The 288,358-nt window shown below is 48.3% G+C and overlaps 4 protein-coding genes and 3 long non-coding RNA genes across 13 annotated transcripts; 4 read left to right on the forward strand and 3 right to left on the reverse strand.

The window, feature by feature from the left end:
* The first annotated feature begins 10,900 nt into the window (after positions 1-10,900).
* Positions 10,901-17,647, forward strand: LOC149344737 (uncharacterized). Its single transcript, XR_016283223.1, has 2 exons — positions 10,901-11,053; positions 17,507-17,647. It is a non-coding gene; the product is annotated as an uncharacterized LOC149344737 (long non-coding RNA).
* Positions 17,648-20,758: 3,111 nt separating this feature from the next.
* On the forward strand, positions 20,759-27,485 carry LOC149344738 (uncharacterized). Its single transcript, XR_016283224.1, has 2 exons — positions 20,759-20,891; positions 27,345-27,485. It is a non-coding gene; the product is annotated as an uncharacterized LOC149344738 (long non-coding RNA).
* A 3,111-nt stretch (positions 27,486-30,596) lies between these two features.
* On the forward strand, positions 30,597-37,323 carry LOC149344739 (uncharacterized). The gene is made up of 2 exons (XR_016283225.1): positions 30,597-30,729; positions 37,183-37,323. It is a non-coding gene; the product is annotated as an uncharacterized LOC149344739 (long non-coding RNA).
* A 6,975-nt stretch (positions 37,324-44,298) lies between these two features.
* Positions 44,299-83,853, reverse strand: LOC149344740 (U2 small nuclear ribonucleoprotein auxiliary factor 35 kDa subunit-related protein 2-like). 3 transcript variants are annotated; one of them, XM_089546347.1, is made up of 10 exons: positions 83,639-83,853; positions 83,479-83,567; positions 78,372-78,444; positions 73,425-73,545; positions 71,740-71,775; positions 68,025-68,152; positions 60,176-60,430; positions 55,879-55,988; positions 50,003-50,096; positions 44,299-44,600 (listed from the first exon to the last, which is right to left on the reverse strand). In XM_089546347.1, exons 1-10 carry the CDS (start codon positions 83,707-83,709, stop codon positions 44,375-44,377), a joined length of 1,203 nt encoding a protein of 400 aa, XP_089402473.1. In that variant the 5' UTR covers positions 83,710-83,853; the 3' UTR covers positions 44,299-44,374. The 3 variants fall into 3 exon arrangements, with proteins under 3 accessions (XP_089402473.1, XP_089402475.1, XP_089402474.1); XM_089546349.1 differs by lacking the exons at positions 78,372-78,444; positions 83,479-83,567; positions 83,639-83,853 and adding exons at positions 74,239-74,329; positions 76,153-76,191; XM_089546348.1 differs by lacking the exons at positions 78,372-78,444; positions 83,479-83,567; positions 83,639-83,853 and adding an exon at positions 74,239-76,138.
* A 2,271-nt stretch (positions 83,854-86,124) lies between these two features.
* Bap60 (Brahma-associated protein 60) lies at positions 86,125-121,645 on the reverse strand. 2 transcript variants are annotated; one of them, XM_089546350.1, is made up of 13 exons: positions 121,489-121,645; positions 118,144-118,238; positions 111,714-111,752; positions 105,649-105,743; positions 105,050-105,228; positions 103,095-103,356; positions 102,268-102,588; positions 96,036-96,095; positions 95,702-95,961; positions 93,422-93,476; positions 92,139-92,219; positions 87,161-87,283; positions 86,125-86,339 (listed from the first exon to the last, which is right to left on the reverse strand). In XM_089546350.1, the coding sequence occupies exons 2-13, from the start codon at positions 118,235-118,237 to the stop codon at positions 86,184-86,186; spliced, it is 1,725 nt and encodes a 574-aa protein (XP_089402476.1). In that variant the 5' UTR covers position 118,238; positions 121,489-121,645; the 3' UTR covers positions 86,125-86,183. The 2 variants fall into 2 exon arrangements, with proteins under 2 accessions (XP_089402476.1, XP_089402477.1); XM_089546351.1 differs by lacking the exon at positions 111,714-111,752.
* A 194-nt stretch (positions 121,646-121,839) lies between these two features.
* Positions 121,840-135,725, forward strand: LOC149344742 (FUN14 domain-containing protein 1-like). 3 transcript variants are annotated; one of them, XM_089546356.1, is made up of 6 exons: positions 121,840-121,964; positions 127,903-127,922; positions 128,898-128,991; positions 129,064-129,139; positions 131,007-131,183; positions 132,785-135,725. In XM_089546356.1, exons 2-6 carry the CDS (start codon positions 127,913-127,915, stop codon positions 132,863-132,865), a joined length of 438 nt encoding a protein of 145 aa, XP_089402482.1. In that variant the 5' UTR covers positions 121,840-121,964; positions 127,903-127,912; the 3' UTR covers positions 132,866-135,725. The 3 variants fall into 3 exon arrangements, with proteins under 3 accessions (XP_089402482.1, XP_089402480.1, XP_089402481.1); XM_089546354.1 differs by lacking the exon at positions 121,840-121,964 and adding an exon at positions 126,994-127,163; XM_089546355.1 differs by lacking the exon at positions 121,840-121,964 and adding an exon at positions 127,008-127,163 and having other exon boundaries at positions 131,007-131,126.
* A 10,363-nt stretch (positions 135,726-146,088) lies between these two features.
* LOC149344743 (very long-chain specific acyl-CoA dehydrogenase, mitochondrial-like) lies at positions 146,089-219,673 on the reverse strand. Of its 2 annotated transcripts, XM_089546352.1 has the most exons (13): positions 219,400-219,672; positions 216,318-216,387; positions 215,159-215,231; positions 214,317-214,381; positions 205,005-205,208; positions 203,184-203,315; positions 192,271-192,384; positions 187,626-187,823; positions 186,100-186,348; positions 180,521-180,704; positions 166,900-167,154; positions 160,696-160,844; positions 146,089-149,007 (listed from the first exon to the last, which is right to left on the reverse strand). In XM_089546352.1, exons 1-13 carry the CDS (start codon positions 219,453-219,455, stop codon positions 148,870-148,872), a joined length of 1,887 nt encoding a protein of 628 aa, XP_089402478.1. In that variant the 5' UTR covers positions 219,456-219,672; the 3' UTR covers positions 146,089-148,869. The 2 variants fall into 2 exon arrangements, with proteins under 2 accessions (XP_089402478.1, XP_089402479.1); XM_089546353.1 differs by lacking the exon at positions 187,626-187,823 and having other exon boundaries at positions 219,400-219,673.
* Between the last annotated feature and the right edge of the window lie 68,685 nt (positions 219,674-288,358).

Raw genomic sequence — 288,358 nt, forward strand, 5'->3', positions numbered from 1 at the left:
CCCAACAAAAAATTGGCTGTGGCTTAGCTGAGGTTAAGCCTGGATATACGTAGCGAAAAGTGCCATAGTCTCTCACACACATCACAAACATGGCCAAACGGGTTGTTCACAAAGTTCGACGTAAGCACTAGGGACACACTCGCGCTTTCACTCAGTCTTAACACGTGTTCAGTGCAGCGGTGAGTCTTTGAATCTTCTTCCAAGTTTTCCTCCTGCTGCTGCTCCTCCTCCTCACTTTATTGACTACCAGTGGCCACAGCGGTGGCCCGCGTCGTACGGCTTCTTGGCGGCGTCTTTTCGCGATGCGTTCCTCGCGTTGCTCCGGCGTTTCAGATGCACGTTTCGCCCAGGCTCGATCTTGCCTCCGTTGTTCGGCGGCCAGCTACCAGGCTGGATCGGAAAAAGAACTCAATTTCTGCGCTCTTCTGCGTCTTCTGCGCCCGCTCTCCTGCGTCGCACTCTCCTTGGCTTCCATGTCGAACGCGCCCGCCAGTTGTTGCGACTGAGAGAGAAGGATGAAAAGAAAAGTATACAAGGGCCTGCCGACTGGCTCAAGCCGGGCCACCACCGCTGCAACGTGCAGATAGAGGAGAGTTAAAAGATAAGAGGAAAGAGTGAAAGGAAAGAAAAGACGCGCGTCGCAACAACCGCGTCCGCCGGAGCGGACGCTGGCTGAGAAAAACGGATAAGCGGCCGTAGCCGTGCCTCCTCGTCACCACCTCTCCCCGCATGCGCAGTAGCGCGCGGCGCATCTGTCGTAAACACACGGACCGGCTATAAGGTAATGAGCACAAGCGCAGTAGCGCGCGGCGCATCTGTGGGTCAGGTAGCGGAGTCGGCGACGGCTGCGGCGAGGAGGCGACGCTAGTGATGCAACACTATCGGAAAATTGACTATCGATAGTATCGATAGTTTCTTTTAAACTATCGATAGTGTAAAAAACTATCGATAGACTATCGATAGGCTATCTATAGTATTATCGATAGCCTACTGTCGATAGTATTATCGATAGTCTACTATCGATAGTAATACTATCGATTCTACTATCGATAGTATTACTATCGATAGTAGTATTACTATCGATATAGTGTTGCTATCGATAGCAAGTCTATCGAGATGGTAAGACTATTGATAGCACCAATATTGATATTATGCATTCGTTGGCCAGCGATATAACCAAAACATTTACGATACCTGATTGGAGGTCTCCAGGTAAATTTCGACCAGCTGCGGTTCTTTACCGTGCAGTGGGACAGTTCGGAAAAATACGTGGAACTGCGGCCGATGAAAGAACAGCACAAGTTGTTCTGGCGCAACCGCTGCAGAAATGGTTTTCGCACACATGCTTCGCAACTAGGTCATTCCCACGCTAACATTTTATCCAGCAACTTTACGTAGGGAACGTCTGCAGAGCTCGGTGACGCGTAGGCTGCAAAAACGGGCGAGTCCTGTCAGTTACTCATACCATCACCTCCATACCACACACCCGGGAAATCAAGTTTAGGATGCAGTGGGTACGCGTGGTTGATTTTATAGTATCGATAGTACTATATATAACAAGTAGTATCGACACGGCTATCGATAGTACTATCAATAGAACTATCGATAGTACCATACCGATAGTACTATCGATACTACTATCGATAGTACTATCGATACTATCGATAGTTGAGTCACTATCAAACTATCGATAAGACTATCGAACTATCGATAGTACTATCGATACTATCGATAGTTGAGTCACTATCGAACTATCGATAGTAGAAAAGACTATCGTGACGTCACTTGGTTTTCGCACATGCGCAGAACTGGCGGCTCCCGCACACGCGAAACTCGGCTCTGACCCGCGTAGTGTACCTTTTCGCTACAAAAGCCGTCCCACGTGCTTGGTGAGCCCGACACCATAATCCTCTTCCTCCCCCACTGGATGAGAAGCAAATAAACTGCTTTTGTTAACTTTTAGAGCGCAGCTCTTAGGCGCCCGCTTCCGCGTTTTACGGCGTCGCCGTTGTCAGTTGTAACCAGTAGTGGACACCCTCTAAGCTGCGAAAGCAATGGAGCGGGGGCTTGGAAAGGAAAAAGTAAAAGCAACCGGCGCGCCAGTGGGGGGCGCAGCTGTTCATAGCAACCTAAAGCCCCTCAATGAACTTTTTTTCATTGAGGGGCTTTACAGCAACCGTGACTGACGCGACACAGTAGCGAGAGAACGAGCGCACGCGCGTCGGCGGTGGCGCCGCTCCTTTTCCAGTCGTCTCGTCGCAGCCGAGAGAGTGAGACGCATGGCTCCGAAGCGGCCCATTGGTTCCGCGGGCGCCAAGCGGTTCGGGGAAGGGGCAGTCGGTTGACCGCAAAGCTTTCGCCAAACACACTTTAGAATTTCCATAGTGTGTTCGGTATTTTTTTTAGGAAAGGAAATGCGCTGTATCTGTCTCCCACAGCTGCGAAACCGATTGAACAGAAGGGGGGGGGGGGGGGGCTTGGAAAGCAGAGGGTAAAATTTGTAAATTGGTGCTGTGTATGTGTATTGAGTGCGTGGCAAGAGATGGCGCCACCATCCCAGCGCCTGTGTGTGCGTGTATTGAGTGCGTGGCACGAGATGGCGCCACCGCCCCGAGCGCCCCAGCAAGTGCTGCGTGTGTACGGCCAGACGCCGGCCCTGTGTAACGTGTAACCCATGTGAATAAAGATTGCTGTTATGTTATCCCAAAACACAATTGGTTTTCGAGGAAAGGAAATGTGCAGTATCTGTCTCACACATCTCGGTGGATGCCTGAACCAGCTGGAAGGGGCATAACTGCCCTCTTGGAACAGTGGACACCAGTGTGCCAGAAATGCTGGTGGGTGGGGATTTTAATGTAGATATAAACACAAGCGGGAATTTCTTACAGCGTGGGGGGAGGTGGGCTTGGAAAGCAGAGGGTAAAATTTGTAAATTGGTTTTCCAGGAAAGGAAATGTGCAGTATGTCTCACACATCTCAGTGGACACAGGCCTGAACCAGAGGGAGGGTGCATAACTGCCCTCTTGGAACAGTGGATACCTCAATCATGCTTTTGCATTGGCAACATTGTGCCAGAAACACAATGCACAGTGGGTGGGGACTTTAATGTAGATATAAAGACAAGCAGGAACTTCTTACCACTTAGGCAGGAGAACATCCTCCTGCTCATAACGGCTCCCACAGCTGTGACAACCTCGCAAAGCACTTGCACAGACCTCGTCTTTGAGAACCAGGCATTCAGCAAGTCGAGCCATCTATTTCTCCTTCCACAAAGCTTCCTTCATGGCAATCAAGAACTGTGAGTGGAATGTTTGTTGAAGAAGGATGTGTGAAAAATAACAAGTTGTCTCTAATTGCCCAGACAACACCAAACGTCTTGAGGACGTCCTCAAATGGTCAAAACGTCCTCATCCCGAACAGGACATTCTGAGTACTTTTTGAGTGCATCACAGCAAAATGTCCTCATGAGGATGTCCTCAGTTTGTACTTCGCGGAACGACTCGGCTCAAGGACGAAAATTTCTCAAATGTCTTACAAACGTCCTATCTCAGGACAATATTGTGGTATTTAACTGAGATGAAACCAGCTTTATCTCTCGCACTCGGCTTTCATTTTGTAAAAAGTTCAGGTTTATTAAAAGATACTTGTGTACAATAGAGATGTAATGTAGGAAACCATTCTGACTGAAAATATTGTGTGCCTTCAGGACATATCTGAAGTTATTTTGGTTTGCAAACCTGGTCACATGTACTGCATGCTTCTGATTGAGTTGGAGTGTGCAAATTTCCGGCCAATTTGTTGGATTGGTTATTCCACTGAGGCGACAGATTTCAACTCATGTGAGAGTTATATTGTCATTGCTGTAGGAAAATATTGCATGTAGAATAACCTGTAACTGCCAACAAATATGGTGAACGAACCAGTTACTTGTTGAGTATGCGAAACGTTTGCAAAATTTGTTTGCTAAAATACAAGACAAAAGAAGTACGAAGAAAGCAGTTCACAATCCCTGTGCACATGCCTACTATAATTAAGCAGTGACCCGCATTCCCTGGGCTACATCATCGTCTGATGTCCCGAAAACAGACTGAGAAAGTCCTCCAGAGGAAATCTGAGGATGTCCTGAGGACATACTGAGGCCGGACAACAGGACTAAGTGAGGACCTTTTAAGGATTAGAAGAGGACGTCCTCAGGACAACACAATGTCCTCAAAAATTAATCCTCAGGACGTCTTGAGGATGTACTTGTGTTGTCTGGGTGTACATACATGTCTTGCTCGAATTATTTGCCTCAAACTATCGAAAAGCTGGAACAGCTGATTGAGCTGCGCTCAAACTTCGCATTAGGAAGTAACAAAATCGTCGGCAATTTTTTCACCTCGCCTCTTTGGGAGGATCCCATGTCTGAGATGACTTCAAGACTCTGGAGGTGGTGGGGGTTCAAGCCTTTCAGCTCATCTAGAGCCGTCTCATGTCCAACTGTTTGCACAACACAATTGAAACCAATTGGCTCCAACTGGTTCCTGCAAGAGTGTGCAAATCTTCCTGGCTATCTGCTCACAGTACAATATCGTCCGCATACATTAAACGCCGTTGCTCACCAACTTTTCCGCCTAATCTGGACAGATTATAACCTAATTACTTTCTTTTAGCCTTCTTTCCATATTTATCATAGAAAGCATGAACAGCAGCAGTGACAGGGGACAACTTTGCCTTAATCCTTTGCGCACCTTGACTGTTGTCATACTTCTCATCAAGTCCTACCTAATTTCAACTTTATTATCCCAACAAACACAAAACCTCCTCAGAAACTCCAAAAAAGGATGGAATGTCCCAGTCCCAGTACAACGTTTATCAAACGTTTCCAGACCATAGAGGCACGACATAGAAACACAAGCAAAAAGGCAGTGCTCCCACTAAAGGTCTAGAAACGTTTTTTCTGGAGTGTTAAGCAGCAACAAAAGCGAGTTAATGCATTTTCGTCCCAGAAATGTAACTGGGCATAACGTTTTGGGACCAATGATTTTCAACAAGAAATAAAAATCGACTGCTCGCGCTCTCTTTTCTCTCTCCTTCGCGCCACAAGCTGCGGGGAGAGAAGGTTTTGCTCTTGCACTCGTCGTTTTGAGAGATGAAACGGCAGTTTCATTCGAACAGCCGAAGGAAGCGGTTAACCCCGCATCTCTCTCGGTGCATGCGTTTCTCGCACGTGGGCCGTCGGCTCCATTGCAGGCAGGCGGCGGCGGTCTGCATTTTCATCGCGCCGCCGGCAGCGGCGGTCAACATCTTTCCCGTCTTCTAGCGTTTTCCCAGCTTACGCCCAACTTCAAAATTGTGTGGTGGTCCCTCCAGGCGTCTCCGACTATCGGCACTCCACGCTGCGCCGCTGTCTAGCAGAAGTGCGGTAATGGCCTCCCGTCGCTCGTCCGGCTTCCTCGCTGGACGGACGCCATTTTGCGCACGCTTATTCGCGCTGCCCCAGACGTTCGAGCACAAGCCCCAGCGCGCGGCAGTTCTTGCTCTCGTCACTGCGCCAACTGGGCTGTCGTGGACTTCGTAGCTACGGATTCACGGAAGTTTTCCCGCGCACCTCGGCGTGCCCACACCATTCCTTTTGGAACTGATGCCGCGGCTGCGCATCGCAAGTCCTTTGCGCAGCTCCACGGCCCTACTGATGCCGCTGTTCGAGGCGGCGTTCGTGGCAGCGGAGTTCGTGGCAATAGGTGACTCCTCGCACGCACCCTGCATTCCTCAGCGCCTCCGACGACTGCAGCACGTTGGTGGCGGCAGCGTGGCCGTCTACTACGGTCTGAGGCGGGAAGGACCTTCCGAGACCCACCACTCTCTTTCTGCGAGTGCCCATGGATTAGCCTGCTCTACCAACTTCGCCACCGCGCAGCCATCCTGCCGCAGCGGTATAGTTTGTGCAGTGTTCGCGTGGTTATATTGATTCTCTCCCACTGGATTAATCGTGCCTTGATCTCGACTCCCACGCTGGACTGTGCCGCATGCGCGGTCTGCCGCACCATGGATGCAGCGCGCCACTGCACGTTCACCTTACCGCCTGGCTCCAAGCAGTCTTATCCCCACACTTAGTCACAAGAAAATAAAACTCCCAGGATCGTTACGAGGGTGTAACGCGTAGTTTGAGCGCTCGCTGTGCTGTGAGAAGGCGCAGGACAGAAGCCTGCGTTTAATTTATGGTTTCAGCTGTTGCAGCCTTGTATTTCATCCCTGGGTTTCCGTAGGCAACGTCGTCAAGGTATGTTGGTTTATTTTAATTATTAATTTAATTTATTGATTTAAGCATACTGCAGGCCCTTTTCGCATTTTTTTTTATTTTCGCCTAGTAGAACTAATATTTTTTTTTTCTGTTTTGATAACACGTCGCTGAAGCTTGCTCCGAGTCTCTAAGCGTGAGGGGGGTTTCAACTTGAAGAAAATCCGTGACCTGAAACTGCGTGTCTGCAGCGTACGCCCATCTCGTCTTTTCTTTTGTCACCGAAGTTGCTCTTTACATACGTTTGCTTTTGCATGTGCATATCTGCTTTTGAAGCCCTTAGAATGCTCGTTTAAGGTGCATCAACTTTCAGCCTGTATTCTGTTTTACTTGCTTCATATTGCAGATTTCTCAGGGCTGGAGAAAAAAGTGGCCATCATATGCATGGCGCCGTAGTGTTATGTACACTGTGTATTAAATGGTGCATACGTTTGCGTCTGCTGTTTGTATTCATTCAGATTTGCGCCGTTGAACGTAAGTTTTTCGGCACGGGCTTTCAATTCGGTCTGTATTGTTTTTCTTTGACTGAAACATGAATGCATTTTGATTGTGGTGGTGTATGGTGCGGTCGCCGGCATGGACGACAGGATGCAATTCGTGCTAAGAGCACACCTAGTAAACTGAAATTACTTCTGTATGGCGCTGCTATTTGCTCTTATATGAGCCAAATCGGGTGACTTTTTGAGTTCATATTTCCTTTGTGTGCAAAATGCTAGGACATTTCATGTAAACGAATAAGTGCAGAACGGCCGAGCCAGCTAGGACGCATTCAGACGAGTGGAATTGTGGATTACACCACCTGTAACGTAAGTATGCACCTGAAATTTGGCACATATGTGCGCTTGGATGCCTGCAGGCTGCACGAAAAATGAGGAATAATTTTATTGAACCAGAGCCGAGAAATCGAGCATTAACCTTTTGGGGCTTTCCATGGGACGCACAACTTTTTGGACATTGCTAGTTGTGGGGACGTTTTTTAAATGTGTTCGGGAAAAATGAGCACCTCCTGGGGAGATTCCAGATGTCCCGATGGGTTATTTTTGGGAGATTTTGAGGAGGTTTTGTGTTTGTTGGGATATAGGCATATTTCCTGTAGAAAATCAATTATCTCATTACCGATAACTTAATCTTTTAGTATTTTCCACAGGAGTTCCTTGTTCACATTGTCATATCAAGCAATAAAATCAGTCAATCAATGATCAATCGATAAGGTTTATTCCACATCAGAGATGAGAGGAGCACCGCTGGGCACTGCACTGCTTATATCCAGGAAGGCTAATCTGTTTTCCACCTTGGCTATTTCTATGCACTGGGCAAGCATGAACAGGCATGTCTAAGCGTCTTCCCCTTCAGGATCCCTTCTGGAGTTCTCAGAGTATCATAACTTTCCACCCATGACTGCATTTTTAATTTCAGTGCCTGCATTGCCAGCCTGTATATACAGGCTGGCAAATCCTTTAGACTGATGATAACATCTGTTATATATATAACAGATGTTATCATCAGTCTAAAGGATTTTATATGCACCCTATCTCCTTTCTGTTTATAAATCAAATTCATTTTACACCGTTGCCAGCTGTGCGGAATTTGCATATTTGTTATGACTGTTTCCAATACTTTTAACAACATTTCCTTGCTTCTTGGGCCAAGTTCATAAATCAGCCTGATTGGAATTCCATCTATGCCTGTGGATGTGCATTTAGGAATATTTGCTTCCTCTTTTTTCCAGATTGGTCAGTTCTAAGCTGCTTTATAGTATTGCCACGTATCATTGTAGCGTCCGTTCGTTCGCGCAGAAAAGGGGTGTTATCATTTGTGTTCGTGACGCGAGAAGCGACCGGACTAATCTCGATTGATCACAGCCATGCCGAGCTGCATCTACGTGTTTCCAGATTACTCTAGATGATCTCGACCTGTTATCATAGAGAAAGATATTGGTAAAGAGCGGACACTCGGCGAAATCTGGCCCCAGGAAATGACGCGCAATCCTCCTCCTCCACTAGATAATCTTCCAACTCCAGGATGGCGCCACCAGTCTCTAAACGCGCGCGCGCGCGCGCGCGGGCGGGTAGCCGGCGCGGCGGCTCAGACAAGGTGGATGTAGAATGGTGGCGAAGGCTGGGCCCAAAAACGGTCTAGCGTGACTGCAGCACAGCCACTTTGGGCGGCCGAAACACTTATATCATGAAATTCAAAAGCACAAATAAAAATACTATAAAACAACAAAAACAAATGAATACTTTAATGCCACGTTTCATAAAATAGATAAATTACTTCAGCAAAACATATTAAGCCGAATTTTGTAAATTTTGCAACGCTCTTGTTGCGCCCTCTGTTGATGAGTGTGCGGTGCATTTGCAGCGCTACTTTGCAGGCCTTGTTTCGGTACCCGGCCCCCCGACCACAGTGGTACTAGGCACTGTAACAGTGGCTGCGGAAGCTTGCGAAGCGATTTCTTATCTCCAGCTGCCTGCTATGGCGCGCCTTGGAAAACGTGCAAATTAAGCTCGCCGGTCTCGAAATGGCACCTTTAAGAAGTTTTTGTCGTCCTTGCCCGTCGCTTCTCTGTCACCGTTTGGCAAGATCTGCACCCCGTTGCACCGCTGCAGCGTTTCCTTCGGTGTACGGCCAGTGCGAAACCTTTTCCCGAGGCTTCGCGCTCATCGTTTCAAGCGCTTAGCTCTGCATTTCAAGATGAGGTTGTGGCATGTGAAGAAACCTTGCTCCGTGACACATTGTGACAGCGTGGGTTGTACCGTGGGTGTCTTACCAAGACTGCACCGCTTCCCTCTGGACTTTCGCAGGTGAGCTCTTGCCGTTGTCGTCTGCTCTAGATATGCTTTTGTCGGGCTTTCCGCGCCTATTCGTAGCTGTAACCGTTTCATACGCACTTGGCTTCATGTTTCGGGATATTTTAGTAAATTGACTTGCCGCATGGTCAATTTAAAACCAACTGCGTTGCCTAACAGCTCTGAGCATGACATTAATGGGTTTTGCAGCACCGTGAAGCGAATTTGAGGATCCCCTCGCAACTGACAGTATCGAAACTCAACCATGTGTATGTGCACCGCATTGACTGTGCCTTAACTGAATTCACCCAGCAGTAGTTATTGCCGTTCTGCGTATACATGACCGTCAATGTAGTTTTATACTCATTTTGCTGCATCGCTCTCGTTACTATTTGAGCATAGAAAAGCAGCTAGCCGCGTGGTATCAGGCGAACGTAACCGCACTCTGAGGCGCGGAGGCTTGGCGCGAGCATTTCCTGCCATAGTTATAACGTACTGCATTTAGGTGAAAGGAATCTTGGCGTATTGACGTTTGGAGTATATGGTATTCATTTGGGTGCAGTTGTATAATGTGGATGCTGCTTCATGTCCAGATGCAAAACGTGGGTGGAGTTCTGCCGCAACCTCAGCCTGGAGAAGACGCCGTGCCAGCTGCGAGACCTGAGGGTTTCTTCCAAGCACTACGACGTGTATCTGCGGCCAGGACGGCTGCATCTCGATGCTGTGCCTACTCGAGGAAGGAGTGGCTGTATTGAATGTCCCTGCACTTCACTTTAAACTGCGGCGTCTCTCATAGCCTCAGTCACTTTGGGACGTTAAACCCCAATAAACTAAACTAACTCACTTTAAACTGCACTTCATGTATATTTTAGTTTGATTAGAATTGCTTCAAATTACTTCGGTTAGCGACAAGGAGCTGTCGAGGTTGTGCGCAGGCCTTATGTATGGTGTAATACTCTAGCGTTGAGCAGATTTGTTGATGCTAAAGCTTGTTTTTAATACTGTCATGCAGGTGTGAACATAGCTGCTATATTCTGTCAGTTGAAGAAATGAAATGTGGAGAGTAATCCCTGTGTGCTGCATGGTCTATGTATTGATGCGCCTACTTATGTCATGTCATGTTTGCCTCAATGGAAGCTGTCGTAGCATTGTTTTCTATACTTTTCAATTTCCTACCTGGCAACGTTCGCGGAACTTCAGGGCTTTTTCCTATCCGCACTGTGACCATTGAGATGAATAGCCAGCTTTAAAAAACTACTGCTTGAGCTGCCTGTGTCGCGCATTTTTTGTTGGTGTGCTTTATCACTGTATTTGTTTGGTTGTTGTAATAAACCATGAATATGAAAACCATACTTGCCGTACACGGTATTGCAAACTGTGCACTTGAGCCTGTGCTTTGTGCATCAAACCTTGATATACTCACAAGCACTGGCACCAGTAGTTCCACCAAGGTTTCCACTACGAATCATGCATGCTTACCCGGCGTCTGCTAGTGTTGTTGCCTTTCTATGCTGCCTTCTTTGCCAGTCACTTTCACTGGGTTCCCAATTGCACATTAACAAGGCCATAACTAGCAGGAACTCGAGCACATTTGACTGGCAAATGTTGGTGCGCACTGAAAGGCAACCTTAAAGTGATACCGGATCGAAAATGCGGGTTCTATAAAAAGACCACTTCATAATTCGCGCCAAAAGCATACGTATGCGTGACGTCACTCATACGTAGTGTGCCCCCCAAATTAGTGGCGCTGGGGTGCCCCCATGAGCCGCCATGTTTTAGACCAATGGGCGTCTATGGAGCCTTCGCTACCATGGTATATCTACCTTGGCTCAGACCCATCCTAGTGGCAGACAACGGAGCGTCGTGGGGGCTGTTTTGTGCGCGTGAAAGCGTGCGGCGTAATTGTTCGTGCGGGCAGACCGCAATTTTTTTCGTCTCTCTTGCCCTTCGACGCAGAACTCCTCCTGTTTATGACGGCGGCAAGGTGAGAAATGTTTATTTGTGGAAGTACGCTGTATTGCATGCAATTTAGGCGGCCGCGCCGGCCGCCGTTGCCTGTCTGCAGTTCGTGAAGCGGCGCGCTCGCTCTGTGGCCAGCCGGCTGTTGTCCACGGCATTCTTGCAGTTTGTGACAACGTCAAGGAAGGAATGTTTTGTTTTTGCAAAAGTACGCTACATTTCAAGCACTTTATGCAAAATTACGCTGCATTTCGAGCACTCTAGCTTAGTACGCCGGCGCAGTTGTGAAGGGCGCGCGCACGCTGTGTCATGCTACGCCGTGGCGGGAGCGGCGGGAGGAATGATGCTGCATGATGCAGCCTCGCCGGTCGGTGCGTAGAAACAAAAAAAAAAACCTGCCCACGGCCTGTGGCCCGACGCGCTGTGCCTAGCGGTTAGTTTTGCTTGGTTTCGCCCCAAGCAACCACCGATATCCTTCGGACGGCCGACAGAGGTCTGTTTGGGATGTTCTGTACATCCGCTGAACATCCGCAAACAGCCGGTAGACGTCCGTCGGCCGTCCGAAAGGTGGCCAAAGGTATACGGTTCGACCGTCGACGGACGTCCAGTTGAGTACGTCCATTGGCGGATCTTTCTCGATTATTCGCATACATGGTGCATGCGTGCTTTTTTCACTCCGCGCGATGCAATAAAACCAAAAAAAAATTTGATGCATAGCACGCATATTTTATTGTGGTTGATGATACATCAGCAGAGCAATGGGTTATATTCGGAAAATTTAAATGTGACTTTTCAAATGCGGCAAGCTTGGGACACACATCCGTAATCTTCCCACCCACAGGATTTCTGAAATAAAAAGAACGCGGCAAACATCAGTCACGTGAAACAAATGGCACAATGCAGTAGCCCAAGTAAAAACATTGGAACCAATTAATAGAAGTGTTTAATGCTGCAAGTATAACAGACAATGCACTTTAACAAACACCTCAATAAGAATAAGGCAATAACAGCTCTCACTTTTCCACACCATATTTGACAATGTATCTGTTCTTTATTTATTCTCATGGGCCTTAGGGCACTAACCTGCGCAGCACTGTACGCGACTGTGCACAGAAAGCCGCAAAGCTTCCGTTGCGAACTACACGTGCTTCCTATGGTCTGCCTTTCACGGGTTGTCACTCTTTATATAGGCACAGTGAACCTAGCGATGCCTTAAAAATTAACAAGATGCGAATATACTCCGTCCCGCAACTTTGAAGAGGAGTGGGAATTAGCCACGCGAGTTGAGGGCTCCCGCAGCTGTGTGATGTAAGCTCCCGAAAGTGTGAGAACAGCACACACTTGTGGAAGCCATCTCCTCGCGCTTACTGCTCCCACTGTCCTGTGAACGAATGTTATATGAGCATGCTGCATTGTCCTAGAAGCAAGTTCCAAGAAGTGTACTGGATACATACCTTCGTAGGCAACCACATGTGCACTAAGCCTTCTTTAAACCAAGGTCGATGCAGTACGGGATTCCGGTGTTCCAGAAGAGCTTCAGACGCTTCCCGTATCTTTCGAATTGCTTAAGTTACATACTACTTTCGTCCACATACCGAACAAAGCCACACATTATAATAAAAGAGCTATAAAGCTCTTGCGCGACAACACTACGCGACAAACCAACAACAGCGCTACGGAGCCGTACTGATGGATTGGATTGGACTGACCGCGAACTGACATCTATGATGATGGTTTTGATACTTACTAATACTTGCGTATGGTTTCAATGGCAAGTTTAGCTAGCAAAACGGTGGACATGTCGCACAACTCCACTAATTTGGAGAAGTTTGATAAATATAAAACTAGTCATTGAGTTCTTGCAAAATTCTGCAACACCTGCTTCTCCTCTTAGATAAATTTAGCTCGTTGGCGGCTCTTGCACTGCAGGATGGAGTGGAATCGCACCAATTTACAAACATCTTCACGTCAAACCCTCCAACTGATGCAAATAAAACAGTGTACATACACGAAAGACGCGAATTTTCTGTGAAATAAAAAACGTCCATACTCATTGTAAGGTATCGGTAGCGTTCGCGGGGGTAATCGGAACGCGGCTGGGGGCACTCAAAGCGGAGCGTCTCCTTTCTTGGAACGCGGCCGCTCGCGAACGCGCTGGGAAGTACGGGTGTCCACCCCACCCGCGGTACCGATTCGCACACGTGCTGGCACGGATGTGTATTTGTGTTTGTTCTATTTTTATTTTGTAGTGGAGGGAATGTTCTCTGCACGTACTGGCACGACCGTGCGTTTGTATTTGTGGGAAGGGCGTTTTGCCCTACGGAAGCTGGAGGGCTGGCCAGGCTCTTGATAAACCAATCATGTGAACATTGTGACATGATTGGAAGCTACGAAATGTGGGCCGGGCCTTTAGGGCTTTAAAACCGGGCCCCGGAGCTGGAAGCGGGGTTCTGGGCTAAGGTGAGATGCAACGCATCTTCGGCAACGCCGAGTAGGGGCCTCCCCTAGTATTAGCCAGTTCCGCCCTTTTTGTTGTTTGTCCTTGTGCCGTTAATTTGTCTCGAGTGTCTAAACTTCTATACGCTGTAAATATTTGTATATAAAACTTCAAGTATCCCTTTTTGTTATCCCTGTGTCTTCAAGTCTTCAAGTTGAAACCACCCGTCTCTGGCGGGGCACCTATGGTGCAAAGAAGAAGAAGAAGAAGAAGAACCTGAAATTTACTGGCGCAGTCGACAGGATCCTGCGGCCATCGGAAGACGGCGCAGGAAGAAGACTTGAAGGCAGGGAGAAAGGCGACGACAAGGAAACAGGTCAGCGTTCGAGACAGGACCTGTGGAGAGACGGCGGCAAGGACGCAAGGACCACGGCAGGTGTCCAGCGACGCGGGACTGCATCCGGTCAAGGAAAGCAGCGCGTCGAGAACTCGACGGTCACCGGCGGCGGACCAGCGGCGTGCGACAGCTAATCGCAGCGTCCGGTGAAAGCGGCGGTGGACTGCGACGCCAAGGAGCTGGCAATGCGGATCGACGCATCGAAACTGTGAGTTTCCTTCGTCGCATTGTTAGCGTCCCTGTGCATGTGTTCGAGCCGGTAGGACAGTTGAGGAGTACAGACGGCGGTATGGAGGGCTATCCATGCCGGCCCTCACTCGATGTGAGGTACCAGGTTGAGTTAGCGAAGGCACGCTTAGCGTACTTTCAGGCTGAACTTGCGAAAGTGAATAGAGGAAAGGCGCCGCTGTGCGAGGAGAAACCTCAGGATGTTAAGTGCGTCTTGGATGAATTAGAAGCAAAGCGCCAGCAGCTAGCGCTGGAGCTCGCTGAGCTCAAGGCGTCCAGGAAAGCTAGTGAACTAACCAGGGAGAACTGCTCCGAGTCCCGAGAGGTGAGGCAGCCTGTGCTGGAAGACAAAGGATTATGCTTGTCATGCACAGGTCAGGGAAAAAGCAGTGAGGACGCTGAAAGCAATCAGCCGGTATGCGGGAACGCATCTTTCTTAGGAAACGCCGCGAAAGGTTCAGGAAGTGAAAACAGGATTCCTGAAGGACGCGGAAATACCACAGCTTTTCCGCCACCGCGGGCGGCTAGCAAAGAACAGGAGCAGCCCAATTCTAGTGATCTAGGGCCAATCGTGACCAAGGTGTCCGATAACAAACAGGACAGCGGTGGAATTCCTGTAGGCTCTATGACTAAGATTGTGACCTCTGACGCGGAGCTAGTAACAGCCAGTGAAAATCTGGCGTTGCCGCAACCGCACACTGTGTTGGGTATGGAGCATGAAGTGCCCCGTAGCGTTTCTGGTGGCAAGAGCCCTTCATCCGAGGCAAAGAGCGGAGGTGGGCCTGTTGGGCCGACCGGGCAGAACGCCGCGCAGTTGTTGAACGCACCCGGTGTGTGCCCGACCAGGTCAGTTGAGGACCCGGAAATGAGTGGCGACTTGCCGCAAGGCAAGCCCGGGTCAAGTGACTGTCAGGGAGCTTATGGAGCCTCGGAGTCAGACTATGCCACGGGGCCAGCGGGCGCTGATCAAGCACGGAGCGGCGGTTTCAAAGTTTGCTCGTGCAGTAAAGGTGCAGATGGCCCCGGGCGAGTTGGAGTGGCAGGAGGCAGGTGCGTGGCTTTCACGCTGAAAGTCGACGCGAGGAACAGTATGTTTCGTGCTAGAGGTCGGCATATCAAGTGTAGCGAGACTGACTGTACTGCTATATTTGGACGGGCCAGGGGCTATGCTCTTTACGCACCACGCGTGTCGTACTGGTGCGCCGGAGAGAGAGTGCTCTCAAGTGCGTCGCATGGTCAGAGATTTTCACCTATCGATGACCAGGACGTTTTTGATCCTGGAGGGCACCGTCTTTTCAGTTCGCGCCCCGCTGTGGCACCAGCCTGACGAGCATAGTGGCCATTAGGTGTTAATCGTGTCGAATGAGGCACGTGTGGGCTCGAACGCGCACAGGGATGCTCGGTGCGACTAAGGAGGCTCACGTGGCCCGTATCAGTGCTACTGAACGCTCCAGTTGCGAGTGTCGGTGTGTGTGTGTCGAGCAGGACGCGGGTGTGCATGCTGGTGAACTGGGTGCAACGCACCAACTTGGACGCTGTGTTACGGCGCACGGCAGGCATGCCACTGTGTGTATTTAAGTGTGCATTTTGCGTAATGTTGTGTGGTGCCCGTGTGCATTTTTTTGGTTTTGGTTTTGTTTGTGCCAGTGCTAGTCTATCCGCGGCATGTAACCCACAGGGTGGTTTTGTGACCCGTACCGATCCCTTTGTTATAATTCTAAAAGTGCCATTTGAGCCCTTTGTAGAATCTTGGGAAGGGCGTGTAAGGTATCGGTAGCGTTCGCGGGGGTAATCGGAACGCGGCTGGGGGCACTCAAAGCGGAGCGTCTCCTTTCTTGGAACGCGGCCGCTCGCGAACGCGCTGGGAAGTACGGGTGTCCACCCCACCCGCGGTACCGATTCGCACACGTGCTGGCACGGATGTGTATTTGTGTTTGTTCTATTTTTATTTTGTAGTGGAGGGAATGTTCTCTGCACGTACTGGCACGACCGTGCGTTTGTATTTGTGGGAAGGGCGTTTTGCCCTACGGAAGCTGGAGGGCTGGCCAGGCTCTTGATAAACCAATCATGTGAACATTGTGACATGATTGGAAGCTACGAAATGTGGGCCGGGCCTTTAGGGCTTTAAAACCGGGCCCCGGAGCTGGAAGCGGGGTTCTGGGCTAAGGTGAGATGCAACGCATCTTCGGCAACGCCGAGTAGGGGCCTCCCCTAGTATTAGCCAGTTCCGCCCTTTTTGTTGTTTGTCCTTGTGCCGTTAATTTGTCTCGAGTGTCTAAACTTCTATACGCTGTAAATATTTGTATATAAAACTTCAAGTATCCCTTTTTGTTATCCCTGTGTCTTCAAGTTGAAACCACCCGTCTCTGGCGGGGCACATATGGTGCAAAGAAGAAGAAGAACCTGAAATTTACTCTCATGGCCTGGGAAAATACTCGGCCTTACATCCTTCGGACGTACACCTCGTCTCTCATGCGGATATACAAAAGTGGACACTGTCCGTACGTCCGGCGGATGTACGAATACGGATATCCGAAATCGGATTCTGTTCGTACGTCCGATGGACGTCCGATCTCGGCAAAGGATGTTCGGATCTAGCTCGTACGTCCGACGGATATCTGTGGTTGCTTGGGGCGCTTTCTCGGGTCACGTTTTTGTATGGCCCCCGACAATATGTAACTTCTTATGGGTGACATTTGTCGGTGTAAGGTTAAAATGTACTTTTTTGAAAGTGGGCGAACGGCGAAGACGACCGTTCCCGCGCAGCAAGTACGGGACCGTAGTTTTCAAGACTGGTGGAAAAAAAAGATGACGCACGAAAAGCTCAAAAACCTTACTCTTGTAGTACGTATGTATGTATGTAGTACGTGTGAAAGAGTCCGTTATCTACGCTCGTGGAAACGCACATTTCGCCCGTGCATTGACAACACAAGGATGCGCTTTTGAAAAGCGGCAAAAAAAGGCAACGCGTCGGGCTTTCTAAACTCTAAAGAGCTTGAAAACCAAGAACTGTTGCGTCGATAGTTTAATTTTCTATGCTTCTAAAACATACGTTGCACCCGTGTATTTCTCAGTGCCCCTAACACATTGTGTACTTCTGGTTCGTAGTCCGTGTTGTGGCCGTCTTTGTACGAAATATTCTCGAACAAACCGCGTACTCTGCTGTTCACCTAGGTTTTAGAAGGTAGACAATAACGTCGGGGAATGTAGAAATGCTTGCAAAAAGCTGATTGGTATCTGCCGTGTAGTACGGTATGTGTATTGTACTTTGCGCAACGACGTTCAGCACGCGAGTTTCGCAAAAACATGTTTACTCCGCTCGTAATTTCGTTCCCTCGCCGCTTTCGCACCTTTTCACTGTTTACAGAGTTACAATATAAGGTGACTGAGAATGACCATACTTGCGAATTTTTCAGGTGATGCCACCCGTCGGCAACACCTGCTGTGTGCCGTGGTGCCGCAACAGGATCACCTTGAGCAGGAGGCCAGGAACCATCTTCCGCATCCCACGGCTTTGTTTATGTTGCACAAAATAAATGTTCTCATTTCACTCAAAACCTGGTGTCTTTTGTGGAGTGCTAATATTTGGCAAAGGCTGTGATGCAGCTGCGTTCATGGCTGGTCAAAAGCACTCGAAATCTATTTAATATACGCTGCCAACGGCGCAGCGGGGCGCGGCGTATGCTAACATTCAAACCGCGCGCCCCTGAAACCGGAACCGGAAGTCGTCCCAGGCAGCGAGGCGCAGCGCATGCAGCCATTCAAACTGCGCGCGTTGAAACCGAAACCGGATGTTATGAGACTCCGCCCGCTTGGTGCGCTACAGTCAAATGGGCCGCTGGGCCCTATGGGAGTGTCCGCTCTTTACCAATACATAGCTTGCACCGACGTCACATCCGGTGGCAGTCGGTTGCGAGTCGGCCATGCTGCCGAACCACTGCCAGGCCGCCTCTAGCTTTCCGCTGCCTGTGTTAGCTCGCAACGTGTCGGTTCTCGTCCACCCGTAGATTCGGTATGGTTTTGTGTGCCACCCTTGGCTGCTATGACTGTAGCGGCAGCTCCAGGCGAAACAAGAAGCCGATTAACACGAACTTCATCTGCATTCGCAAGATAATCGCAGGCATGCAAGTGCGAGCGCTCCATGACACAGTAGGAATCTGCGCGAGCTGTGGCTGGCTCGCATTAAGCGCGATGATTTGGACCCCGACAACCCAAATTTAATTGTGTTCGGAGTGCACTTTGTGACAGGTAAGAGGCTTGTGTCGTCAACTTAATGTTTACGATGTAGCGAACCACGACGGGCGCGCCTGATACCGCCTAGGCCGATCGCTGTCGTAGCGCCAACGACGACGAAGCGTCGCTGAAAGACGAAGTGCCGCCGCTCTGCACGAGATCGCTTGGGTTGGACTGGCCGTCTTCTGCGCTGCTCGCCGTTTTGTGTCGCCCGCTGTGAACACCACGCCTTGCACCATTTCTGCAGAAACGCCCTTTCAACGAAAACGTGGGAAGCAGTGGCTGCACTCTTGAATGTTGCTGTTTTGATTGACGCCATCTAATTTGTCTGAAAACACGAACCCAGACTGGGTCCCGTGTCGCTGCATCCTAGCTACAGGAATAGGCAATCGTTTTCGGATCGCTGCGACCGCAGCGAGCAATGACGGCAGAGAAAGCGGCGTGCCGAGGCCGAGCTTTTCGTCTCGTTGCTTGCGCATCGCAGACAGGCTTCTCACCCACCTGCTGTAGAAATCATTGTGTGGTCCCATTGATTCGAAGGCTTTCATTTTTTCCAACTTCACAAAGCTGGAAGGAGTACACGATATCCCCCGTGGGCCACTTCGAGGAACACATCAACGCCCATCGTCGCGTCGACTCCCGGTCGCAGCGTGTACGGATCTGTATCGTCAATAATTTTCACTTCGTCTGCGTAGCTACACGCGCCGATCGAATAAATTCAGACCAGTAGCCTTCACTGAATGGTTCATTCCTCTGTGGAGTAGGCATCGCATTCGAAAGGTAAGAAAATAATCCAAAGCGTCCGAGGAGTGGTCCGGCATCGCAGGGCGGACGGGCGGGGACGGCCGAATGGTTCGGCAGCATGGCCGCAAGCGCTTGATGGGGGCGGAAGTGACGACACGTGCAACCTATGTATATCTTTCTCTATGCTGTTATCTCGAAGTTTCCTCATAGAGAAAGATATTGGTAAAGAGCGGACACTCGGCGAAATCTGGCCCCAGGAAATGACGCGAAATCCTCCTCCTCCACTAGATAATCTTCCAACTCCAGGATGGCGCCACCAGTCTCTAAACGCGCGCGCGCGCGCGGGCGGGTAGCCGGCGCGGCGGCTCAGACCCATCCAGTGATGCCAACCCTAGGGATTTATCCCTAGATCTAGGGGTTTTTTGTTTGCTTCAGGGATCTAGCGTCTTTTTGTGAAATCTAGGGATTTTGAGAGGCCGTAGAATTGCTACTCTAAGCGGCTTAATGGCAGGTGTGTCTGATTATTTTGCGCTTGGAACAGAAAAAAACTATGAAAAATGCTGATTACTACTCCTTTATTTTTAGTATTCTGCCGAACCGAGAGAGGGCGAAAGCAGTTCTGTAACGCGAAATTATCGACTGCTGCACAGGGAGGAAAAACGAAACCATGTGAATTTCAAACGGTTTAACGTGCGTGCCATCTCTGGCGCTTCCAGTGACTGCTCCTCTACGAAATACGAAGTTGAATTTTGACTTGTAGTGCCTGGATCAACGCGCTACGTTTACGCTCACCGCTTACCTTTACCAAAAAGTGCCACAAGTCGCATTCTCCACGTATGCTAGGCCACTTGATTTAAACGAGCTGTTCAACCAAAAAACACATTCAAAGTTGTAAGGAATCACTTTCTGATTTTGTAATTACCAATCTTACGTCTGTATCATTGCTGTGTAACTATAATAAGATTACATTTTTGGTTATGTCAGTTTCTCGGGACGTCAATCCTTAGTAGCTCCAAAACTATTTGACGGTCTTTGATTGGGACTATTATTAATAAATAACTGTGCGGTGAGATACGCCATTTCACCGCTTCTGAATATTCTCTATGAGGCGAGAAGGGGTCTTTCATTAATTCAAAAATTTTCATCTTCCTGTGTGCCTCTTAAAACAATCCTTAAAACAACCCTTAATGGTGTCTGAATAAAATACTTTCATGTGTTGACGGGGCTTAGCAGAAAATGCCAGCTCTTTCAACTTGGTATCAACTGCATTTATTTTTCAAAGGGTTGCATAGGTTCTTTGCGCGTAAAGATAAGCCGGCCGAAGGAGCAGCTCAAAAGCCGGTGCGGTGAAACGGGAGTCGTCTGCTCGTGAGCGTCGTTGCTATCTTTCTCTCCAGTGACCACACGGCTCTGTAAAAGCTGGCGCCATCTGCGGGCCCTCTATGTAAGGTAACTCTACAAAAAAAAGTGCAATTGTGGCTAACACGCTTTTATTCATGTCTGACAAAATGTATAACCAATACACGAAACAGTGAACGGCGCTGAGACTTTGTTAAAGCTCAAATGGTCGCATTAACAATTAAACAATTATAGACTAGGGATTTTTCTTCAATCTAGGGATTTTTGGGGGTTCAATCTAGGGAGAAAACGTTGACCTGAGTTGGCATCACTGGACCCATCCGAGTGGCAGACAACGGAGCTTCGTGGGGGCTGTTTTGTGCGCGTGAAAGCGTGCGGCGTATTTGCTCGTGCGGGCAGACCGCAATTTTTTTCGTCTCTCTTGCCCTTCGACGCAGAACTCCTCCTGTTTATGACGGCGGCAAGGTGAGAAATGTTTATTTGTGGAAGTACGCTGTATTGCATGCAATTTAGGCGGCCGCGCCGGCCGCCGTTGCCTGTCTGCAGTTCGTGAAGCGGCGCGCTCGCTCTGTGGCCAGCCGGCTGTTGTTCACGGCATTCTTGCAGTTTGTGACAACGTCAAGGAAGGAATGTTTTGTTTTTGCAAAAGTACGCTACATTTCAAGCACTTTATGCAAAATTACGCTGCATTTCGAGCACTCTAGCTTAGTACGCCGGCGCGGTTGTGAAGGGCGCGCGCACGCTGTGTCATGCTACGCCGTGGCGGGAGCGGCGGGAGGAATGATGCTGCGTGATGCAGCCTCGCCGGTCGGTGCGTAGAAACAAAAAAAAAAACCTGCCCACGGCCTGTGGCCCGACGCGCTGTGCCTAGCGGTTAGTTTTGCTTGGTTTCGCCCCAAGCAACCACCGATATCCTTCGGACGGCCGACAGAGGTCTGTTTGGGATGTTCTGTACATCCGCTGAACATCCGCAAACAGCCGGTAGACGTCCGTCGGCCGTCCGAAAGGTGGCCAAAGGTATACGGTTCGACCGTCGACGGACGTCCAGTTGAGTACGTCCATTGGCGGATCTTTCTCGATTATTCGCATACATGGTGCATGCGTGCTTTTTTCACTCCGCGCGATGCAATAAAACCAAAAAAAAATTTGATGCATAGCACGCATATTTTATTGTGGTTGATGATACATCAGCAGAGCAATGGGTTATATTCGGAAAATTTAAATGTGACTTTTCAAATGCGGCAAGCTTGGGACACACATCCGTAATCTTCCCACCCACAGGATTTCTGAAATAAAAAGAACGCGGCAAACATCAGTCACGTGAAACAAATGGCACAATGCAGTAGCCCAAGTAAAAACATTGGAACCAATTAATAGAAGTGTTTAATGCTGCAAGTATAACAGACAATGCACTTTAACAAACACCTCAATAAGAATAAGGCAATAACAGCTCTCACTTTTCCACACCATATTTGACAATGTATCTGTTCTTTATTTATTCTCATGGGCCTTAGGGCACTAACCTGCGCAGCACTGTACGCGACTGTGCACAGAAAGCCGCAAAGCTTCCGTTGCGAACTACACGTGCTTCCTATGGTCTGCCTTTCACGGGTTGTCACTCTTTATATAGGCACAGTGAACCTAGCGATGCCTTAAAAATTAACAAGATGCGAATATACTCCGTCCCGCAACTTTGAAGAGGAGTGGGAATTAGCCACGCGAGTTGAGGGCTCCCGCAGCTGTGTGATGTAAGCTCCCGAAAGTGTGAGAACAGCACACACTTGTGGAAGCCATCTCCTCGCGCTTACTGCTCCCACTGTCCTGTGAACGAATGTTATATGAGCATGCTGCATTGTCCTAGAAGCAAGTTCCAAGAAGTGTACTGGATACATACCTTCGTAGGCAACCACATGTGCACTAAGCCTTCTTTAAACCAAGGTCGATGCAGTACGGGATTCCGGTGTTCCAGAAGAGCTTCAGACGCTTCCCGTATCTTTCGAATTGCTTAAGTTACATACTACTTTCGTCCACATACCGAACAAAGCCACACATTATAATAAAAGAGCTATAAAGCTCTTGCGCGACAACACTACGCGACAAACCAACAACAGCGCTACGGAGCCGTACTGATGGATTGGATTGGACTGACCGCGAACTGACATCTATGATGATGGTTTTGATACTTACTAATACTTGCGTATGGTTTCAATGGCAAGTTTAGCTAGCAAAACGGTGGACATGTCGCACAACTCCACTAATTTGGAGAAGTTTGATAAATATAAAACTAGTCATTGAGTTCTTGCAAAATTCTGCAACACCTGCTTCTCCTCTTAGATAAATTTAGCTCGTTGGCGGCTCTTGCACTGCAGGATGGAGTGGAATCGCACCAATTTACAAACATCTTCACGTCAAACCCTCCAACTGATGCAAATAAAACAGTGTACATACACGAAAGACGCGAATTTTCTGTGAAATAAAAAACGTCCATACTCATTGTAAGGTATCGGTAGCGTTCGCGGGGGTAATCGGAACGCGGCTGGGGGCACTCAAAGCGGAGCGTCTCCTTTCTTGGAACGCGGCCGCTCGCGAACGCGCTGGGAAGTACGGGTGTCCACCCCACCCGCGGTACCGATTCGCACACGTGCTGGCACGGATGTGTATTTGTGTTTGTTCTATTTTTATTTTGTAGTGGAGGGAATGTTCTCTGCACGTACTGGCACGACCGTGCGTTTGTATTTGTGGGAAGGGCGTTTTGCCCTACGGAAGCTGGAGGGCTGGCCAGGCTCTTGATAAACCAATCATGTGAACATTGTGACATGATTGGAAGCTACGAAATGTGGGCCGGGCCTTTAGGGCTTTAAAACCGGGCCCCGGAGCTGGAAGCGGGGTTCTGGGCTAAGGTGAGATGCAACGCATCTTCGGCAACGCCGAGTAGGGGCCTCCCCTAGTATTAGCCAGTTCCGCCCTTTTTGTTGTTTGTCCTTGTGCCGTTAATTTGTCTCGAGTGTCTAAACTTCTATACGCTGTAAATATTTGTATATAAAACTTCAAGTATCCCTTTTTGTTATCCCTGTGTCTTCAAGTCTTCAAGTTGAAACCACCCGTCTCTGGCGGGGCACCTATGGTGCAAAGAAGAAGAAGAAGAAGAAGAACCTGAAATTTACTGGCGCAGTCGACAGGATCCTGCGGCCATCGGAAGACGGCGCAGGAAGAAGACTTGAAGGCAGGGAGAAAGGCGACGACAAGGAAACAGGTCAGCGTTCGAGACAGGACCTGTGGAGAGACGGCGGCAAGGACGCAAGGACCACGGCAGGTGTCCAGCGACGCGGGACTGCATCCGGTCAAGGAAAGCAGCGCGTCGAGAACTCGACGGTCACCGGCGGCGGACCAGCGGCGTGCGACAGCTAATCGCAGCGTCCGGTGAAAGCGGCGGTGGACTGCGACGCCAAGGAGCTGGCAATGCGGATCGACGCATCGAAACTGTGAGTTTCCTTCGTCGCATTGTTAGCGTCCCTGTGCATGTGTTCGAGCCGGTAGGACAGTTGAGGAGTACAGACGGCGGTATGGAGGGCTATCCATGCCGGCCCTCACTCGATGTGAGGTACCAGGTTGAGTTAGCGAAGGCACGCTTAGCGTACTTTCAGGCTGAACTTGCGAAAGTGAATAGAGGAAAGGCGCCGCTGTGCGAGGAGAAACCTCAGGATGTTAAGTGCGTCTTGGATGAATTAGAAGCAAAGCGCCAGCAGCTAGCGCTGGAGCTCGCTGAGCTCAAGGCGTCCAGGAAAGCTAGTGAACTAACCAGGGAGAACTGCTCCGAGTCCCGAGAGGTGAGGCAGCCTGTGCTGGAAGACAAAGGATTATGCTTGTCATGCACAGGTCAGGGAAAAAGCAGTGAGGACGCTGAAAGCAATCAGCCGGTATGCGGGAACGCATCTTTCTTAGGAAACGCCGCGAAAGGTTCAGGAAGTGAAAACAGGATTCCTGAAGGACGCGGAAATACCACAGCTTTTCCGCCACCGCGGGCGGCTAGCAAAGAACAGGAGCAGCCCAATTCTAGTGATCTAGGGCCAATCGTGACCAAGGTGTCCGATAACAAACAGGACAGCGGTGGAATTCCTGTAGGCTCTATGACTAAGATTGTGACCTCTGACGCGGAGCTAGTAACAGCCAGTGAAAATCTGGCGTTGCCGCAACCGCACACTGTGTTGGGTATGGAGCATGAAGTGCCCCGTAGCGTTTCTGGTGGCAAGAGCCCTTCATCCGAGGCAAAGAGCGGAGGTGGGCCTGTTGGGCCGACCGGGCAGAACGCCGCGCAGTTGTTGAACGCACCCGGTGTGTGCCCGACCAGGTCAGTTGAGGACCCGGAAATGAGTGGCGACTTGCCGCAAGGCAAGCCCGGGTCAAGTGACTGTCAGGGAGCTTATGGAGCCTCGGAGTCAGACTATGCCACGGGGCCAGCGGGCGCTGATCAAGCACGGAGCGGCGGTTTCAAAGTTTGCTCGTGCAGTAAAGGTGCAGATGGCCCCGGGCGAGTTGGAGTGGCAGGAGGCAGGTGCGTGGCTTTCACGCTGAAAGTCGACGCGAGGAACAGTATGTTTCGTGCTAGAGGTCGGCATATCAAGTGTAGCGAGACTGACTGTACTGCTATATTTGGACGGGCCAGGGGCTATGCTCTTTACGCACCACGCGTGTCGTACTGGTGCGCCGGAGAGAGAGTGCTCTCAAGTGCGTCGCATGGTCAGAGATTTTCACCTATCGATGACCAGGACGTTTTTGATCCTGGAGGGCACCGTCTTTTCAGTTCGCGCCCCGCTGTGGCACCAGCCTGACGAGCATAGTGGCCATTAGGTGTTAATCGTGTCGAATGAGGCACGTGTGGGCTCGAACGCGCACAGGGATGCTCGGTGCGACTAAGGAGGCTCACGTGGCCCGTATCAGTGCTACTGAACGCTCCAGTTGCGAGTGTCGGTGTGTGTGTGTCGAGCAGGACGCGGGTGTGCATGCTGGTGAACTGGGTGCAACGCACCAACTTGGACGCTGTGTTACGGCGCACGGCAGGCATGCCACTGTGTGTATTTAAGTGTGCATTTTGCGTAATGTTGTGTGGTGCCCGTGTGCATTTTTTTGGTTTTGGTTTTGTTTGTGCCAGTGCTAGTCTATCCGCGGCATGTAACCCACAGGGTGGTTTTGTGACCCGTACCGATCCCTTTGTTATAATTCTAAAAGTGCCATTTGAGCCCTTTGTAGAATCTTGGGAAGGGCGTGTAAGGTATCGGTAGCGTTCGCGGGGGTAATCGGAACGCGGCTGGGGGCACTCAAAGCGGAGCGTCTCCTTTCTTGGAACGCGGCCGCTCGCGAACGCGCTGGGAAGTACGGGTGTCCACCCCACCCGCGGTACCGATTCGCACACGTGCTGGCACGGATGTGTATTTGTGTTTGTTCTATTTTTATTTTGTAGTGGAGGGAATGTTCTCTGCACGTACTGGCACGACCGTGCGTTTGTATTTGTGGGAAGGGCGTTTTGCCCTACGGAAGCTGGAGGGCTGGCCAGGCTCTTGATAAACCAATCATGTGAACATTGTGACATGATTGGAAGCTACGAAATGTGGGCCGGGCCTTTAGGGCTTTAAAACCGGGCCCCGGAGCTGGAAGCGGGGTTCTGGGCTAAGGTGAGATGCAACGCATCTTCGGCAACGCCGAGTAGGGGCCTCCCCTAGTATTAGCCAGTTCCGCCCTTTTTGTTGTTTGTCCTTGTGCCGTTAATTTGTCTCGAGTGTCTAAACTTCTATACGCTGTAAATATTTGTATATAAAACTTCAAGTATCCCTTTTTGTTATCCCTGTGTCTTCAAGTTGAAACCACCCGTCTCTGGCGGGGCACATATGGTGCAAAGAAGAAGAAGAACCTGAAATTTACTCTCATGGCCTGGGAAAATACTCGGCCTTACATCCTTCGGACGTACACCTCGTCTCTCATGCGGATATACAAAAGTGGACACTGTCCGTACGTCCGGCGGATGTACGAATACGGATATCCGAAATCGGATTCTGTTCGTACGTCCGATGGACGTCCGATCTCGGCAAAGGATGTTCGGATCTAGCTCGTACGTCCGACGGATATCTGTGGTTGCTTGGGGCGCTTTCTCGGGTCACGTTTTTGTATGGCCCCCGACAATATGTAACTTCTTATGGGTGACATTTGTCGGTGTAAGGTTAAAATGTACTTTTTTGAAAGTGGGCGAACGGCGAAGACGACCGTTCCCGCGCAGCAAGTACGGGACCGTAGTTTTCAAGACTGGTGGAAAAAAAAGATGACGCACGAAAAGCTCAAAAACCTTACTCTTGTAGTACGTATGTATGTATGTAGTACGTGTGAAAGAGTCCGTTATCTACGCTCGTGGAAACGCACATTTCGCCCGTGCATTGACAACACAAGGATGCGCTTTTGAAAAGCGGCAAAAAAAGGCAACGCGTCGGGCTTTCTAAACTCTAAAGAGCTTGAAAACCAAGAACTGTTGCGTCGATAGTTTAATTTTCTATGCTTCTAAAACATACGTTGCACCCGTGTATTTCTCAGTGCCCCTAACACATTGTGTACTTCTGGTTCGTAGTCCGTGTTGTGGCCGTCTTTGTACGAAATATTCTCGAACAAACCGCGTACTCTGCTGTTCACCTAGGTTTTAGAAGGTAGACAATAACGTCGGGGAATGTAGAAATGCTTGCAAAAAGCTGATTGGTATCTGCCGTGTAGTACGGTATGTGTATTGTACTTTGCGCAACGACGTTCAGCACGCGAGTTTCGCAAAAACATGTTTACTCCGCTCGTAATTTCGTTCCCTCGCCGCTTTCGCACCTTTTCACTGTTTACAGAGTTACAATATAAGGTGACTGAGAATGACCATACTTGCGAATTTTTCAGGTGATGCCACCCGTCGGCAACACCTGCTGTGTGCCGTGGTGCCGCAACAGGATCACCTTGAGCAGGAGGCCAGGAACCATCTTCCGCATCCCACGGCTTTGTTTATGTTGCACAAAATAAATGTTCTCATTTCACTCAAAACCTGGTGTCTTTTGTGGAGTGCTAATATTTGGCAAAGGCTGTGATGCAGCTGCGTTCATGGCTGGTCAAAAGCACTCGAAATCTATTTAATATACGCTGCCAACGGCGCAGCGGGGCGCGGCGTATGCTAACATTCAAACCGCGCGCCCCTGAAACCGGAACCGGAAGTCGTCCCAGGCAGCGAGGCGCAGCGCATGCAGCCATTCAAACTGCGCGCGTTGAAACCGAAACCGGATGTTATGAGACTCCGCCCGCTTGGTGCGCTACAGTCAAATGGGCCGCTGGGCCCTATGGGAGTGTCCGCTCTTTACCAATACATAGCTTGCACCGACGTCACATCCGGTGGCAGTCGGTTGCGAGTCGGCCATGCTGCCGAACCACTGCCAGGCCGCCTCTAGCTTTCCGCTGCCTGTGTTAGCTCGCAACGTGTCGGTTCTCGTCCACCCGTAGATTCGGTATGGTTTTGTGTGCCACCCTTGGCTGCTATGACTGTAGCGGCAGCTCCAGGCGAAACAAGAAGCCGATTAACACGAACTTCATCTGCATTCGCAAGATAATCGCAGGCATGCAAGTGCGAGCGCTCCATGACACAGTAGGAATCTGCGCGAGCTGTGGCTGGCTCGCATTAAGCGCGATGATTTGGACCCCGACAACCCAAATTTAATTGTGTTCGGAGTGCACTTTGTGACAGGTAAGAGGCTTGTGTCGTCAACTTAATGTTTACGATGTAGCGAACCACGACGGGCGCGCCTGATACCGCCTAGGCCGATCGCTGTCGTAGCGCCAACGACGACGAAGCGTCGCTGAAAGACGAAGTGCCGCCGCTCTGCACGAGATCGCTTGGGTTGGACTGGCCGTCTTCTGCGCTGCTCGCCGTTTTGTGTCGCCCGCTGTGAACACCACGCCTTGCACCATTTCTGCAGAAACGCCCTTTCAACGAAAACGTGGGAAGCAGTGGCTGCACTCTTGAATGTTGCTGTTTTGATTGACGCCATCTAATTTGTCTGAAAACACGAACCCAGACTGGGTCCCGTGTCGCTGCATCCTAGCTACAGGAATAGGCAATCGTTTTCGGATCGCTGCGACCGCAGCGAGCAATGACGGCAGAGAAAGCGGCGTGCCGAGGCCGAGCTTTTCGTCTCGTTGCTTGCGCATCGCAGACAGGCTTCTCACCCACCTGCTGTAGAAATCATTGTGTGGTCCCATTGATTCGAAGGCTTTCATTTTTTCCAACTTCACAAAGCTGGAAGGAGTACACGATATCCCCCGTGGGCCACTTCGAGGAACACATCAACGCCCATCGTCGCGTCGACTCCCGGTCGCAGCGTGTACGGATCTGTATCGTCAATAATTTTCACTTCGTCTGCGTAGCTACACGCGCCGATCGAATAAATTCAGACCAGTAGCCTTCACTGAATGGTTCATTCCTCTGTGGAGTAGGCATCGCATTCGAAAGGTAAGAAAATAATCCAAAGCGTCCGAGGAGTGGTCCGGCATCGCAGGGCGGACGGGCGGGGACGGCCGAATGGTTCGGCAGCATGGCCGCAAGCGCTTGATGGGGGCGGAAGTGACGACACGTGCAACCTATGTATATCTTTCTCTATGCTGTTATCTCGAAGTTTCCTCATAGAGAAAGATATTGGTAAAGAGCGGACACTCGGCGAAATCTGGCCCCAGGAAATGACGCGAAATCCTCCTCCTCCACTAGATAATCTTCCAACTCCAGGATGGCGCCACCAGTCTCTAAACGCGCGCGCGCGCGCGGGCGGGTAGCCGGCGCGGCGGCTCAGACCCATCCAGTGATGCCAACCCTAGGGATTTATCCCTAGATCTAGGGGTTTTTTGTTTGCTTCAGGGATCTAGCGTCTTTTTGTGAAATCTAGGGATTTTGAGAGGCCGTAGAATTGCTACTCTAAGCGGCTTAATGGCAGGTGTGTCTGATTATTTTGCGCTTGGAACAGAAAAAAACTATGAAAAATGCTGATTACTACTCCTTTATTTTTAGTATTCTGCCGAACCGAGAGAGGGCGAAAGCAGTTCTGTAACGCGAAATTATCGACTGCTGCACAGGGAGGAAAAACGAAACCATGTGAATTTCAAACGGTTTAACGTGCGTGCCATCTCTGGCGCTTCCAGTGACTGCTCCTCTACGAAATACGAAGTTGAATTTTGACTTGTAGTGCCTGGATCAACGCGCTACGTTTACGCTCACCGCTTACCTTTACCAAAAAGTGCCACAAGTCGCATTCTCCACGTATGCTAGGCCACTTGATTTAAACGAGCTGTTCAACCAAAAAACACATTCAAAGTTGTAAGGAATCACTTTCTGATTTTGTAATTACCAATCTTACGTCTGTATCATTGCTGTGTAACTATAATAAGATTACATTTTTGGTTATGTCAGTTTCTCGGGACGTCAATCCTTAGTAGCTCCAAAACTATTTGACGGTCTTTGATTGGGACTATTATTAATAAATAACTGTGCGGTGAGATACGCCATTTCACCGCTTCTGAATATTCTCTATGAGGCGAGAAGGGGTCTTTCATTAATTCAAAAATTTTCATCTTCCTGTGTGCCTCTTAAAACAATCCTTAAAACAACCCTTAATGGTGTCTGAATAAAATACTTTCATGTGTTGACGGGGCTTAGCAGAAAATGCCAGCTCTTTCAACTTGGTATCAACTGCATTTATTTTTCAAAGGGTTGCATAGGTTCTTTGCGCGTAAAGATAAGCCGGCCGAAGGAGCAGCTCAAAAGCCGGTGCGGTGAAACGGGAGTCGTCTGCTCGTGAGCGTCGTTGCTATCTTTCTCTCCAGTGACCACACGGCTCTGTAAAAGCTGGCGCCATCTGCGGGCCCTCTATGTAAGGTAACTCTACAAAAAAAAGTGCAATTGTGGCTAACACGCTTTTATTCATGTCTGACAAAATGTATAACCAATACACGAAACAGTGAACGGCGCTGAGACTTTGTTAAAGCTCAAATGGTCGCATTAACAATTAAACAATTATAGACTAGGGATTTTTCTTCAATCTAGGGATTTTTGGGGGTTCAATCTAGGGAGAAAACGTTGACCTGAGTTGGCATCACTGGACCCATCCGAGTGGCAGACAACGGAGCTTCGTGGGGGCTGTTTTGTGCGCGTGAAAGCGTGCGGCGTATTTGCTCGTGCGGGCAGACCGCAATTTTTTTCGTCTCTCTTGCCCTTCGACGCAGAACTCCTCCTGTTTATGACGGCGGCAAGGTGAGAAATGTTTATTTGTGGAAGTACGCTGTATTGCATGCAATTTAGGCGGCCGCGCCGGCCGCCGTTGCCTGTCTGCAGTTCGTGAAGCGGCGCGCTCGCTCTGTGGCCAGCCGGCTGTTGTTCACGGCATTCTTGCAGTTTGTGACAACGTCAAGGAAGGAATGTTTTGTTTTTGCAAAAGTACGCTACATTTCAAGCACTTTATGCAAAATTACGCTGCATTTCGAGCACTCTAGCTTAGTACGCCGGCGCGGTTGTGAAGGGCGCGCGCACGCTGTGTCATGCTACGCCGTGGCGGGAGCGGCGGGAGGAATGATGCTGCGTGATGCAGCCTCGCCGGTCGGTGCGTAGAAACAAAAAAAAAAACCTGCCCACGGCCTGTGGCCCGACGCGCTGTGCCTAGCGGTTAGTTTTGCTTGGTTTCGCCCCAAGCAACCACCGATATCCTTCGGACGGCCGACAGAGGTCTGTTTGGGATGTTCTGTACATCCGCTGAACATCCGCAAACAGCCGGTAGACGTCCGTCGGCCGTCCGAAAGGTGGCCAAAGGTATACGGTTCGACCGTCGACGGACGTCCAGTTGAGTACGTCCATTGGCGGATCTTTCTCGATTATTCGCATACATGGTGCATGCGTGCTTTTTTCACTCCGCGCGATGCAATAAAACCAAAAAAAAATTTGATGCATAGCACGCATATTTTATTGTGGTTGATGATACATCAGCAGAGCAATGGGTTATATTCGGAAAATTTAAATGTGACTTTTCAAATGCGGCAAGCTTGGGACACACATCCGTAATCTTCCCACCCACAGGATTTCTGAAATAAAAAGAACGCGGCAAACATCAGTCACGTGAAACAAATGGCACAATGCAGTAGCCCAAGTAAAAACATTGGAACCAATTAATAGAAGTGTTTAATGCTGCAAGTATAACAGACAATGCACTTTAACAAACACCTCAATAAGAATAAGGCAATAACAGCTCTCACTTTTCCACACCATATTTGACAATGTATCTGTTCTTTATTTATTCTCATGGGCCTTAGGGCACTAACCTGCGCAGCACTGTACGCGACTGTGCACAGAAAGCCGCAAAGCTTCCGTTGCGAACTACACGTGCTTCCTATGGTCTGCCTTTCACGGGTTGTCACTCTTTATATAGGCACAGTGAACCTAGCGATGCCTTAAAAATTAACAAGATGCGAATATACTCCGTCCCGCAACTTTGAAGAGGAGTGGGAATTAGCCACGCGAGTTGAGGGCTCCCGCAGCTGTGTGATGTAAGCTCCCGAAAGTGTGAGAACAGCACACACTTGTGGAAGCCATCTCCTCGCGCTTACTGCTCCCACTGTCCTGTGAACGAATGTTATATGAGCATGCTGCATTGTCCTAGAAGCAAGTTCCAAGAAGTGTACTGGATACATACCTTCGTAGGCAACCACATGTGCACTAAGCCTTCTTTAAACCAAGGTCGATGCAGTACGGGATTCCGGTGTTCCAGAAGAGCTTCAGACGCTTCCCGTATCTTTCGAATTGCTTAAGTTACATACTACTTTCGTCCACATACCGAACAAAGCCACACATTATAATAAAAGAGCTATAAAGCTCTTGCGCGACAACACTACGCGACAAACCAACAACAGCGCTACGGAGCCGTACTGATGGATTGGATTGGACTGACCGCGAACTGACATCTATGATGATGGTTTTGATACTTACTAATACTTGCGTATGGTTTCAATGGCAAGTTTAGCTAGCAAAACGGTGGACATGTCGCACAACTCCACTAATTTGGAGAAGTTTGATAAATATAAAACTAGTCATTGAGTTCTTGCAAAATTCTGCAACACCTGCTTCTCCTCTTAGATAAATTTAGCTCGTTGGCGGCTCTTGCACTGCAGGATGGAGTGGAATCGCACCAATTTACAAACATCTTCACGTCAAACCCTCCAACTGATGCAAATAAAACAGTGTACATACACGAAAGACGCGAATTTTCTGTGAAATAAAAAACGTCCATACTCATTGTAAGGTATCGGTAGCGTTCGCGGGGGTAATCGGAACGCGGCTGGGGGCACTCAAAGCGGAGCGTCTCCTTTCTTGGAACGCGGCCGCTCGCGAACGCGCTGGGAAGTACGGGTGTCCACCCCACCCGCGGTACCGATTCGCACACGTGCTGGCACGGATGTGTATTTGTGTTTGTTCTATTTTTATTTTGTAGTGGAGGGAATGTTCTCTGCACGTACTGGCACGACCGTGCGTTTGTATTTGTGGGAAGGGCGTTTTGCCCTACGGAAGCTGGAGGGCTGGCCAGGCTCTTGATAAACCAATCATGTGAACATTGTGACATGATTGGAAGCTACGAAATGTGGGCCGGGCCTTTAGGGCTTTAAAACCGGGCCCCGGAGCTGGAAGCGGGGTTCTGGGCTAAGGTGAGATGCAACGCATCTTCGGCAACGCCGAGTAGGGGCCTCCCCTAGTATTAGCCAGTTCCGCCCTTTTTGTTGTTTGTCCTTGTGCCGTTAATTTGTCTCGAGTGTCTAAACTTCTATACGCTGTAAATATTTGTATATAAAACTTCAAGTATCCCTTTTTGTTATCCCTGTGTCTTCAAGTCTTCAAGTTGAAACCACCCGTCTCTGGCGGGGCACCTATGGTGCAAAGAAGAAGAAGAAGAAGAAGAACCTGAAATTTACTGGCGCAGTCGACAGGATCCTGCGGCCATCGGAAGACGGCGCAGGAAGAAGACTTGAAGGCAGGGAGAAAGGCGACGACAAGGAAACAGGTCAGCGTTCGAGACAGGACCTGTGGAGAGACGGCGGCAAGGACGCAAGGACCACGGCAGGTGTCCAGCGACGCGGGACTGCATCCGGTCAAGGAAAGCAGCGCGTCGAGAACTCGACGGTCACCGGCGGCGGACCAGCGGCGTGCGACAGCTAATCGCAGCGTCCGGTGAAAGCGGCGGTGGACTGCGACGCCAAGGAGCTGGCAATGCGGATCGACGCATCGAAACTGTGAGTTTCCTTCGTCGCATTGTTAGCGTCCCTGTGCATGTGTTCGAGCCGGTAGGACAGTTGAGGAGTACAGACGGCGGTATGGAGGGCTATCCATGCCGGCCCTCACTCGATGTGAGGTACCAGGTTGAGTTAGCGAAGGCACGCTTAGCGTACTTTCAGGCTGAACTTGCGAAAGTGAATAGAGGAAAGGCGCCGCTGTGCGAGGAGAAACCTCAGGATGTTAAGTGCGTCTTGGATGAATTAGAAGCAAAGCGCCAGCAGCTAGCGCTGGAGCTCGCTGAGCTCAAGGCGTCCAGGAAAGCTAGTGAACTAACCAGGGAGAACTGCTCCGAGTCCCGAGAGGTGAGGCAGCCTGTGCTGGAAGACAAAGGATTATGCTTGTCATGCACAGGTCAGGGAAAAAGCAGTGAGGACGCTGAAAGCAATCAGCCGGTATGCGGGAACGCATCTTTCTTAGGAAACGCCGCGAAAGGTTCAGGAAGTGAAAACAGGATTCCTGAAGGACGCGGAAATACCACAGCTTTTCCGCCACCGCGGGCGGCTAGCAAAGAACAGGAGCAGCCCAATTCTAGTGATCTAGGGCCAATCGTGACCAAGGTGTCCGATAACAAACAGGACAGCGGTGGAATTCCTGTAGGCTCTATGACTAAGATTGTGACCTCTGACGCGGAGCTAGTAACAGCCAGTGAAAATCTGGCGTTGCCGCAACCGCACACTGTGTTGGGTATGGAGCATGAAGTGCCCCGTAGCGTTTCTGGTGGCAAGAGCCCTTCATCCGAGGCAAAGAGCGGAGGTGGGCCTGTTGGGCCGACCGGGCAGAACGCCGCGCAGTTGTTGAACGCACCCGGTGTGTGCCCGACCAGGTCAGTTGAGGACCCGGAAATGAGTGGCGACTTGCCGCAAGGCAAGCCCGGGTCAAGTGACTGTCAGGGAGCTTATGGAGCCTCGGAGTCAGACTATGCCACGGGGCCAGCGGGCGCTGATCAAGCACGGAGCGGCGGTTTCAAAGTTTGCTCGTGCAGTAAAGGTGCAGATGGCCCCGGGCGAGTTGGAGTGGCAGGAGGCAGGTGCGTGGCTTTCACGCTGAAAGTCGACGCGAGGAACAGTATGTTTCGTGCTAGAGGTCGGCATATCAAGTGTAGCGAGACTGACTGTACTGCTATATTTGGACGGGCCAGGGGCTATGCTCTTTACGCACCACGCGTGTCGTACTGGTGCGCCGGAGAGAGAGTGCTCTCAAGTGCGTCGCATGGTCAGAGATTTTCACCTATCGATGACCAGGACGTTTTTGATCCTGGAGGGCACCGTCTTTTCAGTTCGCGCCCCGCTGTGGCACCAGCCTGACGAGCATAGTGGCCATTAGGTGTTAATCGTGTCGAATGAGGCACGTGTGGGCTCGAACGCGCACAGGGATGCTCGGTGCGACTAAGGAGGCTCACGTGGCCCGTATCAGTGCTACTGAACGCTCCAGTTGCGAGTGTCGGTGTGTGTGTGTCGAGCAGGACGCGGGTGTGCATGCTGGTGAACTGGGTGCAACGCACCAACTTGGACGCTGTGTTACGGCGCACGGCAGGCATGCCACTGTGTGTATTTAAGTGTGCATTTTGCGTAATGTTGTGTGGTGCCCGTGTGCATTTTTTTGGTTTTGGTTTTGTTTGTGCCAGTGCTAGTCTATCCGCGGCATGTAACCCACAGGGTGGTTTTGTGACCCGTACCGATCCCTTTGTTATAATTCTAAAAGTGCCATTTGAGCCCTTTGTAGAATCTTGGGAAGGGCGTGTAAGGTATCGGTAGCGTTCGCGGGGGTAATCGGAACGCGGCTGGGGGCACTCAAAGCGGAGCGTCTCCTTTCTTGGAACGCGGCCGCTCGCGAACGCGCTGGGAAGTACGGGTGTCCACCCCACCCGCGGTACCGATTCGCACACGTGCTGGCACGGATGTGTATTTGTGTTTGTTCTATTTTTATTTTGTAGTGGAGGGAATGTTCTCTGCACGTACTGGCACGACCGTGCGTTTGTATTTGTGGGAAGGGCGTTTTGCCCTACGGAAGCTGGAGGGCTGGCCAGGCTCTTGATAAACCAATCATGTGAACATTGTGACATGATTGGAAGCTACGAAATGTGGGCCGGGCCTTTAGGGCTTTAAAACCGGGCCCCGGAGCTGGAAGCGGGGTTCTGGGCTAAGGTGAGATGCAACGCATCTTCGGCAACGCCGAGTAGGGGCCTCCCCTAGTATTAGCCAGTTCCGCCCTTTTTGTTGTTTGTCCTTGTGCCGTTAATTTGTCTCGAGTGTCTAAACTTCTATACGCTGTAAATATTTGTATATAAAACTTCAAGTATCCCTTTTTGTTATCCCTGTGTCTTCAAGTTGAAACCACCCGTCTCTGGCGGGGCACATATGGTGCAAAGAAGAAGAAGAACCTGAAATTTACTCTCATGGCCTGGGAAAATACTCGGCCTTACATCCTTCGGACGTACACCTCGTCTCTCATGCGGATATACAAAAGTGGACACTGTCCGTACGTCCGGCGGATGTACGAATACGGATATCCGAAATCGGATTCTGTTCGTACGTCCGATGGACGTCCGATCTCGGCAAAGGATGTTCGGATCTAGCTCGTACGTCCGACGGATATCTGTGGTTGCTTGGGGCGCTTTCTCGGGTCACGTTTTTGTATGGCCCCCGACAATATGTAACTTCTTATGGGTGACATTTGTCGGTGTAAGGTTAAAATGTACTTTTTTGAAAGTGGGCGAACGGCGAAGACGACCGTTCCCGCGCAGCAAGTACGGGACCGTAGTTTTCAAGACTGGTGGAAAAAAAAGATGACGCACGAAAAGCTCAAAAACCTTACTCTTGTAGTACGTATGTATGTATGTAGTACGTGTGAAAGAGTCCGTTATCTACGCTCGTGGAAACGCACATTTCGCCCGTGCATTGACAACACAAGGATGCGCTTTTGAAAAGCGGCAAAAAAAGGCAACGCGTCGGGCTTTCTAAACTCTAAAGAGCTTGAAAACCAAGAACTGTTGCGTCGATAGTTTAATTTTCTATGCTTCTAAAACATACGTTGCACCCGTGTATTTCTCAGTGCCCCTAACACATTGTGTACTTCTGGTTCGTAGTCCGTGTTGTGGCCGTCTTTGTACGAAATATTCTCGAACAAACCGCGTACTCTGCTGTTCACCTAGGTTTTAGAAGGTAGACAATAACGTCGGGGAATGTAGAAATGCTTGCAAAAAGCTGATTGGTATCTGCCGTGTAGTACGGTATGTGTATTGTACTTTGCGCAACGACGTTCAGCACGCGAGTTTCGCAAAAACATGTTTACTCCGCTCGTAATTTCGTTCCCTCGCCGCTTTCGCACCTTTTCACTGTTTACAGAGTTACAATATAAGGTGACTGAGAATGACCATACTTGCGAATTTTTCAGGTGATGCCACCCGTCGGCAACACCTGCTGTGTGCCGTGGTGCCGCAACAGGATCACCTTGAGCAGGAGGCCAGGAACCATCTTCCGCATCCCACGGCTTTGTTTATGTTGCACAAAATAAATGTTCTCATTTCACTCAAAACCTGGTGTCTTTTGTGGAGTGCTAATATTTGGCAAAGGCTGTGATGCAGCTGCGTTCATGGCTGGTCAAAAGCACTCGAAATCTATTTAATATACGCTGCCAACGGCGCAGCGGGGCGCGGCGTATGCTAACATTCAAACCGCGCGCCCCTGAAACCGGAACCGGAAGTCGTCCCAGGCAGCGAGGCGCAGCGCATGCAGCCATTCAAACTGCGCGCGTTGAAACCGAAACCGGATGTTATGAGACTCCGCCCGCTTGGTGCGCTACAGTCAAATGGGCCGCTGGGCCCTATGGGAGTGTCCGCTCTTTACCAATACATAGCTTGCACCGACGTCACATCCGGTGGCAGTCGGTTGCGAGTCGGCCATGCTGCCGAACCACTGCCAGGCCGCCTCTAGCTTTCCGCTGCCTGTGTTAGCTCGCAACGTGTCGGTTCTCGTCCACCCGTAGATTCGGTATGGTTTTGTGTGCCACCCTTGGCTGCTATGACTGTAGCGGCAGCTCCAGGCGAAACAAGAAGCCGATTAACACGAACTTCATCTGCATTCGCAAGATAATCGCAGGCATGCAAGTGCGAGCGCTCCATGACACAGTAGGAATCTGCGCGAGCTGTGGCTGGCTCGCATTAAGCGCGATGATTTGGACCCCGACAACCCAAATTTAATTGTGTTCGGAGTGCACTTTGTGACAGGTAAGAGGCTTGTGTCGTCAACTTAATGTTTACGATGTAGCGAACCACGACGGGCGCGCCTGATACCGCCTAGGCCGATCGCTGTCGTAGCGCCAACGACGACGAAGCGTCGCTGAAAGACGAAGTGCCGCCGCTCTGCACGAGATCGCTTGGGTTGGACTGGCCGTCTTCTGCGCTGCTCGCCGTTTTGTGTCGCCCGCTGTGAACACCACGCCTTGCACCATTTCTGCAGAAACGCCCTTTCAACGAAAACGTGGGAAGCAGTGGCTGCACTCTTGAATGTTGCTGTTTTGATTGACGCCATCTAATTTGTCTGAAAACACGAACCCAGACTGGGTCCCGTGTCGCTGCATCCTAGCTACAGGAATAGGCAATCGTTTTCGGATCGCTGCGACCGCAGCGAGCAATGACGGCAGAGAAAGCGGCGTGCCGAGGCCGAGCTTTTCGTCTCGTTGCTTGCGCATCGCAGACAGGCTTCTCACCCACCTGCTGTAGAAATCATTGTGTGGTCCCATTGATTCGAAGGCTTTCATTTTTTCCAACTTCACAAAGCTGGAAGGAGTACACGATATCCCCCGTGGGCCACTTCGAGGAACACATCAACGCCCATCGTCGCGTCGACTCCCGGTCGCAGCGTGTACGGATCTGTATCGTCAATAATTTTCACTTCGTCTGCGTAGCTACACGCGCCGATCGAATAAATTCAGACCAGTAGCCTTCACTGAATGGTTCATTCCTCTGTGGAGTAGGCATCGCATTCGAAAGGTAAGAAAATAATCCAAAGCGTCCGAGGAGTGGTCCGGCATCGCAGGGCGGACGGGCGGGGACGGCCGAATGGTTCGGCAGCATGGCCGCAAGCGCTTGATGGGGGCGGAAGTGACGACACGTGCAACCTATGTATATCTTTCTCTATGCTGTTATCTCGAAGTTTCCTCATAGAGAAAGATATTGGTAAAGAGCGGACACTCGGCGAAATCTGGCCCCAGGAAATGACGCGAAATCCTCCTCCTCCACTAGATAATCTTCCAACTCCAGGATGGCGCCACCAGTCTCTAAACGCGCGCGCGCGCGCGGGCGGGTAGCCGGCGCGGCGGCTCAGACCCATCCAGTGATGCCAACCCTAGGGATTTATCCCTAGATCTAGGGGTTTTTTGTTTGCTTCAGGGATCTAGCGTCTTTTTGTGAAATCTAGGGATTTTGAGAGGCCGTAGAATTGCTACTCTAAGCGGCTTAATGGCAGGTGTGTCTGATTATTTTGCGCTTGGAACAGAAAAAAACTATGAAAAATGCTGATTACTACTCCTTTATTTTTAGTATTCTGCCGAACCGAGAGAGGGCGAAAGCAGTTCTGTAACGCGAAATTATCGACTGCTGCACAGGGAGGAAAAACGAAACCATGTGAATTTCAAACGGTTTAACGTGCGTGCCATCTCTGGCGCTTCCAGTGACTGCTCCTCTACGAAATACGAAGTTGAATTTTGACTTGTAGTGCCTGGATCAACGCGCTACGTTTACGCTCACCGCTTACCTTTACCAAAAAGTGCCACAAGTCGCATTCTCCACGTATGCTAGGCCACTTGATTTAAACGAGCTGTTCAACCAAAAAACACATTCAAAGTTGTAAGGAATCACTTTCTGATTTTGTAATTACCAATCTTACGTCTGTATCATTGCTGTGTAACTATAATAAGATTACATTTTTGGTTATGTCAGTTTCTCGGGACGTCAATCCTTAGTAGCTCCAAAACTATTTGACGGTCTTTGATTGGGACTATTATTAATAAATAACTGTGCGGTGAGATACGCCATTTCACCGCTTCTGAATATTCTCTATGAGGCGAGAAGGGGTCTTTCATTAATTCAAAAATTTTCATCTTCCTGTGTGCCTCTTAAAACAATCCTTAAAACAACCCTTAATGGTGTCTGAATAAAATACTTTCATGTGTTGACGGGGCTTAGCAGAAAATGCCAGCTCTTTCAACTTGGTATCAACTGCATTTATTTTTCAAAGGGTTGCATAGGTTCTTTGCGCGTAAAGATAAGCCGGCCGAAGGAGCAGCTCAAAAGCCGGTGCGGTGAAACGGGAGTCGTCTGCTCGTGAGCGTCGTTGCTATCTTTCTCTCCAGTGACCACACGGCTCTGTAAAAGCTGGCGCCATCTGCGGGCCCTCTATGTAAGGTAACTCTACAAAAAAAAGTGCAATTGTGGCTAACACGCTTTTATTCATGTCTGACAAAATGTATAACCAATACACGAAACAGTGAACGGCGCTGAGACTTTGTTAAAGCTCAAATGGTCGCATTAACAATTAAACAATTATAGACTAGGGATTTTTCTTCAATCTAGGGATTTTTGGGGGTTCAATCTAGGGAGAAAACGTTGACCTGAGTTGGCATCACTGGACCCATCCGAGTGGCAGACAACGGAGCTTCGTGGGGGCTGTTTTGTGCGCGTGAAAGCGTGCGGCGTATTTGCTCGTGCGGGCAGACCGCAATTTTTTTCGTCTCTCTTGCCCTTCGACGCAGAACTCCTCCTGTTTATGACGGCGGCAAGGTGAGAAATGTTTATTTGTGGAAGTACGCTGTATTGCATGCAATTTAGGCGGCCGCGCCGGCCGCCGTTGCCTGTCTGCAGTTCGTGAAGCGGCGCGCTCGCTCTGTGGCCAGCCGGCTGTTGTTCACGGCATTCTTGCAGTTTGTGACAACGTCAAGGAAGGAATGTTTTGTTTTTGCAAAAGTACGCTACATTTCAAGCACTTTATGCAAAATTACGCTGCATTTCGAGCACTCTAGCTTAGTACGCCGGCGCGGTTGTGAAGGGCGCGCGCACGCTGTGTCATGCTACGCCGTGGCGGGAGCGGCGGGAGGAATGATGCTGCGTGATGCAGCCTCGCCGGTCGGTGCGTAGAAACAAAAAAAAAAACCTGCCCACGGCCTGTGGCCCGACGCGCTGTGCCTAGCGGTTAGTTTTGTTAAACCTGGAAAGCGCATAAAAACAACGGACAACAGAAAGAGACAGACACACGAGCGCTTACTTCCAACTGATTTTTATTTTCATGCGAGAGCAGAATATATGTGCACTTCAGATCACCTGCGCATGCGAAGAAAACTCAAACAAGATAAAATATTATCTGGCTGCACATGCAAAAGAAGAAAGATATGCAATCTCTTTCTCAGACAGCAAAATCGACGCACCACTTACACATTCATCGGTTAGTTTTGCTTGGTTTCGCGCTTTCTCGGGATGTCACGTTTTTGTATGGCCCCCGACAATATGTAACTTCTTATAGGTGACATTTGTCGGTGTAAGGTTAAAATGTACTTTTTTGAAAGTGGGCGAACGGCGAAGACGACCGTTCCCGCGCAGCAAGTACGGGACCGTAGTTTTCAAGACTGGTGGAAAAAAAAGATGACGCACGAAACGCTCAAAAACCTTACTCTTGTAGTACGTATGTATGTATGTAGTACGTGTGAAAGAGTCCGTTATCTGCGCTCGTGGAAAGGCACATTTCGCCCGTGCATTGACAACACAGGGATGCGCTTTTGAAAACCGGCAAAAAAAGGCAACGCGTCGGGCTTTCTAAGCTCTTAAGAGCTTGAAAACCAAGAACTGTTGCGCCGATAGTTTAATTTTTCTATGCTTCTTAAAACATACGTTGCACCCGTGTATTTCTCAGTGCTCCTAACACATTGTGTACTTCTGGTTCGTAGTCCGTGTTGTGGCCGTCTTTGTACGAAATATTCTCGAACAAACCGCGTACTCTGCTGTCCACCTAGGTTTTAGAAGGTAGACAATAACGTCGGGGAATGTAGAAATGCTTGCAAAAAGCTGATTGGTATCTGCCGTGTAGTACGGTATGTGTATTGTACTTTCCGCAACGACGTTCAGCACGCGAGTTTCGCAAAAACATGTTTACTCCGCTCGTAATTTCGTTCCCTCGCCGCTTTCGCACCTTTTCACTGTTTACAGAGTTACAATATAAGGTGACTGAGAATGACCATACTTGCGAATTTTTCAGGTGATGCCACCCGTCGGCAACACCTGCTGTGTGCCGTGGTGCCGCAACAGGATCACCTTGAGCAGGAGGCCAGGAACCATCATCCGCATCCCACGGCTTTGTTTATGTTGCACAAAATAAATGTTCTCATTTCACTCAAAACCTGGTGTCTTTTGTGGAGTGCTAATATTTGGCAAAGGCTGTGATGCAGCTGCGTTCATGGCTGGTCAAAAGCACTCGAAATCTATTTAATTATACGCTGCCAACGGCGCAGCGGGGCGCGGCGTATGCTAACATTCAAACCGCGCGCCCCTGAAACCGGAACCGGAAGTCGTCCCAGGCAGCGAGGCGCAGCGCATGCAGCCATTCAAACTGCGCGCGTTGAAACCGAAACCGGATGTTATGAGACTCCGCCCGCTTGGTGCGCTGCAGTCAAATGGGCCGCTGGGCCCTATGGGAGTGTCCGCTCTTTACCAATATCTTTCTCTATGGTTTCCTTGCCGGCTTTAAATTGAACGATGCCGCGAGCAGCGGGCATTCGTAGTTCGACGACCGACGAGCACGTTTGTTGCTTACGCCGCCGCCGAGTGATTCAGTTCTTTTCCGGGCGCAAGTCAGCCAAATAAAGAGCTTCGTTTCCAAGTCTTGTTGGTGTTTTCGTGACCGTTGGACTGCCGTCACTACAACGTGACAGTATTATGCTATTTTGTGTTGCTTCCTCATTCGGCGCGATCACTCTATTGTTCTTAAACCACTCGGCTGTAACTGATGTAATTCTCCCTCCTCATCTCGCTCAGAGTATTTCCCCTCAGCATATTGAATCCATTCCTGCTTTCTTTGATTCGTTTTACTCAGTCAGCTTATGTGGTACCTGATTTTTCTTTGCCCACCTTCAGTTAGATCGCGAACTTCAGCCATCCAGTGATCAGAGGACTACTTTTTGTTTTTGACGAAAACCTGCACTACCAGCTTCAGAGCACATGCTGCCAGCTCACAGGCCTTAGCCTTTGGCTCGTGAGCACATGCGAAGAGTGCGCTTATGGAAGCCGGCGCCTCGCACTTGCAGTTTCCACAACAAAATATTCATTATGAAATTTACTTAACTAGCTATTAAAGGTGCACTGAAGAGGAATCTGAACTTGTCTTTTTGCCACGGGAACTCGATCTACACGTTCCGAGCATTCTTAGAAACTTCGATTTATTGCCCTGTGTGGCCGATTTCCCTAATTAAATCGAATTAACGTCCGGCTCCCGCCTTTCTTGAATTCTCCCTCGTACGGTGGGCGGAGTCGACCAACGCGTGGAGCGCCTTTCACCCAGTCCCGTGGCGGCTTGCCGCTCTGCCATCGGCGGAGTAATACGTAGTAGTCCGTAGTAGCAAATAGTCCGCGCGTATTTTTATTTCTGCCGGCTTATTTTGCGGCTATATTATCTGCGAATGAAACAATTTATTCATGGAAACCTAAAAAATAAAGCGAAAGCAAAGCCTCCACCGAGCTGGCTGAAAAGCACTTCACGCGTTGGTCGACTCCGCCCACCGTACGAGGAGAATTCAAAAATAAAGGCGGGAGCCGGACGTTAATTCGATTTAATTAGGGAAATCGGCCACACAGGGCAAGAAGTCGCAGTTTTTAAGAATGCTAGGAACGTGTAGATCGAGTTCCCGCGGCAAAAAGACAAGTTCAGATTCCTCTTCAGTGCACCTTTAAGCACGCTCTTCAAAATTAACGATTTACACCATGGCAGACAGTCTGTTTGCAAAAAAATTTTTTCTTGCTGAACCGCCCTGTTTTTGCGAATTTTTGAGTGTCAAAAGATTAGCACAAGTGATCGATCCCTGGTGCAAAATCTCCACTCACTCCACTACGGTTGATGAAAATGCCAATAACAAGAATGGCAGCCATTCCTGAAACCTCAGTCTTGCGGGAGGTTCCATAGTACATCAATGCCTACAAATTTTTTTTTCTTTTTTCCATAGTACAACAATGCCTACAAATTTTTTTTCTTTTTTCCGCTCAGTTAGTCTTGGTCCCTAGTGCTAATCTTTTTTACTGACAACTGTACCATCAGCTAAATTCATTGCATCATGATCAAGTTCCTTTGCTTCCCAGCATATTTCAGCAGCAAGTAGCAGCTTTAAAACTTTTTAATTACCTGGAAACTTGCACATGGTCACACAGCTTTGCACCTAAATAAAGGTCACAATAAGCAGTGCTCCAACGGTATTAATGGTAGCCAGTGTGTGGTGTTGCCTTTCAGGCAGTCTATAAGCCAACAGTCTTGCTACTCTGATTTGCATGACACATTTTAATTGACACACACATATCTGCACTTCTAGCACCATGATCCCAAGCTGACTTGACCTAGCGATGCTTCGATCTTGAGCGATGATGTCTTGATGACTTTTTGCGCCTGTCTGTGGACCTGGAACGAGACTTGTGATGACGCCGTTTTTTGTGACTCCTGGACCTTGACCTTGATCTTGAAGCACTTGACCGTTTGTGTGACCTGTGACTGTGAGACTCCCTAGATCTGGATCGCCTCTTTTTTTTAACCACGGGGCTGTGGGAACGCTGCCGTGGTGGTGACCTGCACGGCATGGGAGAAACCAAATGAGCCTTTCAAAGGTGACTTTCACGATTAGGGCACTTGCGAAAAAAATCTCCAATTTTATATCCTGTTTCTCGCCTATAATCTGCTGAAAGCCAGCAGCGTAATATTTATTCAATATATTGGACAATTGAATCACAGGCACGGCAGTACTAGAAGGAGGTTAAGCGCTTTAAAACGCTCTTGGTTCCTCTTAGAGCCTGTGCTACTATATAGTGAGCATCATTCTCTTCCTCTTCTGGAGCTCTCAAAAGGTGGGAGTATGTTACAGATAGCAATAAAAAAAAAGCAAGCAACATTTCAAGAGGTAATAATACCCTTCTAAGCACGTATTAAAGGTGCACTGAAGAGGATTCTGAACTTGTCTTTTTGCCGCGGGAACTCGATCTACACGTTCCTAGCATTCTTAGAAACTGCAACTTATTGCCCTGTATGGCCGATTTCCCTAATTAAATCGAATTAACGTCCGGCTCCCGCCCCTTTTTTCTAATTCTGCCTCGTACGATGGGCAGAGTCGACCAACGCGTGAAGTTCCTTTCAGCCAGCTCCGTGGAGGCTTTGCTTTCGATTTATTTTGTTTTTTAGCTTTCCATGAATAAATAGTTTCATTCGCAGATAATATAGCCGCAAAATAAGCCCGCAGAAATAAAAATACGCGCGGACTATTTGCTACTACGGACTACTACGTATTACTCCGCCGATGGCAGAGCGGCAAGCCGCCACGGGACTGGGTGAAAGGCACTCCACGCGTTGGTCGACTCCGCCCACCGTAGGAGGCAGAATTTAAAAAAAAGAGCGGGAGCCGGATGTTAATTCGATTTAATTAGGGAAATTGGCCACACAGGGCAATAAGTCGCAGTTTCTAAGAATGCTAGGAACGTGTAGATCGAGTTCCCGCGGCAAAAAGACAAGTTCAGATTCCTCTTCAGTCCACCTTTAACACTCTCAACAGTGCAACCAAAAATAAAAGCACATGCAATTGGGCGAAGAGGATGCCCTGATATTATTCGCTGTTTTGGAAATTTCATTATTATCTCTATAATGGACATTTCTCAACACATGCCTGAGAGTAAAAAATGCAGCAAATGAAACTCCAGCCATTAGCTGGAATCACAACTGCCGTATCCTCAGTCTTCAAGAAAACTCGGGGGCACAAATTATACTCCAGGTCTCGGGAAATTTACATTTCTGGCAACACATCTGCTTTTTTCATTTATAGCCCTTCGGAGCCTTGCCACAATTGGCCTACAAAAAGCTGGCGGCAGGCTTAACAGTAGAAACTACCATAATTATCTGGAATTGTTTCAGACCAAAGCTGGCCAGGCAAGAGTCAACTAACACCACTGGCCACGGTTTATATGCACTCTTGTAAACCACCAACCAAATTGTTGTCGTGGCCAACTGCTATCCCCTGTTACTCTCCATGGAATGGGAAAACCAAAGTGACCAAAGGTTTGAAAAAGTTGTCCAAGATATTGCTCTCAAAAACTGCTAGGCATGTTTGAATAGTGAATTTTCACTTCAAAGCGAATACGAAGAAAATAATTATTTTGTTATAATAACTGCAAGCAAAGCAAATATTTTCAAATATGTAGAAGTGAATACAGTACACAGCTACGAATAAGTCTCAGTCTTTTTTAAATTTCTCTACCAAAAAGAACCATCCGAAATTAGGGGATGAAACTGTAGACGTTTCCAACGAGTGAGAGAGATGTCGAATTGCCTCTCTCTGGGCTGTTGCAAATCAGTGCTGCAGCCGCTTGAACCACATTAGCGCAGGGTGCAGACAACAGCCCGGCGAGCAATGTGACGATGTCTAAGGAGCCCTCAGAAAAGCCATAAGCGAAGCCAATCTCTCTGGGGGCTAAGGTAGTTTCAGCCCAGCCGCGAGCAGTACACGCCCTGTGCTGGTGCCTGTCCTATGGAGCATGTTTCGTGCACAAAAAAACTAGCTAAACTATGCTATGGTTTCGTTAAAATGTTCGGCAAGAGCTGTCGTTGGTAGAAAACCTCAGGTAATGGCAGTGGCTGCTTCATGCTGACTCCTCCTAAAGTCTCGTCGCTGCGTGGCACTCCTATCAGGAACCTCATCCAAGAGGGTAGTTCCACCCACTTCGCATTGTTGCCAGCACCGCTCTCTGCACAGTCTTGGTTGCCTGCCCTACCTTGGCCGTGGCAGCGCAGATCTCTCAGCAAGTCTCCCTTCTTTCTAGCTTTTCTTCCTTCCCTGCAGCTTCAGATTCATTTCTTTTTCTCTTCTTTCAATTTTTCTCTCCACGATGGTGCCCCTCTATTTTTCTCTCAGCAGCTCACTCTGTGGGGCCCTTGGACCAGAAGGGGGAAGCCCAGAGCAACCTGCATTGCTCACATCGAGCTTTTTCAGAGCAACAATAAACTTTATTCTTTTTCTACTTGCTGGTTGGTTTGGTGCCAAATTCCCTGCACTTCAGCCACGCGACGGCTCAGGGTGGACTCCCAAAATGCAGCTCACGCCCCCAAAAATGTTAGCTTATATGAACATCCGCTCTTATAATGAAAGTTCCAACTGCACACTGTTTACTTGGCTCGCTCGCACTGGCGACAGCTTTCCCGGGCAATTGGTAGGCAGATCCGACCTCCAGTTTACTTCCAGTAACACCTGGAGCGTTCGTCACACCGAAATCCGAAACTGCAGGACCGTTGGCATTTTCGGTCACTGCATCAGTTTGCCACTCACTAGACTAGTCAACCGGGCTACATGCAAGTGTGGAAGGCAGGAAGGTGTAGTATTGTTTTTATGCCTTTAATATCCATTTGCCTCCAACTCACCTCATGACTGCGCTGTTACACGTCTGTTGCTTTCAGCTGTGCTCACACTGAAGTACATGGAAGGCAAACATGCATATTCCTGTTTTGTCAAATGCCGAAACTAAACAGTGCAGTCCTAAACTCTTACCGCGTGATTCAACGCATCGCCGCTTATTTTTGCTGACAACTGCTTTAGGTGCCGAAATTTTGGACACGGTTCATTTCCCAGATTTGGAGTCCCAGGCGAAATTTTGTAACTGGGAATCTGCTGGTTTGCGATGGTTTTTTCTGGTTTCAGTTGGCCCCAAAAAGAACCATACTAGTATTGTTCTAGGCCAGCTGGTTCCAGGAAGAGCCTTGCTGGTTTTATGCTGGGTCAGCTGGTCCCAGCAGGAACCTTGCTATTTTTGTATTGGGTCAACTGATTCCAGTAAGGCCACTTACTGGGCCAACTGGTCCCAGCAGCAAGACTTGACGATTTTGTGCTGGGCCAACCAGTTCCAACAGAAATCTTGGTTTGGTTTATGGGGTTTAACATCCCAAAGTGACTCGGGCTATGAGGGACGCCGTAGTGAAGGGCTCTGGAAATTTCGACCACCTGGGGTTCTTTAACGTGCACTGACATTGCACAGTACACGGGCCTCTAGTGTTTCGCCTTCATCGAAATTCAGCCGCCGCAGCCGGGATCGAACCCGTGTCTTTCGGGCCAGCAGCCGAGCGCCTTAACCACTGAGCCACCACGGCAGGGTCCAACAGAAATCTGCTGCTGCTGAAATCTACTGGTTCCAGCTCAGAACTTTTCGCTGTTCAATTTGGACAACTTTTTCCACTGTTTGGGAGGTTATGAAATTTCTTGGATTGTGCCTTCTATATATTGCATAGAGAGACAAAATTTGATGCAATAACTTTGCTCATTACCGATTCCTCACTGACACCTCTGGTACACCCTTACAGAGGGCAGGGCATATAAGTATGAGCCCCTAGTATTAGTTTGAATGTAGGTGTACGGGTTCCACAAGCAAGTTGTGTGCACTGTAGTACTTTGTTGTTGCTCTTGTCGCCGCTTGCCAAGTGGAGTTTGAAGCAGTATGTGTGCTGTCACTATAGTACGTGGTCCTGCTAGGTGACTAACATTTAAAAGAAGATTGCAAGCAGTTTCCTTAATTCATTTTTTGTGTACACGTAGCTTTTAGAAACTGGTGCTTTAGCACTTGATTTTAATATTTTAGAAAAGTAGAAAACAAATGGACATTGTACGAATTGTTCATCCAGACAAAGTGAAGTCATTTTAACGTGGCTCAGTGGTTATGGCACTTGACTGATGACCCAAAGGGCATGGATTTGATCCTGGTTGCATTTCGATGCAGAATATACTAGAGACCCATGTACTGGGCAATGTCAGTGCACACCAAAGAACTCCAGGTGGTCAAGATTATCTGGAGCCCTCATAGCCTTAGTCGCTTTGGGTTATTAAACCCCATAAACCAAACCAACCCTTTCAATGCTACCAGGGCCCCTACCGTTCCCACCAGTTGCTAGGAATGTACTAACCCAGCACTGCTGGAACCAGCAGATTCCCAGTTGGAAATTTTCACCTCGGGTGGCACTGCATCATGCATCCCATTGAGTCAATAAACCAAGGATGAAATTTCAGACATGTCAAGTCGTGGTTTCTTTTCTCCAACTCCGTTTGCATGGCATGAAATCTTGCACTTGCACTGTGCATGCGCAATTCCACGCTTGTAGCATTGCCGGATGTCTGTCACTACGCTTAAGTCGAAAGATGTCAGTGTAAGCCCCACATGTGCACCAACAGCGGCATGGCAGCATACACCAATGGCAAATTGCTGCTTCTGGGCTGGGTCCTGGCATGCTGATTGTCGGCACGGACCAGCAAGAGAGAGAGAAGGAGACATGTGCATGCCTTCTTCCCCAGCCAGTGTGTCACACCGCAAAGGTGCAGGGTGCAGTGCAGTGCACAACTACTTTGAGCCAAATGGTGGTGGCCGAGTCCTTCCAACTAAACAATGGTGTAATCCGAAATGTAAACAAAATGCTCCGCAACCTGACTTTCTCACAGCGATACCTACACTAACTGGCGTTATGCCTCTCATCTAACAATCGAGACTTCTTTGGATGCTACACTGCCTCTGTGCACATACACCACACACTTACAGTAAGAGCTCAAACTTCTCAGGGAAAACATAGCCCACATGGCATGCAAAAATGGGAGACCAATGCTATTTGAGACATAACAGCCAGCTCAGTTTAGCACTTGTTCACCCTTTCCTACTCGGCACTGCTCTTTCGCTGCCTTGGCTTTATCGATGACCTGCAATGACTTCTATGGCACCTGCCAATCTTTCAATTGGAGAGGCAAAGAGTGCAAAAAGGTGGGCTTCAACAGACCCTAACATTTTTAAATGGTGGAGACAACTGGTTATGCCTGCCTGGATAACTGTGCACGGCAATGCCTAGTTCAAAAGCAGCGAGTTTGGAGCAGTTTGGTGCAATTTTCCCGATTTTTATCAGAATGGTGCAGCTTATCTAGTTTCCTGCATCTGATGCAATGGTGGAGTCACTGAGCAACTCACCTGTCCTCATGCCAGCACTCATCGGTGGGGTTCTGGAACACGTGGAGGAAGTTGCAGCCACGGCCCTTGGGGCATGCACGCCGGAAGAACAACCCTGCACAAGACAGAAAGCATGGAGCCTCAAAATGCAGCAGGCAATGCTGCGGAGGTTGCTGAAGTAGTGCGTCCACGAAGCTATATTACTCCGCCACGTGTCATCCGTTCTTCTCGAAACTCCGGTCATTGTTTGGACGAATACAAAGAGCGGTATAAAACAATGTAGTAGCCTTGAAAATCATGGTTGAAGCTGTGAGGAGCTCAGTGTTCGGGCTCTCTGGCCATAATTTTCACGGACTGCAAACTACTTTTTGGGCGCGGATTTAGTGGAAGCGATTCGCCTTACCAACCGCGTATCATACCACCACGTGTGCTTTTTGCTTCTCAAAATCTCAACGAGTCGCAGTACGAAAATGTGACAAGAGGTAAAACGAAGTCCAGGAGGTGCCAGTCACGGCACTTAGGATTTTTCGCTACGAACTATGCTTGTGTTCGCTTTGGTTGTATGGCGAACTACTTTTTGCATGCGGACTTAGCCTGTGCGAACAGTCGCGCTAGCTTTGGCAGCGTTGCCTGCTATGTATGAAATGGAGTATAGAAGAGGTGGAAATTTTTTCACATTGTAGAGTGGGCTGCAGAAACTATTTTCAACAGAAACACACCCAAAAGTGGGAATAGAAGGCATTGTTTAAAGGAAAAATAAATCTTTCAAGGATTCTGTGATGCTTTAAAGTGCTGAATTTGCACAACTGTGGCACAATCGCACATATTCCCTGAGTTTGGGACGTTGGGCAGAAAAAGAATATGTCACACATACCACCACACTTACAGTACAAGCTCAAACTACTCAGAGTGAGAAGCACTGCTGAGACAGCAGGCAAAAAAGCGAGACCAATGCTATTTGGGACATAACAGCCAGCTCAGTTTAGCGCTTGTTCACCCTTTCCTACTCGGCACTGCTCTTTCGCTGCCTTGGCTTTATCGATGACCTGCAATGACTTCTACAGCACCTGCCACCCTTTCAATGGAGTACTGCCATTGGGGACGAACTGCAGCTGATCACACCAACAACCAGCGAGGGATGCGTGCTACCATGGAAGCGCCAGCACCTTCCAATACTGAATACTACTGAACTGAATACCATATTTACTCGCATAATGATCGCAGCCCCGAATTGTGTTGCCAAAATTCCATTTTTTTATTTTCCGCGTAATGATCGCACCCCGAACTTGCCACTGCAATTTGTTGTACGCCAAGTCTAGTCAACGATGATCGTACTTGCCATCTGTCTGATAGATGGCATGTGCAGATTACCGCGTTTAGCGGCGCAGCCGTGGGTAGCGTGCCCGTGTGACAAGAGTAGTCTGATCTGTAACTTTTTTGAGTTTTCGGTGCTCAAAAATTTTTTGTAGAAAATTTACCCCGCGTAATGATCGCACCCCTAAATTTGCGTCAATTTTTTGAAGAAAGGAAGTGTGATCATTATGCGAGTAAATACAGTACTACTTTCGTTGCTGTGCGCTTACCGCCTGTATTGCTTAGCCCTGGTTTCAAAGGCAGGGCCTCACTCTGTAGCACAACTCCTCTCCAATCTGTAGCCGGTTTTGCACCTGACTGCACCGCAATGCACCTGACTGCACCGCAATGCACCTGACTGCGGCGCATTTTGGCTTGATAAAAATGCCCCTAAAGATATCTTTGTTTTCTTAATATACCACTGCACCAAAAGTGGTATGAGGACTCCCTGGGGTCTATGAATGTTAAGTACAGAGAGACCAATTGTGCATATAAGGGCACTAAACCATTAGTTATCCCATCATACTCTTAAGGCAGAGTACAGGCTGCAGTATGGTGGTGGAGTCATAAATTACACGCTCAGCGATCATCTTCCAATCTTTATGTCTATTGCGGATATTGTTAACACCAACAGACACTCAAGACAACCTTTCCAGTACCGTGTAATCAACCCAGAAAAGCTGTCATCCTTTCGCACACGCTTAACCGGCTTTAATTGGGCCGATGTACTTGAGATGAGAAACCCTGAAGAAGCTTACGATAAATTAATGGAAAAAATTACTGATGCCTATTACGACTGCTTTCCACTTGTTACACTAAAACGACCCAAAAAGGCTCGCAAGCCATGGGTTACCACCGAAATGCTAAAGCTTATTAGAAAACGAGATCGACTGTATGCTAAGTTTCTGCAAGCCAGGAACCTTGACACATTAAAAATTTATAAAGAGTACCGAAATTTTGTCAATAAAGAACTACGTGCAGCTAAAAGGAGTTATCACGAAAATCTTTTCAACTCCTCGACTGGCCGATCAGAGGACATATGGAGGATATTGTGTCTTTTGACCAGAGAGCCACCCGAGACAGTCTCGAAGGTAACGTTAGATAATGTAGAATTAACCGCAGTTGACCTAGCCAATGCTTTTAACGATTACTTCCTTTCTGTTGCACAGGCACGAAACACCACTGCTAATTACAGTTACATGGAGCAAAGTACCGGCCACAGTATGTTTTTGAAGCCCGTCACTATTGATGAAGTTATTGCAGCGTTTGTATCGCTTAAAAATAGTAAGTCAGAAGATGCTCTTGGTCTTCAGATCACACCAGTTAAATATGTTATAGATGTAATAGCACCCTATTTGATGCACATCTTTAACGCCTGCCTGTCGCTCGGTCTGTTTCTGCGTAGCATGCAAACCGCAAGGGTTACCGTGATCTATAAAAAAGGAAACCTAGATGAATTATCAAATTATCGTCCTATTTCTATTCTTCCTGTCATTTCCAAAGGATTCGAAAAATTAATTCTGCAACGCTTGATGGCTTTTTCTGACAAATATAACATTTTAACTCCGGCTCAGTACGGTTTCCGAAAAAATAAATCAACCGAGTTAGCTTTGCTTGCTCAAAAGGAGCTGATATTACAGAATTTTGAAAATAAAAATATCGTGTTGGGCCTCTTTTTAGATTTCACGAAAGCCTTTGATCTCATCAATCGCCGCATCCTGCTTAAAAAGATGGAATACTACGGTTTTCGCGGCAAAGTTTTTTCTTTAATATCTTCTTACTTACAGCATCGCACACAATTTGTCGATATTCATAGACAACGCTCAGCTATTAAACCAGTAGTTTCGGGTGTCCCTCAGGGGAGTATTTTAGGGCCCTTCCTGTTTCTAATTTATGTCAATGAAATTGTTAATATTGACAAATCTGCTAACTATATTATATACGCCGACGACACAAGTGTGTTTTTTTCTGGACAATCGAGCATCAGTTTAGCCGATCGTGCAAACAGGACACTGGGACATATAAATACTTGGGCGACGGAGAATGATTTAAAGATCAACGTTGCAAAGACAAAAGCAGTGATCTTTCATCCACGTCAAAAAGGTATTTCTATTCCATCCCTTGCAATAAACAACACTACAATTGAAGTGGTTCTCCATTTTAAAACACTAGGGGTCATTTTTTCAGAAAATATGTCGTGGGACGACCACATTACCTACCTGTCCGGGAAGCTCTCGTATACGACTGGCTACTTGCGTCGCTACTGTTCATCTTTTCCTACATCAGTTAACGTATTGTTATACAATTCCCTTTTTTCCTCGGTTATGAATTATGGCGCGCTTGTCTGGGGAACCACAACGCTTGATAATATTAATAAACTTTTGCGTTTACAAAAACGTGCTATCCGCATTATTGCAAAAGTCCCTCGTTATTCACACACAGCCGAATTGTTTAAGAAATTTAACATAATCAGTATAGAGTCTTTATATTCCTATAGACTAATCCGTCACTACAAATCAGAAATAATTAAACACGACAATTCTTTAGCAGTGCTAGCCGCACTTGCTGCGAACTATCCTGTGTATTATACACGAAATCCGGAAAAATGGAAAGTTGATGTATGCCGCACAAATTATGGGAAACAAATGTTGAAACATCGTCTGCCAGCTATCCTGAACGAACTCTCCGGTGATGATAACCGAGACGTCCTCAACAAATTGTTCAGGGATCTACGCAGCATGTTTCTGTAATCAAAAGAATTGTACGTGGCGATAAAGTGACCTTCTTTGTTTTTGTTTGTGAAAAAAGCACTGTTACAGAGATGTGTGTTATTTTGTTTTCGTTTTTTCTTGTCGCATCTTTTGTTTGTGAAATAAGCACGGTTACAGAGATGTGCGTTATTTTGTTCTCATTTTTTCTTCCCTTCACTTTCGTGCCGTGCATTTTTTATACTTAGCCAGCTTTGTGCACTACATTTTTTTTTTTTTCCATGATCCGGACACCTAAAGTTTTGTTTGCCTTTCGTTTCTGCCTAGTGGGCAGCTGCGTTTTCTGCGTTTTCTGCAAACTCACTGCCTGTATTTTAAACATTCTGCGTATTCCACTGTATGCCTTGTAAGGGGCACGGACCTCGTCAAGCCACCTTTGGCTTTTTGTCCGTGCCCCTAAGCATCTCAGGATGTTTGAATAAATTTGATTTGATTTGATTTGATTTGATTTGACTGCCTTCACGAAGTTAGTACGCAGCTCAGAAGGGGCGTGGAGCGGCACGGTGGCGGCTACATAGAGCCATGCAGAGGTAGAATTGTCAGCTGCATGGCATTAGGTTACATCAACTAACAGCGCGCAGGCCCTGCAGAAGTTTGTACCACGGCTTACCATGATGAGAGCCCCTAAGGAATTGATGGACACAAAACAACCATTAAAGCAAAATGTTTTGGGCCTTGTAGAAGTTTCTACCAGAGCTTACCGTGAAGAAAGCCCCTAACGAACTCAACACAAAACTATGCAAGCAAAATGTTGTGGGCCCTGCAGAAGTTTGTACAAGAGCTTACCATGATAAGAGCCTTTAACGATTTGGTGGCAACAAAACGATCATGCTGGCAAATTGTTGTAGGACCTGTAGAAGTTTGTACAAGATCTTACCAGACGAAAGCCATGATATGAAGTACCTTTTGTTGTAGGCAGCATCTGGGGTTTTAGATCTCAAAGCTACTCGTAGGCTATGAGAGGCACCACAGTGGAGGGTTCCGGATTTATTTTGGTCACCTGGGGTTCTTTAAAGTGCACTGACATTGCACTGTGCATGGGCATGTTTGCAATTTAGAATCCTTCAAAACGCAGCTGCCACCGCCAGGATTCAATCCTGTATGCTAGGGTTTAACAGTAGAATGCCCTCAACAAATGTCTAGGGGAATCCCCCAAGGTGGAGTAGATTTTTAACCAGGGAGCAATTACTCACTGACAACCACCCAAGCGCAGCCATACGGCTACAAAGGAAAGCTATACAGCTTTCTCAGAAACTTCGTAGTTAAAGAAAAAGTCGTCCTGGTCCGGGGTTCGAACCCGGGACCACTGCTTCACCGGAGAAGTCGCTCTACCAATTGAGCTAGCCGGGACGGCAAGCTTATGGTAGGACGAGAGCGAATTGATCAATAACTCAATAACTCCACTGAAGCGGTGGTCCCTGGTTCGAAATCCGGACCTGGACGAATTTTTCTTCAACTGCGAAGTTTCTGAGAAAGCTGTATAGCTTTCCTTTGTAGCCGCATGGCTGCGCTTGGGTGGATGTCAATTAGTAATTGCTCCCTTGTTGAATGCCCTGAATGAATGTAGGCCGATACAAAGTACCCACAGGGGTTACATACCGGGCTACTAGGGCATTATGCAAATCAGATTTTGTGCATCCTATCAGGCACAACAGAGCAGCCTCTGCACAATGAGGCCCCCCCAGAGTGCTTTTCAAGGGGGTATTCAGTGTTGCCCAGTGCGGACAGGAGAGACTGCATGGCCCATGTGACCATCCCAGGTGGCAGCCAACTCACCGCACACTGCAGTCTTCCAGCGCTCCACAGGACTGAACTCACAGCTGACCGGGCGCCCCGCGTACCATCGGCCGTTGAGCATCGTCAGCGCACGCTGAGCCTCATCCTCACTGCGCACACATACACACACACACACACCATTCACCAGAACCCTCATCGCTCAAGTTCAATGCATGCACGACTGCTCCACGATGTATCCACCAAGAGGACCACAATTTTTTTTTCCTTATGTCAGCACGTCTTATACAAGCAGCACAACAAACAATGCTCAACTGCACATATCTGCAGTAACGGCCAACTAACATTTAGTACAAGGAACAGTTTAATAACAAAAGAAAAAAAATTACCGACGATTACGTTACTTCCTAATGCGAAATTTGAGCGCAGCAAATAAGCTGTTTCACCTTTTCGATAGATTGAGGCAAAGAAATCGAGCAACACATGTATGCGCTATCACAGAATTTTTTTTTTATTTTTCACACGTATTCGCAATTTCGGCTCGGGCGGTGCACATATACAGATCCGCCGCCACCGATCTGGCTCTCTGATTGCCACCGCACAGGGGTTGCATTGGAGGAGGAGCGAAGAAAGGAATTAAGTTCGAGCCGGCGCTTTGACAACCAGACTCGCAGGAAGAGGGGGGAGGGGGGCGGCGTGTACACCCAGCGGCAAACGATGGGGGCAGAACCGCGCGCAGCAAGCGGACAACACGATAAAGGGAGGAGGGAAGAGATAGCAGCGACTGACTGATGCCGCTGATGCCGATAGCGCTGGGGGGATGAAAGGGGGGCGGAGCTGGTTACGAGGCCGACGCCGACGACGACGCGAAACCCAGGAACGGACGCCAAAGAGCTGCGCTCTAAAAACAAAGATGTTTCCGGTAGTACAATCTAAACTTTATTTCAATTATGCATCCACAATAATTGTGCTAAAAAATGGAGCAAGTGCATGAGTTTCTCCATATATAAATATCCTGCCGACATTTTTTTTTTCTGGGGCACTGCCAATATGAGCAGCACACTGCTAAAACAAAAACTTCCCATTGCTATGTTAACCTAATGCACTCCTGTAAAACACAAGCAGCCTACAGGGTTCCCTTGCATCGACCCTCAGGGCAGAAAATAAGTAACCAACTGCTTTCTACAGCCCTAAATCCTGTGGGGCGGCTACCACGGTGCAGCCACAATTCTGCAGAGCTGTCGAGAGCAGAGAACTGGGGCCTCCTGTTGAATCGCCCACAGGCTGCCCAGCTTAGTCCAGGGTGCACATCCTTGCTCGACCAACGACCATGGGTCAACAATTATTATTGCGTTAGCAATAGAGGGGTCTGTACAAGCAGAAATGGCGACCGCCATTTGTCAGTAGCCAGTGGCGGCCTGCTCACCAGGCTACAAACAAACTTAGTATAGTAAAACCTCGTTAGTTCCAAGCCACTGGGGTGACGAAAAATACAGTAGCCGACCGATTTTTCGGACTCTAATAATTCGGACTTGTGTGACATTTCAGGCTTTGCTGAGGAAGCGTCGTGCACCTCATAGGAACGTGTACCGTATTTTCCGGTGTGTAAGACGTACCCGCCATATATGCAGGCTGTCATTGAAAAAGTTGGTATATAAGATGCACCCGTATATAAGACGCACCCCAATTTACCCTCTTAGGCTAGTGAGGGTTAATTAAACACGCTTGCGCGATCATCACAAAATTCACCGTACCTCTGAGAAATTCTTAAGCAACGCTAAATGGTCGAAATAGGCAACACTCACGCCATACCTGCCCACGTCTTAGAAAAAAAGGACGAAAAAAACGAAAGAACTCTCCCATATGTCAATAAGAACATTTTATTTCTACTTAAAACCTTCGAAGTCTTCAATTTCGGATGGGTTATCAAAAAGTTCGCCCATTTCTGTAGGCATCGCGGCTGAAACATTCTCTGCGCACTACGTACACAGAGCAAAGAAAGTTGCAAAGGGTGGGTAAAAAAGAACGCCGGCTTGTCTTGGCTTGTCTTGACAATGGCGAAGAGCGTGATTGTCATAATCTTTTGGCATTTTACATTACTTTTGCTTGGGGCCTCCGAAACAGTCGCGTGTTTGTTATCCCAGAAGTCGTCATCCCCGCCGTTTCATGATAAAGTTCACCTAAAAAAAGTTGCGCACGGCGGTCCCCGTATTGAAGCATTAACCGTGTTACAACCGCGTCATTGGTAGTGATATTTTTTCAGTAAAGAAAGCTTGAGCACGAACCTCAGTAATTTCTGAACTCGCAAAAAAAAAACGAAAAATTCGCATATAAGACGCACCCTAGTATAGGACGCACCAGCAAGATTTAAAAAAAAAAGCCGCATCTTATACACCGGAAAATACGGTACATTCTCACGACCGATATTTCGGACTTTGTGGAGCCTAGAAGTCCAAATTTTCGGACTAAAATAGACGCCAACAATCTTGTGCAGGTCATTTTTTAACCGAAAGCTCATTATGTCAGGTTAATATAGACGCAAGCGAGCCTCGCTGTTGCAACCAACCGTTCCCTGCCACCGTGAAAGCCGCCATCTTGGATTTAAACGGAATTGGCGGCCGCAATCGGACTGGCTTGGCTGTTTGTTCTTCATCGTTGCCATTCGAGATAATGCTCTCGGTTGCCATCGAGATGGCCTACAAAGAGTTTGCGATCACCTTGAAAACGGTACAACGGGACAGTGGGACAGCTGCAGTTTCCGCCGAGGCTTGGACGACGCCCCCCGCGGTGCGGGGCTGCAAACACGGTAGTGGTGGGGAGGGGGAACTGCATTCGGAGGCGCTCGCTTCCGCTCGCGTTTTCCCGTGGGTTACCCATGGGTTACCTCTCGGTCTTTGCGAGCGTCATTACCCCATGCAAACTGACAAGTGTATTCATTCGCAGCATGACTGCGGCCGCGTCGCACTGTCTGGTATCATGAGGTGATAGGGTGCGGACACGATGAAAGCATGGCTAAGACTCAGATAAAGGCTAATATATTATTGCTTGTAGGCAGAAAATGGGGAGCAGCGATTTTCGCCATTTTGAAAGCTGGTTTTTCGCAGACAAGTTAATTTTTTTAGTTCACAGATTTTTCGGGTCCCGCCGGGTCAGAAAAATCAGTTGGCAACTGTATTCGAATTAACCAAGTTTTCAAATTAACTCAGCACAACAAAGAAATGGCACCCAGGCAAAAAATTTTGTCACAGGGACACGCTACCTATGCCGTGCAAAAAAAATCGGCAGTGGCTTAGCTCAGCTAGGCCAGGATATACGTAGCGAAAGCAGTTTCGTATGCTAACATTTCGGTAACGACACGCCGTCGCTGTCGTTCGGTAGCTTGGCGGCGTCTCTGTGCAAGGAGTTCCTCTCGTTCTTCGGGCGTCTCAGCCGCCCACTTAGCCTTTCTCGCCTCGTTTTTACGCGGCACGGAAGCTTAGCACGGTCCGCCACCAGCGTTATCTGCTGGGGCAGTGCTGTACATTGTGAGAGGGGCAACACTTAATTCTGAGGAAAGTGCAATAGAACACGTGAGACACAAAGGCCTTCATTTTTTCTATTAAAGATCGACAGATGCCCTCAATGTCTACAGTGCTAGCGATGTCGCTTGCTAAGGGCAGTGACCCACTTTAGGTGCACGAAATTCCTGATGTTGCTAATCAGCCCATGGAAAGATGCTCTTGCTGCTTTTCTAAGCATCAGTATGTGACACATTTTCAGTGACATCTAACCCGTGTGCTGCCATGCGATTTTTCAATGGCTCCGTGCGTAAGTCAATTACCCATTTAAATGCTGCACAGGATGGTCACTGACATTCAGAAGGCACTACTCTAGCTGCGTGGCTGAACGACTCAGAAAACTTTCCTTTCATTGACGAGGCTGTTTTTCAAAGAATACGGCTGGGCAGTGACGATGTGATGAGACTTCGCCCTTATCTTCACATCGATCTTGTGCGAGAATCTATTGGGTGGTTCTTTCAAAAAAAAGATTGGCATATAAAAACCTTCGCACCGTAACTGCAGTACTTTGTGAAGGCTTGAACGCACCTTCGCTTCCCTGCGATAACAAGGTACAAGAAGCCATTTCTGTAAGGTACTTTTGTTCATAAGCTTCTACCCAACTTTCCGTGTATTGCGGCCTCATTCCTCATGTTATATTCACGTGCTCTTCTTTTTGTGTGCCTACAAACTGGATTCCCCCGTTACGTCTGGGCAAATACGGTGCATGCTATGGCTTGAGTGAACATTAGGAGCTCTACTGTGTAGGCAGTTTCTTCTCCTACGCACAAAGGACAAATTACCTGGCGTACTGCACATAGACGTTGCCACGCAGGTGTGGCTCGAGGTTGCGGCAGACGCGCAGCTGGCAGACGGTGCCCGCCCGCCGCAGCTCCTCGAGTACATCCCAGAAGAAGGCCTCGAAGTGTGCCTGCAGCTCCCGCTCGTCCGTCTCGAGGCTGTCGTCACCGTGGTGCTGCTCGAGCGACAGATGACTGTACAGACCCCGCAGCAGCAGCGTGCGGCTCACAGGGGGTCGTGGGTGCGCCCGTGAGCACCTGCGCAGAACCAGGTTCATCCTTGCACTCGCAGCACTACAGCCTGCAAAACTTTCACCCCACAAGATTCGCATCATCGAAATCTTACTGCACAAAGACTGCATAACCGAACAGAGTGGAGCCCTGCTGATATGTTCCCGGCAGCTACATTTTCGTGGACCAGTCCCGTCACACTTTAGCTTCCACAAAAACCAATGCAATACACCGTGAATGTCATCTCACGATAGTGCTTTAGCTTGTGAAGCCATTTACGTGCCTGGCGCCCACACTGACGCCACGTACGCCTACGGGTGGCATGAATTTTGGTGGGGCTGTTGGGGTTCATCTCCACAGCGATGAGAAACTATGCAGCGAGAGACGGTGTGGGCAGTTCTGTACGAGATGCTGTTGTGCAAGTTGGCATCAAGGCTTTTGATCGTTTTGCGTTTTTTTCTTGTTACCCACTGTTTCTTGCTGTTGACGACCCAATATCTGAATTCCAATAGACGAGGACAGTGCAGGATTAGAGCAGCTTCTGTGCTCTCCTCGCTGCGGCTTCCTTTGCTCAACGCTGCTCGCCTAGGCAGACGGAGTGCCATACACAGGGCATATCGGATGGTCTGCATACAACTTTTTTATCACCTACTCAAACACTATGTTTCCTGGCTGGCAAGTTTGTTTTTTTTTCGCCATAGAGTTTTTCACTATTCATTAGAAAGAAAGCTGGCGGCTCTGCACCTCATCCACCATGGACGCCCGAGGTACAGTGTGCTAGAAGGCTTTGTAGCAGCAAGAGCGAAACTGGTTTCCATGGGAGGCGCTGAAGCAAAAAAAGTCATCCACTTGCAGCGCTGCCGTCAAATACTGGAGGAGCGAAGCTTGCCGTCTATGATGCTGCGTCGCTGCATTAAGCGAGTTTGAATGCTGTCATTGGAGAAGGGTGGTGGTTTAAGCTCGTTCGGATGATAAAAGCGGGTAAGCGAGTGCCTCGGAGTCATAAAAATAAGCAAGGTCTAAAAACACGGGGCGAATGCCTTGCACATATGGTATACCACTTCACACCCAGCCGAGCATGAACACGTAGCCTGAATGGGGCACCCCTGAGGATGCATTGTCAGACAGGCACACACAGAGTGGAAAAGCACCTGGGGCAGAGAAAGTACACTGAAGAGCAAGTAGGCAGCCAGCAAACGCGGGCAAAATTGACAAGATGTTGCAAGCAATAAGCAGTGAAGCTCAAGAAGCGGGTGAAAGAGGAATGGCTAAAGTGAAATGGAAGTGGAACCACTTGGTAAAAGTGTGAACCGACAGTAAAACCGGAGAGTAAGGGTGTGGACAAAGAGTTAAAGCAATGAACGAACGATGTGGGAAAAGATAAAGTGAAAGGTTTGGTTCAGTTTTACGGGTTTAACCTAGGGTTATGGGGTTTAACCTCGTAACCTGAGTCCTGTTGGGCCAAGTGACTCAGGTTACGAGGGGCGCCATGGCCGTTCTGGATAATTTCAAACACCTGGGGTACATTCTTTAACGTGGACTGACACTGCACAGTACACGGGTCTCCAAAGCACTTCGCCTCCATCTAAATGCCATTGCTGCGGCCTGGATCAAACCCGCATCTTTCGGGTCAGCAGCTGAGCGTGCACTAGAATCAGTGATCAGCCACCATGGCAGCGAAAGAAAAGGGAAGCATGAAAAAAAATACAATAAAGCAAGTGGTGGTTAGGCAGAAAACAAGCAGACAAATAAAATTATGGGAAGAGATGAACAGATTAAAGACCTACGTCCGCCGACGTGGACAGGAATGGTATTTTCCTTTCTGTGAGAATGAGAGAGGGAATGCTGATGCGGCAGAAGTAATATGAATGGTTTCAGTTATTGCTTTGGTAAGGCGGCCACTAATCGTGATCACTGAGCAGTTCGCAAGGAATGGCAGGCAGCCGCAGTCACTGCAGTGACACCATAAGGCGTCCTCCATGGTCGGTTTAAATCCTTCTTTTCATCACTTGAGCACCAGTAGAAAGTCAAGACGGGGGCAGTTTTCTGCATATATGCACAATGTGAACATAAGAGCTGTTATTTTATTAGTGAATATTGTTACGACCAGGGGTTTATTTCAGACTGGGACGGGTGACTGAAACCAGACGGGTCCGCTTGCCGAGCCCGAGACACAACCAACCTCATTCTCCTCATCTTCAACATAGTCAGCGACGCCAACCGCGCAGAATACGTATCGCCTCTTCATGGGCATCACAGTTCCCCATACGCAGCCGAAGCCCGCAGAGCGAGTTAAAAAGTGCCACGCAAATGGTAGGGCTCCAGCCGGGCAATGTGAGTCACTTCAGTTAGCGCAGAATGAAGGCCGCTTGCCATGAGAGGCGCTATGCGGTAATTGAGCTCGCTAATTTGCTCAATAATGAGATAGGGTCCACAGTAGTGGCACAGCAGCTACTGAGATAATCTCCGCTTTCTGATAGGCCGCCACAACAAGACCAAATCACCAGGCCTGTAAGTGACATGACGGCGGTGGTCATCACAGCGCGTTTTAGATTGCTCTTGGGAGGCGGGAATACGAAGGTGGGCAAGGCACGAGGCTTCTTCAGCGAGACAGGGTGTCTCGGCGATGGAGGGATCTTCAAGAAGCTCGTCAGAAAATGGTAGTATGGTGTCCAGGGTGCAGCGTGGGGGGCAAGCATAGAGTAAAAAGAAGGGGCTGAAACCAGAAGTCTCATGGCGCGCGGTATTGAATGCATACGTGATGAGCGGCAGGACGCTATTCTAGCTCTTGTGCTTGGAACCAACGTACATTGACAGCAAGTTAGTGATCGTTCAGTTCGTAAGCTCAGTTAGCCCATTCGTCTGGGGATGGTAAGGTGAGGAATGGCGAAAATGCAATGCGCAGGAACAGCGAAGCTGCTCCACGACGTCAGCAGTGAAATGCCGAGCACGGTCACTGATGTTAACTTTTGGAGGTCCATGGCGCAGAACTATGGATTGCAGCAGAAAAGAGGACACGCAATATGCAGTAGCCGAGGGTAGGGCCGCCGTTTCACAATAGCGAGTAAGGTAATTGACTTAAACCGCTATCCAGCGGTTCCCATGACAAGATTTCGGAAATGGGCCCAGGAGATCTATGCCCACTTGTTTGAACGGTGCTGCAGGTGGTGTCACAGGGTGAAGCTGGCCAGATGCAAGGCTAGTAGGTTGCTTGTATCTTTGACACTGAGTGCAGCTGGCGATGTACTGCTCAGTTTTGGCCCATATTTTCGGCCAATAGAAGTGTGCCTGGGTACAGTGGAGCGTCCTTGCCGAACCAAGATGTCCAGATGTAGGGTCTTCGTGCATGACCTGCAAGACAGAGGTGTACAGGCTCTTCGGAACTACCAGGAGGAAGCGGTGGCCCGTAGAAGAATAGTTTTTCCTCCACAGAAGACCATCTCGAACACAAAAGTGGCTGACATTGGAACGGTCTTAGCCTCCGCAAGGAGAGACCATAGGGTTAAATCTTTCTGCTGTTCAACTTCGAATATGACAAAATCAGGAAGAACTGGTGACATTGACGTGACGCAATGGTCGAAAGTATCGATGTTAGACTCCGACTCAGGAAGGGGTAGCCTCGAAAGACAGTCCGCATCAGCGTGATGGCGACCACTCTAGTAGTCGACTGTGTAGTCAGACTCTTGTAGCCGGAGAGCCCACCGTGCAAGGTGCCTGGATGTGTCACGAAGGTTAATGAGCCAGCAGAGGGCAAATGGTCGGTGACGATGGTGAACGGGCGTCTGTATAGATATGAACGGAAATGCTGCGTAGCGAAAATGACAGCCAGGCATTCCTGCTTGGTGACTGTATAACTGCGCTCCGGCTTACTGAGTGAGTGACTCGCATACGCAACAACGTGTTCTTTGTTGTCGCATCGCTAGACGAGAACAGCGCCGAGGCCAACACCACTGGCGTCGGTGTGAATCTCTGTGGGAGCGGAGGGATCGAAGAGGCGAAGTACAGGGTGAGACGTCAGAAAGAATTTTAGTTGGCGGAAGGCGGAGTCGCACTCAGGTGTCCACTCGAAAGCCACATTTTGCTGAAGTAGACCTGTCAGAGGATAAGCTACGTCCGCAAAGCGTTGAATGAAGCGGCGAAAGTAACTCCACAGTTCTTTGACAGACTGTGGTGGCTTGAACGACTCGACAGCTGCAGTCTTGGCTGGATCAGGTCTGACGCCGTCTTTATCAACGAGGTATCCAAGCACTAACGCTTGATGCGCAGCAAAGTGGCACTTCTTAGAGTTAAACACAAGGTGAGCTTTGTGCATACAGTCCAGGACGAGAGCTAAACGGTCGTTGTGCTCACTGAACGTCTTTCCGAAAATGACAACATCGTCAAGGTAGCACATGCATATTTCCCATTCAAAACTGTGGATTATAGTGTCCATAAATCTCTCAAAGGTGGCGGGCGCATTGCAAAGGCCGAATGGCATCACATTAAATTCATAAAGGTGCAATAAACGCTGTTTGTTCTTTGTCCGCGGGATCCATATGGATTTGCCAATATACGCCAACTGGAGATCAATAGAAGAGAAGCAGGAGGCCGAGAAAAGGCAGTTGATGGCATCGTCGAATCGAGGTAGGTGACGGCATTCAGACAACAGTAATGCACGCAAAAACGCCATAATTCATCCTTCTTCTGAACAAGAACTACTGGAGCAGGATGTAACACTAGCACAAAAGGAACACGAGGGACGGGAAGGAAACGACACAGACAAGCGCTACAAGCATTGTAGCGCTTGTCTGCGTAGTTCCCTTTCAGTCCCTCGTGTTCCTTTTGGGCTATTGTTACATCATGAATGTTATCCAACTTGCCCAACTTTCGGCTTTACAGGAGCAGTCCAGGGACTCGGCGACTCTTGTATAACCCCTTTGGTTAACATCTCCTTCATTTGTTCATTGATCAGCTTGCATTCAGACAGAGACCCTCGGTAGGGCTTTTGCCGGATCGCATGTGAGGCGCCAGTGTCAACCCCGTGAAGGGTCCGAGACGAGGGGATAGAAGGTGGGCTGCCGGGCTGTGAAAAGCCAAACACGGTGGCGTGTTGCAGGAGGATGGCCAACAGAGCACAGCGCTCATGCATGGAGAGCGAGTTGTCGATCATGCGAAGTAACTTGGACTCATCGAAAAACTCTGGCGCTTCTGCATCCAAGGCGTCGGTAACCAAGGCAACGGATGCTCGTGAGTCATGGCTGTACGACGCAAGCTTCAAGCCTTCAGGCAGAACTACAGATTCTGTCGAAGAATTGACTGTCCATAGTTCAGTGCGATCGTTGCTGACAGAAACCATGGCATGAGGAACCAAGATATTCTTTTTTATGCAGGTCAAATGGGTTGGCTCCACAGTCGCATCAAACACGTCGACAGTGGTATCGGGCAGGAAACGGGTACGCGTACGGCCGAAGAAAGAGGCACGACAGTATTTCGGCTAACACAGGACACACCCTCTCCACTGCACGAGCCTTACACAAGGCCAGTGGTGAAACATTTGCAGATGCTGCGCTCACCGGTGTGACAGTCGTCGTTAGCGCCACACATTTGCAGAAAGTCGAGCCCAAGAATGACGTCGTGCGTTGATCAGGCAAGCACTGCCATTTCCGTGCTGAACACTTCACCACTCAACAAAACCTTAACACTACACACTCCAATTGCAGGCAACGGTTCACCCCTCACATCACAAAACTGGACATTTTTGTCCCACTGAAACAAAACTTTAGGTCCAAGAAGACACTTAAACACAGCGCTCATTACAGAACAGTAGCACAGGTATCAACTAAAGCCATCACAGGTACACGATCCACTAGCACATGCACTTTGTTCCATAACATAACTGCAGGCAGGGGTATCACTTCTGGCAGCAGACTTCCAGCGACCTCACCCCTATCGGTCGACTAGTTTTCCGGCGGAGGCGAGGAGGAACGGTGTCGGGGTGATGGAGATCGACGAGTGCGGGAAGCTGGAGGCGGAGTCATGCTTCTATCCAATGCTGGCGAAAGATTACACATTTGTGCAGGCCATAGGTTGCCGGAATCAGGCAGGTAGGATGGGCACTGAAAAGGAAGAGGTTGATAATCCGGCCGCGGAGGATAGCTTGAAGAGCCGTAATGGGGTGGGCAGCGGGAACAAAATCGTGAGATGTGACCGGGCTAACTGCAGTGATAACACACAAGAGAGGAACCAGGAGCAGGCTAAGCCGGCAAGTAGTCATCGCTGTGATGGCATCTTGACGTTTGTCAGGCAGCGGCGCAAACCACGCATGTACCACAGCCAGTGACTGCCACCTCAGTGAAGTGATATGGCAAAAAGGCATGCAAAAACACAAGAAAATACTTCTGGGTGCATGTGTTTGGTCATGTGGTTTAGTTCCATGCAAAGTGCTGCAAGTCCACACGGAATTGCCAGTTCATTTTTATCTCAATATAAATTAATGTTTTTTTAAGCAGACCAGCCTTTGTACTGTGTCTAACGACTATCATGGAATTATGCGTGCACAAGGCCTAATAACCCGTGCGGCTCGGATGAAACAATTTTTGACCCTGCACATAAGTCAACCATCCAAATCTGGAAGGTAATTTTTAAAAAAAGAACACTGTCTTATAATCGGCAATATATGATAACTAATGTAGCTTGGCAGCACTCGAACCTACTGACTTGAACCATGAAAGCAAACAAAAAGGTTAAAAGTCAGGCTAAGAACTACACTGCCGCGAGCAATGCAAAGAAAAGTTAAAGGTGTCACTTTGACAGGAACAAACAACAACGGGGAAAAAAGCAAACATAACTCACTGGTATTTCAGCTGAGATTAAAAAGGAGAGGTAGTCATGGTAGAACATGTGATATATGCAAAGTGACAGAGTGTGGTCTGCACGAATGTAAGATTGCTTACCAAGAGAAGCAAACCTAACTGAGGGTAACACGCAGGTAAGGCCACCTGAAACAGGCTCTTGCACTCCTGCAGTTTTGAGGCACCCCCCCTGAAGACAATTGTTCCAAATAGAACAGCAGCAGAATCTGACTGTAGGGTCATCCTTTACGCTACATCTGTACAAGGAAATTTCTCTGGCATACTAAATGGCACCTGTGTTGTAGTACACTGGGAGCATATTCTCTTACTTTCTCCAGGTGGGCCCAAGATAGGGCAGGAGAAAAAAAAACCTTAGGTCTCTGCTTTGCACTTCATTACTGACAAACTATGGGTCACCAACTGGCTTAGTAAAGCACAGTTATAAGCCCCGAGAAGGTTCCCCTACCATGAAGGACAAAAAAAAAAAAATACTCCCAGAGCCAGGCTCACACTACCGACTAAAATGAGCTCTTTTCTCTGTTGTAAAGCCAAGCACAATTCTGTGCCATAATTCTGGCTAACCTCATGGCACCAACTGCCTGTAAGTCGAGGGTACTTTTGTTCTCCCTCAAAAAGAGGATAGTTCCACTGGAAGTGTAGGCCTTGTGTGCTGGACTGGAGCCTTCCTGGGGCCACACAAGACACGTAGGCATCTGTCCCGTCTTGCGTGTCTTCATTCAGCTGCGCCTGTCTAACTCCTGCTATGCGCCCAGAGAGAGAAGAGTACTCGCCAGTCGCCAAAGCGGCAGGCGCCCGTCTTGAGGTAGAAGGAGCATGGCTCGGCTGGTGCGTACGACCTGGGTGCCGGAGGGTTGTGCCAGCTCTCACGGGTGGTGGCCAGGGCTGCAGTGGGTGGTGCCTGGAACAGAGATGCACCATCCCAGGGGATGTGCACAGAACTCAGAGCCCCAGACAGTGGTGCAGGGCAGTCAGGTATGACAACACAAGTGGCATTAGCTGTTGCCATATGCTGGAGGAAGTGACGATCACACATAGGCTAGCAATCAAAGGCCTCCAGGTGCACAGCAGGCTAGCGAACACGACAGACAAGCGCTCATCCCCGCTGCTGTCATCAAAAGAGGCAAAAAAAAAAGTAATCGCTAGGACATGGTTGCCCAGAAACAAGCGAGACGAATTTTACTGATGTGGCTGAGTGACGGCAACGAAAGGAGCATCTTTCCCCCAGCTGTGGTTTCTTTAAAACCAATACGACAAGGAAGGAAAATTAACATTTACTGGGCAGAAAAGCCGCCTTCTGTTGGCATCACGCAGCCACGACTTCTTTGCTTACAGACGCACAGAAGACAGGCTTGGTGCCAGGGTATTCGCAGTGAGCTCGCGAAAAGAAGTGGGAGAAGTTATAATGCCTTCGAGCATTAAGGTAAAGCAAATAATAAACTAAACAAAACGCTGCGACAAGCATTTCGTGCGCTCGCTCACCCGCAAGAGCGCCTAAATAATATGGATGCCATTAATCGACTAGAAGAAACTGCTAATAAAGAATGAAATAATATAGCTGAATGGTTTACTGCTAATAAATTAACCGTGAACTGCACACAAATAAATTATGTAATTTTCACACCTTCAGGCAGCAAAAACAAAGGTTCTATTAACTTAAGGATTGGTCGAAAGACATTGCTCAAGTCGAATCATGCCGATACCTAGGTGTCACGCTGGACTCGTAATTTCATTTTAAGGAGCACATCAGTAACGTCTGCAAGAAACTAAGCCATGCTTGTTTTGTACTTTTTCAAGCACAACAATACTTTCCCCTAAAAATGCTCAGAGCAATATACTTCGCAATTTTTCACTCTCATCTCACATACTGCGTTCAATCATGGGGCTACTATACCTATCCTTCATATCTAGAACCACTTATCATTCTGCAGAAACATGCTCTGCGCATTTTAGCCTCTTCAGGTTACAGAGAACACACTGCAGCACTATTTCCTGAACTGCAGATTATGCCATTCACAGTCACACGTGATTACAGAACAGCTTGTGCTGTGCATAAAATTCTGTCAAGCAATAACCCGTTTCCCTCCACCATCTTTATACCCCTAAAAAGGCACACGTGAAGTGAGGATCATTATAACTTTAACTTACCCGCCGTTCAACACATACAGCAGGCAATTATTAACATATACTGCTACAAAAAACTGGAACGCTCTTCCAGTAATGGTTAAAAGAAGCCCAAATTTCTCTCGCTTGGTAAAGGACATTATCTATAAAAAATAACCTGCAATCTCATGCCGAAATGTAGTCTACTAAAAAGTGTATTACTTGGTTTGTATAGAATGATCTAATACTCTTGAATCTATATTTATGTATTATTCAATGTTTGTAACGAACGTCCTCTGTTGTCTTTTCCTTCATTTCATTGGTTGCATATGCTTGCTTCAGTTGATTGTAGTTTTGTGTAATATTTTCTATGCATATAAAATGTACACTTTTTTTTTTCTGTTGACACCTGGGTACGCTATTTTGTGCAATTATTGCATGGGCTCGAACTAGCAGCTTGCTAAAGGCCCAGATGCTTTTATCACCCTCTTTTGTATAGCCCTCATCCAAACTGAATAAACTGAAACTGAAACTGGAAAATGACTGTCGTCAGGATGTGAAAAAGGCGCTCAGCAAATTTTGATTGGCCCGGCAGATTTTAACACTCGCCTTCCAGCTTTCCTGGCCTGCGTCATTGGCGCAAGCGCTTCTGGTCAGGTGGATGAAACAGGCGACTTCTGATAGAGTGGTGCAGAAGGTGTGATGCGTACCGAGCTTCCTCTAATCGGGAGAAGAAAGGCGTGGGAGAATGCTCGAAACATGCAAAACCGGGGCGAAAACAGGCAATTTTCCCCCTCGAGTCATGCTCCTTTGCTTGAAGTGAGCTTGTGTTGTGAGTGTGATGCAGCATTCAGAGATCAAGATGTATGATGGCTGTTGTGCCCCCGGGTATTCTACACACATTATAAAAGGGCACCGGTTATTTCACTAGGCTCGTGACAGCGCGTGCAGAAAAAAGTGACAACCGGAGGTCAAGCGAGACGGCTAGACCAAAAGTAAACCTCTAAGTATGCGAGGTAAGGCATGCGAAAAGCCGCTTTCCATAACAATTTCTGCTGGGGACAAAGGAAAAAATTGGAGAGAACACTTAAACTCCGTCTTAAGGGTAGCGCAGTCAGTTGGCTTCCCAGTCCGAGCGCATTTTGCATTTTTTCAATTGTTTCATTACATAATGAATCAATTACACTCGAAATTTTTTTTAATTACCATCATCAATCATTGCCTTTTCATTCTGAGCATTCTGACCCCTCTGAACCCCTTGGTGTCCGAAATGATGTGTTGATGGGCTCGACGGCTGATGTGCAGCCAGTGTTGTCGTCACGGGCTGGAGGCAAAGCTCTGTGAACTATGCAGTGATGGAGACCCTCCGGCCGTCCTCACACCTGCCGTTGCACAGAAATCTGAGGCAATAATGAGCCACGCGATACAGGCTTCAGGAGGAATAGCTGGACGACCGCTTAACATGCCAGTCATACCTCGACATGACATCCTTTTGGAAGCCTTTTCAACTCACGCTGCACAGCTAACCTGATGTATCTAACCTTGGCCACTGCTCTTTCGCAAGCTCTGAACGCTAGAGCGAGACAACAAAAGAAAGTGCCCATGGTTTTAAATAAGCGGCTTTGAAATGCACTGGAAATATGTAGCCAGCTGAATTAACCAAGAGTGTGAATTGTCCAAGCTTGAATTATGGCTAGTCTGCTGTGCGTCCCGGGCTTGGAAACAGCTGAGCAAAGGAAGAATAGGGAAGTGGAAGAACAAGAAGAGGTGGCCCATCAGTTGGGAAGACAAACAGAGCACTGTTTGCGCTATGGAAAGCAGCCAAGGAAACCAGCCAGAACAAGACTGAAAAAGGAAGGTTTTACCATCAGAAAAGAGCTAAAGGTTAGCCCTGATATACTCCAAAGTATGCCTACGTGACCCACAAGCTCGAAATTGCACAACGAAAATCTCCACTGGTGCTATTTGGAAAGAGATGTCGAAACCAAAGCTTTTCTTTTTATCAAAACCAACCCAAGTCATGCCCGACAGCAGCCCATCAGGAAAAGTTGGCTTTCTTCAGATACCGAGGTACGTGTCAGCATTTAAAGTGCCCAGAGTGAGTACAGAAATAGTGGGCAAAGCTGGCAAGACACTTGAGATCTCTGCTCGTGCTTCATGGCCTAGTCCACAAAGCACTGCACCTTGTCACTTGTTTCAGAGCCATAGCACGGTGCTCCTGAAGGCAGTGCAGCTGCCTTCTAAGCATTCACATAAGCAGTGCAGCTGTGCTCTTACGCACGGCTAGCTCAAAGAAGTCTGTGCACTTGCAAGGCTTCCTCATAGCTTGCAGCACTGTTTGCCACATGGCAGCAGGAGAAAAGAACAGCGATGAACTGGACTTACCTCAGGCAGGTGTGCCAAGACCTCCTGCAGGCTCTCCTGCAATCACAGAGTGAGAAGCCCATTGTCAACGCCCCCGTCACAGTGGGCACTGCACTGGGCAGCTGAGGCCAGGTCGAAACCCGGCTGTGGCAGATGCCTGTGTGCTGTGCCATGCCATTGCATGCAAAGAACCCCAGGTGGCCAAAATTGATGCAAGGCCCTCCACCATGGCATCTCTCTAGGCCCATCAGCAACTTTGGGATGTTCACAAGCAAGTGCCCTGCCATGAGTCACAGAGGAATTTAGCCCACTTTCAGCCTGAATTTAGCCAACATTTAGCCTGAATAATGTGAGATAGAAGACACTTCTGCATCAAACCAGAAATGTCCACTGGGTGAAAGCCTCCCTTGACAAGATGAACACAAGGGTCAACTTGATCAACAGCCTAGAACAGTGCAGACATGCAGACAGTGACGGCAACAACGGCTGTTCCCCAAACAAGGCCCAAGCTAGGGGCATGCTTCACAATGCCTTTTTATTTTTTTCACCTCAATTGTTGATTCATTGATTTATGACATCTTAACACTCTTGGATGAGCCCCTTAACAATTCTCCTAGCACCTGTTCAGAGCACATTCCCACATCTTTTACAGCAATGTCTGTTTGTGGGAGAAATCTTTCATTCATCACTGGCGGAGTTTAAATAGGGCCTTCACTCTGAGGAGGAAGGCCCTGTGAAGGACTTTCATGCTATCCTCCCCTGCATCGGGCCACCTCCTCGTAGTTTAGGCCCTATTTAAACCCCGCCAATAATCTACACTTTGCCCAGATGAAGACGAGCCCACTTGTCGAAACGATGGCAAGCAGCCTGACGCTTTTCCCTCTTTAGCTCACTATGTGAGTGTCTAAAATATGCAGAACAGAGGACTTCCTAAAAAAAGACACCTCTGCACTTTATGCAATGTTGCTGAGCAGCACCTTGTTGGCTCATCCAGAAGCACACACACAGCATCTCTTCAACAGCCACAGTGAGGCAACGTGGCACATGAAAAGTGGCCTCTAAACTCCGTGGCCATTTGCAGTGCACACTGCTGGTTGCACTGGTGCACCTGTAGTGCACCCATTCTGCAGCTGTTCACTGTGTCAACCACTGTGCACTGACTGCGCTCGGCTAGTTGGTGGTTCAGCCTTTAAGAAAAAGCGAGTGCTTCAGACGAGGATAAAGAGGACAGAATGCACGCTAAACATCAACTGTCATTTCACCTCTACAAACAACACCCACAAAAGCAGTGGTCTTTTGTATTTTTGTTTTTGCTTTCAGAAGGAGACACGAGGAGGAATGACGCAAATAGCTGCCACCTGAATGTTGCATTGCATAATTGTAGTAATTGCTAGCACGCATTTTCTTTCCTCAGGAGTATGATGACAGGACTGTCTAAATGCCATGAAGTTACACATGACCAATGAGAAATGACATAGGAAGGGCTCTGGATTAATTTGGACCCCCTGGGGTTCTAACGTGCCCCGATACCACAGAGCACGTGGATGTCTTTACACTCTGCTTCCATTGAAACACGGCCGCCAGAGTCGACACTCACTCTTGCAGCCCTGGGCTTTGCTGGTCAACACCAGAGCCACTGCTATGTGAAACTTTTCATGCCAGGCACAGAGTGCAACAACAGGTTGCTTTGATGAATCTGCAGTCACCTCTTTGGAAACCTCCTTGGCCCCAGGCACCACCTTGCTCTCCTGTTCACTGCGACGGCGCTGCTCAAACTGACGCTGCGCCTCTGCTTCCCGTTCCAGCCACAGTTCATGCTGCCGCTGCCTGCACAGCAACGCCCAGCTTACTGAGCAAACTGAACACAGCTGTGTTTTCTTTCTGTGGGGCTGCAGTTGTTCACGGCCTTCTTGGCTCGCCAAATCTACCACCTACACACCTGTCACGTGCAACATCCAAAGCTCAGCTTCCAACCAGCTGTATTAACTGAATTCTAGAATGTAAACCTGGGTCACTACCACGTCAAAAATGGGGGTTAGTTTACGTTTCGGAACCGCTATGGGTTCCTTGTTCACAATCTTGTAAACAAAGAACAAGGATTGTGAAGAAGGAACCCGTAGCGGTTCCGAAATGTCAACTAACCCCCCTTTTTGACGTGGTAGTGACCCAGGTTTACATTCTACTATGCCACTACCTGACCACACAGGATACGTTAACCGAATTCTGTTTTCAACTCGTCGTCTCCAGACAGTCTTGCCAAAGAAAGCTGCACCTTTAACTGGCTTCTACTTGCTTGCACTGCTGTCCAAAAGGCACAGAACATATCCCAAACACTTGTTAGCCTTGTCTCCAGCCTGCCAAGGGCGGAAAAATTCACCAGCAGGGTGGCGATGGCCACACAGTTTGCAGCAAGACGAGAAGGCCTGCTACACCACGCTTAATGCGTGGTCTGCTTACCTCTGAAGAGGAGGGCACGGTCAAGCGTACATACACAGAAGTAAACAAAAAGGTCATAGTTACGCAGCCTGCATGAGTGTCACCAAGGCCAAATGTGCACCTTGAAAGTCACGGCAGGACAGTGCACCGTTCTGGTGACTTCAGCCACGAGGCAGTTGAAAGGAATGTCAAGGACTGCAATGGTGCGGCCAGTGCAAAAAAGCCCATTTAGGACCACAAGCATTTTCAGACATAGAGCACTACCCTGCTTCCCACACAAAATGCAGCACGCAAGTGTGTTTGTACCGTATTTTTCAGTGTATAAGACATGGCTTTTTTTTCAAAAATCTTGCTGGTGCGTCCTATACAAGGGTGTCTCTTATAAGCGAATTTTTCGTTTTTTTTTTTAGAGTTCAGAAATTACTCAGGTTCATGTTCAAGCTTTTTTCACTGAAAAAATATCACTACCAATAACGTGGTTGTAACGCAGTTAATACTTCAATACCGGGACCGCCGTGTGCAACTTTTTTAGGTGAACTTTCATGAAACGGCAGGGATGACGGGATCACAAATATATGACCGTTTCGGAGGCCCCAAGCATGGCAACAACCTCGCTTCTCGCCATTGTTAAGACACGCCAAGACAAGTCGGCATTCTTTTTTAGTCAGCCTTTGCAACTTTGCTTGCTCCGTGTATGTAGTGCGAAGACAATGTTTCAGCCACGTTGCCTCCATAAATGGGCAAACTTTTCGATAGCGCATCCGAAGATGAAGACTTCGAAGGTTTTAAGTAAGAATAAAATGTTGTTATGGACATAAGGAGAGTTCTTTCGTTTTTCTTTCTTTTTTGCTAAAACGTTGGTGGGTATGGCGCGAGTGTTGCCTTTTTCGATCACTTAGCGTTGGTTAAGAACTTCTCACAGATACGGTGCATTTCGCGATGGTCGCGCAAGAGTGCTTAATTAAGCCTCACTAGCCTAACTGGGTAAATTGGGGTGCGTCCTGTACACGGGTGGGTCTTATAAACCAACTTTTTCAATGACAGCCTGCATATATGACGGGTGCATCTTATACAAGGGTGCATCTTATACACCGGAAAGTACGGTATGTACATGACAAACATGTGAACATGCACGCTTCCAAAGGCTGTGCTTTCTTGCGCTTCAACCCCCTCAACGTCAACTGCTGCTCAGGTCCATTCCCCTGCCTACAGTCATTCCATGGCAAGAAGTTGGTGAACAATTTGAAAGCACAGCCAACCCCCGACAGTAAGTGCATCCTGGAAACACTGTGAAGGCAGCTCATGAAGTTCTTGGTCAAAACTGTAGTTTGGGCAAGTTGGTTCAACCTGAGACATATGTGACCAGTGTAAAAAAGACACAGACAAGATGCCCTGTCTGATTGTTGTGTAGTCCACAATAGCGAGAGAAATGACCCAAATTAGTTGAGCCACAGCGATGAGGGTAATCGCGCTTTCAAAATTCTAAAAACTGATATGGCTATAACTAACTGCTGGCTACAAATCTCTAATTGCAATCGAGCACCTGTGAATAATAGTTAAAAGGTTAACTATTAGTGTTTAGTTAACCACTTTACTAGTTAACATTATTCGCCTGTTTCTCACGTCCGCCAACACTGGCATTACTATGTTGCAAAAAGCTTCTCTTTACCTCCCAAATCCTATTTTTAAAAATTAGTGGCAGACTTCCAAGAAACACCTAGTATGTCATATATGGTCACATATGTTTCACAAACTTTCCCTTTTATTCTTTTATTTCCCTTCCTTCACTGCATTTTATTGCCATAATCTTGCACCACCCGTCCTTTACAGCATTCATATTCTCTGTCAGGTTCACATTGCAAATAAACACACTGCACGGTCTACGCGAGGCACTTTCATGGTTTTAAGTCTCAAGTATACGAGCACCTCAGAGGTGCAATCACTGGCCCCAGCCCAAACTGAGTGAGGCTTTGCAGCTGCGGGTTCACAAAAGGATATGACGCACACAGACGGAGCAGAACACTCCGAGAACCCTGCTCGCCTTGCCGATGCCAAAGGCAGAGCCTCCCTTCCTTCACATGGGAGACCAGCCTGAAAGTGCAAGCCGCATGCTGCCGGGGTTGGGCGGGAACGACACAGCGGCAAACCGCTGCCTTCGAATCAAGTACAGTAGGCAGCTAAAATAAACTCCACAAATGCAAGCAGACTTGCAGGCAGCCTCTTCTGTAAATGTGCACAAACCATTACCCCTTCACCAATGCATAAAACTTTTTACTGATGTTCGTGCCTCCAACAGACCATGGTTGAAATACCAAAACACTGTAAGAGAGTGCAATTACCTAGTACGCTCAAAATTTGTGCCCACAGGTGTTCAAGATTTTACCTCGCTTAGGTAGCAACTAGAGCTAACAAAACTACTTAAATAATGAGCTTGAACGCTGCAACATAATTTGTTTGTGTTTGCACAATGTATTTAACTCGTACAGGAGGTCCCCGCAACAGTTCCACTTTGCGACCTCCAGCTGAATAATACCGTGATATGTATTTCAATTCATGCAAGCAATAAACAACTGATTGATTGATTGAACACCACTGCTGCACTACGCACCTGAGACTTCTTTTTGTGTGCTGTGAAATCCAACCGAATGTTCTCAAAATCTGACTGTCACCTTTGACATATCAGCACAGTATAACCAATAACCTTAGCCTGATTGTTGTGCGACTGCTTCAGATACAATTTTTTAGAACTTGGAGCATGTGACTGCACATTATGCGTTTTTGGAATATACACTGCTGCACAGAATGCAAAAAAACGCTATGACAACAAAAATAACAACAACAAATCTGCAATGCACCAATTACTGAAAAAATGAGCAAGGAAGTGGCACTGTGAAGGTCAGTGGTGCATGCAACAAAATAATGTCCTATCTTACCTGGCGCCGACTAGCCCAACACTTTCCTTTCCAAAACTAAAACAAAATAATTTGACCGACAGCTACAGTACTCCCTAATGCAAAATTTCAGAGCAGCACAATTTTGCAATACAATGAGGCAGAAAACTTGGATGACACTTAAGCTACCTCCAAGGGTACAATGCAAAGCACTGCTGCTTTGTTGGACAAGGTCACTAAACTATCACACTGAACGCATGCTCCTCAGCAGTGCAGAGCAGTTGCCTGGTACACCTGGTTCCGTATATACTCTCCTGTGTTTGCAGCTCCCTGCAAGAACACGTTGCAATGTGCTCATCTCATTGCTTCAAGGAGGTAGGCTGAAGCCACAAAGGATGCGTCTTCATCTGGAGCGAGCCACAAGGCATGCGACTGTTCTTATGGTAAACAGTGCGGACTCCACAAATGGCCCCCGTAGATGTTCATGCATGTGCTGGTTGCAGTTCAACTGCAGATTCACGGCTGATTCAAGTTGCGACTAGCTCTTTTTTAGTAGATCTTAACCCGCTTCAAACACAATGAGCCACGCACCTGTGCAACAATTAAGGGGCCCATGATCTCTGCTCAAAGAATCGCTTGACTTGAGTAAAACAGTGTGTCAATTTTCACAAACCCTCCAATATATGCTGCCTGAAACAGAGGGACTCCAGGGGTATCTGCCGCACCCACTGTAGTCGATCTTACATGGGTGGTTGTGGAGCAAATTCAATGCATGACGACTAGCTGTTACCGCGTTTAGGAAGTCGTTACACAACAGCCAGCACAAACTATGCACACGTTCACTCACAGCACAACATTATCCACTCCAGAAGACACCATCTATACACATGTTCAGTCGCAGCAGAACATAGTCCATTGCAGAGCCACCGTCCATGCACACCTTCACTCACAGAATAACATAGACCACTCCAGAAGGCGCCATCTACGCACGCATTAAATCGCAGCACCAACTAAGTGAAACCCTTCTCGCCTTCCTTTCCACTTCTGCCTTTCTCTCTTCTACAGCTACACCCTCCTCCACCTTTTCAATCTCACCTTCCCTTCATCACTGCCCCACTCTCATCCTTTGCCATGCTCTTCACTTTGCTATAACTCTGCTGGTCACAACTACGACGAAGACACACTCAAGCCAGAAAGAGATGCACCTAAGCGCTGCACAACACTTTCAGACTTGTCTCCCTCCCCCCAGGCCCCTCGTGGCTCCGCCTTGCATAGGATGTGCGGACAGGGGGCAAGCCCTTCCCATGCTGCTGGTGCTCCTCTCACCGTTCTTGCTCCTCCTGCTCCTGCTGCTGGCGCTCTCGCTCCTCTTGTCCCGGCGACACGGGGGGCTCCTCAGCTGCACCACACGTGCACCACACATGCACCGGGTCAGGGCATGCCACCGACATGTCGCCAAATGAGGCCTCTTGGGGGCCTCGGAGAAAACACTAAATCGGGTGACCAGTGTTCCTCATTCTTTTTAAGGCAAAAGCCTTTACTGCCTCATCGATGTCGACAGAAGGTCGTCAGCAGAGGTGTCACGCTTTTCAGTTGGTCGAAATGGTTATGAAGTCAGAGTGTGTGGATTCGCAGTAACGAGGTCACCCACGGATGCCTGGCGCCCCCTGTTGGAGCAGACAACAACTAATAAAATAGTTGTTGTCCACTCCAGCAGGGGGCGTAAGGTGTCAATGCAAAGCAGTGCACCAGGAAAGGCTTTCACCTTGCAACACTTTAGAGAGGCAAAGTGCCCTCTGAATTTTTTTTGTTCTTTGCATGCAACTCATAAATAATAATAATTCTTATTAAATAAATGCACACCAAGAATTCTCAACATGCACAATAAAAAATCTTATTTGCAGGCCAGCACCCGTACCACGCGCGTTGTGTTTGCATCCTATCACAACAAGCTCTTCAAATGTCATGAATATTTGCATCATGCAAGATTTTCAGCACACCTGCGCAATTCCTCATGCGGTGTGCTAGGCGAACCTTCACTGACCTGTCTTGTTATAGACACAGCACAATCATGCCAAAAAAAAAAAAAAAATTCTTTTTGTTTGCAAAGCAACCAGCTTAGTGATGCTCTGATCTAGTACAGAACACCAGACTAAAACCAAGTATTAAGCCCCAAAATACCGATAAAAACAATGTAAGTCTGCAAACAAGTATGAGGCCCAGGAGATGTGTCTGCAAGTGTTTGGAATGGAAACTAACACAACAGCGCCATGTCTGTATAATATTCAATAAAAGTGCTTTTGTTTACTTTCCCCAGATTGCAAACCAATGTGTTCGCTACAACTCACACAACAGCAGGTGTATGCAGCGTCACCTGCCATGAAGCAGACCACTCATTTATCCAGTAGACAAAGCAGGATCACGTAGCGGTGATGCATGTCTAGTGTGCTGGAAACCTTATTTTGGATTGTAATCAATTAGGACCAAAAGCACCCATGTGACAGTGGTGTTATCAGTCAATTGAAAAATTGCTGTAAGCTTAATCTCCATGAGGTCTCTCACTAGCTCAAGAAAAGCATCAGCAGGCATCCCTTTCCTCTGGCATTTTCTGCCCTTGGCAAGCTCGTAAGGCTTTAACCAGCACTTGCAGCAATAGCAGCTGTGCACTATAGTGGTGAACACCATTATTCCGTCCTGTGGAAGGCTGCACAATGGTCTCACCAGGCAATGCATCAATGAGTGGCAAAGGTTGGCTCACATTACTGCATACGTGTGTGTATCACAATCTGAAGGGACAACGATTCTTGGCAGAAGTTCCCATGAACACACACTTGACTTTGGAAGCCTACCACATAAGAAGAAAGGCAACCAACTGTATCAGCGACACTCCATTGCTTCTGTTTTGGGTCAAGCATGACTTGTCGGACCCGCATCTCTAATATCACTGGCTGGCACACATGCTTTCTTTGATGGCTGTATTGAGCTAGCATAGTGAACGGCATATACGCGTGTTTCTGCCCACACGGCTGATAGTAGAAGGTGTGTTTGCCACTTTCAAAGTGCCTTGCCTTCTTTTATTTGCGTAAACTTAAAATTAGTGTAGCGCACGTCCTGGTTCTAATTCCCCATGAGTGCCAACACATCCACTCAATTCCACTCACCTGCTCCTTGTACCTGGCTCTAAAGCATACCACACATGTAGCTAGCAGATCCAGGCAGCTGCCACAAAAGGCAGCGGCTTCTGGCACCACCACTTTGGGCCCCTTTCAGCTACTACATGCGCTGATGAATGTGCAACAGTTAATGCACCATCTTCAGCTGTTTTGAGCAGGCCCATCTGCCACCATCCTCCCCACACGTGGGTGTTCTTTTTCTCTCAGTACAATGGCAGCACTATGAGGTGCTTCATATGAGGCGTGTGATGTAGCCACTGAATTAATTTCAATTTTTCGTGTTCTACAATGGGTCACAGATACGTAACCTAAAATTTAAAGGGGGGGGGGGAGTCATTTAGGTCGACATAAGACGTTTCCACACTGCACGAAAGGCCTAAATATTCGAGGCAGCATGTTCCGCATAAGCACTTACGCAGAGAATGTGTAAAATTTGAGCAAAGCTTTTCAAAGCATTGGACACTGCACATTCTTTCATCACACAAACAGCTTTTGCTTTACAAAAGCCACAGCTGCTATGTTAATTCTTCTTTTTCGGTGTCGCTGTTTGATCACAGAGCCTGTAGGCCAGCTTCTCCTACCAGCCTATCCAGCTGGCAGCGCACACCCGCTTCTCGCTCTTCCACCAAATCGCTGTGGCCATAAAGCAGTTATAATCATCAGCCTAACTACACCCACTGCAGGACAAAGACTTCCCCCACGTCCCTCCAATTAACCCTGTCCTTCGCCAGTTGCGGCCACTGTATCCCCGCGAACTTCTTAATCTCATCCGCCCACCTAACTTTCTGCCGTCCCCTACTACGCTTGCCTCCTCTTAGAATCCACTCCGTTACCCTTAAGGACCAGCGGTTATCTTGCCTTCGCATTACATGCCCTGCCCAAGCCCATTTCTTAATCATGATTTCAACTCGAATGCCGTTACTTGAGTTTGTTCTCTTACCCACTCTGCTCTCGTCCCATAACAAGTGCGAACAACAAAGTGTTGAATTGGCAAGAATGACATTAAATCCCACAAACGGCAGCACACACCTTCACGGAGAGCAGTTTAGCATTTCCAGGTTGCTACTGGCATCCCCACAGAAACAACATTGCTGAGGTCAGCCAAGAAGCAGTCACATAATTTACTTTCATAATGAACGCAGCAACCTGATGGAGTTACACCATAGTACAGAAGCAGCTGCACTGACCTGGCCGTCTATACTAGCCATGAAGTGAGGCCACCGTTCGGCCCTTTCCACAATGAGTGCAGCAACCTCTAGCTCCGACTGGAATCACGCACACCATAATAAGACAAGCAAGCCCAACATATTTAGTATGAAACTCAGTGATATCCATTTGACCTTGCCCTGCACTATAGTGTGATACAACACAAGAATGCAGTGGTAAATGCCCCTGCCAATAGCGTCGACCTATACCCACGATGCCGCGGTTAATCGATTTCACGGGGGCACCTGCGAGTCACCTCCAATGTCACGCTGGGGGATCAGGCACGATGTCATGTTATCAGTTGATGACACTGACTGGACAGCCTCATATGAGGCGCACTTGACGCTGCATTCTTGAGTTGTATCCAACTATAGCCGCTACCATTGCACCCCCATGCAAATTCATCTCACCTGACCCACTACCAACCCCTGCCACATTTATTTCCTCAAGGAATCCATGCCATTGCCATAAGAGGCCATTGGTTTTCTCCTCCTCATACAACATGGCTTCTTCCAGATTTCAGCTGAGTTGTCTTCAATGCAATTTCAAGCATTTTCGCTCGACTTGTCGTTTCTGCCCCCTAAGTGCATACTAGCGAAATACAAACCCAGGCGGAAATTCTTTACCTGGGATGATAACATACTTTCTTCTTGAGGAATATGAGCTCCTTTTCAGGTACAGAGAGTACATGCCAGATGCACGCCACCTTATCTTTTTTGTCTGAGCTACCTCACCCTCATGGATTTTCTGTCGCTTCCTGCCCTGATGGGCAAAGTCATCATCTCTGCATCATCTTTGCAAGAGAATTGAAAATGTTCAGCGTAAGCTCATACACTTCCTTTATGATAGATATGTCGGTTGCCGTTGTTTCTGCAACTACGATTCTCTCTTAGATAGCCTTAGTATGTCTACTCTTCATTGCAGGCAACCCATGCATTACATGCCTCAACAGCCAGTTGACCTAAACAAGTGCACACTAGTTCAAATACAAATATACAAACATGATTACATGAATATCATACATTACAAAGACACGCATGCCATTGACTGTGAAGAATTACTTATGTCACTGAGATTTCGTGCGCCTCATGCAAAAGCCACCAAACGTTCTGATACATTTTAACCTGAGACGCATGCCATTTGTCCCATGGCTCATATGCAGATCATATGTAATTCAACTTTTCTTAGCACGGATACATTTGCTAAATTACTGTTTTTCATAGCTCATTTTAAATTAATCTTTTTAAACTGTCTTTGCAATGTATGATATTCATGTCATCATGTTTGTATATTTGTATTTGAACTAGTGTGCACTTGTTTAGGTCAACTGGCTGTTGAGGCACACTCAGATAAATCTATCTAGAGACATATTCCCTTACACTTTCAACACGTTGCTGCATATCGTGAAAGGTTCTTTTCTCAGAACTCTGTACATTACTTTGGTTTTCTGCATGTTAACCTTCTGTCCCACCATTCTTCTTTGAGTGTTCAGGCCAATCGTGTGCGGTGGCTCCTCTCCCCGAGTTACTAGCAAAGCAATGCCATTAGCAAATTGGAGGTTACCAAGGTGTTCACCACTAAATCTTACTCCCACCTCTTCCTAACCTAACCTCTGAATAACCTTGATAAACAAGCAGTGATTAGCAGTGGACAGACTGCATATATCTGCTTGCCTGACACCCTTCCTGAATAGTATTCCGTCACCTCTTTGGCCGTAAGCATCAAACCTAAACACATGCGACTCGTCAGCTTTTATCAGCGAAAAATAAGCCCGCAACAGAAAGTACCCGTGTAATATATTTGAGCAGTTAACACGGGTAACTAGTACGCTGTGTTGCACTGGTGCAAGGAAACACCATGCAACATGCAGGCTTTTTCCGTACACAAAACCCTTCACAGCCTGCTTGCCTAGCATGACCACTGAACAACGCAGGGCATCCCCGAAGTGCGCGCAGTTCACCACCACCACAGCCGCTGCAATGACCGCTGGCTAAAAGAGGCCTCTTTCCCGACTCCACCAGCCGACAGATCTGCAGCTGTCGGCATGCACCAACCTGCCAAGAGGCGATCCCTCTCTTGCGCGGCCTTCTGGCGAATCCTCTTTCGACGGAACTTCTTCAGCAGGGCCCGAAAGCGCCTGTGGCTGCAGCAGTAACAAGTGTTCATCAGCATCGTGCCAAACGACATCGCAACACGCATTGCACCGGCACTCACTTTAGCTTCGTCGTTGGGGCGTTCCCCTCGCACAGCTGAGCAGATTTCCTGCTAAGCATCACGCATGTCATTTCAGGCACGAGCACAGCTCAATTACAACTGAGCTAAAGGCTGTATCAAGCCGGTACGGTAGTACAGAGGCAGTGGTACGCGCCTTCTGCAACGCATCTGGATTTGGATCCGACTTGGACTGACTGCAAAAAGGCCGCGAGTGGCTGTGGCGGCTGTTGCAGACTCCTTTGAAACGTCGGAGACTTGTAATAGTAACTTTGTAGGAAAAAAAAACAAAATTTACAACCTTTAATTTTTTTGTAGCGAAACAGAATGAAGATATTGTATAGTAGGCTACAACTTTAGCCATGGTCCGCGGCGTGCGGTATTACTCCGCAGCCACTGATCGGAACAGTAAACTAAATAAACTTTTTGATGTTTGACTATAGTGTCTAAAAGGTATAGTTTGACTATATTAAACAAGCCAAGTATTAGAGCTTATAATTTTTTCTTGTGATTAACTTCTTGTTTAGGTTACAAGAAAAGTTTTAACGGCGGACTACTTTTATGTCGCGGAGAAATTCTGTGCGTCCTGAATGCGAGAGACGACGACGACAGGTGGCGAGGTAGTGCTAGTAGTGCAGCATGTCGTGCAGGTAGACACCCTAGTGCAGGAATGGAGAAAAAAAAAAAACTCCTCCATGAGTGCTGGCAGCGAGAGCACTACATCGCTCGGGCTCGCAGCGTCGAAGCTGCAAGGTCCACTGGATCCGTATTTTTTTTTTTCGCTTTAATTTTAATAGGCTGATGAAAGCTGCCGCCACGAGGGTCGAGAAAAATGCTAGGCACTCGGCTCATAACGTGCAGCTTCTTTTATACACACTACCTTTAATTCAATTCGCTGTGGCTTAGCTTGGTTAAGCCCGGTAATTGCGAAAGCAATATCCGTACCTACGCCATGGTACAGCTGGTACTGTAGCTGGTGGTGGTGCTTGTGGTTAGACTTGTGGTGATGCATCGGTTATACAATCCCATCCAATCCAATGTAATCTACTCTAATCTAATCCAATCAGTCAATGGTGGTCACCGCCGCGGCACCGCAAAGGCGTGAAAGTGCAAGTAGTATTGCTTTCGCAATAAAACTGGTGAAAGCTTCCAAAACTATGGCCTCTTCTGTCAGTACTTTGCTGTCAAATCAAATAACTGCAGCAATAAGCTGTGACCGCAGTGCTCCCCCCCCCCCCCCCCCATTTAAATTGAAGCCACCAATTTTCCCATGAGTGCATGCTGCTGCGTAACCTTTTCCATGCATGCATGCTTGGGCGAAAAGTCCCACCTTTCTATGCCTACACAGGCACACATTTGTTCTCTTTGCAGTGCACCTCTTGATGAATGAATGTTTTTCTCGGCCAAACTGCTGACCTATTTGTACTTTTTGTACTTGTATATCACACAGAGGCAGCATCAGTCCATTAAGGTTTACACTGCATTTCAGATGCGTGCATTCGTAGCGAAGTGCATATAGATGCCCGAAGCTCAGACTTCATGCCCGCTCCTCCCCGCGCACGCACGCACGCACGCACGCACGCGCGCGCGCGCGCACGCACGCACGCACACACACACACACACACACACACACACACACACACACACACACACACACACACACACACACACACACACACACACACACACACACACACACACACACACACACACACACACACACAGAGAATGCCCACAAGGGGCACAAACAGCCCTTACAAACCGTTCAAAGGGCTTGATAGGTCTCCGATTATATAGTAGTGAAAATCACCATAAGGCCCATGTAAATTGGTGCACCACTTGTGGCATTAAGATTAAGTGCCACAAGCTGTTCAGAACAGCTGTCGAACTGCGAACAACTTATTGCTTTGATCATGGGCAGCATTATCATTTGTTAATTTCAAGCAATAGGCCACTAGTTCTGTCCACATCTTTATTTGCGACTGTTACGACTAGAAAATTATGGCACTGCTTGCTTATGACATCACTGTTCCTTGCTTTCTGGGGCCCTAATATGAAAGGCATTTTGAGTGTCTCTATCTGTGTGCTCCTGTTGCTGATATAGTAAGCAGGTTTGCTAACTTTTTAAAGTTTTAATATAAATTTAAAAATATATTTTGTGCCTCAGCTTTAACTAATACGTGGAGTAAGTAATGATTGCACTGCCAGGAACAGTAGAACTGCAGGCTTTACATGTCTTTGAAATTTGGTAGCCCTACTCCTCAGTGAAGAACTTTTCAACATTTGCCAGCCAAGGCCCATCAAATGGCGCATCAGTGTAAGGCCTAGACACACCATGTCACACACAGCTAAAGCAAATGGGCCACATATTACGCTATGCCTCTAAGCTCAAGTAGTGAAACTGCATAAACCCGGCAAAGCTGTTTTTGGCGGGAGCAGCACGGTTCTTAGTGTCGGTAATTGGGCTTAGAGGTCCAAAGAGGCAGGGCTATGTATGAGCAGCATTTATTGGAGGGTTGGTGGGCCTCCAGAGATGAGCGAAGGGTGGCTAGGCGTTGCGGATGCCCAGGGCTTGTTCCAGCTCTGCTCGCCGCTGCTGCACCTTGCCGTAGAAATAGCGGCACACAGCCTCTTGGGTCCATCGCTGGTAGTAGAAGTCCGCACGGCGCTCCTCTTCGGGGCTTCCCACCACATCCGTCATTGTCTGCAGATACACACACAGACAAAAGGCAGTGAGGTGCATGCATGCAAACCTCCTCTGTATTGACAACTCAGGAATGAAACACAGTGGCAGCAGCCTCTGAGCTCAAGCATGCCGCCAAGTTAGCGAGGCTCTTTGAAGACACCGCAACATCTTGTGATCTGCAGGCACAAAATAGGTTGGCTAAACAGGATTCAGACTGAGGAAGCTCAGTTACAGGCCTGAACAGGTGCAGGCTAAAAGACGCCTTGCTTACCCTTGAGAGAAAAGTGCACAAGTACAACCAGTTTAGGGAGCATAACCATGAAACACAAAAGGTATGTCAATGATTTCATGAAATCGCCGCCTACTGTACACAAAAAAAACAAGACTGGAGCTGACAGAAATACGCCAATAATCACAGTTACAGTTGACAAGTGATTTTTTGGATTCTAATCAACTCTCTAGGAGCCATGAAACACTTGCAGATTCAAATTTGACCATAAAAATAACTTTACGTCAACTTTTCGAGAGCGCTACCAGCTCGCAAGGCACGTGCGCGATGTGCAAACCTGCAGAGAATATCAGTCCCGCCATTGAAAGGCTCCCTTTTAGCTTGAGTTTCGCTTTATCCAATCATTTTTGATCCTGCTTGAAGCCTGAATTAACGAGGTTCCACTACATACATTATGCAGCGGCTTGGATATTGGTAGCATGGTGCGGCGGCAAGTGTGACTGAGGTCCGAAAAATCGAGCAATCAGTTGCGATGCATCCAAAATTTCAGTCACTTTTATACATTGGCTCTATGGGGCAGGGGCATGCATTGCCATGGCCAACAACGCACCTTGAGGTCGCGCATCTGGGAGACAAGCCACTTGCTGATGAACTGCTGGGGGTCCTTGGCAAAGCTGAGGAAGAACTCACGGTTGGTCTTCAGCTGGTTGATGGTCTCCACAGTCTCATGGATCTGCAAGGCGGTAGGACAAGTGGGGCAGACCGGAAGGAAGCCCAATTTTTGTCAGTTTGCATTTTTGTCAGATATGCATCACTTTAGAAACAAAAATGCTCCAGTGCATCACCACCATAAACAGATTTAGGCATGCGTATTAGATACACAGTTGAGCCTAGATATATCAAACTCAGACACTTTGAATGATGTATGGATCACGGATTATCCCCTTGAAAATCCTGCCTTAATGAATAGGATACAATGCAGTGCTTGCTGGGCATCGCTAGGCCAAGCCTGCTTCTCAGCAAACGGTGCATTGGAACTAGCCGCTGCCTACTCTAAGGTCCAACAATCCAGCTACCACTACACTATGAACAGAATACTCTCTCATCAAAAATAAGGTACAGTTGACTTCCGCAACGTCAGCGGCAGAAAAGTGAGCGGAACACTCCAGGCGAGGGCTGCCGGTAGGCTACGCTCAGTTGCATTGGCTTCACTGCACAGCAAGCGGTGACTTTTTTTTCCCTGCACGACAGCGGTGTCACGAGGCAAATGAGTACGAAAGGCCGAAGGCTACCCTCAAGCATGCACTGCCCTTGCACCGTCGCGCAGTTTTACAGCTCTACTGCTGCCAGCAGGTGTACAAGGCTGCACAGCCGACATGGCTCCGTGCGCGAAAAGTGGTAGCAGATGCACCGTTTGGAGAAGCACCACTTACAGGGGGCACCGCATACTGTTTGATACATAGAAAGTTCCCCTGAACGGGAGTTCAATAAATGCGAGCAGTAGCGTTACACTTCTGTGAGGTTTCTAGAGTGATGTTCTGAATGTTCGGTATAAACGGTAATTTGATACTATATCCGGCAACAACTGCAACTTTTTTAGATGAAAGGCCTCTCCACTGAGACAAATGAAAATGAATAGTACAGTCGTTTATGAGAGGTCAATTAGGACCTGCATTTACACTTTACTACACCTGTTTCCTTACTACGTGCAGGGGGGTTTTCTTCAGCATATCTGTAAACTGAGCTCTCCTCTCCTGCAAGGAGCCGGCACAATTCATTTTTCCCACAAGCTGCCAACCACATTTGACAATTTTTCTGTACCCAAATGGCTGTGCTCAGGGGGAATTTTTAGAGCAGCACTAAACGAAGTTGCCACTTGTTCAAGCTTTGCAAGCAACAGGTTAACAGTAGACAGAGGTAAAAATTAAACGGATAATTGGCAAATGGCATAGTTGGCCCTGGATCTGAGTACAAGGAGCCTCACACTAAAGGGCAGCTCTGGAGGTTTTTTTCCAAGGCTTGGGCAGGGGATGCAATGTGAAGGCAAGATAACCGCTGGTCCTTAAGGGTAATGGAGTGGATACCAAGAGAAGGCAAGCATAGCAGGGGGCGGCAGAAAGTTAGGTGGGCAGATGAGATTAGGAAGTTCGCGGGGAGACGGAGGCCGCAGCTGGTGAAGGACAGTGTTAATTGGAGAGACATGGGAGAGGCCTTTGCTCTGCACTGGGTGTAGTCAGGCTGATGATGACGATGATACTCTTATGAAATCTGTAGTGTAGGTAGTGCTCTCATTCCCGATTACGCCGCCAATTTTGGCAGCCATGTGGCATTTCGTCGCACTGCAAATCATTTTAGTTGGTTGGTTTATGGGGTTTAACGTCCCAAAGCGACTAAGGCTATGAGAGACGCCGTAGTGGAGGGCTCCGGAAATTTCGACCACCTGGGGTTCTTTAACGTGCACTGACATCGCACAGTACACGGGCCTCTAGAATTTCTCCTCCAAAGAAATTCTAGCCGCCGCGGCCGGGATCGAACCCGCGTCTTTTGGGTCAGCAGCCGAGCACCATAGCCACTGAGCCACCGCGGCGGCTCAAATCATTTTAAAGTTTGCAGTTTCCATGGCCTCAGTTCAAAGGTGATCTCTACATGCAACACTGCATTTTCGACATCACAAATATTCCCCGCACGTTACTACCCGCTCCCACTTTAGTAACAAAGTTTTTGAGGCTTCTAGAAGGTAGCCTCGGGCATTTTATGAAAGGCCTTCTTGTTTTTAACCACTATTCCAGGCATGTACTGGCGTTTTTCTAGTAACGTTTCAGAGGTACCGTATTAACTCGCATAATGAACCCACTTTTCTCCATTAATTTGGGGGGAGGGTTGATTATGCGACGAAAAAAAAGTTTCCGCTGATTTTTTGGCAAGAGTAGAAATTTCATATAAATCCGTCCACCTGCCCATCCGCCTGCCTATCCCTCCGTCATCAACAAAAGCATGCGGTCAGCCGCGTTCATGTTGCTGGTGTTCAGCAGCGCTCGCTTCACAAGGTGTGTGCTGATCACAGCGCCATCAGATGATTTTGTGACAGTCGACGGCGCTAGCCAATCGCAGCAAGATAAAGCGAACATGCTGAACACCAGCCCTGAGGGTAAGGTGCGGGTTTTTTATGCAAGGCTAAACAATTCGCAGGATGGCTGTGAGTGTAAAAATTTCCTGAAGGTGTTGGCGTAATGTGAATGAGTGTTTAACCCTTCAACCTCCAACCCTGAGCTGTACTCATCGTGGGAGATTGCACCAATAACACCAATGATGAGCCACACTTGTCTGGCCTGATAATGCGCTAAGAGAACCTTTAAAAAAAAAATGTAAATTCTCAATGCCAAAAGTGGGACTGAATTCATTATAGAAGAAAATACGGTAATGGCTGCGTCACACGGCACATCGTCCCTGGCTATCGACCTGTTTTGGTTTCAGTTTGCTCTTTTCGCTGGTCTTTGTGAGTATTTGACTCAAATTTGAAAGCTCTGCGCAGGACAATACAATTGGATTTTCCAGTTTTCTCAATATCATCACTGTACAGCCCCTGTACACTGAGCTCGTGAGAGCAGTCTCTCCCTGTCGCCTGTGTACTCGACGCCCTGTGAGATTTAGTCATGAGGAGAGTCAGAATATGAACAAAACTACTGACCCCTTCCTCTGGCAAGCAACAAGTTTAAGTGATTTTTTTGGTGAAATTCGATTTTTCAGACATTTTCACAGTCCCTAGAGAGTGTGAAAAATTGTACGTCAGCTGCATTCATCTGGAGCAACTAATGCTTCTGGGAACACTTGGTCTGTGTGGTTTTGGATGATGTCCAATACAGTCGAACCCGGATATATCGAACCCGCATATTTCGAATTATTGGCTATATCGAACACACAGATTACCCCCTTGAAAATACTATGTAAAAGTATAGGACAGTTGCGTTGTATATCGAATTCCATTTTCGCCGGACATTGGATATATCGAACGCCGCGCCGCGCCCCTGGAAGGCGCGCTTTCCCCAAAGACATTCCTGTCCGGTCCTCAGCCGCCTCAGCGGAGAACATTTCCGCAGTCAGTCAGCAGGCGCAGGGCCCCCGTTTTTTTTTTTGTTCCCCGTTTTTGCGCCCCACCGGCGCGAGCTTTCCCCCTCCTCCTGTACCGCCGGCATGTGCTCCGTCAAGGTCATTGGAGCTTAGCGAAGAGAGAGTGCGGCATGGAGCAACACCCTCGAGACGCGCGGCGACGGTTCTAAGCCACGCTTCTTGGGGAAAGAGAGAGAGAGAGAAAACGGTCGCTCGTGGGCACATCGTGGGTCTGGGGAAAAGAGAGAGCTCAGAAAAAAAAAAAAAAACGAAGCCCAAAGCGCCTATCTTTCTCCCTGATCTTTCTTTTCCCTCTGTCGTTCCTTCCCAGTCACGTTGACTGCCGCTCGCATAGGCTTCGCTCTTATCACTCCATCTGCGCCTCGCGTGTTTTTTTTTTTTTTGTGTGTGCCTGTGTTTCAACGCGCGACGTGAAGCAGGCCCCAGTAGCCAACTGTTTTGGCAAGGCAGGCCTTGAAGTGGCCGGAGATGAATGCCCGGAAGATTTAGATGACGATGAGTGCTTGGACGACGCGTTTCGCGACTTGTCCAATTTTCTCGGCGCCGTTCCGTCCGAAGTGACTGTTGAGGACTTTAACGCTGACAGCGAACTTCAAGCGGTAGCTGGCGTTCAAGACGCCGACTCCAGCGACGACGAGGGCAACTGTGTTGTCGAAGAAACGCGTCCGTGCGCAGCCACTGAACTGCCGTCAGCGTTAGCCTGATTCGGCGCTGTTGCGGCGAAATGGAAGGCACTGTGCTCTCGCACCTGGACAGTCTCGAGAAGATCGAGGCCAGTGTTTTGAACTTCGTTTCCCAGGGAAAAAAGCAGCCCAAAATTAGTGATTTTTTTTTTCCGCGAAATAAAGCGATTTCACATTGCGTGCCCATACTATGTGATTCGCGGCTGTTCCAAACGGTAAGCCACAATTTGTTATGATCGGGAGTGCAGTTTTAGCCTATATCTGTATATCGAATTTTCGCTATATCGAACTATTTTCCGATCCCCTTCGAATTCGATATATCCGGGTTCGACTGTATAGAGAAAGCTACCAAATTTCCAAAGCCAAAGGAAAAAGAGCTTCCGTCATTTAAATATGTGCCTATGTGCGTTGGCTGCACTGTTACAAGTGCTCGTGAGTGCCAGAAAGTGTGTTACCACTGCCTGCTGAAATCCCTGTGAATCGTATTGAATGTGCTCATGTGTTGACCATCCCCTCTCTGAGAGTTCCTGAAGAGGAGAGAAGACCACACCCACTACACCACAGCTGAGAAGCAGCTTCCTACAGGACCAAGCTTGTTCTCATGGCTGCCACAGAGTGGACTAGGTTCTCACTGCCAGCTCCCAGGAGGATACCCTGGCCTATTTCCCGGGACCATGACCATGCAGCACACGTCGCCTGCATCCACTGAACAGGCTGTGGCGCTCCCAATCTCAAACAGTTCCCTGCTGAAACAGTGTCAACAGAGAGGGTGTGTACCTTGTTGTCCAGGGCCTGGATCTCCGCCTGGTTGGCTGTGGACAGGATGAAGCTGTTCATCTGGGCCTTCAGGGGGTCATCCTGCACCCAAACCCCAACAGACTCAGTGCACCCACACTCCCAGCTGGGCAACCATAGCACAGGCAGTGGCCGACTCTGGCTCACAAATTCAGAGCCCCCCCCTGCCAGGTCGTCCCAAGGGTCACACGTTCACAGAGACGACAGACCGCAGCACTGCCCCAGAACACACAGCACTAAACCAGTGGTGCAGCATGATGACAACCTGGGAACAGCCAGCGCTACTAGGCTTGTGCCAATATTCGATAATTTCAATAATCGGTCAAACAGTAAAGTTTCCAACATTCAATTAGATCCAAATGTTTGGTATTCGAAATCTCGAAGTACTAAACTAAATAATGCTTCAGGAGCGCTTGCTTCGAGTGGTTTAGGCCCAAGGTATCTCCTGTGGGATGGCATCACAGACAAAACAAATAATTAAACAGCGACAACTACCACAAAAGTCACCATTGCAGGTGACACAGACGATATATGCACCGTGGCCTAGTCGAAACAAGCGCCTGCAACGTGCAAAACATTGCATAAAGAACCGCGGTCCTTCCAGTCAATATCAAAATGGCCACGCGAGCTTCCCGCTATCATTCCACCTCTCCGTCATCTGCTAGTTGTCCGAGCACTGACAGCACAAAATCGTCCTGGCGAGTCTGGCTGTCAGCTCGAAACCGCCCAGCCAGAGAAAAACAAACGCGCTCTGGGCAGCCACCGGAAGTGCACTGAGCAGCCTGAGGAAACAGAGCGGCTGGCTCCGCGCTCTGGCAACCCGCGGGCTGCCCGCGGGCTGCCCGCCAGAGGCGGATAATCGACGACGCCCATTAACTGGAAGTTAAAAATTAAATGTTCATTCTGAATGTTCCACAGATCAAAGGTCCAAATCTAACAGCTATGCTGCTTGAGAAGCCACAACAGGCACCTACTGGACCAAAGCACACATTATGCGGCCATACAGTGCTGCTGACCCAATAGACGCGGATTCGATCCCGACCGCGGCGGTCGCATTTCGATGCAGGTGAAATTCTAGAAGCCTGTGTACTATGCGATGTCAGTGCACGTTAAAGGACCCCAGGTGGTCGAAATTTCTGGACCCCTTCACTACGGATCCCTCATAGCCTGAGTCAATTTCGGACATTGAACCCTGACAAACCTATAAACCTAAACAGAGTTGCACAGCTGACTCAATGCAGAAGACATCAAAAAGGGCACCTCACCACTTCAACATCGATGTCGTAGCAGGCAGTCTTCTTGGTGTCCGGGCCCTCCACACTGGCAGCACATGCAAACAAAATCGCATTTCACAATGCATGCTGGCCACTTCCTGCAGCTCTGGCTGCACGAGCAGCCAGCCACTTAATTCAGTGGTGAATGTAAGCTGCTACATGGCCAGCTTGAAAGGCATGCGGCCATGATGGCCACAAACTTGGCAGGGAGCTCTAGGCCACGGGTTCTGCAGAGTGCGTTTTGGACTTCAAACCCCACCTTTCCTTTCACCCACTGTGTCTTGGGACTACCATTAACTGCCATGTATGAATTGACTCAGTATATGAGTTGAGCCCCAACTCATAGCCCTTACTAGTGAAAAAAAAAAAAGTTCACCCCAGATATAAGTTGACAAATGCACCCCTGCCTTGAATTGTCTTTGGAGTCTGTTTTGTACTTTCCTGCAGGATGGCATCACAGTGTGCGTGCGGCTCAAAGCAGCAAGCATGTAAAGATGCAATCAGAAGACTAGCTGTCCAAAGTGAATATTCAGAAGAGGAAAAAATGGCGCTCTGTCCTGCCTTCCACACCCGCGTGCAGCTCGACTGACTAGCGGCAAAGCAAACTGCTAACGGTCCTGTAGTTTGCTCTTGCACTACCTACCACTTGTCCAAGAACGCAACCGCCAGCGTGCAATTTCAATTTTCTTAGTCGAACCGATCTGCTTGTGAATTAACAATTTTTTTTTAATTTCAATGCATGAAGCTTCATGTGTCCTGCAGGAAAGGGTCACCAGCATGGGGTGTGTGCTACCTGCCGCTCGTCTGAGACTACAGTCACCAACCGATTTTTCGGACTTGGCAGGACCCGAAAAATGGTCCGAATAATCTAACAGTCCGAAAAATCTGTGAACTTAAAAAAGAAAAAACAACTTTTCTGTGAAAAATGGCTTTCGAAACCGCGAAAACATTGCTCCCCATGTTCCGCCCACAAACGATCGATAATATTAGCCTCTGAGTTATAGCCATGCTTTCGTCATGTCCCCACCCTATCACATCATGATACCAGACAGTGCGACGGGGCCGCAGTCATGCCACGAATGAATGCACTCACTGCGCGAAGCCAGAGCAGTCAGTTTGCATGGAGCAATGATGCTCATGAAGACTGAGAAGTAACCCATGGGTAACCCACAGGAAGACGCGAGTGGAAGTGAGCGCCTCCGAATGCAGTCCCCCTCCCCACCTCTACTGTGTTTGCTGTCCCGCACCGCGGGGGGCGTCATCCAAGCCGCGGCGGATGTTGCAGCTACCCACTGTCTCGTTTTCAATGCGATCGCGTGCTCTTTGTAAGATATCTCGAATGGCAACGATGGAGAATAGCCAAGCCTATCCAAGCCAATCCGATTGCGCCCACCGATTCCGTTTAAATCCAAGAGGGCACCTTTCACGGTGGCGACAAACGGGTTGGTAGTGACAGCGATGCTCGCTCGCGTCTATATTAGGCCGAAATAACAAACTTTGGAGGTGACACGGATGATGTGCACTGTGCTCTAGTTGAAACAAGCACCTGCATCACACTACAGATCGAGCAAAACTTTCCACGAAGAACCATGGTCTTTGTAGTCCATAAAGAACAGGCTGCTCACTTTCATACTATCTCTCCGTCATCTACTAGTTGCTCAAGCCAGCCTGAGCGCTGCTAGTACGGAGCAATCCGAGAAAAATGTGGGCTTGGCTCCGCGCTCTGGCAACCCATGGGCAGCCCGCAGGCAGCCAGAGGTGGATAATCGAAGAGGCCCACTGCCCAAGAAAACCGACTGCTCTCAGCATCCGTTTGAACCCATTGTTTTCACACAGCCACTCTGTGCATGTGTGTCTCTCTTTCTCTGCCCTCTCACGAGTTGCACTTGTTAAAAACGAACCAGCAGGCTCTAGTGTGCATACGTGGCTCAAGCTGGTGACAGGTGCAAGTGACAGGTGGTGGCAGCTACCAAGCCTGTAACCGCCACTTCACATGTGCAGCTGGTGCCTTGTGCCTCATGGAACCGCATCGTGCCATGTGTTGTGCAAGTGTGTTTGTTTCCAACCAGTTCCCTGAGTAGCAGAAAAATTTTAGCAAACAGTTTGTAGAACGCTGCAGCTGGTGGAAAAGGCAGACTCTCCAAGCTTCAAGTGGGGATCAGATTCAATGACATCGGGCAAAGCATAGAGACTAACTTGGGTGCAAACAAGGTCGCCAATCGCTCCCAGGCACTTTGGCCAGTCAAGCACATACTGCCAGGGTCTGCCCACCTGATGACGTGGTTGATGACAATCGGGTCGGGCGGGTGAAGCAGCTGGTGCAACCGCTGGGGGATCTCGGCAAACTTCATGCGCTGGCACTGGAAGATCTGCTCGAGGTACTTGTCGCAGTTGATGTGCTCCCGCTCGTGGTTGTCCTGCAGGCGGTGGGTCTTGACATACTGCCACAGGGCGGCAATGATGACGGGCCTTGTCTGCGTGTGGATGCCCAGCAGACGCGCCAGCCGGGGGTCCAGCTTGAACTGCAGGGGCTGCACAGCACACACACCACACAGCTGTCAGCGTTTCCACACAGGAGAGAGAGACCATCAGCCACTGCACTCACCTGGTAGTCAAGCAGGAGGAGAATGGTGCAGCGGACATTCTTGTCCCCGGGCCGCTTCACCTGAAAGGAGGAACACAAACAACTTCCTGGAAAATGCAAAAATCTGCAGAGCTTAAAGGTGCACTGAAGAGGAATCTGAACTCGTCCTTTTGCCGCGGGAACTCGATCTACACGTTCCCAGTATTCTTAGAAACTTTGATTTATTGCCCTGTGCGGCCGATTTCCCTAATTAAACTGAATTAACGTCCGGCTCCCGCCATTTTTCTAAAATTCCCCACATACGGTGGGAGGAGTCGACCAATGCATGGAGTGCCTTTCAGCCAGCTCCGTGGAGGCTTTGCTTTCGCATTATTTTGTTTTTTAGGTTTCTGTGAATAAATAGGTCTAGTCAGAGGCTACATAGCTGCAAATTATGCGCACGGAAATAAAAATACGCGTGGACTATTTGCTTTCGCCGGTCACTACGTATCACTCCGCCGATGGCAAAGCGGAGAGCCGCCATGGGACTGGGTGAAAGGTTGGTCGACTCCTCCCACTGTTTGCGGGGAATTAAAAAAGGAAGGGCGGGAGCCCGATGTTAATCCGATTTAAATTAAGGAAATTGGCCACGCAGGGCAATAATTCGAAGTTTCCAAGACCGCTCGGAACATGTAGATCGAGTTCCCGGGGCAAAAATTCGAGTTCAGATTCCTCTTCAGTGCACCTTTAAGCCAGGCAAAGAAAGCTGAAGCGTCTTTCATCATGTCAGACACTTCTGATGAGGTTCGCAGCTGGGTTATGCATTTTTTCCAGTGAGAGCCTGGATATGCGCTCATCAGAGTGTGCAGTGTGCTTCAAGGCTGCAGGGCTAACAAACACACGCATGCAAACATGCACAAACAGGCACCCATACATAGACGCACACACCACAAATTATTTTGAGAAAGGTGGTTGTACTGCTGACGCAGTAAAAGAACTACACCAGTATACTCTAACCCCAAAGTGGGATCCGGACCAGGGGTCGCCAACAGAGAAGCTTCATTTGCCCATGCCTTAGACCACTCGGCCATCTTTTTCGTTCATTTTTAGCTCCAATCTGCTGCTGTTGCATGGAATAGCAGTAGCCTCTCTGACCCTCCTCGTGCTTCCTGCCACTCTCACTCCATTACTCCGGCCGCACATCAAAATTCCAGGCGGCACACAAGTCAAGAAAGGTAAACCAGTCAGGTGATTGAGCCTACGCAGCGCGTTTACCCATCACACATCTTTTCTACACACTTTAACACTCCTATGAACACCAAAAGTCTGCACAGAATCCCAGAGTTTTCATTACACGCAGAAATCTTATTATGTATGGCATGATCTCAGTGCCCTTTCTAAGAGTCTCCTGAAGTATGTCCCAAAAGAACATACAGCATCATGACACAACACAAAGCATTATCCAATAGTTTCTCGTTGCTCGTACAGGTAGCAATTCACTGACCATGGTACAACGTTCCCTAGGCGCGAAGGCATGTCTTAATGCGCAAGATCCATGTGTGGAGTCTAAGAAAGGATTCTGCAGCCGATTGAATCTGCATCCTCTGAGCTTGCTTTAATACACTGGTACAACGAAAGGCTAGGTAAAGCTGCAAGTCCAGAAAAGGCAGATTAGCACTCAGTCGCTTATTATAGGTGCAGGTGCCAGGTAAGGGTAGTTCGTGATTATAAAAATAAAAACTGTAAAGCAAGTCCGTGGACAAAAAGTGCATGACAGATTCACCGGACTCTATCAAGGAAGTATTAAATTCTGCTGATGCATTGCCTCCCTTTGAGAACGTCCAAAGAAAATTCACTAAAGTTCTATGCGGCACATGTGCTCATCGCCCCTGTAACCTGCCCCTAATGTAATACCCCCGATCCTGAAGGGCCTTTAAGGTAATAAAGTGAAGTGAAGTGAAGAATGCAGCACTTACAACAGTGTTGCAATGAAAGCGTTGCAAATTTGTGCCTGTGCAGACAGCTCCCAACTCGTCGAAGCCTGCTTTTTTTTTATTGTACTCTTTTTATCAGAAAGAAAAGAAATCAATGTCATCAGCACAGACGAAAATCTTAATTTCACAATGTACAGGCGAGGAGCTATGATGTGCTGTGTTTTAAATGCATCTGCAGTGGAGATAAACAGGGTGTTTCACCTAAGAGCTTTTGCATTTTCTAAAAATAAGCTTTTTGAGTTAGAAGACCGCTTTTTTCGGCACTGCATTGTCAGTGGTGCAGTGCATCAAAATACAGCAAAGATGTGCTATCTAGCAGGCTGGTCAACTAACATTGAATAGTTAACTTTTTAACTAATATTGTTAGGCTCCTTCTATATCAGTTCTTGCAACTTTGAAAATGCGGTTACCCTCGGCACTGTGGCCCAACAAATCATGGCTACATCGCACCAAAATACATGCACTTTCGAGAACATTGCAGGCAAAGCGACCACTCCAGAGCACGTAGCCAAAATTTGCTGGGCCACAGCGGTGAGGGTAACCACTCTTTCCAAATTCGAAGTGATATGGATATCACTTATGATGGGCTACACACCTCTTAATAATTATGGAGCCTAACAGCAATACAGTAATCCCTTGTTACAACGAAGTCAGCGGGATGGCGAAAAAATTCGTTATAAGTGATAACTCGATATAAGCGACCGCTCGAAAAAAGCTAAAACAATCGAGATTTAATTGCGCCACAACTGCGAGGAAGCTGGCGGATGACCTCGAACCATTGCCTAGCAACCGCTGCAGCTGGCGGACGCCGCGCGGCGCTGCAGCTGCGGCGGTTGCTAGGCAACGGCTCAAGGCCGGTCTCTGTGCCTCCTCGGAGCACCGCCACAGCCAAATTGCAAGTTCGTGGCCAATGTAGCTTTCGCTACAAAATTTGCTCGTAGCACAATTCTTACTTCTACCAACAACTCAGTATTGGTCAGCGATCCTCAAAGATGATACAGTTTTCAAATTTCTTATACCAGAGTTTATTATCTACATCAAGAACAAGCTTTAGCTCATTTTTGTGATCCTGACAGGACCCAGGCTGATCGACAGGCCGGCAGGCCACGGCTGGTCTCGACGCGCGCGCGTGAGCGCATCGAGACCGGCCGTGAGCAGGCCGGTCCGGCCAAAGGAGCGCGCCCTACGTCATCATGACGCTGCCGCTCTCCGCGCTCGCGTTGGCTCCCGCTTCTCACCATTGCGTTTGCCGCAGGCAGCCCGTCGTTGACATCTAGCAGGTTGGACCACGGTGGGTTGGACGCTAGCGCCGCGCTGCAATCGGACGCTGCGGCGCCGTTCGCAACCTCGCGCCGCGGTGAATCGCGCTCGCTTCTCGCACATGTGTTCCCGCCGTAACAACAAAATTCAGTGGCCCTACCACGCATTTAGACCGTTTGTCTAGTCGAATGGCGCGAATCGAGCATGACCGGCCACTTTTCCGCATCCAAGACACCGCGTTTCTGGCATCGCAAAGCGCGAGGAAAACTTTATTTTCATGAGGATTCTGTCACGGGGGGAATGTGCTGCCAACCGAGATTAACGGTTCGGGCGCGCTGCACCATGGAATTTGGCCCCGCTGAGCAGGGGACACTCGGCACTCTCCTGGTGCCCGTTACTAGGCAGGTCATCGATCGTGGGTTTGGTACTTTTGTGGCCTGTTCTATGCCTGCATGAGTTTGATTCGTCGGCGGTATTAATTTGGCACTGCATGAGCAAAGGGCCACCGCCACGGCGGCAATGCCCTACGCTCGGCGGCGGTGGTGCCTCCGCTCGCCACTTCGCTCTAAGCGGGTCAAGCTCTTCGTGCGCTTCGAGTAATGCGGCTTAAAATGCATGCGGTTGGGTCGGGACCGGAAGAAATTTCGAATAAAGCGATATTTCGAGTAAACCGATTTCATTATAACGAGGGATTACTGTAGTTCAAAAGTGAAATATTACCTATTAGTTAACAAGCCTGCTAGTTAGCACGCTCTAGCTGTATTCCGACTTACTACACCGCTGACAATGCTATGCCGAAAAATTGTGGAATGTCTTAGGCATAACACTCTGTATAAAGCGAATTACAACGGCGATATCGAACAGGGGGCTTAAAGGGCAGCTGAAACAGTTTTTTGAGAATTCGAGATTATTCAAGAATTCGAATCTATCAAGCTTCTAGATAAACCATGCAAAGTATTTTTGCACTAGCATTTAAAATGGTGGCATAATCGTCGATTAAAACCGCGACGATGTTCAGGCTTCTCCTCACTACGCTGGAGGAGTGCGAGGAAACTCGGCAGTGACGTCATTATCGCCGAAACGTGAGATGCCCGCTGCTTAGGCGTGCATGCTGCTGTGCGTCGTCAGAAGGCGCCAAATGCATTGTGAGCTTCACCTTCGATGGCGTCGGTTTTCTTCCATGAAATAACCCTTTCTTCGCTGGAAACGTAGTACCGTCATACGTGACGTCATTATCGGGGCCTCTGCTCGTCGCTGTGCACTTCAAAGAAGCCTGAACGCCGACGACGACTTTATTCGGCGATTATGCCACCATTTCAAATGCTAGAGCAAAACAATTTCGCAGGCTTTACCAGCACATTTCGCACATTCGGCAACCTTAAACTCATGGAATTCTAAAACCGCTTCAGTTGCCCTTTAATACGTCTGGTAAGTTCTTGGTTGTTAGAGAGAGCCAGTGTTCCCATGAGGCTCTCGTTGCGTGGGGATGGGGGCAGTTGAGGGGTTGCTCGCACATTCTCATATGATCCCGGCTGCAGTGGTTGCATTTTGATGGAGGAGAAATCCTAGAGGCCCGTATGCTGTGTGATGTCAGTGCACGTTAAAGAACCCTGGGTGGTCCTACGGCGTCCCTCATAAGCTAAGTTGCTTTGGGATGTTAAACCCCATAAACCAAAAGAAACCATTTTCATACATGTCACAGGGAGTCGGAGGGGGGAGGGGAGTAGGACTGTGCAAATTTGAGGTTTACCAGTGGGGTGACTGGCAAGTCGGTTTTTGGAAGAGGGAAAGCTGCTTCTCTGTAGCTTATTATAATATAACATAATAATGTCAAAGGTAGTGGGCGCCCGCGGCTGTCCTGAAGGCACCCTCATATATACCTCGCGTAGGAGAAATTCCCGACCGACACAAGCATCAGGGGTGACCTTTTATTAGTGTGACGGAGTCTCCGAAACTGCTGATGCTGGAGCGTTTTATGGATGCAAAATCCATCTGCTTTTCAAAGCCTTATGTGCTTCATCAGGTGGATTCTAGGGCATATACAGCCGATTCACATTAATTTTGGGTTCATTTGATTTCGGACCATAAAAAAAAAACTTTTCCATTTTGTATTTTCTATACTATTACAACATAGAAAGATAAACAGCACAACAAGGTTGACTAAAAATACATCTAAGCTAAGAATTTTTCGTTACCCTGAATGCGTCTGAGCCAGTTTGAATAGGTTCGAACCGGAAGAGAATGTCGATCCAGAGCCGAACCCGGAACTGAACCTGAACTGAACGTGAAAGAGTACCATTTCAACATCCTGCTCCCACACCATGAGAGCGCCAATATAATGTCAAAATATAAAGAACACATCCAATAGAAAAAAAATATTATGCATTAAAAATGTACACCACATTTTACCAAGATGCACTAGTGCAGTGGGACACACCAATATAACGGCAAAGTTTACTGCTGAACATCACTTCAACTTGTTTTGTGCGAGTCTCAATGCCAAGCTAAACCCCATAAATCCTCATGTTTTTGATATTATCAGTTCCCTTGCCACATAGCACTAAACAGACACGACCACAGGGAGACACACAGGACGGGCGGTAACTTACAACTGAAGTTTATTGCGTGAAACCAGGAAATATAAGCTCTTTCTTAACAGAGAAGAGGAGATAAAAACCTTTGAAATATTGGAAGCACTCATACAGCGCTATTGTTGAATAACGTTTACGGATTAGCAGACACGAAAAGCATGTTCGACGATAACGCTGATTGAGTGCTTCCTTATTGCAAAGGTTTTCATCTCCTCTTCTCTGCTGAGAAAGAGCTTATATTGCCTGGTTTCATGCAATAAAACTTCAGTTGTAAGTTAGCGCCCGTCCTGTGTGTCTCCCTTGTGTGCGTGTCTGTTCAGTGTCATGTGGCAAGTGAACCATCACCAACTCGCCTAAGCGTCCACTTTGATATTGTTAGCCCCTGATTTGTTCAACCCGAGGCAAGATCTTTGAAGAAGGCCCCTGCACCTGGAAGCCGTCTGTCTCGGTGGTGGTGGGGGTGCGGTGCCACTCGACCAGGTGGTTGTCCGGCCCGTACAGCTCCTTGTCCAGCTCGATGACGAGGCTCTTGAAGAAGGAGGAGAACTTGCGCTTGGCCCCCCTCGCCGACTCCCCCTTGGGCTGCTCCTCCAGCAGCCGGCCCTCCACCCGCAGCTCCCACGAGGGCACTGTGCCCTCCGCCGCCACCCCGTCCACCCCCACCCCCCCGTCACCCACCCCGTCACCCCCCCCACACATCTTGCCCGGGTAGAAGGTGTTCGAGATGAAGATGCGCAGCTTCCGCTTTTGCTGCACAGAAACAGAAAGACAGACACCCAATGTTCCCCTCTGCACACTGTCCTTCCACGCAGCATGCCCACACACTGTGCACTTCATCATCAGCCTGACTACGCCCACTGCAGGGCAAAGGCCTCTCCTATTTCTCTCCAATTGACCCTGTCCTTCGCCAGTTGTGGCCACCGTATTCCCGCAAACTTCTTAATCTCATCCGCCCACCTAACTTTCTGTCGCCCCCTGCTATGCTTGCCTTCTCTTAAAATCCACTCCGTTACTTTTAAGGACCTTCGCATTACATGCCCTGCCCAAGCCCACTTCTTCCCCTTGATTTCAACTAGGATATCATTCATGCACGTTTGTTCCCTCACCCACTCCGCCCGTTTCCGATCTCTTAACGTTACACCCAGAGGTCAACTCATACTGATGCTTAGCAATGTGTACTGGGAGAGCCTTTCTTCCTCTGTTCTTGGTGTTTCTGCACCGGAGTGGGTACTACAGCTCTAGCACCAGCAGCTCACCTTCATGGGGCGCTTGAGGGCCTCCTGGATGTCCAGCCTCTTGCGCATGATGGTGAAGTCCAGCTTGCGCTCAAAGGCCAGCAGGTCCATGTAGGCCTGCGACTCGGGCACCAGGTCCCGCACCCGAGGGGGGAGGATCTTGTCGGCCAGCTTCTTTTTCTTCTTGGAGACAGGGGCTCCACCACCCCCGCCAGGGGGCGGGGCTGCACCGCCCACAGCCGGGGGCGGGCCACTTGCTGGCCCCGCCCCTCCCAGGCTGCTCCTGCACACACACACCGCCAATCACTGCATCTCCTTCACCTTCCTAACAGGACTGCACACGGACAGATGCCCAACACAACATTCTAGAGCAGTACACTGAAATGTGAGGATTACGCCTCACCAGAGTGAATGCTCCAGTGAAGCGATGGTCCCTGGTTCAAACCCTGGACCGTGAGGAATTGTTCTTCAACTAAGAAGTTTCTGTCAAAGCTGTACAGCTTTCCTAGTAGTTGTGTGGCTGCGCTTGGGTGTATGCTAATCAATATGCTCCCCCATTACAGAATACAATTCTACATAATCGTGAAAAACAAAAAAAAATTTGTGCCAACTTCTATTGGGTGCACGTCAAACACATTTTCTCCGCACATTCTGCCTGCGCTTGCCCACATTACATTCTTACTTCAGATGACAACAACTGACTTTTTCACTCGAGATGAAGTCCCTATGACAAGCTGTGACCGGTAGGAGAACACTGACACACAACCTTGTGGAAACGCATGGGCATATTTCACCTGTGTGGTAATGTTTCAGTGCACCTGCATGCCAAGACGCCTTAAATATCACCCTAAAACACTGACAGCTGTCCACTGGCGAATTTCGCTTTCTACATGCCGCTGGTTTACTGTTCTTGCTTTTCTGGCCAACTAAGGTGTCATAGGGATGCGACAATATCATATGGCCCTCACCTGTAGGCTGTTGCCCCCATTTCATTCACAAAGATGGGCGCCTTTCCAAGTCACTGCTGTCAGAAGCCAAGGTAGACAAGGCCTCTTATAGCTCGTGCATCACACATGGCTTATACCCCTGTCAAGTGGTCAAGTGCCCTTACGGAGAGTGTTACTCGCTATAAGTACACTTTGCCAAATCTAAACGTCGCAAGTGGAGTGTGCTAGCCTGTAAGAACAAGGACTAACACCACTCTAGAGTTTCGTTTTCGAATCCCTTGAACAAAACAACAACACATGCCCACAGCCAGTAATGCAGCTGCATGCACAGAACTGCTGCAGCTAGGTGGCCATGAAGGACTCAGTCACTGGGAAAGAACTTGTTAGACTGCCACTGGAAGTCCTCATGACCATCATAAGCCTGACTACATCCACTGCAGGGCAAAGGCCTCTACCGTTACCTCCCTGGTTAACCCTGTCCTTTGCCAGTTGCGGCTACCGTATCCCCACAAACTTCTTAATCTCATCCGCCCACCTAACTTTCTGCCGCCCCCTGCTACGCTTGCCTCCTCTTGGAATCCACTCCGTTACCATCAAGGACCAGCGGTTATCTTGCCTTCACATTACATGCCCTGCCCAAGCCCATTTCTTCCTTGTGATTTTGACTAGAATGTCATTCTGTAGCTTAACATTACTAAACCTATCACAGCTTTCCATAGCGCACTGAGTTATGGAAAATACAATGATACATGTAACGTTAACACACAAAAATTAGGGTGGGCGAATAAAAGCAATGAAAAATAATAGCGCCCTGCCCGCACCGCTTAGAGCACAATGGGCTTAACATTATGAGACAAAGAATAGGTTGGGGCAACCGAAAAGGAAATAAAGTAATACGCCCCTGCCTGCACCAAATGTTAAGAGACAGATATTAGTGTGGGCTTAAAAATAAATAAGAAAAAAGTGCCCTGCCCGCACCGTCTTACAGGAAGAGGGTGTCCGGTGGAGAGGTGCCACAGTCCAGCTCACCCTTTGGATGCTGCCGACCGGGGCGGGGCGTCTCCGGGCGGTGGCCGCTTGCGTGGGGGGCCTTCCAGAGGTGCGGGGCCCGTGGGGAGTCGGGCAGGGGCATAGGGTGAGCCTGGAGGTGGTGGCATGCCTCGCGAGTGCATTGGGGGTGGGGCAGGGCCCGGTGAACCATAGCCGCCCTGCACAGGAGGAGGAGGAGGCCAGCCGTAATTACGCACCCCCTGTCTACACCCGGCAGGCCTTACACATGGGCCTGGAAGACGTTACCACAGCAAGGAACTGCAGCAACCCAAAACAAGCTTAATGACTGGTTTTGTAAATATTTTGCGCAGATATGCATATACTTAGGGAAGGAAAGATGTAGTGCCAAAGGGTGACACCAGGTGCCCTTATGTGTGTAACTAATAGAGCCATAAAGAAATGGCGCCATTACTGACTGTAGACATACATACGAGTTGATGCTTGAAAAATGAGTCTTGCGTGGCAGGGGTTGACATGTGTGTTGTGTTTCTTCCCTAGGTCACACTGCTGGACAACACGACACTAGCAAGGCACTTGGGGGCAGGGTATTTGTCTCATGCCGCATTGGGGGGACCCACCTGATAGCCAGGGTATGGACGAGGAGGTGCTGAGCGGTCGGGGGGCGGCCGCATGCCACCGGGGGGTCCTGGAGATGGCACCATCCCACCACCACCTACGCAGCACACAGCCAGTGTGTCACATTTGGGCACTGGAAAGACTTCCTCGTTTCAACGCTCAAGACGCTCCTAACTTGGTCCTGCCCACTGTAGCATGTAATGCAAAGAAAAGATAACTGATGGTCGCTAAGGGCAAGAAGTTTGCGGGGATAGGGTGGCTGCATCTGGCACAGGACAGGACAGGGTTATTTGGAGAGATATGGGAGAGGCCTTTGTCCTGCAGTGGGCGTAGTTGGGCTGATGATGATGATGACTGCAGCATAGAGCAGCTCGCTCCCAGAAGGCCGTTAGAAGCGACCAACGAAAAGGAAACAGTAAAACAAACCCTGCCAAACGTAATATTAAAGGGAAAGGAGCACTCCAGGCCACCTGAGCATAAATGTTCAAGTGCACTACAGGAGAGAGGAGCCTTCTTCCAATTTACCACATGCCTACATTGTAAGCATAAGTCCAACAGCATATGCCTGAAGGAATTAAAATGGCAAGAGCATGCAGACTATCGGCAACAGGCCAACAACAGCATGGGTTCATGGGTTCTCTCTTGGTGAAATCAAACCTCTGCCAGGGGTCCAGATGAAGAAGAAAGCACCTTGCAAAGCAGACTGATGCACATGAAAAGGCTGGATGGACATGCTGTCTATAACCCATTCACTAAACCATGGGTCATCAGCTTACACGCACGTTGTGCATGCAAGCTGAGCAGCTGAAGAAGCTGCAACGAAGCCATGGGATAGCTCAGGAAGTATCAAAGAGCCAGCGAACAGCGCATTAGCAAGGTCACTTTTGCTACCTGTTGGCAGCTCAAAGAAGCTGGTTTCACCAGAGGCTCACTGGTGGGTCACTCCGCACAGGGATTAAGGCTCGAAAAATCACTGCTGCGCTGCATGTGTTAAGGAAGAACCACTGTAGGAGCTGAGCAACATGAAACCACTCATCAGGACAATCTACTGCCACCGAGCCCCAATAAAAGAGCCACCCAGAGCTTGCAGTGATCACCTTCTAAAGGCTGTTGGCGTTGATATTAGTTTACATAGTCCAGATACCTCTGCAATCGGCTGTCTGATCATGCAGAATGTTTTCTCACAAGCCAGCTGTTGATAACTTCTCGGTCACACACAATATATTCAGCTTAAATATTCCCTGCCTGCCAATACAGCAGAACCTAGATATAGCTGATGTGAATTAATAAAATTCTAGGGCCGAAATGCATTCTGCAAGCATGCAGAGTTTCAGGTACTCCGAATACTCTCCCGCACCACTGTGAATGATGCAATATTGGAAGCTGCAGTGGCCGACAATAACATGGTGAGGAGGTGCAGACTTTGACAGCTGCAAAGCATCAAGCTTCCAATAGCGTGGCTGAAAAACAGGGGTAGAAGCGAGGGTGCAATGGCACTGGGATGTCACACGTTCTACACACGACTGCAACCGTGCAGCCTGTACATCATCACTGCCACGATTACCAGTCGCGCATTATGCACTCGCATGCACTACGCACTGCCTGTACTGTCAGCAACAAATGAAACACGAACAAAAGTGAAACACAAACTGCAAAATGAGAAGATCATGGCCAGGGGAAACTCAGCGATAGCACAGGTCAAGTTCACAGCAAAGGCACAAAGGAGGCTGCCCTTTAGAAGTGCTAATCAGCCTCGCTTATATTTCCTCTGCAGAAGCTGTGTTTGGAATTTCATTTTTCCTGTCCGCATTTCATTTGTTGCTCCTAATACACTGCCAAAGCCGCTTTCGTCAGTGCTCCTGTATACAGCAATGAAGGAAAGTGCTGCCCTCACATTGTTACCGCCGCAATTGGAAGTTACACAGTACAATCTGCAAGCACTGAGCAGTGCAAGAATTCTCTTCCCTACGCCAGCCTGAACAGACACGCACACACTTGTGGGCTAACCTTTGCAAGCATTGTGTTCGGGAGTTAATACCAGCCCGCTGTTACACCTTTCAGAATTCCCTCTGGCCAAAAATTAATTTAAGTGAACACGTTTCTTACACTCAAACACGAGAGTTTCATATGAAGCCAGTACATTCTTGTCAATTTCGAAGTCATAAAACCAGCGAAAAATGTATATTCAATTTTGAACTGTACTGACCGTGCATTGAAAAAATTTCAGCCGTCCACTTAGGATTACTTTCTAATGCAAACTTTTTGGCACAATCCCAGCACTTGCTCTCCCCGCATGGGAAAAAGCAGGCCCCTTATTTTACTACTTCTTTTTTTATTTTTTGAGTTCGGCCCTAGTATTTGTCATCTCTCTCGGTCTCCCTGGCTGTCGTTGCATGGGGGAACAAACCCTGTCCTCATTCTAAACTTCAAGATCAAAACACAGGCATCAGCTATCAGAGCCATACACTTTAAACGTAAAGGAGTTATAAGGTAGTAAGCTGTCATCTAATGCACTTCCTAAGGGAGTGCACCAGAGGTCAACTGACTGCCTTTTTACTCCATATAGGCGTACTTGTAATTACAGGGCAACAAACGAAGTGGCACAAAGCGCCTGCAAGTGGCACGCATTGTGATGCACCAGCATGGACTTGATTGTCAATGAGCAGTGTAGCCTGAGGGCCGTGGAAACCACTGGCTGGCTCCCCTTTTTATTTTTATTTTTTTAGTTTTCACAGGCCAAGATTTTGAAACATCAAAACCTCATCGCAAAACCCTTACGATGTAAGGAGTCACAGATGCATGAGGCTTGTTGCACATCACAAGGAAGGTTCAACTTGAACCGATATCGTGAGACATGAGAGTTAACAAGGGCTTAGTGCAGTAACTCTCGCGATACTGTGAGACTGGTATCAGCAAGATTTCACTGTACTGACACTTGCCACTTAACTTTCAAGTTGAGCGAGAACATGCAGCCGTGCCTCATTAATGCAACTTCCGTTAATACGGACAACTCAGAGAACAGAAATTTGGACTGCACTAATCAGACATTTCCTTTCCCACATTTCAAGCGTAGGACACTGGCAAAAGGCAATGCACAAACTCAAAAGCCTCAGTGGTGGCCTTTTCTTTTTGTGTGTGGTTTCATGCTTTAGAGTGCTAATGTGTGCATACTGCATGAATGCTGGTAACAGAATTTATCTCAGATGCTCCTGCTTCTGTGACACACAAATAGTGCTCAAAATCGGGCTTTCCAGAATTTTTTAAATACGAACAACGACCACAGCACAAAAGCTGCTTTTGCTCCAAAGAGGACAATAAAATGACAGAGCAAGTCTCTTCATCAACCTTCCAAGTTAATAAACTACTTAGTCACGGCAGCTTGCTTGCATGTTTACAGTGAAAACGTGGGGGTAGCCACACTCACAGAACCGGGATTCTGAACCTTATCTGGCTTCAAAAGGAGCTGAGAAACCCTGTGTGTCTTAACTTCTGCTGCTTCACGACTAGCAAGCATGAAAAAAAAAAAATATGCACAACTTAGCGTCGTCAGCCCAAATGTGAATTAGGTGCAATTGTGGGGGTCTTGGTGACAGTACACTAAAAAAGAAAGTGCAGACTGACTCTTCCTTAAAAAAATGCGTTAATTTATAATGACTAGCTGTGAGTGAAGCACAGTATGCTCTAAACAATTAGAGTATGATAGGTCAATAAATAAAGTGGGTAACAGAAAGGTGTGGTTGGCGACATACATGGTTTAGACTCAGGGAACCCGAAAAGTACTCCAAGGACCGGAAGGGTACCAAGAAACCCAGTCTAAGAACACCTGGCCTAGACTATATTCCCATAGCACTCTTTTGTTCCGAGACATTTGTTTACAAATTTTGAACTGAATTAGCATAATTATGCATGAAAAGAGTACCGAGTGACAAAAAAAAACTCTTTCAGGCATGACGCAGCAGTTACGTACAGTATTTCACCTGCCAGTGATGTAAGGCAACGTGTGAAACTGATAACATTTCAGTGTCACTTACCCTTTAATCTCTGGCTAGTAAAGCAATAATAATATTAATCAAAGAACTCCAAATGTAACGGCAGCCTCACTCGCGGAGGAGTTTTACGTCAGTCATCTCTCTCTCTTCCATGCTTAACGGACTGAGTTGATCCTGCCACTGGTGGAGTACGGAAATTCTAATGATATAAAAATTGGCTGTGGCTTAGCTAAGGTCAAGCCTGGATATCTCGGAGTGAAAAAGCTCTCGCTGCTTTTCAGCCAACTCCCAAGCTACCACTTCTGGATCGGTGTTTCTGCGCCGTCCGCCTGCTCCTTCTTGTTCTCCTTCCGTGGCAAGTGTCTGCGCCTGTTCTATGGGCAAGCGCGCCTTATATAGCACTCCCTTCAAATGCGCACGGCTGCGGCGAAAGGTCAAACGGTGGCGAGGATGGCCGCCTCTTCTATGGCCGCCGCCGCCACTCACGCGTTCTCGCAACGCCTTGTGAAGGAACCTTCTCCTCTTGGAACGGCGGCGGCAACCGCACGGCAGCGACGAAGGGTAAAACGGTGGCGAGGAGGAGAAGCGGTTTCGCATGTGCGCAGCTGTGGAAAATGTGTACTGTGGCTCACGTGAAGCACGGTGTTGATGAGCCTAGTGAAGCTTTTCACTTCAAAAACTTTGAGGCCAACGGCTGTGACCATGGTTTGGGTGTGGTAGAATTTTGCCAAATGCAGTACAGTCACGAAACGCAACCACCTTTGGGTTTTCAATATAAACATGCACGCTAAATGCAGGGACTACAGTTTATTAACTAAACTTTACTTAATTAGGAAGATGAAAAAGACAAATCCCACCACTCTGTCTGTCCAAATGCATTATCTATTCGCAATGACGCCTTTTCTGTACCGCTCGTTGCCTGCTTTTAAAAAGCCCGGAAATTCAAGTTCAGAAAAGAAATGAAATTGGTAACACAGCACAAATGACAGGGCACGCTAACCTGTCACTTTTTTGTTTGCGCATTCTCCGCGTTTTCTGTGTGCGAAGAATGAAAGTGTTCTTCATGGTTTACGCTTTCAAATTTGCCTTTACCTTGAAGAAAGCATGGCGCTGCATAAACAAAAAGATAGATTAACGAGAGATTACCAAGGCACATGAAATTATGAAACAGTAATCACAGAATGAGCGGCCTGTTGGTGGCTCCATCGAAGAAACAACCGCTTTTCCCAAATGTGCGCACAAAAAAGCGACAGGTAAGCGCACCTGGTTCACTGTGCGTCTATACGCAGCAAGCATTTCCATTAAGTTTCAAGCTGAAAGTCGGTTCCTCTGTGCGAATGCTGCCTTCGCACCGGTTCCAGCGCACTGTGCTTTTTCTCGAATAGCAGTTCCTTGTTTACCGTCATGACCTGCTTCTGGGGTGACCCACTTTATGATCTCGTTTTGGTTCGAAATCAAAGTGTCCATATTAACCCTAACGAAAATGTTGGATAAAAACTATGAACTTCCACTATTTCATCGCTAGCGGTCCCTAGACTGCAAACATTTAAAAAATGGCAGATTTATTTTTTAAACGTTAAGATAACTGCACAATAAATCTGCACACGAATAGTCAAGCACATAAAAAAAAATTAACAGTGCAATTCAAAACACTTACACCACCTGCCAATGGAGCAGTATGACCACGGAAATTTTGCGCTGTTTTGCCATTAGGGTTGGCTTTTTGTAGCGAGTTATCGTCAAGCAAGCTTCCTGCGTCTCTACTGGCCAGAATTTTTACCTTGCTTTAAAAAATATGTTAAATAAAGTCGCTTCTCCAATAATGTGAGAAAGTGACATACATCCAGGGATAAATGAAAACATTCACATTTTAGAGTCTGTATCGTACATGACCAGCAAGACATTAAATTTAGCATTAACGAGGCACAACTGCATTCTTTCAAGTTATGAAAACGAACTTGAACACATGACAGTTTTCTAATACATCCGTAAGCATCCTCTCTCTCTCTGGAAGGATGCCGTACATTATTAGCATGAAGAACAAACAAAATATCTAAAGTAAAGCAGCAAGAACTGACCTCCCATCAAGTTGTGCCCAAACGGGCTTTCAAGTGGCCCTGAAACACACAAATCCAACATGCACCACACGTCATTAAATACCAGCAAGAGCCTGCTTGACTAAAGAAACAGCACAATTCACACACACACAAAATGGCCACCGCAAAGAAAACCAGTGGCATGTCGGATCTCCCGTATTTTCCGGTGTATAAGATGCGGCTTTTTTTCAGAAATCTTGCTGGTGCGTCCTATACAAGGGTGCGTCTTATACGCAAATTTTTCGTTTCTTTTTTGCGAGTTCAGAAATGACTCAGGTTCATGTTCAAGCTTTTTTCACCGAAAAAATATCACTACCAATAACGCGGTTGTAACACAGTTAATACTTCAATATGGGGACCACGGTGCGCAACTTCTTTAGGTGAACTTTATCATGAAACGGCGACTTCCAGGATCGCAAACGCATGGCCGTTTCGGAGGCCCCAAGCAAAAGTGATGTGAAATGCCAAAAAATGGTGACAATCATGCTTCTTGCCATTGTCAAGACAAGTCAAGACAAGCCGGCGTTTTTTTTAGTCACCCTTTGCAACTTTTTTTGCTCCGTGTATGTAGTACGTATGTAGTGCGTGTTTCAGCCGCGTTGCCTCCAGAAATGGGAAAACTTTTTGATAGCGCATCTGAAGATGAAGACTTCGAAGGTTTTAGGTAGAAATAAAATGTTGTTATGGACATACGGGAGAGCTCTTTTGTGTTTTCCTTCTTTTTTGCTAAAACGTGGGCGGGTATGGCGTGAGTGTTGCCTTTTTCGATCACTTAGCGTTGCTTAAGAATTTTTCACAGGTACAGTGCATTTCACGATGGTCGCGCAAGCGTATTTAATAAAGTCTCACTAGCCTAACTGGGTAAACTGGGGTGCGTCTTATACACCGGAAAATACGTAATCCTTATGCGGGAGCAATGCACACGCACTGGAAAAGCAAAAACAGAAAAAATAATGCAAAAGCAAGACAACATGACCAAAAAAACGACACAGAGCTGAAAATGAAAGCCACACAAATCTGTCCAGTTAAAACTAGTTTCATAGCATACACTAGTAGGAATAAATGCATGTACAGCCCTGAGATGCACAAGTTTTAGCACCAAGCTGGTTCCGTAGCAAAATCAATATTTGTGCAGGTAACAGTTTACATGTGTTTCTGGACCACTGACCCCAATCATTCAACATGGACTGCCCACATCACATGAGTGAACAAGGAACTTACCACCCTTGCTCCCTCTCTGCCCGGAAGAAGATAAAACACACAGCCCGAAAGGCACAACATAGCATCTCTACCAGCAATTCTTTCACGGTCATCCTCATACAGCACCCTAGACATTTTCGAGAATCCTCCTCACTACCATTCACACACCTGAAAGCATTCCTGTCCACGCTTACTTCCTCGCCAATCCCACAGCGTACGTACACCTCAGCCACTGCTACGAGCTCCCTCGATGAGGCATCACAGCATGTTCACATCAGGCTGCACTGGCTGTCCGACCTCCCATACAACATGTAGCCTCCACACGGCTACTCCATCATCACCTGGCTACTCCACCGCCACCTGGCTACTCCACCACCACCTGGCCATGCATCTCAGTCGGAGCATCCCGCCATACCTCAGCTTCAAGTCTCAAAATGAGGAAGCAGTCAGTACCACCAGTGTCTGGTATCTAAGCCTGACCTACAACCGAGTCAAAGCTAGCCAAGCTATGGATGAACCAGCATCTCAAAGCATACCGTGCATGCCTGACTGACCCATTCACTTGATACACATGTGCTGAGGCATAATGCTAGCTCCCCTCCAATTTCTTCTTCACTGCCTGATGGCACGCACGGCTTTGCACTGCGCAAAATTGGAGGCCTGCGTGGCACTGCTGTATGCGGCAACCGTAGCAGTGAGAACAACAACTCGCCCCCATTACAGTCCAATCACTCGAGCATAAACCAGATTCTCCAGCTAGCTCCACCAACAGGATTCACTTTCACGGGAACGCCTTCACGGAAAGCGTACCACACTAGTGCCAGGCCTTTCTGGTGTTTCAACGCAGTTTCACCTCTCCGGACAAGAAATATGGCAACTCACAGGAAATACAAGAAATTTCGTGTCACAAAATTGATCCACCATTTTCCAGCATTGCGTGGCGCTGTAACTATGGCAGGAAGTTAGGGACTCTGTTTTCCCCAGAAAGCCATCCTTCCTCACAAAAAAAAAGCAAAGGTAGAGTTCCCAAAGGTTAATGTACTAGCCTAGCATAACTTACTGTTCCAACAATATATCTTTTTACGTCACCCTAGAACAGTCAAGATATAGTCAACAAAGCATGCACCATAAGCATTTCTTGCTTTCTAAAATGCTTCAATGTGACGATTGCGATCCTACAATGCACTACCTGTGACTCTAATGTGCTGACAATGTGAGACTTTTACAGCTTGCCCCAAATGTTCTTTTAAGTTTCTGTCACACAGGACAATACTGTCACACTGCCAATTAATGCTCGTCACTTATAAATCTATTATGTTGCCAGCAACAGTGCTGAAAACATAACTTGATGGCATAAGTATCCAACATAAATACTCTAAACACAGCTTCCCATACCATATTTGTGATCTAGCATGAACTGAGAAACTGCTTGCACGGCACTGCATTCAAAGCAGTGAGGTACAGTGCATCAGGCCTGTGAGGTTGAGCTTATAAGACAACTGGAACACTCTTCAGAGCACCGATTTACTCATTTACTTATTTCTTCTTATGGACTGCAACACAACAATTCTGCAGGGAAAAATACACACAAGGCAAATCATACATCAAATAAACAAGAGAGCACTAAAATTATAAAGTACCAGCAAAACCAAATGCCCAAACATAACGGACACATAGACAAGCAAGTAAACTATTACAGTCCAGCCCACTTATAAATAGGGGTTGGGCTTTTTGGTTTTTATTTTTTGAGAATTCAGCGGTTTTCTTTGGTGTTTATTTCAAAGAACGCTATTTTCGTTTATTCTTTCTCGCGGTGAATGAATCAGTGACCTTTTTCAGCTTTTTAATGTGGCTATCCTGAGTAGTATTAAGTCACTTAGAGTCTACCTCAAGCTTATTCTACAGTACTTAAAGTACAAATGGTAGCACTTAGAGCTATGCTTGCAGAAGGAATTGCTACAGTCCTTAAAATACAGAGCAAGCGAGAGGGCGGGGCATCAAGTGATCTGTGTACTGATGGCAGCAATGGAACTGCCACTCAACTGTCACTGTGACCAGAATATGATATTCGTTTATGATGACCATGCATAGCTTTTTGTCTGCATCCTACATGCTTCTGATAAACCCACTCAACCTACCAGCTGTTTTTAAGCAGGAGATGATAGTGAACAAATGATGCTGTGCTGACAGCCAGCAAGGAGGCAGTTCTCTCTGATCTGCAGAGGCATGTAAGCTAGCGGAACAATACCTCAAATTGCATAACTATGCTGCTAATCCAACAACACCATCATCGGATTATGCCTCCGTCTTCCCTACATCGTTAATTGTTAACTACAACTCAGTGTAAGTCATGCTCAACAACCAGTTATCTATGGTATGCATGCAGTTCTTGCTGACCTTTTTCGGTTAAATCTGAATTTCGAAAATTGAATCCGGTGTACTTTTATTTTATTTTTTTTTCTCAATTTAAACTGAATAGTCCAATCTCTACTTATAACGAACCTGACAATGGTGCGGAATATGTCACTTATATCCAGAGTTTGCAGTAGGCGTACCTTACATAATACAAAAACAGCTCTTATTTCTTAACAAGCTGCACTATATACCCCAGCTTCTTTAAAGCTGGCCCTATCACAGCACTTTCCAAGCTATAGGAGGTAATCACGCGACTTAATCTGCAAGGGCCACTGAACAGGCAGCTGAACAGGCAGCTCAGTTATACGACGGCACAGAATTTCGCTGCAGACTTCATGCCCACAAAGCGTTCCACAAGGAAAAATGGACATTGACACACTCAACAACGTGCGAAGATGTTATGGATCAGTAACAATATGGGCTGGGTACTACCTCACAGTGTACCTGACACTGCACGAGCCGGTGCTAAACGAACACCAACATGGCGTGCTAGCCGCAACGATGCTTGCGCCGTCCGGTAGCACGGCCTCAGTGAATACCTCCTATACAGAATGGTCATGCACTACTTACTCCCTATGACCCTTGCTGTCAACAGCCTCCTACACAGATGCGATATAACTGCTTGCGACTGAAGCGTTCATGGGCACTAGAAGCATGCGGGCCTCCTTGCCTTTGCCTTCATTAGATCCCTGCAGTTGGGGAATGATCTGGCTTCGTACGCAATCCACATCAGCGGAGCCATCTAATGTGACATCAGGTCCGGCCAGTAGTGCATCAAAGACACGTCACAAATACGTGGGCTCTCTGACAGTGAAATATTTTGTTCAAAGCCTATGCAGCAAAGAAGCTAGCACAGATCACGCACATGGAGAACATATCAACTGCGCTTTCTGCAGTCTGTACACGACAGGAGATAAGGAAAACTCGGGAGAGGCGCTCGCTATCAGAGCTGCCCGCCAAAAAGAGTGCCGGAAATCATGTGCTTGCGCAAGGACTACTGGGGAGTCTATGGCCACCAGCGCAGCCAATAGTAACGCCGGGCGCAGCGTCGCCGTGTGCTGCATTGTCTGCTACGCATGTGCGAACGTGCTGAGACGATGCCGAAGTAGGGGGAGTATAGGTAGCAGATTTCAAGAAATGTGACGTAACCACCTCTCCCGAGTTCTTTCCTTCCTTCATGGAGTGTAGGTGTAGAGGCAATTGGACCGACGACGCATGCTGTGTCACCGACTGGGCCAGCAAGCCGTACCACGTGACTATTATTCAAATCGCTGCTTTTGGTTACACATTTACTCGATTCTAACGCGCACCTTTTTTCCCGCAAAAAACTCTTCTAAAAATGACATGCACGTTAGAATCAAGCACAAAAATGAAAATATGCTGTTGCGATCGGCATCACAAGATGGCAGCTTGCTACCTTCCACGTGTCAATGCAGTAAAGATTCGTTAATTTGACACCTTTTAATCAGGAAATCTGGGTAATTTGAACAGCTGGTGCAGTCTCAGTTGGCACCCATCTAAGTCTATGGTGTCGGGCATTCCCTAACTCGGATGCTATGAGTCTTGCACCGGTTAATCCAACAGCTTCGGGACGGGAGGCTGTGCCCAGATATGGCTGGCAAGGCAAGCGATCATCAAAACAGCCCTGTCAAAACTGAACTGCATGCTACACAGTTACCCGCACACCTCTGACGTGAGCACAAAAGAAGGAATGACGAAAAACGAACGGCCTCCAAAAACAATCCGACTGCTAAGTTTCGGTTTTGCTTTCCTGGGCTCCACACTACCCGTCGGCAACAGCGATTATCGACCACGCATCAGCCAACCAAATGAACACAGCTGCATGCTGTCTGGGATGCTGAATGGTGCCTCTGTGCGTTTCTCTCGCTTCCATCTGCACGACTCTTCCAGTGCACCGAAACTGGACGCTCATCAGGCGCCGTCTTTGCGCAGAAAGCATGAAAGTCTGGTACACATTGCAATCGAAGGCAATGCACTTTTTTTACTGCGAAAAACAGGTGCGTATTACAATCGAGTAAATACAGTAGTCATCCACGATGTGTAGTAGTTTCAATTCTGTCCCTGTATAGCACCCACCCCTCTTCTCCTTCCACTTAGGACGCTTTGCCCAGCCGGCACACACAGGCTCAGTGACTGACCTTTAAGCCCAGCAGCACGCTCTTTACCAGTGGTTATATACAGTTGCAATTCCACTTTTTTTTTTACAGCTTTTTTTAAGGTCATGGTATTCTTTCAGATGCGGTGCCATGGTGGCTGGTTGACAGTTTTTCAACTGCGAGGTGAAGTTTACTGTGCCTCCATGTTCGCTTTAACCGAGTGGTGCTGTCAACATCGTTAATTATATCTGAGACGCGGGTTCGATCACGGCTGCGGCGGCTGAATTTCGATGGAGGCGGATTTCTAGAAGCCCGTGTACTGTGCGATGTCAGTGCACGTTAAAGAACCGCAGGTGGTCGAAATTTCCGGAACCCTTCACTATGGCGTCCTTCATTGCCTCAGTCACTTTGGAACGTTAAACCCCCATAAACCATTATATCTGAGACGCAGCCTCATTGCCCTAATACATATTTTGACGACAGCACCGCCCTTGTTCGTAATAAGCGAATGTCCATTATAAGTGGACTTGACTGCATCACATGATGACAGAATAGAATACAAATTACAGTAGCATCATATAAAAATGACACTGGTAACTTCCGACATACACTAAGCTGTCAGGACTAGATGGCCTGCCTGCGGAAGTGTTGCAGCTGAAAAACGAGCAAGAGTAACTTGCCAGGGGGAACAACAGCTGCTGCTGGTATTCCGCCCATGGGAGGCGGACCAGGAGGGGGCGTGGCCACATGTGCCGGGTAGCCACCACGGTTCATCCTGCAGAGAGCCACACACACACCCAACTGCTGTCACAACTGTCCACAACACGGGGGTTCCATTCCCATGCAAGGAATTCAAATGAGGCAATTATCTGCACGTCAGCAGCAATGCACAGCACATGACAGCGCCACAATGATCACCTGAAGACACTGCCTCATGCACCAGCCCTGTCCACAACAGCTTCTTGTAGCCCCGCATGACACCGTAATAGTCCAACGTGTTCAGGGGAATCCCACTACGTGGAGTAGATGTGGCAGCTTGAGGAGGATCACCGGCCGCCAGATGGTGCCATGTTCCCATCATCAGCGCGCATTGGCAGGGCATGGTACATGGGGGTAGTAGCAGCACACGCTATGCTAAAGAGTACCATGTGCTCGAGTTTGAATAAGACAGGGAAGGCCACCAATCAATGTTCTCTTCTACGCCATCGACGTGACAATGAAGCATCGCTGGGCGTCCACATGGTTGTGACCACGGAAACGATGCTGCCAGCCTTGGCAAGAATGAGTTACAGCGAATAGGCAACCATGATGTGAAACTTAGGGACGTGCTCAGATGGGCAGTTTTGATTGGTCCCCTCCCAGTGTCGTCACTGAGAGAAAGAAATGGGAATGGGAAGCCCGGCCAAAATCGAGTTGAGGGCAGCACTTTGCTTGTATTTTGAAATTTCTTCACCGAATAACTCCCGTTCCTGTGCAGCGATTCCTGTAATTCTTTTTGAGTCAGAATCAGCGTGATATAAAGAATCCACCTGAAGTATAGCTGGCATCCCTTCAAGCAGTGTTTTGCAGCCCCTTTAGCAACTGAGCCACTGCAGCCGGTCGCTCTGTGATGTCAAAGTTGCGTTAAGGTCACAAGAAGTATGTAAAAATTGCAATATAATCGGTGCTTCTTGATTCATTGTCATTCCAGCTATTAAGTCAGGCTAGATTTAGTGTTGTAATGAATTAAATGATTATGTTGCAGTTTTTTCATGCCTCGTGTGACCCAAACACCGCTTTGACATCACAATTGCCGTTACTCTGCTGAAACCGAAACTAAAACAGCATGAGAGAAATTCGATTATAAATTAACTTGTGGCCATAGGCGAATACCACATGGCAATCCATGTATACTTATGCCTTGCACGTCATTACAAAGAAGAAAACACACCCAAAAATTAGGTGCTATAGAATCCTTCAAGAGGGAACGCAGGTTTTGGAGGTGGACCTTTTAATTTTTTCATGTAATGAAATGAAGTCTGGCATGCTTAATGGAAAGTGCACTGAAAGCTCAAATATAATATTTCAACGAAAATATACCTTGAGTAATTTTATTCACATTATACATCTTTATATATTTCATTGCTATATCAAACTTGCAGAAAGCCTGGCGTGACAACAATACATGGTAGGAGTCTGCAGTCAATTTTTAGCAGCCTGACATTTTTCTACACAGAATGTTATGTCCACGCTTGCATAATGCACTCATTATCGCCAACAAAATTAGTGACACAATAAAAAATAAACTCATTAAAAATATAGGAATGTCACAGCATAAAGAATTTATCAAGGAACACAGTACAACAAACTACATGAAAATCCGTGGTCACTGCCATGCTGTGCTTTCTACAAGCAAAGCAGTCAGGTCAAAAGAAAAAATCCTTTGAGAAAACTGGCATTTTGACGGAGATTTCTGCCAGTTATTTGCTACCTATGATCACAAGAACATTTCTCAAAGTCACTTCTGGGCTGCTTTCATGGAAAATTTTTCAGGTTGTGATTGAAAAGACCTTATAATATCAAATTCGGTGTTTTCTAAAATCAATTTTTTTTTTCTCGAGATTTTTAGTGCATTGAAAGCCACGTCTCCCTCCCCCATTAAGGGGTTAAATAACAGCGACTCCGTCCTCCATTTCTTCAATTGCTTTTTAGACTTGTACGTCGAAAGTGACCAGTTCTGCCAATAGACTCCATTCCCTGGACACAACTTTTCAAGGGGTACAAGAAGATGAATTAGGCCAAAAGCATTGTTCGGTTTTAGGAAGCAATTAAAAGCTAGCTTGGCGCTCACATTTCAATGGAGGTGAAATGCCATGTACAATGCGATGTCGGTGCACATTAAAGAACCCCAGGTGATCAAAATTTCCGGAGACCTTCATTACGGTGTCCCTCATAGCCTGAGTCGCTTTGGCATGTTAAACCCTCATAAACCAATAAACCAATTAAAACCTAGCAAGCTAATCAAAGTATCGGTGCTGGTCCAAATTAACTGAAGTAAGAGATCGCCAGGGAATGAAATGGCGTGAATTAACAGCCCATTCCTTGGTGGTTCATTCGAAGCCGTTGGCTATGAAACTGAGTCAACAAGTACATTCCTTGCTTTTTCCCTCCTCGTACTGCTGTGGTCTATGCCAACACTAGCAGTGCTTGAGGTATGCCGACAGCAACGCCCATATATGCTTAAAAGTAAGGTTCGATGCATCAGAAAGGCTAACACCCCAATTTGAATCGGCCTTACTCTCACATTGCGACTCCCATTGTTTGGCTTTCAACCTTGACTTTGAATCTGCCCGGACCTGGCGTCTGCATTCTTTGGTTGGTTGGTTGATTGGGGTTACTCAGCTACTCAGGCTATGAGGGACGCCGTAGTGAAGGGCACGGGAAATTTCGACCACCTTTCCTTCCAGACACATAACACCACTCAGGTTCCGTCAGCTGCCAGATCTCTGGCGCGGTACGGCACCCGTGCGGACGCAGCCCACCGACACAGGAGGTGGTCGAATGAACGAGGCTTTCAGTTGCTCGCGAGGACAGATCGAGCTACAGCCACCACTATCGGTACACCCGGGCTCCAGGCGGCCAGCGATTTCGACCCACTGCGTGCGAGGTTTGTTCTCGAGCCAAAAAAAAAAAAAAATGCCGATTTACGGCACACACGACTGGGTAAGCTAGCGTACTTAGGTAAGTACGATGAATTGACACCAAAGCCGGAACGGCGAATAGCAGACGAAACTACAAAACGCTGCCCTCCAGCAATCGGGAATGTTGCGATCGAAGAAAGTGCGCATTTTTTTTTTACCCCTTCCATGACATTCACTTACTATGACGAGTGCACTTCTAATGCCTGCAAAGTAAAACTTCGTCAGTTTGAAACTTACGCAGACGCCGGCCGAAGCGTCATTCTCCATTCTACTAGGCCTCGCCAAGAGCGCTGGCCATTTAGGACACTTCTTGTTAAGAAACTGCATAGGTTACCGAAGGCTTACCTGGCTTAAAAAAAAATGCTACCAGAAGACTTCCTAGTTTTGTAGTCAGTCGAACACCGATGCTGTCAAGAAACGCACACGGAACATCAAATCCGACGCACAGTGGAGACGCGCAACGCGCAACAAAAACACATGACCAGTGTTGCCTATCGACAGATGTTCCGCTAACTAACTCAATGTTGCACCGCCAGTCTAGTCTGAAAGTACTTGTAGCATTTGTAAATCTAAAGCCAGATCAATATTTCGCCACCACATGCAATTATTAGTTTTAGTAATTGCTTTGTTTGTTGTTTGTAGAATTTATACTAAACGTGACCAGTGACTTTTAAAGTCAATTTAAGTCCAGGCGAAGACCATCCAAGGTCTATTGGACCATCCGGTAGAGAAGCCAGTCAGCGAACTGTTTGTTGCTGTGATTGCGGAGTGCGAGTGTGGGGTACATACCGTACGCGCTGAGTAATTTTCCCGTGAGCCAGGTAAGTATCGGAGCTGCACTCTTCACTGTGCTTGAGCAGTGCCTTCGCGCACGGTTCTAGTTGGGTTAATGCCAACTGGCCCTCGCTGTTCGCAAAGTTTTAGTCCTTTCGGAGCAACTGCGCGACATAGATGGGCCTGGCCTTTGGCCATGCGTATTTGGCCAGATGTAGCGCGGCCGAGCCGACCGTACTCAAGCGTTCTCTGCGTCAGGAATCGTCGCTAGACGTCAGCGCTGCATGATCTCCTTCAGCGTGCTGGCGTGTCCGGCAACCGCTCCAAATCAGTGCGTTTGGCCGTTTGGCTCCCTGCAGTGCGGCAGAATGCTGCGAAAGAGGCGACCTCGTTGGCTGGGCGCCTCAGGACGCTGCTGTATTTTCTTCTGTTTCGCTGATCACATGGCCGCTGTTGATCATCACTGACCCACTGGAGCTGCCGAATGGGTCACTCGACCTGGGGGATCGAATGTGGGAGGGGCAGTTTGTTGTACAAAAAGCTCGCGACCTGAGACAATGTCATAGGCTAGGGCCGTTGGTCTGGTGGTTTCGAGGAGCATGACCTTATAGCCTAACTGTCTCGTCTGTCATATCGAGAGATGCATTCGTGTGAGGTTTGTACCAGACCACGGCGGCATGTTAACCAAGGGCGTAACCGTCAGCGTGAGGTGTGGCGAGTGGGCATGTTCGTTTTTATGGCATAGCTTCCAGCCAGTCACTGCATACCCACAACTCTAGCGAGTCGCATGTTATGACATGCACTAGGCAACAAAAGCAGTCTGTGTAGTGCTAACGTCGTCTTGTAGTTTTCGTTGATCATGCCCTCGCCTTTTTACTCTTGGGTAGAAAGGTGCGCAGCTTTCAACGTTGCTACAGCCATACCTGTGCATATGTGTTCTTTTGTCCCTTGTGTCCAAATGAGTGCTAGCAAATATGATTTCGAATTCCTGGAATGGTAGCCTGAGACCTTTGTCTGCATTTAGTTCATTGAACCACCCTCCAAAGTTTTACAAGTCATTTGAGCAGTTTCCTAGGATGATGTCCAAAGTAGAAGCATAATTTGTGCAAATCATGTGATCAAGTCCTCCTTCAATGTTGAATGCAACTCCGGCATTGCACACCGCCTCGTTTCATGGCATTTCGGTGGGATCGCTCGCATGTGCAGTGAGAAGCTGATCTCCAGTGGAGATAGTCATGTAAGACAAATGAGGAGACACAGGTGTCGTGGACTGAGGAGGGCTCATCCTGTGAAGCACACCCTAATCACTTGATTGCATGCACATCAGAGATGCGTACGTCGACGAATGAGGAGTCACATGATAATCACCCAGTGTTGCTGGGCTGCATGTCGCTTCTCCACATTAAAGCACTATTGTCCGTTGTGGTCGGGTAGTCGAACAGGCCGGCCTCTCCTGTTCATGACTGATAAATTGTCCCTTGTTGGCTGGCCAGCCTCTATAGGTGCTTCAGCAGTCGCAGTTTGAAGCTGGTGACTTTTATGTCATACAATCCCTTTGTCTGTTTTGACCAGGTATGAGCATGGTTGTCCAAATTGGCCTTGCACGGCACACCGAGTGATAGGTGCACCTGTATGTATCTAAACCGCTGTACGTGGTGAAAGCACTTACTTTCCTTGGCATCGCATCGCTGGTCATAGTCTGACGCCTCCTTTGCCTTCTGCTTCTCATATTTCCACCGGTATAGCTTGGTCTGGTGCTAGCAAGGTTTGAGTTTTTGGAGCAACTAGAAGCATTGAACTCAACTTCCATCCCATCAAGAGCTCTGCAGGAGAGAGACCTTCTGGTCAAGGTGTCATTCGGGGTGATAGCAATGCTTCTACACGGTGTGCTGATTTCTTGAGAATATCCGTGGCCATCTGGACTGCTTTGTGCGCCATCAGCCTGACTACTCCCACTGCAGGGCAAAGGCCTCTCCCATGTTATATTATATGTTATGGACTTTTTTTATTGTGTTGAAACACAGCCCACGAAATATGAAAAAAAAAAAAATTAAAAAATCCACGTGACCGTGTCCTAAAATGAGCACCTGATGAGCAAATCTCACTTATAGTCGACACTGCCCATGCTGTGAAAGGGGCAATGCAAGGATGGTGGTGCAGACCATGGTGACAAATGCGAAATTAATTTCAGTTCCTCTTCATGTCTATGCAGAGAACACCAGATGCAACACCTCTTAGTAGGGTTATAACGGCTAAAACACAAAGAAACATTTCTGTGGTGTTGGCTGCAATTTCATTGCATGTTGCCTCTAGAGGCAAATCACAAATGCCAGTAGGGAGGTGAAACTCCAAGCACAGAGGTGTCAGAGGCAGTCATCTCTGCATCTCTATGCTTGGAAAGGAGACGTTGCCAGCATCAAGAGATGACACCAGTGAACACCCAGGAAACACTGCTTTGTGTTTCATTCTTTGTAGCTGTCAAGATATTGTGGGCGGCTTGATGTTGGGTTGGCGCCAAACTTATAATTAATCGGGCCAACCTGCCCATCACTGCACTCTCCGTAAGTTCGGAGGGGGAGGAGCGACAAACTTCTCCATCCCGCGTGCAAAAGATGAGGTTCGACTGCTGATCGGCGATAGGGGCCACGCCTGATTAGCCGTTGACCGGAGGCATGAGGCGTAGACAAGTTTCTTTAGAAAGCCCTTTACTCGAGCAAAGAACCGCAACCAAAAGGGTACAAAACAAACCAAGCAAAATTGCGGAGGTACACAGGCGCGACGCGAATACAAACACAGAATGAGAAAGCAACACAAACAACTATTAACAAAAAGAGGGAAACATCAGGGGCGAGAACTATACAGCAACTCTACACGATTAAAGCAGTGTACAAAAGAATAGGACGAGAACAGCGACAGAACAAAGGAAAAGAGTAAAGCGAGTGGGGGAGAAACGGTGGCTTAGCTGCATAGTGGCAAGGTCCGGTCGCAGGGAGCGTCGGGCTGCTGAAGCGCGTGGGGCTGATGGGGTGTTTGCGGATATGGGCGAACTTGAGCCACGCGTCTTCCACGTTGGGGCCGCCGTCGCCGCGCTCTACGCGTCAGCTCGCCTTAGCTTGCTTGCCGACCACTTCCCTGGCTGACCTCACACATGTCCGCACGCACCGAAATCTCCTAGCCAACTGCCCAGCTTGCAGTTTTCCCGCCACCGCATTCCCGTGACGAACAACAAAAAACAAACAAAAGCAAATGAATCCTCTACGATTTACAGATGGGGAGAAGGGAGGAGAAGAAACATGAAGAAAGTGAAGGGGACGCGAAGGAGAGCTACAGTCCTAACGAGAAGCCTTCGAAGGTCGGGAATGGGGGTGGGGGCATTCAACCAGCCGCTTCTCGTCTGTACCTCGTGAAAGCGCTGGCTTCCCGGCGATAATCCTGGGGAGGAGGCGGAGTAGCCTTGACCCTCCAGAGTCGCAAGCGGTCAACTGGCCCCTCGAGGGGTGCGAAATTATTGCCGCCGCGTCGCGACACGCTTGCAAAGAACTGGCGCCGTGGCCACTTCGGGCGCAAAAGAAAAAAGGAAGGCAAGCATGCACGCACTTTGTGACAGTAGACCATCTGATGACTGTGCAGGATACTTGGCGTTGCACGTGAAGACTAAGTGGTATCAATATCGAATTTACTGCCAACATCTGTGCCGTGACCTGACCCTGTCACTTTTGCAGCATAAGAGGGCTTGGCTAGAATGGATATTGTTCGCCAGGTGCTCATTTGAGAGCATTGCTACTCAAGTGCACATGAGCATTTGGTCAGGTGGGATGTCTTCATGTTAATGCGGTGGCATTTAGGTTGTCATTTCACAAAAAATACCTGGCTTCTCTGTCATGAAATTCTCTGATTGGTCGAAAGGGGTCTCGTGGCCTTGCATTGTCATCACAGCCCGGCCATCATGACACGTGGCAACCTGCCCGCCAGGTTGTGAGCTACATCCCCCCATGTCATGTGGCAGGGAAATTAATTCAAATGAATTGAATGCTGTTTTCACCTGCCTACCTTGGCACGAACCTTATGGGAGCTTGGGAAGAGCATCCCGGGTCTCATAAGCCCAACCGGTTGCTGTGTTTTTTAAAATAGCTACCTGCCAGGCCATTGGTGCGATCACTTAACTGCTGCACCACTGTGCCAGGAGTGGTATGAGGACTGCCCGCGATCTATGAATACGGTCATGACTTCATCAACACCATGCGACCACCAGTGGCCGTATCATAAGGCACCGGCATTTAGAAAGTCTGAGAACCCCCAAAATAAAGAAGACCCACTCCCAAAAATTCCAAAGGATCTTCAAGTTCTTTCGCAGGTTTTCTTTTCAATGGGTTAAAAATGAGTTCATAACATATACTAATTGGATGCTGATGTGCTAGTTGTTAGGTCTATCATTCAGGGAGAGTGCTAGATGAAACTAAGATAAGAGCTGGAAGTTCACTTCTGGCTAGTGGCGGTAGTGTGGACATCTGAAGCTCATTAGGTTTTCCAAAGGAAAAAAACTTTATTGTTGCACTTGGAAAGCTGTACTGAATGGGATTTTTCTTTAAACAAAAGATGCAAATCAATTCATCTTGGTAGACTGTCATGTGAGCATCTCTTTTGGCCAAGACTGGATGTTTAATGGTTTTTTTGTTGCATCGGTTGCATGTTACATTGTGGAAACGGCCACAATGATGCCTGATCCTTGTTGTAGTGCAAGTGTGCCATAATATAACTCGCTGAAATGTGCGAATTTTAAAGCTTGTGGTTCTCATGTCCTGTTGCCCTACACCTCGACATGACTGGTGCACAGAAATGGCTTTGCAATCCCCTCTAGTGTACCAAAAAAATGGGAAAGGAACTCAGAATTTTTGTGGTCACTTGTGCACTCACGGGAACTCTCTTCCTTTCATGTAGTCCACAAGTGCAGAATTGAGAATAGGCATGTGAGCACAAAAACACTGCAGCTTCTTTGTTGTGTTAGGGCCATGAAGATGAAAACTGATTGAAGCCTCCACATCTTCCCTCTCCCTCTTTTCACTTGTAGGGGAAAGGAGGGAGGCACTGGAGGAAGAATGGCTGAGCAGAAAATCAGTTACTGAGAAGAAAATTACTCAGGCAACAGTAGGCCTGCGTGCAAAATAGGCAGCCTACCGAAGAGCTGTTTGTGCAAAAATGAGGATTGCGGCAACTATTAAGGCGAAAGCCTTTAATGCCTCATCGTTGTAAGCAGGAGCTGTCGACAGAAATGTCACGCTTTTCAGTTGGTCGAAACGGCCGTGACGTCACAGTGCGCGAATTTCAAAAGGGGCCAATTGTACTTTGCCTAGTAATTATGCATCGTATAGTGATGCTCCAAGTAAGTGGGACTGAGCTTAGTTAATTGCTTAATTACCCAATTAGCCTAATTAACTTTTCTAGTCAGGCCGTATAAATAAATAAAACCGAGTAGGAAATTGGTCGAGCTCGGGAATCGAACCCCGGTCTTCGGCGTGCGAGACGAGCATGTTCCTTCTTGCATTGCTCGGGAAAAGCAGGCTGGGTCTCACAAGCCCCTTCGGTGGATGCGTTTGAAACAGCCACCTGCCAGTGCAGTGGCGCATCGCTTAATGTGTCAGTAGTGGTGCGAGGACTCGCCACAATCTATCAGTGTGACAGATTTTGCGTAGTCGGAATTGGAATAGAGTAAGAATTAGATTGGGGAGGGAAACACAGTTGACTCAGAATTAGAATGGATCAGAGAGTGAAAGAAGAATTCGAGCATATTTCCTCCGCTTCAATCCAATTGATTGCCCCTAAATTTTTTCCTCTCCTGATGTGCTGCACAAGAGTGTTCTGCTTTTTTTTTAAAACTATGCTTCTTGAGATGGTCTAGTAAAAGCAGCATGAAAATGTGTCGTTGGTGTGCAAAGCACGTGATTTGTGCGTCACTTTTCTTATGGTGCCTCTCCTTTCTCTTTGCAGAGGACCAAATATGAAGCCAGGTAAGCTGTAAAGCCCGAAAGTCATGCCGTTCCCCCTCTGGTGGGGTATACACCATGGGGCATCTTGTGATTTTTGTGAGCTGACCAGCAACTGTATCTCTAGCTGCAACTTATGTGACAATTCTATAACATTATTCTAACGTTCGGTGCTACCCGGGAGTGGATTAGACATGCGTACGCAGGCCAGGTGCAAACTTCGCCGAGCGGAAGTTGGACGTCACATGATTCATGGTCCGTGGGCCAACGATCCATCGGGTCAATTCACCTTAGAGGAATATACGCACCAAACTTTTGTGCCATGTCTTCTGGTTTCTAACGATGCGTAAGGCATTAGTATACATCGATCACCATGTGATATTCGCCTACGACTGTGAAATAATTTACGATTTAATTTCTTTCACCTGTTTCGGTTTGAATAGCCGAACGATGGCCGTAACATCAAAGGTTAGTAAATGTTACGTGAGACATGAAAAAAACTGCAATATAATCACTGCTTGGTTATTTTAATTCACTATATTGCTTGAGCCAGCCTTGCTCAAGATACGCAATCATAGCGAATGAGAAAGCAGCCATTATATCGCAGTTTTTTTTTATACCTCACATGGCCTTTACTGGCTTTTGATGTCATAGCCATCATTCGGCTGTGTAACTAGAAGGTGAAAGAAGAAATTCAATTGTAAGTTATTTAGCAGTCATAGGCAAATGCCACGTGGTCATCCATGTATAAGGAATGCATTAGGCATCGCAGTGGCTTAGTAGTTATGTTGCTTGACAGCTGACCCAAAAGAGTCGGGTTCGATCCCGGCCGTGACGGTGGCATTTCAGCGGAAGTGAAGTGCTTGGTGCCCATTTACTGTGCAATGTCTGCGTGTTAAAGAACCCTAGGTGGTCGAAATTATCCAGAGCCCTTCACTACAGTATCCCTTATGCTCTCTGCCCTGTGTCTGGGATCAAACGCGGTGTGGCCACCTGCAGGTTCCAAGGGCGAGTCGTGGCCCGTGAGCTTCTTCAAAGATGCCACGAAGGCCTCCCCTGCTAAGCAGCTCACCATTGGAGGCATATCGGGATGGTGAGTGCCGAAATCGGCCGTTGCAGCCGACCCTTTCGGGTGCCACATTCACTGCCTGGGTCTTGTGCGCAGGTGCGTGGGATTTGTGTTCACCAAGGCTGGGAAGATAGCCGCCACAGCCATTGGAGGCAGCCTGCTGCTTTTCCAGGTGAGCTCTTTGCCAGCGGGGTTTGTTGGCAGTCGTGTGTGCAGAGAGGGACGGTTGCAGCCATCACTGTTGAGAAAAAGAAATTACTGCTGGAAAGGGACACTCCCATTACAGACACGCATTCAGTGCCGCTCGATGTGTTGATGGCATCTGGCAGAGGATGTGCTCCTTGCCAAGGCTACTGGGTCTGCACTTTCTTCCAGCCACTCTGTTACGTCCCTGAGAGGCTTGGCTGCACTCAGTGTCTTTTTTTTTTTTTCGTTATTCCATGTGTGAGAAAAATGCGTTGAGAATAGCAGGTGCGATGCGGGGGAGGTGAAGAATGTTCCTCCTCAACAAGGGGAAGCTTTGGGCCAGTTGGTCTGGCATGTTGGAGAGGAGGAATAACCGCGAACTTGGGCGAGACTTAAGAACGAGAAGAAGACAGGACGAGCGGTAACTAGCAACTGAAGTTTATTGGGAAAAAAGACATGTTGCAGCAAAGGTTGCATCTGTGCATAGCGTACATAACACCGTTACAATGCCAGAACTAAGATAAGGACACATGGAACACGTGAGATGGCTAAGGAAACAAATCGAAACAAACACAAAAAACAAAGGAGATGCCTGTCACAGGTTTAACAGAAACCGGGTCTATTTATCTAGAAGCACCACAGAAGGCTCACTACCACACATATCTTCTTCTCATTCTTAAGTCTCTCCAAGTTCGCGGTTATTCCTCCTCTCCAAAATGTTCCTCCTTTTGCTGGCTTGTGTTGCAGCTGAGCAACGGGCAGTAAGCTGTGCTGTACAGGGACATCAGTCATTTTTTTGCACTCCTTGCACATCTTAACTTAGCATGTGTGGCCCTGAGATAAGTCTTCAGTGAATATATGTTTACCTAATCGGATGTTGAGAAAAGACAGGGAAAAAGAGTTGTGCACTGTGCCAGCTATTGTGCCTTTGATGTTTCGCTTTTGACTTTCGTATGCGGCATGTATAACATGGTCTGGTAGTGCTATATGTGGGCTAAGCCGAAGTTGCATACCAAAAAATGCATACGCCATCTAAATGTTTCAAATCTCAAGACATTGCATCCTGAATGCTTTATTTATAATGACAGCAACGAAATCTTATGTCGTTTATATGCAGAAAATATCCTTTTTAACAAGGCACAGTGGGATTTGGTTGATTCAGACTGTGCGTGCCATCAGCAGAGGTGCGCAGGGAACTGATGTGCAGATTTGATTTGAATCGTGCAAATTGAATGATCACTGCTTGCCGGCAGATGGTTTGTTCATCAGTTTCTAATAAGTATCGATGGAATCCAATGTGAGAACCACCAGACTACCAGCTAACGCTGAATGATGCTGCTGGGGGATATACCGCATTATTAGTGAATAGTGGACATCTGAGCTGAAGCTGTCTTCCCCCATGTCATCAAGTGTAATGGACACCTCTCCCGTATTACAGGCAGCACGAGTGGGCCTTCAGCACAGGGTTTAGATTTCTTCCAGCTTTCCTGCATTTAAGTATCATGCTTGACTTCTCTTGGAATTCACTCCGTTACCCTTGAAGGACCAGCGGTTATCTTGCCTTCACATTACATGCCCTGCCCAAGCCCATTTCTTTCTCTTGATTTCGACTAGGATGTCATTAACCCACGTTTGTTCCCTCACCCACTCCGTCCACGTGCGTTCTCTTAATGTTATGCCTGTCATTTTTCTTTTCATTGTGATGTGCTTGAGAGCAGCATAGATGCCATGTAGAGGCTGCCCTTCTCACCTGCAGGCACAGGGGTTGGTGGCATTTACTTTTCACTGATGAGCTCAAAGCCTTTCGTCCCCTGCACTGCGAATCGTGACGTGATGTGACTCCCCTGGTGCAGATTGCGCAGCACCAGGGCTATGTGAAGGTGAACTGGTCGCGGCTCAACAAGGACCTCCAGCAGGCACAGAATGAGCTGGCGCGGCGCACGGACGGCAAGCTTCCCCGGCTCCTCGAGGAGGTGAGGCGCCACGCGGCCGGGGTGTCTCTGACGCCCAGGAGAACGTTCCTTACCAAGGTATGGGGCAGGCACCAAGAGGAGGCTCACTCTCCCTCTCGCTTGGCTCTCTGTCACCTGGCCACGCAGCCCTCTCTTGTGCCCTGTGCCAGATTGCAGGCCGCCTGCCACAGCTGCAAGGAAATTTCACTTAAGAGACTTGTTCCACGCATCTGTTCTTAATGCTAGGTGTGCCTAGCAGGAGTGTGCCTGCTCTGGAAAGTTGAGCAAGGGATTCTTTTGGACAATTTGAAAACTTGCGTGATCTTGGGCAAAAATTATAGGAATGACTCAACACAAATGAAAATGACTAAGAGTGACCTTTAATGAGCAAATTGCATAGACAAAGAAAGGCAAAAGAGGGGCTCGTTGCGAAATACATGACCATTACATGAGTATAGTATTACACGACCATTACACGAGTATATATGGTATGTACATTCATGGGATCACAGAGGCTTAAGATATCAGGTCAAACTTTTGCTCGAGTCTGATGAGGAGATAAATGGAAGAGAAGCAGTTGATAGCAAGGAGAAGACCCAAAGCTAGCATACAATTGTTGTCACATAATGCTAATAAGTACCCCTGTAATTTTTTCATACCTGTGTTTTGCAAAAAGGTGTTTGTTTTTAATTTAAACTACCTGTATTCATTTGAAGAGTATACAGTTAGAATCGCAACAAATTTGTATTGTTTGCATTTGCTTTTAAACCAAAAATCATTTGCACGCCTCTAACTTTAACCACATTTTCAAACTTCATCTAGTTGCGAGATGGTTGGTTTGCGGCGCAGCTAGGATATGGCCTGTGGGCCATGTAAGTTGATGGCTGATGGCCTGATTCTTTATAGCTTTCAATGGCCAGATTTTGAGATATCTTAGTTTTGTCCAAAAACCTTCCAAGGTAAGCAGCGGAGAACACGCGGTACTCAATATAGTTTATTGCACAGCACAAAGAACTTTCGATTGAACAGATACTTCAAGGTATGCAAGCGTAAGTAAACGATGGTTTACTCCATTAGAGTTGGCATTACCGTCAAGAACCCTGCGGAGGCTAACAAAGAGGGTTCAGCTTAAGCTAAGGACAACGCAGCGAGCTATGGGAAGAAAAATGATAGGTGTAACATTAAGAGATCGGAAGCGGGCGGAGTGGGTGAGGGAACAAACGCGGGTTAATGACATCCTAGTTGAAATCAAGAGGAAGAAGTGGGCTTGGGCAGGGCATGTAATGGGAAGGTGCTTAAGGGTAACGGAGTGGATTCCAAGAGAAGGCAAGCGTAGCAGGGAGCGGCAGAAAGTTAGGTGGGCGGATGAGATTAAGAAATTTGCGGGAATATGGTGGCCGCGCCTGGCGAAGGACAGGGTGAATAGGAGAGACATGGGAGAGGCCTTTGCCCTGCAGTGGGCGTAGTCAGGCTGATACGGCAAAACAGCGCTGACGGACGGGACGGAAGAAGACTAGACAGACACATGCGCTGTGTCTGTCTCGTCTTCTTCCGTCCCGTCAATCAGCGCTGTTTTGCCGTACCATTCAACATGAACGAACCAGCTCGACTCAGCCCTCTCCTTGTAGTCAGGCTGATGGTGATGAACCACCCACCTTTGTCGTCTTTTCCCACTGCAGGCCCAGAAGTTTGTCAAGGACAACGTCTTCCTGGCCACAGGCTTTGCAGGCGGATTCCTGCTGGGTGTGGCCTCCTCCTGAAGCGGGCCCTCCTTCCTGCTGCCATAAATCCACCCCCGCCCGGTCTTGTGACCCGACCGTGCACCCACAGGGCCTTGCCTAGCACCCGCGTCAGTTCTGTTCTCCCTAGCAGCGCAGCCCCATTTGTAGTGCACTAAGCCTGTGGTAGCAGGCAGCCACTACTGCTTTTCACTGCGCTAGGGGGCCAGGCATGCTTCACGCTTCTATAGACACCAAGCATTTGTTTGCGTGTTTTCTTCTCTCAAGTGATGCGTTGGACATTAGAATACGTGGTTCACCGCTTGATATTCACCTACGCCCGCTAAGTAATTTATGACTGAATTTCTTATTGCCACCATTTCGGTTTCATCAGCCGAATGATGATTATGACATGTAGTTGAATTTCGATGGAGGCGAAATGCTAGAGCCCGTGTACTGTGCGATGTCAGTGCACGTTAAAGAACCCCAGGTGGTCGAAATTTCCGGAGACCTTCACTACGGCGTCCCTCATAGCCTGAGACACTTTGGGACGTTAAACCCCCGTAAACCAAACTAAACCTAACCAGACATGTAGTTGGCATTTAGGTCACGTGAGGTGCAGTGAAAACAGCAATATAACTGCTGATGCGTAGTTGCAGTGAATTAAAACCATTAGTCACCGTTCTTATTGCAGGTTTTTTTCATGCCTCACATGACTTAAAGGTCGACTACACGTCACAGCCATCATATGATTGATGAAGCCAAAACCGAAACAGCTTCAAGAAGAGATTCAATTATAAATTACTTAGTGGTCATAGGCGAATACCACCCAGTGATTCATGTATGCTAATATTAGTCTGATGCATCGTTTGAAAGAAAACACAAAACTAAAATTAGGTGTCTTTAGTACCTTAACTGATGGGCCAACCGTCACGCGTCACCTTGTTTTTGGGTTCCCGTCGTTTCTTCTCGAGAAACAGTGGAGAAACCCCCTTGTGAACGACAGACAGATAAGCCAGCTTCTAGTGTCACCATTCGCTGGATGCCGCTACGGTGGAATAGTTGAACATGCACGTAACAAAGCTGCTTGGCATTTCCCTGCAAGGACTGAGTGTGCCTGCTAGTGAAGTCTTCTGCATGGACGTGTGAAGTCTTCTGCAGTAGCCTGCTGGGCCTTTGTGCCATGGAATACTACGTTGGGTAGCAGCGGTGTGCAGTGCTTGTTGTTGCCCTACACTGGTAGCCAGTGCAATGAGCATAAACGCTGGGCCGCAGCAGCCGGAAACTGGTGTCTCAACTAGATGAAGCCCTCAGTCATTTGAAAGGCCAGCGGTCAAGTCGGTCTGCAAAGCTACAGTGGTAATTTGAGCAAACTTGTCCCTTATGTTTCCTTACACACATCACTTGCATTTGAACATGCAGTTAACCCCGTAATGCCCAGCATACCATTTGTGATGCAGAGGGTAAAGATGTGCAGAATTTTCATTTCTGCTGACATACTTGAAGTAACGGTCTTCTCCAGCATATTTATCAAGACAAGGGCAAAGTGTACCTGACAGGTATGCAGGAAACCTGCTAAAAGATAAATCCGTGTAAAAGCTGACCATAACAGCAGGATAGCTTAAAATTTATGTGGTCATAATGCTGCATTCACAGATGGCGAATCAGTTTTGAATTTTGCTCTCGATTTACGGTATGTGCTTGCGTATTTGCCCATGGCTTATTGGCTCTTAGACAATCAGAAATCGTCAAAATTATCTCACTTCTGTTATACAGCAATCAGTTTTCTTAATGAATCTCCAGCATTTTTGCATTCAAGGGGCCATCAATGATGAAGTCCTTGAAGTTCATAACTTTTATCCAGCGTTCTCAATGTTTGGGCATTGCAGGGTTAAAAGGACACTGAGTTCGTTTTTTTTTTTTCCTTGATGAAACTCAGCTGCCTGGTTTTTCGTGGCTTTGTAGACGTTTGTTCGGAAGATGTGTTTATACTGTAGAAATATTGCTCGATTCAAGCTTATGACGTTCTTGTAGCCTAGCTTCAGGATACGAAGAAACAATGTTGTCACAGCTTGCTTTTGCAAATTGTCTGTGGCAGCAGTATCTGAATATTTTTAGCCTCTCCTATACTCTGTTTCATATATCAAGTGCAACGCTGTCTAAGCTAGCGCTCTTGTTTGTGCTGCCTACATCTGCGATCAAAAAGTAATGCATTCCTTGTGGTGAGAAAAAAATGATAAATCCTTTGCCTGCAGGTTTATTACAGGATGCATTTGTCATGAGCTTTGATTATATGCGCTCTTATTTCTGACGACATGCTGTCACTTTCTCGTGCTTTAGGCCACTTGGCCACAATACAGGCGCAGAGCAACGCGTCTCCCTTTATTTCTTCATGCGGACTACTTCCAGACCTTTCAGAGCATTGCACCTGACGTATGAAACTGAGGATAGCTTAGAAACACTCCATTTTTAGTGAAAGTAGCTTTTAAGTTATTCAAATATGGCAGTCGGTCGATATAGGCCGATGTGAGTTTGTCCTTAGTGCCCCCTTAAGTTGTCTGGTGTCGTGTTGTCTCTTGTGTGTACCTTTACGGTGAAGACATCTTGACGCAGGCAGGCTGAGCAGTCGTGTATACTGCTGATGCAGCCCACCTTTCATGCGATGGCCAGCATGACCAGGATACAGTGTAATGAAGCGAGAGCTTTTTGTTGCTTTCTATATTTTGTTGGTGTTTGACACTCTGCTCATGTAAATTAGAACTGTCAAGTGCCCTGCTGCTTGGAGCGCCCATTAGTTGACGTTTTGAAATAAAGTGATAATAGGCCTTTCCTTGATTGATTCAGGGGGCATGTGTTGATGTACCTTGACTGTAAATGAAGTTGATCACTTTTCTCACTTCGATTTATTGATGGCTGTGCATTTTCTGAATTCAGTAGTTTTTCCTGTTGGTTTCAGCATAGCAAACACTTCATCTGTGGTGGCTCAGTGGTTACGGCTCTCGGCTGCTGGCCTGAAAGACGCGGGTTTGATCCTGGCCGGCGGTCAGATTTCGATGGAGGCGAAATTCTAGAGGCCCGTTGTCGTGTCCGGTCACTGTGTTGAATGCAGCGAAAGACGCACACGGTACTTTTAGACTTCGTTTATTTAAAGCCGATGAGGGTGCGACCAGCGTCGACCGAGGCAGGAGCCGAACTGGCCGCCCGAAGAAAGGAGGGAGTGGAGAAGCGTCCACGGCAGGGAGTGGCTTCCCAGAACAGGAGGAGGGTGCGGGGGCGCACCGTGGGGGGGCATCCGGCGACAGCGTGCGACGAGGGGCAAGCGGTCGTTAGGAGGAGGATGCGAGTGGTCGTTAGGAGGAGGATCGAGTGGTCGTTAGGAGGAGGACGCGGGGGCGCACACACACAAAAGCAATATGGGGACACAACACTTCCTTCCCCCTTAGAAAGTTGCCTGGTATCGTGCAGGGGGTCGGCGCTCACGCGTGGAGGCGCGCTGGCTTTGTGCGCTCGGGGGAGAAACACTTGTAGGCTGGCTGTTGTTCGCTGCGTCTCCCAGGTCTGTCCTGGGCGAAGTCTCTTCTTCCGGGAAGGGGTGCCAGGCTATGTGGGAAGATGGTGCACGTGTTCTCTCCGCTGGCGGACAGCTCTCAGACGGCGTCATAAATCTACGCAGCTGGTTGAGATGTCGGCGTGCTACTGTGCCATGTATGTTGACGAGCCAAGAGCGCAGGCCTATGCGTCTGACAATTGTAGCTTCCTCCCAGCGTGGCTTTTTCAGAAACTGTCGGGCGAGGACGCGCTGCCCCTCATTAAGCGTGCCGCAGCGCGGAATTGCTTTTTCTTCCCGGAACGTCTCTGCCTTTGGCTCGGGGAGGATGGCTGTGAGCTGGGTTCGCATTTCACGCTCGAACATCATTTTCGAGGGGGTCTCGCCTGTTGTGCTCTGAACCGTCGTGTGCTGCTTGAAGAGAAAGCGCGCAAGGCGGCGCTGCAGCGAGCCTGTCTGATCTCTTTCAAGGGCGCGTTTTAGCTTGGCTACGTAGCGCTCGGCTTGTCCGTTCGTCGCTGGGTGGTAGGGGGCCGATGTAACTGATGAGATCCCGTTGTCGCGATAAAACTTGAGGATCTCCGCAGACACAAACGGTGTTCCGTTGTCCGACACTACCTTGCGCGGCAGGCCGAACGTTGCAAATAGTGATCGGAGGTTGTCAATGACTGCTGCCGAAGTCGTCTGTCCCATTTGCCTTATCTCAAGCCACTTTGTGTAGGCATCTACGACCACAAGGAAAGTGCAGCCCTCAATTGGTCCTGCAAAATCAATGTGCAGTGTGTGCCATGGTGTGTCTGGCTTTTCCCATTCTGGGACAGGAGCTTTCGGCGGGGCGCTCCGGCTGCTCTGGCAAGGCTTGCATTCTCGCACCACTGTTTCGATGTCGTTGTCAATGCCAGGCCACCACATGTAGCTTCTGGCACACTTTTTCATTGCAACGATGCCCCGATGTCCGGCGTGGATGAGAGACATAGCTTGTGCGCGTAGTTCTCTCGGCATCACAACTCGGGACCCAAATATGATGCAGCCGCGATGGGTGCTCAACTCTGTAGCTCGCCTGCGGTAAGCGTCGAAGTTGTCCCCTTTGAGTTTATGCACGTTGCCTTGTTGAACAGCTGTGTAAACTAGCCGGAGAGCTGCGCACTTCTGCGTAGATGCTGCAACTGTGCCTGCTGTAAGCGGAGGTTCTGGCAGTGCTTCGAACATCAGAACGTCTCCTGGTGGAAATGGTTCGTCAACAGTTGTGTCTAGTGGCAGACGGCTTAGCGCATCGGCGTTTTGATGTTTGCCGCATATCATCACGCCTAGTGGAGAAAACCAGTTTCTCCCTAGAAGGCTTGATCCTGTGCCCTTCACAACAAGCAGAGGTAGCGTATGGGTCTGGCCGTTGTAGTTAACCTGCACGTTGGCAGAGCCCAATAGTGGCAGATTCTGTCCTGACCACGTTCGCAGGTGCGTGTCGTCTTGTTGCAGGGCGGGTGCGTCAGATGGCCATGAAGTTCGGAACGTGTCCTCACTGATCAGAGTACAGGCTGCGCCGGAGTCCACCTCGAACTTAATCAGCTGGTGATGTACGCTTACTTCTGTAAAAATCTTCGGTCGCGTGCCGAGATTCATGGTGTTCAGGTCGTACAACACAGATGGTGTTGCTGATGTTGTTCCATGGAGATCAGGTAGCGGCGTATTCTCTGAGGCGTTGACGCTGTGATTAGGCTGGGAAGGTGACTTTATCTTGGCAAGTCTCCGTTTCGTAATGCATGCTCTTTCGATATGCCCTCGCTTGTGGCAAAAATTACACGTGGCTGACTGGAATCGACATCCCTGGGGGTTGTGTTGGTCGTCACACCGCCAGCAGCGTTGTGCCTTTTTGACCGATTTTACAACAACAGAAGGCTTGCGCACCTGGTTGCTTGTCTGGTGTACCGGCTCGGTGTTCCGGCGAATCCCTCTCTGCTGGTGACCGGCGCTCTCCGCTCGAACGGCGATGTCGTAAGCTTTGCTGAATGTGAGGTCCTTCTCAGCGAACAGGCGCTGCTGCAGTGACTCGTCACTCAGTCCGCACACAAATCTGTCGCGTAACATCACGTCCAAGGGAAGCATGGTGGTGTTAGCAGAAGAAGCTGCGTCTCCCTCCTGCCCGGTAGCTGTTGTCGACAGCGTTCCAAAATTGCAGTCGGCAGCGAGCTTCTTGAGCGCGGCTACGTAGGCGCTCACAGTTTCTCCTCCCAGTTGATCTCGTCGTTGGAAGCGAGCCCGGCTGTAGACCTCGGATGGCCTTGGGTCGTAGTGCTTTTGCAGCGCTTTTACGATGTCGTCGTAAGACACTGCCGCTGGTGTGCTTGGCTGAATAAGGGCGCAGACAGTATCGTAGGTCTGCTCCCCGCACAGCGTCAGCAGGTTGGCCCTCTTCAAGGCTGGGTCTGTGATGTTGTTAGCTTCAAAGTAGAACTGAAGGCGTCCAACCCACGATGACCACGATGAGCCGTTGAATTCTGGTTTCTGATTGGGAAACCCTCGCGTAGCCATGGCTTGTCAATAGCGTTGCGTAGCGCGGGTCGAATCCCATCCTCGTCGCCACTGTCGTGTCCGGTCGCTGTGTTGAATGCAGCGAAAGACGCACACGGTACTTTTAGACTTCGTTTATTTAAAGCCGATGAGGGTGCGACCAGCGTCGACCGAGGCAGGAGCCGAACTGGCCGCCCGAAGAAAGGAGGGAGTGGAGAAGCGTCCACGGCAGGGAGTGGCTTCCCAGAACAGGAGGAGGGTGCGGGGGCGCACCGTGGGGGGGCATCCGGCGACAGCGTGCGACGAGGGGCAAGCGGTCGTTAGGAGGAGGATGCGAGTGGTCGTTAGGAGGAGGATCGAGTGGTCGTTAGGAGGAGGACGCGGGGGCACACACACACAAAAGCAATATGGGGACACAACACCCGTGTACTGTGCGATGTCAGTGCATGTTAAAGAACCCCAGGTGGTCGAAATTCCTGGAGCCCTTTAGTATTATATCGTCCCTCATAGCCCGAGTCGCTTTGGGATGTTAAACCCCAATAAACCATAAACCACCATACATGTGCATCATTACCAGCTTCACCAAATCACAGCCATAATGAATTTTGACTGCTACAATTACACCTTGATGTATCGAACTTCAACGTAAGAAAATCCTCAATGCAACAAAGTACTTCCAGGTTTCATAGCTTTGCGTCCATAGAACGCCATGTATCTTTATCCTCAATGTAACAAGTAAATTTTGGCGCACTTTCATTGTGACGAAATTTCATTGCTGGCTGGATATGAACGTGAGGAAAAGTTGTATCGCAGGTGCGAGTGGTTGAGCAGAGCCAAAGGAAGGAAGGAAAAGGGGGACATGGCGTGCATCAGAGCGCATACGTAATATGGCCGCCGCCCACCTTTCACGCACAGAGCGCATAGGCAGACAGAAATGCAATGGAGATAGTAGTCTTGAGCGGCTGCCGGCCGCACCTTGTGCGGTAGTACAGGCGCTTACTTGGCACAAGCATTTACGCAGTCTGCTATCTCACCCAAAAATGACTCCAAATGTGACGCGCTGCTTGTTCTTAAAGGCAGCGTTCCACATTTATCGCGTTTACAGATGCCCAACACTTGGTAAAAGGACTGGAAATGTCGATGCCATTGGCACACCCGTCAGCTGTGAAGCCTACCGCACACTTCAACACTTGACTACCTCGCTTCTCACCCAGATGATGTGCGTATGTGTAAAATACACACGAGGAGCTACATGGGCCTGATTTCATTGGTTGGTGATTGGAGGGCACTCTTCTCACTCTAGCCAACATGTAGAGAGTAAGCGGAGGGGGAGGGAGGGGCAGGGGTTGGGGCCAGAATATCATAGAATTGCACAGGTTGTCGCTGTAGCCTTGGTTCGCCAACAGAGAGATGGCTGCTGTGATGCCACTTCAGGCCATGTGTACGCAGTTGTTGGGAGTGGCCTGGCATGTTTTTGGATACAGTGCACCATCACGCATGCTTCTGCTTTTGAGTTCTCCAAGTTTGAGCTCCGTTGTACTTCACTTCATTAAGGCATTGGGTCCTTTCACAAAGGAACCATGGAAGACTTTCAGCAGGAGCGACCTTGTTGACATTTGATGATATTGAGGAAGACGAAATCTACCTTGCTATGTGACAGCCAACATTTGCAGGGTAGTGTTGCGATGTCTTGGTGAGCAATTCTCAATGCGACACAGCAGACGTCATGACCGGCTTAGGCACACCTGTATGGTCTTGAAACGAGGTGCCAGTCTTACCTGAGGAAACCAAAGCCGTGCAAGAGCATTGGAAAAATTGTGCAACAGCAGCTCAGTGGCTGAGCAGTCTTGGAAAAGCCAGGAGTGACGAATATTCTTGGCACTTATGGAAGTGCCGTGCAGCTACTAGAAGGCCTGACATCACATCCACTAGCTTGCAGCCCCACTCACTGGCTGTTCCGAAATACACCAAAAAAGGCGGCTGCACGCCTGCCCAGTCATATGGTAGGCAAACCAAAGTTTGAAACCTTTTTTTTTTTTTTTTCAATTTTATTAAGTACTATACCGTATTTACACGATTGTTAGTCAACTTATTTCTTTTCATTTGAAAATCCAAAGTGGAGGGTCGACTTACAATCGAAACAAAAGCATAGCACCATAAATAAAGCTGAGACAAGATATTGGGGTTGCTTCAGGGTGGTCGCAATTTTGTTTCCCACCGAACAGCAATGCAGGGCAGAGGCTTCTCCCATGTCTCTCCAATTAACCCTGTCCTTCACCAGTTGTGGCCACCATATTCCCGCAAACTTCTTAATCTCATCCGCGCACCTAACTTTCTGCCGCCCCCTGCTATGCTTGCCTTCTCTTGGAATCCACTCCGTTACCCTTAAAGGGACACTGAGGAGAAATTGAAGTTGACTTGCATCGACAGAATACCAGCTCCTGATTACAAAAACGCCATTCATACTGACAACAAAGCTCTTGTAACGTAGAAAAGAGCAAGAACCAAAATACAGGTATCGCCGCCACAGGCCAAACTCGCAAGTACAAGCGTCATGACGTCATAGGACAAAACAGTGTTGCTAGAACCAATAGTTATAGCAACACTAGGACACGAGAAGCCACGAATCACTGAGCCGCAGCAAATGCATGCGCAAATCTTCTTGACATCGCCGGATGGCGCCACGTACCCGACAGCTATGCGCGCTCCTGCAGCGCCGGGACCAATCAGCGCCTGCATGCTCACAGCGGTATGCGGGCTCCCGGTATTCCGCTAACGGTAACAAGGTACACGGTATGCTAAAGGTGTCTATTTGCGAGAACTTTGTTGACGACTTCGAGAACGGGATCCATTGTAACGCTGGCAAAACGCCGGTGTAAACGAAGCGACGGCCGCAATAGCCGATAGATGCCTTCAACGTGCGGCCGGCGGTAGCTTTCTTTTTGGCTGCTGCTGGACCGCACTGCTTGCCGGCAGAAATCACGGAGTCTGCGTTACGTCATGTGCACGTCATGTTACACGTCACTTAGTCCTGTGTCGTCATAGGAGAATCCCAAGTTTGAATCAGAGCAGCGGGAAAAACTTTTTCAACTTCGAATCCAAATTTCTTAGAAATAAAGGAATATTTCGCTGCCGGCCAAGCGACAACAAAGCCATGAAATGCCGAACTATCGGATTTTGCTATAAAAAAAATATTAATAGAGCTCTCCTCAGTGTCCCTTCAAGGAGCAGGGGTTATCCTTCCTTTGCATTACTTGCCCTGCCCAAGCCCACTTCTTCCTATTCAATTCAACTAGGATGTCATTAACGTGCGTTAGTTCCCTCACCCACTCCGCCCTCTTCCGATCTCTTAACGTTACACCTATCATTTTCCTTTCCATAGCTCATTGTGTTCTCCTTGTTTGTCTTGCTTTTATTTATGGCACTATGCTTTCGTTTCAAAGATAAGGTAGGACGCTGGGTTCAAATTGCAACAATATTCAAAAACATCAAAATTTAGAAAACATTGAGTTTGGTACCTATAAAATCATTGTAATCGCATCCCAATAAATTCTCTCCAAGAAGAACTCGGAAGTTACTTGAAAAAAATTTTTGTGACCACTGGTGGCAAAAAAATGGCTGCTAGTGCAACTTGAATGGCAGTTTTCTTAAAAGTGTTGTTGTTGTTTCACCTGACTTCCCTGCTTGGAGAAAGTGTTCTATAACAACTTCATAGCATTTCATGTGGTTTGTTGCATTGTGTTCCTTTATACAGTGACGTTCTTACTTTTTTGAATTACTTTCTCATTTTTTTTAGTCTGTAACTACTTTGATGTGACGGTAATGAGCATGGTAAAAATACCATTTGGAGAATGTCGCTGCATGAACTATTCCTTTGGCTAAAAGTTAAGAGTGACTGCAAGCTCATACCATGCTTTGTTGTCGCGTCAGGCTTTCTTCAAATGTGACGCAGCAATGTAGCACAAAAATTATGTCAAAACTACTCAGGGTATATCTTAAAATTTTGTATTTAATGTTCAGTGCACATCTCAAAATGGATGCCAAATTTCAGCGCTCTACATTAAAAATGAAAAATTTCACCTCCGAACCCCACATCCCCTCTTAAGTTGAACCCTTTACTTCATCCTCCAAGTTTTTGTATAGGTGAGTACTGGTAACATACAGCTGTTATAAACTTTCTATTGACGGATATTGATATCGGTGAACTGCCATTAATGATCCGCGAGAACTTGCCAAATGCGCTCCACACCATTCTTCTAGTTGTTTCGAAAGCCCTGTGATTCGGATCTGCGGTCACTTCCTGCCCTAAGTAGACATATTCCCTTACCACTTCCAGCACCTTGCTACCAACTGTAAACTGCTGTTCCCTGGGCTACTGAACATTACTTTGGTTTTCTGCATATTTATTTTTAGACCCACTGTTCCGCTCTCCCTGTCTAGCTCATTAATCATGGTTTGCAGTTCATGTCCCAAGTGACTTAGCAAGGCAATGTCATTTATCCCCAACTGTTCCCATTTCAGGCCCTGGAATACCTCCTGCAAACAGGCCGTGAATAGCATTGGCGAGATCGTGTCTCTTTGCCTGACATCCTTCCTTATTGGAATTTTACTGCGGATTTTATGAACTATGGTAGCTGTGCAGTCGTTAAAATCTTCCAATATTTACCCATAAGGCTCTTCTACACCATGATTCCGCAATGCCTGCATGACTGCTGAGGTTTCAACTGAGTCAAATGCTTTCTCGTAATCAATCAACAGCATATATAAGGGTTGATTATATCCTGCGCATTTCTCTATCACCTGGCTGATAGCATGAATATGGTCTGTTGTCGAGTATCCTTTACGAAAGCCTGCCTGATAATTTGGTTAAGTCGAAAGTTTTCCTGACCCTATTAGCGATTACCGTAGTAAATACCTTGTAGGCAACAGACAATAAGCTGATCGGTCTGCAATTCTTCAAGTCGTTGTCTCCTTTCCTATGAAGTGAGATAATGTTAGCATTTTTCCAAGCTCCTCGTACGCTCGAGGTCACAAGGCATTGCGTATACAGGGTGGCTAGTTTTTCGAGCACAATCTCTCCTCCGCCCTTAAACAAATCTGCTGTTACCTGATCCTCACCAGCTGCTTTCCCCCTCTGCATTGCTCCCAAGGCTTTCTTTACTTCCTCCTTCGTTACTGGCGGGATGTCTCATTGCTGTGTGCTACCGCTTCTCATTATCATTACAACTACATTGGCTACTGTACAGATCTGTGTAGAATTCTTCGGCTACTTTAACTGTATTATCCATATTGCTAATGACATTGCCCTCCTTGTCTCTTAGCGCATACATCTGGTTTTTACCTATGCCTAGTTTCCTCTTCGCCACTTTTAAGCTACCTCCATTCTTTAGTGCACACTAATTTGTATTCGTATCAAACTTCCTTATGTCAATTACCTTGCACTTATTACCTTGATAGGTCTGCCAGTTCTATTCTGTCTGCAAGGTTTGATGCTTTGGAGTTTCTTGATCAGATCTTTAGTCTCCTGAGAGAGCTTGCCGGTATCCTGTTGAACCATCCTTCCATTATAGACTGCTGCACAGTCAGTAATGACATCTGTGAAGTTACGGTTCATAGCTTGAACATTAAGGTCGTCGTCCTGAGTAAAAGTCGAATGTTTGTTCTGAAACGATATCCTGAATTCCTGTAATTTCCCTCTTATCGTTAATTTGTAAATGGGCTTCAGCTTCAGTATAAAGTCATCCGTTCATACTTCAAATCTAGGCTAATTCAAGACCATCCTGCTTTTAATCTCACCATGGGGCTCTTTCACGTCCAATTACTGTTCTCTCATTTGTGGGAGAAGGCATTCATGACCCATAAATTGTTTCTCTCAGCGGACTAGATTAATAGCCCCCTACTATTCCTGGAGCCTATGCGATAGTCGCCTACTGCCTGGCCTCCAGCCTGCTCTTGCCTACCTTGGCATTGAAGTCACCCACCAGTACAGTGCACTGTGTCTTTTTACGTTTGCTCAGCAGCTTCCATGTCTTCCTAGAAGCTTTCAACAAGCTGCAGCTGGAGGTAGGCGCGTGAACCTCTACCACATTCAATTTGTACCTCTTATTAAGCCTAATTGTGATAACTGCCACCCTCTCGTTAATAGTATAGAATTCCTCTATGTTTCCAGCTATATCCTCATTGATGAGGAATCCCACACCTAGTTCTTGTTTGTCCGCTACTGCACAGTAGCATAGTACATGGCCACCCCTTAGTACTATATATGCTTCATCTGTCCTCCTAACCTCGCTAAGCCCTATGACATCCCATTTCATAACTGCTAGTTCCTCGAACAGCACTGCTAGGCTAGCCTCACTGCACAAGGTTCTAGCGTTAAATGTTGCCAGGTTCAGTCTCCAGCGGGGGCCTGTCCGGAGCCAGAGATTCTTAGTGCCTTCCGCTGCGTCACATGTCTGACCACTGCCTAGGCCAGTTGCTTCGCAGCTGCTGGGGACTGCGGGCCAAGGTGTGGTCAGGTTGTGGCTAAGTACTACACCAGGGTGGCTGAACACTGTTCTGGTGAGGGAGCACATTGTTGGCTGTAGTCCCGAAGATCAGGCCGCACCCCAGGCCTATTCATGCAATTCCATCAACACACAGAGACTTTTTTATATACATATATATCCGGTGGAGAATTGCATGGTACCAGGATTCGAACCCTCGTCCTCTTGCACGTGAGGCAGATGCTCTACCTCTACGCCATCGCTGCATCCCACATTACAGAGTGAAGCTGCCGCAGTGGCTCAGTGGTTATTAAGACACTGATCAGCTGCTGACCCGAAAGGCTCGGCTTCAATCCCGGCCACGGCGGTCGCATTTCGATGGAGGCGAAATTCCAGAGGCCCGTGTGCTGTGCGATGTCAGTGCATGTTAAAAAACCCCAGATGGTCGAAATTTCTGGAGCCCTTCATTGCCCGAGTCACTTTGGGATGTTGAACCCCCATAAACCACAAAGACATAAGAGTGCAAGTCACTGTAAATTGTTGCTACTGTAAAAGATTGCTCACCAGACATGAATGGTACTGCTAGCCAAGAGAAGCGCAACTACATTTAGCTTTTCAAGCAAAAATAAGATGTCGTTTCTTCAATGGTTGCTGGGTCTTGGCACCACTGCCCATGGCTGCAGTTGTGGGCAAGGCTTTGAGCAGTGTTGCAGTCATTCCAAGGCAAGTGCAACTTATTGTTTTATTCAACTATTATCAGAGTGCAAGTGACTGTAACAGATTGCTCACCAGACATGAATGCTACTTCAGATATGTGTAGCACGTTCGTTACAATGCCAGAAATGTTGCACCAACTTGCATATGTACATAATCCCCTTTACCCAACTCTGGCCAGGACAGTGTACATGTGGGTAGCAATACCTAGCAGTGCTGTGCCAATATCCCCAGAACAGAATCTGAGAATAAAGAAATAAACGTTCATCATATCACAGCAGAACGTACAGTAGCTTTGCACACTAACTGTATGCAAGACAACTACAGTACCGTTAGCACTGTTGCGGAAGCCACCATGCTCAGCTATGAGCGACTCTTCTGCCAGTCAATAGTTGTATACTGGGCAATGCCAAGCACAAACTATGGCTTCCACCTGCCCTTAATGTCTGGCGCACAACGCAAAGCAAGGGTGAAGAGAGAACGGAATGACTGCAGGGCTGACAACTGAACGCTATATGTCTCCCTCTCTATATTCAAGCAGTTGTGAAGAAACTCAATGGCCTACCCTAGGGACTTACTCTGTTGGCCATGCATGCCTTGTGAACGTGAGCACGCAAATGAACTAAAATGCTTTGGTCATACAAAAAGCCATATCTGGAGCAACAAAGTGAAGTGCACTTGTTTTCTACGGGTCTCCACTGCACACCTCCAACTCTGCTGCGAACTTCAGCAGGATAGTGACCTTGAAAATAAGGCTACAGTAGAGAGAACATCCACCAGACTGCCTTCAACTATCGCCACCAGACAGCTGCTGCCCAGTGAATGGGGACGTGGGTCCTTGGTCACTTCAGGATTACACACACTGCCTAACTAGCTGCAAGAAAAGAACCTATATACATGATCTTGGCCAATCCTTCAGGGCATCCGGCAACAGTGTGGGGGCAAGCTTTAAAAGGAAGTGGTTCATCTTGTACTGGTCAGTGCTAAGAGTTGTGCTTACACTTAATAAGCCCATGTACTTAATAAGTGAAACAGACTAAAAGCTTGTGGAAGCGAGACTTGCCCAGCTAAGAAGCAAAAGCATTTATAAATGAGGTAGCAGTAAGCGCTCAAAACAAGCTTCCTGAAACGTACAAGGAGCACTTTTTGGGAGGCAGTGTACCAGCACACTGACTGCATGAAAGCAAATTAAAAGTTTTGTTTCCACGCGTCTCCAGAGGTAACAAAGGATGGATAAACGTAATTTGACATCAGTGCCTGTACTAGTTTCAAATTTCCCCAGGTATTATGCTGTACGCAATGGCCAACCATGCACTTCCAAACATTTCCATAGTACGAGCAGCAGTAATGAGCCAGTGAAGGATTTTCAGAACAGTACATTACAGCTCATCTAGATGCAAATAATGCAACTGAGGTGAAGCATTGCCTCGCACAAGCATTCACCAGCGTACAGAACATGCACATCCAACTAAGTGACATCTTCACTTATGCATGTGCATAGTAAGTGAAACATAGTACGTTGCTGCCTTTCTGGATTGCCCAAACAAACCCAAGCCCCCGTGACAAAGATCAGAACATCAGGAATGATGGGAGGCTGCTCTGTGCAGCTCGCAGTCGGAGATACAGCTTCGGACAGTGGGCTGGGCCTGAGGGATCACTGAAGCACAAAAGTGCCCAGCCATCTAGAGCGGCCCGAGGGCTCATTGTCGTTCTACTTCCTCCCCCCCCCCCCCCCCCCGCCCCCCTTCATTTTCCTTGATTCTCTCATGAATCAATAAAGTTGTTACCTACCTACCTACTGTAACCTTCTGCAGAAAGAATACTGCCACCCACACTAGCAGCCACAGAGCTTCGGCCCCGTGCTCTATCCACAACGCCTGTCAATACCAAGTGCCAAGGACTGACCACAAATACCAAAGCTGGCGATCCTTTACCCCTTATGAGCATCGACCAGTGTTACAAGGCAACAAATGTATAGCTTGAATCAAGCCTAACATTCCCTCAAAAAGAGCTAACTTCAGCACACACACACACAAAAATAAAGAAACGCTCAATGCACAGCATATTACTTTGCTGCGAAATTTGGTCTGTTAGCCATTGCATTTGTTTGTACATCACAACAGGCACACGGTGCCCAGTTCTAAGCCCTTCCATGCAGATGCATTTTGCCATCTGGGCAACAACCAGCATTTCCAAGCCTGCTGTACAATTACACAAAAATACAACTCTCTGCAGAACGATTCAGCAAGCCTTCAACTGATACACAAGTGCATTGAAGCCCCCGTTGCATATGTCCTTCCCTTGGCGGAGCTCCTACGCTACACTGTGCCACCTGCTTTGCACCACTTTGTGCAATTCCACCAGCAACGTTTTTCTGCAACATACACAGCGGGACACTGCCACATTAACGCCACGTGTTTCCCTTTGCACTGTGGACTTCCTCTGCCCGAGACTCAACTGGTGGCACAGGTTGCATCGAGAGAGCAGCCAGAGAGGCTGGTGACGATGCACAACGAGCCACAACATGCTGCAATTAAATTTAACCATCGAGTGTTGGCAGAATGTGACCACACCACGTTCTGTGACCCAGTAGGCGCCCTGCGCCCTGACCAAACAACAGACCTGTTTGTTTTTTGTTTTTCGCGTCAAATTGCACAGTTTACAACGTTTGCCTATAATACACAATCAAAGACATGCCCACAGGCACGCATATCTCAGCGCCACCCACGCAAAGCTCTGTGTCCAATAAGGTGGGTCGTCCCGCACACGACGCTCGGAGGGGTGGATGATGTTCCTCAGACGCCGAGCGGGTTCAGTGGCACAGCACCGCCGGCCTCACACATGCCCTCGGCCACGGCACGCATGGTGGCAAAGTTGGCCAGCTTCTCGGCTGACCGCAGGGCTCCCAGGTTGGCCTGGACACGCTCACTCGCCTGCAGGCCCCCCAAGCAGAGCGTTGTGAGTGACACAATCCATCCACCGCGGGGCAAAGGACGTGCTAACCCTAGGCGTGTCACACCGTACAACTCTCCGCCAACCTCAACTCCACTTGCCCCCCTTCTTTTGGCAGCCACTCTCTCAAAGTCTACCAGTTCTCTCTTGCCTACATGCCCTAAGGCCCACTGGTGAGGGTATTTGTCAAATTAGAAAAGGGAGGGGGCATTACAGCACAGGGCTAGTAAAGGAATACAGTAGAATTGCATGCTGACTAAAAAAAATGCGGGGAAAAGTGTGTTATTTGAGAAAACATATGATCAAGACAGCCTAATGCTGAATGAGGCACACAGGTGAGTGGCACAAAGTGAGTGGCAACGTCGCTTCATTGGAGAAATTTAGAGTTGCAGAGATTGGCTAGCGTAGACTATCGGACCCCTCCAGTGCACCCACAGTGGTATGGGTGGGGCCACTGCATGTTCACAGGAAGCATACGGTAAACAGTTATAAATCTATGCTAGCCAATCTCCACTGTGCTAAATCTCACTATTAAAAATGTCCACTGCCATTTCTTGGCACAATGTCTAAGAACAAGGCGTTTCCTAGCGCTCGCAAAATTCAGTCTACATTTGCACTGTTCTTAGCGTGGAATAAAAACTTCGCAACACATTCGGTCTGCTGATGGCAACGGCGAAAGTAGCCAAGATCTCTTCCTCGCTATTTCCGGATGGTTTGCCCCCTTGCATCAGTGCACTGCTGGGAAGCCGCTGCACCGGCTGATTGTCACAGAATTCTTGCTCTTCTCGCTAAAAGCGGGCCCACACACGAGGGGGGACTAAATGCAATACTGAGGGTTATCTTTGCTGGAAGAAGCCTAAGATAAGATTTGATTATTTTTTTGCTCTCTTGCAATCAGTCACCACTTCTGGTACAGTTTCGGTTTACTGTGCATTATTGTCTTAAGGAGAGATTCAGGTCTTAAAACTATAGATTTTATTTGTGGTAGAACCCTTATTAAAATCATTTTACATATTTTTTTTTTTTATGTGGAGTCCAAATATGCAATTTGAGTTTGAATAGCACAATTCATATTTCAGTCATAAGTAGTTTTGGGGTGTTATTTGTGCTTTTTCTTACAGGCCGTTAGCCAAAACAGGTTTATGAATCATTTGAAAGATTTACAGAATTGAATCACCCAATGCATGCTTTGTGTGGTGATGCTGTTTTTAGACTTGCCTCAGTGAAAATAGACTGGTAAAAAAATATCTCTGATTAGAATGTACAAAACGGGTTGGCTGGTAATTTAGGAAAACAACTAATTAAACTCAATGCGTAAAGTAACAGCCAGAGGAATAACAACACCGCACAGCTTTACCTACTTTTCCCAAATAAACTGATACCAGGCTCATTCAATTGCCAAGGAAAACCAGAAAAAAAGCCCGCAAGGCAGAGACTGTATTTGTAAAATCGTGAACAGAGATAAAAGCGCTTGAAGTCTGTGTACGCTTATTGAGTCACAGAAAATCGATTTGCAGGAAAATGCCCACAGCTTTGTCTGCATTGATGTCGTGCCATCTTGAGAGTTGCCAAAGAAACGGCGTGAAACTAGCTTTCAAATAATAGCAAAATGCTGGCAATCAGCAAGCAGTTTTTGGAATTGTGATCATGTGACAACAACATGAACGTCAGGACAAAATTTTATGGACACTTTTTGATGACGCGTACACAGCCATACAATGCTCTTGCATTAATAACTTTTTTTGTACTTCAGGGTCGTTTTGAGTGCGGATATTTTGCAGAGTTATAGTTTAAAGTAAACTAAGTAGTACGAAAAATTATTTTTCCAAAAAACGTGCTTTTTTTACGATCTTTTGTAACCTCAAGAATTGCATTCCCCCTTAAAACGTTTTGGTATGGTATGGCATGTGGTGACATTTAGCGTCCTGAAATGACTCGGGCTGTAAGGGACACAGTAATGAAGGGCACCAGATTAATTTTGACCACTGACAGCACACAGCACATGGGTACCTTTTGCATTTCACTTCCATCGAAATGTGGCCGCAGGGAAAAGTGAGAATGGCACTACACTAGCAATGGTGTGGCTGTTGGCACAGATCCACCGCTGCATTTTACTGGCAGAGGGATGCCGATGGCAGCACCACTGCCAGCAAAATATGGTTTAGGCACACCGCAGCTTTAAGCTGCATTCAAAATTAGCTACGTACCACAGTAACCGCATAATATATATAAGTGCTGCTCCCCACCCCCCAAAACTTGGCACCCAAAAAGCTAAGAGAAAAGATGTCAAAGAATAATTGCATTTCATGCCTGTATAATTTTGCTCATCACGAAGCCTGTCCCACAGAGAGCTACCACAACACAGTAACCTAACCCCATAATCGGGACTCGAGGGCTGCCTCGCATCGACGCCTGCAGGTCTCACACACAAAGCGTGCTTTCAAACAATCAGCCAAACAGACTGCAGTCGATGCTAAATCCCGTCACTATATGCAAATGTCTACGCCTTAATTCCTGTTCGAAACAACCTGGGGTGACGTGATCAGTGTCCTACCATCCCGTTTTATTGCAAGGGGTTTCTGCTGATAAGATTTTCAAGACTTTCAAAGCCTAATTCTATAAAGGGTGCAACAGGCCAGCATTGATTATTCTAAAAACACAGGTCAGCGCACAATATGGGTTCCACCGTAGTAAAAAAAAAAAACTGCATGAAAAATGCTGCTTACATGTGAGGAAGAAGGATGGATTCCAAATGTAAGGGCAACGCTTCACCAATCTCAAAAATAAAGCTGTAGCCCTTAGAAGAGTGTATGTGGTATACGATTCCTGGCTGGGTTGGTAAGCACTAGGTAAGTTGCATATGACCCGAGGAGCCTCTAGCAAGTTGCCAGTGTGTTGCAGCTTGACCACTTTTAAACATTTCGTTGATGACGCGGAGGCCACAGCTTCCAACTCCCAGAGTTTTAAGAACGTCATCAGATTCCTGTACCGCCTCATTGCCGTCCTGAACAAAGCTAGAAGTTTGCATACATACATACATACATACAAGTTTTATTCTCCACAAAGAAGTGGAAGGAGGCGGAGGGAAAAGCCGTACATCTGCGGCTTGAAAAATCCTCCGCCCCCTTACAGTGTATACAGCAGCAGAGTGGGGCAATAAACAGTCGCATTTTTGTTGCAAAGAGGAAAAAAAAAAAAAAAGCTTCTACACAAAAGAAGCTTCAACACACACACAAAAAAAAGCACTATATTGCATCACAAAATAAAATAAGCCTAAATAAGTTTCAATAAAGCACAGGTTTTGGACGCCTGGGAAAACATTTCTTCCCCCTTTTTTTTTAAACGTAAACAATGCAATGTAATTGAACATAAGGATAGACCTGTGCATTCATTCACAAAAAAAAGTATGAGTAGCAAAATATTTGTACATATTTGGAAGAGACATATTGGATACATCAGCGGCTTCTTTTTCTGCAGCATTCAATAATTGCGGAAGATTATACCGGAGTGTTTGTTGTCCATAGGCAGTGCGACATTTTGGAATTTTCCATCGTTCTGGAGTTCTGGTGCTGTAGGTGGGATAATTGGGTCTTAATTCTGCCATTTCAGTAAAAACTGTACTCTTTCGTTGGACGCTTAAACGGTACTGCCTGCATAATTTGTATTCGTATATATTTCTTACTTTTAATAAATTAAGCGAAGCAAAGATATGCGAAGAAGGTGCTGTGTATTCAACGTTTTCAATTGTTCGTACTATTTTTTTCATCTGGTCCATCTGGTCCATCCATAGATACATGCCTTGCGTTAATCTTTTCTAATGCACCGACAGGAAAAGCTTTGCTTGTGCTGCTCCAGAGAAGCAGATACAGCTGCCCTAGCCTGTTTACCTCAGCACAGTGTTGCTACTGGTAAAATCCAATTTGGAGCAATTTTTGGAGCACTGGACCTTCCAATTTGGAGCACTTTGGAGCAATAAAACATTCATTCAGAAGCACTCTGGAGCATGTAGTTCTTAGTTTCCAAATCTCTTTGGTTGGAAAATAATGCTGGAAAAGTTTGAGTGTGCTGTAAAGATATGCTACAGCATTAATTTGTCACTAATGGCACACAGTTGCACAAGAGATGTCATTTCTGTTTTACACAGTAAAGTGTAGTCCACTTATAACGATACCAGATATAACGATATATCGGTTATAAGGATCAAATTATTTAGATTTATCAATTTTCCCATTGACCCTATGTAAAAATAAACCACATATAACGATACGATTATCGGCGATATATCGGATACAACGATAGAATTTTGACCGCCTGGAAAGTATTTACTAGGAAATTTCGTATGAATGTTTGCAAAAAAAGTAAAATTATTTGAAGAGAATGACGGGAAAAGTGCCGCAAATAGACCGTTGTGGAGAAATCCGCAAGGAGGCGATGCATGCGGCCTTTGGAAGTAAGCGCCATCATCATCGCAATCGCTGGAGAGAGAACGTGGGGAGAAGGGGAGCGTTTGCTTGGCCGCCAGCACGGTGCAAGAATACTGAGGTGTTGACACTGCGCCCGCTCGAGCGTCCAGATTACGTTCGGCCGCGTCGGGGCGGTCCTTGCAGTTCGGCTGCAGTTGCAAAAATTTCCCTACAGTTTTGAATTGAGTTCACGCCACCATAGCGAGAATCGAGATGGAGCAGCGGAACCTCAAGGCGCCAGCACCGCTCAACTGGGCCCGCTGGCATCGGCGCCATCTGTCGGCTGGCGCCGATGCCAGCGGGCCCAGCTGAGCGGTGCTGGCGCCTTGAGGTTCCGCTGCTCCATCTCGATTCTCGCTATGGTGGCGTGAACTCAATTCAAAACTGTAGGGAAATTCCTTGCTTGAAATTAAAATCAGTAGTGTGCCAGTCTGAAAACTATGTTTGTATGAAATTATCTTGTGTAAAGCAGTTAAAGATATGGACTCGGTCGAACAGCACTCGAAGCCCATTCAGGTTTCGCTTCCTCGCTCGGTCCCTATTTCATTCAGTCTACTCATAGCTCTAAGCACAATGAATGTAAGTGGGGGTCTGCTCGCAATGGTAGAAAATTGCCGCACCGGAAATTTTCTTGCTCCACTCTTATCGGCCGCCGCGGTGGCTCAGTGGTTATGGTGGTCGGCTGCTGACCGGAAAGACGCGGGTTCGATCCCGGCCGCGGCGGTTGAATTTCTATGGAGGCTAAATTCTAGGGGCTCGTGTACTGTGCGCTGTCAGTGCACGTTAGAACGGGCATAATTTTCATTAAGCTCCTTTCTACAGGAGGCTAAATGGCTCTTGAAGGACTCACGTGTGCAGGGGTCAGCGTTCAGCCAAGTACGCTTTCGAAACTCACAATGAGGTGAAAAAATATGAGGAAATCACCATCTCAGATGTTTGGACTGTCCTGTACTCCCACAATATATAAAAACAATAAAAAAATTTTCAGCACTTTATTAGACACCATATGCCCAGGGCAAACAAAAAATGCTGTAACTGGGTGAATGTTCAAGATATAATCAGTGTCACAGCGCGATAACAGCAGTTTTCGATGTAACCTAAACAGCAAATGTAGCAAAAAATGTGGCATGTTAAAACATATTAATGACAATTCCAGATAAAAGGAATTTTCTATGTGGCTTCCGAGGTGGCTTTCTAGGTCTCTCTTGCCGCGTGAGATACTTGGGACAGTTCAAAAATAAGATAGGAACTGCATTTCTGGAAAGCACGGGCCTCTTTTCCGCGTCAAGTGGCACTCTTCCATCGAACTCCGCGTAATATGCCCGGGATATTGCGTCCTCTGCAAAATGCTTGGCGCACACATGGTCAGTGGGCATTAAAGTCCGGTCTGTCCTGGGAATCGCACGGCGCCACTTCTCCGAACGCACATTGTCGGAAGGAGCTTTGAGTAATGGCATACGCTGCGCACAAGTCCGGTAGCCCGAACTGCAGTTGGGCACGAAGCACTTTCTTCCCATTGCGCAGCACTCGCAAGATGTGGGCTACTCTGCCGACGATAGCCAAACATACGGTCTTGTTGCAAAGTAAAAGAACGCGTTTAAAACAGCACATAAGTGCAGCCGCACACTCATAAATGTGGCAGGAACACATGCGCAGTGCCGCGCCACGCCGGACCAAGCCGCCAAGCGTGGGCCCGCCTTTCGCAGCGCCCTCTAGGTTAGCGACCGGTTGCCATGGCAACACCCGCTCCCTCCCCCGAACATATTGTGGCCGGGAGCAGGCGGCGCGCTCGCGCGCGGTGGGAGGAGACTGTCAACACCACAGTATATTATTCTTACACCGTGGCCGCCAGTCCGTTGGCCACCGCCGTGCCGTGCGAAGGGTGCAGCCTTATCGCTATCGCCACGATCGCACGATTGTACGTGGAAGATGGCGCCGACTAAGCGGACGGCGATCTCTCTCGAGGTGAAGCACCAGATTCACAAGGATTTCCGGCAGGGCTTCAAAGTAGGAAGCCTCACTAAAAAGTATGGGCTTTCGCAGTCGACTATTTCGACAATAATCAAGGCTGTAGTAGATGTCCTCGAGAAGGCCGGCTCCAGTGGCCACGACGACCAGCGAAAGAGGGTTAGAGACCCTTTGTACAGAGATGTCGAAGAGAGTCTCTACCAGTGGTTCCTGAACGCTCGCAACCGGAATGTTCCGATCACAGGACCGATTCTGTCTGCAAAGGCGAAGACATTTGCTTTGCTTCTGGGACGTGAAAACTTCGAGCCCGGCGGAGGATGGATCCAGAGGTTCAAGGATCGCCACGGCATTGTTTACAAAAGCGTGGTCGGGGAGGCTGCCTCGCTGGACGTGTCGGCGAAAGACGAGTGGCTGGCGACAAAACTGCCCGAGCTGTTGGAGCGCTATGAGGAAAAGAACATTTTCAATGGGGACGAGACAGCGTTGTTCTACGAAATGCTGCCTTCAAGGACGCACGCGCTCAAAGGGGACCCGTGCATCGGTGGAAGCACAGCAAGGTCCGAGTGACAGTGTTTTTGTGCGCCAGCATGGATGGTAGCGAGCGTCTCAAGCCGTTTGTGATTGGGAAATCCAAGAGGCCCCACTGCTTCAGGAACCAACATATTCCAGTCCGCTATCGGAATAACAAGAAAGCGTGGATGACTCGCGACCTGTTTCAGGAATGGCTGCTCGAGTTTGACGGCGCAATGGAACGAAAGAAGAGGAAAGTTGTCCTACTCCTCGACAATTGCTCTGCACACAGCGTCAGCGTGAAGCTGACGTCTGTTGAATTGGTCTTCCTGCCTCCGAACACCACGGCAGGTCTGCAGCCCATGGACGCAGGCGTAATTGCCAATTTCAAGGCCCTCTACAGACGTCGCATGCTCGAATGGCTGATCTTAAAAATAGATCGCTCGATATCGCCAGAGCATGCTTCCGGGCCTCCTCACCTGAAGGTGAGCTTAATCGAAGCGGTGCGGTTTGTGTATGGCGCGTGGTACGAGGTGAAGCAGTCCACAATCAAGAACTACTTTAGAAAAGCAGGCTTCGTGCGTCCCGACTGTGCGGTCTCAGAAGGGACAGATGACTTGCTCCCCGAAACTGCCGGCAGAGCGCTCTTAGACGACTTTTTGAACGCTGACAACGCTGCTGCTTCGTGTGAGGAATTCACCGATGAGGCCATTGCCGAGGAGCAGCTATTGCGACAAAAAGCGGCATCGAGCGATGATGAAAAAAGTGATGACGATGACGGCAGCATTGACAACGATGGCAGTGACACCACACGCCAGCTCCAATGTCTTCACGAAGTGCCTTACAGTCCATCCAGTCGCTGATAGGCTTTATGCATGGTACAGGACTGCCGCACATGTACACGCAGCAACTAGAGACGATGCATACGGAAATAATTAAGCTTCAGCTGCCGCTCAAGCAAGCGCGGATTTCAGACTTTTTAAAGCGTGATTAACCTATTTATTCTCTATATATGTACAGCAATAAAGTGTTCAGTGTTCTTTAGTGACTAGCTTTGTTCTATCCGACTGAATCATCGCTGGCAAGTAGGTAAGTCTGCATGCACGAGAAAATGCATGCGTGCTCTTGTTTGCTTTTTTTTCTTTATTTTTTTTTTGGCGGTCCAGATATAACGATAATCGGTTATAACGATCGAATTTTCCCGTTTTCTCAATATCGTTATAAGTGGATTGCACTGTACAGTTGAAAAGAGTCACCTTTTGTGAAATATGTCATACACTTTTAAATTGAAGAGCACATGCTCTGCATAACTCGCAGGCGAAGTAGTTCAAATGTGCTGATGTGTGGTTTTCCACTTTCCTTTATTCCTTATTAAATCTGCTCGATGTTAAGACTTCTCCGGTTATGTAATAATGTCAACCAGTTCTGTTATGTTTTCTTTTGCACTTGTGCTTTCCTCAGATGAAAGCAGCAAAAAGACTCATTGCCTCATATCCTTGTGAGCGAGGCCAGTCATGATCAGTCTCTCTGTTTGCTGAAGCATTGCACTAACCCTGCACGATGCATACAGCCCCCCTTTTTTTTAAACGAATGATGGAGTGCCAGGGTCACCATGTTGCACAACTGGAATGAATGGCGAAGTGCAAACGTAGTAACTCCATGCAGTTGTGCCCCTTGTTAATGAACGCTGACCTAGTAGTACAAATGAGATCAATGCGGCAGTAAAATGCGCATTACGGCCATGGCATGAGTTTTGGGTAGATCGAACATCCCGGACGCGGTGCTCGGTCGCAAGAAAGACGAATGGCCACAATCTCCATTGCGAGCATATTATGTGAGCGTCACAAATTTTCCGCACACAACATGAAAATGACGGCCAATACACGTATACAGTCGACGACCGAAAATTCGGACGCCTGATTTTTCGGACATGCTTGATTATTCGGACTTTTTCGCGGCACCGCGACGTGGCCCATAGAGCCAATGTGTAAGAGCGCTTGAAATTTCGGACGCACCGCAACTGACCACTCGATTTTTCGGACCTCGTTCGCACTCGCCGCCAGTACCCAAGCCGCCATATAATGTGTACAGTGGAACCTCATTAATTCAGACTGCAGGAGATATCGAAAACTTGATCAAACAAAACGAAACTCAAGCTTAAAGGGAGCCTCTTGCGACGCTGAAATTCTGCGCGAGTCGGCACATTGCGCTCGCGTGTTTTCTAATTTGTACTGTCCTTGACTGTCTTCCGCCGCACGAACTTGAACCGTAGTCTGAGTTCACGGAACTCATCTGTGCCGAGTCTTTAGTCCCGAACACGGAACGCGAATACGATCGCGGAGCGCTTGATCGCGGAGGCTACGCGCATGCCGTGGCCTCCGGAATCAAAGCGCGCTTCGGGCGCGCTGCCGGATCTTATCGCGGCCGCGATCTGCTCCGGCGCTGCGCCGTTCGCGGAGGCCACGCACGCGCACCGGAGCTTCCAAGTGCCGTCTATGGATGGCGCCGTGATCATTATCATCAACATTTTTCTCGGTCGCGATTTTCCGCTGTTCACATCGGCATCAGTATCGCCAGCTCCAGCCTTTCGTGACGTGTCAGCATGCGTGTTAGCGCGTTCGCCGTGATAGTGGCTTTCGCGTGCTGCCGCCGAGCTTCCCAGTTTTAGCGCGATGGGCAAGCATAAGCTACACGGCTGGGAGTTAGCTCTCGAACGCGGTTGGTAAGCGTGCGGCGGGCGGGAAATTCAAGCTGCAACACACAAGCACACAAGAAACACAAGCTGCAAAAAGCGCGCTTTCCGAGTCAAGCCGTGAGAGTTTCCTGAACTGGAAGAAGAGCTGCTCCTCTATGTGATGGAATTTAGGAACAACGGCTACGTGTTGACAGCGGACATGCTGCGCGGCTTCTTTTGGAATGAGCGTGCACCAGAGCGCAGCACCAGCTCAGGAGTCTAAATACTTCGCGAGTGACGATTGAACGTAGAATAAATGTCGCTCATTCCCTGGTTGGTGTGTTTTTACTTTAAAAAATTTTTTTTTCGCACATCGCGTATATGGTCCGTACCCCGAAAATTAGCCCTCGAATCTGGAAAAAAAAAAAAGTGCGGCCCTTATACGCGTTTATACGGTATTTCGCGCGGCGAAATATAGTCATGAGGAGCTTTAGAATGTGTGCAATACAATTGGCCGCTTTCTCCGGCATAGTGGTAATAAGTTCGTGATTTTTTCGGTGAAATTTGATTTTCCGGACTGCCCGATTTTTCGGTCGTTTTCGCGGCCCCTAGAGAGTCCGAAAAATCGGTCGTCGACTGTACAACAGAAAGCAGGAAAAAACCCTCCACGCTATTCCTGCAATGTCCTGTCTCGCACACACAAATGCTCATGACTTGTGAGTGGTCGTGGCAGCTCAAGCAGGCACAGCGACGAGGTTCCAAAAAAAAGGAAATTTTTTGCTTTGCCGCCACTCAGTCGCTTGCATGTCAAACCACCTTAAGTGTGAATCTCGTGGGACAGATGAAAAGTGTAGAAATGCATGCTAACATGTATTTTCAATGCTTGATGTCCTTTCCTATGCCCCTGCCCTACCGGCCTTAGACACAGAAATATGAGTTCTGTTTCACAGCGGGCAATAAAACGTCTTATCGCACCCTCAATCGAACCGTGCTTGGTGACTCGCGATATCATCCTGCGCTGGAGCGTTCGTCAGTACTGCCAGATATCGCCCGAGCTGTACGCACTGATCATGACTGTCTTCAAATTGAGATGAAGCTTTACATTAGGGCAGAAAAATCTTTGCCCCAATCCTGCACAACTGCGCCTAAAGTGGATGGGCAGATTGTGCCTCATAACCAGTCTCACCGTCGGCCACACTGCACATGAGATTTTCACAAATGGACTTGATAGGAGTAACCGCCTGCGGAGAGCGGGCTCTTTACACAAGCTAGCTGCTTCTCGCCAGCGTTCACCAAAGTTGACATTCTGGCATATGCGATGTGCCGTTAGCACGGAAATCGCCATGTGTGTGCGTGTTAATTATATTGCCAAATAATTTTAAATGCAACCTTTAGTCGTTTGACTCACGCTAAGCCTAATCAGCCGGCCAGTCGGAATCACACCGACGAAAGGTAGACTTTAAAGATACGCAAGCCTAAGGATGTCGATAGGCCTCCATCTCGATGTGTGTGCTGCTGCTGCTCATGTTTTGTAAGTAAGAGAGATACTGGCAGCGGCTCAAAAATGCGTGCGAATACTTCGCCGGTCCAAAGGTAGCTCATGCATATATGGCATAAGAAGTACACCAAGGAAGCCCGCATCGCGACGATCTTTTTTATTAGTCCATTTACTAGAAACTTCGGGACATAAGGTACGGATGACGAGTGATGGTCACGTTTGTTATAAGTGGGCTTCAACAGACCTTAACATTTTGTAACGGTGACGAGAACTATGGTTCTGTCCACCTGGATAGCCGGCGCACGGCGCCGCCTAATTCGAAGCAGCAGGTTTGAAGCAGTTTGGTGCAATTTTCCTAATTTTTATCATGATGGAGCAGTTATTCTGATTAGGTGCAGTTTGGCGCAAGGATGGGGTCACTGTGAGCACCGAATCAGGTTTGTTTGTTGACGAATCTTGGCACACAGATTTTCATCACTTGACAAGCTATGGCTGGCTTCCTCGAGACCAGCGGCAACCTTGTGGAGAGTACGAGCAACCGTGGCTGGGCACTCACCTCGCTGCAGATGAGCTGCGCCAGCAGGGCCTCGTGCTCGGCTGAGGGCAGCGACTTCTCCAGGGCGCTGCTGGCTCGTGACAGCACCACCATCATGCAGTACACGTCAATGGCACTGTGCGCCAGCCGTATCAGCAGGAACTGCTCATCTGCGCAAAGAGGCACCCCAATTCAGGCGGCTGTGCGTGCCACACTGCTCGCAGCAGTGGCACAGAAAAGGTTAGAAATGTCAGCTGACAAGCCACAGGTTTCAACGAAAACTGGTGATTGAAAAAATTCGAAATTTCAAATTGCAAACAGCACTTGCTACTCGATTTGCAACACACCTCCACCACTTGAAAACACTGAAATTGAAAACTACAAGTTTGAAGTTGTGGTGAAGCATCATGGTGTTTACGAGTGGTTGCCACTCAGTTCAATTCACATGACTTTGCACATCCCCACCAGGAAGCTTGCTCTTCCTCAGGGAGTCAGAGGAGGCTTGCTTCTTTTAGATGCAGGCACACATGTGAGGTACACCCGGCCAAATCTTTGGCTGGCGTGACGGCCGCTTTTTTTGTGCTTTGCAACAAAGCAAACTTTCGGAAAGTTCAATATTAAACACGAGCTTAGTGGACTTATGCTTAGATTTTATATTTCCGCAAGTTTGCTACATCATAAGCTGCAGAAGCACGAAAAACACTGCCATCGCGCAAGCCAGCTAAAAATTTGGCCGGTTGTACAGCCTGGTGGGGGCAAGGGGGGTCGCTTCCTGCCTCTACGCACTTATGTGCAGGCCCTGTAGTGCTGGGTGCTGCACACTGACTAGTTGATCACTCAAAACAAAAGTTGATGGCTGTCATGAGTTAGAGAAATCGTAATGGCACAGCTGCGGAATGGTTGCAGAATGAAAACCAAGTGCAACGCAGCACATGGAATGTCATTTGGTCAAGTGCCCAATCTTGCAACACAGTCGAGTGAGTATGAGTGCAGCAGTACACCAGGGTGAAGAGGCGCACGCATGCTAATCAAAGTTATGCACTCAATCGCAGATATACCAAAGTGTTGCCCATATAAAACGGTCCAAACACCGTCTTGAAAATCCCATACAAAAGTATAGCATTACTGTGCTCAGTCGCACTTTGCGCCTCGGATAAAATGAGGTCAAGCAAAACAGTAACTGCCGCTGCTTGTACTAGCAGCGATGAAAAAGATACAGCCATGCAACGTTTTGTTTCGAAGGCCACTGCCCTTTTAGTCTACTGGCAGTAGGTACAAGCATGTACCTATGCTGCACTTAGCTGTTAAAGTATCATAGATGGCAAAACTTGAGGAAGAGTTCCCTACTGCAGTCACGACTACACGCAGCTGGGATGCATGATGAAGTGACGTGTACCAGCGCATGGAGAATGTCAGCAGTACGCTGACTTCATCACCCCTTCTAGGCAAAACAAAATTAGAACAGCAAACACCTTTACAGGTGCAAAAATAAAAGGCTCTGGCTAAAGGTACATCGGACAAACCCAAAAAAATTGCATGGACACTTTGGCAACTAAAGTGTTGAGAGGCGAAAGCCGAGGACACTATGCTGTGACGACTACCGGTGGATGTGACGGCACACCGTTCCTGTGGCTATATTGATACCTAAATTGTACATCTTTCGGGGATCTTAAGTGTTAATTACGCTTAATTACACATTTCTCCATCCAATTTGACACAAATCCAACATTTTCCCGACCATTCTGTTACAATTTTCACTATGCCATGACGACTTCCGGTGGATGTGACGTCATACCATTCCCATGGCTTTAGAAAGATGGGATGCGCACATGAAACAATCACAAGAAAGAAGACGGGATGGCCGCAAACTTGCAACTTAGGTTTATTCAAGGAATCGATATTTATACATAAGCATGTCAGCACTGGCAACAAAGGGCATCAAGGCAGATAGCGCGGATAAAAAACAAGATAAAAACACTAGGTGGATTCAGGTCACCTTGTTTTCAAAGAAACGTGTCTCTCTATTATAAAGTTTGATTGATGTGTTACTGATGCAATCTTTTCCTTTCTTTTTGATGAAATATGCCTCGAGAAGTTCCCGTGCTTTATTGTTACGGCACTTGCGTAGAATCTTGACTTGTGTCAGGAGAGGCATGCATTTGTGTTCTAGGCAATGTAACGGCAAGTGACGCTGCTCCTTGTTTTCTAAAACATCTTTCTAAAGCAATATGAACCAACTTGCCCAAAAGCGCATCCTGTTCCCTTGGCTGTATCGCCATTCGTGCTATTTCAACGCAATTTCGACATTTTTGCCTATAATTAACTAATTAGCCTACAATCATCAAGCTTGGCTTCTAGGTTCATTTTTTTCCTCCTCTATCTGAAGCAACCATTGGTTTTCTTCTACCTTTTTTAGTTCCAGAGTTAAACGCATGACACGCTTTGTTAACGGACGACAGTATGAGCTTTCGCCTTAATATGTATTTTTTCCCTGGTCCAGACATAAGCAAGTGCATTTACCACTGTGGTATTCTGTGTGCATGTCAGTGGTTCTTTAGAATATATAGCTGTATGCGAAAGTGTCGCCTGACGAGAGGATGAGCTAGATACACTTCACTGTCGCAGCATCGATTGAGCGACAGGTGGAGATTCAAGGATGGGCAAACTTCTTTTTGAAGCTCCTCAAAAGTTGTGAATGCAGCATGTAAAGCTTTCACATGCTATGCAAGGAAGAGTGAAAATCACTTATGCTGGATGCGATTTTAGGCATGTACCTACGGCAACATCCACCTTATCTTTAATGAAGATGAACTGGGTACTTAGGACATGCTAGACATACCTTTAGACACTCTGAAAATAGAAAATAGAATTGCAATTCCAATAAACTGATTCTGAACTGAACTAAATGTCATTCTGCGCTATAGTTCCTGACTCGTGCCAGAATTTTGGCAGCCCACATTTAGCATGACCAGCATGTTGATGACACGCTGGCCAAAGTGGGACTCGCAACTTTTCACTGGCACTTGACAGCCCCTATTTTTGGCGTCTTGCAGTGTGACGGGCCTATGCTGATGCTGCACACGCTTATGGGCGGCGTGAATTTCGCTGCAGCAATCAGTGCAGTCCCATCACAGCTGCAACACAAGTGCGAACAACTGGAAGTGCAAAAATGAAACTACGCCACAGCAGACGCTGTGCAGACAGCGCCGTACAAGTAGCAGCTGCACGAGCTGGCTACAAGTTTTTTTGTTTGTGTCATCCGCTTTCTACTGCGAGAGCATTACAGGGGCCACGTCGGTAAAAAGAGTGCCCGTGGACTGAGGCCGCCAAGCGAGAAACAGAATATGACGTGTGGAAAGAAGGAGTGAAGGGCGAGCAGGAAAGCTGGATGTGCAGAGGAGGAGGGGTCATGAGGGGGACGGTGCGATTTGTTGGTGGCTGGATGTGAGAACGAGAGGGAACACAGCATGGAAGAGGGTGCCTCCTGGAGTATGCGTCTGCTGCAGCCAAGGACAGGGTGTGTGCCGGTGCCCGTGTGGATAAACGGATCGTACTGCATGGTCTTCAGCACTCGTTCGCAATTCAGGGAGCCTTGTACCGCGTACTTTAACGGCGTGTTTTGCTGGTTTGTCAGAGTGATGGAAGCAGTGTGGTGGTTTCTTTGAAGAGTGCTGAGCCAAGTGTGGCGGACGTTCGTTCGGCAAGCTGAACAGCAGCAGCGAAGAGTCGCAAAGAGCCAGGCCAGGAAAAAGGATCATGCCAATGTTGCATCCAAAGTATAACAGTGCGGAAAAAGAGGACAAACAAAGAACCAGACAATATAAGCGTTGTGTTTGGGCAGCGTGTTCTTCATTCATCCTCGTTTTCCGTGCCGTTACACAATAGACTGTAACCAACTTGCCCAGCTTTGTTCTTTGTTGCATACAAGAAGCGCCAACAGGAGTCATGCACTCAAGTTATGCTCACGCATTCCTGTTGGATCAACCCATCAATCGCCGTCCAATTTTTGTTGTTGCCTGCAGCCTAAAAAGACGCAGGTTGCTGATACCATCATTGCTGAGGATCAAAGGGGCCACTGCGAAAAAGCCCAGAAGCACACGGGTGCCACAGCTTCTCCAGCTCCATCGCGCACCCTTCCAATGACAAGTGCTCAGCCAGACAGAGAGCCATTGCAGGGTGGAGAGAGCCCCAAAGCCTTCCAAATACCACTGAAGCATGTTGCGTGTACCATAGTATAAAAAAAAAAAATGCAGTAGAAAGTTCCATTTCCCAACTAGCAGTTTTTTTTTTTTTTCCACGGGTCTGTGTTCTACTTTATATGCTTAGCTGGTGAGAAATGAAATACCGTATTTACTCGCGTAATAGGCGCACTCGCATAATAGGCGCACCCCTAGTTAGGGCGCGAAAAATCAGATTTTTTATTTCCTCGCATAATAGGCGCACCCCGAACTTGGCACTGTGATCAATACTGTATTTACACGATTGCAAGCCGACGCCTCGCCCCTCCGCTTCCCAATCTTTATTTTAACAAAGTTTTTGCTGAACTGACTACTAGTCCCTACTAGTGCTGCTGCCGTCGCAGCTGCTGCCGTCGCAGCTGCTGCGGACCCACAGCACGTACAACGACATCGCGTAGAAAAGCCGCACACAGTTTTCAGGGGTGCTCACTTTAAACGTCGGTTTGGAAAGCTTCATCTCCAGCCGGAAACGTTCCCGACTTAGGCCCGCGAAAACCTCGACGCTTGGAGTCGCGTACGAAAATTTAGGGACGCCGCAGTCGCAACTGCTGCACTTCTCGGCCACGTCGTATTTTCCGACCTGCCGCACGCTTGCCGTGTTCGAGAGCAAACTCCCAGCCGTGTGGTGCTTGCCCGTCGAGCTAAAACATCAACGCTCCGCGGCAAAGCCATAAACCACGATAACTATCGCGCTACCGCAAATCCCGGCGCTTGACAGCAACAACAACAACAAAAAAAAAGAGCTGGAGATGCTGATGGCGATATAGATAGCGAAAGCTCGCGGCGGAGGAAAACGATGGTGATGATGAGCTTGGCCTTGGGTGCCCTCCGTGGGCGGCGTCTGAAAGCTCCTGTGCGCGTGTGTGACCTCCGCGATCAAGCGCCTGTTGCGCGCAGCCGGAGCCGATCGCGGAGGCCTCGGCGCGTGCATTCCGAAAGTTTCGGTGCGGCCCTTACACGGACCCCCTTTTTTTTTTAACATTTTCTTCGCGAAAACGGGGTGCGGCCCGTACACGAGTGCGTTTACGCGGTGTGTTCAATTTTGCGAGTCGAAAAATTTCCGGAAATTTTACCCCGCGTAATAGGCGCACCCCGAACTTTGAGCCGGATTTTCTGGAAAAAAAGTGCGCCTATTATGCGAGTAAATACGGTACTTTCATAGAGCATAAGTTGTGCTGCAGTTGTGTTTGTTAATTTGAGGTTTGACTGCAAAACTAAGACTCCTCCAAGATCGGGCCTGCATACGCTGCACACATATGAAGATCAGCAAAACAGCTAATCGGGCGAGTTGGTGGCACATATTGAAAGGCAAACAGCGCAAAGACAACGACCGCAGTAGAAGGAACACAGGACGAGCGATGACTCACAACTGAAAGTTTATTCGAAGACAGCAACGCAATATGTAGAAAAAGCGGCCAACCTATCAACATGCATACACACACAAACCCGCGTTGCTACGTGGCATCAGGGCATGCAACCTCACTATCATGTAATGAAATGGATGGCTTACTAATGCACAATCTTGTTTTCATCCTCATGCGGTAGGCTTCCATGATCTCACGTGTCAAGCGAAAAGGGTGCTTGTACAGGATATTACAATATTGTAAGGAAGGACATAGTGAAATAGTGTTTTCCTTCCTTACTATAATGCGATATCCTGTACAAGCAACTGTCCTGCTTAACACATGAGATTATGGAAGCCTACCACATGAGGAAGAAAACAAGGTTGTGAGTCAGTAAGCCATCTATTTCATTACATGATAATGAGGTTGCATGCCTTGATGCCACGTAGCAACACGGGTTTGTGTGTGTATGCTTGTTGATAGGTTGGCCGCTTTTTCTCTATATTGTGTTGCTGTCTTCGAATAAACTTTCAGGTGTGAGTCACCACTCGTCCTGTGATTCTCCTACTGCGGTCGTCATCTTTGCACTGTTTACCTCTCAGCACGTGAAGAGCACAGTTCAGTGGATCCAAGGAGGCACCCACCGATGATGTTGCGGCCGTACTTGATGAGCAGGTGCTCGACGGCGCCCCCGCACAGCTCGATGCAGCGCGACACGAGCGCGGCGGGCCCGGCCAGGCGTGGGTGGGCGTGCTGCTGCAGGGTGGGTGCGGCCGAGCCCAGCCCCACGGCCCGGCGCATGCGCTTGGAGCCCTGGTCGAAGAGCAGACCCAGGTGGGCGGCCGGGTTGCGCAGGGCCCGTCGCAGCTCACGCAGGTGCCCGCCCGCATACTGGAGACCTGCACGCACCACACCACATTACTATAGTTGGATACAACTCAAGAAGGCAGCGGCTTTTCCCCCTCAAAGGACCCCCCTCCAGCCAATGGCGTCAGCCGATTCTCATGACACTGCAAGTGTCACAAAGCAGGGAGTGCTAGATAAAAGGTGATAGTCCTCCCCCCCCCTCCCCCCCCCCCCTCCCTCCATAGTTGAGGATAGACCCCTCTCTCCATTGTTGCACCGCTCCCTGCATTGTCACCCTAGCAGGGTCATGAGAATTGGCCAACGCCATTGGATGGAAGGAGTTCCTTTGACAGGGAAAAGCCGCAGCCTTCTTAAAGGGCAACTGAAGTGGTTTTAGAATTCGATGAGTTTAAGGCTGCTGAATGTGAAAAATGTGCAAGTAACGCCTGCGAAATTGTTTTGCTCTAGCATTTGAAATGGTGGCATAATCGCGGAATAAAGTTGTCGTTGGCGTTCAGCTACTCTGACATGCGCAGTGGCAGGCAGAGGCACCAATAATGACGTCACATATGATGGCACTACATTTCCAGCGAAGAAAGTGTTATTCCATGGAAGAAAACCGACGCCATCGAATGTGAAGCGCACATTACATTGTTTGATGCCATCTGACGACGCACAGCAGCATGCAGGTGCAAGCAGCAGACATCTGAAATCTCAGCAACAATGACGCCACTGCCAAGTTTCCTTGCGCTCCTCCAACGTAGTGAGGAGAAACCTAAACATCGCCGCGGTTTTAATCGATGATTATGTAACCACTTTAAATGTTAGTGCAAAAATGTTTTGCATGCTTTCTCTAGAAGCTTGGTAGATTCGAATTCTTGAATAACCTCGAATTCTCCAAAAACCTTTTCAGCTTCCCTTTTAAGTTGTATCCGACTATAGACTGCAAGCCTGTCTCTGCTGCTAGTGCTCCCAAGTAGCCAAGGGCAATGATCTAAAGTCAGAACTTCCTATGCAGTGGATGTAGAGTCACCGTATACTTGTAAAGCACGGATAGAAAATGTACTGTGTTCAGGAAAGTAAAAACAGCGCTAAATTCTACACGAAACACACAGAAAGACGGACAGGACGGGCGCTGTCTTTCTGTGTGTTTCGTGTAGAATTTAGCGCTGTTTTTACTTTCCTGAACACAGTGTCACACCAACTAGCCCAGCAAAAGGTACTGTTAGAAAATGTACTCCTGGTCGAAAAAAAAATGACCTGTCTCTCTGTTGTTATCCCATTCAGGTTTGTGTTTCGTTTGTATTGCTGTGTTTCTTGTTAGATTATTGAAATATATCGATACAAATGTTGCTTTTTCATGCTTTTGACACTGTAATAATTTTCTGTTTAGGAGCTAATTTTTTGTTTAGATAAATATTTATGCAAGTGCGCTTCTTGCCTCTTAACACAATAATAACTTAACAGGTTGTGATGTAAGCTTTATTTTTTTGAAGAAAAATTCTGTTTTCTGTAGTACTTACGATTTTAATTTCATATAATGCGCTGTTCACAACGCTTCTGTTTTCTGCATGTATTGAAAGGTGCAATGTATTTTTTTTCAACGGCTTTTGTAGCTTAGAGAGTGCAATGCTTCTCGCCAGGAGGCGAGGCCTTGTCAGGCGTAGATGAAACGCCTTTTGCCTCGTCTGCCTTGGTAGAATATTCCTCTTTTAAAGGGAGACTGAAGCACTTTTTTTGAAAATCCGGCTGGCAGCGGCGACCTATAGTTTTTCATGCTGTATGCTCGAATATCGCATCCAAATAAGGCAAAAACAAGCGCGAATTGCCTTTTTTAGCAGAAATATGCGGCCTGTGCCGCGGGGCACGCCGCGCGGCGCGCTGCCGCCCGTGATTGGTCAAGCGAGGTCGTGACGTCATTTTGAGGACTGGAGAAGCTGCCGATGCGGATCCGGCGCTGCGCTGAGTGCAGATCGTCGCTTTCCGTGGCGTTGTAATAGCGAATATGGCGACTATTTTTTTACTGACCTCCAAAGAAAAGGATACTACAGTTTGTTCATTCCATGTATCACCTGAAAGCAAAAAAGACACGAGCAAAAAATTCTACGCCTAGCACAAGCATACGCTAGCATGAAAGACACGTACGCAGATCATGCGTAAAAGGTGCCAGCACAACCTCGGCTGGTATTCTCGGAAAGGAAGGGGTGCGAACAATACTCGAGTCAATTACCACCACCGGACGCCTCCTGGCTCACCCGAAAGAGCGTCATCCTAAAGAAAAGGCCCAAAGCGCTGTGTACAAAAAATCCTATTCTCACTACCCGGCGTAGGTTGGGGCAAGAAAGTATTTCAAGGAAACGATGAAGCAGCACAAAGCTGATGTCAAAATTAGCGAAGCGCAGTGGCCAAGCACTGCGAGGCATGTGACCACAGGATATTGAAGGAATCATTGTGCACTGGAAACCAAGCTAAATACGCCCACAAGGCTGCTGCTTCACTCGTGGCGCGTTCAGCAGATGCCAGAAAATATTAATCGCTGCCTCGGAAACGTTCGCCCTTCCTAGATTTGCAGTTAAGGTTCAGTGAAGTAGTGGCCAACTATATGTGTGTTTAAAAGCCAAGCTAGCTACAACTCGTTCGCTGCCACAACTAAACCGACTAAGGTTGCGAGACATGATGTTTTTTTGCAAAAACTTGATTGGCATTCATTTCTCTGTTAAATTTGCATCCGAAATCAGAACGTCGAACGCTTTCATTTTAATCGCTTAGATACGATTAAACGAGATGCCGCATATTGCCACGTATCATTGTTGTGTTTGTTCGTTCACGCTCAAGGCTGCAGGAAAGGGTTGTTATCACTTTTGTTCGTGACGCGAGAAGCGACCAGACTAATCTCGAATGATCGCAGCCATGAAAGGCTGCATCTAGGTTTTTCCAGATTAGTGTAGATGATCTTGTCCTGTTATCTGGAAGTTTCCTTGCCGGCTTTAAATTGAGCGATGCCGCGAGCGGCGGGCATTCGTAGTTCGACGATTGACGAGCACGCTTGTTGCTTACGCCGACACCGAGTGATTCAGTTCTTTTGCGGGCGCAAGTCAGCCCAAATAAAGAGCTTCGTTTGCAAGTCTTTCTGGTGTCTTCGTGACCGCTGGACTGCCGTCACTACAACGTGACATCTGGTGGAGGTGCTGGGTAGCCTTCCATGTTCCGGACACCCCCTACAAGCCGTGACGCCAGCCCTCTGAGTCATCAACCGCAGGACCTGAGTCCAGTCCACCGCGCTAGCCGACGCCTGCAAGGGGACGCACCAGAGTTCGGGAATCTGCCGGACCCTACCCGGAAGCGAAAGCCAGCAGCAACGTCCACCATGAGCTTGCCCCAGACGACGACTCCAATCATTCTGCAGCAGCCCCGGGAGCCACCAACCTTCGACGCTTCGCCTGGCGCCGACCCCGAAGAATGGCTGGAGCAGTTCGACCGAGTGGCTGTCTTTAACAACTGGGACGATGCCATGAAATTTAGGTACGTCTTCTTTACCCTGGAGGGACCAGCAAGAGTCTGGTTTGAGAATGAGGAAGCCAGCCTCGCGAATTGGGCAACCTTCAAAGAGCAGCTTCTCAAGACTTTCACAAACGTCGTGAGAAAGGAGAGAGCCCAGCAGCTGCTACAGTCTCGCATACAACACCCAAACGAGACCGTTGCAGTGTACACTGAGGAGATGAAGCGTCTCTTCCGGCGTGCCGACTCAAACATGAAGGAAGAAGAAAAGGTCAAGCTGCTTATGCGAGGAGTTAAAGAACAACTCTTTGCCGGCCTCGTACGGAACCCACCGAAAACCGTGGCGGAATTCATAGAAGAGGCCTCCACGATGGAAAAAACACTTGACGCCCGAGCCCGCCAATATGAGCGCCAGCAGCGCGTTTTTTCAGCAAACTGCCTGGACGCCGCTAACAACGATAACCTGCGGGAGGTTATACGCCAAGTAGTACGAGAAGAGCTCCGACGATTGCTGCCAAATGGAACGCCGCCGCAGGTTTCACCACTTACTGACGTAATCCGGGACGAAGTTCAACAGGCCTTGGGTGTGACGCCGACACCCACGCAGCCTCTGCAGCCCCCAGCCATGACTTACGCCGCAGCTGTGCGCCGTCCTGCACCTCGACGACGGGACCCAAGCCCCTATCGCCCTCAGCCAGCTGCGTTGGACCGCCGCCCACTCGCCCCAACCCGCCCGTCCTACGAGCGACGCGCGCAGCCGAGGAAATGCGACGAGTGGAGAACTCCCGACCAGCGCCGCCCACTATGCTTCCACTGTGGCGAAGCCGGTCACGTCCTCCGGCACTGCCCATACAGAAGACTGGGCATCCGAGGGTTCTCTTACTACGCTCCACGACCCCGACCCGGCCAGCGACCAGCCGAAATCGAGGAGGTTTTGCGTCGGGAAGAATACTCATCGCCGAGCCGCCTATCACGTTCCCCGTCGCCATCGTCCCCGCGCTTTGTATCTCCTAGCCGAGGTTACGCCATGCGTGGACGCTCCCCCAGCCCCCGAAGGTTAAACTAAATAAAGCAGCCTCTGGAGGTGAGGTTGCTTCTAAGCGCAATGATAAAGATCCTCCATCGACGAGTACTCAAGACCATGCCTCAACTACGACGACAACACCGATGACGACAACACCGATGACGACAACACCGACGACGACAACACCGACGACGACAACACCGACGACGACAACACCGACGACGACAACACCGACGACGACAACACCGACGACGACAACACCGACGACGACAGCTCCGACGACGACGACACCGACGACGACGACGACGACGCGGCCAGACTTGAAGCTTTTACCGTTGCCCAGTGAAGTAACGTCGCAGTACGCCCACCGCAGCCTCACTACTCGACGAAGCCGAGATCGTACACCGAAGACAACGTGCAATGCGAAAACGCGAACAAGTGACCTTGAAGTTATGATCGACGATCACGCGGTTACTGCCTTGGTGGACACCGGAGCTGACTACTCCGTCATGAGTGGGCCACTCGCTGTCCGACTCAGGAAGGTAACAACTACCTGGGATGGCCCGCTGATCCGCACCGCAGGTGGCAACCTGATTACGCCGTCAGGACGCTGCACCGCGAGAGTTACTGTAAATGGGAGAACCTATGCGACAACCTTCCTGATCCTACAGCAATGCTCGAGAGACGTGATTTTGGGAATGGACTTCCTGAACGAACATCGGGCGATCATCGACCTTCGATCTAAGTCGATCAAGCTTTCCACGGAAAAAGCCATACCTGTTGCGACGAGCGCGACTCATCACGTTGCCTTAAACGTCCTCGATGAAGCATTGAGCGTGCCACCCCGATCAAGTGTTCTCGTCGGCATAGGTACTGGAGACATCGAAAATGCCGAAGGCGTTATCGAGGGGAACACCCAGTTACTCCTGGATCGAGGATTGGGCGTCGCGAGGGGAGTCGCCGAAATCCGAAATGGCCAAGCCCAGGTATTACTAACCAACTTCACGGAAGAATACCGGCATCTAAACAAAGGTACGACGATCGCTTTCCTCGACGAGCTGGAAGACATCAGAGACGTATTTGCTCTACTCGACCAACCCGCAGAACCATCTGACCAAGGCCATCACCCCACGTTCGACATCAACCCGGCATTACCCCGGAGCAGACAAGACCAAATACGCAGTCTTCTTCAAAGGTACACCGATTGCTTCTCATCAGCATCGAGTGTGCGACGAACCCGGCTTGCCAAGCACCGCATTGTCACAGACGAACACGCGCGACCACTGCGACAGAGCCCCTACCGCGTGTCGCCGCTAGAACGCCAAGCTATCCGCAAGCAAGTTGAGGAAATTCTTCGTGACGACGTCATACAACCATCGAGGAGCCCCTGGGCAGCACTGGTCGTCCTAGTGAAAAAGAAAGACGGCACCCTTCGCTTTTGCGTCGATTACCGCCGCCTGAACAACATTACGAAGAAGGATGTCTACCCCCTTCCCCGCATCGACGATACACTGGACCGGCTGTGAAACGCTAAGTACTTCTCATCGATGGACCTGAAGAGCGGCTACTGGCAAATTGAAGTCGACGAAAGAGATCGCGAGAAGACTGCGTTCATCACGCCAGACGGACTCTTCGAGTTCAAGGTGATGCCATTCGGCCTCTGCTCTGCCCCAGCGACGTTCCAGCGAGTAATGGATACGGTGCTCGCAGGCTTGAAATGGCAGATTTGCCTAGTCTACTTAGATGACGTTGTTGTCTTCTCCTCAAGCTTTGAAGACCACCTCAGAAGGCTTCGGATAGTGCTGGAAACGATCAAGTCTTCAGGCCTGACACTGAAACGAGAGAAGTGCCACTTCGCTTACGAGGAGCTGCTGTTCCTTGGTCACGTCGTAAGCAAGGATGGAGTTCGACCAGACCCCAAGAAGACGGCTGCGATCGCAGAGTTTCCACAGCCTAATGACAAGAAGGCTATACGTAGATTCCTTGGATTATGCGCTTATTACCGGCGATTCGTCAAGAACTTTTCGCGCATCGCTGAACCTTTGACCCAACTTACCAAGGCTGACGTGCCTTTTAAATGGGAAAGGCCGCAAGAGGAAGCTTTCAACGAACTGAAGCGCCGCTTACAGTCCCCTCCTGTGCTCGGGCACTTTGATGAAAACGCCGAGACCGAAGTTCATACCGATGCAAGCAGTGTGGGCTTAGGAGCGGTCCTCGTTCAGAAAAATGGCAGACAGGAGAAGGTTATCGCGTACGCTAGCCGTTCACTGTCGAAAGCCGAGGCCAACTACTCGACCACCGAGAAAGAATGTCTCGCCATTATTTGGGCCACGTCGAAATTTCGCCCCTACCTGTACGGACGACCATTCAAGGTTGTGAGCGATCACCATGCTCTGTGCTGGCTAGCCAATTTGAAAGATCCCTCCGGCCGCCTTGCTCGTTGGAGCCTGCGCCTTCAAGAATTCGACATAACTGTAGTCTACAAATCTGGCCGCAAGCACTCCGACGCAGACTGCTTGTCGCGAGCCCCCGTCGACGCAGCACCGGAAGAGGAAGACGACGACGCTTTCTTAGGACCGGTAAGCGCGAGCACTTTCGCGCAGCAGCAGCGCTCGGACCCTGAGTTGCAAAGCCTGGTTGATTATCTGCAAGGCAAGACCGCATCGCCTCCCCGAGGGTTCAAGCGCCAACTGTCGTCCTTCGTCCTTCACAATAATGTCCTTCTGAAGAAGAACTTCGCGCCCAACAGGACAGTGCATCTTCTTGTCGTGCCCAAAAATCTCAGGCAAGAAATTATGCAGGCATGTCATGATGAGCCGACTGCAGGACATCTCGGGATTGCTCGCACGTTGCACCGCATCCAGGAGAAGTACTATTGGCCGCGGCTAGCTACCGACGTTTCGCATTACGTGAAAACGTGCCGCGAGTGTCAACGACGCAAAACGCCACCGACTAGACCAGCCGGACTCCTGAACCCCATACCACCGCCAACTAAGCCCTTTCAGCAAATCGGGATGGACCTACTCGGCCCCTTTCCTACTTCATCATCAGGTAACAAGTGGATCATCGTGGCCACCGACTACATGACCCGCTACGCCGAAGCAAAAGCGTTGCCTAGTGGTACCGCAACAGAAGTTGCAAAATTTTTTGTCGAACAAATTCTCCTCCGACACGGCGCACCCGAAGTACTCATCACAGACAGAGGAACAGCATTTACAGCGGAACTGACGCAAGCCATTTTAAAGTACAGCCAGACAAGTCATCGGAGGACAACTGCCTATCATCCGCAAACCAACGGACTCACAGAGCGTCTGAACAAGACCATCGCAGACATGCTCTCCATGTTCATCGACGCCGAACACAAGACGTGGGACTCTATTCTGCCCTACGTGATCTTCGCCTATAATACTGCCACCCAGGAGACAACCAGGTTTACTCCATTCCAGCTGGTATACGGCAGGAAGCCCACAACAACACTCGACGCAATGCTCCCGCACGTTTCCGACGAAGACAACCTCGACGTCGCCGCCTACCTTCATCGCGCCGAGGAAGCCCGAAGACTTGCACGGCTTCGCATTCAAGACCAGCAGCACACCGACGCCCGACGCTACAATCTGCGCCGACGAGACACGCATTACAAGCCAGGTGATCGGGTTTGGATATGGACTCCAGTTCGCCGCCGTGGATTGAGCGAAAAGTTGCTGCGACGCTACTTTGGCCCGTACAGGGTTCTCCGTCGGATCGGTGACCTCGACTATGAAGTCATCCCCGACGCCACGACAGCATCTCAGCGACGCCGCCCACGCCCGGAAGTCGTACATGTCGTACGCCTGAAGCCATATTATGAACGCTAAAGCACTCGAAGTTTCATTTTCCGTGTTTATTTTCATTTTAAAGCATCGAGACGATGCTTCTTTGGAAGGGGGGTAATGCCACGTATCATTGTTGTGTTTGTTCGTTCACGCTCAAGGCTGCAGGAAAGGGTTGTTATCACTTTTGTTCGTGACGCGAGAAGCGACCAGACTAATCTCGAATGATCGCAGCCATGAAAGGCTGCATCTAGGTTTTTCCAGATTAGTGTAGATGATCTTGTCCTGTTATCTGGAAGTTTCCTTGCCGGCTTTAAATTGAGCGATGCCGCGAGCGGCGGGCATTCGTAGTTCGACGATTGACGAGCACGCTTGTTGCTTACGCCGACACCGAGTGATTCAGTTCTTTTGCGGGCGCAAGTCAGCCCAAATAAAGAGCTTCGTTTGCAAGTCTTTCTGGTGTCTTCGTGACCGCTGGACTGCCGTCACTACAACGTGACAATATGAAGAGCTTCAATGCTTGCTTGCTTTGCTTTATTGTGTTTTGCTTTGCTTGCTTGCTTGGACACGTCGAACCGAGTACAAAATCACTAACCGAGCCTTGCTGAGAAGAGCAACACATGCTTGAGCATCTATTAGGTTTCTGCAGGGGCGTGTTTCTAGTGAGCATATTTCTGCTTTTAGAAGAGGCGCTTCTTCGAAATGGTGACACGCCTCTCATGCGCGAGGAAATGAAAGGAACTGCGTCATGGTTCAGCCGCGACCGAAATCTCCAGAGATCACATTAGGGACAAGCTCTGCATGTAGCCGGTCTCACGAAAGTGCTTCGAGCAGAGTACGCTTGCTTTGGTCGGCTTGAATTCTTCGTCAAAGCAGCGAGCGCTTGCGCTGCGAGCGCATGATCTTGCGCAAAACAGTGGAAGACGACACAGTCGCGGGCGTAGTTGTTCGTGGACACGAAAGCAGAGTAGTAACTCGTGTTGAATCTGATTCTCAAGGTCGGCTGACACGCTTTGTACGTCACAACGCATGCAGTACGAGGAACAATGCATGCAGCACGAGAAACAACGCGCCCTGAAAGCTCTCTCGGGTGCGCCGAAGCTCCCGGCTCCTCAACGTGACGTCACGTTGGCCGACATGGACGAGGTTTCCCTCTCCGCTGTTCTCCTCTCCTGCGGTCGCGCGCGGTGCGGGAGATTTAAACATCGCGTTTTTAATTGGTGATTGCGCCACTGTTCTGGCCAAAATCGAAAAAATGATTTCACAGACGTGATCAGCAATGACACTACTTCAAAACCCTAAAAAATTAGCTGATTCGAAAACCGCCTCAGTCTCCCTTTAAACTCTCTTGCTGATGATGTATACTTGCTTTCTACCAGAAATAAAGTGACTTTGAATTTGAAAGTAAATTCCACGGAACCATGGGCTTCTTCGGAGTGTTCTTTTAAGGTTCCCCAAGCACCTAAATCCATGCATGTCTCAATTTTCTGCTTTCCTTTGCCCACTTTATTTCGGGGCTGATCACACTAACTGTTCCCTGCAGGCGGTCTTACTATTCAGCCAGCCATTATTAACTGAATTTGGGCATTTCTAGAGCTGCCATGTGCATGCTTACTCCTTTTTACATGCACGTCGGGCAGGAAGGGACAGAAGCCAAGGCACGTGGGGTTCCACACCTACTGAAAGCCGTTGGGGCTTCCCGAGACCAAAAAGATTGACAACCCCTGTTCTAAAGTGTTGAGGATGAGCTACGGGCAGGCACCCAAAGACTGAACTTTTCAACGGTTAGAAGGGGCTTTAAAGGGGCCCCGAAACACATTCTCAGAGCATTGTTCTGCCTGTTGGTTGAATAGAATGAGTTATAGTGAAGCTATTAGCATTGGTCGTACCGCTTATATTCCACTTTTTAATATTTTAATTAGCTCGCAACAACGAATTCATGACACTGATGGTGTCACAACACAGTGGCGGTCTTTAGCAGTGGATATGACATCATCGGGTGGGAGCTTGATAACTGGACAAACAGTAAATATACTGCTAATTGTGTTAATAAATCAAGATACGTTTTGTTACGTTTCGGGTTGTGGGTTTCTACGTGGACACAGGTCACCAACCACCGCGGGTTCGAGCTTCGCGCGAGCCAGGGGCCCCGATCAGCCGTCACCACACACCACTGGGACACCGATGCGGTGCACTCAACCTCCGCTGGGAGGAGAGCGATTCGCCGCAAAGAAATAGGCCTCCAATCTCACAAAGGAGACGTTTATTCACGTCGTCCTTCAGCAGTACACACACACTCAATCGTCACCCCGTCCCGGGGGCGCGCGAGGAGCAAGACTCCGCTGCGCGCACGAAGCGACTCGAGCAATGCGCGCCGCTAGCACGCCGCTGCAGGAGAATGTCCCCGCGGCAGTGCTGTGATCTCTCTCTCGTGTCGACCGTTGGGCCGGTTGCGAGAGAGAGTGGGCAAACAATGCAAGGTACGCCTGTCGGAGGTCGCTGGACCCCGCTGGACAGGCTCGAGCCGCTGCAGGTCAGAGGACACGTGCGGGCGAGCTCGAGTATGCACTGGTCCGAACGGCAGAGGCCGGCACGGACAAACACAGTAACGTACGCACCTTACGCTGTCTCGGAGGGATCTCTCTCTGGGCCCCGCTTGGACGGTCGCGCGGCGCGCGGCCACCCAAAAGCGGGTCCCGAATTCCCGCCAAAAGGCGCCAATGGCAAAGGCCCTTGGGGAGCCGGGGCGGAGCTGTGGCTAAATGACAGTGATTAGTCACCCAGCCGCCTCTCCACCACCTGAGGCGGGAGCAAGGGAAAGAGTAGAAACAACGCGGGAAGCCGGCAGAGCCGCGCAAAGGCGACGGCGTAAAGCCAGGATTCCCACAGGGTTTAATATTAGATCAACAAAACCAACACGTTTGCCTTGGGTAAAAGCACTTCAAAGGAAGCAAAACAAAAAAGCACCACCAGAGGCTCTGGCTATTGTTCTGCATTGAAGGACTTTGCACCTCACTGTACACATCTATGACCTAGCACACAGCACTTACGGCTACTCTCTATGCATCTCAGAACGGCTTGGCGGAATCGACCTGATCGAGCCATTGCATTCTACTAGCGTTCGTTTCGGTCCCAAGGAAGGACACAAAGGAAAAAGCCATTCGTTTCACATTAACCAGTGCACATCACCAGCATGAAGATCACTGAGCGTGATGCCAGATGGCACCATGTTCCCGTCATCAGCGCACAGTGGTAGGGCACGGTATGCGGGGGCAGTAGTGGCATGCGCTATGCTAAAAAGTATCTCACGCTCGAGTTCAGATAAGTCAGGAAAGGCCATTGATCAATGTTCCCATCTGCACCGTCGATGTGATGAAGCATCGCTGGGCCAGCTGGACGTTCACATGGTTGTTGCTACCATGAGAATAGCTGCCAGCCTTGACAGGAATAAGTTGCAGTAAACAGGCAACCATGGTGTGCAAACTTCCACGACGTGCTCAGATAGGCTGTTTTGATTGGTCCCACTCAATGTCATCATTAGGATAGCCCCAGGAGGAGGTGAATGAATCTGCGACCTTTTTGCTGCCATAAATTTGGTTGAGGAGTCAGCGATGATGTTTTCTGATCTGTCTTTGTCTTTTGCACTACAGTAAAAGCTCGTTAATTCGAACTTCAGGGGACCGGAAAAAAAGTTCGAATTATCTGATGTTCGAATTATCGAATGGCCTCGAAAAATCTGACAAGAACCATTTGCATTAGGGTATATGTACCTTATTTACTCGCATAACAGACCCACTCGCATAATGAACCCACCAACCCCCGATTTTTGCCTAAGAATTTGAAAAAAAAAAAAAAAAGCGTCAGTCGTTAATGCTTCTCTCCGTTTCGCACTGTCATGGTCCGCAACGCATTTCTTGGCAGTGAGCCAAGATGTTGCGCAGGGATAACATCATGGCGTGTTTACCTTTTGACATTAGCTCTAGCAAGGGGGGAAGCGAACTTGGCAGAGTGCCAGCGCTTGTCCGGTTGTGCAAGCCTCGTTTTCAGTGCGTTCATTCGCCTTATCGTGCCATGGGCGATTGAGGCGGACGCTGTCCACTGCCACTCAATCATTGGAACCTGCAATAGCAGCAAACGCCTTTTCCAGCGAAGGATGCTAAAGATGCTAAAAGCCGGTGTCATGATCGCGGCTGACCCGGTGCTTCCAGTGCTTCCATTGGCGACCGGTGGGTGGAAGGATGGACGACACTCGCAAAGAAAAAAAAATGTTTTTATCTCGTAATTTGTAGCGCCCGTCCGAAGTCATAGCCTTTCATGGGCGTGAGCTAGGTCTACGCCGACAGTACTTAGTACTTATTGGTATTTCTGAATTAACAGGGCCGCCGGCCCACTGCGCCGGTGATGGCACCATTTAGGCTTTACCCACTCTTCCACGATTTTATCTGGTTCCATCTTCTGTCCCTGTTTAGGACGTGTGCAGCCTCTATGTGGAGGTGCTTTTTTTTTTTTGGCCGCGTGCTGTGTGTTACGCCACCCAGACGCGCGGCGGCGCGTAGTTCGAATTATCCGTAGCGGAACTGACTCACTTTCGAATTAACGGGCTTTTTATGCACAGATCTCTATAGAGCTTGGCCGGACCAAGTAGTGTAGTTCGAATTATCCGAAAATTCGAATTATCGAGGTTCAAATTAACAAGCTTTCACTATAGTACGCTCTGACAAGACACTGAGCAAGCCAAGTGTTTACCTCTGCCCTAGCTGTGCTGTTTCTGCAGCATAGTACTTCAACTATTGAAGAAACTGCGGGAAACATTACAACCGGAAAACACAATCCTTCAGTGCTGAACCGCACTCGCTATTCTGCTTTCACAGGCGACTTTCCTCCACCTTAAGTGCAGATGAGACGGAGAGGCAAAGACTACAGTCTTTGCCTCTCCATGGGAGACTGTCCCTTGGGAGACTGTTGCAAATAAAAGCTAGCACGACAGAGTACCACACAACTGACAGCTCAGGAAGACGGCACAAAACAAAACTTTGCCCTCAGCTCTTGGCCACAAGAGATGTGGAGGTGAGGGAAGAGCGTCATCACCTTGGAGGGCCACAAACAGGCGCAGGATGTCATTGGCTCCCTCAAAAATGCGGAAGATGCGGATGTCTCGGAGGCAGCGCTCCAGGCCAGCCTCGCGCATGAAGCCCATGCCTCCGTGTATCTGGATGGCCTCGTCCGTCACGTACCACGCACACTCGGACGCCGTCACCTTTGTGCTGGCCGCCTGCAACAGGGAGCAGGCTATTGTTCGCTTGCTCAACAGCCTCCACAGCTCCCACGTGCCACCATAGTGAGTGGGTGGCAGTTAACACCTGCCATTTAATGGTTAACAGCCCCCTGCTTCACAATACGAGACATTCCGTGGCTATGACCCACGCACATTCAATACTGACCACACTCTCCAAAGGGAACTCGCCGATGCTGCATCCCCTTAAGTTCCACTTCCCCGCTTGACCATAACACATTAATTAAAAAGGCACCTCTGTCGCCAGCGCACAAGTGCCACAGGTGAGCACGAGCGACACTAGTGTCTAGTAGGCACAGGTTGTTTGGTCTCTATCTTCAACAACCTTGGCACACGCACAGCCAACACAGTGGGATGCAGCCAGCCTTGCAAGGTGAGCTCAATCCATACTCTTAGCATCCTCCCTACGCTGGCATGGCCAAACACTCACTCACAATCCTTCCGGCTAGCCAAACACCCCGAATTATTTTGCCAAATTAGCTGAACAAATGCCATCTGTGTCAGTGCATGTCGCCTTCTCTTATTCCCAACAGCTCTGATGCTCTTGCTCTGATCATGCTCTGACGTGCTTCAATCTGGGGTAAGGTGCTGGCATGAGCATCAGCCAACAAAAATTTCATGTACTCTCCTTTTCAAGGGGGGCACCTAATTCCTCATGCATGGAAGCCCATCACTCAATGCCTCCCAACAATTCAGTGCCCACAGCCCATGCCATGAATTCCAGCAGTTGGTCAGCAGCAGACCAGGAGTCGTACATGCCTTTCAAGTAAACAGCAGCACTGTTACATTTGCTTTCAGCAAGACAAACAATGCAGCTCTGTCACAGTTCAACAGATAACCTGCTACAGTCACTATAAAAAAATACTTCCATCACTCTAAAGCAAATGGTAGCTACAGGTGCTGCCATTTGCTGCGACCATGTGCTGAGGAGACCTGTTCTATAAGCTTTGCTCACTGGCTCTAGCTTTTCATGAAGTGATGAAACTGAAATATGTTACCCAGCATTTCATCAAGTAAGAACCACTTTGCAAAGACTTGTGGCGCTTTCCCAAGCTCAAAGAAAACCTGAAGGGTTCACACCCAACAGAGTGGTCACCAATACAGTGCACTTCTGAGGCTAAAAAACAGCGCAAACGGGGACGAAGCAGAGAGAGGGACACGACGACAGCGTCATGTCCGTCTCTCTGCTTCGTCCCCATTTGCGCTGTTTTTTAGCCTCAGATCATGCACCAACCAGCCCAAATTTCCACCCTTTTACAGTGCATTTCTATGATGGCATCACCACTGCAGTACCGCACAACTTAAGATTACTCCACTAACCAAACACAACAGCAAACAAAATCAGCTTTGCAATGTTTGACTGTATTAAGTAAGCCAGCACAGGCATCAGTATTCTTGCACTTATAATTTCATTTTTCGTTCAGGTAACAAGAAAAGCTTCAACAACAAACTATTTTCTTGTCAATGAGAAGAAAGAGTATGCGGCAGCCATGAGCGTGGCCGCAACACACTGGGCAGGGGCATCAAAATTGGATATCATATACCCTAGACTAGAGAACATGGAAACTGGACGTGTGGAGAATAGAGGAATGTGGGAAGCTGCGGCCCACCATCTGTCTATTACACAACCAACACAACACAACACAACACAATACCACGTCTACCAGTTAGAACTAGGGAAATGCACATCTCACACCACGAGCAACAAGAAAGAGGCTTACAGGAACAACAAAATCCTCGGGGCTAGTGTACACAACTCGCAGATGCATCTCAATAGCTTGGCCCATGAGCTCTCTCATGGTGTTTTTTTTTCGCATGCTCCTGAGGCTTCATGTCAGCCTCCTTTTCAGGTCCGCCCTGTTCTTGATTACACAGCTGCAGAGTGGAACCCGTACAAGCAGTTTGAAATTAACATGTTAGAAGCAGTCCAGAAAAAAGCTGTGCGTTTCATATATCATCGTTACGATCGTGATTTCTCACCCTCTTCTACACTTCTTTCATTGAATTTAACCACACTCTCTGCCCGTCGCCACAATGAATCATTAAAATTCTTACATTGTATCGTCAGTTCCTCGGTAAGGCTCTCAGATAACCACGACATTAACTTTGCACCATTATCATCTACAAGAAGTCATCACGAGCTAAACTTGATACCGTATTTTGCGCATGCTAACTTGTTCAAATTCAGCTTTTTTCCCAGTTCAATAGAAGCCTGCAATTCTCTACCTGGGTCCATTCGTTCTTGTCCATTTCAAAGTTTTGTAACTGCCATTGAAGACGCATAATACTAGCTGTGTATTCCTACCCTGTCGTTAACAGTTCCTTTCTTGTTTGATATTTGTTTTGTGACTTTAACTTTATTGTAGTGCTCACTTTGTACATTTTGCTGCATTTTGTTACCTTGTTCCGTATTTTGTGTTTTTCGCACTATTGCCATAGCGCATATAATTGTGCTGCAGTATGTATAAATAAATAAATAAATAAATAAATAAATAAATTGTAGGGGTGTGTTTGTTAGGCGTCCTCAAGAGACCGAACCGCTGTGCAGGGTCTGGCAGCGTAGACGGGCGTAGCCAGCACCAAGAGAGGAGAGAGCGGGGGAACTTCGTCGTCGTCAGGCGCAGCGTAGTGTCGGCGCATAACTTCGTTGTCGTCAGGCGCAGCGCAGTGTCGGCGCATGGTGGTAGCGGAACCTGTCACACTTGGCACACTACAGTTGGCACACTACAGGTCAACACAGAACCTGATGGAACCATCTTTCTTTTTTACCAACACAACAGGAGACGCCCAGGGACTGTGAGAGGGCTGTACGACACCCCGACGGAGCATGTCGTCCACGTGATCAGAAATGACTCGGCGCTCAGAAGCCGAGACACGATAGGGGCGCTGGCGAAGAGGGGCGTGTGTACCGGTGTCGATGGTGTGCGCAACGACAGACGTACGGCCCAAGGCAGTCTGAGGAAGATCGAAAGAAGACCTAAGCGCTGGAGGAGGGCGACGAGTTGATCACGTAGCGCGGGTGGAAGGTCAGCGTCAATGGCACGGTGGAAGACGTCGGAGGGCGGTGGATCATTCTTAACATCACAGGAGCTGAGCACATCGACATCGAAGGAAGCGGTGGTATCAAGAATAGAGTAGGGAAGGCAGGAATCAAGGTCTTCAATACGCCCGAGGCATTCACCTCGGAGCACTGCTGACGGGCACGAAGATGGGTTCGAGACGTAAATTGCACTTTGTCCATGGTCGATCGTCAGAACAGCAAAGGGAAGCAGGAGGCAGGGATGGCGGGAAGCGGTTTCGGAAGGCGTGAAGAAAACAGTTGAATGAGTGACGCCAGCACAGGAGAGGGGTACGAGGGCAGCAGAAAACGGAGGAATGTCGGTATCAGTCGCGACCACAAGTTTGGCAGACTGCGTAGGTACGTCGCAAAAGGGAGCGTCACACAGCGGAGAAAAGGCGATTTCAGCTCGAGCGCAGTCAATAAACTCGATGGTGTACAAAACATCTTGAATGAGGACACGGGCCGTACATGCGGCTGAGGGATGAATGCGCTGTGATGAGGCGGTGCGAAGCGAAAAGTCAGAAAGTGGGGTAGTCACTTTGCGGAGTCGGCGGCAGAGAGCTTCGCTTATAACAGATACTGCAGCGCCCGTGTCGACGAGGGCGAGAACCTTGGCACCTTCCACGAACACTACGATTACATTAGCGGGACGACTCGGAGGACTTGAGGAGTTCGAAACAAGCGCAGTTCTTGCCCCCGGAACTGTGGCTGTTAGTTTCCCTCAAGTGCGGAGCTAGAACGTCGCAGCATCGGAGAAGGGGAACGGCGTCGAGGGGAAGGCGATCGGCGAGTGGTGTAAATTTGGCGATCAGGGGAAACAAAGGGGGGACCAGGTGGACTTCTCGGCGAGGATAGTTCGGCATCGTACGGGTAGGAGCGCAGATCAGGTCGAGAAGGCGGAAGGCGCTGGCGGCAAAGCCGCGCAACATGGCCGGGCCGACCACAGGCGTAACAGATGGGTCGGTTGTCCGCAGTACACCAGGGATTCGTAGGATGTGGGCGAACTCTTGAGAACGGAGCTTGAGACGGGGGCTCAGACGGCGGCGGCGGACGGAAAGAAGGGGCGGCCTGGTAGGAATCGGGTGCCGGCGTATGTCGTGGCCTGGCCACTGCTTGGGCGTACGTCAGGGGTGCTGTCACAGGCGGGAGCACAGGGCTTGACGGTAGCAGGTCAGCGACTTGGTCTTGCACGACACGGCGAATGGTAGGAGCCAAAGACGGGGTCGAGTCAGGAACTTGGCGGGCGGGGTCTTGAAAATGTGATATGAGGGACAGCTGGCGAGCGACCTCTTCACGAACGAAGGCTTTGATTTGGTTGAGAAGAGGGGAGTCCTCAGGAGAAGTACCGCCCAGGGCCAGTGTAGAGAGGGCCTCGTCGCAGACACCGGCACGCCGTGTGGAAGCGCGCTGCTTGCGGAGCTCGTCGTAGCTCTGGCAAAGCTTAATAACCTCACTGACGGTGGTAGGATTTTTCGCGAGGAGCATCTGAAATGCGTCGTCAGCGATGCCTTTGAGGATGTGGTGGATCTTGTCCGCTTCTGGCATGGCGGCGTTGACACGTTTGCAGAGGTCAACGATGTCCTCAATGTAACTTGTGAAGGTCTCGTCGGTGTGTTGAGCGCGGTCCCGTAAGCGCTGTTCGGCACGGAGCTTGCGCACCGCAGGGCGGCCGAATACTTCCGCAAAACTCTTCTTAAATACGGGCCAAGTGGGTAGGTCCGCCTCATGGTTTCGAAACCAGAGGTTTGCCACGTCCGTGAGATAAAAGATGACGTTACTCAGCTTGATAGTGTCATCCCATTTGTTGTAGCTGCTCACTCGCTCATACGATGACAACCAGTCGTCAATATCTTGGTCGGCAGTGCCACTGAAGAGGGCAGGGTCACGCTGCCGGATGGCGCCAGAACAAATGACGGTGGTTGAACTGGCCGCCGGTGTTGGGGCAGTCTCATTTGGCATGGTTGACACAGGCGGCAGCGTACGGCTCCGGAGTTCCAGGTTGGTAGGGGACGAACCCCGCACCTCCACCAATTGTAGGGGTGTGTTTGTTAGGCGTCCTCAAGAGACCGAACCGCTGTGCAGGGTCTGGCAGCGTAGACGGGCGTAGCCAGCACCAAGAGAGGAGAGAGCGGGGGAACTTCGTCGTCGTCAGGCGCAGCGTAGTGTCGGCGCATAACTTCGTCGTCGTCAGGCGCAGCGCAGTGTCGGCGCATGGTGGTAGCGGAACCTGTCACACTTGGCACACTACAAAATAAATAAATAAAACATTCCCGGGTGAAGCCCCGGGTGTGGCTGCCCCCAGGAAGTGCCCACCTCGAGGTGGTAGTCAGTGAAGCCCCGGTCCATGTTGCCGGACAGCAGGTAGGTGAGCGACTCGGCCGTGTAGAGGCGTGCCGCCATGCTGGCCAGCTTCTCCTGCACGTTGCCAAAAGTGCAGAGGTGGTTGCCGAACTGGGCCCGGGTGGTGGCATGCGCCACTGCCTTGGCGATGGCCGTCCGCATGGTGCCACACAGCACGGCCGACATGCCAAACCGGCCGTTGTTCAGGATCTGCATTGCCACCTGCACACAGGGGAGACTTGCATCAGGATCAGCACCCTCCTCACGAGCAGGACTGGCATCCACGCATGCAGCCACAAAACAATGAGTGCTTGCAGCGTGACGTTCTGAACAAAAGAAAAACAGCAAAAAAGAACATCTGTGTGCATCTTTTTCTCTTCCTGTGTACCGTTTTACCCTACCGGTAAAACCCTACCGGTAAAACGTTTTTATCTTACCGGTACTCACCTATGGGGCCGAAATGCGGAGGCTAACAAAGAGGGTTCAGCTTAAGTTGAGGACAACGCAGCGAGCTAGGGAAAGAAAAATGATAGGTGTAACAATCGGAAGAGGTTTGAGTGGGTGAGGGAACAAACGCGGGTTAATGACATCCTAGTTGAAATCATGAGGAAGAAATGGGCTTGGGCAGGGCATGCAATGCAAAGGCAACATAACCACTGGTCCTTGAGGGTAACGGAGTGGATTCCAAGAGAAGGCAAGCGTAGCAGGGGACGGCAGAAAGTTAGGTGGGCGGATGAGATTAAGGAATCTGCGGGGATACAGCGGCGGCAACTGGCAAAGTACAGGGTTAATTGGAGAGACATGGGAGAGGCCTTTGCCCTGCAGTGGGTGTAGTCAGGCTGATGATGATGATGATGTCCCGTTTTTAACAGTGTTTTTCAAGTTCAGAATGTTCAGTCATCAACTTGCCTAGCACCATACATTCATGCAGTATGATGTCCTCTGGTGGTGCCACTAACATTACGGCATTCAACTTTGGAGCCATTGGTCATTTTACAAATTTGCATTGGCCCATAATTTTGTCCTTCACCACTCACACAGATGAGCACATTTAGTTCTCTTGAAAGTAACGGTTTCGCATTAAAACAATTTTTTGCATTGCAGAGATGGGACTCAGGAATGTGATGTGATTATCAACTCAAGATGTTCAAAAAAAACTTCAGAGTTGTCCTTCAGCAGCTGCATGACACGCAAACACAATAAAGCTTTCCTCAAAAATATTTAGGCCACGCTTTATGGTCTGCATGGAAAGACTATTTCTTGCATGTCACAATTCCACAGGACACCGAACAAAGGCACACATTAAGCATGGTGGCTGGTACCAATAGATACTTCCTTGCTCGCAGAGTGATAACAGAAGCTATTGTAAATAGGTATGCGATTCACTGCAGGCATAACGCAACACGACATCTTGAATGCTCCTGCGCAAAGTGGCTGTGTGGTGCCATGAATGTGCAAGAGTCGAACATGCTGGTAGGTGTAGCAAGGCCCTTCCTTACCTTGAAGCCCTCCCCCACATTGCCAAGCACGTTCTCCACGGGCACCTTTGTGTCCTCAAAGTGCACCGCGGCTGTGTTGGAGCCCTTGATGCCCATCTTCTTCTCGGGGGGCCCCGAGGTGACGCCACCAAACGAGCGCTCCACGATGAATGCCGTCATCCGGTCGCGCACCTCGCCCGAGTCCAGCTTGACGGGCGTCTGCAAAAAATGAGGCCCCCTTTTCAGCTTTGCTCTACTCACAATGACAGGACTATTCTTCCCAGGCTTGAGCACAACATCACGGACGGTGTAAGCACCTCGGGGCCACTCGCACGTGCTGGCAGCACTAGGTGGTTGCAGCAATGACCTTCGACTGTTTGCACTGAAAACTGGTTGGTTTATTGGGGTTTAACGTCCCAAAGCAACTCAGGCTATCAGAGACACGGCAGTGAAGGGCTCCGGAAACTTCGACCACCTGGGGTTCTTTAACGTGCACTGACATCGCACAGTACACGGGCCTCTAGAATTTCTCCTCCAAAGAAATTCAACCACCGCGGCCGGGATCGAACTCGCATCCTTCGGGTCAGCAGCCGAGCACCGTAACCACTGAGCCACCGCGGCGGCTTGCAATGAAAACTGCGCATGTTCTTTTTCCAAAACCTTCTACAGAGACACCACGAGCACGAAGACAATGCTGAGAGCACTTCTACGGAGTGTCTCACAGCTACAGCACCACCGCAGACATTTTCAATGGCACACCTTAACCCCTTAACTCTTAACCTTAACTTAAAAGCTTAATCTTCTGACGCACCATTGTTTGTTCAGATCGAAATGAATTATTTCTTCACCTAAATAGTATATTCAGGCCTTAAGAAAGACAATTTGATAGTTTTCCACCACAAAAATACTAGCTGTTGAGCTTTTGGGGCGATGTGCAAAATTTTGTCCAAATTGTCGTAATTGATGAAAATAGCAAGATCACAACTCTGCGACTTGTGAAGCAGGCACCCGAAGGATCACGGAAATAATTTCTATTCTGAAAGTGCACAATACGCTTCACATTGAAAAAAAAAAAATGTTATTACTACTGGTGGAAAATATGAGGATGTCTTTGCTAAATGGCAGACGACATGCTACTCTGCTCGCCGTTAAAGAAATATTATTTACTGCGTTCGCTATATGACACAAAAAAGCCGAGTTGTTTATTTGCGAAGGATGCGAAATTCACCTGAAACAAAGAAAGCCCACTCTCAGAAAAAGCAGCAAAAGCTTGATCATCAGTAATGATGCAGTTCACCGATAGTGCAAGTCACAAATCTTGAGAAGTTCTCAGGTCACTGCAGACGGCTAAGCTAAAGAACGGCAAAACAGCAACAACGATGCTCTTTCGTTACACGTAACGCCACAGGACTGATGTAAAAGCATTTCTTAACAAGAGCTGTCCATGGGTTTCGACCACACTGCACTCTGGCATCCACCGACTGACCAATCGATTGACTGAATGATTAGAACTCTGGACAACCCATGTCCATGTCATGTCATGTCCATGTCCATGTCAACTGCTTTCTCAAAATCTAAAAAGAGAATATCTATTTGGCTTTGTCTGTCTATAGCTGCTGCAAAGTCACGTACTGCCTCAAGTAGTTGTGTCACCGTTCATACCCCCTTGTGGAAACTGTGCTGCTGAGAATCTACTTGTGCTTTTCTTTTCAAGAAAAGTGGATAGTAAGTCTTTAAAGATGACATGTTCCATAATTTTCCCACTGGTGCACAAAAGTAAAACTGTTCTGTAAGACGTAATAAGTGATCTGTTTTCTGCTCTGGGTGATTTTGGCATACTCCCAATCATTAGGAAGTATGCTACGAGGGGCAGTGCTGCTACAGTAAAATCTCGCTTATTCGGACTCTGTTAACCCATTAGCGCCCAGCGTACTTTTAAAAGTACAGCTAAAATTTTTATGATTTCAACATGAAAGATTTAATTTTTCTTTTCAAGTACGACATGCTTTTGTCACACGGGGATCGGCCGACGCCCCTTAACTATGAAGACGCGTGTCCTCTTCTTAGTATGTCATTTTTCCATGCTGAAACTTCACGATGTTTGTTTCCCCCGAACTGCACCGGTAGTCGCTGGCTTACAATTTTCTCACAGCAATGTTTATGTACATATTATTCTAGTTTCAAGTATAGAGCAGCATGAAAGACGAAAGTAAACAATGGATGCTCTGAATGTCCCGCAACTTTTAACTTTTTTTGCGCTATGATGAATTATATGCTGCTGTACTTTCTATAGTACACTGGGCCTTCCTGTGTGCACAACGGCGCCTATGTATTCCAGGTCATAGATCTTACGGTTCCTTGCAATCCTGTGAAAAAAAAAAAACTCTTTTTCTGCTCAGTGCGGTCTCAGAGACTGCTGTACTTGCCGCTAGCTATTCTGAATATGACGACAGTGTGATTTTAATTGGTCATAATGAAGTTTTGGTTATAAGAACGGGATGTTCTGCAGAGCAGACGTCTACTGTTATGCTTTTCCCACCTACTGAGGGAAGTCCTTGAGTTCACAAAAGAAACTTCTGTAAGCGCGCGTTGTTCTGTCGTTGCCAGAGGTGTTTCAACGCTTAGTAGCCATTTCATCTTTTTTTGGCAAATTTTTTAGCAGTCAAGACATTCTTGTAACGCTCCGCCAGGAGGAATTTCGGGCTACAGGAACCATTCGCCAAAACGGGTTTAGGAAGAGCTCACTTGATCCAAAGAAAGCAACGGAATAGAACCAGCCACGATAAATTGGTCCTTGCTTGAACAGTGTAGGTTACTTGCTTTTATTGAAGTCTAAGGACAACCGTGTACTCAGTATGGCCTGCAGCTATAACAGCATTGACCCTACATGTTTTGTGAAGAAGGGTGGTTGCCTAGAGCGCACGAAAAAGCAGGACTTTTTTAAGCCAAAACTCCTTTCATTTTGCAACAGTGGTATGGCAGGTGTTGACCTTTCGGATCAAGCCGCCAACTCCTGCTACATCGGCATCAGGGACGAAAAGTGGCGGTGGCTGTAGACACGAAAGTTCCACTTTGCAATTACGAACGCTAGAACAATCAGCCAAATTGCTAGAGACGAGTCTGCTGATTGTCTTGATTTGGTGAGAAAGTTACTCGTCATTACCGACGCCTTTCACGCAGCAACCAGCGGTTCGCAGACACTCTGGCTCAATCGTGTCTGATGATTCTTTGAAAAGGAGAAAGCTTCCCGCGCAAATTAGAATAACTGCGGTGCCAGTGTAGCCAAAAAAGATTCCTGAGGGCATGGAAGAAGAGTTATTTCACCCTGCGTAAAAATCACGGACACATAAATAAAATTTACGCCACCAAGTAGGTGTGGAGCGTAGCAGCCACATGTGCTATGGGTAGGACCCAGCATACTATAAAAAGTACACCTGCGTAACTTCGGAAAGAATGAATCAACCGTAACGAAATTTACCCTATATGTTTCTCTTTATAAGAGAGGATTATGTCCTAAAAATGAAGAAAATCCCTCTGTTAGATTTTTATTGGGCCCTAATGGGTTAATTAAGAAATTCGGACTGCCGCCGAAGTCCCGCCAAATGCCCATGCAAGTCTAAGGCATCAGAAGCTCATTTATTTCAACACCGCAGGACTCCCAGGGGTGCCGCGTCGGGATATGACGTGCTCAACAGGCGATCGCCCAGATATTTGTCCACAGGCCTGAACTGCATATTACATTTTCTCCCGCGCACCCTATGATCTGTGCGCAAAGGCAGGCTTGTTCACGGTCGGCAGGTTCCCATCGATAAGCTGACAGAGAGTCCGACTGCGTAGTTTCGTTTTCGTTTCTGGCGCAAAAGCACGCTTCCCTTGCTTCCATCAGTGCGGTATTTCCATTCTTCCAGCGCGCTGAAACTCCGCACTTGTTACGTGCTGTTCGTCGTTTGTGCAGCGAAGCCTCCTCACATGAGATGCCACATGCGAAGAAGCTCCAGTGCTACAATTTTGGACACTGAAAGAAGCCGAATAGAATCTTACCATTGTGGAGCAGTTCTGCTTGCGGCACTCCCAATAGTGTACATGAATTAAACATTTGATGGAACTGTGAGACATCGCAGCTGTCATGCAATTTTCGTCTTAAAAGGCGACAAAAATTGCCCAGGTTCCCAAAAAATAAATTTCGCTTTCACTCTAATGGTTTTTCGACAGTTTAGGGGGGCCATTCGATAATTCGATATTAAGATAATATGGACATTTTTTTCCACTCCCTTGAAGTCCGAATTAACAAGGTTTTACTGTATATTGAATAGTCATTTAAGGCCCAGGAATTAGGTACAACATTTCATTTTTAATTGCAAATAAGAACCACATCTGTACAACTGTTTGTTTTTCATACTTTTATACTTGCCTGCACAATGATGCATTCAGCTGCGAGAGCAGGGTCAAGTGACAGCACATTTGGCAACACTAAATTGCAGACAAAAAACTAGCACAGTAAATGCCACATCAGTAATAGGACATGTCAGGAGCCAGCACCCCTGTAACTATCAGCTAAAGCACCTCCCCATCGTGCAACTTTGGTGGCACAGTTTTGAAGCCCCCCCCCCCAGCAATTCCCTCCTGCTCAGCCCACAAGAGGCGTCGCCAAATAGGACCTACTTGCCTTGGCAAACACAGTGAAGATGTCTGCAATGCCGCCATTGCTGATCCAAATCTTGCCACCGTTGAGGATGTAGTGCTTCCCGTCTGGAGACAGCTCAGCCCGTGTCTTGATAGACTGCACACAACAGCACCGATGCACATTAAAGTGGCAGTACAGCCAAGTCAGCTTAGGCATGAACATGGAGGAAAAAAACTAAGGAGGGAGCGTGACGTCATGCGGCCAGCGTTCGCAAGCCGAGTGTTCATGAAGTCGTTTTCTCCCTCAGTTTTTCGCTCTCCCAGTCAGTCCTTTATGTTTTGACTATGGTATGTTTTAGTACGCACGTAGTGTGGCGCGGAGCGTCTACAGCAAGGAAGTTGATCTACAGTCAATCTGCTGCGCTAATCCGTGCATGCACGCGTGCAGCGGGGCTAGATTTTACCGCACGCTATCACGTGGCGTGATCACGGGGGGAACACACTCTCTTTCTTTTACTATATCTTTACTTGCTAAGACTAGGCTTCAAGGTTGTCGCCGGACGCTCCCTCCTCAGTTTTTTTTTTCCTCCATGGGCATGAACACCTCTACTCTGTCCTTGCTACATGTATGAGAGTGTGCACACCATAGATTTAGGACCCACCAGATTTGGCTGCGGACACACACATCTGTTCTGTGCCCGTCAACAACATTTCTGAAAAGAGTGTGCACAAGACATACTCCACGAAAGTGGCTGCATGAATCAAGAGTACAGCCACACAAAGTATGGCGCTCCTCCACCGGCCCCACCCACCCGGCCCCTCCACCGGCTGCTGAAGCACACGAGAATCTGCCTTCTTCATAATATGAGTCCACCACGGTGGCTAAATGGTTATAGTGCTCAGCAGTTGCTGACCCGAAAGATGTGGGTTCAATCCAGCCATGGCAGTCGCAGTGCAATGAAGGTGGAATGCTAGAGGCCTATGTACTGTGCAATGTCAGTGCATATTAAGGAGTGGCGCGGGTCTTGAAATGATAAAAAAATGTGAAAATTTCGATTCAGCAAAAGTGGCAAATTCGGGATCAATACACTAAAGTTCCCGCCTAAAAAGTTTCAAGGTCTAAATTCATTTCATTTCATTTTTATTTCCTCAAAGACTCATTTCTGGAGGTATTACATAAGGGGTGGGGTTAACATAAGTGCATATGACAACTTCAATTTGATTTCGTATAGGAAGGTGGATGGACAGGTGGATGGAAATTCGATCTCCAGTGACTAAAATAGCTAAATACAGTGAAATCTCATTGATATGATTCCGCTTAATACGTTTTTTAGCACAATACATTGTTTTTTTCTTTGTTCCCGGCCGATGGCCTATACAGGTAATCAATTTTTGTACGGGTAATACGATTGTATTTCGGCATGGGTTTGGATAATACGATCGCAAAAACATCTGAAAATCACACGCGGTTTCGATTTTTGTGCCAGGAGGCAGCAAAAGAGTTCTAACGGGATCCCACAGTAGCTGCTTGCGCCTGCGGCAGTGTGGTGGCCTCTAACAGCAATATTCGCAGGCTCGTGCACCAAGCGCATCGAAGCCTCGATGGCCAGTGCCGCATTCAGGGTGGGGACACCACTTTAGACGGTGGCATATTGGGTCCCACTCTTTCGTTCGGCTGCATTCAGTGCAATGGGGCGGCAAGCCGTTTCTAAGAGAAAACTGCTGCTATCACTTGGAATAGGCCCTTTACAAAAGTTAGCGCCATCTAGTGAGAAAAACATGAACAGCACACGGCGGCCATGTTTGGTTCAGTCCGTCCCGGAGAACTCGGAGGACAGTTCACTGTACCCGGAGAGTACGCGCCAACGTGAGCCCTCGTGGAACTCATGCACGCACAGCGAGCTTCATTGGAATTCCCGCAAGTGATTGCGTCATTTGTTGGCATCACAACAGTCGGTGCTAGCACCAAGCTCCATTCGGAATGCCAGCATGTTGCTGCGTGCCTTTCTGCAGCAAGCGCAGCGTCGTAGACGCACACGGAAACAAGGTGTGTATACGACCGTTCGTTTGCATTCTTGATCGGCTTTACAAGTGTCACTTGCAGCATGTCAGGCATTACGGCATGTACCTCTGACTGGGAGATAGCTCATAGAACGCGATCGCGAACACCTGAAACAGCGAGGTTGTTTTGCGTGCAATGGAGCCTTGTGAACTTCACAAAAGCTTGTGCTGAGATGGAAAATGACACTGGAGAAGGAGCAATACATGTGTAACGAACGCTAAAGCTCGAATAGATCCATTGGAGCCTTTTGTACGTGGATTGCATTCGCCATTCTCTATTTGACTTATTACAAGGGCATGATTACCGAAGCTAGTTTTCAAACCATTGTGTGAAATGGCCGTGCATTGTGCAAATGGCAAAATGGTTGCCTAGGGCGCCCAAGCTGCTTGTTTCACGCTACAAAAGCGCCTGCCAAAGCCGCGGCGTCCTGTAAAGCAGGAAAAGATGAGGCATCACACGTGTAGCGTCATGCTCACATCCAGCCCGTTTCAAAAAATGTTATCACCTGATGACGCGTGCGAAGTCCGGTACGCGTCCAGAGCGCGCAGTTCAGGTTTGTAGTCTGTGCCTATTAATACTTGCCAGCGCGATCCACAAAATAACGAAGCTTGCGTTTCACTCTAGTGGGTTTTCTCGAATCCGATGATGGTTTCTTAGTTGACAGCCACCCGAAAAGTCAGTTGGTTTTGTAAAGATGACGATTTCTTGTTTATTTCCTCTTTTAGTAGACATTTCAAGCTTTAACCTCATATGCAAGAGCTGAAATGGGCGGCCTCGGGAAAAGAGAACTGTGCTGAAATGATAAGGAATTTTAAAAATCAGCTATCACCGCGCCATGCCTGCTTCGCGCAAGAGTTCGTGTGATCAGATTTTCCAGTATTGCTATAAAGTATAGCATCCACAGCTATAATGTGGTGCTTGTTGACAAAACCTGTTTATTATTTGTGCAGGTCTCCTTCCATTGTTTCCCAAGCAACCTGGCTTTGAGAAAGAAGTGGATTATTGCAATACGCAGAGATGTGGGGAAAGACTTCACTATAACGCATCACACCACGCCTCGGCTCTCAAAATATGCCTCTAGCCGTCGCTGGCAGAAACCGTCAGGGACAAAAGAGAGGTCCCTAGATCAGGAAAGGACTTCGCTTGACATTGAAAATCCGTTCCATGCACAGTACACTTGGCGACAACGTTACAAGCACGGACACAACGGCGGGCACTGATGGACGGACACGGAGCGGACGGACGAAACGATCCAAAGATGGCCGCCACCGTGGGGTCAGGCGAGGTCAGCGTGCCTGTCACTGTTGCCATACCTACTTTTGTAAACCCTCTATTCCGCAAATTGGGTGTTCTGCCAGGATAGGGTGGTGCCAGATATTGTTTATATAGTCAATCGAAGTTAGTTACGGTAAATTAATCACCTTTCGAAGCTGATCTGCCGGGAAACTTAGTGTCTTGTAAGCAGTCGTTATATCCCCACAATGGGCATAGCATATTCCAGTGCAATCTGTTACCCGGATACTCATTTCAATTACTAGTCCAATAATCGGGATTACTTATTTTCAACTGCAGTCACATATTCGCCAAAAGCTGCCAATCGGACAGCTTCTCGTTCACTATGAAATCAATTGCGAGAAGTCACCTCCGACGCCTGCTAATTTCTGTAATCATGAGGATGCAAAGTTACAGTTGTGCATTATACCCTCACCCCTAGGAAACATTGTTCTGGAATGCAAGTGTTTTGCATAGCTTATTTCGCCTACGTTGAAGTTGTCTGTTGGTTTCGAACCGTCTCACAAACTGGCCAGTGATTCTCACTTTTTTCTGCGCGCGCTGTCCCGAACAAAGCGAAATAGCCACTGTCCCTTTCCTAGTGTGGGCAGAGCACCCTGGAACACAACAGCCTCTCATAGCTTGATCTTCAGCTGCTACATCACACACACAACAGCAGCTCGCTTCAAACAAAGGGGTGCAGCCCGTTGGGTGAAATTGCCCACTTTCGCCAAGATCTTGCATGTTTTGAGCGTTCCTCGCCACTTTACTTCTGCCGATTACAGACAGCCTGCCTCGTTACACATCGCACCTTCTGCACCACGCAGTCAGAATTCGCATGTTTTGATCCACCATATGTGCACCGATCACATATACACCCAGAGAGCTGAAACACGAGTACTGAAACGTGCACAGCCAAATCAAAATTTGCAGAGGGCTTTGTTCAGAACCTGGCGACAAAGACGCTTATGCTACCAGTAAAGCAGCCGTATTTTTTGGGAACCCTTGCTGGTAACTTGAGTGAGTATATGTGAAGCTCTCGTTGCTGCGTTTAGTTCAGTTTGTTTATTTTATCTTTATACCATGGAGGCATACTAACCCCCCCCTCTTACTTCTTCCTTTGTGAATCAGTCGCGCGTAATGCTTTTTGCTTCATGTTTTGAAAAGAAAAAAGCGTTTTAGTTAAATCTGACCTCAAGAAAAGCTACTTAGCAACGACTAAGCAACAAGATGTCGTTGCATTGTACCATCAACTTAAGGGTAAACATCGCCCAGAGAGGAACTCACTTGTCTGCATAATTTTGTTGCGGAACAAGCCACTAAGGTAGCAGTTCAGAAAATATGACCATTTCGTGTTAGACGTGTCCCCATCTGTCCACCCAAGAGCAATGCAGCGACGGACTGGTTAGAAGAAAAAATTGCCATTACTGCGCAGAATACTGCACATATGGTGCAGTAATAAGACAAAGGGATCCTAAAGAATGTTAGAAAAACGGCTGTTGACTACGAAAAAAAAAATAGTTATATCTGGCAGGTCATCCTCCGCGCTGCTGGCATACCCGAGCAACTTGGGGCCCTGTGCATAGTCCTTAAGCTCGAACAACAAATGCACCATAATTCTACAGAATTTGGCAACTCTGATACTGTACATTAAGACTACAAAGGAAGATCAAATAACCTTTTTTTTTTTTTTTTTTAAGGGCAGACAGCGGCTATGGAGAACAGCAGTCCATAATAACTTTTCGATTGCCGTGTAGTTGGAGCAACTGCATCATGCGTAAATCACCCTCCAAAATGCCCGAACATTACCGCCACGAGTGAAACAACTATCAGAGCCAATTTCCAGTTCATCCGAATTATTCCAGTCGCCACACAACTGCACAGAAACCAGGCCACACGCATAGTGCGCAGGGACCCAACATACCGTCGCGAGGAGGAAACGGCAACGTGGGGTGGTACAAAGGATGTCCCCACCCTGAAAGCGGAGGTGAGCGGACATCCAGGCACCCTACGTGCCGGCGGTTTTCAGCGTCATCTATCCTAAGACATAGTACGCACGTTAAAATTGCGTGACCAAGAAGCAGTGATTGGCACATGTGTTGACAACGCTCTGCAGGCTTTGTTGGCTTTGTGCTTGCCATTTCTCGTAGCCATTTTTGGTGTTCCGCGCGTTCTGCTTGCACTTGTTCTCATTAGTCAGTTCTTCTGTTTTGGTGCCGCATTTCACCCGTGCACTTCACCATGTCTAGGAAGCACAAAGCGTTATCGCTGAAAGAAAAACTCGACATCCTTGCAAAAGTCGACGAAAATTCAGAGAAGAAATGTGTGGACCTGGCACGTGAACTTTGTTTGCCTGTCTCCACGCTGAACACGATCGTTGGTAAGCGAGAGGAAATTCGGAAGAACATACAAGTCTTCGGCGCCGGTGTGAAACAAAAAAGGGGGCCCAGCATGGCAAGATGAAAGAGATCCTACTGGCATGGTTCAGCAAAGTAAGGGCGGCGGGTGCGAATGTGGACGAGACTGTTGTGTTCACGAGAAAGCAGATGAGATTGTGCCCTCGTTGCGCATCGACAATCAAAACATGGCATGGCCTGTCATATAAGATCGTTTCTGGCGAAGGGAAGTCTGCCAACCATGATCAGGCCTCCAACTGGCTTTCAACTCTGCCGGCGGTGATTTCGCAGTACCAGCCAAGGGATGTGTTCAACGCAGATGAAGCTGGATTGTTCATCAACCTTCAGCCCGAGAAAAGTCTCAGCATGAAAGGTGAGACGTGTCAAGGAGGAAAAAAAGCAAAGAAAGAGTCACCGTATTGTTGTGCTCCAACACTGACGAGACTGAGAAGCTTAAGCCTACTGTCATTGGCAAGTTCCGGAAGCCATGCTGCTTCTCGTGTAACCTGCGCCTTCCTATCGTTTAGAAAGTGAATAGGAAGGCATGGATGACCGGAGCCTTTTTCACAGTTCCTCACTTCTGGATGCCTGGATGCATGCCAAGAACAGTAAAATTCTTCTATTTGTCGACAATTGTGCCATGCAACCTGTTGATACTTCATGGCTGCAAAACGTGAAACTGCACTAATCTGCCTAACTGCACTAGTCGCCTGCAGCCCCTAGATGCAGGAACCATAAGAATTGTCAAATTTCACTTCAAGAGCTTGTTGGTCCAATGCTTTTTGGCACAAAGACTGACCGGAAAGATGCTAACTTGAAGATGGACCTTCCTGACATATCCATTTTCTGGCGATGTCATGGGATCGCGTCAAACCTGAAACCATCGCCAACTGCCTCAAGAAGTGCAGCTTTTTTAATGCGTCTGGCGATACGGTGGAAAATGAAGATGATGGCACAGAGACTGACATCCCGAACTGGGAGTGACCGCAAACCAATGTGTCTCCGGAAGAGTTTGTATCGGTGGACGACCAACTGGCGACATGCGAATTACACTGTCCAAGACATCATAGCAGATGTTACCAGTGAAGAGGAGAGCGACGACGACGAGAACCAAGACGCTGGAGATTGCAGGAGCGATCGTCGGCCGTTAACTACTGATGATGCACTCAAAGCTTTGGATGCACTTCGTGGCTTTGTCGCGTGTGCAGAGCTCAGTGATGAAACTGCTACTCGTTTCTACGAGTTCCAAAAAAGCTTACTGCAGGACGTCGAAAACAAAAAATGCACCGCAAAGTGACGTATTATTTTAAAGTGCTTCAAAAAAACCAAGTTCTATGCCAAGTATGCATTATTCGTGATCTTTTGGAGCCCATTTTGGATAATACGATTTTCAGATAATACTTATTTATTTTCAATGCCCGTGAGAATCGTATCAACGAGATTCCACTGTATTTCGGGCCTACAAAGCCTGGAAATGATGATTTCAGAGCGAAATGCAGCAACACTTCGCACCTGTCGCTTCCCACAACTTTGGTTTGTCTTGGTTTTGTTTGAAAGCTGGGCCCCTTCCCCACTGCCTGGTATTACTCACTACTGTAAAATATTTTTGGAACGTCCACATTCCGCTGTTTTTTAAGGCCTCCGCAATGAACTCCGAATGGCTGGCATGCGCACTTCAAATGCAATTTTCTCACCTTCATGTTTGTTGCCAACATGACTATCCTTACAGAACTTTTTATTACGTTTTTATGGTGCAATTCGAGTTAATCATATACCATTCAACAGAAAGAACTAAACTGTGGAGCTATGCTGATTCTGTTTGGCTGAGTTAAGCATTTCAAAATTTGTGATCCATAATAATATCACCTAACAATTAACACTGCAAGAGCGGGGGCTAGTTGGTGCTTCATACTGATCAAATCGCCTAGAAGGCACAGAAAGGTACGCGTTTCGTCCGTTTGTGTTTTTGTGTGTATGTTCCTTTAGCGCGAATTGATCAGTACCTAACAAAACTTCATAGTTAAGGTGCTTGGACAAAATTTAACATTTTTATAGTATGATGATGTACCTCACCAGCAATATAATTAGCATAGCTGCAGATCGCAGGTCTTTGGCTATAGCCCCATTTAAATCGAAACCCAAAAACAGAAAGAAAGTGTCTTAACGACCTGCAAGAATTTAACTAATTAGCCTTCAGCTATTTTCCTAAAATATGGAAACTAATTAAGATATACTGAAACTAATTATATTTTTTAAAACAGGTAGAAAACCACATTGTAACGGCCTTTATTGACAGCTGTGAAGGCCGGTTAGAGCGGGCAAGAATAGGTCCGGTCCCAGAACAGTTCACGCTCTCGTCTCGCGCCGCGCATCGGCTCTGCTGCTTCAGCTGCCGATCGTCGTCTTCTCGTCTCGCGCCTCGCGTCAGTTCTGCTGCTCCAACTGCTGATCATCTTCCTCTTTACAACATATACATATCTAACATCATTATGATATCTTTAATAATAAAAATGTTCATTTCGAGACCTGTGTCTCCCCTTAAAGAGCCACCAGGTGGTCGAAATTTCCAGAGCCTTTCACTGCGGCATCCCTCATAACCCAAGTCATTTTGGGATGTTAAACCCCCATAAACTAAGCCAAACAAGATGTGGCGCCCTCTGGGGAGTGACGTGCTACTGGTTAAAAACAAGTGACCGAGGGAGGCGCATGCACGGACTGGTTCCACGAGGCTCTGACTGCATGTGCGGTGTGGCAAGTGTGTGCTTGACAGCTGCAGTCATCTGTCGCATGCACTCCCTACAGTCAGCTACAACTCAAGAATGCAGCAGCAAATGCTCCTCAAGAGAGGCTCCACTGCTAGCTTTGCAGCAGAGGCAAGGTAAGAAAGGGACAGGGGCCTTTGTCCTCAGCCCTAGCGACCCCACACAGTCTCAATATCTCTCCTTAATTAGGGTGCCTAGATGTGCGCAGCAGGGGAATGGGCGCACTGAGGCATCCTACCCTTAACCTCTCCGCACCCCAAGCCCAAACGAACACCCGGGGACAAAAGCCTTTCTCCTTCCCCTTTTTTGCCTCATGAAAACCGAGCAATACCATTGGCTGAAGGGCCTTTGGGTTCTCCACTTCCCCCTTGAGTCACGACGTGGTTGTGAAATTCCTATTCCTATGAAATTAAGCAAACAAGGGAAGGGGATGAGGGGCTCGTTATAAATATGACAGAAGCCAACAGCCACAGAAACCAAGGGGCACAGGGGATTCATCAGCACGTGGGTGGCGCTGATGAACACTCTCAAGGTTAGGTTACTTGTAAACATAAATACCCCCGAAAGCAGAAGAATTGACAGCCGTCGCCGTAGCTCAGCGGTAGAGCACCGGACGCGTAATTCGGAGGTCGTGGGTTCGGATCCCACCGGCGGCAGGTGGTTGTTTTTTCTTCTGCTTTTCTGATCAGTTATCTTTAAACGATAACATATTCAGTAATATTCTAAATTGATCAACACCACAAAATAAAATAACAAAAAAAAAATCCCCTGTGCCCCTTGGTTTCTGTGGCTGTTGGCTTCTGTCATATTCCTATGAAACACACTCTCACCAGCTCAGATGGCTTCAGGTGGGAAAAGCTCATCCACAGCCGTGGCCAATATCATCGCCCCACAGCCCTCTTATCAATTCGCACCATGCTGGATGCTCCATTCCTGCAGCGAGCAAAGCTACCGCCAAGCTCTCTTTTCTTTCCTCAATTGAGTTTTAAGCTCTGGTGTCCAAGCACCTGCATCATGCACAGGAACGCACACACCAGGATCGTCAGCGTCTGAAACCAGTTCCCGTGCCGATGTCCCTGCATTGCTCCATCTGTCTCATCTAAGATCGTTGGCTTTCAGCGGCTAATCAGCCAATGCAATGAGCCCGATGCACTGTCTCGTCGTACAGCCAGAGTTTCTTTCGAAGGCCCCAGGGCACTCCCTCCACCCAGACAGAGTGAACACTGCCTTCAGGGTGCCACTTTCCACTCCCAACATGCAATGCCCAGTACTGCCTTGGGGGACTCTAACCCAAGCGCAGCCACGTGAAACCAACACTCTCAGCCCCATTATGCCTCTGTGGATTCGACCTGGACCTCTCATATCCCCACTCGTGCACAACGGCACCGGACTCCCTTTTGTACCATTTCTCCTACTTCCTCCTTTCTGCGGGCGGGGAGCTATGTAGCAGCACTGTCGCCATCATCAGCGCTGCGCCATCTCTGCTAGCGGCGCTGGCTGCTGGACCATGCGCCAGAGGACAAAGTGAACAAAGCAGTAGTTGACATCTGGCACTCTGCCTGTTCGCCTCGTCCGCTCGTTTATCCTGTAGATGACCCAGTCTCAGTTTCCCTACACCATCTCTCAACCGAAATACGCAGACGCGCAACACGGAGGAGAGCGAGAGTTTCAAAAAGTAGCCAGAAAACGCTCACCAACTTTCACGCATGAACGTGGGTTCTCTGCTATGTATAGAAGCGTATTAACTTGGCTCAGGTGTTCATGACAACACAATGTAGTGATTGAGCGTGTTTATGCACTCTCCTCAGGTGTTTCTGGTTTACTGGGGTTTAACGTCCCAAATCGACTCGGGCTATGAGGGACGCCGTAGTGAAGGGCTCCGGAAATTTCGACCACCTGGGGTTCTTTAACGCGCACTGACATCGGACAGTACAGAGGGGTCTAGAATTTCGCCTCCATCGAAATTTGACCACTATGGTCGGAACTGAACCTGCATCTTTCGGGTCAGCAGCCGAGCGCCATAACCACTGATCCGCCGCGGCGGACTCAGAAGGTGTCTCAGTGCCCCTTTAAGGGCCATTCAATCTTCCAACCTTCCAATAATTTGAACGTTTTCCCTTGTCTTTTGAGGTTCAAATCAACAAGCGTTTACTGCACACAAAATTATGAAACAAGTTGGAGCCCTGACTGATCCAATATATATCTCTGCATGTTGGTTGCACTGTAACAAATGCTACGAGGTGCTTAAAAGTTCTTTACCCCCAATGCAATGTCATAATACATGCTCACGACTACTCCCCACATTTTTTTTTTTAGAGCTTCTCAAGAGGAATGGAAATGATGCAACTTTGACCACAATCGCTAGACAGCAGCAGCACACGTTCTGAAAAATGCCCAAGGAACAGCTTTCTACTAAACCAAGCCTCCTCTTGCAGCTGCAGTGCGTGCAATTCCCTTTGCTCACCATGGCATCAGAGCCACTGCCTGGCTCAGTGAGGCAGTAGGCGGCCAGCTGCTCCCCTGCTGCCAGGCCAGGCAGGTACTTTCGCTTCTGCTCGTCCGTGCCAAACAGCAGGATGCCCTTGAAGCCAATCGACTGGAGAGAGAGCACATAAGAGACTCTCGGTTGCAGGGCCACACAACTAACATTCAGGCAAGCTGAACACACAAGCAAACAGACTGGAGGCAGAGGTATACAAGTTACACGCTGTCCCACTCATCTGTTTATATAAAAAAAAAATTGTATGTGCATACAGCCCTAACCAATCATCATCATCATCATCATCATCAGCCTGACTACGCCCACTGCAGGGCAAAGGCCTCTCCCATGTCTCTCCAATTAACCCAGTCCTTCGCAAGCCGCGGCCACCATATTCCCACAAATTTCTTAAAGGGATACTGAAGCAAAATCTGAAAATTGAACAAAAAGGCTGAATATAAATTCTCGGAATGTGATTACACCGAAATCTAGTCGTCACTGCGCATATTTTTCAGCGGATGGTTTTATTTTCGATGTTTCATGAGCGCGCGCCAAGCCCTCCCGCTCGACGCGAGGTGGAAAGCGTGACGTCATGGCACCCTCCCGCGGCGACAAATATGGTGGCGCCCTTCGATGCATGAAACCTCGCTTCGGACTGGTTGCGTCGTTGTTACTGGCTTCTTCAGCGCGTTCACTGGCCATAAATGGGCCACCAGTCTTTCGCTTCATCTCCTGTTGCACATAAGAAAACTTACGAGTAATAAATTTGCTTTATTTTTTATTTAAAGTGACGATTCTGCCCCCTTCAGGCTAAGAGGGGTGTCGGTTTGTTGACAACAATGCTTCCCCTCCTAACCACTAGATGGCGCCACTAGTCTGAACATCGTCGCGCTTCTTTTTTAAAAGTGAGAATGCTAAAAATGGCACAAGGTCCGGAAAAAGTACCTGCATTCAGCGGACGTAAGCGTGCATACGGTTATGGTATGTAGACAGCATCGATTAACATTTTGACATATCTGTGTACACCGTGAGCAGACGACAGACATGGAAAAGCCGCGAGTAGCGATGGCAATCGTGCTTCTGCGGGAATGGTGGGCGCGCGGGTGTTATGACGTCTAGTCGCAGCTTCCACAGGCGGCCACCAGGTGCAACAATACGGCAATAAATCGCGAAAAAAAGCATGTTATCCGCCTTTTTCGCTAAAATGCTTGTTATATTTATCAATTTTAGCAGTAAAGCTCTTGTTTACATGCAAAAGAGCAGCTCCAAAAGTTTGGTTCAGTATCCCTTTAATCTCATCCGCCCACCTAATTTTCTGCCGCCCCGTGCTACGCTTGCCTTCTCTTGGAATCCACTCCGTTACCCTTAAGGACCGGCTATCTCTCCTTCGCATTACATGCCCTGCCCAAGCCCATTTATTCCTCTTGATTTCGACTAGGATGTCATTAACCCGCGTTTGTTCCCTCACCCACTCTGCCCTCTTCCGATCTCTTAACGTTACACCTATCATTTTCCTTTCCATAGCTTGCTGCGTTGTCCTTACTTAACTTAAGCTCAACCCTCTTTGTTAGCCTCCACGTTTCTGCCCCATAGGTGAGTACCCGGTTAAGATACAGTTGCTGTATACAACAAAACACACAAACTACCTACTGTGCACATCTGCAAAGAGGAAAGCATCCAACCATAGCACGTCTGCCTGTTTGCCTCGCACACGCACATGCTATTTAGTGTTGCCCAGCTGTGTTTCTCTAGGTGGTACTATATAGTATACAGTTGTTAACCCCCCCCCCCCCCACCAACACCCACCTGGTGTGCCCCGAGGGTGATGCCCAGGGCCAGGTCGTATTGCCCGAGGGTCTCGCTGAGGCGTGCCGTCTGGCAGTTGGTGGCCCCAATGCCCCCCAGCTCGGGGGGCACCTGCATGCCGAAGCCACCCATGGCCTTCAGGGCCTGCATCGTGTCATCCGAGATGCGCTCGTTGGCGTCATTCCAGTCCGCATTGTTCACCTCCTGCAGAAAGGGTCGCGCAAGACACCACTGCGCATTAACACTTGACAGGCAAATAAATTCTTGCGCAGCACCAATTCTTACAGCTTTGAAATTAACCCATCAATTCCAGTCACAGCGCTCAGTGGATTTCAAGTAATTTTACCCCACAAAACTTCCATAACATTAAGAGGTGCAAACAGCCCTCTACTGTCTGCATGCACTCTTCCCATCATCACTTAGGCTCTGCACATTGGCATTGGTAGCATATCTTCATTGAAATCAAGCCTTAATCTGCCATCCTTAGCTTCACGTCGCAAAATGTTTCGTATCTGCCTATTCCATAAGATGTTTCATCATCCACACCTGCGCAGTGAATTACTCTCTTCCCAGCATCACCTATCATCACGATGAGATCCCGCCTACAAAGTCGGTGTCCCATTTTGCAGAACTAACGCTTTCTTTCAGGCGTTATTACCTCGAACAGCAGCAGAGTGGAATCACCTTCCCGCACCAACAGCAACCATCAATGATTACCAGCTTTTCAAGAACGCCTTAGCTAAGATTATATGATTAGACACATCTGCAACTTTTTGATAATAGCCCCATTTCTTTTATTGTATTGTTATGTTTTTTTTTTCCTGTAACTACTCCGCTCTCTAATGCCAATGGCCCTGAGGGTATACGAAATAAATAAATAAATCATTTCAACGAGCCCACAAGCTGGCACTTTACTTGCACAAGTCTGATCATGGCAGCAATGCCAGCCCTGCCCCCGAGAGGTAAAATGCACAAGCTCCACGGTAGTTCGTGTCTTCCGAGAAATGGCTCCTGTGGTGGTTACAAGGGCAGAATTACTATACATGGATCACCACGTGGTATTCGCCCACAATCGTGAAATAACTGATAATCAAATTTCTTCTCACACCTGTTTCAGTTTTGGTTTCAACAGCCGAGCGATGGCTACGATGTCAAAGTTGCGTTTAGATTACATGAAGCATGACAAAAATTGTGATATAATCACTGCTTCGTTGTTTTTAATTCACTACAACGCTGAAACCAGCCTGCCTCAAAGACCAGAACACAACAAGTGAACGGATAGTTATAGCGAGTTTAATGGCACAAAAGCAGCTAAGGCTATGATGTGCCAAACAGAGGGTTAGAGTGTCTTGTGGGCAAGGCGAACCTTTTAATACCTATAGTTTGTTTAAAATGCTAGTTTCCTCGAGAAACTTAGGCAGCTAGGGCCATCATGCACTAAGCTGAAGGAATAGAAAAGTTTTCTGCAAAATTTCTAGAGATATGAAAAATCATCGGTGGTGTAGAGGGCCTAAAACGTTTCTACTACCAAATAATAATGAAGGAAAAGAAATTTAGAAATAGCTAATGGTAAAAGCCTTAAAGAAGGTCAGGTAACGTCAGCAACCATCCTTGGCTAGAAAGGATCTCGAGGCTCCCAATGGATGAAATAAAGACCTCAGCCTTCTTCTCAGGAGTGAGATAGTGGCTGAGGTGTATCAAAAATCGAGCAAAACAGTGGGTCAGCATTCACAGTTTTTGAAGAAAACCTACTTTCTTTAAAAAGCTAAAAACATACCAGATGTCAACAATTGCATTATGACTTATGATCAGTGCTGGGTAAAAAAGGATGCATTCATTATAAAATTGAGCAAAGTACTTTTTCCTTAGCTTTTCGAGTTTTGAGCATGTACGGTTGGCGGTGAGTTCCTGTCTACATTCTTCACATAGGGGTTTATCTTGTTTTGTTAACAGAAAATTAAGTGTTAGGGGCTGTGTCCAATGCGAAGTCGACATAAGATTACTTCATATGAAACGTATCTGGAGCTTGTATGATTTCCATTCTCCCAAGATGGGCTTCGCGGAGTATAGTTTGTTGTTCACTTTGTTTTCCCAAGCCGCTTGCCATTTACCTTTTAACTCAGTGTGTATTAACTTCATGCAGCCTCTATGGGGCATGCTGACTTTCTTGATTTCACTGCTGTAAGCTTGTGATGTGCACGCGTCTGCTATCTCATTTCCCTCTATCCCAATATGGCTCGGCAGCCAGCAGAATGTTACCCTCTGTGACCTTCAGTTGTGATTTATCTTTTTTTACATTGCGAATTATTTTTAAGGTGGAAGCCATCGTGGTAAGCTCATCGTTGTAAGCAGGAGTTGTCGACAGAGATGTCACGCTTCTCGATTGGTCGAAATGGTCGTTATGTCACAGTGCTCGAATTTAAAACGGGCCAATTGTACTTAGGCTAGTAACCATGCAACCAATTAAAGGGATGGTATAGTGATGCTCCAAGTAAGTGGCACTGAGTTTAGTTAATTAACCAATTAGCCTAATTAACCTTTCTAGTCAGACAAGATAAATAAATAAAACCGATAAGGAATTTGGTCGATTTCGGGAATCTAATCAGATTATCCGGAGTGCGAGACGAGCACGGTAACCACTCCGCCGTGCCAGCTCGATGGTTCATTAACTCCCATCTTCCTCCCTTCCCTTATGGCTAGGTTCCGGTGGTGTCCACTGAGATATGCGAGACAGATACATTTCCTTTCCTCAAAAACCAATTTACCCATGAGCCGAATGGCGATGGTGTTCTGTGGACTCCCTGGCAGCGTTGCAAGACGCTCTCGCATTCCACTCTTAGAGGTGAAGCTTAACATCTTGACCACACATCAGTGACACAAGCAGCAACCCCGCGCTTAAAGCTTTCGCCTCACCGCACTTTAGGTCAACAAAGTGCCCCCCTGAATTTTTCAGTCTAGGAGCTCAGCTCCGTTTCTACAGAATGGAGCGCATGGAGTAGGCTCAGTGAGTCAGTGTAAATTATGGTGTTTTCAATATTGTACTTCATTATTCTGCCCACAGCTGCACACACTGCATAGCATTCAGCTGTGAAAATTGATGCACAGTTTGGCAGTCTTATTATTTTTCCCCCATTTCCCTTGTACTGCAGCACTCCCGCCAAATTTTTCAGCCATTTTCTCCGAGCTGGCTTGGCGGTCTTTGGCGCGGCTCTGCCGCGCGGTCGTTGTTCAATTTCGAGCCATCTGTGTAAAATTCTGTGTTGCCTGCATATTTTTATTTTAATGCCAGATATTCATGGAGCATGAAGCATTTGTTTTTTGCAAAGGCGTGTTAATGTGAAGCCACACACAGAGGGCAGGCTGTACCATGGCGGCAGTGGATCAAGTCTTGGGGTAATTTCAGGCAGGGCATCCAGCAATCCTAACTCTTGACATTTATCTTCAAAGCGTGATAACAGAGGTCTTAATGATTGGGGCTTATTATTGTGACTATATGTTTCGGTACAGACTTTATTTTCAGTACGTATGCGCACATAAGCATTGTTCTCCTATCTGCGAGAGGCGGTTCATCTGTTTCGATGTAATGACTATTCACGGGGATGTTCTGTATGCACCATTTGAGAGATGCAAACCTAGGTTTTGTACCTGATCGAGTGATTTAAGATAGGATGGTCTCGCTGACCCATACACTACAACTCCATACCCTAAGGTAGAGCGTACTACAGAGGGGTAAATTTGTGAAAGACAAGTTCTATCGGATCCCCAGCATTTTCATGAAAGTACTTTGAGTATGTTCAGGGACTGTGAGGCCTTCTTTTTTAGAGCATTTATGTGAGGTAGAAATGTGATTTTTTTTGTCAAATGTAATGCCTAGAAATTTACGTTCATTTTTTACAGGCAGTTCACTTTCGTTTAGGTGTAAGGTGGGGGTCGGCTTGTAGGCCTCATTTGAGCGAGAACAGAAGAGCCACGTTTTGTGCGTGGAAAACTAGAAACCATTCCTATCTGCCCATGTCACTAGCTTGTTTACTGTCGGTTGTATTTGCCTCTCGCATGTTGCTACGTTTGAGGACGTGAAGGCTGTTTGAAGATCAGAAACGTAGACTGTATACACGGTGGACTTCGAGACTATTTTAGTTACGGAATTCATTTCTATAATAAATAGGGTCATGCTTAATACACACCCCTGAGGGGTGTGTATTCCTTGTATTACTTCATTCTCCTGAATGAAGTTCCTTCAGAGGGTTGAGCCTAGGCGTACAGGAAAAGAATGGTTGGAGAGGAAGTCATTCAGGCAGTTCTTCATCGTACCGCAGATGCCTAGGTCCCCTCGGAAGCGGAAGATCCCAAGACTTCGGGTTGTATCATACGCTTTCCTCATATCGAAAAAGACGGCAAGACAGTGCTGTTTGTGTACAAAAGCTTCTCCGATTGTGTTTTCGAGGGAACCAGATGGTGTTGAGCATGCCTTTTTAAAACCGCGGGATTCAAAGACAAAAGTTAATCTTATATTCAAGACACTTTCAAAAGATTTGGCAAGGCAGCTTGTAAGGGCTATTGGCCTATAGCTACTAGGGGAAGTTGGTGGTTTTCCAGGTTTCAGGAATAATGGTTTGGTTTGGTTTATGGGGTTTAACGTCCCAAAGCGACTAAGGCTATGAGAGATGCCTTGGAGCGTAAGTAAATTGTTGCACTTTTCATTCACACCTCCGCTTGTTGGATCTGTTTGCTGGCTATATGTATTTCTGTGTTTCAGAAATGACTGCATATAGTGTGATGCACTGGAATCTGCAGCGAAGTGTTCCCCCAAAATGTCTGCCTGCTCCCTTATGCTTGTTTGTGAGCCAGGTGTTGTCAAAAAAAGGAATTGTGAACAGTGACAAGCTGCTCTTTAATTTTCGGACTTGCTCCCACATTTTTTTCGATGTGATTTGACTGTAGATGAACTATAACTCTGCCATGAGGCACTCTCTGCAATGCGACAGACGTACATACGAGCCTTAGCTCGTCCCTTTTTAAAACTTACACGAGGTTCTCCTGTGTCGGGTACCTGCAAAATTTACCCCCCCCCCCCACTTTATTTTTGTTGTTCCTTAGCTTCCTTGCAATCTTGTGTCCACCACATTTAGTGGTTTTGTCGCACCACTCCTGACGACTGAGGAATAGCTAAGTGTGCAGCACTTATGATAGGATTCGTGAACTTTTCATTCATCTGATCGATGTTGAGAGTTTCTAAAACTAAATTTTCTAAAGTGGGTTTTTTTCTAAAAAGTTGCCAGTCTGCTAAATGAAGCTTCCAGCATTGTGGTTTTGTTGGGATGATTTCTGGTGCAGATGTTAAACAGATTAGTACAGGGAGGTGATCGCTGCCATATGGATTGTAGATGACACCCCATTTAATTTCGCTAAAAACAGACACTGAACTAAAAGACAAATCTAAACAGCTCATTTTCCTGGAGGATGGGGACCAGTATGTCGCCCTTTCTGCATTTAAAAGACATTCATTATTTTTGTGACACTTCCCGAGAGTCTATTTGCCTGCTCGCAATCACATTGAAAATTTTCATAACGTTTCAGGATATTCACATGTTGTGGACCAAGATTGGCTTCCTGAAAACATAATATAAAGCTACAAACAACATTGACCCTAACATATATGTTATGTCACTGCAATTCCTTAGCAGTGCTCTAAAGTTCCACTGAACTAAAAAACTTAACTTTTTTTAGTTCAGTGGAACTTTGGAGGACTGCTAAGGAATTACAGTGACATAACATATATGTTAGGGTCAATGTTGTTTGTAGCTTTATATTATGTTTTCAGGAAGCCAATCTTGGTCCACATGTGAATATCCTGAAACGTTATGAAAATTTTCAATGTGATTGCGAGCAGGCAAATAGACTCTCGGGAAGTGTCACAATTGTTGTTCAAAGCAGCGGCCATTTCCTTTTCTCGAAGAACCAATTTAAAAACCAATTTACTGTTAAAATCGCCAACTACCAGATATGGCTCACGTAGTTCATCGATTATGTCTCCTAGATCTTACTGTTAGTGCAATATAATACAGAACAGTTTGTATTGTTCTGCAGCTGATGATGCTGACTGCAACTGCCTCAAGTTTTGTTTTGAGTTTGATTTCTTGAGCAAGGACGCCGCTTTGAACGACAATTGTGACGCTTCCCGAGAGTCTAATTGTCTTCTCGCAATCACACTGAAAATTTTTATAACTTTTCAGGATATTCACATGTTGTGGATCAAGATTGGCTTCCTGAAAACATAAAGCTACAGACAACATTGACCCTAACATATATGTTATGTCACTGTAATTCCTTAGCAGTCGTCTACAGTTCCAATGAACTAAAGAAGTCATGTTTGTTTACGGGTGGGATTGGAAAGGGGGTTTACTTCTGTTCTGGGCCTGTTATCAGGGCTCTGTCTTTTTTTCTCTCAAGAGAGCTGTTCTGCTGCTGCAAAGCGGGTAGACTGGGAGTTACATCCATCACCCCGCAACAGGTGCTAAAAGACCGCGGAGAAGCCGCGGATGTGTGAGTTGACCCTAACATATATGTTATGTCACTGTAATTCCTTAGCAGTCGTCTACAGTTCCAATGAACTAAAGAAGTCATGTTTGTTTACGGGTGGGATTGGAAAGGGGGTTTACTTCTGTTCTGGGCCTGTTATCAGGGCTCTGTCTTTTTTTCTCTCAAGAGAGCTGTTCTGCTGCTGCAAAGCGGGTAGACTGGGAGTTACATCCATCACCCCGCAACAGGTGCTAAAAGACCGCGGAGAAGCCGCGGATGTGTGAGTTTCAAGCCTCTCCCTGCTGGGGGGAAGTCCTGCGAGATGCCGACCCATGGACCGGTACTCCCTACTTTGGACATGGCAGAGCAGCCTTCGCTGTCCCTGCCTGGGGCGTGGATGGCCCCGCCGTAGGCTCAATGAAAGTGGCCATGGCAGGTGTCGGAGTGCTGCGTGGTGCTACGCCCCTGCACACCACATCAGCGAAGTTGGATTTTGCGGTGAAGGAGAATGTGTTAGAAGTGCTAACTGCTCTCTCGCTTCTTTGAATGAAATGTTTTCTGTAGTTCTTAGTGCGATAATTTCTTTCTTCTTCCTTCAGGACGGACATGGCCTGGAGTATGCAGCGTGATCTCCTTCGCAGCTTGGCGCAGCATCACATTCCTCAGAAGGATGGTCTTCAAAGCGCATTTCACACAAGTTTGGCGGCCGCGGCAACTCTGTGAGCAGTGGCCAAACTTCTGACAATTGAAACATTGGCGGGGATTGGGTATGTAGTGTCTGACTTTAACTTTCAGGTATCAAACTTCGATAGTTTCAGGCAAGGTGCTGGTGTTAAATGTGAGGACCATGTGTTTTGTACTTATTTCTTTGTTATCCCACAGGATTTTAATCCAGTGTACGTCAATTACATTTTGGTCGGTGAGCCCTTGAAGCATTTTGGTGTCTGTTAGATCGAGAAAGTCAATTTCAGAGATAACACCTCGGACTTTGTTGAGAGATTGGTGGGGGGTCACGGATACAGAGATGTCTCCTAATGCAATGTTCGAGATTTTCAAGCACTGGATGTTATCGTGCAGTTCAAGAAGTAAGTCGCCGCTGGCCATTTGTGATACCTTGTAGCTAGGGCCCAAGGCATCTGTTAAGCATTTGGACACAAGGAATGGGGATATTATTCTGGCTTGTTTTTCTTCGATTTCACACAGATCACATGAAACTGTGAATGCTGTTTTCTTTTTTGGAAAAATCTGCTGCCTTGTTCTGCACTCTTTTCAGAGAGCGATCACATTTGTAAGGAGGGGAGCCATGAAGTGTATATGCTATTTGGTCATGGCGCCAGCCACCCACCCAACAAGAGGACTTGCAAGTAAGCCCTACCCATGCCAGCTGTACACCCAAACTATAACCCAATATGACTGAACTCAGGGTAGTTGGCCACAAGGATAACCCTCGCCACCAGGAAAAAAGGAAAAAGTCATAAAGAAAGGAGACAGGACAGTTGCGAGAAAGAAGATAGGAAAGTGAAAGGTGAAGGGGGGAGGATAGGAAAAGGCGACTGCCGATTTCCTCCGGTCGGGTGGGGCCGGAGGTCCCGTCTATGGGAAGCCAAAGTGGTGTGTTGCCTCTGGCAAGAGGCCTTAGCGGTCCGAACGCTTCGGATTGGCTTAACCATCAGGATCCCCCTTTTCCCCAGATACGGCTGAGCCACACATGGCAATGCATGAGTGCTCAAGTCCTTGGTGGCGCACTGCTCACCATCATTCCCCTGCGGGGATGTCCCTGCGAGAACCCGTGGTGTCGTAACTCACCATCATCTGCATGTTGCAGATGCCTCTGCAAACATGAGTGAACAAGCAGCGATTTTATCGCAATTTTCCTCATGCTTCATGTGATCTAAGCTCAACTTTGATATCATAGCCATCGCTCGACTATTGAAACCGGAACTAAAACTGGTGCGAGAAAAAATTCGATTATAAATTATTTCGCGATTGCAGGCAAATACCACGCAATGATGCACTCAGACTAATGTCAAACGCATCATTAGAAACAAAAAAAAAAAACGCGCAAAGAAAAATTAGGTGTTTATACTGCTTTAAGTCCGCCCATGATGAGGCAAGACCTTTTCATATCCAGCATAATCTCATGATACATTCTGGTCAGTGGTTGGTCCTTTTAATGATAATGTTTTGTAGTAGCACCTTGTACCCACTGCAGCAATGTCTCCGAGAAAGAGACACTGTTGCCCCTTCCTAATAATAAAAACAAACACTTCGTCAATCAAAAGTCATTTAAATCCACTGAAATTTGACATTTGAATCCATCTCACTTGAACGCATTGACAGCTAAATCTTCGGTATATCTGAGGTCGACATACTAAAGTTAGTTATATCCAAGCTGATACACTTAGGTTCATTATGTCCAAGGCCAATACTAAGTTTGTTACGTCAGAGGTCCAGACATGAAAGTTCATTATATCCGAGGTAACACACGAAAGTTCGTTAAATCTGAAGCTCACACATGAAAGTTCATCATATACGAGGTGGCATACTTAGGTTTGGTCTATGCGAGGTTAGCACACTAAAGTTCCTTGTGTCCGAGGCAGCATACTAAGTTCATTCGTAGTCCGGTGGACAGATGGCCACCTGCCACTGGCTGCTGACAGTCGACGCTCGCCATTTCCACGTGCACAGACCCTTCTAATGCTAATGCAAAACGACAACAGACAATGCAAGAAGCCACTGAAATGCGTGACACGCCAGCAGGCAAGCCACACAAGTAGCCGGGGCTTCCCTCACCATTAGGAACTTGTCAAGTGGGCCTACGAGGAGCCGCAGCGTCTCCGTCTGGTCATCTGTCAGCACTGCACAAGATGCCGAACCCTGCTTCAACACTGAGCCCACACACCAGCGTGCACTGCCAACTCACAACCCTAGCTCAACTCAAGTGCACGTGAATCCCCTACACTCAACATGGCAGCCACAAACACACTTCACTGAGGGGTTTCCTGTTGACTTGAAAAAAAAAGTCAGCACAATCATCACACCATAGTCCAGTGTATCTGACACACTTGTTCACAATTGGCTGTTCCTGATCAAAGGCCATGAGCTGCAGTGCTGCTCTACTTGGAGCAAAAAGAGATACCAGTAGCTTGGTTTGGGCTAGTTGGTGACAGTTCTTCGAAAACATAGGGCAAAAAGGACACTTAAACACATAGCACAAAAAGGACATAACGCAAAAAAGGAAGGCGGAAAGGTCCACTTCTGTGTCGTCGGTGTCCTTTTTGCGCCATGTTTTCGAAGAAAAAGAGATACTATTCGAAACAAATCTAGAGTGCGCTTACACATATTAACTTCTCACAAGTAATTGTTCGTAAAAGTCATTTCGCTCTCGGTGAGAACCCCAATAGTAAAAGATGAACTAGACGAAGCTTTGCCCAGCATCTATATCCACCTCAGATCTCGTGTGTCCTCTTCAAGTAAGTCTCAGCACCTGCTCATATGTCAGAAAGGATTGCCTTGTCTCTGCTTTAGCTCACCACTCACAAGCAATGAAAAGCAAAGAGTGAACTGGCTTACAAGACGTGGCACAAAGCTTGGAAAGATGATAACGATGTATGGAAGGAAGAGAGCCTGCTCACCGTCAGGGTAAGGGAAGATCTGCGTCACGTTGGCCTCCCCCATGAACAGGTTTGTGAGGAACGAGTTGGACTCCTGCACAGACAGGACAGCAGCACTTACAACGGTGGGGTGCTGAGGCACAGTATGTGCAAGCACCGAAAATTTAAAGAACGCACTTGACCTAGGCCAATCCTTTCACATTTGAACCGCCCACTTCCTGACAGCAATGTAATCCTCTCTTTTTGTTCACCGCTCGGCCATAACCGCAACAAAAATTATTGACTAGACTGCGAACTTGAACAGACCATGAAGGTCTTATTAGAACTTCGTCCTAACAGACGTGTCCTCGAAAAAGATATGTAGGCATGCTAGCCATATCCAAATATATGTTTAGGTGGAAACAAAAAATAAAATGGCCTCTCAGCAAGAGGAGAAAGAAACTCGACTAATCTTTCTCCAATTTTCTCCTAAACATCGCATTAAACTCAAAGATTGTCTCTCCACAGGTTCCACGAGACCCCTTGCTATAAAGCATGATTACAGTAATAGCATTACACACTATATTTGCACTAATTGACAATCAATTTTCATTTTTCCCCAAACAATTTCAGTATAGAATGCTCTCTGATTAATTTGCCACTTTAATCTCCCAATGGTTGAAATGTAGAAGTGTTGTGCTTTGCATTAGAATAACCAATGCACTATTATGTGAAGTATCCCTTTCCTTCTGTTGTATGCATTCCTTCTTGCTGCACCCCACCGCGGTGGCTCAGTGGTTACGGCGCTCGGCTGCTGGCCCGAAAGACGTGGGTTCGACCCCGGCCACGGCGGCTGAATTTCGATGAAGGCGAAATTCCAGAGTCCCTTGTACTGTGCGATGTCAGTGCACATTAAAGAATCCCAGGTGGTCGAAATTTCCAGAGCCCTTCACTACGGCGTCCCTCATAGCCTGAGTCACTTTGGGACGTTAAACCCCAATAAACAAATAAACCAAAACTTGCTGCGCTGACCACTCCCACTTGGGAATGATGTCATGCTTGCAGCATTTCTTCCAATCAAAAAATGAGTGTGTTACACTGAAAGCCAATGCGAACGAAGCCTGTCTCTCCCATCCAGTTTCTGTCACTGGCAACTGCTTGCAGGATTTAGACACAAGTGAGACTCAACAAAAACACTGACCACTTTCTTGAACGTCCGCTGCCGCTGGCCACTCGCTGGTGCATGGCCGCTGTCGTTGTTGGCCCAACGCCTGCACAGCATACAACGACAATGATGATAGTTTGGTTTTAAATGGCACAGGGGTATCTTTGGCTAAAGAACACCATGGTACAAGACATTTTGGTCTATTCAAAAAGAGTGTCCAAGCATGTCACCCCAGAGAAGTCAAGCATCAGACCAGGGGAAAGCTTCTACCCATCAGAAACCGGCAAGTAACTAGAGACACTAGGGATCAAACCCTATACTTCCCGCACACAAAGCACAGCACATGTCCACCACGGCACGGCACTGTACAGCCCTCGTCAAAATTAAAGAGCCCAACAGGGGTGCCTCTAAGAATCTGTTGAAGTCCCAGCTTTGGGAACAATAAGCACATGATTTTTTTGTGATACATAGCAAGCCGCAAAGTATGAGGACCAAAAGAAAACCACTTGGGCTTTACACTTCTGACAAAGGCTATATACATGGGCTCTCTGACCCACTCCCATTCAGTGCTGGCTTCACTTGAGATGCGTTCCACACTATGCATGACAACAGAGTGGCACACATGTACCATCAATGAGAACAGCAGCACTGAAATGCAAACACAAAAGTATAAAAAAATTACAGGGCCGCATAAGTAAGTTTATCAGGACAACGCGACAGTGGTACATTCTGGATCCATAGCACATGGATGGAAGTTGATGAAGAAAATACATCCAAAGCACAGCGTGAGAGACTTGCATAAAAGCGTGGATTGCTCAGTTTCGGCCACGGCGCAGTGATCTAACGCAGTGGCCAAAAAAGCTGATCTGTTCACGCTGCCATGGGTTCAAATCCCGCTTGCAGTCTTAAAGTGTTTTATTTATGTATTTGTTTATTACCTGCCCCCTGCAGCACCACCACAGCAGGGACTCAACAGCAGATGAACAAGGAAATACACACTAATGACTTTCCCCGAAAGAGGACATTTTTATAGTAATTTGAAGACATGCCATCTTTAGCCAAGACCATTCTCTGTTCCAAAACATTTCCTTTTCTTTTTTGTAAACACACATCATTCACACGTCAAATAAAGAACTGCCTTGCAAAAGCCATCAAAAAGCTATGATGGGTTTAGTGCTCATCAATGGGCTCCAGAATTTTATGGAGATGAGAGGGACTCAACATAAAGATGTAAAGGAACAGAAAAATGAACAAACAGAAGCTCAGGCTGTAGGTGAAGAAGGTTACCCCTTAAATGCTTCCTTTTCAGCACCCACTGAATGAGTTGGCAGTGAGGAACATGGCCAGCAATTTTCAAAAATGGCAGTGCAATCTTTTTAAGGAGGAAACCCACCCACAGGGACGCTATGGCCACATTTTCCACTTCTAGCTGCAGATTTGAACAAAATGCTCATTTCAGAGACACTATTCAAATAGTTTACCCTGAATTTAGATATCATATAGGGGAGTTGACATCTTGCAAGAATTATTTGCAGCAACAATTTCTCCACAAGTCAAAAGTAATTTGCAAAAAATGCTAAAACTAGGCCACTGCAAAAAAATTAAGTGGCAGTGGTGTGTTGGGTTTAATGGCACATAAGCAGCTTAAGACTGGTTTGGAAAGATCTGACTGTTGTGTTGGCAGACTACTACCTTTAAAACTGTTACAGTTTGTTTATGACATTCACTTAGTTTACAGTACATCATGGCAAATCCTAGCCATCCCTGGTCAGGCCATACATTGTGCGATGCATCGCAATTAGAAATGTGCGTGACTGCTCTCAACCTTGGAGTGCTCAGAAGGTATTAGAAGCACAGAAGTGTGGGAACTGAACGATTTGGCAACTATTAGTGTACACTTTTAATCCTCACTAGCACTGCAGCTCTCACCTGCCATAGACCCTGCAGTGTTACCAACAACCAAAAAACAAGTGACTGCTGCAGAACCACTACTATGTAAGCTACACTGCACAAGCACTTCCTCAACTGCCAATCCATACAAACAGCAAACAATGGAGGCCATTGTGTGGCTGCCATGGGGATGATGCCACCCACATCGCCAGCCTGCAGTGCTTCGCGCACGGAGCCATCACAGCAGAGCACTGCTGCGTTGACAGTGGATAGAGAACACTGTGCCAAGGGGAAAGTATGTTCGGAACACAGGCGAGTTCGTCTCTTGTGACTAAAGCTGAATACAGAGAAAATAAAGCTGCTCACTAAATGCTTTCATTTTCCTCCCTGACAGCAATAACATGCACTTGACCCACTGCATTCAAGTGAGAACACTGCTACTTTTCACACAGGTGACAAGAAAACGAAGGTGCTATGGCGCACTACAAATTTGCTACTGCCATCAAACTGTCACGATGCCAGTCACTCACCGCTGCTACGTGCTTTGCTCTGACAACAGTTCCTGTCTTCAGGCACTTTTCCAATGTAGCTGCAAAACTGGCTTCAGCCTCAAGTGCATCTAACTGCTCTTCCAGGTAGCCTTCTCCACAAGCAGGAATAGTGTCACATTTCCGTTCCCCTCCGACAATGTAATACATGGCACAACGTAAATCTGATTTCATAATTTGATTTAAAAAAAAAAAAACCAGTACTGGCTGAGAAAAATACGCTCGCTTGTCTAGCGGCACTAGTAACAATACAAAATGTCACACAGTTTGACACAGAAACATAGCACCATTTTTGAGCTGTGGAAAAAGAGGTCTGAAATATGCGTACAGGTTGCGCGTGCAAGGTGCAACCGGGTGCAACAAAGGAGCCGGTTCACCTCCGGTTTGACGCAAGATCTCTCAATGGCACGTAACAGACTCGCCCAGCCGCGTTTCACAACTGGCGAAGCTTCGGTAGCGTCTTCTCAGTGCGCGAGTTTGGTTGCGTTAGGGCGACTGCCGCAGTGCAAATAGAACACAGGCGAGAGCGCGAGCTTCATTCTAAGCCATTGACTCGCGCAGAATAAGCTACACCCCATAACATACTCGTTTCAAGCGTAAGAAGACAAATGATTGCAACTTGCGCGTCAAACGAAACCTTCAAGGCCGAAGGGCGAAAAATGTCCAAGATGAAAACATACACGCATCTGCGTTTCCCGGCGAAGCGAGCCGCTCGTCGCATCAATGTCGTCGCCATCGGCAGCTGTTTCCAGGAGGCACGGGCGCCGGACGTTAGAGGAAAGATGCCCCTACAGAGAGTGTTCACTTTCTAGGCCGCTACACACCAGGAAGTACTTCGGACTGCTGCGACCGCTGCCGCCGCTTTGCTGCTGCCGCCGCGATCAGCTGCACATGCTCTGACGCGCCGGCGAAAGTAGCGAAAGGAAACATGCGCAGTTGACCGGTTGACGTACCTTTAACTTCCGGTTCCGGTAATTACACTAATAGAGTGAATATGACACCAATTCTTCCTGCCTCCATGACCTCGAAGCACAATAAACAAGGGCGACGTCTATGAAACGAAAAAAAAAAAAAATCTAACAAGCGAGAAATAGAACGCACAAGTAAGCGTACAACGCTACAGTGCACTGTAACAACGCTTACTCGTTAATGGCCATCTCCGTTATTTTGAATAGTTTCAGTATGGGTATTAGTTAGTATGGGCACGCCCACAACGTACTTTTCAGCATGAAGTTCGCGAAATGTTACACAACTGACAGTTATCCTTGATGCTTGTTGACAAAAGCATTGCGTAGCAAAAGGATACCTTCATGCATTGTTTTTCCTATACGTTCTCGCGCGCTTTTTCAAACGCGTTAAAGGCTGGTTCAATGCAGGTGTTTGAGCGGCGCCGCGCAGCGATAATTTTTAACTTGTTGAAACCACGCCGCTCATTGCAGCGACGGCTCAAAATATGTTTTTCCGCCGAGGCGGCAGGATTCGCTAGCATTTTCGCTTGTATCTCTTTTTGGGGCTAGTCGGTGCATACTTGAATTAGAGAAAAAATAGCGGCAAGCCATGCACAACACAAGAAAGGAACGAGGACGAGACACAAGCGCTAGAAATCTTTAATTTCGCTTGCATGTTGAAGAGGTTTTAGGAGCTCGATTAATTGCCTCAGACTATTTTAACAGATGCCGACGAAGCGGTTTTTCCCGACAAAGGACGGTTCCCGTTCTAGCCAAAGGCGTCGGCCGATTCTCAGGCGTGACGATGCAAGGAGTGGCCGGGAGGGCACTATCCCCGACCCGTGTCCCCGACTATGGAAGTAGGGAACTATCACCTTTCCTCGACCACTCCCTACATAGTCACGCTAGATGATGGAATCAACCGATGTATGTCATTGGCTGGAAGGGGTTCCTTTGACGGAGTAAAGACGCTTAATTAATCCGCGTGAACGTTTAGTGCCTCGATGCGTGCGCTCCCGCGCCACCCACTAATTTGTCCTTCCCCCTTTTTTTTTTTCGACAAGTGTGGCTTAACGCGTTTAGCATAGTTTCGTGGAGGGTTCCGCCGCTCTTTAGCAAAAAAAAAAAATATGGCTGAGGCTTAACTTGGTTAAGCCTGGAGAATGCGAAGCATCACCGTGTCGCGTAATGGACAACTTGCAGAATAACGAGCGCCCTCTACAATTTTCCAACCAAGAACCCTCGTACGCAGACGGCAATCTCTCATTCTTCTTCGAAAAGAGAGAGGAGAGCCGTCCCTTTATCTCTATGGGAGGGAAATTGTTGAAAGGACACAATAGAGCCGAGACGCGAAGGACAGGTGCGGGTCGAGACAGGCAGTCGTCAAGGGAATGCATCATTGTAACCTTTGCACAGCTTTCCTTTACACTCTACCTCGAAAGCTGGCAATGTCTGGCGGGGCTTCAGGTTCACGCAGATTTGTGGGGCGCCCCGCACACCTTTTCGAAGAAGGACACAGTGCAGGGCTGCTGACTCATCTCCCCTCGCGGTTAAACCCTTCATGCAGCATTGCAGGAAGCGAAAACGTGTCTGTGAACGAGGGTTCTTGGTTGGAAAACATCTTCCTGTTAGTCAGCTTTCCCGCAGTTTTGCAAGTTGTCCATTTGGAGGCGCACAACCACAGCGACGGCGCGAGGTGGGCCCCCGTTACTCCACTGTCGTGACGTCATCGTGTCACGTGGTATGACGTCATGTATCACGTGATTTGGAGGCGCACAACCACAGCGACGGCGCGAGGTGGGCCCCCGTTTCTCCACTGTCGTGAAGTCATCGTGTCACGTGATGTGACGTCATGTATCACGTGATTTGGAGGCGCACAGCGACGGCGCGAGGTGGGCCCCCGTTTCTCTACTGTCGTGACGTCATCGTGTCACGTGGTGTGACGTCATGTATCACGTGATTTGGAGGCGCATAACCACGGTGAAGGGCTGAAGTGGTAGCTAAAGTAGTATGCTTCGCATAAAAATCCTACCTCTCGTGGTCGATAGCAAACGTAAGCATATGAAATCCCAGGGACAACACCAGGTCCCAGGGATATTCGAATCATAGCCAAATATCCTAACACCTTTGAGTGCGAGGGTTTTCCGTGGTCCTTGTATTAAATATCCTGATACGTTATCCGGTGGATGTCCCGTTCGGATGATAATACAGACACTGATTTGATACGGATTCTTTCTGTAGAGATGTACTGACACATTTTTCCGTAGATATCCCATTCCGGTGCTATTACGGACATTTACTTGAATCATGTCTCATTTACGTTTGCACAATGTTCGCGACAAAGATGGCAAAGTAGACGCTTATGTTTTTTTTTAATAGAATAAATTTTCAACATGGACAACTCATTTTCATATCTTGTTTGTGTCATCACAGATAATTGAATGGAATAATGTTGCTTAACGTGCAAGAACCACTGACTCCAAAAGAATGCTAGATTTGGAGCATATAAGCTTGTGGAAATTCTTCGTTCGGTGGATATAGGCTCAATATGTCTGCATGACTTCTGATTCGTAGAGTTCCTTACAGCCTGATCTGTTTTTCGCATAGGCTTGTTGTTAGACATGTTTGCCGTGGCAGCATCTGACGCTGTGAATATGTTACCCGTTAAAATATCAGCACTGGGCCAAACAACTACACCGTTGTAATCAGCTGTAGTAATTTCTTCACGAATAAATCGCAGAAAATGTAAATTAGGCTTGCGAATATTTTTCAGCTTGGCCGAGCAAGTTTTTTTCTCTTGCGCCCAGAGAAATATAAATCCTTGCGGACTTCCTACGGACCTCCCTTGACTGCTATGAGCTCCTGCTGATTTTTTATTCCCCACGTCTCAAAGGCCTCTTGGAGCGGAGCGGTTTTCTGCTCGGAGGGGCCCTGTAACACCTTGGGGACCGCCTGAGTGTCCTCCCTCTCGGAGGACAACACCTCAATTTTTATCTTTTCCGCACTTCGCACCCAGGCCGCGGCCTGGTTAGGACACCTCGACACGGACCCTATCGTTGACAACCCGGACGACACGGTCATGTCAGATGGACATCGTCTACCTGACCATGGTCCTGCTTCAGGTGGTGAACCCCGTTCTCTTTCGGGCTCAGATATGAACCCCTTAACCGGCGTCCCGGGCCTTTCCTCGCCACCTGCCGCTGTCCCAAAGACCCCGGCCCCCGACAACCTAGAGCTGGGCACGGATACGTCCCTCTTAGCGGCGCACGAGGAACTGCTGTCCATCATTAACGACGGAAAAAATAAGATCACAGCAGGGGTTCGGGCCACCCTTGTGTCCCTGGTCTCTGCCAGGAATGCTAATGCGCAGCACTTCTTTGCCTGCGCTATCCGTGACAGAGAGGGCGTCCGCGCTTTGCGGGACCAAGTTATCGCCAGGGATTGTGAGCTGAAGGTCCTGAGGGCACGGAGTGCCGAAGTGTCCGTCAGGGCTTCCGAGGCCGAGGCGGAACTTCGCCTTCTGCCTGCCGGACCGAACGTTCTTTGCGGCGGCTCTGCGCGGCGGTGCCGGCCCTCTTCCACCTGATGACGGTGCGGCAGGGCAGTTTTTCTTATTTCTTTTTTAAGCCCAAACTAATATCTGTCGGCGTTGATTGGGGGGAAATCTGACTGTGCGGCCTGCTCGTGCCCCCCCCCCCCCCCCACCCCCCCGCCACCGGATACGGGCCGGTGTAGTTTCGGCTACTATGCTTTGTTCCGGTGCAACGCCAGCAGTGGGGATGGGACGGCCGGGACCCATCCTCTGGGGATGCAAAACCCCATGGGAGTGGCAGCGACTCCCAGGCGACTGTGAGGGCCAGTCGCGCGCGTGAGGTCCGATGCCTGAACGGAGGCAGGCCTGCGTTTGTACTCAGGTTGGACCCACGAAATCCGGCCCGGAAGGCTCTGAGGACACGGCGCCTCGGGGAAGCGGCCTAACGGCCGGCCGCAGGCTTAACGGCCTTGCGGGACGCCGGGGGATGGGGGCCTAGTACGACCTCGTAAGAGTCTGTCAAAAACCGCCGATGTTGTGGAGTACCGGTGGAGTAGGCCCGGGCCATTTCACCCTAAGCCACGTTTTTGGTTAGTGGCCCGGTCGCCCGGCCTTGAACACTCTCTCCTCAGTAGGAGAAGAGCAAGCTTGGGGGAGGAAATAAGTGCATGGTTGGATAAAGGGAAGCACTGATGGGTCCCCGCGGAGGTGTTAAGTCATGACGCTGAGAGCCGGGGGGCCGTTAGGCCGAAGACCTAAGCCTCTACTGGCCGGACCACATCACACATACTTCCGGTGTCTGAAAAACCGCGAAAAGCACTCGACGGCGAGTAGCCGGCAGGTTGGAAAAGCTTCCTAGTGTCGTGGAGGAGGTAGCTACTGACCCCGTGTTAGGTTTTCCTGTCTCCGACGGTCGGAGCCCGTTGCGTATGGTGGGTGGTCGGGCATCCCGTGAGTGGGGCAATGAATGTCGATGGGCTATCTTTTCGGGCCCCAAATTCAACACGAGCGGAGGAAGTCGCAATAGCTCTCGCTGCAGCCGATCCAAAATCGAAAACGGTTATCACAGACTCTCGTCGGGCCTGTGAACATTATCTTGCAGGCGAAATATCACCTCTTGCCTCGCAAATTCTAAGACGCGCTCTCGCCGATCCAACTCGCACAAAAGTGATCTGGGCTCCTGGCCACCAGGGTCTACGAGGCAATGAGGCCGCTGATGCGGCCGCCCGAGCGCTCACACACCGGGCTCCTCATCCTAGCTCTCATGGCTCAGAAGCTCATAAACCGCTTCTGCGGTTCCGCGAAATCCTAATTTATTATTGCGACAGCCACCGTCTCTACCCGGCACCTGCCAAGGGGTTGAGTAAGGCGGAGGAGCGAACTCTGCGGCGCCTGCAGACAGGAACCCTTCTCTGTCCTGCAATAGTAAAACACTTCGATCCGAACACAGATGGGCGCTGCCCGCACTGTGGAGAGATCTGCGATATCTTTCACATGGTGTGGGCATGTACTCAGAATCCTCACCTTCCCCCCTCCCCCACCCCCACCCGAGAGGCATGGGAGACTGCCCTCCTCAACTGCTCCACATTGGAGTCCCAAAGGGCTCTGGTCAAGCGGGCGCGAGACGGGGCCTCGTCATGCGGTGTCCCGGACTAAGGATACCGACCATGCAGCAGGGTTTTTTTTTTTTTTTAACCCTCAAGCTCTCTTTGATTAAAGTTTTTCACCACCACCACCACCATTGGGCAATCTCGATGCTCTCCCTGCCCTGGCCAGGCAGGCCAGCAATGGAGTCGAGACAATCGAATGATCTGAACAAAAACCTCGCTGTCCCCATTCCCAACCTTTGTCCCAACCCATTCCCTACAACCACTTTTCCCATCCATCTGCTCTTCCCTTCCGCTACTTCCCAGGGGAGATCAGGGGAGCCTCCCCGGGCCTGCTCCCCCGGCTGTGGGTCGCTATAGTAGATTTTCCCTTTTCATTTACTTTTCCACCTACGGGTGGTGAAATTACAATTTGCCTACGGGCCTATTTTATTTTTGAATTGGGTTAAGCCTGTTGTACGTATAGTGGTGCAGGCAGGGGCATACTATTTTTATTTTCTTTTCGGTTGCCCCAACCTATTCTTTGTCGTCGTTGATTCAGGCGCCGCGACACAGGTACAGTCGCGATCATTTTGAAGGTGATCGCGCGAGCATCGACCGGCGGGCCTTTCAAGCTGCATAGCGGCCGATATCGGAACTGCGACGATTAAGATTGCGTTACCTTCTTTCCCTCTTAGGCTCTTCCGGGCTACAACCGTCACCCCTATGACTACCTCGCCACCTTTTTTCTGTGTTTGTTCGCTTTCATAGAAATCATGTGTCCGCGTCGTTGCCTCATATCGTGGCCGATAATGAATGAGTTTGAAGGTTATCTCACGAATGGCGACGAATCTTTAAGACAGCGTCTTCGCGTGGCACATTTTTACCACACCGTCGATCTAACAGTATACGCAGGATTACGACACGTGCGTATCAGTCTGCTGACGCGTAAAAGAAACAACGAAATTTGCGGCTTCCTAGAAGGGAGTGACAGCAGCTCAAGGAACAGCGAAAAAAGAGAGGGAAGCTACTTCGATGTTCCCCTCGCCACGGAAGGTGATGACGTAATGTAGCGCTGCTCCTTGCCTCGGTCGCCGCTCGAGCGATCACCTTCATATTGATCGCCACTGTACACCCGAGCTCGGGGACTCTCCTCTGGCCGAGGAGCCTCATCAAATGCTTTTAACGTCTGTTGGAGCTTCCGACAACGTGGGTCGCGAAGTTCCTACCCTCATCAAGTCAGCCATCGATCTAGAGTCTGAGGGAATAGGAGCCGCCACACTCCGACCCACCCGTCGCGCCCTGGTGGTTACATCCCGGTACCCTGGGAACCTCGAGCGCCTGCAGGCTGCCATCACCCGTATCGCGGCCACCCGGGCTTCCATAAATGTCCGTATGCCTCAGCGACGCAATCCCCACATCCGCCTGTCCGGGGTTGACCCTGATATCCGTCCTGAGGATCTCGTGACTGCCCCCAACCGGCAGAATCCGGCACTCCCTCTCGACCCGCAGAAGTGTAAGCACAGATTGTCCTTTACACAGCGCTCTGGACAGCGTCTTCACGTCCTAGAGGTCGACCCTCCCGCTTTTTTACGACTTCGCGACGCCCGTCGCGTCACCGTGGGCTGGACGTCCGTTGAGGTCCAGGACCTCCACGTCCCGCTGTGCACGTTCTGTGTCCAATACGGCCACGCTCTTAAGGCGTGCCCTCATGCAACGGACCCCTCTAAGGCCTGCTCCACACGATGCGCTGGATCGCACCCTCTCGCACAGTGCGCCCGCCCTATACAGGACCCTAACGCCAAGTGCACACCGTGCGACGCGGCTGGCCGCCCCTCTAACCATCAAGCTGGGCGTGCCTCCTGCTCAATTTTGCAGGAGCGTGCTGCTCGAGTCCGTGCCAGGACCGCTTATGACCAAGGGCGTCCGCAGAATTTTTTGCAGGGGGGGGCCCTATTGGTTGTTGGCGCCGGAGGGGGGGGGGGGTATGTTCGTAGCAAAAAGGCACTATTTGCGGAGTAAATTTATTTATTTATATACAAATAAAATAAATAAGTAAAATACACGCATGAAAGAAAAATTACAAACAGCAAATTAAAGCGAGGCTAGGAGAGATACATTGGAGTTTATCAACGAATAAACAATTAAAATTAATAAAAATGCAAAAAGATACTATCACTTCGTGGAGAAGAGTGCTCAGTCTTGCTGCATACGGGTTCTCGACACACCCGGATTGATGACCAGCACACAGCACAATATGTTCACAAACACGCAACGACAGTCACTCAGTCAGTCTTCCTTGAACAGAAACTGTAGACGCCTCGGATTTTTCTGGGCGAATTGCGTGATGACACTGGTGATAAATTCATTTCTGTGCTTCATTACACGCTCTCGGTGCACACTCATCATACAAAGGCCGTCCAGTCTGTCGTTTGTCATCGTTGAGCGTAGCCACGTTTTCACTCTCCTCATTGTACTGAAGGAGCGTTCGACCGTACAGGTAGTAACTGGCAAAGCCAGAGCCACCTCAATGGCTTTTGCAACACCAGGGAAGAATGTCTTGGCCTGATGTAGAAGCTCGCAGTAAGTTATTTCTGATGGGTCCCCAGTTTTGTTGCACCACATCTCGTACCAAGAGATGGCCTCTTCCTTGAAGTTGTCGATGCCGTAAAAGCACTGGAGTTCTTCGGCGAGAACAGCGAACTCAACACGGCTCAAGTGCTTCATTTTTGATGGATGCAGCTGGAGAAGTTTGAAGCTCCTCTCATTGCTTTCAAAAAAGCGCCGAGCTAAAGAAGCAGTGAGGGAGTCCAAGTACGGCACATATATTGCCACACGGTAGTATTCCTCTGGCGACTGAATCCCGTAGTTGTCTCGGTGGGCCTGACGAGAGACTTGTCTTGGTACAGATATCACCACATTTAAGTGATTGGCTGCCTCCCTTGCTGCATTCATGATGTTAGAGAACTCCTCTACAGCGTTTGTCCGGTGGCCGCGAAAAATACGTTGTAGCTCAGTGATGTGGCCATGCACAGAATGGAAGTCCATGGATACACCTTGCAGAATGTTCGTAGCTGGTTCGAGCCGAGCGCTGTACTTCGCTACAATATGCAAGCAGACGATGAAAGATGAGCTTGTTGTTGCGCAGTAGAGGATGTGAGCTCGTTGTCTAGTTGCAGCGTTCGAGCATGATTCCGTGGACGCGAGCTGCTCGAGTGCTTCGACTATGGCCACGTAATGCTGAGAGAAGATCCTAATAGACTTGTACTTTGCAGACCATCTTGTCTCACACAATCATCGGAATGTTGGGCACCAATTTTCTCCGGAGCACGCTCTCGCGGAAGAAGTTTATGGTTTGTTTGATTATCCCAATTGTGTTTCGAATTTCAGAGACGTCGTTCAAATCGTTGATGACGAGATTTAGTTTGTGACTTGCACAGTGGAAAAATAGTGCCTTCGGGAACTGTTTTTGTATAATTTTGTTCACTCCAGCTTCTTTTCCAGCCATTGTAGAGCATCCATCGTACCCCTGTCCAACGAGGTTCGAAAGAATCAGTCCGACATTCGTCAAAAGCTTCAAGATTGCCGCGGCGATGCAAGCGGAGTTTAATTGCTCCAGCTCTACAAATCCCAAAAACTGCTCTCGAACGCACACTTCGACTTCCGCCTTGTCAATAAAGCGAACGCCTATAGACATCTGCTCTTTTCCTGAAATATCTGCAGTTTCGTCAGCAAGAACGGAAAAAGAAAACGCTTTGTTAGTTTCGGTAACTATCTGCTCTCTCAGGATGTCGCCACAGATTGTGATGATCTCGTTCTGGACGCGGACAGAAGTGTACTTGGCATTGCCAGCAGAAGAAGCGAAGTGCTCCTGAAGTAGAGTATCTCCAGCTTCTACACGAAAGTCAAGCAGATCATTGAAGACTCCACTATCGGACTGCTTGCCGCGAATCGGCAAGTCATGCGTCGCGCAAAAGACAATGGTGGAAACTATTGGAAATAGTTTCTCACGGTTCCTTTCAACTTGCGCGTGCAGTGCTCTGTTCAGCTGCTGTACAACGGGTAGCTGCTTGCCTTTCATCACATCCATAAAGTTCTGTGAGGCCGTCATTGCCTCCTGGTGCCATTGGGATTTTACGTGATCCCTGCACGCCTCGTGCATTTTTCTGTAGTTACTGAAAGCGCGCACGATAAAACTACCTTGAGTACCCCGGTGAACACGCGGAGGAAAAATGACGCAAAAACGACAAAAGGCGCCTTTCGCTGTCGCTGAGTACGCAAGCCAGGGGGCGTAATCTCCCAGCCACTGATGTCGAAAAGGCCTCTTTCCAGGTGTTACATCCTTCTTAAAATCATATGTGACATTTGGCGACCATGGCTTAGTAAGAAGACGTAACTTCAAAAAGTCCGGTATGCCAGTGAGTTTAGCTTTGCCTAGAAACTCTCCTAAGTCATATTCTTGAGGCAAGTTATTTGTTTTCTTGATGTTGTCTCCGGACTTCGATCCCAAGCAAGGAGAAAGGGAATCGTTTCGGCTTACTGCGTGACCGGAGCTCGCTGGTGGAGTTCCTTCCATGGAGACGACGACGCCGGCTACTGTCCGGTGATGAAAGGTTGCATCGCTCTGGTCAAATCCGGACTTGAATCCCAAGAAAGGAGAAATGGAATCATCTCGGCCTGCTGCATCACCTGAACTCACTGTTGACAGAGTCCCTTCCATGGAGTCGACGACATCAGCTACTGCCCGGTGATAAAAGCTTGCATCACTCTGTTCAAATGCTACACCGTTGTCACATGTCACACCAGAATCTGCAGGGGCGCATTTGGATAATGCTTCGTCAGACAACCGCTGACGCTTGAAGAAGCGTCGAATATCCATCATTCGGGACCGCGCGAGACAAAGCTGGCTATGGAGTTCCTCGGGGTTGGTAGTGTTAAAAATATATACACATTGATTGGAAAAACGGTTGAATGCGTACGTTGAAAACAAAAAATGACAATGTATGCAGCGAAAACTTATTTACAAGATAAATGCACGCTCGCAGCGTCATACACCTCGCTCCATCTTGCTCGCGCAACCGCACAGTCGAGTATTTGCACACACACTACTCGCCGCTCGTCGTTTTCTCGTCCGCTGTCTTGGTTGTTCTCAGCTTCGTTGACAACCGGCCACTAAAAACACCGAAGCACAAACAAAGAGGCGCGCACTGTTGTGCTCGGAGATCGGGACCAGGGTCTTCACCGCATTAGGACGAAGCAGCCAGACTACGGAGGGAAGCCTTCGGGAGGAATAGCAAAGCTGGAAGGTTTATTTTACATTTTGTACAGTAGCACGGAGACCAAAGTCAGAAAATGAGGGAGGATGATCTGGCACCCCACAGATTGCTGCTTAAATGCAGTTCAGATTCCCCAGGTACCCAGGTAGGGAATCTGATCTCGGGTTGAGCGTCCAATGGGCTGCTAGCGTCTTCTTTGGCTCCGCCCTCCCCACGTGACGGCGCACACCGCACAGACACACACATACACGGGCAAGGAGGAACTTGGCGTCTCTGAGTCGCGAACTGTTTTCCCAGGCCCAAAGGTCGTTTGCTGCTGAGTGACGATCCTGATCGATGGGGACGCGAGCGCTGACCGCTCACACCGGTGACCTCTTCAGTTCGGTGGAAGGGACAAATCAGCCGTGTCGCCCCTCGGCTTTGTCTGCTGCCCAGGGCGCACGCGGGTAATGAGTTAGCGGCGCCGCCGCCCCGCCGTCGTCGCCATTGGGTCTCGTCGGTCAGTCCACGGGCAGTCCGGGAGAAGCACCGCGCTCAGCCTTCCCGGCGAAGGGATTAGACGTCTTTGTGTACGCCGACGCCGTCGCCAGTAGCTGCCCCACGCAGTGTCTCTTTTGTCTCCCCCGGACAGCAGCGCTTTCCGTCGCAGTAGCCTGATGACGCCGGTCTGGCTCGCCTGTTTCCGCTGCCAGTCCCCAGGAACGCAGTCCGGCACCAGAGCCGCATTCAGCATCGCCGGCGAAGGGGATTAGAGTCTTTGTCCCCGCAAACGCCGAGCCAGAAGCCGCCTCCAGGCCAGCTTTTCCTTGCGTCTTCTCCGAGAAACAGCAGCGCTTTTGGCCGCATACCTGATGACGCCTGACTGTCTCGCCGTTCTCCGCTGGCTGGGCCTCCGATCATTACAGCACACGCAAGGAACGCCGCGCGACTTCCGAGGGGAAGGGACACTCGCCACTCCGGTCGGAAAATTTGTTTTGTGTGTTTTTATGAGGTTCAGAGCCCCAAAACGACTCAGGCTATGAGGGACGGACGGTCTCTTTACCATGCACTGACATCGCACAGTACATGGGCGCTGTTGGGATTTGAGGCCCAGCCAGAGGTGACAGGCGAGCCAGGCAGGCGCCATCGGGCTGCCTTGACCAAAGGCGCTGGTTTCCGGAGAAGACGCAAGGAACGCTGGTGTGGGGGCGCCTCTGGAGACTGCGTCGCCGTGAACAAAAGCAGCTAATCCCCTTTGCCGAAAATTCTGAAAGCGGCGCTTGTACCGAACTGCGCTCTCCCGTGGATCGGAGGAGACAGCGAGCGGCGGCGGCGCCAACTCATCGCCCGCTTGGTGGTAGTGGTTTATTTAAAAAATAAAAAGTGAAGCAAAAGAGTGTTGCCGGCCGCGGCAATTGCTATCTAATATCTTAAGCACCCGAGCTGCAGCCGGCGGAAACGAAAGGGAAAGGGAGAGGATAGTGAGGAGAAGTATAGAGGGGAGCGACAGCAAGAAAGGACAGGTCATCGCCCGCTTGCCCCTGAGCAGTCCGACAAAGCGGGGATGGACACGGCTGATTTGTCCCTCCCTCCTGAAGAATTCATCGGTGGCCGGGGTGTGCACTGTCTGCCTCCGTGTCGCTATCTCTCTAGAGATCAAAGAAACAGGCACACATCTCAAGACGGCTCGAAACACATGCTCGCCGGTGCCGCTGTATGTCTGCAACGACGCGTCCCCGGACGCGGCACTTTGCCGATGTGACCCAAAGCGTGGAAGCAGGGCCGCTTTTACTCTTTTGGCTGAGCGCACCGCCGCCCCTGACGTGCGGCCATCACTCACGGTTCGAGTGAGTGATTTTCCAGGGGGGTGCAGCCGCCCCCCCTTGCCCCCCCCTCCGGACGCCCATGCTTATGACCCTTAGGGCAGCTTTGCTTAGGGCCGCGATCGCCCAGCGTACCTCTCCCGCGAACCGCCAGGTTGCGACTCTGATTGTACTTACGGCCTTCTCCACTAATTTTTCATTCGTATTCTTCTTTTCTTGCTGCCCTTCCCAATCGAAAAAAACCATTGGGTTCCAATTGGAAATTACCAACTGGAACCAATTGGATATTTCCAAATGTGTTTCCACACCATTGGGGAATACCAATTGGAAAATGCGATTTGGACCACTTCAATTGGCCGACACCAAATGGTCAGTTCCAATCGGGCAGGCACCAAGTGGTTTACCCCCAATGGAAAGGCCTCATTCGGCCTGATCCTGTAGACCTTTCTCGGCCTACGTCATCAGCGCACGTGTTTTGGTTAAAACCAACGAGTAAATTCATTTCACACTCAGTTGCAGTCTGATTCGAATGGTGTAGAACCAAGTGGATTTTCTCACAGGAGTTTAGGAGATGCTGTGCGTTTATCGCTAACATTTTTACATGGGAACTGAAGTTGTGATAATTCCAAGCGTTTAGGGAAGTGAAGACAGACAAGCCTGCAATAGGAACACAAACACAGTCAACATATATACACAGAGCATACTTTTGCTCCAACTTATATACCTCATTCATGAGGCACTGCTGCTGGAGCCAGTGGCACTTGTCTGTTGAGCAAAGTTATTTCACTGATTCATGCCGGTAGTGATAGTTCAAATGATTAAATTAATGCAGTAGATAAAGCAGCTCATACCTTTTAACTAAGGCCTCATTACTTCCCAGTCTTCTGGTCATAGAGAGCAATATTGTGGTCCAAATCAAGGCAATCATTGGCTTCCAACTGGTTTTTTCCCAATTGGAAAATTTCCAGTCGTGCATCTTTAACAAACTGGGGCATCGAGTTGGACCTTCCTACTGGCTCACTTGCAATATGCTATAGACTGCTCATTTGGAGCAAGGCTAGCGGACCTGGCTAGTTGACAAGCCACTTGGTAATAGAGGAACCAACTCTGCCTTTACACAATTTGACCATTAGTTTGGAACACAGCTAGGGGAGTAATCGGACAGTACAACCGACAATGATGAAGCCAATGGGGTCCCGGGAACTAGTTGGATAATTCAGTTGAAATGGCAGAGCGAACTGAACCCCAATTGGAAGCTGAGAGACCAAATCGGACTGGTCAGTTGGAATGAGGAAAACCAATTTGACTCCCCAATGGGATTCCCGAGTCTAGTCGGAAGTTCAGAAACCAGTTGGACTCCCCAATTGGATTTCCGAGTCAAATTGGAAGTTCAGAAACCAATTGGACTCCCCAATTAGATTCCCGAGTCCAAATGGAAGTTCAGAAACCAATTGGATTCCCCAATTGGTTTTCCTGAGTCCAATTATGTCCATTTGGCTTTCAATTGTATCCATTTGGATCCAATTGCGTCAAGTTGGGTCCAATTGGAAATCTCAATTGGACCCAATGGTTTTTTTCGCTTTATCACTTGCCTCCGTAGCCGGACCTCGGCCCTCCTGCTTCCACCGCCGCCACAATCTATTAATCTATTAAGCAGCTGCCGCCCATATCTGATCCTTTTCTACTCCAGTTATATCCGTTCCTACGCCTCTTTATATCGCAATGGCTAGTTTTAGTTTTCTGCAGATCAACCTTGACCATACCCGGCCTGCGACGGCTGCCCTCTCGAGTCATTTCCTCTCTTCTCCGTGTTCTCTGGCTGCGGTGGCGGACCCTTACCTGGTCGGTGGTGGGGTTGCCGGTCTTCCCAGTGGGGTTGCCGTCTTCTCTGCGCAATCACACCGACGCTCGCTGGTCCTTGCGCGGGATCCTCCGTTTGAGGTGTTCCCTATTTACGCTTCCACATTCGTTGTGGCGGTGCTCTGCACCCCCCAGTCTGCTTCCTTCCTCTTTGTCTCTGTTTACTCCCCACCGCGCGCCCTATTTGACTCTTCGTTAGACGAATTGGACGAATGGTCATCCTGGCCGGTGACTTCAACGCCAAGCATGAATTGTGGGACCCCGCACCCTCCGACTCGCGTGGTTCCAAACTCGTCCACTTCGCCCTGGCTCAACAACTGACCGTTTTAAATAATCCTAATTCCGCCCTTACATACGAGAACTTGCGCGGAGTCGTGGATTGATATCACGCTCGCTTCTCCGTCCCTGCTCAGCTCCGGATACACATGAACCGTCTCGGACGCCGAATCTCTGTCCGAGCATTCTTATATTGAGGTGTCGATTGGTCCTCTTTCTCCGAAGCAGCACAGCCTAACGGCTGCATCCCGGTCTGGTCTGCCCCAGTGCCTCGCAAGGGACACATGGTTTCCCCGGGTTGCTAGCGCCGATCTGCGCTCCTCCGACGCACTGGAGACCGTTGTCAACCGGTTCTACGACCGAGTTTCCACACTGATTGAGCGCCACAGGCGTACGGATGGGAGTGCTCAGGCACCGAAGCCATGGGGTCCCCTGAGCTTGCCATCGAGCGGCGCCGTGTTCGAGCTTTGCGCCGGCGCTTCCAGCGTTGCTCAGAACCATCGTTGCGCCCCGTCTATCGCACCGCGTTTCAGGCGGCACTTGCCTGTTACCGTCGCAACACCAGGGAGGTGAAGGACTCGGTGTTGCGCCAGGCCTGTCACGATGCGACTCGGAAAAACATTTTCGGCGCACCCTTTCAGAAGGCGTTCGCGAAACTGCGCGTCCCTGTATTCTTACCACCTCTGGACACAGGAGGCGGCGTTTTGACGAATTCTGTCGTCGAGTCGGCGGCACTTTTGACCCGGACGCAGGTCGCGTTTGATAATTCTTTGATAGATTCACCATTACACGCGTCTATCCGTGCATTCGTCGAGTAGCCTTACCATCCTTCCGTACCGCCGGACATCCCGTTCTCGCATAACGAGCTTCAGTTCCTCGTGAACGCACTCGGTACTGGCACGGCTCCCGGCATGGATGGGTTGACTGCGCCCTTGGTTATGGGCCTCTGGCGTGCCCACCCGTCCTTCTTCCTCTTCCTTTTCAACGGTGCCCTTCGTCTCGGCCACTATCCCTCCGCGTGGCGCAGGGGGCGGATCATCTTCCTTCCAAAGCCAAGCCGTCCCGCTTCCCTCCCTACTTCCTACCAGCCAATGGTGATGAACTCAGTCCTCGGCAAACTATTAGAACGCCTACTTCACGGCCGTCTTTACTATTTCTTGCACGCCAGGGTCCATCTCCACCCCAACCAGTTTGGGTTTACCCATTCGCGCAGCGCAGTGCAAGCCCTGGCCTCATTGCGAACGGCTCTCGAAAATTTCCGCATATCTCGCACGCTCGTAGTTCTTTGCTATAACACATGTTTTAGGCTGAAAACTGTAAACAAATCTAAAACGTTACGCAAGCCTTGGATGACAGATGAATGCTTTAAAATGATTAAGAGAAAGGAACAACTATACGCAAAGTTCGTGAAGACAAGGAGCTTAGATGACCTCTCAGCTTTCAAAAAATACAGAAATTCTGTCACAACCACTTTGCGTAAAACAAAAAATGCGTATTTTGAAAACTTATTTAACAATTCAACTAGTCAGACTGATGTTCTATGGCGCGAACTTAACAAAATATTGAATACTGGCACACGCAACAATCAAGTACTTCAACTAACAGTAAATGCTAAAACACTAGAAGGGAAGGACCTAGCGGACGAGTTTAACAAATACTTTACAAATCTTTCCTCGGGAACACTTATACAAGACAGCGCTGAAATTAAAAAATATTTAGGTGCACCCAATCCTAAATCTGCCTTTTTTGAACCGACTACTGATGAAGAAATTTACTCTACTTTTATGTCCTTAAAGAATAGTAAATTGTAAAAGTAAAGGCGCCAAAAAGCACACACACACACAAGACAAGAGAACGGGACAGAGCGCTCTGTCCCGTTCTCTTGTCTTGTGTGTGTGTGTGGTTTTTTGGCGCCTTTACTTTTACAATGAATTACCAACTAGCCCCAGCAAGAAGTTCTCTTAAGAATAGTAAAGCCCGGGACATTGATGATCTTGAAATTAAACCCGTTAAATACGTCTTAGACCTGCTGACTCCAGCTCTTCGTCACATTTACAATACGTGTTTACATACTGGTACCTTTCCAGATATCACGGCACGCTCTATTAACCGCCCCACTACGAACGTCCTCCCGGCTTAGTCACGGTAGCCCGATAGCACGCATCAGTGGCCACACGTCTGCTTACAACAACTCATTTTTCCCCAACGCAATAGCACTATGGAATTCACTGCCTAACGACATCGCTGCATGCACTGATCACAAAACATTCCGCGAGAAAATAAAAATTCACCTCACATAGATCTTGATCACTTCTGCGCTCTTTGTAGCGAGTATTGCTTCATATATCTTTAATGAATGATGTATCACCTGCTGGGAAATCCTGATGTGACTAGAACCCCTTTTATGTTTGTTTGTATGTTTGTTCTTTTTATTGTTATGCATGTTCCCATCATCGCCGTTGTAAACCAATATGCCCCCCCCCCCCCCCCTTATGTAATGCCTTCGGGCCTTTAAGGGAACAATAAAAGAAATTATGCAGTGTGCAAGAGTAGGAGTGATATATAATTCAGGCGATCAAAATAACTTTTCAAATTATCGACCGATCTCAGTGTTACCCGTTTTTTCCAAAGGTCTAGAAAAAATAATATGCAAGCGAATCACCAGTTTCTGTGATAAGCACAAGCTTTTATCTCCACAGCAATTCGGGTTGCGTCGAGGTATGTCCACTGAATTAGCTTTGTTGACGCAGAAGGAATTAATACTTAGAGGGTTTGAAAATAACAAAATGACCCTAGGTATTCTAATCGATTTCTCGAAAGCATTCGACAGAGTTGACCACAAAATTTTATCTACAAAGTTAGAGCATTATGGGTTTCAAGGAGTTTCTGGTAACCTTCTCAAGTCATATTTAAACCACCGTAAACAATGCGTCGTGATTAACAAAGCTCACTCTTCCCTATTAAATGTCACTTCAGGTGTGCAGCAAGGCAGTATACTCGGACCGGTTTCATTGAATATTTACATAAATGATATAGTAAACACCAGCACACTTGCATCTTACATCATTTATGCAGACGACACAAGCATTTTTTTCCAGACAGCCAGTATTGAAGAACTCACTGATTTCGCAAATGTTACACTTGAAAAATTCTCTCAATAGACTCAAATAAATAGTTTACAAATTAACGTTGCTAAAACAAGAGCCATATTATTTACTCCTGTACAGAAGGTTATTAGTCGGGATATCGACTTAAAACTCGGTTCCGAACAACTATAAGTCGTTAAAGAAATAAAAACATTGGGTGTGACGTTCAATCAACATCTAAACTGGAATGCCCACGTGGAACGCGTGGCGGGAAACCTGGCAAGAGCTTGTGGCGTACTGTGTAAGTTTAGAACGATGCTTCCGACTAAAATTAAGTTAATCCTTTATAATTCAATTTTCGCTCCCCATATTAACTACTGCAGTCTTGTATGGACGGACACAACTCAATCCAACCTTACCAAATTGATGCTATTACAAAAGAAAGCAATTCGTCATGTAGCAAATGCCTCATATGACGCCCATACAAGATAACTTTTTGCTTCGTTTAATGTACTTCCCATACACCACATACATAAACTTACCCCCGAATGCAGAAATCTAACTTCACTCAACACAGTGTTCAAACTAACAACGAAGCTTTCCTCAACTTATGTAATTTACATCGACCTTTAGAAGTGCCCTACATATTCAGAAACAGAGAATACTGGTCTATACCCTCTTCCCGCACTAATCAGGGTCGGCACATGCTGCAGTACCACGTGCCTACATATTTGAATTTCCTACAAAGTAAATATATAGATATACATAACCTTAGCAAATACAAGTGGCAGAAATACCTTATTCTTGAAGACATATGAGTTTAATTATGTTTTTCCGACACAAACTGCTTTTGTACTGCGGATGTATTGTATCTTTTTATCATCGTTGTAACGACGAAGTTCCGTTCAAGCGAAGACGACGACGAACTTCTGACCGTTGTGTTGAGCGGCATTGCCATCGCTTTGGGTGGGTGCTCGTGGTGCTCGACCTCTGTGTCTACGAGGTCTGTGTCTCTGTGTCTACCGCCGGCGCACAGTACTCTAACCATCCCAGTACCCATCTTACATTTGGTGGAGTCGCGGGGTAGAAATCTCCATCATGGAGCTGCGTAACCGCACTCTTCGCACGCTTGAAATGCCAGAAGACGCCCAAACCCAATCTGTGCAAACGGGACCAGCTCTCATCTGCGCCGGCTCCCTTCGCCAGCGAGATCCGGCAATCTTCAGCGGAGCCGATGAGAATGACGTGGAAGACTGGCTCGCGTCATATGAACGGGTGAGCCTATACAATAGATGGGACGACGATACGAAGCTGAACAACGTAATTTTTTATCTAACGGGGGTCGCTAACCTCTGGTATCGGAACCATGAGGGAGACATCCGAACATGGGCGGCCTTCAAAACGAAGCTTGCCGGAGTCTTTGGTCGCCTCACTGTCCGGAAACTTCGGGCTGAACAGCGTTTGCGTGAACGCTCGCAGCACGTCGGCGAAAGCTTCACCAGCTATATAGAAGAAGTCATTGACTTATGCAAACGTGTCAATGCGAACATGTCCGAAGCCGACAAGATAAAACACATCTTGAAAGGTATCGACGATGATGCCTTTCAGATGCTATTCGCCCGCGACTTGCGCACCGTTAAGGATGTGTTCACACTCTGTCAGAGCTTCGAGGAGCTGCGCAAACAGCGGTTACTGACTCGGCAACACCAAGCCCAGGTTGAATCGCTTTCTGGACTGGCGCCTGCAGCTGACAACACCTCTATGCTGCAGCAAATCAAAGATTTCGTCCGTGAAGAGGTAGCTCGGCAACTTTCTCTTCTGCCTAGCCCTCAACAGGCGCCGCCTTATTTGGCCCCGGCTCTTCGACAGGCCATACAACACCAGGTTACTGAGGCGCTTCCATCCTTCCATCCTCCGCCACCTGTCGCCGCACCCTTGATTTACGCCGATGCTGCTCCAAGGTCTGTCACCAGTCCCATGCCTTGCGCCGACGTCGCCCCAAGACCTGTAGCCGGTCCTCGGACTTACGCCGACGTTCTAGTACAGCCCCCGCCGTCGTCCTATCCTACAATGTACGTGCCTGTGCAAGCGTCTTCACCTTCCCTGCGACCAGCTCGAAGAGCAAGCAATCCGTGGCGCACGAGTGGCAACCGTCCTGTATGCTACACTTGCGGAGTGCCTGGCCACGTCGCGCGCTACTGCCGTCGCCATCTCCAAGCGCCAGCACCACGCGCGCAATCTTCGGGGTACTGGCCGCCAACTAGTCAATATTCTGAGGCTGTCGACCAAACGCCAAGTCGTACTTTCTCCCCTAATCGTTCAGCCCTCTCCAGCCGCCGCTCCCCTTCGCCACGACGCCGCTCTATCTCCCCCATGCGACGTCGCCCTAATTCTCCTCAGCAGGAAAACTAGGCGCCGCAGTTCCGGAGGCAAGAACTGCGCCCACGTCGAAATTTCGAAAACCTCATCGATCACCTGCGAATCTTATTGATGTTTTTGTTGAGGGCGTGTCTGCGATGGCTCTGATAGACACCGGTGCAGCGATTTCGGTAATGGACGAAAAGTTATGTACTTCTTTAAAGAAAGTTAAGACGCCAGTTTCGGGACTAACGCTGCGCACGGCTAGCGCACAGCCGATTACGCCGTTAGCAGCATGCACCGCTCGAGTTCGAATCCAGGACACACTATACTACATCGAGTTCGTCGTGCTGCCTTCTTGCTCACATTCTTTAATTTTAGGGTGGGATTTCCTGTCGCGTCACGAAGCTGTCATCGACTGCGCTCGCGCAGAAGTTGGGTTCTCCGCTTTGCCTAATGTCTCGCCAGACGCTGCTCCTTCTGTTCCCTGCGCTAAAGCCGTCGTCACCGAAGACATCGTCCTTCCTCCCAGCTCCACTGCGCTTGTAAGCATCTCTTGTGACTCTGTTTGTGATGACGTTGTTCTCTTCACGCCGGCCTGCACTTTCCTGCGCCGCAAGTCCCTCCCGCTGCCCTACGCTGTGCTCACTATTTCTGCTGGCCTCTCCGTGCTATGGGTCTCTAACCCGTTTTCCTTCCCTACTGCTTTGCGCCATGACGAATGTCTCGGCAGTGTACAATCTATTGCGTCCATTCTCACCTGTGAGGACCCCGCCGATTCGCCTCATCTAGCCATGACTGCGCTCAGCCCTCCATCTTCTGCGCCTGATTCCTCCGCTACAGACCTCTTCCTTCGCTCTATCGCCACCGATCTTCCTTCCCCGCAACGGACGCAGCTTCTTAACCTCCTTCACCAGTTCCGCTCCTCCTTCGACTGTCATCGGAGTTCCTTGGGCCAAACTTCAACGGTCACCCATCGTATCGACACCGGCAACCACGCACCAGTGCGGCAGCGCCCCTATCGTGTATCTGCCACCGAACGCCATGCTATCGAAGAGCAAGTTGATAAAATGCTCCAAGACGGCGTGATCCAGCCCTCCAGTAGCCCTTGGGCTTCGCCTGTTGTGCTGGTCAAGAAGAAAGACGGCTCCATCCGATTTTGTGTCGACTACCGCCGCCTTAATAAGATTACGCGGAAGGATGTCTACCCTCTTCCGCGCATCGATGACGCTTTGGACTGTTTGCAAGGGGCCGAACTATTTTCTTCCCTCGATCTTCGTTCCGGATATTGGCAGGTCCCCATGGAAGCGGCCGATCGCCCCAAAACAGCTTTTGTAACCCCCGACGGCTTACACGAATTTACAGTTATGCCATTCGGCCTTTGTAATGCGCCTGCAACATTTGAGAGGATGATGGACACCATTTTGCGGGGATTAAAATGGAAGGTATGCCTCTGCTACCTCGACGACATCGTCGTCTTTTCTGCGGATTTTGACACCCACCTCCATCGCCTGAGGCACGTCTTGAACTGTCTTTCTGACGCCGGTTTGCAGCTAAACTTGAAGAAATGCCGTTTTGCCGCTCGTAAACTCACTATCTTAGGGCACGTTGTCTCCACGGAAGGCGTTTCTCCAGACCCAGCCAAACTTCGTGCGGTCGCTGCTTTTCCCAAGCCTACATCTGTCAAAGAACTGCGCAGCTTCCTTGGCCTGTGTTCCTACTTTCGTCGGTTTATTCGAAACTTTGCATCGATTGCTGCCCCTTTAACACAACTCGTGTCCAGCAGCTCCGACTTTTCACAGTGGTCACCCGCATGCGACAACGCGTTTTATACCTTACGCCGCATCCTCAACGCACCACCTATCCTGCGCCATTTCGACCCGACGGCCCCTACAGAGGTCCACACCGACGCCAGTGGTGTTGGTCTCGGGGCTGTACTCGCGCAGCGCAAACCTGGCTTTGCTGAGTACGTTGTCGCCTATGCAAGCCGCACCCTGACGAAGGCAGAGTCCAATTACTCAGTAACGGAAAAAGAGTGTTTGGCTATCGTTTGGGCTCTTACCAAATTCCGCCCTTATGTCTATGGTCGTCCCTTTGACGTCGTGACGGACCACCATGGGCTTTGCTGGTTATCCTCACTGAAAGACCCCTCCGGCCGCCTCGCAAGATGGGCTCTTCGTATGCAGGAATACGACGCCCGCGTAGTTTATCGCTCCGGACGCAAGCACCAAGATGCCGACGCCCTTTCTCGCTGCCCCCTTCCGGTTGAGCTCGCCGGCCTCTCAACACTCGAAGACTCCCCTCCGTTGCTTCACATCGACGACATGCCTTCAGCGCAGCGCATGGACCCTTGGATTGAGTCTCTGCTTGATTTCCTCTCTAACCCTACGGCGGCTTCTCCATCACGCGCTCTCCGTCGCCAAGCTCCTCACTTCGCCATTCGTGACAATCTCCTTTACCGCCGCAACTACAGCGCAGATGGTCGCAAGTGGTTATTAGTTGTTCCTTGCCATCTCCGCTCGCAAGTCTATGATTATTTCCACGCTGACCCACAATGCGGACACGCAGGAGTCTTCAAAACATACAATCGGATCCGGCTGCGTTACTACTGGCGCGGAATGTATAACTTCATCCTTAAGCACATCCGCTCATGCCTGCCCTGCCAACGTCGCAAGCCCCCTGCTCACCGTTCTGCAGGCGAGTTGCAGCCGCTACCTTGCCCACCGCGCCCATTCGACCGCGTAGGCATTGATTTGTATGGATCTCTTCCCTACACTGCAGCCGGTAACCGTTGGGCTATCGTCGCCGTTGACCACTTGACGAGGTATGCAGAAACCGCCGCCCTTCCATCCGCCTCAGCGTCTGACGTCGCCTCCTTCATTTTGCGACGGTTCATTCTTCGCCACGGCGCACCGCGCGAACTGCTGAGTGACAGAGGCCGCGTTTTCTTATCGGAAGTTGTCAAAGCCTTGCTCCGCCAGTGCAACATCATTCACCGAACAAGCTCTGCCTATCACCCGCAAACTAACGGCCTTACAGAAAGATTTAACCGTACCCTCGGTGATATGCTCTCTATATACGTCTCATCAGATCATTCCAATTGGGATCTCGTCCTTCCGTATGTGACGTACGCCTACAACACCGCAACGCAGTCGACTACTGGCTTCTCTCCGTTCTATCTTCTTTACGGCCGTCATCCTTCTGCTCCACTCGATACCATTCTGCCATACCAGCCTGACGCATCTGAGTGTACTCCTATTTCGCAAGCTGCACGACACGCAGAAGAGTGTCTCCAAATCGCCCGTTCTCTCACAACTGAGGCCCAATACCGTCGGAAATCCCGCCACGACAGCCATCACACGTCGCCGCACTTTACCTCTGGTAGCCTCGTGTGGCTCTGGATTCCATCCAGTACTCCGGGCCTCTACTCGAAACTTCTTTCAAAGTTTCACGGCCCCTACCGAGTTGTGCAACGCACCTCGCCTGTAAATTACGTGGTGGAACCGCTGATGCCGTCTCCTGATCTTCGCCGGCGCGGACGCGAGACTGTTCACGTCCAGCGCCTAAAGCCGTATTATGACCCGGCCATCTCACCTACGCCGTAAGTCGCCAGGATGGCTCCTCTTCTCCCCGGGGGGCAGTTGTAACGACGAAGAAGTTCCGTTCAAGCGAAGACGACGACGAACTTCTGACCGTTGTGTTGAGCGGCATTGCCATCGCTTTGGGTGTGTGCTCGTGCTGCTCGACCTCTGTGTCTACGAGGCCTGTGTCTCTGTCTACCGCCGGCGCACAGTACTCTAACCATCCCAGTACCCATCTTACATCGTCTATTTTCCTGCTTCTATTATGTGAACTTGTGTACACCCGATTGTATTTGACCCTTTGGAGCTGCTGACGGGATTTTGTTTTCCTGCTAGATATGTTTCTTTCATTTTCTGTGCGTTGAATTGTAATCTTAATATGTATAAATAGTCTGCGACGAGTTAACACAGATACATGTTCATTTCTCACATCAAAACTATTTCAGATATAGCACCTGTCTTACTGTACATTCCTTTGCATACTTTTTTCTCGCTGGTTCTAAGTCCTGCATGTGTGTGTGTGTGTATATATATATATATATATATATATATATATATATATATATATATATATATATATATATATATATATATGTATATATATATATATGTAATAACGTGCTGTCTGTTGGCCTTGTCAATTAGGGGTGGGAGCCCCGTCAAGCTACTGAGTTTGTGGCTTTTTGCTCCCACCCTAGCATTTCTTTTCTGTTGTTCAGGACAAAAAATGCTGAATAAAGTTGATTGATTGATTGATTGATTGATTGATTGATTGATTAATTGATGTCACTTGATTTTCAGGGTGCGTTTGATAGCGTTTGGCACCCCCTCGTCCTTCGCTTCTTTCGCTGCCGCGGTCTCCCTTCCAACCTGTATCACCTCTTGCGCTCCTCTCTTTCGCAGTGCACGGTAGTCTATCGTACACGCACTGGTGAGGAGGTGTCTGCCAACCCTACACTCGGCAGCCCTCAGGGATCCCCTGTTTCACCCCTTTTGTGGAACATAATAATCGCAGACCTTCTATAGTGTCCAACGCCTCCTGGTGTAACAATACAGGTGTATGCTGATGATACCATTGTGCTGGTTCCGGCCCGCACGCGCCACGAGCTCGAGCAGTTATGTGCCGACGTCCTTGACAGACTACCCTCTTGGGCCTCTCATTCGCGGGGACGATTTCGTGGACAAAAACATTTTGTATGCTGTTTTCCCATGGTGTGGGTAGAATGGAAAAGAAATCCCCCTGTGCGCTTTTCGGGCCGCCCCTTAAGTTTCAAACAGGAACTCAAAATTTTAGGCGCTGTCTTCGACCGCCACTTCACTTTTATACCTCATGCTCACTTCCTCCGCGACAAGGCAGAGATCCTCACTTCGTGTCTTGTCTCGTTGCTATTGTTCCACCGTTCCCTCCCTCCCTGTTCTCTACGTAGGCTTTATTTCCAAGTAATACAACCCGCTCTTACTTTGGCCGCGCCCGCTTGGTGGTCTCGCAGCGTCAGTTTCCGCCTTCAGGAGAAGGTTGTTTCTGTGCAGCGGGTCCCTCTTCTCGCTATCACAGGGGCTTTCCGCACAACGCGCACGGCTGCGCTTCAGGTTCTCCTCCGGGTGCCCCCTCTTCCCTTGGAATTGGATCGCCTCTGTGCGGAGTACGACCTTTTAAACGGTGTCGTCTGATATCTTGCCCCGCTTTGATCCCTGGTGCGACCATTCCTCTCTGGCCTCCGCGTTCTCTTTCACCCGCGTTCTCCCTTCTCACTTTCCCACTCAGTCTTCCCTTCCCGGCCTTCATATATTCACGGACGGTTCTTATACGTCCCACCCTGCGGGTGCTGCTTACGTCGCATTCTCATCTTCTGGCGCGCTGCGGAACGTGGGTCGGTTTCGTCTCGAGACAGCCTCTAGTTCCTTCTGGGCAGAGGCTGTTGCGGTTCACGAAGCTTGTTGTTATGCCCAGCGCGCCCCCTCTCCTTTACCCTCGCATGTCTACTCTGATTGCCTTTCTCTCCTTCAGGCTCTTCACTCTCTTTCCACCAACGACTTACGCGTCCGTGACATCAAGCGCACTCTTGCCGCCATTTCTCTTCAGCGCCCTGTCTTCCTCTATCATGTCCCCGCCCATTGTGGTGTCTGGGGCAACGAGCTCGCTGACTGGGCCGCCTCACTGACGTCGGCGCGGGGCCTCCTGCGGCCGTTGTGGCTGTCGCCCTTGTCAGTGCGCACCCGCATGCGTACCACCGTACTCATGACTTCCCATCTTTGTTAGGTTCCCCTTAGTCTCGTGTTTTGCTTATTTGCGTTGCTGTTCGCGTTTCTTCCCTTCTTTCACCTGTTTGTCGTGTTTATTCCCGCCCGGATGGCTCGTATACCTCCCTGCCATTTCTGCGCCTCCCCATGCCTCATGTGGTCGGGGGCACTAAATGGCCAATTTTGGTAGGCCATGGCCCTGCCCCTGCCTCACGGGCATGCATGTGGATTGTGGCATTTGATCGCCTTGTGCACACGCCGTCTTGAAAATGAAACATGGACCCATCCATGTTTCATTTTCATTTCGTCCTTCTTCTGAATCCTTCAGGGGCGTCTTACCCTAAAAATGGCTTTTGCCCGGCCATCATTTGTGCCTCTTTTTTCCCTCTTGTAATTGGTTTTTCCTAAATTTTCTCGTGGGCGTTGGCCCCTTTTCTTTTATTTTCAATTGGTTCCCCTGCGATAACCACTGGTTGGGTGCGGGCTTCCTCTCGAATTTTTTTCTTTTATTTCATTTCTTGGGAGTTTTTGCTTTGTTTGCTTTCCGTTTTTCTTTTTCGTGTTCATTTTTATTCTATTCTGTTTTCAATTTGTTCTTTTTCCTTTTTTGTTTTCTTTCTTCTAGCTGTTATATTTCCCACGTTTTAATTGTTTGGTTATTTTTAATTTCGCTCGTTCTGTTTCTTTGTTTATTTACCTGCCTTTTTGTCATTTACTTGAGTCTATTTTCTATTTTTCCTTTTTAAGTACCCCTTCTGCTTTCTTAGGCCCATTATCACCTATTTGTTTTTTTTTTCTCCTTGCTTTCTTTTCCTGTCTCTTCTTCCTTCCTACACATCCCCGCACCTTCCCTCCTCCTGACCGCTTGCGAGCCTGACTGAAGAATCTGGGCACGCTGGACCCATCCATGTTTCATTTTCATTTCGTCCTTCTTCTGAATCCTTCAGGGGCGTCTTACCCTAAATATGGCTTTTGCCCGGCCATCATTTGTGCCTCTTTTTTCCCTCTTGTAATTGGTTTTTCCTAAATTTTCTCGTGGGCGTTGGCCCCTTTTCTTTTATTTTCAATTGGTTCCCCTGCGATAACCTCTGGTTGGGTGCGGGCTTCCTCTCGAATTTTTTTCTTTTATTTCATTTCTTGGGAGTTTTACAATAAAAGCGGATATCCGCATGTCTTTTCAAGATTTCGCAGGGACATCCCCTGTATGTCCGCGTAGTCACAGGGATGAGGCTGAACTTCGTTGCAAGGAAAGGTCTCGACTCGGTCACAGGAGGAAAAAAATTCAGGATGGGGCGTAACGTAACGCGGACAGCCGTCGCAAGCCAAGTGCTCAAGAAGTCGTTCCCTCCTCCGTTTTTCGCTCTCCCAGTCAGTCCCTAATGTTTTGGTGTTGGTATGTTTTAGCGCACGCGTCTGCGCGGTCCATAGCGTGGCACGTCTACAGCATTGAAGTTGATCTTCACTCAGTTTGCCGCGGTTGCTCGCGCGTGCGATCGTAACGATCGCGCGAACTAGAAAAGATGACGATGAAACGTAAAACATGACGATGGGCGTGACGGGAGGAATGAACACAGAAGACAGGATGATGTAGGGCTTGCCGTCACGATGAAAGAGATGAGGAGATCATCGGCTATGAGCACTGGTCCACAGCGCTGGATTAGGGGGGGGTGTCTAAGGGGACTGCAGCCTCACCTCCGACAGCAAGAGAAAGGGTCCATTTATTCTAACTTGCTTAGTATAGGAAACCGTGGGCCATGGAACTTTGAGCGACACGTATGAAGCGAGAAAACCAGAACAAGAAGATGGGCCCCCACTTTATTTTACTTCGTTTAGCCTAATCAGTTGGAGAAAGCTTGTCGAGCTGCAAAAACTGCAATCCCCCGCCACCCCGAGGGGGCCTCCTTTCTTACGAAGCAATATATGCGTTTGCTTACGGACTGCGGAAAGGTTTTCGTTTTCTGTCAATTCCCCCGTCCAGTGGCGTCTGAAGGTGTAGTTGAAGGTGTGGTGTGTTTGAGAATCCTGGCGTCGGCATAACAGGTGGGACTCCCGCCTCGCCGCCAAGCATTCTGCAAGAACTGCTATCATGATCCGCTAAAAATCCACTAATTAATTTTTAAAACCACACATATATCCGATGTAAAAAATACTTGCTTTGCGCCCTCTGCATGGCTTACAAATGCAACGCTTTAGTCTCACAAGTATGATTAGAGTAGGGTAGGCAAAGACAAAACTAGAATGCGCAGCGGAATTTGAAGCGGCGGGTATACTTGTGCGTGTATCATATACAGACTGTTGAGAAAATAAACGCGCGCAGTAGAATGCTTCTCTCAGCTACACGGGTGGATTTTTCGAGTTAGAATTTCACACAGGTACGAGATTTGGCCGTGAGAATTATTTTATGCAACACCCGGTTTTCTTATTTAGCTTTACCAAATTGAAAAACAAATCTAGCTCTGCTAGCTTCTTGGAATTCCACAGTTTCAGTTTTTGCTCCGGCGGCCACTCTGGAAAGCGGAACACTCGTTTATGGGTTTATGTTTAGGTTTATGGGCTTTAAAGTCCCAAATCAAGTCCGGCTATGCGGAACTTCGTAGGGGAAGGCTCCGGATAATTTCGACCACCTCGGGTTCTTTAAAGTGCACTGATATCGCATAGTGCATGGGCCTATAGCATTTCGCCTCCAGCGAAATGTGACCGCGGCGGCTGGAGCAATTTATTTTGTTCGTTCTTTCTTCTTGGATTTGGAATAAAAGGAGCAGTAACTGCCTCACTTCTAGGTGGACACCTCAACCATGTCTTGAGGGGAGGGAGGGAGGAAGGTGTGGATGAAAGGAGAGAAACAGGTGCCGTTGGTGCATTGGTTCCTGGGGGTTGAACGTCCCAAAGCAACTCAGGCTATGAGAGGAGCCTTAGTGAAGGGCTGCGGAAATTTCGACCACCCGGGGTTCTTTAACGTGCACTGACATCGCACAGTACACGGGCCTCCAGAATTTCATCTCCATCGAAATTCGACCGCCGTGGCTGGGATCGAACTCACATCTTTCGGGTCAGCAGCCGAGCACGATAACCACTAATCCACCACGGCAGCAAAAAAAAGAAAAGAGGTGCCATTGAGGAGCGCTCAGGAATAATTTCGGAATAATTATCTTGTGCAATGTACCGGCTTGTCAAAGAGAGCGTTTAAATACGGCTTGCGTATTCCTGAAAAATAAAGATGTCAGTCTGCGCTTCTAAGTGTCGTGAATGTCTCCCTTGTGTCCTAACCCTTTCGCGCAGTTAAATCTTTTTTTCAGTAGTAAACGTTCATCGTGTAATCAAATTAATTTTAATAAGTGTTAATAACACCCTCTAGGGGCACTAATTGACGAATGTGTCCATTTCCGAGTCGCTGCCGGAGCACCCAGCTCAACTGTAGGAAGCTAGCTCAGCCTGCTTTTCTTTGGTGCGTTAGCATTAAAACAGTGCTGCGAACAAAAACCCGTCTGTCAGCTTGTGTACGGTGTCATTGAAAGAGGAGAGTAGATGGCGCGAGCAGCGCGCTGCAATTTGTCGGTCGGCTCCCGTGGCTTTTCCGTGGCGTTCGGCGCTCGGCCACTGACGGACTCGTGTCGCACGTTCCAAGAGTCACCTTGTGTTTTGTGCGTTGTAAGCATAATGCTACTGTGTTACTGTTGCATCAACTCCATTGATCGCCCTTCGTTCTTTTCAATTATATGGAATTACAATGAAACATGGGATATATTCCAGTAGTGTAGCAGAGGGCAAGGGGGTCAGTGGAGGTAAAGGGAGAGGGGGCCTACATGCGCATTAGCCCAGGGCACGCAGGGCACGAGGGGGAATAAATTGGATCTCTCATTTTCGCGTTTAATGCGAGAACATAAGTAGTCAAAGTACGAGAAAATCCGGCGGCGTGTGTGCACTCTCACATGACACAGAAAATCAAAGCAATGGCAACAAAAATAGGGTGACGTCATAGAGCGGCCGTATGGCACACACAGCAAGCCGCGCACTGCCACTTCTTTCAGACTTGCACATCTGTTGTTGTGACTGAGAGAAGGATGAAGAGGAAATTGCACGGGCCTGCTACTGGCTCGAGCCAAGCCACCACCGCTGCCACGTGCAGATAGAGGAGAGTTAAAAGATCAGAGGAAAGAGAAAAAGGAAAGAAAAGACGCGCGTCGCAGCAACAACTGCGTCCGCCGGAGCGGACGCTGCTCAAAAGCGGCCGAAGCCGCCTCTCATTTGTCTACATATGCTCTTCACTTGTCAACCTCAATGTGGCGCCAGTTTTCCGGACATTCGTACCAAACGTGCGGCGCAACCGTTTGTCGTACGGCTTTCCGGGTCGTCTCATACGATTTCTCGTTGCATGTAGCTTACATGTGCTATTCACGATGGAGGCTAGCTTGCGACAGGGATTTGAACCGACGACATATGTACCTTGAATTTTATGCCTTCCCATAATCATCATAATCAGCCTGACTGCCCACTGCAGGGCACAGGCCTCTCCCATGCCTCTCCAATTAACCCTGTCCTTCGCCAGTCACGGCCACCGTATTCCTGCAAATTTCTCAATCTCATCCGCCCATCTAACTTTCTGCCGCCCCCTGCTATGCTTGCCTTCTCTTGGAATCCACTCCGTTACCCTTATGGACGAGCGGTTATCCTGCATTCCTATATTTCGTATCAAAGCTGTGATGCAGATGTTCGTCGTACAGCATTCCGGGTGGTGCCATACGTACAGTCTTTGTCAAAAGTAACCAGGCTGCATGGTTTCCCTCTGCGTTGTATAGTGGAGCCCTTGTGCCTTTCCTAAAGATCAAAACGTGTTGGAAGGTAAGAAGACCCCCAGTACTTACCTTTAACGACCAGTTCAGCTTCAGGGAAGCTGTAAGGGCTCCACTGTACGAGCTAGAATCAAATCAGGCAGCCTGGTTACTTTTGACAAAGACTGTACGTGGTCACCACCTGGAACGCTGTACGACTCTGTGGCTTTCATAAACTCGTAGAAAATAACTTTAATGCAACAACAAACATGAAGCGTGAACAATGCACCCAGGGACAGTAATTCCTTCGCATTTCCACATATAAGCAGTCATAAGTGTCTGTGCCGATCTTTTTTTATTATTATTATACCCAGCGACAGCACTGACATCCAAGGAAGGTCCCTGCGAAATCTGGAAAGAACATGCAGGTAGCCCCAGAAAATGCGGAAGAACTCCCGCGGATACTTCTCACATATCCGTGTGGACGCACTTTCTGCATCCAAGGGAGGTCCGTAGGATGTCCCTGCGGATTTTTATATTGGGCATCGGTCAAGTAGCGGTCAATTCCTGTGGGGATATTTATGGACGTAAGAAAAAAAGAAAAAATTGCTCGGCCCACGTGAAAAAATATTCGCAAAGACCAATTTACTTTTTCTGTGATTTAGACGAAGAAATGACTACAACTGATTACAATGGTGCAGTTGCTTGGTCCAGTGCTGACATTTTTTCAGGTAAAATCTGCGCAGCATCACGCGTTATCACGGCAAATATCTCTAACCAACATATGCGAAACACAGAGGGTACTTCCACAGAACGAAGAATTCCTACTAGCTTATATACTCCAAATCTAAGTCCCTCCATTTCGAGCTGGCTAAAAGGCACTCCACGCGTTGGTCGACTCCGCCCACCGTACGCGGAGAATTTAAAAAAAAAACGGCAGGAGCCGGACGTTAATCCGATTTAATTAGGGAAATCGGCCACGCCGGGCAATAAGTCGAAGTTTCTAAGAATGCTCGGAACGCGTAGATCGAGTTCCCGCGGCAAAAAGACGGGTTCAGTTCCTCTTCACTGCACATTTAAGGCCTCGAGCTGTCCGCGGTGACTGCTCCGACGTTCCAATCGGAACATGCCCGGCGTGAGCGGAGGGGGGGGGGGGGGGGGGGCTCTATAGTGCATTTAGTATTTAGGAGGCGGCTTGTGAGACTGTCCTTCACCGAAGAATATTGTGCGGAAATATTCGAAGTACTCACAGACGCCAGAAGGCCCCCGCCGGTTGTTGAAGGGGCACACAGTCGGTTCGCACTCGAATAAGGGCGTCGCTGCTCGTGTGTCCGTCCACCGCACAGAAGAACGTTCGCAGCTCCCGACGATCTCCGACGCACACGATGTTCACGCTTGCCCGTCGCACACAAAGCACAACGAATGCACAAGTCCGCAGTTAAATCCTGAGTACGGGCTGAATTTCCATTAACAATTGCAAGATAGAATGCCAGATATAGAACGCACTAAGTACATGATCATTATACAATCAATATGCAGTCATGCAGCAACATAAAGATAACCAATTATTCTATCCCACTCAGGTAATCGGCAGTATACGTTTTCTATTTCCTTTGCTGGTACTTCTTCAGCATGTTTGTGCGGAATATTTTTGTGGTGTGACCCAAGTCTACCTCGTAGTCTTCATCGCTCTTGCGTTTGGTGACAGCGAAAGGTCCCTTCTGCTGCATGAGCAGTTTATTGTTATCCGTGGGAAGAAGATTGAGAACCTGTTCTCTCCGCTTTAGCGAACGTCTATGGCTCTTGTTTTTGTAGTAGCGGCGATAACGCTCTCCAGCGCGCTCTAGCTCTTCGTGAGCAAGCTTACAGGTGCGCTCGAGCTCGTCCCGTGCAGAAAGGACGTATTCGTATGGGTAGTCCACCCCTCTCCCGAAGTTGCTGAGTTTGTCCAAAGCTCTCGGAGCACCGCAAGGGGCCGCGTACATTACGCCCGTATAAGAGTTCGAACGGGGAAAAGCCGACGCTCTTTTGGAGAACGTCACGGTATGCAAAGAGGAGTGGAGCCGAACATCGGTCCCTATCGGTCGGTCGCTTCTGGCATATGCGTTATAAACTTAATTTAGGCGTGCTATAAAACCGCTCCACAGGACCGTTCGCCATTGGGTGGTAAGGAGAAGTGTGCAGCTGTTTCACTGACAACAAGCGGCTGACCTCTTCCATTCTTCTGGAGTGAAGTTCGTGCTCCGGTCACTGAGGACCTCTATAGGCAGCCCAACTCGAGAAAACATTTCCACAAGGGCCTCCGCCGCCTTTTCTGTTTCAATGCTCGGAAGCGCGACCGCATCGGGTATGCACCGCGTGGCATAGTCCACCATGGTCAGGATGTACTCGTAGCACTTTGCCGACCTAGGGTTAAGCGGTCCCACAATGTCGATCGCTACCTTTTCAAACGGCGTATCGATGGTGGGGACTCGGTCCAATGGCTCTCGTGCTGTGTGACCCTTCGGTGTTGTGCGTTGGCACAGATCGCCCGAGGCAACGAACCGCTTAGCGTCAGCCCGCATGGCTGGCCAAAATAATTCGGTCTGGACCTTTAGTTAAGGTTTCTTTGCACCTTGATGGCCTCCAATTAACCCGTAGTGTGCCAGCTCGAGGATAGCTGCTCTGTATTTCGGCGGCACCACAAGTTGCGTATACTCCCCGCCGGAGTCGGCGATGTACTTTCGCTGCAGGATGTTGTTAGCAATAAAAAACTGTTGACATCCCTTTCGCCGGCTCGGCTGCGGCGCGCTCTCGCGGTCAAAGCAAATGCGTAGGGTCGCGCCATTCTTCTGTTCTTAAATTAAAATCTCGCGGCTTACGCCATGCGCGCTTTGCGGGGCTCTAAGCTTCCTTAAGTATTTTTCCTTGTGCGCTATACGCTTCGGTGGTTTCTGAAAAGGGTGCGGCGCTCTCGACGGTCTCCGTTTGAGGCGCTAACTCTCTAAGACAAGCATTAGCGGTCTTCGTCGCCTCGCTGCTCAGTCCCCTGTGCCACTCTGTCGCTGGGGCGACTGGGTCATCTACTGGCCTCGCACATTTCCCAGTACCAAGTCATAAAGGGGATCTTTCGTGCATTTAGCGCTATGTCGACAAGTAAAGTGCGGGTGTCGACATCAATCCAAGCTTCCGGGAGCATTAGGACCGGATGGTCTAGCAAATAAAATGGGGATTTCGTGCCGGTGATATCTTCTGTCCGCACCAATTCTTTTCTCACCACCACGGTGTTAGAGCCGGTGTCCCTCAGGACACGAACCTCTCTGTCAGCAATACTGACGGTAGCAACGGGTAAATAGTCTTTTCTCACGCATGCGTTGCCAGAGAAGCCGGCGTTAATGACGAGAATCTTTCCTCCGTACTTAAGTTCAATGTACCCGTCCTCAAAGCATATTTCTGCAGACTCTCGTTCCTCCTCTCTGGTTTCCAACGCTCCCCTTTCCCAGCATTTCCAACTTTGGTGGCCTATACTTTACTGCATTTGTGGCATTTTCTGGGCTGCCCTGCCTTGGGGGAAGTTGCGGCTGTACAATTTTCGGTTCGGTGTCCCGTGCGCGAACAGACGAAGCGCTTCTTTTCTTCGGGGCGCTTCGCCTCCTATGACCGGCCGCAGCAACGTCCCCTTTCTTTCTGCAGCTCTTGAGATGCTGCTTTCTGGTTTTTCTTTTGGGGCACCCCGCTTACCGAAATTAGGCCAGCTGTGAGCGTCTACGTACTTTTCGGCCCTTCCCATCCGCGAAGGACGCGCCCTTCTTTTCTTTCAAAATAGCTGCAGCTGCGTGGCGCAATTGGACAGGAATTGCTCCTTAAGAATCAAATTCACGAGATCTTCATATTCCTTCTTTGTTTCGAATAGTTTTATCCATCTGTCCAAAAAAATTATCAAGGCTCGTCACGAATTGCGAGCATATCTCTCAATTGATGGCAGTCGCTGTCCGGAACTTCTCGCGAAATCCTTCTTCTGTCATTCAGAAATGAAGAATGAGCGCTTGTCGCAGTTTGTCGTCGCTTATATGCAGTCGAATGCTGACACTCCACTAAACACGCTTAGCACTTCACCACTCAAACAAAGATTAAACGGTTTCCCACTGATCGCGAGGCCACTTTTGGCTCTCGGCGGCCCGCTCGAATCACATCAGGTATGCGTCTAAGTTGCCTCTGTTTTCACCAAAGACCGGCATTAGCTTGTGCGGGCTAATGTTTCCTGACCAAGCAGCCTCACCTTCCTCCGTTATTGCCCTCACCTCCGCGGTGCTTACATCAGCTCCCGTCGGAACATCAACACTTCCTTCTCTTTTTCCATCTCTGCTATTCTAAGCTTAGATTCTTGTTGTGTCTTCGCCAGTTCTATTTCCGACTCCTCCTTTCACCATCCGCACTCCCCTCGCCGCCGCGCTCGCTCTTGGTCTATCCACCTGAACAATTCTTGGCCTTCCAAGCAAAAGCTTCGACCATACTCTATCCGTTTCTCGAATTCCGCTTCGGCCATCTTTGATGGAACTACTCAAATTTGAATTTCCTTCCCGCTATCCACGTCGACAGATGCCGACCAGTCCTGTCACGGACGCCTGTTACGTCACAAACATCCGCCTTGGGTACGTTAAGGCGCGGACCCCCCTCTACGGTTACCCGCCTTCCCAGTACGGATCCCTGTGGCACAATAATTTCATTAGGCCAGTCGATCTGTGTGTCCGGTGAACCGAAAGAAAGAATTCGCAAACTGGCTCGTACCCATAACACAGCCGGGTATTTATATCAGAAGGAAAAGGTTACAACAGAAACAGAAATTATAAGAAGAATGCTACACGGCTACATAAAAGTGAAATAAACAAATTCAGCAAGTCTAAGATAAGGTGGCACAAACGATTGCCTCGAAGTATAAAGGGTGCAGGCGATGTTAGAATGTAACGGCACTCAGCAACAAACAATAAAAAAGCAGATTCACGCGAATGAATCAATGTTAAACCAATTAGCCCGCAACAACACCCTCGTGAACTATGACTTCTTCGGTGATTTATTGCGGCAATTCTGTGTATTCAAAATCACATAGATTCTATATCTTCGCGTTTGGTGAATATATGCTTATTTGCTTGCCAATAGTTAGCATGCAAATGGTAGCCTTAATTGGAGCTGTGCATGCATGCTTGCCAAAGCGAGGAATTAATATCGTAATTATGAAAGTAATGGAATGTAAATGGGATAGCCGCCATATGAAACCAAAGTGAAAGTTTAATTCTACGAATTATGTACTTGTCATGTTATCTTTGTAAGTCGAGGTATGTGGTCTGATGGCATAGGCTGCACAGCTCAATCATGGAGATAGCCAGAAATTAACCATTCTTTTTAGTGACGCCTATGCATGCATTGCTTTGTGTAACGTGTATAGGATTTGTAAACCTGCTTAACCGTGTACAGACCGTATGATTAAAGTGACAGTGGTGTAGAAGCTAGGTGGCGAGGCGGTGGCGTCTCTCCCGGTCTGCACTTCTTTGTTACTCGCACCCGGCGATCACGGCTCCTCAAAACCGGCCACCGAAGATCGCTGTCAGTCCATAAAAACTAATTGAGTGTGCTCTTTCTTGACGGAAAAGGTCTCAGACTTGGGATTTGGACAAAATTTTGAGGAATGGGGAAGTTTTTCGCTTCTGAAAATTCAGTTCAAGATGAGTTCAAACATTCAAACTACGTACTGACACGTACGTAGTTTTGCTCGCTGAAAGCTGAAGACCAATTAAAGAAGCATAAGAGGACGTAATATTTAACGAATGCGTCGAAACAGCTTTCGACCTCGTGTAACGAAGAAGGCATGGCATGCCATTAGTAGTAAGTTTTTCTATTTAGGACAAAATTTACAAAAAATTCTGTCCTGGCTGAGTAAGCTAAAGGCGGTTTCCCACCTGACGAGGCCCTCCCACCCTTGACAGCAGAGCAACTATATACAGGGTTTGAAAACACGTGTAAAGAGTACATACAAACAGATCATAACAGTGAATTTATAGACAATGCATTTAGTTTCAAGTTTCAAGTTTATTTAAAACGCACATAGTAATACAAATATAATAAAATCAGTACAGAAGGAGGTCCCATAGTACACGACTGTCGGGGGGACCTCCTAGAACAAATCAAGTGGGGTAAAATTGCAAAGAATGGAAGGCAGTGTATCAGTTAGCATAAATAAACAATCTACAAAAAATTTACAATGTTATGTGTGAAAAACGGAACAAAAAGTATATACAGCAACAACTTTGAAACATAATGCGAAGAAAATGTGGCTTTAAACAAGGATTACTACTAAACCATGTATAACCATGTATGTACCAAACCATGTACGTACAAAATACATGTATGTACAAAATAAACCATGTATGTACAAAATATTTGCAAGAGACAAAAAGATACAATAGGTTGAAATGCAAACAAAGAAAATGACAGCTTATGTACATCAGAAATAAAATAAATCAGACAAAACAAGAAATAGCGTAATTGCATCTACACAGGGAGTGAGTATCTATCTATACCCAGCGCAGTGCCCCAGCTAGGCGATCAAAGTAAGTTTGTCAAGTCCACTTGGGTTATTCTTCCTAGCCGTGTCAACCTACAGCCCAGGTGCTAACTGCGGCTGCGTCCCTTGCGCAGCTGTGGTTCGTTCCCCAGCATCGCTCTGCAAAGAGCCACTTACGGACACTACAGGATCGCCCTCCATCGGAAAGGCAAAGCAGCGTCCCCGGACCCGCCCCGACTCAGCAGCTCCTGCATCCGGGTTCGCCTATCGGGACAAGGACGCGCAGAGAGGCGCCCCGATAACCGAGTGCACGTCCCGCTATCGCCATGCACGCGGCTCCTCTCGGGTCTGCCACCAAGGTCGCGAGATAAGCTGCGTGTGACGCGCCTCGGCCCTTGCACCAGACCTGCGTCACTCGCCGACGAATGTCGGGGGGGTTCTGACGCCCCGTGTAGGCTTCCCCGGAACCACAGCCCGCTATGTGTAGACCTGCAGTTCAAATAAAAACACCACTTTGGGCCTTCTTAAGCACATTCTTTAACGAGAGAGCATTTAGGTTGCCTGCTATGGTCTCAGTCGGCCCCACATTTTTTGAAGACGGTTGGAGACGCCATGAGCATGCAGTGTTGCTGTTGTTGTGTGCGGGGCATACATGCATATGTTCTCTCATATTTATTTATTTAAACATACTGTAGGCCCTTTTCGGGCCCATGCAGGAGAGTTTACAATGCATCACTGTGATCAAACAGAGTAAAACAAAAAATTCAAAAATACACAGATGTTCTCTGATCCAAACACAACAAGAGTAGGAGAGAATTAAACAGAGAAGTGAATTTTTTCGATATAATTAAGAAATAGTTCCACGGACGTACACTTCACCGCATCTGCAGGCAGTTTATTCCAATATATGATATAGCACCTGGAAACAGGGAGTACTTGTGGAAATTTATACGGCTGACTGGTTGACGAAGTGTTTTACTATGGTTAGTTTTAGACGAGTGTTTCAAAGGCGGGTGTAAGTATTGCGAATAGGTTATTTTGAAGTTGCCGTGAAGAAGTTTGAACAAAAACTTTAATATTGAAATGATTCTTCGCTGTGACAGGCTTTGTGAATTTGATTGAATTATTAGACTGGTAGCGCTAGTTTGGCGTGAATACTTTGAATAGACAAACCTCACTGCTAGCTTTTGGATGCGCTCTAATTTTGTTGATTAAATTTTTTTGATGGGGGCTCCAGACTATATCCGCATATTCTAGGGTAGGTAGCTTTACAGTGATCATAAGACTTCTTGCCTGGCCGAAAAAAAAAAACAAGGGATTGTAGCAGTGATTCTGTAGCCCAAAGCAGCAGGCAAAAGTGAGTGTTGTCTGTGCCACTTGTTTTAAAAATTTTAATGTGTTACCTAGCTGTTACTGATCAGCAAACAGCAAAATAAAGCATGTTATTTCATAGCCAGTTAGGTTTTCAAACTGCCAGACTTCTTTTTAGGCGTAGGTGTGTTAAAATAACTGAGTCGTTAACTTCAATTGCTTGAAGGTCTTTTTCCTAGGTCATGCCTATTTTTCTCCTTCATTAAGGGAGTCAATGGGAATTTAAACCTTACTAGAATGGCTGCATGTAATTACGCAGAAAAATGTCTTGTTTTCTGGCCTCCGCTTACAAACTTATGCAACAAAATGGTGGTCCTCTCTAGGACATTAAATGCCAAATGTTCGTGTTACTAATGTAAGTAAAGCAGCAACTCTATGATTAGATCAGTATTGAGCACAGGTTCTTGCTTTTGGCGTGTGTTCCTCTGCCGTCAGTGTAAGAAAATAACTGCAGTTGTAATTTGACTTGCTGACCCGAAAGAGACCCGGGTTCGATCACGGCCGCAGCGGTCGCATTTCGAAGGAGGCGAAATTCTAGAGGCCCGTGTGCTGTGCGATGTCAGTGCACGTTGAAGAACCCCAGGTGGTCGAAATTTCCGGAGCCCTTCACTATGGCGTCCCTCTTAGCCTGAGTCGCTTTGGGACATAAAACTCCACAAACCAAACCAAACCATTCAGGACAGCAGAACTGTATGTGTAATTTAGTCTCATTCTGTCCATTTCAGATGAGATAAAGGATCAAATGACAAACACTCACACAAAAGTCGCATGCGTAAAATACGCACATCGCATTTTCACCGAATCAGATTATGGAAATATCTGCGTTGCTTAGCTTGACAAAAGATAGGAGACAAGCACAAAGGAGATACTGACTCGTATGCGTGCGTAATGGCTGTCTAGCATGAATTTAGCCGTAGAGAAAGCCTGTGCATAAGGTACAAGTTATCCAAAACGCAACTCATGTAAATCTGCACTGACATTACTTGAAATAGATTATCAGGTAAATTCTCAATCGACACGTTGTGCAGATATGATTGTATTGGTCTTCGAAGGCGAGTGAGTGAATACGCATTTTATTCAACCTCAACAGCCCGAAATGACCATACTTGAGAGGCAAGCTCTGAAACAGTTTACCGCACAAGTAGGAGCGAGGCGGCTCTTCATTTCCTACATGGGTTTCTTCAGTGTACAGTTTTAAGGACGAGAGGTCAGTAAGCACATCTGGGTGACAGACCAGGTCGATGACCATTCGAGCCTTTTGCGGTATGAACAAAAACTGATGCTGAAATGCAGTAGCTTGGCCAGAGATATAACAGTGTTAGTGCGGATGGTGTGGCAGTGGGCGTCACCACGAATTGTAGCAGATGATTTGGTTATGCGGATGTACAGTGTAGAAAACCCCGCAGCTCCTACATTAATAAAAAAAATTAAATTTCGCTTTAATGCTGCAACACTGGAGCCTCAAGAATAGTTTTAATGAATAAAACATGCGCCTCGGTTTCGAACTGATCATATAACTTCAGCAAAGTTGGGTAGGTGTCATTAAAGAGTTTATGTTCGAGTTGTGAAATTGAGCAGCTTAGTAGGTGATGCTCAATAAACTTTACAGTGTAAATATCCTAGACTGTGGGAATGAAAAAAAGCCAGCGGTTATTGACGTCAAGGAAATGATAGGGGAATGTCTTTTTTTTAATTGCAATGCTCCCCTATTCCCTTCTCGGCTTCAGTGACTGTTGGCTTTCTTCATATATGTGCTGACACGAGCCCCTCAATTTACTATTCTTATCTACTAATTGGATTACGGATGGTTGTACAATTAATATTGCCACGTATCATTTTAGTGTCCGTTCGTTCGCGCTCAAGGCCGCAGGAAAGGGGTGTTACCATTTTTGTTTGTGACGCGAGAAGCGACCGGACTAATCTCGGTTGATCACAGCCATGAAGAGCTGCATCTACGTTTTTCTAGGTTACTGTAGATGATCTTGACCTGTTATCTCGAAGTTTCCTTGGTGGCTTTAAATTGAGCGATGCCGCGAGCGGCGGGGATTCGTAGTTCGACGACTGACGAGCACGTTTGTAGCTCCGCAGCCGAGTAATTCCGTTCTTTTGCGGGCGCAAGTCAACCCAAATAAAGAGCTTCGTTTGCAAGTTTTGTTGCTGTCTTCCTGACTGCTGGATTGCCGTCACTGCAACGTGACATCTGGTGGAGGTGCGGGATAGCCTTCCATATACCGGACACCCCCTGCAAGTCACGACGCCAGCCTTTCGAGTCATTCACCGGAGGACTTGACTCCAGTCCACCGCACAAGCCGACGTCTGCAAGGGGACGCACCTGAGTTCGGGATTCTGCCGGACCCTACCCGAAAGCGAAAGCCATTAGCAACGCCCACCATGAGCTTGCCCCAGACGACGACTCCAATCATTCTTCAGCAGCCCCGGGTGCCACCAACCTTCGACGCTGCGCCTGGCGCCGACCCCGAAGAAAGGCTGGAACAGTTCGACCGTGTGGCTATTTTTAACCAATAGGACGATGCCACGAAATTGAGGAACGTCTTCTTCGCCTTGGACGGACCAGCAAGAATCTGGTTTGAGAATGAGGAAGCTAGCCTTACGGATTGTGAAACCTTCAAAGAGCAGCTTCTGAAGACCTTCACAAACGTCGTGAGACGAGAGAGAGCCCAGCAGCTGCTACAGTCTCGCATTCAACACCCAAACGAGACCGTTGCAGTGTACACTGAGGAGATGAAGCGTCTCTTTCGGCGTGCCGACTCGAGCATGAAGGAAGATGAAAAGGCCAAACTGCTTATGCGAGGAGTTAAAGAGCAACTCTTTGCGGGCCTCGTACGGAACCCATCCAAAACCGTCGCGGAATTCGTCGAAGAAGCATTCACCATGGAAAAAACCCTTGATGCCAGAGCCCGTCAGTATGACCGCCAGCAGCGCTTTTTGTCAGCAAGCTGCATGGACACCGCTAACAACGATAACCTGCGGGAGGTTATACGTGAAATTGTGCAAGAAGAGCTCCGACGATTCCTGCCAACAGGAACGCAGCCGCAGCTCACTTCGCTCACCGACGTCATCCGGGACGAGGTGCAACAGGCCTTGGGTGTGACACCGACCACCACGCAGCCTCTGGAGCCTCCAGCCATGACTTACGCCGCAGCAGTGCGCCGTCCTGCACCTCGACGACGGGACCCAAGCCCCTATCGCCCTCAGCCAGCTGCGCTGGACCGCCGCCCTCTCGCCCCAACCCGCCCGTCCTACGAGCGTCGCATACAGCCGAGTAAATGCGACGAGTGGAGAACACCCGACCAGCGCCGCCCACATTTCACGTTCCGATTGCGTTTTTATTGTACCTAGATTGCTTGTTTCTTGAAAGATTGGTATGAAAGGTACAGGGTCAGTGTCGGCAGGGTACCGTTCGATATGACAGCGTTTGCAGTGCGGAGCGTCTGTCCTGTGTATTTTTGTTGTTCGAGAGACCGCTTCCCCCACACGCTCTAAGAGCGTCTGGGAACGCTCTCTAAAGTGCGCGAAGTGGTGACAGCAGGGTTTCTTGGCTGACCTGTCGACAAGACGGACGGGGACACTGAGCACCATTCGTGGGCACCGTTCAGCTTCGACCACTTCATGGGGCCTTCTTGGCGGCGGACGAGCCATTATGATCGGGCACCAACTTCCAGTCTCAGTCACAGTGGACTGTCAGCTTCCAAGAACTGTCAGAGATACGTCGGTTCGGAGTTTGGTTTGGTTTGGTTTATGGGGTTTAACGTCCCAAAGCGACTAAGGCTATGAGGGACACCGTAGTGGAGGGCTCCGGAAATTTCGACCACCTGGGGTTCTTTAACGTGCACTGACATTGCACAGTACACGGGCCTCTAGAATTTCTCCTCCAAAGAAATTCAACCGCCGCGTTCGGACAAGTTGAGTTAGACCGTTCATCTAGACAGCAAGGCAGACATCATGCACCTCATATGGATCAATAATTCGAGATTAACTATATGGCTCCGGACAGGCCGCCATTGGAAACTGAACCTGACAACGTTTAACGCAAGAACCTTATCAAGTGAGGCTAGCTTAGCAGTGCTGCTGGAGGAATTAGCCGGCATCCCAAGCAACCACCGATATCCTTCGGACGGCCGACAGAGGTCTGTTTCGGATGTTCTGCACGTCCGCTGAACATCCGCAAACAGCCGGTAGACGTCCGTCGGCCGTCCGAAAGGTGGCCAAAGATATACGGTTCGCCCGCCGACGGACGTCCAGTTGAGTACGTCCATTGGCGGATCTTTCTCGAATATTCGCATATATGGTGCATGCGTGCTTTTTTCACTCCGCGCGATGCAATAAAACCAAAAACAATTTGATGCATAGCACGCATATTTTATTGTGGTTGATGATACATCAGCAGAGCAATGGGTTATATTCGGAAAATTTCTTAAATGTGACTCTTCAAATGTGGCAAGCTTGGGACACACATCCGTAAACTTCCCACCCACAGGATTCCTGAAATAGAAAGAACGCGGCAAACATCAGTCATGTTAAATAAATGGCACAATGCAGCAGCCCAAGTAAAACATATTGGAACCAATCAATAGAAGTGTTTAATGATGCAAGTATAAAAGACAATGCACTTTAACAAACACCTCAATAAGTATAAGGCAATAACAGCTCTCACTTTTCCACACCATATTTGACAATATATCTGTTCTTTATTTATCCTCATAGGCCTTAGGGCACTAACCTGCGCAGCACTGTACGCGACTGTGCACAGAAAGCCGCAAAGCTTCCGTTGCGAACCACTGAGAACTACACGTGCTTCCTATGGTCTGCCTTTCGCGCGTTGTCACTCTTTATATTGGCACAGTGAACCTAGCGATGCCCTAAAAATTAACAAGATGCGAAAATACTCCGTCCCGCAACTTTGAAGAGGAGTGGGAATTAGCCGCGCGAGTTGAGGGCTCCCGCAGCTGTGTGATGTAGGCTCCCGAAAGTGTGAGAACAGCACACACTTGTGGAAGCCATCTCCTCGCGCTTACTGCTCCCACTGTCCTGTGAACGAATGTTATATGAGCATGCATTGTCCTAGAAGCAAGTTCGAAGTGTACTGGATACATACCTTCGTAGGCAATCCCATGTGCACTAAGCCTTCTTTAAACCAAGGTCGACGCAGTAAGGGATTCCGGTGTTCCACAAGAGTTTCAGGCGCTTCCCGTATCTTTCGAATTGCTTAAGTTACATATACTACTTTCGTCCACAGACCGAACAAAGCCACACATTATAATAACAGAGCTATAAAGCTCTGCGCGACAGCACTACGCGGCAAATCAACAACAGCGCTACGGAGCCGTACTGAGGAATTGGATTGGACTGACCGCGAACTGACATCTATGATGATGGTGATAGCAGAATGCACGGGAGTTTTGATACTTACGAATGGTTTCAATGGCAAGTTTAGCTAGTAAAACGGTGGACATGTCGCACAACTCCACTAATTTGGAGAAGTTTTATAAATATAAAACTAGTCATTGAGTTCATGCAAAATTCTGCAGCACCTGCTTCTCCTCTTAGATAAATTCAGCTCGTTGGCGGCTCTTTCACAGCAGGTAGGAGTGGAATCGCACCAATTTACAAACATCTTCTCGTCAAACCCTCCAACTGATGTAAATAAAACAGTATACATAAACGAAAGACGCGAATTTTCTGTGAAATAAAAAAGGTCCATACTCATGGCCTGGGAAAATACTCAGCCTTACATCCTTCGGACGTACACCTCGTCTCTCATGCGGATATACAAAAGTGGACACTGTCCGTACGTCCTGCAGATGTACGAATACGGATATCCGAAATCGGATTGCGTTCGTACGTCCGATGGACGTCCGATCTCGGCAAAGGACGTTCGGATCTAGCTCGTACGTCCGACGGATATCTGTGGTTGCTTGGGATTAAATGGGATGTCATAGGGCTTAGTGAGGTTAGGAGGACAGATGAGGCGTATACAGTACTAAAGGGTGGGCATGTACTGTGCTATCGTGAATTAGCAGATAGGCGATAACTAGGTGTGGGATTTCTCATAAATCAGGATATAGCGGGCAACATCGAGGAGTTTTACAGTATTAACGAGAGAGTGGCAGCTATCGTAATTAGGCTTAATAAGAGGTACAAGCTGAAGGTGGTGCAGGCCTACGCGCCTACATCAAGCCATGATGACCAGATAGTTGAAAGCTTCTATGAGGATGTGGAATCGACAATGACCAAAGTAAAATCACAGTACACGGTACTGATGGGCGACTTTAATGCAAAGGTAGGTAAAAAGCAGGCTGGAGACAAGGCGGTAGGTGACTATGGCATAGGTTCTAGGAACAGTAGGGGAGAGTTATTAGTAGAGTTCGCAGATAGAAATAATTTACGGATTATGAATACCTTCTTCCGCAAACGAGCAAACAGGAAGTGGACGTGGAAGAGCCCCAATGGTGAGACTAAAAATGAAATAGACTTCATACTGTGTGCACACTCTGGCATCGTAGAGGATGTGGATGTCCTCGGTAAGGTCCGTTGCAGCGACCACAAAATGGTAAGGTCTCGTATTAGCTTAGATTTGAAGAGGGAACGGAGGAAACTGGTGAAGCGAACGGCTATTAACGAGTTAGCATTAAGAGGGAAGGTAGAGGAATTCAGATTGTCGCTGCAGAACAGATTTTCCGCTTTAACTGAAGAAGACGACCGTAGTGTTGAAACAATGAATGATAATCTCACAGCTATCGTTACAGAGTGCGCCGAAGAAGTAGGTGGTAGGATGGTTCGACAGGATACCAACAAGCTATCCCAGGAGACTAAAGATCTGATTAAGAAACGTCAAAGCATGAGGACGTCTAACTCAACAGACAGGATAGAACTAGCAGAGCTATCGAAGTTAATAAATAAGCGCAAGGTAGCCGACATAAGAAAGTTTAACATGGAGAAAATCGAGCATGCTCTAAGGAACGGAGGTAGCCTAAAATCAGTGAGGAGAAAACTGGGCATAGGTAAAAACCAGATGTATGCGCTAAAAGACAAACAGGGCAATGTCATCAGCAATATGGATAAGATAGTTGAATTAGCCGAAGAGTTCTACACAAATCTATACAGTAGCGAATGTAATCATCAAGTTACTGAGGGAGGCAGTCGAGCACAACAATGGGACATCCCGCCAGTAACGAAGGAGGAAGTAAAGAAAGCCTTAGGAGCAATGCAGAGAGGGAAAGCAGCTGGTGGGGATCAGGTAACAGCAGATTTGTTGAAGGACGGAGGAGAGATTGTGCTACAAAAACTAGCCACCCTGTATACGCAATGCCTTGTGACCTCGAGAGTACCAGAAGCTTGCAAGAACGCTAATATTATCTTAATTCATAAGAAAGGAGACGTCAAGGACTTGAAGAATTACAGACCGATCAGCTTATTGTCCGTTGCCTACAAGGTATTTACTAAGGTAATCGCTAATAGAGTCAGGACAACCAAATGATCAGGCAGGCTTTCGTAAAGGATACTCGACCATAGACCACATTCACACTATCAATCATGTGATAGAGAAATGCGCAGAATATAACCAACCCCTATATATAGCCTTCATTGATTACGAGAAAGCATTCGACTCAGTGGAAACCTTAGCTGTCATGCAGGCATTGCGGAATCAGGGTGTGGAAGAGTGCTATGTGAAAATATTGGAATATATTTATAACGATTGCACAGCTACTATAGTTCTCCATAAAGTCAGCAATAAAATTCCAATACGGAAAGGTGTCAGGCAGGGAGACACGATCTCGCCAATGCTCTTCACTGCCTGCTTACAGGAGGTATTCCGGGGACTGGAATGGGAAGAGTTGGGGATAAGAGTTAATGGAGAATACCTGAGGAATTTGCGATTCGCTGATGACATTGCCTTGCTAAGCCACTCAGGACAAGAACTGCAAAGCATGATCAATCAGCTAGACAGGCAGAGTAGAACGGTGGGACTAAGAATTAACATGCAGAAAACCAAATTAATGTTCAATAGCCTTGCAAGGGAACAGCAGTTCGCAATTGGTAGCGAGGTGCTGGAAGTAGTAAGAGAATATGTCTACTTAGGGCAGGTAGTGACCGCAGATCCGGATCATGAGAGGGAAATAACTAGAAGAATAAGAATGGGGTGGAGCGCGTATGGCAGGTTCTCTCAGATCATGAATGATAGCTTACCAATATCCCTGAAGAGAAAAGTATATAACAGCTGTATCCTACCGGTACTCACCTATGGGGCAGAAACGTGGAGGCTAACAAAGAGGGTTCAGCTTAAGTTAAGAACAACGCAGCGAGCTACGGAAAGAAAAATGATACGAGGGGTGTTCAATAAAGATTTCCCCTGACACACTTCCTGTGGACAGAGAGCAATGAAACTTCGCAGATTTAGTAGTCCTTCTCTACATAGGTGCCACCCAGGGACACACACATCTCCCGTCTTTTTAAGCAACTGTAAACAACTCGTTTGTAGAAGTCGACAGGTTGCTCCAAAAACCCTGTGCTGACTTCAGAAATCCGAGTCTCATCATCTGGAAAATGCTTGCCCTTCAAATACGACTTCACTGTTGGAAAGAGGTGGAAGTCCGATGGTGCGAGGTCGAGTGAATAAGGGGGATGCGGTAGAATTTCAAAGCCACAGCAGCGTACTTCCATCTGGGCAAAGTGTGAGTTCTGAAGTGGGGCATTGTCTTGCAGAAGCCGGACACCTTTGGTGAGCATGCCACGTTTCTTGCTTTTGATGGCCTCCCGCAATTTCTGCAGCAGTGAGCGTAGTATGCCCTAGTAATCGTGGCACCCTTTGCTAGGAAATCCATCAAGTCTACTCCGTGCTGGTCCCAAAAGACTGTGAGCATAGCCTTGCCCGCCGAGGGCTGAGACTGTGCCTTCTTTGGAGGCGGTGAGTCCAAGTGCTTCCATTGCATCGACTGCACTTTAGTTTCCGGATAATAGTGATGGACCCAGCTTTTGTCACGTGTGATCAGTCTGTTGAAAAAGTCCTCCTGGTTTCCATGTCACATGGTCAAAAGATCCTGGGAGCATTCGACTCGTTCCTGCTTTTGGAAAGGTGTGAGCAGCCGGAGAACCCAGCAAGCGGATACTTTACGCGTATGGAGATGGTTCTGAATGATATTTTCTACGGACCCAACACCAATCTTGACATTTTGGGCTAGGTCTCGAACGGTTGCGTGGCGATTTTCTAAAATGGCGGCCTCCACTTGCTGGATTGTGTGTTCACCGATAGCGGAGTGAGGTCGCCCTGCAATCGGAGCCGTTTTCACCGATGTCCGATTGCATTTGAATTTACGATGCCAGTTCTTCACTACATCATATGATGGCAAATCGTCCCCATAAACCTATTTTATCTCATCGAACGTCTCCATTGGAGTGCGGCCTTTCAAGTATAAGAACTTAATGACTGCTCTGTATTCCACTGCATCCACTATCACACCTCACACCACTTCAGCACTTGTAAAAGAAAGACCGTTATTAGTTCAGAGTTGCACACTGGCACGTGAGCTATAGTGACTTAAGTCATTACACACGCGCAGTTTTAGCATCCTGCAATAAACAGAAGTTAGTCAGGGGAAATCTTTATTGAACGCCCCTCGTAGGTGTAACGTTAAGAGATCGGAAGAGGGCAGAGTGGGTGAGGGAACAAACGCGGGTTAATGACATCCTAGTTGAAATCAAGAGGAAGAAGTGGGCTTGGGCAGGGCATGTAATGCAAAGGCAGGATAACCGCTGGTCCTTAAGGGCAACGGAGTGGATTCCAAGAGAAAGCAAACGTAGCAGGGGACGGCAGAAAGTTAGGTGGGTGGATGAGATTAAGAAGTTTGCGGGGATACAGTGGCGGCAACTAACAAAGGACAGGGTTAATTGGAGAGACATGGGAGAGGCCTTTGCCCTGCAGTGGGTGTAGTCAGGCTGATGATGATGATGATGAACTATAATTAAGTAATAAACTTTTTATTGGTATTTAGAGGCAAAATTATATTAGGAAATTGATGGCCATTGCCATTGAAGGTAAGGCCTGTTTTTAAATTTTCAAATCAGCAATGTTGTTCGAAATGTAGCGAGCGTCAAAAATGCGCATTTGAAAGCTTGTTGAGTTGGCTTTCCAACAATGCGACTTATATATACGGTGTCGCTGCGCGTGGTATCGTCATTCAAACAAATTTAATCACTTCTACATCGTCAAACAGTTCAACAGCGTCTGTATTTGATGCATAAGAAATGCGAAATATGCCACGTAATAAATATACAATAAGCAAAAGCCAACTCAAAACGCTTTCAAATGCATATTTTGGATGCTCGGATTTTGAAACATATTGCCGATTCAGAAAATTTTAAAAACAGGGCTTACCTTCGATGTTTATGTCCATTAATTTCGCAATATACCCTTGCTCCCTAAAATCAATAATATTGCCACGCGCCTAACGCGCCGCGCGGCCTCCGGGCTGAATCGAAGATGACGACGAAGCGGCGGTGGACTCTCGCGGCGCGCTTGTTCTGTTTTGGTGTCGTGGAAGCTGGCTCTATAATTAAAAGAAGGCTCCCAGTCTTGGGTTCTTGCCGACGCCTACCTTCGCGGCTCCTCTGGTCGTGACACTGGTGGAGGTGCGACCGATGCTCCCTACTCCTGAGGACGACTCGACGCGCCCGCCTCTTGTGACCACCCCCGTCCATCGTGCCAGCCGGAGGATCCGAGGCCTGTCCCCCGAGGCCCTCCCTGTTGTCAGCGTGCCTTCAACTACCATTCCACTCATGGCGACGCCACTGCCCGCCCTGCCTACGACCGTCCCTGCAGCCAGCCCCACCTATCTCACCCTTCAGACTCCACGCACGCCTAAGCCCTTTCACGGTGACCTATTTGAAGATGCCGAAGACTGGTTGGCTCACTACGAACGGGTCGCGACCTTTAACTGCTGGGACGACGCTACAAAGCTGCGTAACGTGTACTTCAGCCTTGAAGACTCCGCACGAACGTGGTTCGAAAACCATGAGACTACTTTCTCTACGTGGCCGGACTTTCGACGTCAGCTCCTGAGTACGTACGCCAACAGCGACCGCCGGGAGAGCGCAGAGCGTACACTGTCCTCTCGAATTCAGCTTCCCAATGAGGGTGTTGCCATGTACGTCGAGGATGTGACGCGTCTTTGCCATCGCGCCGATCCGGCCATGCCTGAAGAAAAAAAGCTGCGGCACCTGATGCGCGGCGTAAAAGAACAGCTCTTTTCCGTGTGACCAAGAAAGATGTGTACCCGCTTCCGCGTATCGACGACTCCCTCGACCGACTTCGTCAAGCCAAGTACTTCTCTTCGGTCGACCTCAGAAGTGGTTATTGGCAGATAGAAGTTGATGAGAGAGACCGCGAGAAAACCGCCTTCATCACACCGGACGGGCTGTATGAATTTCGTGTCCTCCCATTCGGGCTCTGCTGTGCTCCTGCCACGTTCCAAAGAATGATGGACACCGTTCTCACCGGTTTGAAGTGGCAGACCTGTCTTGTTTATCTTGATGATATCATTTTTTCCGCAACGTTCACGGAACATCTGCACCGCCTCAGGACTGTCCTCGAAGCCGTTCGATCCGCCAACCTCTCCCTCAAACCAGAAAAATGCCACTTTGGGTTCACCGAATTGAAGTTCCTCGGGCACGTCATTAGTGCTGACGGAATCCGCGCTGACCCAGAGAAGCTTGCAGCCGTTGCTGCCTTTCCGGTTCCCGCCCACAAAAAAGCAGTCCGACGCTTCCTGGGCCTGTGCTCCTACTATCGCCGCTTCATTAGGAACTTCGCCCAGCTCGCCAGCCCCCTGACACTCCTAACCCGTGATGACACGTCATTTTCCTGGGGCAACGAACAGCAGACTGCCTTCGACGAGTTACGACGCCGACTCCAATCGCCGCCCATCCTGGCACATTTCGACGAAGATGCTGACACGGAGGTGCACACGGATGCGAGCAACGTCGGTCTTGGTGCTGTTCTAGTACAGCGGCAAAATGGCGTCGACAAAGTAATTGCCTACGCCAGCCGTGCACTGTCGCGCGCTGAGTTGAACTACTCTACTACGGAAAAAGAATGTTTGGCGGTAGTCTGGGCCGCCGCTAAATTCCGCCCATACCTGTATGGTAGACCGTTTCGTATCGTCACCGACCACCACTCGCTGTGCTGGCTGAAAAATTTAAAGGACCCTTGCGGCCGCCTAGCACGTTGGGCATTACGCCTGCAGGAATTCGATTTCACCGTCACCTACAAGTCAGGCAGGAAGCACACCGACGCTGACAGCTTGTCACGCGCTCCCGTCGAACCTCCTCCAGAAGGCACCACCGATGATGATAGCTTTCTTGGAGCGGTCAGCACGTCTGAGCTCGTTTCCAGACAGCGTGCCGACGCCGAGCTGGGCCTGCTCATCGAACATCTCGAAGGCGGGCGTCCTGCAATACCACGATACCTAGCTCGTGGACTATCATCGTTCTGCCTGCGGAGAGGGGTGCTTTATAAAAAGAACTCTACTTCAAGTCCGACAACTTACCTGCTCGTCATACCGTCCGATCTCCGGGATGAAGTCCTCCTTGCCTGCCATGATGAACCGACTTCCGGCCACCTTGGAGTTACACGCACCTTATCCCGAATCCGGAAGAAATATTACTGGCCCAACCTAACTTCAAGTGTCAAGCATTATCTCCGGACATGCCGGCAATGCCAGCGGCGGAAAAAACCCGCGCTCAAGCCTCCTGGACTGCTTCAGTGCATCGAGCCACCACAAATACCATTCGACAAAGTCGGCATGGACCTTCTGGGCCATTTCCTCTCTCGTCGTCCGGCCACAAGTGGATCGTAGTCGCCACAGACTACTTGACCCGCTACGCTGAAACAAAGGCCCTTGCTCGAGGTACTGCCGCCGAAGTTGCCCACTTCTTTATGCACGACATCGTGCTTAGACACGGCGCCCCATCGGCCATCATTACTGACCGAGGCAAGGCGTTTACAGCCCGACTTCTACGAGACGTCTTAACGCTTAGCCATACTGCGCATCGACCAACAACAGCATATCATCCCCAAACCAATGGTCTAACGGAACGGCTCAACAAAACATTGGCGGACATGATCTCGATGTACGTCGACGTTGAACACAAAACCTGGGATGAGGTCTTGCCGTACGTCACCTTCGCATATAATACCGCGACCCAGAAAACCACCTAGTTCACCCCGTTCCGCTCGTGTATGGCAGAGAGGTCCGCATGATGCTAGACGCCATGCTGCCGTATGGCGACGCAGAACTCCCCCCTGAAGCAGGCCACTTCGTGGAACAAGCAGAGCAGGCCCGTCAGCTGGCCCGCTTGCACATCAAGGACCAGCAATCCGCCGATGCCCGACACTATAACCTTCGGCACAGGGACGTGCACTACGAGCCCGGCGACCACGTGTGGGTGTGGACACCCGTGCGCCGCAAGGGATTGTGCGAAAAGTTTATAAATAGGTACTTTGGCCCGTACAGAGTCCTGCGCCGCCTGAACAGCGTCAACTACGAAGTTGTACCCCATGGAACTGTGATCGTCGGCCCTCAGCGTCAACGGCCTGAAATTGTGCATGTAGTGCGCTTAAAGCCGTACTTTTCGCGTGACTGAGCGCTGCGTTCACGCTGTGTTTCTTACCTTTTTCACCTTACCCCACGTGTGACCTTGACTCTCGCCGCATTTCATTTAGCGCACGTTGTATAGTTCACCTCACCCCTATTCTTCTTGTTTTTGCTCCTCCTCCTCTCACTGTAGATACCCCATTCCACATCGAGACGATGTTTTCTTTCGCGGGGGGGGGGGGGGGGGGGGGGGGAATAATGCCACGTGCCTAACGCGCCGCGCGGCCTCCGGGCTGAATCGAAGACGACGACGAAGCGGCGGTGAACTCTCGCGGCGCGCTTGTTCTGTTTTGGTGTCGTGGAAGCTGGCTCTATAATTAAAAGAAGGCTCCCAGTATTGGGTTCTTGCCGACGCCTACCTTCGCGGCTCCTCTGGTCGTGACAATATAAATGTTTACTAGTTAATTTATGCTAAATAATCGTCGATTATTAATCACTATGAGCTAAATAATGTCCGACTTTTTGTACAGTCCAGCTCAACAGACCGCACCGACGTATCTCTCACAGTTTTCTCTCTCATGTTCACATGCAAGCGATTCGGCGAATCGAGCGAACAGCGGCGCGGCGCTGCGAAGCTTTTTGCCAGCTTTGGTTTCACATGTGTCGCCGCTCGCGTTTTTCACCGCTGCGAAAACCAATGTCGCTCGCCAAAAAAAAAATAATATGCGCTCGCAACTGGTATTGATGGTCTGCAAACACCAACAAGCGTAATATATAAGCATCACTTGGTCCCTTGTTCTCATCTATAAATAAATACAAATCTTAATTGCGTTTCACTCGTCGGTACCGCGTGCAGCAAAGAAATAAACACAGCATTCTGCTTTGCCATATGGTGACGAACCCCGAAAGACGTCCTAATGGGACTACACAGCCTATGGAAAACTCGCTTGATCAACCGATATTGTGAATTAGTTGTTTCTACGAAATCCCATTTTAGCCAAATGATTGTTCCTGTTCAAGGATTGCATGACCAGACGAATTTCGAACCACAGTGGGTGGTTCTTGGTGGCATGCACAGCTTTGCCTCCCTCCTAGGGAGCTGCTGCTTCAAAGTGTTTGGTTTTGGCATCAACGCCTATGTCGTTTGTCTTATGCTTGTGCTAGCCGGAGATGTGGAATTGAATCCAAGACCCCCAGAGAATAACGCCCCTCAACCGTCCCTCGAATCAATTGCCTTGGCTATATCCCGCATTGAATGCTCTCAAAATACTATGCTTAGTGAACTAGCGTTGATTCGCGCTGCTCAGTCGAAGGTCGAGGATTCAATATCCAGCCTTTCAGCGCGAGTTGACGCCCTGGAACAATCCACGAGCTCAAATCAGTTAAGTAGCCCGAGTTTATCAGCCGATCCTGATATGACTAAACTTTCATCCGACATTAAGCTACTTTCAGATAAATGTGATGACGCTGAGAACCGCCTCCGACGGTCCAATTTGCTGTTTTTTGGAATCGCAGATCAACAAGATGAATCTTGGTCCGAGTCTGAATCGCGGATTATTTCATTCTGCGCGGACCAGCTCGATGTCACGATTGATAGCCACGATATTGAGCGTGCTCACAGACTTGGCCGTTTCCAACAAGGAAAAAACCGCCCTATCATTGTAAACTTTATGAGATTTAAAGACAAAGGGCGTATCCTTTTTGCCAGCTCCAAGCTTAAAAATTCTTCCTTTTCTGTCCGTGAGGACTACTCTGCACGCGTTCGCTTGGCAAGGAAGAAACTTTTTTCGTATGGTCAGCAACGAGGTGGCTCATTTAAAATCCGTTTTGATAAGCTCATCATGAACAACAAACAGTTTGTGTACGATGCTGTTAAAGATTCTGTGGTTGAAATAAATTTATAGCGCTCACCGCAGGCACACAGGTCCTTTATGCACCAATGTTTCCAAAATCGCACGCGTGCAGCCCCTGCCCCAATCGATAAATCAGTTTCCGTTTTACTAACAAATATCCGAAGTTATTTTCGAAAGAAAGAAGCCGTGGAAGCTATATTGCAAGACAACAGCACAGATATTGCCATCTTTACTGAAACGTGGCTCACACCTGATATACTGAATGACGAACTTTTCCAAGATAAGCAATCCTTCACTTGTTTCCGCCGTGACAGACCAGGGCGTAGGGGAGGCGGCGTGATGGTTCTTGTTAAAAGTTGGTTTGGTTTGGTTTGGTTTGGTTTATGGGGTTTAACGTCCCAAAGCGACTAAGGCTATGAGAGACGCCGTAGTGGAGGGCTCCGGAAATTTCGACCACCTGGGGTTCTTTAACGTGCACTGACATCGCACAGTACACGGGCCTCTAGAATTTCTCCTCCAAAGAAATTCCAGCCGCCGCGGCCGGGATCGAACCCGCGTCCTTTGGGTCAGCAGCCGAGCACCATAGCCGCTGAGCCACCGCGGCGGCCTTGTTAAAAGTATTCTGGTATCTTCTGCTGTCGCAGTCAATAGTAAAAGCGAAATAATTTGCGTGAACGTTTCTCTTGCTCATTGCACCAATATAATAATCGCATGTTACCGAGCACCTGACTCCGATCATTCCTTCATCGACGACCTAAGTACCATTCTGCTCGACATAAATAAACAGTTTCCCAGAGCCAACCTTATAGTTAGCGGCGATTTTAACTTCCCTGACATCGATTGGGACAATCTAACCGCATCTTCCCGCCATTCCAGAGAATTTTGGATCTTATTCTTTCGTTTGACCTCTCTCAAGCAGTCAGAATACCAACTCGGGGCACTAACATCCTAGATCTTGCACTTGCATCTAATCCTGATTTAATCCAGTCTTTATCATCCATCGCCGGTCTTAGCGATCATAGCATAGTGTTGTTCAACTTTTCAGTTCGCATCACTCCACGACAACGCTCAGTGAAATACATACGCGACTACAAAAAAGCCAATTTTTCTAAAATCAATGAAGAACTAGCCAAATTTCTTCTCCACTTCGAACAGACTGCCTCTTTCAGGTCTATTGATGATAACTGGTCCATGTATAGAGATAAAATTACCACTTTAACTGAATCTTATGTACCCCTCGTTTGCATTCGTGGTGATGCCGGAAAACCGTGGTTTACCAACTGTTTAAGAAGTCTGTGCAATAAGAAAAAACGATTATTTAGAGAAGCTAAGGGCTCCAACTTAGCGTCTAAATGGGAAAAATATTTTAGCTGCCTGCGAAATTACACCAAGTTGCTTAAGAGCACTAAACAAAACTTTTACAGCAATGACCTACTCGATATCCTTCGAAACAACCCAAAAAAGTTCTGGACTATTTTAACTCCAGGTCGTAGCGGTTCGCATAATATATCTTTATTAGATCAAGATGGTTGTCATGTTCCAAATGAGCTTCGCTCGGACGTAATGAAAGAGTACTTCTCATCTGTTTTCACCCACGAACCAGCCGTAAACATTCCTACATCACAGAGCCTAAATGTATCTGAAATGCCACCTGTTAGTATCTCAACCGAAGGAATATGTAAACTTATTGAAGATTTAAAGGTATCAAGTGCTCCTGGGCCCGACAACATTTCTGCGAAAATTCTTAAATGTACCAAAGTAATATCCAGCCACTTCCTGCAAATCATTTTTACGCAATCTATTTCTAGTGGCGAAATTCCGTCTGAGTGGAAGATTAGCCGAGTCGTGCCTTGCTTTAAGGCAGGAAACCGCTCTGATCCATCAAATTATCGTCCCATCTCGCTAACATGCATTGCGTGTAAACTACTTGAACATATTATTTACTCCCAAGTAGGTAATCACCTCGATAGAAATTCTTTTTTCTTTCCAAACCAACACGGATTCCGTTCTGGCTACTCATGTGAAACTCAACTTTTTGAATTTACGACTGACCGCCACCTAAACCTTGACTCCTTGTTTCAAACAGATATCATCTACCTCGATTTTTCTAAAGCTTTCGACCGAGTTCCCCACCAGCGCCTCTTGGCTAAACTTTCCTCCCTTTCACTGCACCCGCTGATATTATCATGGATTCGCAGTTTCCTAACTAATCGTTCGCAATACACCGTCATCGACAACCATCCTTCTACCGTTACTAAAGTTACCTCCGGAGTGCCTCAGGGCTCAGTTCTTGGGCCGCTCCTGTTTCTTGTCTTTATCAATGACCTTCCTGCTGGCATTTCATCATCCATCCGTTTGTTCGCAGATGATTGCGTTCTTTACCGCCGTGTTAGCACTACGAACGACCAGTCATTGCTGCAGGACGACCTGAACTTGATACAAAGTTGGTGCTCTACCTGGCTCATGAAATTGAACGAAACTAAATGCAAGTTTATGCACGTGTCCCGTAAACGATCTAACCTGCACTTTTCATACTCGCTAAACACGACCGCGCTATCTGAAGTTGAATCCTACAGATACCTCGGCATAGAAATAACAAGTGATCTTAACTGGTCGAAGCACATTACGTCCCTGGCTGCTAACGTTTCTAAATCACTAGGATTCATCAGACGATCGCTCACATTTTCTCCCCCTAAGGTTAGACTAATCGCATACGAAACTTTCATCCGCACTAAACTTGAATATGCATCGAGCATTTGGAATCCCCATCAAGAGTATTTAGCACATATGTTAGAGGCCATTCAAAATCGAGCTGCTCGGTTTATAACATCAAATTATGATTCTTGGTCGAGTGTTACTAATATCAAATCCTCCGTTGGTTTACCTTCCTTGGCATCCCGTCGTAAGATAGCAAGGCTCTGTCTATTTCATAAACTTTATTATAATTTTCCCCAACTGCGTGAGAGCCTAATTTTGCCCCCTTTAAGGTCATCGCGACGTTTGTTTAATTGCCGTAGTATTCAACGCATTCATGGTTCAACCAATGCGTTCAATTCCTCGTTCTTGCCAGCTGCCATAGCCGAGTGGAATGTCCTTCCTGACAGTGTTGTGAATGAAGTTAATTCCCTAAAATTTAAACAGATGTTAATTGATTTATTCCCCAAATGATTCCTGTTGAAGGCCTTTTTTTTTCTTTTCTTTTTTTTTCTTTCTTTTTCATGTGTTTACCTACTTACTCGCTTGTTTTTCTTTTGAAGTGTTCACAACTGTATCTACATGTGTCTAAGTTTATGTTCCAACTTTGTTCTTTGTTCTTTGTGACTTGATTACTGTTCGACCCCCCCCCCTTATGTAATGCCCCCTGGGGCCCTTAAGGGTAAATAAATGATGATGATGATGATGATTTTATACCAATAGCTGAAGGCTTTGTAAGTAGGTCATGAGCATAGAACATTCGATAGATAGATACAGAGAGAGGGTAAAGGCAGGGATGTTAACCAGAAAGGTTTCCAGTTGGCTACCCTGCACAGGGGAAGACGGTGAGGGGATTAAAGAGGGAAGAGAGATGGAACGAGAAACACAGTCACAATCTGCCTATCAATGCAGTATCCCGGAAAAAACAAAACAGTACCTTGTAAGCCTTGATGGCAGTCGACTGTTGTGGCCACGGAACGAGGATCTTGCCCTCTGTGAAAGGGCGAGGAGCAAGGCGGTCCAGAGCACAACGCAGCTTACGTCTTTCGTTCACGAAGACAGGGCACTCGCGCAAGAGATGAGTGATTGTCTCTTCACAGGCACAGTTTACACAAGGACTGTCGGCCATCGCGATCTGGAAAGCATACTGATTTGTAACGCCGAGCCATAGACGACACAGTAATGTTGCTTCACGACGCGCTACATCACACGGAAGACGGAGGCGAAGTCCAGGGTCCAATGCCCTGAGGCAACGGTTCCAGAACTCTCCAGTGTTCCGCGCTGAAAGTGTGAGCTCCGGCCTCAAGGAACGAAGCCCACACGCTGCGTCAGCTCTCGTTACAGGAATATTGACAGGGATTCCGTCCTTGTGGGCAGAACGGGCAGCTTCATCGCCGGGTGATTGCCATGAATACCGCAGTGGCCCGGCAGCCACTGGAAAATTATGTGATGTCCTTTCAATGTGGCGTCATGGTACAGCTTGCGGATTTCTGCAACTAGTTGTTCGTGTGACCCGCGGCGTAGTGCAGTTTGCAGGCCTTGAAGGGCTGCTTTAGATTTGGTGAAAACGGTCCAGTCATGTGCAGATTCCTGACTGAGGAACTGAACTGCAGCCCGTAGGGCAGCTAGTTCTGCACCAGTTGAAGAGGTGAGATAACTAGTCCTCACCTTCATTAAAATAGACCTGGCCGGTATCACCCCAGACCCAGAAGAACTTGTTGAAGTCACTGAGCCATCTGTGTAGACATGTATGCGGTGTTTATGGTTAAAATACAGATGATGCAGTACCATTTGTTTCAGAGCAGGCAATGATAAATCAGATTTCTTAGTAATTCCCGGAATAGAGAGGTGTAACCGAGCTTCACGGAGACTCCCTATGGGTGAGCATGGTCTTGAAGCATGGGTGAACTGCGAAGGAAGATAGACACGATGAGCTTGAATTACTTTTGCAAATGAAGTATGTGGTCTGAGTACGGGAAGAGCTGCAGGATGATGACTCGGTGCCTCGCGTGAGGTGGCGAATGTGTGTTCTCATGGTTTCAACAGCAATGTATGAAGTAACAGGATGCTCGCCAGCGACAAGAATAGTGGCTGCCGTTGAGGCACACTCAGGTAGTCCAAGGCAGATTCGTAGAGCTTGCGCTTGAACACTCTGAGGTGTCTGAAGGTTTGTCTTCCTAATATTGTTTAAAACGGAAAAGCTATACAGCATGTATCCCAGGAACAGCGAAAGGTACAGTTGAAGCATCGAGTGCACAGATGCGCTCCATGACTTTACCCCGAGGAAGGAGAGAATATGAACAATCGCTGTCAGTTCCTTTCGCTTGTCGTAGAGGTGGGGACTCCACGAGAGAACATTCGATTACTATAATAACTTGCAGCGTAGCCGACTTACCTAACGCTACACCGCACAGATAATCACAGATTGCAACCACAGTGTTTCTAACGCGTGAGCGTTAGCACCTCCATGTCGCCAAAATCTGTCCAGCGCCCGCGTTGGCTTCGGCAATGGCGTCGGCGTTGGTGACCGTTTCAAGCCTCGAAGCCGGAGCAACCGGCCGCTCAGGCAACCTGGGCCACTTAGGTCACGTGACCTCGTTGTGTGATCACAATCTTCCGGTCGTATTGTGAGCAAACTGTGAACACTCTGGCAGGTCGCAGTTAAATTAACCATTGGTCGCGACAGGCTGCTCGGAAAAAGCAACCTGCATCGCACATGGCAGTCGCCCATCGCTTAACCGCTGCACCACAGCGCTGGCACCGGTATGAGGACTCCCAGGGACATATGAATGTAAAGTTCAGAATGACCAATTCCGCATATATGAGCATTAACCCATTAGCTCTATCACGTGATACCCTTAAGGCGGAGCTTAAGCGTCCCCTGCAGTTTATTGTTTCCTCGCAAAAAGTACAACCCTTAGCTTCTCGTCATGCGTCATGTGAGGGCAAAGCAAGGTAACTAGACTGCTGTTCCAAACTCCTGGTAACGCGCTCGTGTCAACGACATCACCCATTTCTGAGGCCTTGGACAGGTTATACGTGCTCCAGAATGAGTGTGCGTCCCATCTGCCAGGTGTGAAACACAGCACCTGATCACGCGTGCAAAACATGAGTCAGGACGGGCGGTGACGACTAAAAAATGTCATCTCTAAGCCTGGAGAAATATCGTGACTGAAAAACAATGCAAAAAATCAACAAACTGATGCGAGTTAATGTTGAATTTTTTATAGCACGTACTTTATTCACTTCTGAGGCTCCCTCAGGAAGCGGAGCGGCGGAGTTGTCCGTTCAGTACTCCCGAGTTGCGCTGAAGCCCGCTGCAGTCTTCCTGAGGGGTGCCTTCACGCTAACCCCGCCCGCGGGTGGTGGGCTCCCGGTTGGCCACAGGTTCAGCAGCGAGGGACGCACGCTGTTCTCCGTAGCCGACCGAGTCGCCTTCGACGGCCATCGTGGGCAGTCAAGTCGCTGCCCGCAGTATGGACGCAACAAGCATGAAGAGGCCCAGGGACAACAACCTCCGCATTGCGTTTCGGAGCTGTCCTCGCGGGCGACTAGGGCTCCCAGCTCGAGGAGTCCTCCCTCGTCGGCAGGGAATCCATCGAGACCGTCCCAGTCTGTGGGTCTGCGCTGCTGCGACGCCAACAAGGTGAACGAAGGACGTCCTGATCGCAGCGCGTTCCCGGCGGCTCGCACGACTCGGCTGAAAAGCGCGGCCGGCGCGGCAGCACCGCTGGCCGAGGCTGTCCGCCGAATGGAAACCGCTGCACCAACTCGTCGCGACGCGCCTGTGGCTGCCCGCGGGTCTCGGCGTCGCCATCCATTGGCGGGTTTGTCTGTCGCCCGCGGGTGATCTCCAGTCTCCCAAAAATGGTCTCTTGTGACACGGCCGCACCTGCTCCTGTCTCGGTTCTGGTCAGTGCGGAAGCGAAATGCCGCAATAAGGGAGGGGATTCTGGGTTCTTCCAAGCATACTTTTGCCATATCCTGGGTAACGGCAGCGAGGCGTGGCGTTTCCCTGCCGAAGCTGCAGGCACTTCGAGAGTCGCTTCCATTGAATTCGCGGTGAGTACCCCCGACGTGGAGCTGCTCCGCGTGAATATTTCCTAACGAGACCTGATTCACACTTGCGGTAGACGATGCAGGTCTCAGGGGCACAGCGGGTGCTCTATTGCCTTCGTCGAGGGACAAAGGGCATTGCACGTGGATGTTGGGCAACGAAAGGTAATCTCCACGTGCCGTTCTGCTCCGCTTTTTCCCGATGTGCTTCAAGTGACTCCGCTCGGGTGTTGCTGTTGTCCTCAAGAAGATGATGGCGCGTACCCACTGCAGGGGATTGGCCGGATTGGCGACCTATAGGTCTTTGTTCTTTTCTTTGTCAGAATAGAGCGCGCAAAAAAGATCTGTGGTCTCCTCGATTAGACACTTAATATACGTATGGAATATGTTTCCCACGTGTTAAAACGTTGACCGAACACAAATAACACGGGGTATCAGTTCAGTTCAGTTCAGTTTTATTTCTTAAAGGCCCCCTTTTCAGGGGGTGTTACATAAGGGGTGGAAATACACTTGAAAATGTGAAAAAACAGCAATGATTAACGAAGATGATCTGTTACGCGCGCTTGAAAAACAGATGGCGAAGCGATGACGACGATGTCATAGGGAAGGCCGTTCCAGTCTGAAGCTGTTCGAGAAAAGAGCGATGCAGAAAAAGTAGTAGTGTGCGATGGTGGGCATCCAACTTGCAGTGGATGACTGGTGCGGTGAGATATGCGTGCTGCGGCTGTGATGTACGGTGCTTGATTCAGGGAAGAATAAAAAAACTTGTGAAAAAGAGCGAGGCTAGCGATGCGGCGACGAAATGAAAGGAGTGGCAATCCGGATTTCACTTTCAAAGCTGAAACACTGGTGTCGTACGAGTATGAGGAATGAATGAACCGGACGGCACGATTTTGAACAGATTCCAATGCAGTGATTAGATATACTTGATGTGGGTTCCAGATGGCAGATGCATATTCTGATTTTGGTCTTACCAATGATTTGTACGCGAGCAGCTTTACCTCAGGTGGGGCAAGACGGAGGTTACGCTTCAGGAAACCTAGTGTTTTATTTGATGCTGAAATGATGTTACTAATATGAGCGCGCCATGAGATCAGGAGAGACGGTGATTCCCAGATATTTATACGATTCTGTTAGCTCATTTGGTGTATTACAAACAGAGTAATAAAAGCGATAAGGGTTACGACGACGAGAAAAAGACATGAGTTTGCATTTAGTAGGATTAAGGGACATCAACCAATTATTGCACCAGTTTAATACACTGTTAAGATCTGCCTGAAGGGTGTGTTGATCATCACGATTGTTATTGGTACAGTAAATGACACAATAATCGGCCATAATTCTAATGTTGCAGGAAACATGCATGGACAAGTCATTAATATATATTAAGAATAGAAGGGGTACCAAGGACAGATCCTTGTGGGACACCGGATGTTACTGGGACGGACTTAGACAGGTGGCCGTTAACATAGACAGACTGTGAACGATTAGTTAGACATTCTTCAATCCATTTTAAAATATTAGCGTGTAGGTTGAGCTGCGAAAGTTTTAGTAATAGTCGGCGGTGAGGGATCTTGTCAAAGGCTTTCGCAAAATCTAGAAAAATGGCATCGGTCTGCATGTTACGGTCGAGATTAGCATGTAAGTCAATAAGGAAGAGTGCTAGTTGGGTTTCGCATGAGAGGCCCTTGAGAAATCCGTGTTGTGAAGGATGGAAAAATTCGTTTGCGTCAAGGAAGTTGATGATGTGTGAGTATATGCATGACGTGCTCCATTATTTTACACGGTACGATAGTTAAGGAATTGGGGCGGTAATTCAAAGGTGAGTCTCTGTTACCCGATTTGTAGACTGGAACGACCTTGCCCTGTTTCCAGTCAGCTGGAATGATTCTTGAAGACAGTGACTGTGAAAAAAGAAGACATAAATAGGCTGCACAAATAGTGTTCACATTCTTCAAAAGTTTTGAATTGATCAGGTCTGTACCAGCTGCAGACGACAGTTTCATATTATGAATTATGGATGAGATGCCTTCTTCGCTAAAGGTGATAGCCGGCATGAAGGATTCCAAGTTAAAGGATGATAAGTGTGGAGGCGCGTCAAACTCGGTGGTGAAGACAGATGCGAATGCATTGTTAAAAACATCTGCACAGTCGTTATCAGCAACAGGTTCATGCAAGTCATTCGTTAACGTAATATGGGAACGGTGCGTAGGATTTAGGACCTGCCAAAATTGCTTTGGGTTGCTTATTAGATTTGGTAAGTCGTGGAGATAAAATGAGTGCTTGGCATCACGAACGGAATGTAAGTACAATTTTTCGATTTCGTAATATTTTTCCCATGCGGCAGGCGTGTCGATGCGTTTGGCGGAGCGAAAAAATCATTTCTTTTTGTTTTCTAGGCGTTTTAAGGGCCGAGTAAACCAGGGTTTATTGCGGTTAGTATGAAAAGTAATCGTGGGGACAAACGTATAAGTGAGACTGTTTAATTTGTTCTTGAAGATTGACCAGTTTTCATGAATTGAGCGAGTGTGAAATGCGGATTCATATTCGGGAAAAAAAGTGCTAAGATCTTCAGTTATTGCGTTGTAGTTCACTTTATCGTATAGATGTATTGTTTTTTAGTAGAGTGAAATGAAAATATAGCATGTATGACTTTGTGGTCACTGATTTCCGGAAGAAAACTGATAGATGTTAGTTTTTCGGGGCTATTGGTTAATATCAGGTAGAGTGTGTTTGCTGATTCTTGTGTCACACGGGTTGGCTGCGACACTAATTGGGTAAGGTTAAAATTTAGAACACATTTCGATAAAGTTCTTTGCCTCTGCATGGCATGTTATTTCAGAGCTAGTTAAGTTCTGCCAGTCGATGTCAGGGTGGTTAAAATCACCAAAAAGAAGGATGTAAGCATTTGAATATGTGGAAAGAAGTTTATGAAAGGTATTTTTGAGATGACGTGGGAAGTCAGGATTAGTCTGCGGAGGTCTGTAGCAAACGCCCAGCAGTACTGTTACGGGGGCAGTGCGACAAATGAGCCATAATGATTCGATGTCAGAAGTGACGTCAACAACAGAGCAAGATATATCCCTATGAACTGCAGCAAGGACACCACCCCCCCGCGAATTTTTCCGATCATTTCTATAAACATTGAAATCAGGCAAATCAGTTAGGAGTTCAGCATCTGTTACATCACTGTTTAGCCAAGTTTCTGTTAATATGAGTATGTTGCTCCTGGATGACGAGATGATGTTTGATACGAGTTCAGGTTTAGGAAGGAAGCTTCGGATGTTAGTGAATATTATGTAAAACGAAAGAACATTGCGGGGCGTGGTGGGTCGACGTTTTGTTGACGGTCGGTGAGTGGGCAACTGCTACGCGACTTCTCTAACACTATCAGACGATGCGTCGAAAGTGTAGCGTTTTGAGCCTATATGCAGTGTTTTGAAGCGTAAAGAGCACTTGTCAGAGTGTGCTTTCGCAAATGTTAGCAATTGCTTCCGTGCGTGTTGAGCGGGGCGGGAAAAGTCTTCACCAATACTGTAACCGCTGTTTTTCAGTTTGCGACCATTTGATAGAAGAGCGCTTTTGGTTTTGTACGACAAGAATTTTACGATGACGGGACGAGTTCGATCGGCTGAGTGCTTACCAAGACGACGTGCTCTTTCTATGTCGGTAGGTTCTACCTGTATACCTAGATTATTATGACAAATATCAATAACTAGTTTTTCGGACTCAGCCCATGATTCAGTGCTATTGTCGGGGATGCCATAGAAAGTAAGATTATTCCTGCGAGATCTATTTTCTGCGTCGTCAAGGTGTGCTTCCAGTTCGTGCATCTTATTATTCATGGCTATTGCGTTTGCTTGCATTACATCCATATCTGTATTTTTCATAGCGAACAGCATTTGACGGCCGGCAGAGGCGAAAAGAAGATAAAGAACTGGTGTGCGCTGGTGTCTTTCTTTTCTCCTCATTGAACCCTGGCCTATCCTTCGTCGTGGGTGTGTGCCATGTCACTAAGGCAACAACAGCAACAGAGGTACAGGAGTGGACAAAAATAAACGGAGCATGATACTTGCTTGTAATATTTTCCGCGTTGCCTAACTGAAATTGCCAGCTATGGTATGTGCATGCTGATAGCGGACGTTAGTGCGCGTTCTCACGGACAAACAATGTTTCTTTATTTCCTGCAGAGGAGTGACTACGCTTGGAATGGAATAGCGTACTCCATTTACTTATCTCCGCAGCACCTCTACGTTGGTTGCTATACCCACTTAAAATCGCGTAAGGCGGCCTGGATTGAGCAGACGACCACGTGCAGTGTCGTAATGTGACGATTTTGGTCTCCTTACTGAGGAATCCCGAGTGCATAGAGTTTCTCATTATTCACTACAGGTAAAGCTGGCGGCTCTGCACTTCATCCACCTTGGACGCCCGATGTATGCCAAGAGGACAGCGGTTTCGGATTGACATCGGGTTTCTTGTTACCGTGCCACTGATTGGATTTTTTTATTGTTCAGTTTAGTTTTCACAGCTGTGGCTTTCAATGATGTTTTGGCTAAATTCTCTGTATTTCATTAAAGAGTCTCTCTCTCTCTCTCTGTGCGCTTTGTGGCGGTGTAGTTATCCAGCTGTGCACGCAGTTCATTTGAGATCCGAAGCATCCGAAGGCGCTCGAAGTGAGCTGAGCACAGTGTCGGGAGCCTGCCAGGCCTGTAGCCCGTTTTGCCCATCGCTTGGAGCCATTTACGCAACCAGCTGGCTTTGTCCAGCAGAAGCCTGTGCAGCCTTTTCACTGTGAATAGTCAACTCAGCATTCTGCTGCTGGGACCTCTCCGCGCGTTTCTTGTAGGAGTCTCGGTGACACTTATCTTTTAAACGCGCAAAGGACTTCGACAGTCGCACCTCATGTTAACCGTACTCGCCGAAGATTGCGTTTGCCTCATTTCGAAGACTGGCGGTGGCCGCGCATTGCAGGCAGGAATGACTTTCACTTCACAGTTATTTCACGCAGATGCCCGCAAGTTGTACTTGTCAGCGTGAACACTGCCGTCACTTACGAGTAGGACAGGTTTCCGATTCCTTATTCGCGGTTTTCTTGACAAAATCTGTAAGCGCAAGAAAGGACATGGCGAGAACCAGGGCTTAGTACGTGCAAAATAGTTTCTCAGAGAAAATCGAGGGCTCGCTCAAGTTTTTACGGCACGAACCATAGCCTATGCACGGACACGGAGCCCGACAGCACCAGTGAAACGTTTATTATTTTTTTAATAATGTGAAAACGCGAGCTTCGATAGTGTACTGTTTTAAGCACTAACAATTTTTTTGGCACAATGTTTGCTCTAAAAAGTGTGCCTGTTATTTATTTATTTATTTATTTATTTATTTATTTATTTATTTATTTATTTATTTATTTATTTATTTATTTATTTATTTATTTATTTATTTATTTATTTATTACAGATAATATCAGTCCGGTCTGGACCAAGATAGGAGTGACACAAGGGTAGTAAGATTACAAAGGCGGTACGCAACAAACAAAACACAAGCACCATCCAGTCGGTTCCAAGTTTTAACAATAATTATTTTCCACGATTAGTTACATTTAGCGGTATGAAGACAAAGCCTTCACTCGCCATTGGCAAATTCCCTGCTAGTTTAAAATTTAAAATTGGTTTTGAGGAAATCAAATGACGCAGCAACTGTCTCACATATCTGGGTTGACACCCGAGCCAAACCGTAAGTGAAGGGATGAAGGAGGAAGTGAGACAAGAAAGGAAGAAAGAGGCGCCGTAGTGAAGGGCCCCGGAATAATTTCCACCACCTGGGGATTTTTAACGTGCACTGGCATCGCACAGCATACGGCGGCTTTGCGTTTCGCCTCGATCGAGAAGCGGACGCCGCGGTCGGGTTTGTGGGGTTTTAATAATTGGGGAGATATTAGTACGTTCTCCCCGCTTAACTGCGGTTGAGCAAGCTCAAAACCGCGCGGACCCCACCCAGTGGTCGCGTACGCTACCGATCGCACGCCGACCACGGCGGGCCTTCGTTAAAGAACCCCAGGTGGTCGAAATTTCCGGAGCACTCCACTACGGCGTCTCTCATAGCCTTAGTCGCTTTGGGACGTCAAACTCCATAAACCAACCAACCAACCAACCTTGCTCTGAGGAATGTTGCGTTGCAAGAAACTGCTGTCCTGTGGGCCCGCGAGCTTCGGAAGCTTTGTGCCGCGAACGTTCCGACCTTTACTCGGCGTCGCAGGGTGCCGGCCTCGTGGCGGACGCGGGGCTCATGTTCGGCGTTCGGAAACGCTAACGTAAATGCCCAGAGACGCTTCCTCCCGAGAACGCGCAGCTTGGTCACGTGGGCACGGCGTTCGAGGGAGCGGCAGTGAACGCACGGGAGTCAACGAGGAGAGTCGTCCTCCAGCAGCGGAAGAGAGCAGCTGCTCGGGGAGCCAGCCTGTACCTTCCAAGGGCCTGGGGCCCTCTTTTATTTTGGGTCAAATTCTTTTAATAAAGACCCATTCCTAGACTTCACCGAGTCCACAGCCCGTACCTCGCAACAAACGTGGCAGCGGCGAGATAAAGACAAGGCTGGTGGACAAATGCTGACGAGAGAGCGCCTTCGAGGATCCGGGATCAACGGAGCTCCGCTACGTGGCTCAGGGAGTCACCCTCGTCGCAGCGCAGCATGAAGGCCAGGCGTGAAGAAAGTCGCTCAAAGGAAACCTCGACGATCTGGGATCGCCGGACTTGCTGCATGGTGTACCTTCTTTGGCGGAGGGATAAGGACAAGGCTGGTAGACAACTGCTGACGAGAGAGCGTCTTCGAGGATCCGGGATCAACGGAGCTCCGCTAAGTGGCTCAGGGAGTCACCTTCGTTGCAGCGCAGCGTGAAGCTTTGGCGTGAAGACAACCGCTCAAAGGTAACCTCGACGATCTGGGATCGCCGGACTTGGCGGTTCCTGACTTCGGAAGTCACGGTGGCCATCGAGGGCTCGTGGTTGGATGACTGCTGAAGCGACTACGTATTGCCAGCTGATTTGGAACTGGGTTCTATCTGAGGAATCGACTGCATTTATTCACCACTGGGTGTGTGATTAGTTTGCAGATTTTGTAGTCGGCTCTCGCCAACCATGGATATAAAGAAATTGAGTAAAGACGAATTGGTGCTGTTGGCAGCTGAACCTGGTTTAGAAGTAAACCAAACTATGAGGAAACCAGAGATTCGCCATGAAATTGAGGAGGTGGAGTTTGAAGAGGACGAGATAACGGATGCTTGGGAAAATATGTCGAGGGGAGAAGGAAAATGAGCGGAAAATGATAGAAAAGCAACTGGTAGCGGCAGAGCAACAGAGGAAATAGAGGAACAGGAGCGGGAGTTCAAAAGATTGCAGCTTGAAGTTGAGATGCTACGAGAAGCAGTCAGATATGAAGGATTCGTAACTTCGGCAAAAGCGGAGAGTGAGAAAGCAGAGAGCCAAGGACATGCACAAGAAGAAGGTAGTCTTAAAATGTGCGAAAAGGAGCGACAGGACAATCCTGAGAGGTACGAGTCGCATAACCCATAGGGAGTGGAACGTCCGAAGGTCGTTTGCGCGGAGTTAGTGCCTAGCTGCGATGCTAACGAGATAGTTGCTCGTCAACCTGGAGAGAAGTGCACCCTCAGTGAGTGTGGGAAACCTAAGGAGTCGGTTGTTGGTCCCGAGGTGCACGCGGAAGGCTCGCAGCAAAGAGAAGAGATGAACGCTATACTGCCGGAGCAAAACAAATGAAGGGCTGTTATCTTGACTTGGCAGGGCTATCTGTCACTGGCATAAGGAAAGATGGGGTTGTCTTAAAGCCTAAAGCAAACAACCGCATTGCTTGTCAGAAAGCAGGTTCTGAGCGTGCGACGCGGGCGGATAGGTCAGAGAACAAACCCCCCCCCCCCCCCCCCCAAAATGCCAGGAAGTTGTCGTCTAAAGGTGAAAGTGGCAGTAAGGACACAAAAAGGCATCGACATGTAAAAATAGCACAGTTGTGTTGTCTGAAGACAAGTGCATTCGAGATGAGAGTGAGTCGACCTGCTAGAACAGGGCATTGGCTTCTCGAAAAACGAGAATAAAAATAACATTAAAGAACCCTGACTGCACATACACTCAACCGAGAGATTCTTTGAAAAAGTGTGGGATGATCCCCCGGAAAAGACGACGTCGAAAGC

The sequence above is a fragment of the Amblyomma mixtum genome, chromosome 5 (genome assembly GCF_055824585.1).
Source record: "Amblyomma mixtum isolate Tamu chromosome 5, ASM5582458v1, whole genome shotgun sequence".
Lineage (NCBI taxonomy): Eukaryota > Metazoa > Arthropoda > Arachnida > Ixodida > Ixodidae > Amblyomma > Amblyomma mixtum.

Coding starts and splice junctions, on each gene's coding strand:
- LOC149344740 (XM_089546347.1), bottom strand. CDS start 83,709: ATGACATGCGTGATGCTTAGCAGGAAATCTGCTCAGCTGTGCGAGGGG. Junction 71,776..73,424: donor CCAAGGAGGTTTCCAAAGAG/GTGACTGCAGAT, acceptor CTGTGATTGCAG/GAGAGCCTGCAGGAGGTCTT. Junction 55,989..60,175: donor GTCTATGTGCAGTACGCCAG/GTAATTTGTCCT, acceptor ATGTGTGCGCAG/TGAGGATGAGGCTCAGCGTG.
- Bap60 (XM_089546350.1), bottom strand. CDS start 118,237: ATGAACCGTGGTGGCTACCCGGCACATGTGGCCACGCCCCCTCCTGGT. Junction 111,753..118,143: donor AGCAGCTGTTGTTCCCCCTG/GCAAGTTACTCT, acceptor TGTGTGTTTCAG/GGCCACTTGAAAGCCCGTTT. Junction 93,477..95,701: donor GTCATCAACCACGTCATCAG/GTGGGCAGACCC, acceptor ATGTGCTGCCAG/TGTGGAGGGCCCGGACACCA.
- LOC149344742 (XM_089546354.1), top strand. CDS start 127,114: ATGAGGATTGCGGCAACTATTAAGGCGAAAGCCTTTAATGCCTCATCG. Junction 129,140..131,006: donor GCAGCCTGCTGCTTTTCCAG/GTGAGCTCTTTG, acceptor CCCCTGGTGCAG/ATTGCGCAGCACCAGGGCTA. Junction 131,184..132,784: donor GGAGAACGTTCCTTACCAAG/GTATGGGGCAGG, acceptor TTCCCACTGCAG/GCCCAGAAGTTTGTCAAGGA.
- LOC149344743 (XM_089546352.1), bottom strand. CDS start 219,455: ATGGCGACGACATTGATGCGACGAGCGGCTCGCTTCGCCGGGAAACGC. Junction 215,232..216,317: donor AGCGGACGTTCAAGAAAGTG/GTCAGTGTTTTT, acceptor CTGTCTGTGCAG/GAGTCCAACTCGTTCCTCAC. Junction 180,705..186,099: donor TCACTGACTACCACCTCGAG/GTGGGCACTTCC, acceptor TCCCTGTTGCAG/GCGGCCAGCACAAAGGTGAC.